General features: G+C 33.7%; 17 protein-coding genes, 3 long non-coding RNA genes and 1 other non-coding gene across 46 annotated transcripts; 12 read left to right on the forward strand and 9 right to left on the reverse strand.

Annotated features, from left to right (window-relative positions):
- Positions 1-8,446: 8,446 nt before the first annotated feature.
- Positions 8,447-11,315, forward strand: LOC145963236 (uncharacterized). The gene is made up of 5 exons (XR_014436103.1): positions 8,447-8,986; positions 9,412-9,481; positions 9,715-9,784; positions 10,072-10,181; positions 11,226-11,315. It is a non-coding gene; the product is annotated as an uncharacterized LOC145963236 (long non-coding RNA).
- Positions 11,316-24,582: 13,267 nt separating this feature from the next.
- Tst (superkiller complex helicase subunit twister) lies at positions 24,583-30,290 on the forward strand. The gene is made up of 11 exons (XM_083083667.1): positions 24,583-24,866; positions 24,942-25,251; positions 25,371-26,013; positions 26,101-26,332; positions 26,417-26,670; positions 26,762-26,894; positions 27,007-27,285; positions 27,489-28,381; positions 28,453-28,811; positions 28,898-29,076; positions 29,192-30,290. Exons 1-11 carry the CDS (start codon positions 24,849-24,851, stop codon positions 29,519-29,521), a joined length of 3,630 nt encoding a protein of 1,209 aa, XP_082939793.1. The 5' UTR covers positions 24,583-24,848; the 3' UTR covers positions 29,522-30,290.
- Positions 29,611-31,274, reverse strand: Sec13 (nuclear pore and COPII coat complex component secretory 13). 2 transcript variants are annotated; one of them, XM_083083669.1, is made up of 4 exons: positions 31,166-31,274; positions 30,839-31,093; positions 30,279-30,669; positions 29,611-30,210 (listed from the first exon to the last, which is right to left on the reverse strand). In XM_083083669.1, the coding sequence occupies exons 2-4, from the start codon at positions 31,078-31,080 to the stop codon at positions 29,902-29,904; spliced, it is 942 nt and encodes a 313-aa protein (XP_082939795.1). In that variant the 5' UTR covers positions 31,081-31,093; positions 31,166-31,274; the 3' UTR covers positions 29,611-29,901. The 2 variants fall into 2 exon arrangements, with proteins under 2 accessions (XP_082939795.1, XP_082939794.1); XM_083083668.1 differs by having other exon boundaries at positions 30,839-31,214.
- On the forward strand, positions 30,361-59,307 carry LOC145962533 (uncharacterized). 7 transcript variants are annotated; one of them, XM_083083660.1, is made up of 18 exons: positions 30,361-30,687; positions 30,802-31,180; positions 31,364-31,445; positions 31,633-31,807; positions 31,960-32,267; positions 33,427-33,863; positions 34,279-34,556; positions 44,915-45,252; positions 45,883-46,068; positions 46,152-46,307; positions 46,434-46,575; positions 51,554-51,987; positions 53,030-53,582; positions 53,924-54,167; positions 54,523-54,791; positions 55,030-56,814; positions 57,196-57,653; positions 57,818-59,307. In XM_083083660.1, the coding sequence occupies exons 11-18, from the start codon at positions 46,473-46,475 to the stop codon at positions 57,989-57,991; spliced, it is 4,020 nt and encodes a 1,339-aa protein (XP_082939786.1). In that variant the 5' UTR covers positions 30,361-30,687; positions 30,802-31,180; positions 31,364-31,445; positions 31,633-31,807; positions 31,960-32,267; positions 33,427-33,863; positions 34,279-34,556; positions 44,915-45,252; positions 45,883-46,068; positions 46,152-46,307; positions 46,434-46,472; the 3' UTR covers positions 57,992-59,307. The 7 variants fall into 7 exon arrangements, with proteins under 7 accessions (XP_082939786.1, XP_082939785.1, XP_082939787.1 ...); XM_083083659.1 differs by having other exon boundaries at positions 45,883-46,357; XM_083083661.1 differs by having other exon boundaries at positions 44,915-45,194; positions 45,883-46,307.
- Positions 59,308-59,983: 676 nt separating this feature from the next.
- On the forward strand, positions 59,984-73,627 carry Pkc98e (Protein kinase C). 4 transcript variants are annotated; one of them, XR_014436157.1, is made up of 10 exons: positions 59,984-61,363; positions 61,855-61,915; positions 61,987-62,212; positions 63,049-63,080; positions 63,830-63,900; positions 64,208-64,370; positions 64,500-65,042; positions 65,143-65,738; positions 65,828-66,341; positions 67,690-73,627. XR_014436157.1 is itself a non-coding variant. In XM_083085321.1 (10 exons), exons 1-10 carry the CDS (start codon positions 61,034-61,036, stop codon positions 66,078-66,080), a joined length of 2,187 nt encoding a protein of 728 aa, XP_082941447.1. In that variant the 5' UTR covers positions 59,984-61,033; the 3' UTR covers positions 66,081-67,659. The 4 variants fall into 4 exon arrangements, 2 of the variants coding, with proteins under 2 accessions (XP_082941447.1, XP_082941448.1); XR_014436158.1 differs by having other exon boundaries at positions 68,760-73,627; XM_083085321.1 differs by lacking the exon at positions 67,690-73,627 and having other exon boundaries at positions 65,828-65,976; positions 66,065-67,659.
- Positions 73,628-76,361: 2,734 nt separating this feature from the next.
- Myo81f (unconventional myosin 81F) lies at positions 76,362-109,000 on the reverse strand. 3 transcript variants are annotated; one of them, XM_083085320.1, is made up of 16 exons: positions 108,349-109,000; positions 102,003-102,109; positions 96,987-97,049; positions 89,097-89,349; positions 87,727-88,058; positions 87,161-87,643; positions 86,188-87,091; positions 85,769-86,021; positions 85,595-85,630; positions 83,964-85,017; positions 83,264-83,853; positions 83,005-83,194; positions 81,482-82,925; positions 81,053-81,327; positions 80,303-80,752; positions 76,362-80,156 (listed from the first exon to the last, which is right to left on the reverse strand). In XM_083085320.1, exons 1-16 carry the CDS (start codon positions 108,374-108,376, stop codon positions 79,923-79,925), a joined length of 6,696 nt encoding a protein of 2,231 aa, XP_082941446.1. In that variant the 5' UTR covers positions 108,377-109,000; the 3' UTR covers positions 76,362-79,922. The 3 variants fall into 3 exon arrangements, with proteins under 3 accessions (XP_082941446.1, XP_082941444.1, XP_082941445.1); XM_083085318.1 differs by lacking the exon at positions 108,349-109,000 and adding an exon at positions 107,529-107,790; XM_083085319.1 differs by lacking the exons at positions 85,595-85,630; positions 108,349-109,000 and adding an exon at positions 107,529-107,789.
- A 1,818-nt stretch (positions 109,001-110,818) lies between these two features.
- Positions 110,819-126,640, forward strand: Klp98a (kinesin-like protein 98A). Of its 8 annotated transcripts, none has more exons than XM_083085680.1 (18): positions 110,819-110,953; positions 111,025-111,448; positions 111,673-112,123; positions 113,620-113,689; positions 116,633-116,743; positions 117,437-117,553; positions 117,879-118,124; positions 118,464-118,636; positions 118,810-119,215; positions 119,316-119,600; positions 119,828-120,241; positions 120,305-120,502; positions 122,056-122,178; positions 122,510-122,611; positions 122,692-122,826; positions 122,898-123,935; positions 124,007-124,270; positions 124,616-126,640. In XM_083085680.1, the coding sequence occupies exons 3-18, from the start codon at positions 112,077-112,079 to the stop codon at positions 124,859-124,861; spliced, it is 3,975 nt and encodes a 1,324-aa protein (XP_082941806.1). In that variant the 5' UTR covers positions 110,819-110,953; positions 111,025-111,448; positions 111,673-112,076; the 3' UTR covers positions 124,862-126,640. The 8 variants fall into 8 exon arrangements, with proteins under 8 accessions (XP_082941806.1, XP_082941805.1, XP_082941802.1 ...); XM_083085679.1 differs by having other exon boundaries at positions 110,820-110,953; positions 122,689-122,826; XM_083085676.1 differs by lacking the exons at positions 110,819-110,953; positions 111,025-111,448; positions 111,673-112,123 and adding exons at positions 112,190-112,414; positions 112,676-112,840 and having other exon boundaries at positions 113,364-113,689; positions 122,689-122,826.
- Psn (presenilin) lies at positions 125,907-129,620 on the reverse strand. Of its 2 annotated transcripts, XM_083085682.1 has the most exons (8): positions 129,204-129,619; positions 128,753-129,003; positions 128,448-128,657; positions 128,135-128,355; positions 127,785-128,057; positions 127,342-127,577; positions 127,101-127,264; positions 125,907-126,592 (listed from the first exon to the last, which is right to left on the reverse strand). In XM_083085682.1, the coding sequence occupies exons 1-7, from the start codon at positions 129,339-129,341 to the stop codon at positions 127,109-127,111; spliced, it is 1,485 nt and encodes a 494-aa protein (XP_082941808.1). In that variant the 5' UTR covers positions 129,342-129,619; the 3' UTR covers positions 125,907-126,592; positions 127,101-127,108. The 2 variants fall into 2 exon arrangements, with proteins under 2 accessions (XP_082941808.1, XP_082941809.1); XM_083085683.1 differs by lacking the exon at positions 125,907-126,592 and having other exon boundaries at positions 129,204-129,620.
- Positions 129,621-132,375: 2,755 nt separating this feature from the next.
- Positions 132,376-135,943, forward strand: LOC145963007 (F-box-like/WD repeat-containing protein TBL1XR1). The gene is made up of 6 exons (XM_083084575.1): positions 132,376-132,659; positions 133,296-133,583; positions 134,289-134,638; positions 134,712-135,056; positions 135,148-135,516; positions 135,602-135,943. The coding sequence occupies exons 1-6, from the start codon at positions 132,590-132,592 to the stop codon at positions 135,731-135,733; spliced, it is 1,554 nt and encodes a 517-aa protein (XP_082940701.1). The 5' UTR covers positions 132,376-132,589; the 3' UTR covers positions 135,734-135,943.
- A 2,300-nt stretch (positions 135,944-138,243) lies between these two features.
- Positions 138,244-163,806, reverse strand: Dh44 (corticotropin-releasing diuretic hormone 44). 3 transcript variants are annotated; one of them, XM_083084677.1, is made up of 4 exons: positions 146,508-146,676; positions 142,764-142,940; positions 140,311-140,646; positions 138,244-140,093 (listed from the first exon to the last, which is right to left on the reverse strand). In XM_083084677.1, exons 1-4 carry the CDS (start codon positions 146,604-146,606, stop codon positions 140,064-140,066), a joined length of 642 nt encoding a protein of 213 aa, XP_082940803.1. In that variant the 5' UTR covers positions 146,607-146,676; the 3' UTR covers positions 138,244-140,063. The 3 variants fall into 3 exon arrangements, with proteins under 3 accessions (XP_082940803.1, XP_082940805.1, XP_082940804.1); XM_083084679.1 differs by lacking the exon at positions 146,508-146,676 and adding an exon at positions 156,435-156,534 and having other exon boundaries at positions 138,246-140,093; XM_083084678.1 differs by lacking the exon at positions 146,508-146,676 and adding an exon at positions 163,387-163,806 and having other exon boundaries at positions 138,249-140,093.
- Positions 163,807-175,660: 11,854 nt separating this feature from the next.
- On the forward strand, positions 175,661-177,138 carry LOC145962498 (tRNA-uridine aminocarboxypropyltransferase 1). Of its 2 annotated transcripts, none has more exons than XM_083083580.1 (4): positions 175,661-176,177; positions 176,369-176,388; positions 176,489-176,646; positions 176,739-177,138. In XM_083083580.1, the coding sequence occupies exons 1-4, from the start codon at positions 175,965-175,967 to the stop codon at positions 177,083-177,085; spliced, it is 738 nt and encodes a 245-aa protein (XP_082939706.1). In that variant the 5' UTR covers positions 175,661-175,964; the 3' UTR covers positions 177,086-177,138. The 2 variants fall into 2 exon arrangements, with proteins under 2 accessions (XP_082939706.1, XP_082939705.1); XM_083083579.1 differs by having other exon boundaries at positions 175,665-176,177; positions 176,248-176,388; positions 176,469-176,646.
- A 430-nt stretch (positions 177,139-177,568) lies between these two features.
- Positions 177,569-191,068, forward strand: LOC145962499 (UBA-like domain-containing protein 2). Of its 2 annotated transcripts, XM_083083581.1 has the most exons (4): positions 177,580-178,076; positions 183,893-183,967; positions 188,407-188,500; positions 188,774-191,068. In XM_083083581.1, exons 1-4 carry the CDS (start codon positions 177,969-177,971, stop codon positions 188,929-188,931), a joined length of 435 nt encoding a protein of 144 aa, XP_082939707.1. In that variant the 5' UTR covers positions 177,580-177,968; the 3' UTR covers positions 188,932-191,068. The 2 variants fall into 2 exon arrangements, with proteins under 2 accessions (XP_082939708.1, XP_082939707.1); XM_083083582.1 differs by lacking the exon at positions 183,893-183,967 and having other exon boundaries at positions 177,569-178,076.
- Positions 181,912-185,963, reverse strand: LOC145962500 (uncharacterized). The gene is made up of 5 exons (XR_014435868.1): positions 185,129-185,963; positions 184,615-184,746; positions 183,846-184,517; positions 182,158-182,877; positions 181,912-182,063 (listed from the first exon to the last, which is right to left on the reverse strand). It is a non-coding gene; the product is annotated as an uncharacterized LOC145962500 (long non-coding RNA).
- Positions 190,714-199,384, reverse strand: Fab1 (1-phosphatidylinositol 3-phosphate 5-kinase fab1). Its single transcript, XM_083083577.1, has 14 exons — positions 199,102-199,384; positions 198,593-198,801; positions 198,317-198,506; positions 197,968-198,205; positions 197,681-197,887; positions 197,388-197,602; positions 196,976-197,321; positions 196,505-196,865; positions 196,044-196,314; positions 193,156-195,847; positions 192,512-193,062; positions 192,012-192,341; positions 191,765-191,926; positions 190,714-191,686 (listed from the first exon to the last, which is right to left on the reverse strand). Exons 1-14 carry the CDS (start codon positions 199,214-199,216, stop codon positions 191,481-191,483), a joined length of 6,093 nt encoding a protein of 2,030 aa, XP_082939703.1. The 5' UTR covers positions 199,217-199,384; the 3' UTR covers positions 190,714-191,480.
- Positions 199,385-199,484: 100 nt separating this feature from the next.
- Positions 199,485-209,013, forward strand: LOC145963109 (uncharacterized). The gene is made up of 8 exons (XM_083084773.1): positions 199,485-199,669; positions 200,227-200,536; positions 203,752-204,028; positions 204,108-204,340; positions 205,731-206,116; positions 206,313-206,587; positions 206,964-207,592; positions 207,796-209,013. Exons 2-8 carry the CDS (start codon positions 200,502-200,504, stop codon positions 208,238-208,240), a joined length of 2,280 nt encoding a protein of 759 aa, XP_082940899.1. The 5' UTR covers positions 199,485-199,669; positions 200,227-200,501; the 3' UTR covers positions 208,241-209,013.
- On the reverse strand, positions 202,763-202,844 carry Trnal-aag (transfer RNA leucine (anticodon AAG)). Its single transcript has one exon. It is a non-coding gene; the product is annotated as a tRNA-Leu (tRNA).
- Positions 209,014-210,373: 1,360 nt separating the features above from the next.
- On the forward strand, positions 210,374-212,513 carry LOC145962868 (uncharacterized). 2 transcript variants are annotated; one of them, XM_083084271.1, is made up of 6 exons: positions 210,374-210,555; positions 210,680-210,791; positions 210,956-211,006; positions 211,133-211,380; positions 211,604-211,752; positions 211,861-212,513. In XM_083084271.1, the coding sequence occupies exons 2-6, from the start codon at positions 210,684-210,686 to the stop codon at positions 212,028-212,030; spliced, it is 726 nt and encodes a 241-aa protein (XP_082940397.1). In that variant the 5' UTR covers positions 210,374-210,555; positions 210,680-210,683; the 3' UTR covers positions 212,031-212,513. The 2 variants fall into 2 exon arrangements, with proteins under 2 accessions (XP_082940397.1, XP_082940396.1); XM_083084270.1 differs by having other exon boundaries at positions 210,375-210,555; positions 210,675-210,791.
- On the reverse strand, positions 212,087-216,233 carry LOC145962866 (uncharacterized). The gene is made up of 8 exons (XM_083084269.1): positions 215,636-216,233; positions 214,835-215,007; positions 214,655-214,764; positions 214,097-214,558; positions 213,956-214,016; positions 213,680-213,854; positions 213,409-213,577; positions 212,087-213,316 (listed from the first exon to the last, which is right to left on the reverse strand). Exons 1-8 carry the CDS (start codon positions 215,921-215,923, stop codon positions 213,051-213,053), a joined length of 1,704 nt encoding a protein of 567 aa, XP_082940395.1. The 5' UTR covers positions 215,924-216,233; the 3' UTR covers positions 212,087-213,050.
- Positions 216,234-216,482: 249 nt separating this feature from the next.
- On the forward strand, positions 216,483-218,403 carry Spf45 (splicing factor 45). The gene is made up of 4 exons (XM_083084460.1): positions 216,483-216,806; positions 216,965-217,273; positions 217,402-217,830; positions 217,949-218,403. Exons 1-4 carry the CDS (start codon positions 216,690-216,692, stop codon positions 218,234-218,236), a joined length of 1,143 nt encoding a protein of 380 aa, XP_082940586.1. The 5' UTR covers positions 216,483-216,689; the 3' UTR covers positions 218,237-218,403.
- On the reverse strand, positions 217,853-220,868 carry Alg2 (alpha-1,3/1,6-mannosyltransferase Alg2). Its single transcript, XM_083084459.1, has 2 exons — positions 220,214-220,868; positions 217,853-220,046 (listed from the first exon to the last, which is right to left on the reverse strand). Exons 1-2 carry the CDS (start codon positions 220,454-220,456, stop codon positions 219,069-219,071), a joined length of 1,221 nt encoding a protein of 406 aa, XP_082940585.1. The 5' UTR covers positions 220,457-220,868; the 3' UTR covers positions 217,853-219,068.
- An 8,217-nt stretch (positions 220,869-229,085) lies between these two features.
- LOC145962821 (uncharacterized) lies at positions 229,086-231,175 on the forward strand. The gene is made up of 4 exons (XR_014435979.1): positions 229,086-229,212; positions 229,546-229,615; positions 229,904-229,953; positions 231,057-231,175. It is a non-coding gene; the product is annotated as an uncharacterized LOC145962821 (long non-coding RNA).
- The last annotated feature ends 9,380 nt before the right edge of the window (positions 231,176-240,555 follow it).

The raw sequence follows: 240,555 nt of genomic DNA on the forward strand, positions 1-240,555 counted from the left end.
TAGTGCAAATATTTTTCTTTACTATTTAAAAAGACGATAATTTTATTAATGATTAATCGCGATTGTTTAAATCATTATTTAAATCTTATTAAACTCTACTAATACATCGACAGTTAGAGATATAGTTAGATAGTTAAATTATTAGAGAGGGACTTTGATAAAATCATTCGTTCCGTTATTCCCTATTAAACGTGGCGAACAACGCGATTTTTTAATTATATGTTAATTACATTTAAAATATGTAAAGTCTTAAGATTCATTTTATTTCATTTAACTAATTATGCGCGAGATGCAATATTTATTTTCAACATGTATTTTTTCAATCGCGACATTTATATAAAATAGACATTTATATTAATCGCAAATAAATTCGCAAATATTACAGACCTTAAATGTCTGTTGAAATGTCTTCGCACTTGTGTGTGATAGTAATTATATCGCGCGTGTTTATTAGGGCTCCGATTATATTATAAAAATTATACATACCGCAATCAAATATTCCGAATATTGTCGATTTATTTATTTGTCGCGTCTTCTCGGAAATTGTAAATCGCGATATATCTTCTAAATATTCGCAAATATATCAGACAATAAATTCTATATCCGCAAATATTATAGATCTCAAATGTCTCGAAATATTTTTGCATTTGTTTGATAATAATTATGTCGCGCGCTGTCTGTTGGCGGTTTCGATTATCAATTATATAAATTATTCATTATTATTACAAAAATTATGCATATCGTAATCGAATATTCCTAATATTATCGATTTATTTATTCGTTATCGTATTTATCCGTTTTCTCACGAATTTTAAATCGTTATTGATCTTGTATTTTAATGTATTTTGACTTACATCGAAGCTTGATCTATCTTTTCGCGTTTTGAATAAAATTCTATTATGTCGATTAATAATAATAAATATCGCGTAATTCATCATCGCTAATCAGTCTTGTTTGTAGAACTTTTTAATAAATTTTATAGTATACGTATATTTTAAATACTTTCGTGTAATTCTTTGTAATAAATTAAAATTGTTTTTAAAAAATTAAATGTAATTTATTTTTAAAAATATTTTAAAAATGAAATTTAAATTATCAGTTATTTTCAAAAAGATAAAACAAATTGCATAATTGTAAATGTTCAAAATATATTTTAACATGTTATATTTTATTTAAAAAATTAAAAATTAAATATATAATTTACACATATATGTGATATATAATATTAAGTCCAAATGTTAATGCTGTCAATATCAAATTATTTATGTTATTAAACATTTGGTAATAAAACGAATCCATTTATTTGATATTGATAACATCATAAATTCTATTTTGTAAGTTGTAATTTGTAAGTAGTAAATTGTGTTTTATAAATTGTAAATAGTTATAATTGTATATTAATTATAATTTAATATTGATATTTTTAATTATTGATATTTTTGATATTGATATTTAATATTGATATTTTTATTTTATTGAGATAATTGTGTATAAAATACAATTATAACTATAATTATATTATATAAAATTGTATTTAAGATTGTCAATTATATCAATGCATTCTTATGTAAATTACAGGAAAAATGGTCGAAAGTATACGTATAATGGTTATATAATAGTAATTTGTTAAATTAACATATTTGTTTCTATAGTACATATTTTTGAAATATTCATAAAAGAGTAACTATTTATATATTCATATCAAAGAATCATTAATAAATTCGGGAAATTTTTATATGAAATGTAAAAATTCGATGCTAAATTAATGATTAAATGTAAGCTTTATAAAATATGACGAACGTCTTCGTTATAGAATCGCGAGTCAATTATTATAAATTTAATGATATACTTTTCGTTAGATTTATCTATTTATGAATTCCATATTGCGCGGAACTGAATACTCGTCTTCGTAAAATAAATGAATAAATTATGATTACGAAAATACCGTGCATTTCCGCGTTCTTTTCGCGTTGTTTTCGCGTTCTTATACAAAATTATTGTTTTAACAAAAGAATTTTCCCTCTCGTTAGATAATATTCCTAAATATTGCTAATTATATATAAAGAAATATCGAATAAGTGAAGATTCGATGTTATAAGTCAACGATTAAATATTAGCTTCACAGAATTTAACGATCACCTTCGATATTATAAAATCGCGAGTTAATTATTATGAATTTAATAATTTGTTTCTTCGGTTATATTTGTGTATTTACGAATTTCGTATCGGAAAATATTTATAAATAAATTAATAAATTACGGTTGCGAAAACACCGTGCTTTTCCCTCGTTCTCTTCGCGTTCTTAGACGAGATTATCGTTTTAATAAAAGAGTAATCGTTGTTCTTTTCGTTAGGTAAACGTTAATGAAAGTTGCGTGACTCGTACCACCGAGGAGTCGAAACGATTTTCATCATGGAGAATTATTTCTTATCGGTTTTTGTAAGATCCATTCGCGACGTCTAGTTCGGTGCCCCGTTGAAAATTGGGAATTTTTATTGTAAGATTGGAACTAATCCCAGGTTTTCCTGGCAATTTCCGACAGCAATGATTTCGGTAGTCATTCAACGACGAACGCCATACGCTTCTTTAAAGTCGAATTAATTTAAATAATATATATTTAGATGTGAGAGAAAATGCATCTATTTTTTTCTTCTCGCTAAAAATGTTCTGTCATTATTAGGATTGGTATTATTATTGTCTAATGCCAGAAAGATTTAATAGTAGATTAAATATGGATATAGCGTTGTGTATAAATTTTTATTTTTCAAGTAATTTCATATTGTAATAGTTTTTATTAATTGTTTGATAAAAATGATTACGAACGAATATATTTTATTATTAATTATTAATTATTTCTAGGTACTGGGGATATTAATATTAGTTTTTAGTTTCTTTTAAGAAACTATTTGCAGGTATTGGACATCCATCGCCATTTTAGAATATTAGTTTTTAGATATATACCATTTTATATATATGTATAATAAAATACATGCACAAATTAACGTATCCAAAATATTTTTATAATTTTTATTAATATTATATATTATATATACGCGAAATTATACATGAATGTTACATAAAATGTGCGAATACTTAAAAATTTTGAGACGAATCGAATGGGTACCCTTATATCAGCAAGATATTGATTAAAAGAAAAAAATTATTAATTTAAACATTATAAGAATAAGAAAATTTTAGAAAATTAATCTAGAATTAATTATATATTTAAAATTATTTGATTTATTTTATTTTGCACACTATTCGAATTGAAATTTTTTAAATCTTGCTGTTATCGGGTTCGATTCGTCTCGCGCGCGCAAACGGTACCCCAAAATTATTGTGTTCGCACATTTAACACAAACTCCAATGGTGCATGGATTTTATTATTTATAAATATAATCGTTCGTAATCACATTTCTATAAAAATTGCTATATCCATTTAATTTTTAATAAAGAAATATATTTCTTAATAATGGAAGAACATGTTTTCTGACGTGAATATCAATTTCGTGAATCGAAGATAATGACGAGGGAATTGTCGTTGATTTATTACTGAAATCATTGCTATTGGGAATAGTCCGGAAGATCCGAGATTCGTTCCCTCCTACAGTGAAGTTCCCGACGTTCAATGGATCACTTAACTTTTTTTCGCAGATTGATCTTGCGAAATCTGATGAGAAACAAGATGCTAATCGTTTTCCATTTTTAAGATCGCTCCTCTTTTTATCGCATATTACCGGTATATCACCCGCGTATTTGATAACTTCGATTATTATATTATAAAAATTATATGCAATTAAATATTTGAAATATTATCGATTTATTTATTCGTCGCGTTTTCTCGTGAATTCAAGTCGCGATTTATCTTATAAAGGATTCGCAAATGAATCGGACAGTGAGTACTATATTCGTAAACATTATAGACATCAAATTGTCTGTCGAAATATTTTCGCATTTATATGATATTAATTATATCGCGCGCGATAATAATGACTATTGAGGGCGCTTCGATTATTATATTATAAAAGATATACATATCGCAATCGGATGTTCCAGATATTATCGATTTAATTATTCGTCGGGAATTTTAAATCGCGATTTATTTTATAATTTAATATTTTATAATTTAATCGTTGACTTACATCGAATCTTTGTCTATCTTTCCACGTCTTTGAATATTGTCTTTAATAGTCCGCGCAAAATGCACCAATAATGCAAATACTTTCTCCTACAATCGAAGAAACGATCAATAATTTTATTAATGACTTTTTTGATCATGATTATTTACGTTTATACGTTATTTATATAAATCTAATTAAATTCTATTAAATTCTATTATTGTATGTCGATTATTAATAATAAATATCGCGTAATTAATCATCACTAATCAGTCTTGTCTGGTCTATATAAAAATTTTTAGTAAATTTTATATTATACGTATACTTTGGACACTTTCGTGTAATTCTGTATAATAAATTTTATTTTGTATTAAATTTCAAATATTTTATATTAAATTTGTATTATATTTTGTAATATACATTGTATATTATATATTCTGTATTAAATTTTGTAATATATTTTGTAATATATTTTGTAATATATATATTTGTAATGTAATTATTTTTATACTACATAATTTAATATTTTGTAATGTGTTTTTTATGTAAATTGCAAATTATTATTATAATTTACGTTGTATACATTATAATTATGTAATATATATTTTATATATGTATTATATTCTCTGTTTGGAAACTCTGTATTAAAAGAAAATAAAAATAAAATAAAAATTTTCCTCCTCAATGTATCTCGCTATGCCGGCGGTAACATACGCTGATATTCATATTCTTATATTTAAATTCATTTTAATAATGATCTTAGATCGGGTCTTAAGATTCCGTACAGTTATTAAAATAGTTGTGTAACAATTTCCAACGTATGGGCACACACATACAGGTAAGTACGTATAGGTAAGTAATTTATAAAAATTATTTATCACGTTTATATATTATTTTCAAAATAATGATTTAATTGTTTTATAAATAATCAATTAAATAATCTATAAATATTAAAATTCTTCATTAATATTTCGCGTGTATAATATATAATGCATAGAATATTTCGGCAACGAATTACCAATAATATGTTCAGCTTTGTTGATATAAACAGTAACGCGTTATTGTTTACATATTACGGTCTCGTTGTCATGTGTGTGTGTGTGTGTGTGTGTGTGTGTGTGTGTGTGTGTATGTGTGTGTGTGTGTATAGATGTAAAAATGTTTTAAGGCTTCAAAATTACAGTTATATTAAATTTTAAGATTACCTTTGATTAAATAAATCCCAGTATGGGTCCTAGGTGATTGTGCGAATAGTTCCCAGAGACCGGATATTAGTGTTCAAAGATGAGTCGTCTGAGAGGTTTTTTAGTTGCCCAACACTACCCCATCAGATCCGATCGATGCGCTATAAAGTGTATTTCTCCCTGCGCGAAAAAACAAAATTGAATTAATTAATACATTATTCAAAAACAATCGAATAAATTCAAATAATTAGCTCCGTGATGAATTGTTTAATAAATAATCAAATTTAATCAATAAATTAAAATCTAATAATTTAATATTCCGCTCGTGTATATTTTATAGTATATAAAATATTTCGACGAATTATCAATAACATAATGGTCGACTTTTACAACGTAAACAATAGCGTGCTATTGTTTGTATGTTATGGTTTTGTTATCATTTGCTCGGTGACATTCGAGCAGTAAAGTAATGATGCGAAATGCTTTGTATGTTAATTAATTGTTTAATAAATAATCGTTTAATTAATCTATAAATTGAAAAACTTCTACAATTTAATATTTTCATGTATATATTATAGTACGTAAAATATTTCGGCAACGAATTATCAATAACACGGTGTTCGACTTTTGACAATATAAACAATAGCACGCTATTATTAATATGTTACGGCTTTGTTATCATTCGCACGGTGATACTCGAGCAATAAAGTGGTACGAAACGCTTCGCATATTATCGAATTTCTTTCTAAATACGATTACGATTAATATCGAAACAATTTGATATAATTATTAATAATTAAAAATTAATTAACTTATGAAAAACGACATAAAATTGTATCGCAGCGATAAATCCTTATCGAATCGTAATCATTAATTACTGCGAATAACAATTGAAACAAAGGATACATAAAAGGGGATAAAAGAATTAATTTTGTTACAATCTTTCGATTATTAATGCTTATTATAATAATTTCTCTAACGATACTTATTAAAATTAAATATATTTCGATCAATTTTAAATTTTCTTAATCGGCAATCACTCATAGAATATTTCAACGACGAATTATAACAATAACATAGTATAAGTCGGCCTTGGCGATATAAACAGTATCGCGATAATGTTTATGATACGATCATTCGCACAGTATCCTTGAACAATAAAGTAGTGACGTTTCATATATTATCAAATTCTTCCTTTCCATAGTCAACCTTGGCGATATAAACAGTACCGCGGTAATGTTTCTGACTTACGATCATTCGCTCAGTGGCTCTCGAGCAGTGAGGTAGTGATGTGAGACGTTCCATATATTATCAAATTCTTTCTCTAACGACAATTGCAAGTGCAACGAGAAACTTTTCGTGAGTGAGTGTAAGTGCAACGAGGAGTTCAATCGAGTGTAACGAGGATTGAAGTGCCACGAGGAAAAAGCGAAGAAAGCAAAAGAAAAAAGGAGATCTTGGAAATGGATGGATCAATAAGATATGATGTAAGTCATTAATATTTTAATTATTTATTACATTAATTATTTATTATATTGTTGCGTCCCCGCGTCCCATCCCCTTGGATGTATTCGTCACCCGTTGAATTCTTTCGGCGGGAAGTACGTCGACGGAACAAGATTGTTTCCGCGCGCGTTGTCAAGATGTTATAAACAACGACTGTCAGAGAGTCTGAGCCCAGCTGTCAAACTGTGCGGACGCGCGTCTATCTCTGATCCGTTTTACGATTATTCTGAATTTTTCTGAAGCGTGTGTCGATCGATTGTGTCACACGCGTTCGATATATATCGTTTCGCGGACGCAACAATGTATAAATTATTTATCAATAGTATATATTGTTGTATAACAACGACGGTCAGCTGAGTCGAAGGATAGCTGTCAAGCTATTCTTCCGGACGCGTTTTACATTACGGGTCGTTAACGCGAGATTTCCCCTGTTATTATTTGTTGTTTGTGTATTCTGTGTTTCTAATTAAAATTCTTAATTTCCGTTAAGAGTGTCTTGTTATTTTACGCGGTACGCGAGTGCCCGATTGTGTTGAACGCGCTTCGATATCTCGAAGTCGCCGCCGCGGATGTAACAATATATTGAAAATTTATATATTTCTCGTTTGGTTTTATTTCTTTAATTGTGATTCAATAGTGATTTTAAATTGTAATATAGAAAAAATAGAAAAAAATAGAAATTTTTTTATTTATCATATTTTTAAAAGTTTATATCTAAGAAATATAAATTATTTTGTAATATGCAATTTATAACATTAAAATATATCTATTTAAAAGTAAAAATGTAAAAATTAATTGCGCGCAATAATTAGTTTTAAAATCAATTATTTTGAACATTGCTTTAAATAATAGATTTTCTCTTATCTTTTATATTTTTATTTATCGTTTATATTTGCGAATTAAAATTTATATAGTATGTTACAAAATAAATTATATATTATATTATATATAAAATTATATATAATATAACCCTCCCATGGGGTACACCTTGTCGCGGTGGGAGGGCTTAGTACTTGGATGGTGCCTTGAGGTTTATCTTAAATTTTTCTATTTATGATAAATCTTAAGGAGCCTGAAGAGGAAGCCAAGTACCCTTTCGCGTCGTCGGTGCCGTCAACGTGCCGCGGACGGCAAGCGCTTCGTTACCGCGTTTTCGCGTTGTAGTATTCTCGCGTCGTCGCGTTTTCGCGAAACTTTTGGACTTTTTCATATAAAATCCCAATTTCATTTATTGTCACGAGTCTCTACTTCAGATGCCAATTAACTGGGATGTTTCACCGAGTTTGCACACGTTGCTATGCAACGTACACTCGCGCCTTGTGCATCGCGGCACTTGGTGATGCCGGCCGCGCAGAACGTATGTCCAGTACAAAATGTACATGGGCGCGCGGGTTCGAGCTTCGCGCTCGATCGGCTTAGTGATGGTCACGCTCTACTTCGTCAAGTGATTCGGCCCGAATTGTCTAGGACTCGATCGATTGTTCGGAATGGTCGTTAATGTGTCCCTTCTCTTTGCTCGTCTACAGCCACACGCCCAGCGTGTGTTAACCCTGTCGAGGAGTCGAGTGGATTCCCCTAGGCACGATTTTCGCTCGGTAAAAGGGGTTGCCTCCCCATTTTCTAAATTGCTGAATGTTAGCATTTAAAAAATGTGGGTATCCTCTTCTTTTACCGTCTACTAGCCTTGTGTACTGCGCTAGTGATATAGCATCCGTGCGGGTCACCTGAAATCGTGCTTAGCGGGTCCAGGTTCGATATGAGATAGGATAATTATGCGCGAAAAAGAGCTGGTGAACTTCATTTTCCTCTATTTCCGTCAATCGTTTCGTCTTCTTTCCGGTTTGGGCCTAGTCCTTGCTCGTTGTATCGTTGCATTCCCGACCGGTTGGCTCGAAGCTGATTCTCAAAAGTGAAATGGGATTTTCGCTCGTACCGAAACCGGGTGCCGTTAAAAGTATATACATATTAAGTATATACACGCGCGATCAAATATACAATTTTTAATCGCATCGAAATAGTGCGGACATCGTTAAGTATCGCGCGTAAAATAGCGGAAATAGCGATATAAAAATATCGCTCGTGAGTGCGGGAGTGTCGTTGAAAGTATCGCGCGTTAACAACATCAGAGAAGGAGGAGGTCTGGGAGAGACATCAGGCACCGGTAAAGCAACTCTATGGTAAATAAATTATATTACTTATATATAATTATTTATTAATTTCTACGCGAGATTTAAATTAAGTAATTAATCGCGTAATTTAACTTTTTATTTACATGACTTAAACAAGAGAAAAAAGCGAGAAATTTTTACATGAAAACTGTAATCTAAAAGTTTTTACTTTTGAATAGCTTTTAATAGTATTATTAAATCATTAAACTTATTAAAAAGAATTATAATTTATTAATAGAATTATAATTATAAACTTCTTAATAGAAATATTAAATTATTAGTTAATAGTAGAATCTTTTTCAAAATTTATAAAATTGTTTATCTGCTTATTGTTATATGCGTTGGATATAAAATTAAATACATATAATAATAATTTTTTGAAATGTTAATTTTTTGACCGTAACTACAATTGGAATCTTCTTTGTATGTTACAGATCAATGAACTATTGTAAGAGGAGGAGGAGGCCTGGGAGAGGCATCTTGCATCGGCGAAGCAACTTGATGGTGAATATTTATTATTTGTATATCGATTGTTATAAATCGCACAATAAAATATTTGTATATCGATTGTTATAAATCGCACAATAATAGTAGAATCTTTTTCAAAATTTATAAAATTGTTTATCTGCTTATTGTTATATGCGTTGGATATAAAATTAAATACATATAATAATAATTTTTTGAAATGTTAATTTTTTGACCGTAACTACAATTGGAATCTTCTTTGTATGTTACAGATCAATGAACTATTGTGAGAGGAGGAGGAGGCCTGGGAGAGGCATCTTGCATCGGCGAAGCAACTTGATGGTGAATATTTATTATTTGTATATCGATTGTTATAAATCGCACAATAATTCGTTCTTATAATTTAAAGGAATTAAAGAAAAAATTAAAGAGAAAGATTTTTATAAAAATCATATTAAAAATTTCTATTTAAAAAATAATTTCAAACTTTATAAATTCTTTCCATACGTGTTTATATCTGCTTATTATTTTACACACCGGATATGAAATTCCGCACAATAATAATTTTTTGAAATATTGATTGTATTTTGAGCTGTGTTATAAATGAATTTTATATTTGCATGTTACAGACGTAGTTTCAATAACGACAACATAGTTTCGATAAAGACAACTCCGTAACTTCAATAACAACCCTGTAACTTCGATAACGACAACTCCGTTATTGCACATCAATGGCCCGGTGAGTGACAAAAACTTTTATTTAATTTTAATGTAACGGATCCATAGAGATTGCAGATGTAGATTGTAGATAAATCTGTTGCCTTAAAATGGATGAGCTAGGATAGTTTAAATTAAATAATTTTTAATAGATTCGTTCGAAATGTAATGCATCACGAAAATATATTGCAGTATTTTAACTATAAAGAAAGAAGATCGAGAAAAGATTATTTTTGTATAAATTTTACCTAATTTATTGAAAAGAACACTAAAAATTTTATCAATTACATCTGATGCTAATTTATTTTTATAACGCGCATTTATCTTATTCACTTATCTTATTTCTAATATCTTATAGCTCATCCATTATAGAATTTGTTGTAGATATTGTTTTTAAGCTTAATATAAAGCCAAATAAATCATTAATGAAATAACTTGTAATATGATAAATGTAATATGATTAATGTTATACACATATTAATTTTATATTTTATTATAAATTGTGTATTACTATAAAAATTTATTATTTATATATATTATTATAATATCAATCAATCTTTATTGGTAATCTGGACAGAGGTTTTTATATTATCAGAATTTTATATATTATACTAGGCTGCTAACAACTAAAGTCAGGATAACCATTTACAATTGGGCAGGATACATATACAGATTAGATTAATATATACATATTATTTCATTTCGCCGGCATTTATTAAAATAAATATAAACTGCAACGAGATAAAAATAAATATAAGCAGTTATAAAATATTAAAATATAGTATTAAAATAAATATACAAGCAATAATTATATAAATTACAATTGCATCTTTCGAGAGTGACAGTGTTATGTTAAATTCTGTGATACCCGGAATAAATTCTGCCCAATTATAAACGGTTGCTCTTGTTTTATATTTTACCATATGAAATATGGCCGTGTTAGCACTCTAATACAATATATAGAAATTTGTAATTTGGCTTTATTTCAGTTTAAAAAATGAAATTGAATTTATTTTTAAAAATGCTTTAAAAATAAAATCTAAATTACTTAAATTATTTTTTTCAGGAATATTAAGAAAATTGTACATAATTATTAGTGTTTAAAAAATATCATGAATACATTCTTATGCAAATTACACGAAAAATTATCCAAAGTATACATATAATAATTATATAATAATAATTTATTAAATTAACATATTTAATTCTATATATTTATTGAAATAATCATAAAAGAGTAACTGTTTGTATTTCCATATCAAAGAGTCATTAATAAATTCGGAAAATTTTTATATATAAATTTTAGATATATATGTATAATTTTATATATTTTAAATTTCATAAATATTTGATTAGAAACTTTACAAATATTGCTAATTTTCGTGTCGGTATTAAATATAAAAAATGTAAAAATACGATGTTAAATTAATGATTAAATACAAGCTTCACAAAATTTGACGAACGTCTTCGTTATAGAATCGCGGCTCAATTATAAATTTAATGATACACTTTTCGTTAGATTTATCTATTTATGAATTCCATATCGCGCGGAACTGAATATTCATTAAATAAATTATGATAGCGAAAATACCGTGCTCTTTCCGCGTTCTTTTCGCGTTTTTAGACGAGATTGCCGTTTTAATAAAGGATCTTATTGCCGTCCCTCTCAAATAATATTCTTAAATATTGCTAATTAAAAATAAAAAAATATCGAATAAGAGTATAAAGAGTCGATGTTAAGTTAGCGATTAAGTATTAGCATCACAAAATTTAACGATCGCCTTCAATATTATAGAATCGCGCGTTAATTATTATGAATTTAATAATTTATTTTTTCAGTTATTATATTGGTACACTTACGAATTTCGTGCCGGAAAATATTCATTAATAAATTAATAAATTACGGTTGCGAAAACACCGTGTTTTTCCTTCGTTCTTCTCGCGTTCTTAGACGAAATTGCCATTTTAATAAAGGATCTTATCGCTGTCCCTTTCGTGAATTAATATTCCTGAATATTGCGCTAATTAAATAAAAGAAATATGGAATAAGAGTGTGAAGATTCGATGTTAAGTCAACGATTAAATATTAGCTTCATAAAATTAAACGATCACCTTCGATATTATAGAATCGCGAGTTAATTATTATGAATTTAATAATTTGTTTCTTCGGTTATATTTGTGTATTTACGAATTTCGTATCGGAAAATATTTATAAATAAATTAATAAATTACGGTTGCGAAAACACCGTGTTTTTCCCTCGTTCTTTTCGCGTTCTTAGACGAGATTGTCGTTGTAATATAAGAGTCTTATCGTTGTTTTTTTCGTTAGGTAAACGTTAATGAAAGTTGCGTGACTCGTACCGCCGAGGAGTCGAAACGATTTTCATCATGGAGAATTATTTCTTATCGGTTTTTGTAAGATCCATTCGCGACGTCTAGTTCGGTGCCTCGTTGAAAATTGGGAATTTTTATTGTAAGATTGGAACTAATCCCAGGTTTTCCTGGCAATTTCCGACAGCAATGATTTCGGTAGTCATTCAACGACGAACGCCATACGCTTCTTTAAAGTCGAATTAATTTAAATAATATATATTTAGATGTGAGAGAAAATGCATCTATTTTTTTCTTCTCGTTAAAAATGTTCTGTCATTATTAGGATTGGTATTATTATTGTCTAATGCCAGAAAGATTTAATAGTAGATTAAATATGGATATAGCGTTGTGTATAAATTTTTATTTTTTAAGTAATTTCATATTGTAATAGTTTTTATTAATTGTTTGATAAAAATGATTACGAACGAATATATTTTATTATTAATTATTAATTATTTCTAGGTACTGGGGATATTAATATTAGTTTTTAGTTTCTTTTAAGAAACTATTTGCAGATATTGGACATCCATCGCCATTTTAGAATATTAGTTTTTAGATATATACCATTTTATATATATGTATAATAAAATACATGCACAAATTAACGTATCCAAAATATTTTTATAATTTTTATTAATATTATATATTATATGTACGCGAAATTATACATGAATGTTACATAAAATGTGCGAGTACTTAAAAATTTTGAGACGAATCGAATGGGTACCCTTATATCAGCAAGATATTGATTAAAAGAAAAAAATTATTAATTTAAACATTATAAGAATAAGAATTTAGAAAATTAATCTAGAATTAATTATATATTTAAAATTATTTTATTTATTTTATTTTGCACACTATTCGAATTGAAATTTTTTAAATCTTGCTGTTATTGGGTTCGATTCGTCTCGCGCGCGCAAACGGTACCCCAAAATTATTGTGTTCGCACATTTAACACAAACTTCAATGGTGCATGGATTTTATTATTTATAAATATAATCGTTCGTAATCACATTTCTATAAAAAAAATCGTTATATCCATTTAATTTTCAATAAAGAAATATATTTCTTAATAATGAAAGAACATGTTTTCTGACGTGCATATCAATTTCGTGAATAGAAGATAATGACGAGGGAATTGTCGTTGATTTATTACTGAAATCATTGCTATTGGGAATAGTCCGGAAGATCCGGGATTCGTTCCCTCCTACAGTGAAGTTCCCGACGTTCAATGGATCACTTAACTTTTCTTCGCAGATTGATCTTGCGAAATCTGATGAGAAACAAGATGTTAATCGTTCTCCATTTTTAAGATCGCTCCTCTTTTATTGGAAATATATTACCGGTATGTCATCCGCGTATCAAATGACGTCGAATTATATTATAAGAATTATGCGCAATCGTATATTTTGAATATTATAGATTTATTTATTCGTGTCTATTGAGGGCGCTTCGATTATCATATTATAAAAATTAATACATGTCGCAATCGGATATTCCGAATATTATCGATTTATTTTATTCGTCGCGTTTTCTCGTAAATTCAAATCGCGATTTATCTTATAAAGATTCGCAAATGACTCGGATAGTGAGAACTATATTGGCAAACATTATAGACATCAAATTGTCTGTCGAAATATCTTCGCATTTATGATAATAATTATATCGCGCGCGATAATAATGTCTATCGAGAAGCGCTTCGGTTATTATATTATAAAAATTAATATAGATATCGCGCAATCGGATATTCCGAATATTACCGATTTATTTATTTGTCGCGTTTTCTCGGGAATTTTAAATCGTGATTTATCTTATAATTTAATCGTTGACTTATACATTGAACCTTTGTTTATCCTTCCACGTCTTTGAATATTGTTTTTAATAGTCCGCGCAAAAGGCGCTAGTAGTGCGAATATTTTTTGCTACTATTTAAAAGACGATCGATAATTTTCTTAATGAATGTTTTAATCGCGATTATTTACAAATTGTGTGATAATTTGAGTGATAATAATATATCGCGCACGCGTCTTGATGATTTCGATTATCATATTATAAAAATTTTCCATTTTATCTTATTTAACTAATCATACGCGAGATAGGATATGTATCTTATTTGACGGCGTTCATATAAAATTGCGTGTTAATCGCAAATAAATCGGATAGTGAATTTTATATTCGCAAATATTACAGACCTCGAATGTCTGTCGATATATATCTTCGCACTTATATGTGACAGCATAATTATATTGCGCGCGTATCTATTGAGGACTTCGCGATTATTATATTATAAAAATTATACGTATCGAATATTCCGTGTATTATCAATTTATTTATTCGTCGCGTTTTCTCACGAATTTTAAATCACGATTTATCTAACTTAATCGCTGACTTACATCGAAACTTTGTCTATCTTTCCACGTGTTTGAATATTGTCTTTTATAGTCTGCGCTAGTAGTGCAAATATTTTTTTTCTACTATTTAAATAGACGATAATTTTATTAATGATTAATCGCGACTATTTAAATCATTATATAAATCTTATTAAACTCTACTAATACATCGACAATTAGAGATATAGTTAGATAGTTAAATTATTAGTGAGGGACTTTGATAAAATCATTCGTTCCGTTATTCTCTATTAAGCGTGACGAACAACGCGATTTTTTAATTATATGTTAATTATATTCAAAATTGTAAAGTCTTAAGATTCATTTTATTTCATTTAACTAATCATGCGCGAGATGCAACATGTATTTTCAATATGTATTTTTTCAATCGCGACATTTATATAAAATAGCGTATTAATCGCAAATAAATCGCAAATAAATTCGCGAATATTACAGACCTTAAATGTCTGTCGAAATATCTTCGCACTTGTGTGTGATAGTAATTATATCGCGCGTGTCTATAGCGGCACCGATTATATTATAAAAATTATACATATCGCAATCGAATATTCCGAATATTGTCGATTTATTTATTTGTCGCGTCTTCTCGCGAATTGTAAATCGTGATTTATCTTCTAAAAATTCGCAAATAAATCAGACAATAAATTCTATATTAGCAAATATTATAGATCTCGAAATATCTTCGTATTTGTTTGATAATAATTTCGTCGCGCGCTGTCTATCGACGGTTTCAATTTTCATATTATACAAAAATTATGCGTATCGTAATCGAATATTCCTAATATTATCGATTTATTTATTCGTTATTTTTTCTCGCAAATTTTAAATCGTCATTTATCTTGTATTTAAATCACTGATTTATAATCGACGCTTGCTCTATCTTTTCGCGTTTTGAATATTGATAACCTACATAAAATGCGCCAGTAATGCAAATACTTTTCTCTACAATCAAAAAAACGATCAATAATTTTATTAATGACTCTTTTGATCACGATTATTTACGTTTAAACGTTATTTATATAAAACTAATTTCTATTCTTAAATTTTATTATTGTATGTCAATTATTAATAATAAATATCGCGTAATTCATCATTGCTAATCAGTCTTGTTTGGACTATGTAGAAATTTTTAATAAATTTTATATTATTCATATATTTTGGATACTTTCGTGTAATTCTTTGTAATAAATTAAAATTATTTTTAAAAAATTAAATTGAATTTAGTTTTTAAAAAGTTTTAAAAATGAAATTTAAATTATCAAAATTATTTTCAAGAAGATTCAACAAATTGTATAATTATAAATGTTCAAGATATATTTTAAAAATTAAAAATATATCATATATATGTGTAAATTAATATATAGCTATAATATTAAGTCCAAATATTGATGCTATTAATATCAAATTATTTATGTTATTAAACATTTGAATAAATCGAGTACATATATTTGATATTGATAACATCATAAATTGTATTTTGTAAATTGTAACTAGTTATAATTGTATATTAATTATAATCCAATATTGATATTTTTAATTATTGACATAGTTTTGTATAAAATACAATTATAACTATAATGATATTACATAAAATTGTATTTACGATTTTAAATTACGTGAATACATTCTTATGTAAATTACACGAAAAATAATTGAAAGTATACGTATAACGATTATATAATATTAATGTAAAAATTCGATACTAAATTAATGATCGAATATAAGCTTTACAAAATTTGACGAACGCCTTCGTTATAGAATCGCGATTCAATTATTATAAATTTAATGATATGCTTTTCGTTAGATTTATCTATTTATGAATTTCATGTCACGCGGAACTGAATACTCGTATTCGTAAAATAAATTAATAAATTATGATTGCGAAATTCCGTGCTCTTTCCGCGTTCTTTTCGCGTAATTATACAAGATTATCGTTTTAACAAAAGAATTTTATCCCTGTCCCTCTCGTCAGATAATATTCCTAAATATTGCTATTTAAATATAAAGAAATATCGAATAAGAGAGTGAAGATTCGATGTGATAAGTCAACGATTAAATATTAGCTTCACAAAATTTATCGCGATAACCTTCGCTATTAAAGAATCGCGAATTAATTATTATGAATTTAATAATTTGTTTCTTCAGTTATATTTATATTTACGAATTTCGTATCGGAAAATATTCATAAATAAATTAATAAATTACGGTTGCGAAAACACGGTGTTTTTCCCGCGTTCTTTTCGCATTCTTAGACGAGATTGTCGTTGTTCCTTTCATTAAATAAACGTTAATGAAAGTTGCGTGGCTCGTACCGCCGAGGAGTCGAAACGATTTTCATCATGGAGAATTTTTTCTCATCGGTTCTTGTGAGATCCATTCGCGACGTCTAGTTCGGTGCCCTGTTGAAAATTGGGAATTTTTATTGTAAGATCCCACAATGGCTCTTATGTGGCACGTGCATTTAATGCGTTGAACGCATTGCGTCGTCGGTGCCGTCAACGTGTCGCGGACGGCGGCGTCTCGTTACCGCGTTTTCGCGTTTAGCTTTCTCGCGTCATCGCGTTTTCGCGAAACTTTTGGACTTTTTCATATAAAATCCCAATTTCATTTATTGTCACGAGTCTCTACTTCCGATGCCAATTAACTGGGATGTTTCACCGAGTTTGCACACGTTGCTTTGCAACGTACACTCGCGCCTTGTGCATCGCGGCACTTGGTGATGCCGGCCGCGCAGAACGTATGTCCAGTACAAAATGTACATGGGCGCGCGGGTTCGAGCTTCGCGCTCGATCGGCTTAGTGATGGTCACGCTCTACTTCGTCAAGTGATTCGGCCCGAATTGTCTAGGACTCGATCGATTGTTCGGAATGGTCGTTAATGGGTCCCTTCTCTTTGCTCGTCTACAGCCACACGCCCAGCGTGTGTTAACCCTGTCGAGGAGTCGAGTGGATTCCCCTAGGCACGATTTTTGCTCGGTAAAAGGGGTTGCCTCCCCATTTTCTAAATTGCTGAATGTTAGCATTTAAAAAATGTGGGTATCCTCTTCTTTTACCGTCTACTAGCCTTGTGTACTGCGCTAGTGATATAGCATCCGTGCGGGTCACCTGAAATCGTGCTTAGCGGGTCCAGGTTCGATACGAGATAGGATAATTATGCGCGAAAAAGAGCTGGTGAACTTCATTTTCCTCTATTTCCGTCAATCGTTTCGTCTTCTTTCCAGTTTGGGCCTAGTCCTTGCTCGTTGTATCGTTGCATTCCCGACCGGTTGGCTCGAAGCTGATTTTAGTAAGTGAAATGGGATTTTCGCTCGTACCGAAACCGAGAATGCTGTCCAAAGTATATACATATTAAGTATATACATCGCGCGATCAAATATAAAAATTATATGTATCGTGAACAAATATTCCGCATATTATCGACTTATTTATTCGTCGCGTTTTCTCGTGATTTCAAATCATGATTTATCTTATAAAGATTCGCAAATGACTCGGACAGTGAGTACTATATTCGTAAACATTACAGACATCAAATTGTTTGTCGAAATATCTTCGCATTTATGTGATAATAATTATATCGCGCGCGATAATAATGTCTATTGAGGGCGCTTTGATTATTATATTATAAAAGATATACATATCGCAATCGGATATTCCGAATACTATCGATTTATTTAATCGTCGCGTTTTCTCGAGAATTTTAAATCGCGATTTATCTTATAACTTAATATTATCTTAATTTAATCGTTGACTTGTACGTCGAAGCTTTGTTTATCTTTCCACGTTTTTGAATATTGTCTTTTATAGTCTGCGCTAATAGTGCAAATATTTTTCTTTACTATTTAAAAAGACGATAATTTTATTAATGATTAATCGCGATTGTTTAAATCATTATTTAAATCTTATTAAACTCTACTAATACATCGACAGTTAGAGATATAGTTAGATAGTTAAATTATTAGAGAGGGACTTTGATAAAATCATTCGTTCCGTTATTCCCTATTAAACGTGGCGAACAACGCGATTTTTTAATTATATGTTAATTACATTTAAAATATGTAAAGTCTTAAGATTCATTTTATTTCATTTAACTAATTATGCGCGAGATGCAATATTTATTTTCAACATGTATTTTTTCAATCGCGACATTTATATAAAATAGACATTTATATTAATCGCAAATAAATTCGCAAATATTACAGACCTTAAATGTCTGTTGAAATGTCTTCGCACTTGTGTGTGATAGTAATTATATCGCGCGTGTTTATTAGGGCTCCGATTATATTATAAAAATTATACATACCGCAATCAAATATTCCGAATATTGTCGATTTATTTATTTGTCGCGTCTTCTCGGAAATTGTAAATCGCGATATATCTTCTAAATATTCGCAAATATATCAGACAATAAATTCTATATCCGCAAATATTATAGATCTCAAATGTCTCGAAATATTTTCGCATTTGTTTGATAATAATTATGTCGCGCGCTGTCTGTTGGCGGTTTCGATTATCAATTACATAAATTATTTATTATTATTACAAAAATTATGCATATCGTAATCGAATATTCCTAATATTATCGATTTATTTATTCGTTATCGTATTTATCCGTTTTCTCGCGAATTTTAAATCGTTATTGATCTTGTATTTTAATGTATTTTGACATACATCGAAGCTTGATCTATCTTTTCGCGTTTTGAATAAAATTCTATTATGTCGATTAATAATAATAAATATCGCGTAATTCATCATCGCTAATCAGTCTTGTTTGTAGAACTTTTTAATAAATTTTATGGTATACGTATATTTTAAATACTTTCGTGTAATTCTTTGTAATAAATTAAAATTGTTTTTAAAAAATTAAATGTAATTTATTTTTAAAAATATTTTAAAAATGAAATTTAAATTATCAGTTATTTTCAAAAAGATAAAACAAATTGCATAATTGTAAATGTTCAAAATATATTTTAACATGTTATATTTTATTTAAAAAATTAAAAATTAAATATATAATTTACACATATATGTGATATGTAATATTAAGTCCAAATGTTAATGTTGTCAATATCAAATTATTTATGTTATTAAACATTTGAATAAAACGAATCCATTTATTTGATATTGATAACATCATAAATTCTATTTTGTAAATTGTAATTTGTAAATAATAAATTGTGTTTTGTAAATTGTAAATAGTTATAATTGTATATTAATTATAATTTAATATTGATATTTTTAATTATTGACATAGTTGTGTACAAAATACAATTATAACTATAATTATAATATATGAAATTGTATTTAAGATTGTCAATTATATCAATGCATTCTTATGTAAATTACAGGAAAAATGGTCGAAAGTATACGTATAATGATTATAAAATAGTAATTTGTTAAATTAACATATTTGTTTCTATAGTACATATTTTTGAAATATTCATAAAAGAGTAACTATTTATATATTCATATCAAAGAATCATTAATAAATTCGGAAAATTTTTATATGAAATGTAAAAATTTGATGGTAATTAATGATTAAATATAAGCTTTATAAAATATGACGAACGTCTTCGTTATAGGATCGCGAATCAATTATTATAAATTTAATGATATACTTTTCGTTAGATTTATCTATTTATGAATTCCATATCGCGCGGAACTGAATACTCGTATTCGTAAAATAAATGAATAAATTATGATTACGAAAATACCGTGCTTTTCCGCGTTCTTTTCGCGTTGTTTTCGCGTTCTTATACAAAATTATTGTTTTAACAAAAGAATTTTATCTTTCTCGTTAGATAATATTTCTAAATATTGCTAATTAAATGTAAAGAAATATCGAATAAGTGAAGATTCGATGTTATAAGTCAACGATTAAATATTAGCTTCACAGAATTTAACGATCACCTTCGATATTATAAAATCGCGAGTTAATTATTATGAATTTAATAATTTGTTTTTTCAATTATATTTGTATTTACGAATTTCGTATCGGAAAATATTTATAAATAAATTAATAAATTACGGTTGCGAAAATACCGTGTTTTACTCGTTCTTTTCGCGCTCTTAGACGAGATTGTCGTTATAATAAAAGAGTCTTATCGATGTTTTTTCCGTTAGGTAAACGTTAATGAAAGTTGCGTGGCTCGTATCGCCGAGGAGTCAAAACGATTTTCATCATGGAGAATTATTTCTTATCGGTTTTTTTAAGATCTATTAGCGACGTCTAGTTCGGTGCCCCGTTAAAAATTGGGAATTTTTATTGTAAGAATGGAACTAATCCCAGGTTTTCCTGGCAATTTCCGACAGCAATGGTTTCGGTAGTCATTCAACGACGAACGCCATACGCTTCTTTAGAGTCGAATTAATTTAAATAATATATATTTAGATGTGAGAAAAATGTATCTATTTTTTTCTCGTTAAAAATGTTCTGTCATTATTAGGATTAGTATTATTATTGTTTAATGCCAGAAAGATTTAATAGTAGATTAAATATGGATATAGCGTTGTCTATAAATATCTATTTTTTAACTAATTTCATATTGTAATTAGTTTTTATTAACCGTTTGATAAAAATGATTACGAACGAATATATTTTATTAATTATTAATTAATTATCATTTGAAAAATTATTTCTAGGTACTGCGGATATTAATATTAGTTTTTAGTTTCTTTTAAGAAACTATTTGCAGGTATTGGACATCCATCGCCATTTTAGAATATTCGTTTTTAGATATATACCATTTTATATATATGTATAATAAAATACATGCACAAATTAACGTATCCAAAATATTTTTATAATTTTTATTAATATTATATATCATATATACGCGAAATTATACATGAATGTTACATAAAATGTGCGAATACTTAAAAATTTTGAGACGAATCGAATGGGTACCCCTATATCAGCAAGATATTGATTAAAGGAAAAAACATTATTAATTTAATTAACATTATAAGGAGAAGAATCTAGAGAATTAATCTAGAATTAATTATATATTTAAAATTATTTGATTTATTTTATTTTACAAACTATTCGAATTGAAATTTTTTAAATCTTGCTGTTATCGGGTTCGATTCGTCTCGCGCGCGCAAACGGTACCCCAAAACTATTTGTATTCGCACATTCACTACAAACTTTAATGATGCATGGATTTTATTATTTATAAATATAATCGTTCGTAATCACATTTCTATAAAAAAATTGCTATATCCATTTAATTTTCAATAAAGAAATATATTTCTTAATAATGAAGGAACATGTTTTCTGACGTGAATATCAATTTCGTGAATCGAAGATAATGACGAGGGAATTGTCGTTGATTTATTACTGAAATCATTGCTATTGGGAATAGTCCGAAAGATCCGAGATTCGTTCCCTCCTACAGTGAAGTTCCCGACGTTCAATGGATCACTTAACTTTTCTTCGCAGATTGATCTTGCGAAATCTGATGTAGAAACAAGATGTTAATCGTTCTCCATTTTTAAGATCGCTCCTCTTTTTATCGGATTACCGGTATGTCACTCACGTATCTGCAATTGAATATTTTGAATATTATCGATTTATTTATCGTCGCGTTTTATCGCGAATTTAAAATCGCGATATATCTTATAAAAATTCGCAGTAATTCGGTTGCTGAATTGCATATTCACAAACATTACAGATCTCAAATGATTGTTGAAATATTTTCGATTTTCTATATTTATGTGATAATAATTATATCGCTCACGTGTCTATTGAAAGCTTCGATTATTATATTATAAAAATTATACGTATCGCAATCAAATATTCCGCATATTATCGACTTATTTATTCGTCGCGTTTTCTCGTGAATTTTAAATCGCGATTTATCTTATAATTTAATCGTTGACTTATACATTGAAGCTTTGTTTATCTTTCCACGTCTTTGAATATTATTTTTAATAGTTCGTGCAAAATGCTGGTAGTGCAAATATTTTCTTCTATAATTTAAAAGACGATCGATAACTATATTAATGAAATTCATTCGTTCCGTTATTTTCTATTAAACGTGGCTACAACGCGATTTTTAATTATATTTTAAAGCTTATAGAGCTCATTTCTTCTTATTCAGCTAATCATGCGTGAAATAGGATATGTATTTTATTCTCAATCGTGAAATTCGTATAAAGTCGCGTATATATTAATCGCAAATAAATCGGACAGTGAATTTTATGTTCATAAACAATACGGATCACAAATGTTTGCTAAAATATCTTCGTCTGTCAACATTTGTGTGATAATAATTATATCGCACGCGTGTTTATTGATTCGGTTATTATATTATAAAAATTATGCGTATCTCGCAATTGAATATTCGATTATTGTCGATTTATTTATTCGTCGCGTTTTCTCGCGAATTTTAAATCGCAATTTATTTTGTAATTTAACCTTTGATTTACATCAAAGCTTGTTCTATCTTTACACGTTTTAAATATTTCTTTTCATGGTCTGCACGAAATGCGTCAATAATGCAGATACTTTGTTCTACAATCGAAGAAATAATCAATAATTTTATTAAAGACTCTTTTGATCCTGATTATTTACGTTTATAGGTTATTTATATAAAACTAATTAAATTCTATTATTCTATGTCGATTATTAATAATAAATATCGCGTAATTAATCATCACTAATCAGTCTTGTCTGGTCTATGTAAAAATTTTTAGTAAATTTTATATTATACGTATATTTTGGACACTTTCGTGTAATAAAATTTTATTTTGTATTAAGTTTAAAATTATAGTTTATATTAAATTTGTATTATATTTTGTAATACATATTTCTAATGCATTGTATTTTATATATTCTGCATTAAATTTTGTAATATATATATTTGTAATGTAATTATTTTTATATTACATAATTTAATAATTTGTAATGTGTTTTTTATGTAATTGCAAATTAATTATAATTTACGTTGTATATATTATAATTATGTAATATATATTTTTTATATGTATTATATTCTCTGTTTAAAAACTCTTTAAAAAAAATAAAAAAAAATAAAAAAATTTTTCCTCCTCAATTTTTCCTCCTTAATTTTTCCTCCCCTGTATCTCCGCCTTAACGAAGGCATTTGCCAGGTGAGGAGATTTCAGTAGTCTCATGAACCTGAGAGCTATGCCGGCGGTAACATACACCGATATTCATATAGTCTATTCTTATATTTAAAATCATTTGGACAACGTATGGGCACACATACATACACATATAGGTAAGTAATTTTTAAAAATTAGTAATTTAATTTTTTAATTAGTAATTTATAAAAATTATTTTTATAAAAATTATTATTTATCATATTTATATATAATTTTTATATATTATTTTCAAAATAATGATTGTTATACTCTGGTGCTACCGGCACTTCGTGCACATAGCACGGAACAAAACCAGAAATTGTGCACATTATATATTACCCTCTGAGAACATTCATGGACATTGGCTTTGTAGTTCATGTCCACGTTTTCAATGTCCATAGAGGGAGTATCGCTTTCAGGGATCACCTAAAAACAGGCCATGACATCTCTCAGTCTTCTCTCTGCTGATAGAATGTTTATGTCTATTTATATATATATGTATGATATATGATATATCTGTATGCGTATATATGTATGTACAATGATAAAATCTCTTCCGTTGACGTTGACCTTTAATTCACAGTTGATCGACTGAAATTGATTATATAAAGAAACGATTATTTTCGATTCGAGTATTTACGAAATCTAAATAATTCGAGAAATAAATGAATGATTGAACTTGTTAAATTATTTTTTAATTTATCAGTTATGTTGTGACAAAGCTTACATGTTAATAACTTTAAAGAATATTACTTATTGTAATTTATTAAATGTAAACAAGGAAACTGCAAATTTGACATAACAATGAATAAATCAACGGAGGTAATTGTCATTAAATATTAAACATATGACTTTGTAATAAAGTTTTGTGCATTTAAGTATATTAATTCTGTACAGTTATTTGTTGGGCCTCCACCAATTTGGCCTGACATTAAATTGGAATTACGGGAATATATTGAATGCCCTGAACGATTACCTATACATCAGCTGGATGATGCTCAATGTTATTGGCCACGTATACCAGATGTTTGTTCATTATTGGAGTATGATTTGGCTCCGATCAATACTACGCTAAAGTTTGATCGCGATCCAATAACAGGCAAGATTGGTGAAATGCAAGAAATCATCTTGCAAGGTGCAGGGGAAACAGCAAGAAATTCTATGTCTATGACTCGTGCACCTGGACCGCTTATGGATGGAGTTAGAGGTGCATTGTCATCTTGTTGTTATATGTATCTCTCTTGATTAGAATTTTAACAAATATCAATCAAAACATAATCAGATACTACATATAATACTAAATATATTATTATATATTTTTTATAGGTAATCCTAGTAATATTCCTTTTTGGCCTGGTGGTTTTGAAGAACCTAAAGTGCCTGAGAATGAATTCCTAAATGATATTGATTTTGAAAAAGATTTGAGGACATTAGCCAAAGGCTTTTGCTCGGGTGTAGAGTTTAAAAGCGACAATTGCACACCGATTAAATACACAGAGAATAAAACAGAAATTGAAGAAATTAAAAACTTTGAAGAATTAAAAATCAATGATAATATAAATTTAATGGCTGTTATACATGAGGAGGGAAATTCACTTGGTTTATGGTCTTCAATTGAGGAGCCGAAAAAAGAGAATATTCAAGTTTCTGATAATAACATTCCATTTACAGACATTTCTATTTTACCTGAAGAGACAAATATTCCTGTCTTGAAAATATCAGAGAAACAACCAGAATTTGTAAAAACAGAATGGGCAGAGCAATTGGATGTGTCTGCACCAATAACTGATTTTGACAAGAGAATACCTGATCCAGCAATTAAATTTGAATATGAATTAGACACTTTTCAGAAACAAGCTATTCTTAAGCTGGAGGAGAATAGTAATGTCTTTGTTGCTGCACATACATCAGCAGGAAAGACCACTGTCGCTGAATATGCCATTGCATTGAGTCAAAAGCACATGACAAGGTAAAACTGCAAAATCCATACAAATTTAATATTACATATAAATAGTTACTAATAGCAATTACATTGCTATTTTTTTTCTCATTTCAGAGTAATTTATACATCCCCTATAAAAGCGCTGTCAAATCAGAAATATCGCGAGTTTAAGAGGAAGTTTGAAAGTGTTGGATTATTAACAGGTGATTTACAAATAAATCAAACTGCTTCATGCCTAATCATGACAACAGAAATTCTACAATCAATGTTATATTGTGCATCTGATGTTTTACGGGATTTAGAATTTGTCATATTTGATGAAGTGCATTATATAAACAATGAAGATGTGAGAAATATTAATTATACTAATTATCGTAAGAATGATCTTTTCGTGAGTCAATAATTTATATAATTCTATATGTACTTTTAGAGAGGTCATGTATGGGAGGAAATTGTTATTCTTTTACCACAAACGATCAATATAGTAATGTTATCTGCGACCGTACCAAATCCAATAATATTCGCGGATTGGGTCGGTCGTATTAAGAAGCGAAAGATGTATGTGATTAGTACATTGAAAAGGCCAATACCTCTTTTACATTACTTATACACTGGTACTGATGGTAAGACTAAAGATGATAAGTTTTTGGTTCTTGATGGCAACAATCAATTCTTATTGGATGGGTAAAACATTTCCTTTTTTACTTTTACATATATATTTGTGAGCAAAACAAATATATATAGTATAATAATATTTTATTTATGTACTTTATAGATGGTACAAAGCGACGAATGCATCTGACAAGAAAAAGAATAAAAATGCAAAGGATCCTAGGAGAAGAATTCAAATGACTCTGAAACAAGAAGAAGTATTATGGAGAGCATTTATAAGTCATCTCCAGAAAAATGTACGTTGTCAATAGTTACATTCATTTTACAGAGAAATTTTGCAGTTACATTCATATTTACATATATATTTATATATTTATTATTCTTATATATATATCATCTATTTTATAGGATATGTTACCTGTTGTTGTATTTACTTTATCGAGAAAACGCTGTGATATGAATGCTGCTACACTGAGAAATCTTGATTTAACAACCGCGAGGGAGAAGCATCAAGTGCATGCATTTTTTCAATCTAATATAAAACACCTGAAAGGTAGCGATAGAGAATTACCACAAGTACTTATGATGCAAGAACTCTTGGAGAAAGGCGTGGGTATACATCATAGCGGGATATTGCCAATTTTGAGAGAAATCGTAGAAATGTTATTCCAAAGTGGACTCGTAAAGGTAATTTCGCAAAAACTTATCGAAAAATGAGGTAATAATTACAATAGGTAATAATTAAGAAATATTAAAAGAAGTCTTGATAAAATTTTCTATCTTCTTAAAATCGTCTTTGATTGAAAATACGTTATTATAATTATAAAAGTGTTTTTAGAAAAATAAAAAAATATAAATATAATAGAATTATTTTTAACTGCATTTTTTAGTTACTGTTCGCGACAGAAACTTTCGCCATGGGAGTTAACATGCCAGCTCGCACGGTGGTGTTTGATTCCATACGAAAGTACGACGGAAACAACTTTCGTATCCTATACCCGACTGAATACATACAAATGGCCGGTAGAGCCGGACGGCGAGGTCACGACACAACGGGAACAGTTATAGTAATGTGCAGATACGATATACCACACTTTAATGACTTGAAACCTATGATGTGCGGCGAGCCGCAGACATTGGAGTCGAAATTCAAAGTCACGTACTCCATGCTATTAAACTTGAGAAGGGTGAATGAATCCGTCACGGTTGAAGCGATGATGCGCAAGTCTTTCAAGGAATCACCGCTAGCATCACAGGAAGCGACATATAACAGCGAGTTACGAAAAGTCGAGCGAGAATTATCAAATCTACCTACTTTGACTGAGATACAAAAGAAGCTCTCTATGTTTTATCAAGTTGCAGTTGATTATCTGGAAGACGTTAAATTTTTAAATCCCTATTTGTTCGAATCTAAAAAATCAGCAAAAGCTATGACCGAAGGCAGAGTCTTGTCAATATCATACGCGAATCATTACAACAAATTAGGTTTATTACTGCAAGTCGTGCATCACAAAAGTTCTACTCAATACAGAGTGTTGATACTCAAGGATGCGGATGCATCCAATTCCGAGGCTGCTGAATTCAAGAGTCCTCAGATATACGAAAAATGGTGCGAAATTATTGGCCTAACGAAGAAAAGGCTATTCGTTCCGAGCACTAATGCATCGCACGAGGTCGTGACTTTGTACTCATGGCATATATTGAAAATAACCAAGTGCCATATAAAAGTCGATTGTTCTTTAGTGCTGAATGATTGGGAAAAACGGCAAATCTCACGATTTAAGTAAGAAATAATTTAACAAAGCAGCAAAAATTCTTAGAATATCTTATTCATTCGCTATTTCCTTTCTCTAGAAACGATCCACCGGGGCAGACTTGTCAAATGGCGATTCAAGAATTAACTTCTTTATCATTTAATGCTGCTGCCAATGCTCAAATTTTATGCCCTTATATCGAACCTGTATCGAAAAGTGATTTTCAATTAAGAATAAAGCATAGAGACAAATTAAAAGCCAAGCTCAACGACATGAAATGTATAGAAATACCAAATTTCGAAGAACAGTTTAGACCTGTATTCGAGCGAAATCAGCTCGAAGATAAAAAACGGCAGCTCCAGCTTAAACTTAGCGATGAAGGAATGGCACTGTATCCAGATTATCTGAATATGGTGGCACTGCTCAAACAATTGAAATATATAGATAGCGATGAAAGAGGTTTATTATGATAAAAGTATTTCTATATATGTAATAGCGTTGTATGCGAATAATATTTCTTTCCAACACTTAATATTGAATTGCAGTTGCTTTAAAAGGAAGAGTCGCGCTGCAAATGGGTAGTAACGAATTGCTGATAACGGAGCTGGTTCTCAAGAATGTGTTAACAGTTTTACAACCAGCAGAAATAGTAGCGCTGCTATCAGCACTGATCTTCCAACAACGCACAGATTCAGAACCTACACTCACACCGAGTCTTGCTAATGTACATGTCATCAATTGTCTTTTTTTTTTTTAAATAATTAATAAAGTTTAAAGAAAATTACATATCGAATAATTAAGAGCATCGGAAAGCTAAAACAATGTTCTTTTCTTTCCAGGGTTGTGAGATAATGAACAAGGTGCATGCGGAATTGGAACGTTTAGAGCAGCAATATCAATTGTCGACTATACCGCCATTGAATTTCGGTTTGGTGGAAGTCGTCTACGAATGGGCGCAAGCTAAATCGTTCGCGGAGATCATGAAAATGACGGACGTTCAAGAGGGAATTATCGTTCGATGCATACAGCAACTCGGCGAAACCTTGAGAGATGTCAAAAATGCGGCTGTGACTATAGGTGATCCGATTTTGAAAGAAAAAATGGAAGAAGCCTCGACTGCAATTAAACGCGACATAGTTTTCGCCGCATCTCTATATACTCAAGATTAATGTGATTATGAAGTATAAAATAATTTAACTTTTGGAAATAGAAAAATGCATTTCTTTTATAAAAATAATGAACTGAATACACGCACACATTGTTGAAAACGTAATCTATTTGTAAAAAGTATCTTGTCCACAAGCATATACAATACTTCAAAATAATAATAACTTTTTGATAATAATTATATAATAAAATGTAACTTTATATAATCATAACTAAACGACATTATATTATATTTTGTATATGTTTGTAAATGTTCAAATGCTAAGCAGTAAATAACTCGCAGTAATTCTATAGTTTTTTAAGATATACTTAATTTTTTCAAACAAATTGTTAATTTATAATGCTTATTTGTACAAATATTATTTTATTTCTATCAACGACATTACAATGCACGTTGATCTGGATTGTTAAGATTCCCTTGGTCTTTATTCAATTCGGAGATACATGCCCATTGTCCTTCTGAATTTTCGCGCCAGAGAGAGACCTTGTTATCTCCGCCACTAACCGCTAAGATACCGCCTGTCAACGACCAGCTAACGTTCCAGATTACATCATCGAAAACATTAAGAACGTTTGGTGTCCAGCTAGTGTAATCATTAGAAGTCCACACGACTACGCGACGATCTTGCGAGCAAGAAGCCAAGGCAGCTCTGGATGGTCCAACCGCTGGTGCCCAGGCTACATCTCGAACCTTTAAATTTGGTAAAATGTACATAGATTCTTATTCCAATACGTTTCCATCGCAATATTAAATCATACCCAATCACTGTGCGCTTCTAGTTTATTTTCTTCTATCCATCTGTCGCCTTCTTCTTTCCATATTTTCACTAAGTTGTCACAACCACCAGTAGCTAATCTCTTAACAGGACCGCTTCTTTGCTGAGTCGTGTTGGCCGAGTCAACAGCCGAATCGATTGCCGGACACCAACTAACTGCATTGCACCCAATTGTATGAGCATTTGTTATTTTCTGGGTCTGCCAAGTATCCCCGGTATTTGTGAGGATAGAGATTGATCCATCCGAGCTTCCGCAAGCCAAGATCAAACCGAACTCGTGCGGTGCCCAGGCGACCGAATTGACGGACGAATCGTGACCCGTGTGCTCGTATATCTTTGTCCATTCTCCCAGTTCCTTCCAGATGATCACCTTTCTGCGCAAACATTCACAAGTATGTTAAATTGTTAGATATCTTACATCCAATCGTTTTATTAAAAATCATCGAGTATATCCTTGAGAAAAAAAAGACTACAATATTTTTGAAAATTTATTCATAATAATTTAGAAAAAAAAAGAAAGTATCAGTCCAACGCTGTGTATACCTGTCATAGCTGCAAGATGCTAAGAGATTGCCAAACTTGGGATGAGCCCACGCGACCTGCCACACGGGTCCGATATGTCCCTTGAGGACGGTAACTAGGCTCTGAGTGCCGTTCTTTAAATCGAATATCTTCACCGAATTGTCACTGGAGCAAGTGGCTAACCTTAAACCGTAGTAATCCATTTCGGCATCGTGTATCATGTCCTCGTGGCCGGTATCGACGGTATTTAAGACAGACACCATTTTGAGGAGGCAACTGAGTCACAGACAACCCTTATGTATCACGAGATGGTTTATATGAAAGAGGAATTGGAAGAAATCAACTTACAGATGATCACGCGACGTAGGTTATGTTGACGTAGCGCTTGTCATTTACGTGGAGCACATGCGCGAGAATCGACTGCGCATCCTTTGCGCGCGCATGCGCAGTCGCATACGCACGCAAGCACTTGGGTATCTCGCGTTTCGAGTCAAAATAAAGTCGCGTAATTTCCATTTGTTTATAATTTTCATTTATCTGTCCTAGATGAAGATTGTGCACGCAGAGAATATATTTTATATATAAATAATTTGACTTTATCTCACCTGAAGATCGCATATCGCGAACTGTAAGTATTAATTTGTCGTATTTAAGGTTAAATATCGACTTGAACAAAAAGTTGTATTCGAGTTTCCTTTTTATTTATCGATATTTAAAAAGTATGCAAGAATGATTATTGTCATTGCGATTAATTTCAAAATGCGACAACAGAATTGATAAAGTTTAGTGTCAAAAGAACTGTACTATTTTTACAGAAAATTCTGGGAAAATTTTTCTGAAAGAGGAAATAACGCAGATGCACACGGATATTATTAAACCGATCCTGCTTCCTTTGTTAGAACAGGAACTATTTTAGATACCAAAAATAGTAATTTAGAGATTATTTTGACGTAAAATTGACTGCTCTCGCTTTTCTGTCGACAAAACAAGGTAAGTCGCATCACGAATAACAATAAATAAAGAAAAAGAAAAGACAAAAAGATCTCTTTCTTACGCCTTGATTTTCACTTGTTAATTTTATCATTTAATAATAAATAATGATTTTTTTTCGAATGAATCCTGACGCGCGCAAATTCACGAAGCATTTTCGACTCCACCAACTTCATGTGTACATGAAGTGTATCTACAAGCCATATACATATGTATGTACATATGCCGTGGACTTTTGCCGGGTCTAGAACGGGCGACTATAAAATTTTCAATATGCCGTACGGTCGAGTGGCAATCGCAATTAACGGTAATTACGTTTACCCGGCCGGCGGATGTGAAATCACGGAGCGGAATTGTTTATCGATCGCGAGGAGCCGATGAGCGACAGCCGACGACGACGATGACGACGAAGATCTTGACGCATCGAATCGCATCGCATCGCATTGCGAAGTATATAAACGTAAGCAGCATAACAAAACGTTGATGGAAGCGGAAATGAGTATCGCGCGACGCCTCGATGCGAGTCGTCAAGTCTGAATCGCGTGTCGCTTAAGCGAAATAGTAATTGTGTTTGCAATTGGATTTGCGCGGATCCGTATTGTAGTTAATGGATCTCCGTCGTCGCGTTAATGCATTTGCCGACTGTTACACTAACGCTACAATGTCGTCCAGGAATTACGATTAAATCATGATAGGGATAATAATAGCGATGACATTAATTTTTACTTGATAAGGATAACAACTGTCAAGTAAGAATTACAGGATAAGAATTGCAGAAATTTGAGTTGGAGTTTTTACGCGATAAAGTTTCATCATGTTTTGCTGTTAAATTTTGAATAATTATTTGAATATTAATAATATAAGAATAACTTGTGTAATAATAGAAATTTATGTGACTAAAGAAAACTAATTACGAATTTTCTTTTTGTATAAAAAAAGGTCTTATTATTTTATTATCTTTATATAAACTATTATTACATTATTATTTTATTATTACTTATTTATTTTATTATCTTTATATACACTATTATTACATTATTATTTTTATACGCTTATAAGGTAAAAAAAATTATGGTATAAATTACAAGGAAAATAGATTCATTTTTACAATACTTATTGTAAAGCTATAAAAAATATAACGACATTAAGATGTTTTTATTGCTATACAAATTGTAAATTATTTATTTGTTCTATTGTTTGTTAGTGATTATGCGTTTGTTTATGCATCAAAAAGTATTTGAATATATATATATAATTATAAAATATTCTTTTATAAAATATAATTCTTATAATATTATTGAATATAATTCTAATATAAATATAATAAATATAATTCTTATATAGTATTATTGAATATAAAAGTATAATGACAAGCAAAAAAGACAATAAAAGCCAGCACAATAATTAGAGCGCAATAATATATTTATTATAAATAAGTTATAAAAATATAATAGTTTCTCTTATATATGTTCTACGATTACAAAAATTGTATTATAATTTTTACTATAATATTTTCTCCGCTTACATTATTTTATTATTATTTATATTGTATATTATTTTATTGTGAGTTGGAATATTATTATACATTTACATGCGGGAAATATATTTTATTCTTTTAGATATCGGATATAGAATTTCGATCATGACACATTCTCAAGTGGCTCCTTCATTCAAGCGGAAATTCAGGGCGATGAGTCCGCGGGTTCCGGTTGCTCGCGATCTTCGGGTCGCCGGTGCGTGAACGATCGCGGTGTCGCCGTGAGATCCGGTCGGAGGAGGATCGGAGGAAGGATCAGGAGAGAGGGGAATGTCGGTCACTGGGCCTCTCCTCTCGACGACGACTACTCGGTGCCACGCTCGTGCCCCGAGGCCGTCTAGGGAGGGCATCGTTCGTATGGAGATTTCCCTACCTCTCTCATCCATTGTTCGTCTTTCTCTCTATTCCTTCTCTAACATTCCTCGTGTATCCTCGCCTTTCTTCACGAATGCAACGTTCCGGGTCAACACACGCCGCTAACGAACAGGAATTGAAGAGTTCTTCTTCACACCATCGAGTGTACTATTCTTTTCTTTTTATACCTCCGAACTAAATTCTCCCGCACAAAACGCGAAGATAATAGGATTTTTTTTATTGAAATATCACAGTAACGATAGTTTCTGAGCCGCAAGCGATCAAAAATAATTTTTTCTAAGGAAAATCTATGCAAAGATTTATATAAATTTATTTTATATAAATTATTTGTACTTATTTTATATTTTTTATTTTATATTTTATATTGATATTTTATATAAATTAATTCAGAATGACTCTGAACTCTTACTTATTCATCAATCATATAAATCATTAATTTGTACATGTATAAATAAGTATTTTTGAAAGCGCATTCCTGATATTGAAAATCTCGCGACATTAATATTTAGCGTTGTAAATAAACAATATAAACAAATCATGTTTGTATATGTGATTTCAGGATGTCCGAAAGAATGCGAGATAGAAGCGTCACAAAAGTGCGCGTTTGCGTATCGCCGCGCGAGTTTCCACGCCGGCGCGACGCGACTCGGCCGCGAATACCGCGAGTACCGTAAAGGTGAATAAGCGGGTCGCACGAGGATCGGATTCCTCGCCTATCAGAGAGCCCGGACTACATTATTAATTTCCAACACGTGCGCGCTGGAATTAAACGATTGACGATTCATTCGGCAAGAGAGGGACAGAGAGGACAAAAAGAGAAGCAACGGGGAAAAAAAGGTATTTACATTTTCCTCTACAATATTAGTAAGTGACAGTTGATTGTCATGCATGTAATATTGGCACGCATTAAATTCGATCTGACAATATTATAAGTTTATAAGAAATAATTTAATGTATAAGAGTCATATATATATATATATATAGAGAAAAATTATTAAATTATCTGTAATTCTATATATATATATATTTAATAATTTTTTTGACAACATAATTTTTTTAACAATGAAGTCAAAAATATTAAATAGAAATCTTTATAAATTATCATTGAAACAAAAAAATATGTTTTGTTGAAAAAAAATCTATAGAATTTATTATATAAAGCATGAATACACCAGCAAGCAATGAGTTAAGCTTCAATTGAAGTTCTCTTAAAGCGAAATCTATTTCAAATGGAATTCTGAAACTTTTTTTTATGAAACTCTATACTCTCGAACCTTGTTGCAGTGATATTTTTATTGGGAGATTGAGTTTATAACCACAGTCAAATTCCATTCGATGGTTGACAATAAATTCCGGGATCGAATCTCGAATGTATTTCGTCGTCTGAGAACTTCCCCCGCTTTTTTGCTGACGCGATGACAAATTTCTCGATGGAGAAGTCCAACCGGATGCTGGGCGAGCATCTTTCTCGGTGTATCTCGTCGGAGCAATCGTGGGTGCTTTTGGGTCATTCGTTTCGATCGATTGGTCTGCCTCATTTATTATTGATACAATCGGTCGCGTCGTGGTCATGACACCGTGCATTCCGATGTTGTGCAAGCCGGCAATCTAGCTGGCTAATAAGCGCCTCGTTATGCAAATCCTGCGATATTACTATAGCGCAAATTTATCCCCGGTAATGGCTTTGAATCACATTTCCGTACAAGACAATAGGCGCATTTGGTGAATGGGAAAGTACACATTCAGGATGAGCATTCTTTATTTAAAAATGTTGGGAAGTATGTTAAATAGTTAATGTCTCTTCATTCTTTTATTTTCGATTCAGCGGATCATTATTTCAAGCGTCTCGGTTGAAGCAGAACCAAATTATTACTTATTCCTACAAACTAGGACGAGGTCTTGATCTCCGCTCAGCTTAATCGTTAACATCCGTTCATCGATCGATATCGCGACGAGAAATATTAGATCGATGAGAAAATGAGGTAACATGATTACATGACTCAATCGAGAGATATAGTGGGTATTATTGTAATTATATCCTTAAAAGAGCCGGTCGCGCTGATTCCCCGTCAGTGTCGCGATTATAATCTACAAAGGGATAGAGATGTAATTGTTACAAAGCGAAGAGGAGAGTTTCCTCACCGACTCGCGCGGATAATTGTTCAGTCGTCGCGTCATCTTCTCCCGCTCGACTCCAGGATTTCATTTCGGAGCGCGATCGATTTCGATCCCGACGTCGGTGACCGCACCGTACATACATCGTCAGTAGGGCCGTAGAATTCTAGAAGGGGGTCATCATACGAGGCCGCACCGAACACGACGAGCCAGTGCACGAGCGTCGTCCGGCGCGAACTGAGCGAAAGGAACGGGAGTCTCCGCGCGTCTCGAAGGATCACACGAGGAAGCGGCCTCGTCGTCGTCGTCGGCGTCGTAAACAGGCATCGAAAAACGAAGGTCGCGACATCATCGGGGTGCTTACCGCGCGATTTTTCACGCCAAAGTAAAGGCGCTTTTTTTTTTTTAACCAAGGGGACTTTTTTGTGCGCGCACGAGACGACGGTTTGTCGGTGACATCGGTGAATTTAACCGTGTTACATCCTCGGGAATTGATACGATCGAGGTGAGTTCCGGCTTATGTGCTACTTTTCGGAAATAAGAATAACTGCGATTTCCGAGATTTTTTTTAAATGCAATATTATTGTGTAGAATAACATAAACTTTATTGCGATATTTTTATGACGTGAATCTTTTAAAAACATTAATAAAATGCTATTTCATCTATTTGTATTTGTTTTTTTTTTACATAAGTTGACAATGAATTAAATAATAATTATATTTTCTGCTAAAATTTCTGTAAAATTTACACATCGATAATAATAATATTATTGAGAGACGATAGTATTGTGGAATATTGTTAATCGGAACAATAGCCAAGCAATCTGCGAAAAACGAAAAAATTGGATTGTCTGAATTATCGATAGGTTGTAAAACTGCAGTTTTATTTCCTCCAAAACAAAAATTTCATACAGCTATTGTTGCATCGAGCGCCTCGATTGTTGAATATGTTTTACCGAGCCAGAGAACGAGTCGGTTTTTCACAAAAAATTACCAAGTAATACGCGCAACTTTCTAGCGGGGGTAGATTTATTTCCGACGCGCAAAAATTTTTCTCTCTCATCTCGAGATGCTTGCTGATTTATTTATGAGCGCGGAGAGAAATTCTCTCTTTTTTTTCTTCTTGAGAGAGGATACTTTCCAGGCCACGATTAGAATGAGGCTTAAGCGGATCCATATTCCTCCGGGAAGATGGTGCTATGGAAATTTCTCTAAAGAAACTTTATCCTTCTTAAATGGCTTACATTAAATCATGCTCCTAGAGTAAAACCTCGATATTCAACTTGACGCTTTCGCAAAAAGTTTGCCTTACGAATAATCATATTTCGCAGAATATTTCCGAGTTACACGATTCATTGCCTAAATCGACGTTAACTCTTCCGCGTCTTTTTATACTTGTTAAAATAGAACGAGATTAAACCTGCATTAAAGCGATTTCCATCATTATATCGCAGCAACGCTTAAATAGAAAGTGAGGGGAAAGAAACTTTTTATAGCTCTTACGCATTCGGCTGATACATTGTGATCGAACATATTATTTCCTGTATTTTTACGATATAAATCTTTGTATCGGAAAAGAAAGTTGCGCATTCCACACATTCACTTTGAGAAATTATCGAAAACTTCTAAATTTTCAAGTGATATTTTATTTATTTATTTTAAGTGATATATTTAATATATATTTATGATATAAACTATACTTGTATAATATGGCAAACTAAATATTTCAAGTTTTTCAAAAGAAATATGCATCGTGCTCAATTTTTTCTTTTAACATATTACATAAATCATTAATTAATATTTTAATTTAATTTAATATTAATATTTTAATTCTGTGATTTCAATAAATAACATAATTTACAAATCGAGGAATATAAAAACACATTCGCGTGTTTTATTGAAAAAGAATTGGGGAAAAAATTGGTGAATTTTTCCTACATTTTAATTGGACTGTATATTGTTGTTAGGCACTGGACGTTATACATTTTCCCCATATTTATTTTACTGTAATGGATCCTTGCGCAAGTCAGAACTGTACACATCGGCCAGAAGCATTAACCAATTCCTCTCGCGGAACCTATCCTGGCGTGTACTTTCTAAATAGCCGCAAGAATGCACAATTCTCTCGTGTAAACGCGCGTTTTCCCGAACCGCGCCTCGCGTGCGCGTTTACGCAGGATGCGCCGCTAAGAATTTTCAAACGCGCGGTCGCGCGACGCGTAGCGGAATTCTCGTCTCGAATCTTTACACGGGTTGCCGCTATTCGATGTACCGCATTGTATAACGTTTTCTATTTGCGCGATATCCTCGCGGACGTGAAAGCAATTTCTTTTTTTTTTCACGCGTGCCCGTTCCGCACCGTTCGATGGAACTTTCAACCGCGTAAAATTCACGCAGGCTTACTTATGCTTATGACTAACACATCGCTAATTTGCGTGCGAACTTAATTAAACGAAATTTTACACGATAAAATATCTAAACATCGATTATTAATTCTCTGCGATCGCTAAAGCGTAGAGAGGTTTTATCTTTAGCGACTTTACTTTGACAGTTATCTCACTTTTTTATTCTAATTTTTTTTTATTTTCGTTTTAGATTCGTGTTTCACAATGTTTGCAGATACGTATGAATTGTTCCCGTTTCTGCCAAAAAAAAAAAAAAAAAAAACTCGTCTGCCGGACCGCTCAAAGAGAGTAACAGGATGCTTGGTTCGACGAGCGTCGAAATTTTGACGGCGCGGCGGTCTTTTGGTCGAGAGAGAATTTTTCGATGCGTCTCTCTGAGCTCCGCTGCAAGCAAATCTGTAATACTTTGTAGTCGTCTGACAACGCCCGTCGCGTGCTGCTTTTCAGAAGCATACAAAGAATTTCCAATAGCGTTTCGCGAGGAAAACAGCGGCGTACTCCCGTAACTTCCGACAGAGGAAACGGTTCGCGCTCTTATCTCTCTCTCTCTCTCTCTCTCTCTTTTTGTTCACAAGCTTTAATATCACAATTTAATACGATTTGTTCCGCTTCTAAATTTCTGGTCTGCTTTCATTACGAAATTAAAGTTGGAGAATTGTCCTCTCTCTTCTCTATTTAAAAATATAAAGTACCATATATATAATACACCATGGAAAATATTAATATTACGTCGCAAATTGCGATGGAGAAACGCGGTATTATTTTCATCCTTCTCAACTATAAATTACGTCAAGTTGCGTCAATACGTTTATACGGCTTTGTTCCAAAATATAAATATGTTGAGAGAAGAGAGAGAAGAAATTTTTTAACGCTTTGATGGTTCGGATCAGAGTTTTCGCTTTTTTATTTTCGCAAAGTGCCGTTGACCTCGGGCGTCGCATCTAGTGTACGGTGTCTAATGTAAAAATCTGGTTTTCTATGCATACACACGTACGCGTACACGTGCGATTTAAAACACCAGAAAATGTCGATTTTTCGAGCTGTTCGTAGCGACGCGATGTTGCAGAACACTGCGTCGTGATACGTTTTTCCACGATGTTTTCGGAAAAAGGTGAAAAAAGACCGGAGCGCGAACGAGAGAGAATTTCCCTGGCGTTTCATCCCGCGGGAGGAAGTCCGCCCGTAGGCGGAAATCCATGGGTCGTCGGTTTCGGAGCAAGCAACGTCGACACCACCGAACCACCGCCAGTCGGTGCGCTGATTTTTACCTCGGAGCGAACAAGTTTTCACTTTGCCCTTGCGTTAACTCACGCGCTCATCTCGGTTTTGTATTCGTTTTACCTTCCGTCACGGGGATTATCTGACGGAAGCTAAGTAACTCTGAGTAAATTATAAGCTCTTTGTAATAAAGAATGTTACATTATTAATGAAATATTTCATTAATACGAACATTTCACCGAGGAATTTTGCAGCCATTTTGATTCTAACGTAGCACCTAGAAATTACCGGATTTTTGACTTTTTTTTTAAATTTCGAAAAGCATAATAATAAGACACGTGTAATAGGTATGTCGGGTATAAATTTAATTAATTAAAGTAAAATTAAGTTGCATTAGTTCTTTGCTTACGAACAAATTAAAATAATGAAGTCGCGTCACTTTTTTGTCTCCTACGAAAAAAAATTCCCTTCTCGCGGTTTTAAAGCTTTTTTTCTCGCATGGAGTACCTAATGGAAAATCCATTGCTTCGGCAACCGGACATCCGGTTTTTACAATATTGGTGTAGCTTTACATCGAGATGGCACACTTCCGCGTATGCGCGGGTTCCATTTAAATAACTCTGCGGTAGCGCACGTAAAAAATGGATCGTCCGTTCCATCGGACCGTTCAATCGCCCGTCTGCTCTTCCGGCCGCCTGCATTCGAGAGATGCGATCTGGAACACATAATATTATCCGAAGATATCCGTGTAATCTATCTATCTATCTATCCCAGCTATCAGCTGTAGGAAATTGAATGTTATATCAGCGCGCTAATCAGATCGGAACGACGCGCGATATACGGCCTACAATGACTTCTTACTCACGCTGATTTTCATCGATAGATCTGCCATTACAACATGTCCCAGAAACTGTGGATACTCCCTCCAGCCATAATTTCCTTGGATGTGATATGATCGTTCTAATTACTTCTTCAATTCTAATTAAGCTTTGCGAATAGCAATTTTATTTATTATTGTTACAAACCGAATTTCGATCTTCTAAAATTCTCTGTCAAATTATTATCCACTTGATTCTATAACCGATATATCCTCTCACAATTCGCCGCAAATGTCTTTTCGGATGATTAATTATTCCAAAGCTCGACATACATAAACGTTATACATAGACGTCTTGATATTTTCATTTTCAAGAAAAATCGATTCCAAATCCGCCAATCAGCTGGAAGAGACGTTCGGTGTCGATCTTGGGACATCCTGATATTTGTAATATATAATTGTCCCAATCGAGAGAGAAATTTTCACAAAAAGATTAATTATAAATTTATTTATTCGGGGAGAGGCAATTTCTCTGAAATCTGGATCGTCATTTTGCAAGATGTAGCGCGTGCAGCTCGACTACGAATACCGGTCGTGCAATTAAAAAAGATGAATTGTTATTCGGCGGCTCCCTGCCTTATTAAGTATGCGACGTACGCTCTTTCATTTTTGTTTCGTAAAATTTAATAGCGTGTGCCCTTCCACCGCGTAGATTCTGACAATTATGAACGCAAGGGGCGCGAGCCCCTCTGGTACTCGTTTTTCGTAGCCGCCATAAATATTGCAACTTATTTTGGAATTACTGGAAGGAGAAGAGTATCTCATACGAGCACAAGAACACGGGTTTGCTCTATCCTGGTATTTGTATGCGCTGCAATTAGATGTTATCTAAATCACAATCGTAAATTATCGTGCGAAATATTTTTCAGAGACCATATGTGTATGTATTATACATATTCCCCGGAATAATTATATTCTCCGCGTAAACTAAGAATGCATTCGGGAGATATTTAGGATTTCGTGACCTGTGCAAGTTCGAGAAACACAGTTCTATCCTATTCCCATTTGTCAGACGTGAATATTGCAGACGCTTGCGGTCCACGTTTCAGATATAACCAGCGAACGTGTGTAGATTTAACATTTTCAGAAATATATGCAGAGAATTTAACACAGAGAGAGAAAGAAAGACGAGAGATAAATATGATAAATAAAATAACAATTTTCGTATTTGATCTTAAAAAAAATACAACCTACAATAATAATTTAGAAATATTAAATTTAAAATATTAAATTTAAATAAAAATATTAAATATTAAATTTAAAATATTAAATTTAAATAAAAATATTAAATATTAAATTTAAAATATTCAATTTAGATAAATTTAGATAAATATTTAATATAAAGTAGCACTTTTTGCAAGAGATATTCAAATACCTAAATATGTATATACAATGCTTCGATAGAGTCTAGGAAAGTACCAATGTCATTAAGAAGACAAAGGAAGTTCGGGATAACTTTCGCGCGCGATAACTGTTTCTCCGAGTTTCTCCTGTGCAGCCATCGGCCAGATGCACTCTGTGCTCGAATGCGCAATTTCCGGCGTAAAAAGTCAAAATTATCCAAGTAGAATCGCAGATATAATGGAGATACTAATTTCGAAAGGCTCAGCAAACTTTTTCAAAAAATTAAACGCTCTACAAACTCTAATATCTCTTTCTCAAGTTTTTATATATACTACTATATAACTTATATACTACTAAATAACTATGTGGAAGTAGACTTTAATTTTTCCGTATTTTTTAAATTTTACTTTTACATTTTTTCCATAATTTTAAAATTTTACGATTATCAAGATATTGATATGAATACCAAAATCACGATGATATATTAAAATATGTCAAAGTTGAACGCGTAATTAATCATAGTTTTGGATTTTAAATACAAAGGATCGATCTTCTGAATCAAGCAGTTGGCCAAATGCTACATAAAAGCGAATGACCGATATGCCAAACATATTTACGACATATCATCCAGACACTATTGAATAACTTATTTATGTCAAAGATTGCTTTCAATATCTTTACTGAATGTGGTTAAAATGTTTCTAAAATTGAAATTATGATAAAAATCAAGTTTTATTTATTAATTTAACATTTTTAAACTATTGAGTATGGTATGTCTATAATATTTGTATTTATATTGAAAATATTACATTATAAATATATTAATAATATATTACAAAGTGAATAGGATAATCCATTTTAAAGCGCTTCCTCCTCCACATTTAAATTGTGACGTATATTATAGATGCAAATGTATTATAATCATACAATGTAGTCATATGATCAATATTTCAGAGATATTAAACTGCTGAGCAATCTGACCATTGTAATTAATATCAAAGAGAATGTCATTTGAATTACAACATTGCACAATTGTAATACTGTTTGCAGATTGGAAATGCATGTACAATTAAAGCATGGCATTAACTCCTGTATACTACAACAATATTAACATTTGTGCACTTGTGTTGTAATACACTGCATTTAACCGCTTTGTTTATTCTAAGGATAAATAAATATATATATATATATGTGTAGAATACATGTATCAATACTTTATATATTCATTACATATTAATATATTTAAATATATTGTTTAAGGGGGAGGAAAAGCTTCTCTATGCACGTCAAATTTGTATATTTTACTTTGATCTTAATTTTGTTTTAATTCGACTTTCAAAATTTGCGAGGAATTTTCTCTCAAATTATACATTGTATAAATATATTACACAAGTTAATAGAATTCCAAGTCACACGTTGTTTATAAATTGATACATCAACTACTTGGTCAATTGCATCGATCTCGTATTTCTCTTTAAACCGATAATTTTATAATAGCGTGTTTAATAATTTCTTATTCTTTTAAACTTTTCTACCTGTTGCATATTTGTTTGAAACGCGAGTTTGGCTATTTATGTACTTGGCAGGCATTTTTTATCCTTTTTCAGAAAGGATCTTTTATATATATTTGGGAAAATGCCAACGAGCGGGCTCGGAGTTCAAGCCCGGAAGTGCTGGAACATCCGGTGCGCTTCAATAATGAAATGCTCCGAGTGCATGTAATAATAATGTCGGAGAAGCGACGTCGTGTAGTTATTTGCTGCTCGTGCGGGCGCTAATATTGTCGCCATAAAAGCCGCACTATACGACCGTGCCACTTATATTACTCATGAAGAATGTAAGAGGATACAAAGTGTTCCTTTTTTTATCCTTTCGTGTCGACCGGCGCGGCCCACTCTTCTCGATGCTGGGTACATCCGGCGCGATTTCAACTTTGTTTCTCATTCACGACCCGCTGGCGAGATTCCTTCCTTGGAGAGAAGAGGAAGGTCGATCTCCCCCCACCCGTCTTCTCTCTTTCGTCTCCTCTTCTCCTCACGAAAGTGTACCGATGAGCCTGATGACGTATTCGGGAATTCATGACGACAATAGAAAGTTAAAGGCGCTAAGGCTAAGACCCGGAAGGAAGACTTCGATGACGACGACTGACCCACATCCGGTGAATCAACTGTGGGAGAGTAACCTTGTACGTGTGGACCGTTGTAGAATATTTCGAGTAGAGAAACTTGGTACGCAGAGAACTATGGGATCGTGCATGTGTGACGTTGATATAAAAATACACAATTTCCAACGTAATGAAATTTGGGGCCGCTTGTTAGCGCTCGATCCGATTGCACGCTTGATTCGACATCAATTACCTCGCGCAGCGTATAATATTCGAAATTAATTATACAGATTATATTCGAGAGACCTATTATATCATTTCGATATTTCAATCTCTCAATCATGACGTTTTCATTCAAAATACAGTTATATAGATGCGATAAAATAATTTTATTATATTTGACTAATCGATTACGATCTATTTGTTTCTCTTTCCGTTATAGCTAGATGACTAAAAATTCAACATGTTTGACTTAAATTTGTGAAAGTTTGATAAAATTCATCTCATGTAATTTTAATAATTTGAAATAGATTTATTTAATTTTTAAAAATTTGATAAAATTAATCATAAAGTTGAGAAAATTTATTATTTATTTTAAATAAAATTTATTATTTATATTAAATATTTATTTTAAATAAAGTCGACTATATTTAATTCTTTAATTCGTTTAATTCTTCAATTCGGTATATTCTACAAACTAAAGCACACATTTATCGTATTTTAATCGGATTTATCTTCCAACCTCATGTGCCCACCGTCTACATATATTTTCTCACGGTCGATTAACAGGCTTAAGTAAAGCTGTGTGCCTTAAATAAAGCGCGGACGAATATTAGCGAAAAGTTCCTTGCGCGAAACAAATTTATATTATAAAATGTATATAAAATTTGTTCGTATTAAACACGAGCGAATATGTGATATTTTTACAAAGAATTAAAATGTTGTTTTTATATTTTTTATCATTATATATTTGTAATAATAAATATTCTTTAATTGTATTAATTTTTTATATTTTTTATTATTATATATTTGTAATAATAAATATTCTTTAATTGCAAATTTCGCTTAATTGCAAGATTGCTAAAGACGTATCTAAATATATATTTATATAGATTGAAATATATTAATATAGAAATAGAATTCAACGCTCTTGGATGACAGCTCTTCTCCAGAGAAGGGAGCTGGGATTTCCGAGATGGAAATCTGTCAGCCGCATTGTGATATGTAGGAATCACGTCTCGGTCGACAGCTGACAACAGGCTAATGCCAATAAGCGTAATCTCGACTGCGATTGCAGTCTGTGTAATTACCATCATGCACCGACGTGGCATGGCCATCCTACTATCGTTGCATAATTCATGTCGTCGGGCTACATCCTAAATTTGAAGGTTTCCCAAAGGATCTAACCGCCGGTAATTTCACTGTCGAACAGCTTCGCCTGCCATCGTCGTATATGAATCAATATATGAAGTAAGATGCATTATAAAGAGGATATATGGGGGGGGGGAGGGAGAAAGAGAAAGAAATTTGTTGCAGTTTGGGATTTTTTTTAAGTTTGCTTTAGACGATCTATGATAGATGACAATATTTTCAGTTTTGTGTGTCACTAAATATAAAAAATGTTTGAATAATTAAAATTCACACAGCAGATACACACACATACGCATGTATAAAACATAAATGAATATATGTGTTTTGAATTTTTTATTTGTGAATTATAGATTATTAAAAATGTGGATTTTAGATATACCAAAAGTGAATGTTTGAAATATTTATTCGTCAGATATTTCTGTCGTTATCATTAATTATATCAATAATATATTTATACATTAATTTTTTTCTCATCTTTTATAAATATTTAAATCTTATTTCTTAAAATATGTAATTATATGTGAAAACATGATAATGATATAATATACTTTCTTAAATTGATAGAATTATATCATATGACATGTTGTGTTTAGTGACATTAAATTTACAATATGTTATTATCGGTCTATACATTAGCATTGCAATTGCGATAATTACATTAATATGATCGATAAAATACGACCATTACAATCTTCTTTTTTTATTCCTAATTATACGAACTCTTCCAAGAAACATCTCGGGATGATTACAATGGGCGCGGCCGGATAATCGCGACGATGAAAAGAAGCGGGTGCATCGTAGCCGAGCTTGTAACGAGACGTAAAAAGAAGAGGAAGAAGAAGAGAAAAGACGAAGAAGGAACGAAAACGGTCTGACAATTCGTAGATCTAAAGTCGACTTCGGTTCATGAATAACGTAGGAGAGAGCGCATTAGAATATTCCCCGCGGCATAACGAATAAGGAGACATAACTCCCATTGTTATTCCTGGGGCTTAAAGGGGAGAGCTCCGACTCGCGATGAGACTGCAAAAGAAGCGACTTTACATCGATACTACCACGAAAATGGTGCACTCGAGGAAGAAAGAAGAGTCAACGGACCTCATCTTCGCCGCTCGTCGGCTTATTGAGACCGCGTCGCATCGCGTCAAAGCAAAGTTCCGTTCTCGTCCTGAAGGATAATGCGACGAACGTGGCTCTCGTAGCCGTAATTAGCGTTCCCATCGATTATTCGCGACGGCTTGCGAAGCTCGTTTTAATCAAGACTCAACTCTGTGTTGCAGATATAGCGGCCGGCTCAAAAATTACTTGATGCGCTGAGGATGCGCCGTGATTTCTGCAACGGTGGGCTTGCCTGCGCCGTTGTGTGGGTGTCGTCGACCTGCCTGCTGCTCGTTCTCTCGCTGTCGTCATCGATCACCGCAGGTATGTCCTCTCTGTCTTCTTTTTTTTTTTTCGACGTTTCATTATTTACTGCTCAGTGGTTTGACATCTCCCATCCGAGGAGCGAGCGCGCGAGCTAAGGATAAATCTAATATCGTACTCAAAAGAACTCGAGTAAAATGACAATCTTATCCGAAGCAGCGTTTTTCAAGGATGGATCGACGTTTCCATCCAAGTGAGTTTCTGCTTCGAGAAAGAAGGTTTATGAATAAAAAGTAATAGCTTAATAACTGCGGAAATAAAGTTTCTTTGTTTCTCGATTTTGTTTTTTGCGTTTTACTTGTTCCTTGATGTGACATTATTATTACTAATATTTTTTTTGGTTTTTCTGATCGTAATAATTAAACTTAAATGTCAGTGTCCTATACAGAAATTATTTTTACATCTCTCTATTCGCTCTATAGTAAAGAATTGCTACGAATGCTATCCATTTTATCATAACAATGGTATCGAAAATTAAATTCCTCTAAATTAAGTTCATTTTCGACTAATTATTTATTGGGAATAAATTAAAAAAAATCGCATGTTAATTATTAGAATAGAGTGAAAAAGCAACGTTACATCTTTCATATACACGTAGAAAATTTTACAGTACAAATTACATGAAAAATGTCATTTTCCTTTACAACATTTATTGTAAATCTGGAAAGGATATTAAGACATTTATAAAACTTATAAATGATAAGGCATTTGTTATATTGTTTGTTAATAATTAAAGGACATTAAGATATTTATAAAAATTATAAATGATGAGGCATTTGCTATATTGTTTATTAATAATTATGCATTTGTTTGTGCATCAGAATATTTGAATATAATTACAATACTCCTTTGTAAAAAATATAATATTATTGGACAAAAATATTATTACATTAATTATTATATCGCAATTCAATTTTGATTGCAAATTAGAATATTATTTATTTATTTATTTTTATAGACTTGGAAGCGTTATTTTTTAGACGTCGTAGTCTAAAGTTAATATATTGAAGATAATAATGAAGATAATAAGACATCTATTCTGTTTCTAAAAAGAGCGAGTTTTAAAAGATTTATGTCTATCAAATCTAATTTTTTTGTCAATAAAGCTTTTTTTCTCGGGCAATATATTTGAGATTTTGAAAACACACTGAACGTTCCTTCAACCGATCTTTTTTAATCCAGAAATTCATGTCACACCAGCTGTCTATTTTCCTTTTTTTTTTAGATTTAGAGCGAATTCATTATTTTTTGCACAGCACACCATCCATATATCATTTCCGGCGTCGCGCTATCTCTGCAAAAATCGGAGTCAGCAGCGGATCGTCTTGCATATTCGACAATGACTGTGCTAGAAGGCGCAATCGAAAAGGTCCGCGCGCAACGAAAAAGAAAAGCGAACTCTCTCCCTCTCCCCCTTTCTCTCTCTCGAACGCATTTGCATGTAATGTGCCATGGTTAGACGTGAGCGGATTTCAGGAGCCGAACGCGAGCGGTCGTGATTCGTACTTGATGTTGCGCGAACCAACCAACCAACCGTGCTTGCCATCGCACATATTCGCGACATATGTTTCTCCGGGGGAGAATTTGAGGATTCTACTCCGCTCTCGGCGCCTGAATCTCCTCCCTCGTCGTCGCGCGATTTTCTCCCGCAGACCGGACGCGAGCGAAAAACGACCCTTCATAAATGACAGTTTGCTCGATAAGCGTTGGATACAAAATTAGATATTGCGCGAGATGCATATAAAGCCCGACTTCTGCGGTCTGTACTCACGTTTCACGTTCAGCGAATATTATTGTTCCGATTCCTGTGAGTTTAATCCCTTGGAATTAAACTCCGTATCGCGAAGGAAATATTGTATCAAAAATTATTTATATTTTTTATATTTTCAATAAATTACAAATTATAAACTTTTGTAATCGTGCAAGATTACGTGATTGTGATATTTTTTATTCAACAATATTTTTATTCAATATTATTGTATTATTTTTTACAAAGAACTATTATAATTATTCAAATATCTTGATGCAAATAAACGCATAATTGTTATCAAATAATTGAACAAATGCATCATTATTTGTAATTTTTATAATAATAAATATTTCAAAGTGTCCTGTTCTATTTCAGCTTTACAGTAAATGTTGTAAGGTCAAAATATATGACATTTTTCATGTAAGTTGTACTATAAAATTGTATGTATGAGAGAGATGTTGCTCTTTCAATTTTAATAATTAACACTGTGACTTTTTTTCAAATAGATTTGTTCGCAATAGATAATTAAGTATGAAAGATGAGATACAATTAACTTAATTTCAATGATGAATTTAATTTTTTAAATTACTATTGTAGTAAGATGGATAATATTTATAATTCCTTACTATCGCGAATAGAAAGATGTAGAGATAATTTCTGCGCGTAGGACACCGAAATCTAAGTTCAATGAAATTATACCGATCGAGATCTGCTCAATAATGTACGAAGTTCCCGTAATCAATAGTAAACGAATTACACGCGTCTCCGATATAGGAACACGCGATCGGCGAATTAAATAGCATACCTAACGAGACGGTAATCGCGGGGCGAAATTGCTGGTTAGAAGCCTCCTCTCTCGTGCGATTCTGCATTCCGGTAATCGATCCCATCGCGATGTGTTACAGCAGGATGCAAGCCTTTTCAATAAATATCGAGGGCAGCCCGATTTGCATGCCAGAGGCAATAACAAATTGAATTTCTCCCGCACCGTTAAAAGGCATCCCCTCGCCTTTCCTTCTTGTTCCCTCTCGTATGTCTCATCGTTCTCTCTCTCTCTTTCTCTCTCTGTTTTTTTCTTTCTCTCTTTTCATATTTTCTTCTTTTTCGACAGAGAAAGAAAGAATTAAAGATACAAAGAAAACGCTGGCTCGACAGCGAGGCGCATATTAAATTCATTTGTGCATTCTTCGAAATTCGAAAAGAAATAAATGAAGCGACATCCGCGAGTGTATATATTATATTTTATGCATTTTGAATTCTGTCTTAAATCACAGATATGTAGAACGTCTGAGTAAAGCTTTAGGAAAAATTAAAGAATTCTCGCACGTGACAGTTTCGGGTAATCGGATATATGTCGCTTATTTCTCGTGACAGCTTCACTACATTTTTTTTCTCTTTTTTTTCTTCTTTCTTTTGCGAAACATTGTTTCACAAGTCTATGTGAGAAGACGCGGCAAACGACCGCTTGACACGCGACGCGCACACATATGTATGTACATCGGGAGAGGTGCATCGCGTACATACCACCAGGTACTTTCGCCAAGTGCGCCTAAAAGGAATATCCGTTCGAGTGGATTTTCTTTTCGTACATGTGCCCGGACCCCAGGCACTTTCTTCATTTGTCACGCGAACGTGCATCGCACCGCTCGCTGCGTATTAATATATGCCACGTAACGGAACGCGGTTAACTCCCATCGAGTCGCGCATAAATTAACACGAGAGCTTAATCCTCGCACAGTTGAAATTTTTATGTTACCACGATATATTCTGTGCATTTATATTTTTTAAATAATAGGAAAAAAAGAGGAAGGATTTTAATAAATTAATTAACTTTGTAAAAATTTTCTCTCTGAAAAATTCTCTGTGAAAACTTCATAAGAATTAACTCTATAAAAATTATGTGAAAATATTATAAAAATTGATCTTCTGAATCTCATATTTTTTCGAAAAATTAATTTGTTTTTGTACTGATTAATGTTTTAATAAATTAATAAAATTGCATAAAAATCGGTCAACCGTTCTCTTGGATCTCACGTTTCTTCATTTTTTCGAAGATTTAAGTGTTTGTTTTCGCGTACTGATTAATATTTCTCGTTTCTTCATCCGGTTTTTGGCACGCGTTTTTCTCCTCTCCTTCGAATGTAAATACTTTACCATCGCGGTACCGCCTGGAAATGCGCTCATAGTACGATAGGTGATGAGTAAGTATAGTAAGTGTGGCAGTAGGATGCCGAGGAACCGTTATAGCCGTCTCGGCTCTAGCTATTTTTATTATTATTATCATCATCGTCGTCGTGCTACACTTTAAGCCCGAGCGTGCTCGAAAACGGCTTCTCGTCCGAGAAAGCACTTTATTTCGCGCGATGACCTATTAAGCGCTCCCGCTTGTGTAACTTATTAATCTGTAATATCGCCGCCTCATTAAACATTAAAATCCTTGCTTGCAACTCCCGCGTCGCAATTATACATAAACCGAAGATTTTAACGCGGAGACGAGATAAGAAGTCTACACGGATAAGAGGGTTATATGGTACCGATATAATTTAAAGTCAATAATTAGATTCTCCTTTTCTTTGCCCGCCAAATTAATACGGGGTTAAGTGACTATCTGTTTTGATGAAATTAAAAGTCTTTTAAAAGATTGTTAATTTAAATAATATTGTAATAAGATTGTTAGTTTAAATAATAACAAATAGCTATTATATTCATTATTATATAAATTCATGTACCTATAAAAGTTCAATTTCTTGTGTGTTTCACGAAAATGTTGATCGTCTTGAAATCTGCGTAGAAACATTGATAGTCTAATAATTAAGTTAAAGTAAGTTCATAAAGTATATTTTTCTTTCTAAATATTTATAAATTTTCTTAAGTGTTTTTTATAATTCCTATTTCGCGAAATAAATAGTCACTTTAGGAACATGCTGTATTTAATATTGACTAAACGATGGCTAATATTAAATAGCTTTCTCAACAAAATATCCAATCTGCGGTAAATCTTATATAATTTATGTGAATCTTTCGCTGTTAATAATTGAGTGCTATGTTGGATTTATGCAAATTATGAATGTGCGTGTGCGCAAATATATACACGGAACTATTGATCGTCTTGAGATCTGTAGAAACATTAATAATTGCCACGTTGAGACTAATAAATAAATTAGATATTTATTAGATAAATTATAATAAGTATATTTTACTTAAATATATATTTATTATATTACACAGAACCATCGCTGAGGGCCGGTCGATGTCCGTCCTTGGACGAGCAGAACGTGTGTCCATCGCGGTCGCCAGCCTGCGAGAATGATTCCCAGTGCCAGAGGAACGCGCCGGAGGAACGTTGCTGCAGGACCGCGTGCGGCTTCCGGTGCGTCCCGGGCCAATTGACCGGATGCGAGCAACTGGCATTGGCGGCCGTGAGGCGATCGCGGGCCCTCGGCGCCGAGGGCCTGTCGCAGTTCGTGCCGCGATGCGACAACGAGACCGGCGAATTCAAGAGAATACAGTGTAACCCGCAGGGACGCGGCTGCTGGTGCGTCGACGAGATCGGCGCCGAAATCCCCGGCACCAGGGCGCTCAACAAGAATGACATCGACTGTGACAAGCCCCGCGTCTGTCCGGCTCATAGTTGTCGTATGCTCTGCCCCCTGGGATTCGAGGTATTCACCTCGTCAAGTGTAAAGTCATACACTTTCGAGATATTTGACGTGAATCCGAAAAAAAAACGTTGTATTATTTTATTAAAGTATTCTTCTTCTTGTATGCGTACTGTATATTGTTACTTGTCATGGACAACTTTCTATTAATAACTCTGAATAAGAGTAGCCTGTATTTAGAGGATATGATTTCTTCATTTTATCTTTATATATATATATATATATATATATATATATATATATATATATATGAAAAAAGGTATTGAATTTATTATTCAGTACTATATATATATCTTGCTTGTAATCTAATCCCGTAAATCTAGTGCTATTATAAATAATTTAAAGAAGATGACATTTCTTTTATTTAATAAAATAGAGATGGAGATATTATATATTTTAATATATACATATTTAATAAATTTTCTATTTAAATAAAAGAAGTGTTATCTCCTTTAAATTATTTACCACTAGATTTACGGGATCAGATTCACAAGCAAGATTACAGAAACCATTACTATTATTTCGTAGCAACTTTTGCTAATTTTTGTTGATGGAGTGATACGAATATATATATCCAATATTAATAAAAGTCAGCAAAAAGTTGCTAGGAAATAATAGTAATAATTTCTCTAATTTTGCTCATGAAATCTGAAACCCGTCAAATTGATGAATTCTATAAATGTAGCGTTAAAATAATGTTTTGCGAATTTGCATCGATAAATTAATAGAATTTTAAAATATCTACTTTACATCAATAACGATTTCCTCTTTTAGTTGCGAGCAGCGCAAATATGTGCCAGATAAAAATTATCCATTAAATAACGCATTCAAAAAATTCTTATTCTTAGAAAATGAAGACTTAAAATAAAAAGTAAAGATATATCGTTGCATCATAAATTGTTATTCAGTAAAAGCGTTATTATTATAAAAATATTAAATTTAGATACGTGAAATGCTTCATAAAAATCTTAAACTTTTATATAGAAATTTAAAATAAGACTATCTTTATCTTATTGAAGATGACTTAAGATAATATTGTTCGTAGATCAACGAAAATACTGGCTGTCCCAAGTGCGAGTGTCGGGATCCTTGTCGCAGTGTCATTTGTCCGGGGAACGGACAGACATGCGAGTTGATCGAGATGAGTTGCGCTCGGCCGCCGTGTCCTCCGTTACCCAGCTGTCGGAAGGCCAAGTCCCTGTCGACGATCTGTCCGGTGGGTGAACCTTTGCAAATCACCGATTCGCCGCGGCCGTTCCTCTGTGGCGATACACCGGGCAAGCCGACCTGTCCACCGATGTACAGCTGCCTGGTGGAACCTGGACAAGAGTATGGAGTCTGTTGTCCGTCCAACGTAAACCTGCAGCGAGCCGGCTCGTGTCCCGTGGAGGAACCCGCGAACTCAGCATGCGCACCCAGCTGTCGCTACGATCTCGAGTGTCCTGGACCCCAAAAGTGTTGCAGCAGCGAGCGTTGTGGCGGTAACGTGTGCGTGATACCCCGGGAACTCAGCGTGTGTCATCGTGATCGCATGCTCGCCGAGATACTCAGCGTCTCCGAGCGCCAAGGCCGCGGTTATGTTCCACAGTGTAGAGAAGGTAAGACGAACAAGTTATTTCGCAAGGATTGAATATTCGTCTGTCAAAACTAGTTCATTAACGATTTCAAACTTTCATGTTAACCAGTTTGTATGACCCTCCAACTTACGTTGAAGATGACTGCGTAAGAAGGAAATTGCATGTCCGTGAAAGAAAACTAGCTAAACGAGAGAGAGACTTTGTGTCGAAATTTGTGTATTTGATTAGTAACGAGTTTGTGACCTCTTTTATAATCTTGACTTTCCACTGCGTAACATGTTTGTGCTTAGAATATAAAAAAGAAGTTTTTCATAATAAACGTTTTCGTAAGAAAGTTTTTAAAGTATAAAATAATCATGCAGATGGAGGTTTTGAGACGAGGCAGTGCTCGAGGAACGGTCTTGTTTGCTGGTGCGTGGACGACGAGGGTAGAAAGATATCCGGTTCCATGGGTCCCTCCGAGAAGATTGACTGTAGATCGATAAGCAAGGCGCGCTCGCTTCCGGCGTCTTGCACCCCTCAGCAATGCGCTCAGGTTTGCCAGTACGGCTTCAAAACGGATGCTTTCGATTGTCCGACTTGCGAATGCGACGATCCGTGCGAAGGGTGAGTATCGTTACGCTACAACAACGATTAATCCTTTACTTGCGAGAAATTAATATTTCCTTTCTTGAGAATATTTAAAAGAAATTTTTTTATACAAAAATCATGAAGAGAAAATTATTAAATTATAAATTATATCTTGTTAAATGTTTATTTATTATTTTTTATTCGATTAAAATGCAAAGCAAATATATAATATAATCTCTTTCCATTCATATTATACAAAATTTATTATTTGAAAAAATTATTACAAAGATTTTTAAAAATTACAAAAAAGAGAAAGAGAATATAATATAAAATAAGTAAAAAAAATAAATAGAAATGTGTATTATTTCATTAAATTATTATACTTTTACAGATTTCCTTGCCCCGAAGGACAAGAGTGTACTCTAAAACGAGAGGACAGCTGTCCAGATTTTCTTTGTCCAACGAAACCGGAATGTAAACCCAGGAAGACCTACAAAAGTCCTTGCCTCTTTGGCACGCCGCTGATCGATCAGAATGGAAATGCTATGACTTGCTCCGCTAACGAAACTTGTCCCGACAATTACAAGTGCACGGTGGTACCGGAAGCCGGTCAGTCGGTGTGCTGTGTCGAAACATTAAGTTCCGCAAAGGCACCCACAAGTAAATAATTTCATTAATAAATGATCAAGTATAAAATAACTAATGATAATAAAATTATTTTTCAATTGTAATATTATTATTAATCACATGCAAATAACATATATTTATTAATAATGATAGACTTAGAAATTAGAATGAAATATTTAAATATTTCATTCTAATTTCTAAGTCTTTTTTTAATTTTGCCTTAAAGTCTTTTTTTTACGAAAAACATTTTTTTGTCTCCACGAAAATCCAGTGTGCGAGTATCTGCGAGATTTCAACGATCGCATGGAGGGAACGAGGGAAGGAATGTCTCTGGCGATCCCGGCGCCTCAGTGCGAGCAGGATGGCAGCTTCAAATCTCTGCAATGTCACAATAGCACAGATTGCAACTGCGTGAATCATCGCGGAGTGATCCTGAAGACCGGAGTAGGCCCCACTGCCTCGGCCGATTGTAACGCCATCAAAGAGCTCACGCGAATCTGCAAGCGTCTCTATTGCAACTTGATCTGTCCATATGGTTACGAGGTGGACGCGGCCGGTTGCGAGCAATGTCGTTGCCACGAGCCCTGCCGCGACATCACTTGCGACCCGCAAAAGACCTGCACGATGATCGACGTGAATTGTGGTCCTGATCAATACTGTCCGGCGGTACCGGCTTGCTTGACAACCAAGCCGGGCCAGTGCCCGTATCTCGTGCCAAGCTCGTCGAGCTGCGAATTACAGTGTAGCAATGATCAGGAATGCCCGTCCGGAGATAAATGTTGCTCGACTGGCTGCGGCACGCAGTGCGTGGCGCCCGTCATGGCCACGGCCTGCCAGCACGCCCGTGCAGTCGCTGAACACGCCGCCAGAGAATCGGGCGAGCCCGCCAGAAGAATCTATATACCTAGATGTGACACCAACGGCGTCTTCGAGCCGGTTCAATGTCATAACGGCGTGTGCTGGTGCGTGGACGAAGAGGGCAAGGAAGCAGCGGGCACCCGAGTTCTCGAAGGAATCGTACCGCGTTGTAATACGCCTTTAAGATGTCCAGAGATTGATTGCAAGCTCGATTGTCCGGATGGCTTTGAGCTCGACGCGGACACCGGCTGTCCGACATGCTCGTGCCGTGATCCGTGTCGTAGCGTGACGTGCCGGGGCGAGAACGAAGCGTGCAGAATGGTGGAAGTGGCGTGCAGCGCACCTCCGTGTCCTCCTGTGCCCGTTTGTCTGCCGAAGAAAGACAATCCGTGCCCGAACGGTTCACCCTTGGTCGAGCAGAACGGCTCGGTCGCCACCTGCGGTCCTCACGGTCACCATTGTCCCTCGACGCACAAGTGCGAGCTGTCGCCGCTGGACGAGTACGCGGTATGTTGTCCGAAACCGCGTGATGTATGCTTCGAGCCACCGAGGCGAATATCGTGCAATCCGAGTGCGGGCTTCAACGAGACCGAGAGATGGTTCTTTGATCCGGAACGTAACGAGTGCCGGCAAAAGCACGAGTGCACCCTGGGCCACAACGATTTCTCCAGCCGGCTGGTATGCGACACCGTCTGCCCCGTATTATCGCAATGTGAGAGGCTGCGCGAGAAGAATCTCAAGAGATCGCAGAGGCTTAAGCAACCCACCTTCTTACCCAAGTGCAATTCCGATAGCGGAACGTGGGAACCGGTGCAATGTCTGGAGCACGTCGGTGTCTGTTGGTGCGTCAATCGCAAAGGTCAGCCGGTCAAAGGTTCGCTCATCAGAGGCACCGAGCCGAAATGTAATTTCCGGCAAGCCAGACGAGGCAGCAGAGGACCGCAAGAAATAGATCGTGAGATTCAAGCAATCATGGAAAACGCTTTGCTAGACTTGGAAATGGACGAGCGACGAGCGGGGAAGATTCTCGGGACCAGATGTCAAGCGATGAAAAACAAAGGCCACGTGCCGACGATATGCGATCCTCAGGGTAGATTCGAGCCTACGCAGTGCGCCGGCGATACTTGCTGGTGTGTCGATGAAGCCGGTAATCAGTTGATCGGCTCCGAGCCGTTTTTGAAGGGAACAAGCATTTGCCGTGAGTAGAAAAAATCTCGATGCTTCTTTAATTTAAATCAAATTTTATTGAAATAACTAGCGATTTTTTTAAATTTTTTATTTTTAATTAATATTTTATTGTGTTATAAGTATTTTTGTCGATATAGTTGGGTAGATTTATATTAAAAAATCTCTTCTCTCTCTCTCCCTTTAAAAATATAAAATAATATAATAAATCAAATAAAAAATATGAATAGAATAGATTAAAAATATAGTTTATAAAAATATATAAAAAATATATGTAGTTTATGGTATAAAAATTTCGAAACTATATAAATTCCAATAAAACACAATTCTCAAATATTGATGTGTGCGACCTTTAATCATCATATTAATTATACTAATTATAAATTTATTTTAGTCCCTACACCGGTCGAAGCTGTCGAGGTGACATTACGTTTCCCTGGTCGATTCCTCGCCGCAGATGAGGCGCGATTCGCCGAGAAGGCCGAGGATCTTTTACACGAGCTCGGCGCGATGCTCCGGAAGGGTGTACAAGTGGAAATCAATCAAGACTCGGCGATCCTAAGCTTCGAGATTGTCGGCGCGAATAAAGTAGACGTGGCGTTCCATCTGGAGGAACTCACGCGAATCCAGCAATTGTCCATGCTGGGCTCGTCCGCGGATGCGACAACTTCGCGCTTCACGCATCGGTCCACTTCCGTGACGACGCAGAGTCGGATGGTTGCACTGGAGCAGCGCGAGATCCTCACGCAAGTGGAAACGCCGGTCTATCAAACGGCCACGCTGGTGCTCGCGGCAGGAAGCGCTTTTATTATTAGCAGCCTCGTCATTCTGCTGATGCTATATCGTAAAAAGGTACTTGCAACTTCGCTCGTGAAATTTTATCGAGATTATACGCACTGGATCTATATTCATATCTTGAATGTGGTAATTCTAGTCTAATTTCGTTTCGGAACTGGACCGTATTTAACATTCGAAATGATGCAAAATATCAGCTGAATGAAAGGAATTTGTTGCAGATGAAAATGAAGGATCCTACCAAGATGCTGCCCGTGGATCAACACTTCCTCGCTTACAGCCAACAGCCGGTTTACGTAATATCGGGAACAGAACAGGATGAGAAGGAGAAGGAAGCTGCGGCACAGCAGATGCTAAAGGATATTCATACATCAGATACCATTGTTGAAGCATAAAGCGATTTCATGCTCTTTTCATATGGATCGTTTCCACCTTGTACGGTAGTGATTCTTAAATTTCTGTCTCTCCGAGAGGTCCTAAAAAAAAGTCTATAAGAAGTGTATCATACACAGGTGCAGGGTTGTCACAATCTAAATCCTTCGAAACATGCGCGTTAATTTAGCTCTTCCAAGTAGTTGCGCGGTAATCGTGATTTATTTTTAATCAGTCAATTAATCAGCTTCGTTGAGCTCCTCTATCTCTGTCAAACTTTTTATGTAATCGAATACAAAAATAAAATATGCAATCATATTGACTATCTCTCTGACATATATACACATGTAATATATTACAATATATTGCATGAGATATATATTGTAATATATTACATGAGAGAGATTGTTTCTTATCGATTATAATAATATATTTAGACAGAGAGAGAGAAAGAGAAAGCGGATGTATGTGACAGACAGAAACTCAAGAATTAATAGCGTAGCATGAGACCCGAATCACTGTCGTACACGGTATAATACATATGTAGTCAAAGCCGCGTCATGTATATTCCACTGTCATTTCGTACTATAATTTATTGTCCATACGAGATTATAGTCTATGGACTCGACGATCTACCGAATGCACTGCATGGCATTTTTCCAGAGATTTAATATTAATCTATTTCTATTTAACAAGCAAAAATATGTGTATTATATACATACATGTACTCTTATCTCGATATTATTCGTTATAATGTTTATAAATTTATCCAATCATTTTGATATAAAGTGGATCAGAATATCACACTCATCTCTTCTAAAATGAAATGCATATAAAATAACAATTTTTGAAATCAATAATACTTTTATCCGCGAACGATGAGTTTGCCGATGGACGATAAATATTTGCGAGTCGATCGTCGAGAAACTAGACTGTTTTTAGGAACCATTTCATCATTCTCGCCAGTTTTCATCGTCTCGTCGATGTGGAAGTCACTAACGTAAGGATATCCCGGCCTTGCAAATCACGAATACTAGGATATCACTGCGTTAATACGTCGCGCGGATGTAAATATTAGATTTATATTGTGTTCGATTATTTATATAGACGAATAAAGATCGAAACTCTCTCCTGTTTTTTCAAGAACAAGATTTGCTCTCCACTGGATATCCTCATTTACTCGACTTTATTAAAGTAGATAAAATTGAAAAATACTGCCTTCCCTTTCTCCAAACAGAAATATAATCTTCAAACTTTTCGCATTTTTCAATCTTTGAAATATATAGAAAATGTCATAAAATTATAAATAAAAGTAAATAAAAACTTCCTAAGCAATTAATCCGAGGAAATTTCCTTTTTGAATCTTAAATAACATTAAAGATAAATAAAGCGCAAATTATAATTTTCGCAAGTATAAGTAGATGATAAAAATTTACATTCTTTATTTAATTTTCTAAAAATAACAAAATTTATAATATAATATTATTTAATATATAAATTTATAAATTTTGCCGAATAATATGGTAACATCTCATTGGTCAAATAAATTCGCTATATAATATGTATATTCTTTTATCAATTTATATTATATTTAATAGCATTTATATATAATATTTATTATATTATCATATTTCTAATATTTCGATTTTTTATTACGACTCATAAATTTATCTTTTAATATAATAATATAATAACATTGAATGTAGTTTATCGCGTGAAAAGTTAAATCCAGCTTAATGTCCAATTCATAAGACACAAAATGCGTGAGTACTTAACGTAATTAGATTTAATTTTTACACACTTATAATAAGTCTGTTTATTTTAATTATATTTTTTAAAATGAAACAAAGATATATAAATTTCCTGTTTTTTTCGAAAAAAATCTGCAGGAGGCTGCAGAGAGAAAAAGAGCGAGAGAGAAAGACAGAGAGAGAGAGAGGAGAGAGCGTGCGGCCGAAAGACGAACAGACTCGTGCGCGACTCGGAAACGCCCGGAGACGGCCGAGGCGCGGTCGACGTTGATCGGGTCGAGTCGTGGTTTGCGCGGAGCGCGAACGACCAATCGAGCGGTTCTCGAACGGGTCCGTACGGGTCGGTCGGTGCGCGCGGAGGATCCAGTCGTTCCTGGCGTCGCTCTTGCTCCGAGAAGAGAGCATACATGGATACGTCACGCTCGTCTCGCGATCGCTGATCCGCCTGCGACGGAACGTGGTGCGCGTCGCCGAGGAGAAGTCGCGGGGACAGTACAAGCGGGTCGTCGCCTTAAACTCGTAGCGAGAGAGAGAGAGAAAGAGAGAGAGAGAGAGAGAGGGAGATCGAAGAGCGCGCGCGAGGAGAGAGAGCCCGATGGGTGTCAGGAGGACAGCGAGGGGACGAGGGCAGGCCTCGTACTCGCGCCTCGCGGTTGTCGCCGCATCGTCGCGGACGCCGTCATCGCGCCGTCATCCCCTCATCGTGTCGCGATCCGCAAAATCGGCGCGCGGGTTCCTGTTATGCGCGCACGTCAAGCGCCAGGCGGAGTGTTTATAACTGCACGGTGTTCTCGTCGGTGCTCGTGGCAGGAGGTACTGGAAAAGGCGGCGCGGAGGAGAAGGAGGTAGAAGCTCGACGGGCAGAAGCGGCGAGAGAGAGAGGGAGAAAGAGAGAGTGGATAGAGGGAGCGGAAGAAGGAGAGAGGAGAAGGAACGATAAAGGGACAGGTGAAGCGTGAGGAGAGAAAAGGAGGCACGAGCTCCGACTCGAGAGGAGCGAGATAGAACGAGACGGATAGCGACGTATTTCTTCGGTCAAAGAGAGAGAGAGAGAGAGACGATCGAGTCTCTCGTATTCCGTGCTCGTTTGGCGTGCGCCCGCGACAACGGAACCCCAGACTCCCCCTGTTGTTCAACGATTGGTCGGATTGGCAGTCTCGGATATCGTCCGCGAGCTTGATTCCGGATAACCTATTCGCGGCGCGCGCCAAAGTGTCATCGGCTCGTCAGGCGTGACAGTCCGTCGATTGGACAGAGCGCCGCGTCTTCAATTCCCGTCCTGTCCTGTCACTCGTCGCGTCACGACGGATCGCGATGTTTACGGGCACGATCAAGATCGAGATCTGCGAGGCGGTGGGGCTTCGCGCGACCGACAAGCAGCGCAAGTTCTGGCAGGATGAGCCTATACTCGATCCTTACGTGCAACTGGACGTCGACGAGAACCACCTGGATCGCTCGTCCACGAAGCCAAAGACCTTCGACCCGGTGTGGAACGAGTCCTTCACCTACGAGGTGCAGGACGCGGTCACGCTGGGCCTCACCGTCTTCCACGACGCGGCACTGCCGCCGGATTACTTCGTTGCCAATTGCAGCATCCCGTTCGAGGAGCTCGTCAATCGGAACGGCAAGACCACCGACTTCTGGGTTAGTCGCGGATCTGTCCCTTTGATCTTTCGCTAAACTTAAGTCAGGTGGAATGTATAAATATACAATGGTGTCGGGATTGCGAGTTGATTTTTTCTTTATTCTCGATTCTATCATCATTGTGACTAATTGAAATGAATAACATCCAAGTCTGTATACTTCGAATGTTGTATATAAATAGAGACAGATTAGATTGCAATTAATATTTAAATTTTGTATGTGTATCTCTTTTGTTTTATAATCTACTTATTTATTCTTATTCCGTTTTTAAATTATGTCACATTTTCTTTGATATAAATACTTTCTAAAAGAAGGTATTTTTCTTATCAAGTTTGTACATTGATATGTATGTGACAAGTTTTAAAAATTGAAACATTTCACATATTTAAATAAATAATATTTATTTAAATATTATATGTAAATATTACATATACATATATTGACACACATATATATATATATATTAATAACAATATAAATAAAAATTACAGGTTGACTTGGAACCTCAAGGAAAACTGAGAGTGAAAATAGATTTGCAATGGAATGATCAAGGTAAGAAAAAATATTTTACAATATTTGACAAATGTACGTGAATCTCGATATACTTTGATTTAATATTTTAGATCGGCAATCGAGTTGCAGCACAGGAGGCGATGGAGAAAATATCGGTAGAAGCATCAGCAGTATCAGCTCCAGCAAGGAACCGCGCCGAGAATTTAAGGAAAGACAGGGCTTTTATCGTCGGAGGGGTGCGATGCGACGAAGGATTCATCAAGTGAACGGGCACAAATTCATGGCTACCTTTCTGAGGCAACCAACATTCTGTTCGCACTGCCGTGAATTTATATGGTATGTATGCTTATGTGCGTACCATTGCTTCTCGTTGCTTAAGGTTTTACGCGCAAGTACTTCTCGATACTATCTTCGAGAGCCGAGTGTGTACTATTACGAAATATTTGGTAAATGGGAGCATGCTTGAAGTGGTGTATATTCTATTCATGGTTATAAGAATACTGTAGTTATAAAGAATATTGTAGCCTTTTTCAAAATTGATATTGCATATAAATATATTCATTATGTAAACAAAGAGTTGCACGATTAGGGATTTTTTTGGGTCCTTTCTTGTAATCTAATTTAATAATACAAGAAGGAATATTATCTTTATTAATTTACATGTGTGGTTAACGATAGTTTAGCTCAAAGGATTAAATTATTATACAGCTATTTTAAAATTCAACAAATATGCACACAAATGTAGATAATAAAAGCAGAGCTTGTGGTATTGCTACATTCAGGGTGTATTTCAAACATTATACAAGGGAACAAATTTTTCCTCTTTGGACAGATTGCATGCTTGGGTTTTATTACAAGAGCACATGCCTTATGATATAATCCGCTAAATCCATCTAAAGGTATCGAGGTGTTGGAGCATTTATGCAATATAAGCTGTTTCAATTGGCAATATTTTTTAATAACAACTAATTGGAATAAAATTAGGGAAGATACACACCAACTATGATTTTATTTAATATTTCATCATTCTTTTTTAATCAATGGCAAAAACCCTTTTTATCAGGTGTCTATTGTAAATGATGACTAAATATGGTTGAAGAAGGCAAACCTATGTGTCTTAAAAGGGGTATAATAAGGATACAATGTGACGTGTTTTGTCTGTTGTATTTCAGGGGCTTGGGCAAGCAGGGCTATCAGTGTCAAGGTGAGAAGACACATACACTGTTATTAACAGATTATAATTATGTATCTGCTTGTGCTGCACTATTATGTATGAATGTAGCGCAGTTAAGAATATGTGTTGATTAGTTTTACAATGAGAAAAATCACGACGATTAAAGTTCTTAATCGATTGACTTTAATGCAGCTTTTATTTTTTTTAATGTTTTATTTTTACAATCACTGCAGCTCTACAATCGCCTTCTTCATACACTTTCAGTTTACTACGGATATGTACTTATGATCTCGGCTAGGGATTAATCTATTTTGTGATAAAGATTTTTCAATTTATTTATCAACTATTTGTTATAAAATTTTTTCAATTTTATCAACTATTATTACATAAAGATTTTAATATTGATTTTTAATGTAATGATTATACGAGGTTTCTTTTGTGAATTATTTTCTTCTATGAATTATCTACTCTATTGCTAGAATATAAATTTGTGGCAAAATGGGAATTTGTTTAGTTTCTTGCATGTTATTCTTTGATAAAAATTCCCTGATTATCTACGCCATTTTAGAGCTCAATAACCATTTTCGATACTGCAGCTTTTGCCGATTCTGAGGTAATATTAAATAAATTATGATTTTATTTTTATGCTTATTATGCGATATTAAATATAAATAATTTTTTAATCACGCATGTAACCAGCTTTAGACGTGCAATATTTAGAGTTACATTTCAGAGATGAATATTTCTACAAGGAGATATTTGTTGTAATACTGTTTCAGTATGCACTTGCGTAGTTCACAAAAGATGTCACAAATTGGTGATAACCAAATGTCCAGGAATGAGAGATGAGGTAGGTTCATTAGTATTCTTTAAAATGATGTGATATAAGATAAAACTATTATGAGCAATTTTTTGGACATTGTTATTATTGAGATTATTATATATTATGTTTACACTTTTCAATTAGTTATTGATAATTATTATTGATAATTTTAATAGCTAAATATTATATATACATATGTAAGATTTTTTATATCAAATTTTTTTTATATCAAATACGATTAATTTTATTAGATTTTATTAGATTTTATCGATTTTTTTCTTTTATTCTATTAGTTTGTTATTTCTGTTTTTTTTTCTTCAAATTATTCACTTAGGATAAGGGAACTGGATTACAGTCGAATCAAGACACAGAGAGCCCGCGCTTCAGCATAGACATGCCACATCGCTTTGTTGTTCATAATTACAAGAGATTTACATTTTGTGACCACTGTGGATCCCTATTGTATGGTTTATTCAAGCAAGGTTTACAATGCGAAGGTAAATTAACGAGCACAATAATTTATATTTCAAAAATTTTCTTTCTTTGAAGAAAAAAAACTTGATTAACTTATTAAAACTTAATTTAACTTAATTAACTTATTAAACCATATCATATTTTTTATACAGCTTGTAACATGAACGTTCATAAACGATGTCAGAAGAATGTACCGAACAGTTGCGGTATCAATACCAAAGCTATGGCCGATATTCTGAAAACAATGAACATTTCTGCGGACAAGCAAGTCAAAACTCCGAAAATCAATTACAGATCCGCGTGTCCGCCAACACCTACAGTTACAGTTACGGATGCGACGGACATTTTACAAGCGAAAGGAGCGGAAACACCAATTAATGCCAATGAAAACGCAGTGCCTGTTAATGGCAGTGAACCAAGAAAATTCGGTATACACGATTTTAATTTTATTAAGGTCCTCGGTAAAGGCAGTTTCGGTAAAGTGATGCTAGTGGAACGAAAAAGTAACCCCGACGAGATTTATGCCGTGAAAATCTTGAGGAAAGACGTCATTATTCAAGATGATGATGTGGACTGCACAATGACAGAGAAAAGAATCTTGGCATTAGCGGCTAAGCATCCTTTTCTAACAGCCATCCACAGTTGCTTCCAAACGATTGACCGACTCTTCTTTGTTATGGAATACGTGAATGGAGGTACATACAAGTCGTATATTTCGCTTTAATAAAATATATAAAACATGGTTTTTTTACTCGCATTTAATATTGCATTATTGTGTTTTCTAATCTGTTTCAGGTGATCTCATGTTCCATATTCAGAAGGCTCGAAAGTTTGACGAAGCAAGGGCACGCTTCTACGCGGCGGAAGTGACACTCGCCCTTCAGTTTCTCCATAAAAATCACGTTATATACCGCGATCTAAAACTGGATAATATACTGCTTGATTCGGAAGGACATTGTAAACTGGCAGACTTTGGAATGTGTAAAGAGAATATAATTGAAGGGCAAACGACCACATCGACATTTTGCGGCACGCCGGATTATATAGCTCCCGAGATACTGCAGGAATTGCAATATGGTGCCAGCGTCGATTGGTGGGCTCTCGGTGTTTTAATGTATGAGATGATGGCTGGACAGCCACCGTTCGAAGCCGATAACGAGGATGAACTCTTTGAATCGATTTTACGAGATGATGTACTGTATCCGATATGGATTTCCAAGGAAGCCGTGTCTATTTTGAAAGGTTTCATGACTAAAAATCCTGCCAAGCGATTAGGTTGTGTCGCAGCCAATGGCGGCGAAAATGCCATAAAGGTCCATCCATTTTTCCAACACATGGATTGGGAAGCGCTTGAAGCGCGCAGAGTGAAACCACCAATTAGACCTAAAATTGTGAGTTTTATGCATTTCGCTTTTGTATTAGTTTTTAAATAAGTAAATAATAAAGCGATTATTCCATGTAATGCGATCGAAATTTTCAGAAAAATGAGAAAGACGCTATGAACTTTGATACGGAATTCACGAAGGAGGATCCTGTATTGACGCCGGAAGACGCGGAGGAAGTGAGCTACATCAATCAAGAGGAATTTCGCGGTTTCTCCATGGTCAACAAGGACTTTAATCCAGCCAGGTTTGCAGCGCAATAAGAGATGATAAATCACTGTGGAGGATGTGGAACCGAAAAATTAATATCGTCCTAATACTTCCCGCTTAACAAGGTGGCGGATGCGCTAAACAACGCAAAGTTGGAAATCGGCGTTTTGAAGCTGCTCGAGGTCTCCTTTGGCCAATTAGTCTGATGGAGATGATACATCTGTTCACTGCGAGGATGGAAGTCTTCGACTAATTGAAGCACATTGGTGGCGATCCGAAATACTGAGAATTCGGAAATGTTAGCCAAGCCATCAAGAGAATATCAGAGTTTCATTTTCTTGAGAATTTGCGTTTTTGCGGAGATATTTTTTCACCGTTGCAGGAGCGCGACGAATTGATTCGGTACGAATGCTAGAAGGGCGTATTTTATTAAGGCATATTGTGCGAGATTGGCAGAAATTGCAAATTTTTTACTATCATTTTTGCGATGAGCACTAGAGAGTCAGTGTTACCGGAAGTAGAAGCAGTAATCGAGAGAATTTTACGACTGTATGAAAACAAATTGCTGGGAAACGCAATTACTGTTTATTGTGGCGCGGTACAAATGAAAGAAAAGATAGGCTCTCGTACAAAATGGTACGGATGATCGCTGGGCGATCAACCGATTCACTTTTTAAAGTGATACATACTTAAATTATATTTAATGTTACTAGAAACGCGCAATGAGATTCCAATTTCGTATAGATTTATATAAGATAGGAGATTGAACAAATTTGAAAGAGGAAAAATACCGGTTTTTGCCGGCTTTTTAACACTTTGTTTTTTTGTAATTATTTTCATTTCTATTTTTTTTTAATTAAAACGTTTCTTATTAATGAATTTTATCGGATGATTTTGTCGGTGACAATTGCGCGTATAGAGTGAAATTGAAAATATTGAAAATATTTTTCAAATATTACAAACGCAATTGAGTTTTGATCTGATAATATTTAAGATTACGTTAAGTAGATGTACAAATCGAATTTATACTTACATAACGGCTTGGCACTTATAACGTATTTTATTGTTTGAAAATTTCTATTACGAGAAAATAACATTGTCGTAATACGAGCAAGAAAATAATGTCCATGGAAAAAATTTAAATTTAACTGAATATTACTTAAAAAATAAGTCGAGTTTAGTTCTTAAAAACGTAGAATTTTCGACGGATTAACGCTACGACGAAGACTGAACATAAGCTGGGCTTAAGTTTTAAGTAATTCCAACATTTATAAACGACGAGTTTATGTGTATAAGAATCTATGCATTAGGGTAGATCAGCGTAGGGAGAATCGAAAAATCGGCTTTCGTTTCGTTTGGCTGTTGTCCAGCGCCAATCGAACGAGGTCGAAAGTTTTCGTCGAGCTTTACACATACACACGTATACACACATACACACAGAGGAGCATCTCGCAGCGCTTCTCCGATAGGATCTAGGTAAAAAAGAAGAAAAAAAAAGAATAATCGCGCTCGCGTGATAGAGATCGAGCAGGATACGATCTAAATCGGGCGAGCGCGCGTCATTTCATACTTGAGTAGAACTTGAGCATTATAGATTGAAAGAGAGTCCACTGGTGGTCTCCAAAGTACATACAAATATAGATTATATCCATATGTATGTGTATGTGCATATATATATATATATATATATATATATATATATATATATATGCACATATACGTATACATATATAAATCTAATTTATTTTAGTAAGGCATGGAGGCAAGCGAGAGGAAGCGATTCGTAACACTAAAAGAAGGCAGAAAGGAACAAACTCTCGCGGCGAGCATATATATAAATTTGCACACTTGCGATTCTCGGCGCCTCTTACGATTTTGAAAAGGCGTGTGGGGTGCATATAGTACATATATAGCCATGAATATAATACACATTAGCAAAAGAGAAAGAGAGAGCAAGAGAGAGAGAGAATGTATTATACATAGAGAAAAATATCAAATTTACCAAAATGCCGAGCAAAAGCAACAAGTCCATCTAGCGATTTTGATGCACCTTTCGCGATCCTTAAATGTGTTGTCTCTAGATAGGTATCTTTGAACAGGCTTGAACTCGTGTACTTAATCTACATAGTAAGCTGAAAACTCTTTAGATATAAGAGTGGGTAATAGTAATATTTTGTTAGTGACTTTTAAGCACGTGGCACGTTGACGTTGTAGTTATGTATCAGTAAATCGTCTTCGTCCTCTCGAGTCGGCATAATTTCGATCAAGAATGGCGAGGACAAAAAGGAATGAACATGCAGCAGATACAACACGATACATTCAGACTTCAGTGTGCGTCGAAGTGTGCATCGTCCAATTTGCGCCAAAGATTCAACAAACTCACGCGTTTTCAATATACGCGAGAGGACGAACCGCAAATTGTCAAGCCCCACTTTTCGAAAACTACGGTCTTGAATCTTTGGCGCGAATGCGAGAGAGTTGCCATTGATGATTCTAATAACGCGTAGGTAGAATTATAGAGATATAACGATAAGTTGTAAGCAAAAAAAAGAAACTTAGTGTTTAAACGTAGTAATTGTGAAGCGAGAGCGCAGAATCGACAGCAGCGTCAAAATCGTGCGAGTTATTAGCGGGAATCTCTTTGGCGCGTGTCTTCGTCGACGAGCTACATTATAGCGCAACTCTTTCAGCTCCAAGTTTGTAGGCCCTCTCCACCCACTCGCTGGTGGTAACGCGGCTCGTCGGCGACGACACGCGCCGACTCGGTGTCGTGATATATCGTCGTTGTTGTGTAACCGTACATTTTTATGTCCTTCCTAGATCTTAGACCCGCGAGTAAGAAGGAACACACATACACACACGTGGAGGAATGGGAGGACGTCCTCATTTCCCGGATACCGCGCGAGCCTGTAAATGCCAGCGCGCGCTTCGAGCCTGTGCAGGACTCGAAGCGCGGGTTTCTTGTGCATCTCATTCAAGGACAATCGGGGGTGTCCAGGAAAAGGGACTTTCGTGGCCATACGTCGAGCATTTGTTGCACAATTTTTAGATCCTATAAGACGTAAGAAGCACGCGACGTTGACGGTACACACGGAGAGCTCTTACATATATATATATGTATAATATATACTTGAAGTGCAAGACACACAATGCTCGTCGCTTTCGCGTGTCATCATCATCATCATCATCGTGATCATCATCATCATCATCATCATCATCATCATCATCATCATCATCATCATCATCATCATCATCATCATCAACAACAACAACAACAATGGTCACATCGGGGCGAACGTTGTGGCTGATCGTTCCAACAGCTTTCGCTTGTACAGCAATAATTATCGACCAGCAAATTATAGTGTTCTAAGCGTAACAGGTATTGACCGTCCGATCGAGACCGTGTCGATACTTTTTTTTCCGTATACATCTTCGCGTGTAATGTTGATTCACAGGATCGCCCCCGTGATCCGGTTCGACGACGTAATCGGGAATTTATCAATTAGCGTTACTCGTTCGCTTATGTCTGTCGGCGTTTGTTTTTTTCTTGTCCCGTGACTTATCTAATATTTATATCTATTTCATTCGGCCCGTCGACGCGATAGAAAACCGTCTCGATGTAAAGGTACCTGATGAAGACGCAAGACGATCGATGATCGTTGATCTCTAATCATGTTTGACGACGTCACGAATGTGGAGAGACACGCGAGCGTTATCGGGACAATTAATGTCGATTAAAAAACTCTCGCTTCGAAGAGTATATCTATGATAAAAGAGAATGCTCTTGGTGAATGAGGAATCGAGAGGTAGCGCTCGAAGCTTCGTTGACGTATGTGCATTTACTCTATAAATCTAGTCAAAACGGAGATTTACAGAATAAGTCGGCTTTTTTGAAGATTCAAATTGACGGAGAATGAATCAAATTCCAGAGAAAGGAAGAGAGAGAAAGAGACGGGTTAGTCCGGCCTACGCTTTAAAAAGAGAAAAAAAAACATTAAAGACGGTCTCGTGCGTTATTTCGAAAAAAAAATTACAGCTATACCGTGTACCTACGTATTGTTACTAGTGTCTAGGATTACGATGTGTATATGTATCAAAACTCGTAAAAGCAGATATCTTGCGGGCGTGGAGATCAGACTCTCCTCTCCTTGAACTTAGATATAATCGGCTGCAAATCGGATGTCTACTTTTTGGCGCGCCGCATCCCCTCGTCTCGATACTAATTTATTATCAAATTAATTAGCAATTTATGGACTCGCGTATCACACGCAAATCTCGATGATCGCTGGACGGATTTCTCTACGAAAGAACAATTGCCGTCCTCAGCACATCGATTCGACGAAATCGACGTAACGTCAAAAATTCCCCTCGGATCTCAGTGAATCTTGTGATAAGCTCCCTCGAGAACACCTCGATAAATGGAATTGTTGCCCGTACGAGCGATGCAGTGATTTCTAAAGTTCAAGTTAGACGGTATCCTAATTTGTCCTCGACGATCATCGAGAGAAGCGCTAGAGAGAACGAGTTTATACCAATGTACTTCTTTCATTAAGTTTTACTTAATTTTTCTTTCTTCGCGGCGTCACATTCTTCTATTAATTTTCACGATAGTGTACAAGATGTATTAAGTGCTTTAATTTATACAGTATTTCCCCAAGTTGCGCGTGTGAATTTTTATTCAAAGATTTATCGAAACGTTTGCTTGCTACGGATTAGATCGGCAATTTGTTAAACGCATCTAACTTTTCCGTTGTGATGAGTTGTATTTTTACTTATGTGTGAATGTACTTTTTGCGAGCTTTGTTTGTTAATGAATTCTACACGAATCGACAAACTCGTCATTAAGATTTTTACATTAATTGATGGAATTTATGTACATTCTTTTTTATGTACTTTCTTTTTTAGTAGTTAATACTTGTACTTTCGAGGGAGAACTATCGTTGTTGAAATATACTATTTATTTAGCTTGATATTTCGACGATAGTCCACGATGTAGTATTTGTCGTGAGATTCTTTTGTAATGACTAGTCAATCGTTTAATGCACACAAAGAACTGTTGTTATGCAGGTTATCGCTATTTTCTTGAATCATCTGCATTTACCTGCGTTATATTCTATTTAGAATACAGAGAACTTGTATTACATTTGTTGGAGAGACTGAGCGTGCTTGAAAAAAATAGATATATCGTTCCGTTCTTCGGAACGAAGAATTGAAGAGGCAGTCGCAAATGCGTGCAAATTTGATGTTAATATCTAAGTTTATATATATATATATATATATATATATATATATATATATATATAATGCGTTAACAAAAAATAATATAAATTATAATATAAGAAAAAATGAGATAAGAGAAAATTAACATTGTTGCAATATAGAGTAATTAAGTGAGTAGAGTCTTGAGACTATTGATGATGGTACCTTTTTCCTTTCTAAGAGATATATAATTTGTAAAGATATATACATATGTATATGTATATATGTATGTGTATATATATATATATATATATATATATATATATATATATATATATATATATATATATATATGTTACACGTATAAAGCGCATTGTCACGTAAAGTTCTTTTTGTTTCTCCAGACCTGTGTTAAAATCCCCAAGTTTGATTTCAGTTCAACGATCTTGGTATCATTGCTTTTGGAGAGGGTCAGGCAGGAAACGCGAAGATATTAAGAATTAAGATAAGATAAAAAAAAAGGGACCAATGTCGCTGAAACCGAATGAGAATATCCTGAATTTTATCCTGGGTCTGAGAAATAAGAAGAACGGCGCGTATATACAGCGGAATTCCGTGTATCGTCTTATGCCTGTGTGCACGATGTGTCGGATAAAACATTCTAAAAAAAAGGAGGAGAAAAAAAAACGGGAAAGAGTCTGCGTTTAATAATCAGCACCGGGGCTCCATTTTGGTAACGTTAAGCGCGATCATGCTTGATGACACCGTACACTTTGTAATCATGTAAAAACCGAAATTGAGAGAGAAGTAATCGCCGGGCTTAGAGAGTATAGTAATCATATAATTACAAAATGTAATTCGCAAATCGCGTTTGTAAGTCTCGAGGCGCACGGAAGATTACTCTTTTTTTTTTATTTCTTTTGTTCGTGAACGAATCAACGAGCGATTTTCATGGCATTTATTTCGTCTATTCTGAATCTGTGTTGCTCGATAAAGGAATTAAATTGCACGTGCATTATACTACGCATACACAGTATCGTAGAACGTACCAGTAAACCGGAAATGCAAAACTTAATGTACAAATGTCTTATTTTTCATACTTTTACACTTTTCGTGTTTTTTTTGTAATTATTTAAAACGATCTACAAATATATTTTATTGTTTTTATTTCTATTTTTGTGTAACACTAATTAATAATAATTATTTATCATGTTTTTCTTTACATAGATTTTTTCTTATTGTCTGAAAATTATTTCTTTAGCACTTGCATAATTTTGCGTTTTCGATCTACATTTCATTAGAACTAGATTTATTATCGAAAATAAAGATCAGATTATACTTGTGTCTATGTATTACTTAATATATAGCTTAACTGAATGTACCTTGCGATAATCGATTTCTTAGAATATCTCGCAGATTATATCAATGCATAATTTAATCGTTGAACCAAACGTACAACTTTTCCCGACAAACGAAATGGTCAAAAAAAAAAAAAAAACACGAGAGAAATCGAGAAAACAGCCGTCCGCAATAATCGAAGATATAGGAACCTGACGGGTAAAATTGAGCGAAATACTCTGAAGAAATAATTGGAAATGATCGCTGCATTATATAAATTGCGCTAACTTATCGTTAACTTTGTATGTAGCAAAATATATAAGATATGTATTACGTTATTTGTCGTTAAACGGCTTTGCGTACGGAAACTCTCGCGTATGTTATCTAAAATAAAAAAGAGAAAAACGGGAATTGCTTTAGGAATACGTCCCCCTCCAAATTAGCTCCGGATATATATAAATATATACATATATATAAATATATAAAATTATGTTGTGAGTGTTGTTATATTAAATATTATATATTTATTATATATCTGTTATAGAGAGACTTAATATCCGCACTCTATTTGCGCCATACTTATATATTCGCCAGAAAACCGGCGGAAACGTGACACACATTGATGCGACCGCATACGGAACACAAACATGTATTTTTTTTATACGCATATAACGCAATGCTTATATATATATATCCGATAATAAAATATCGCCTCGTGTTATTATCTCGCGCGTAATCTATTTTGCGTAATTTGCGAATAGCGTTTGTTAGTTTTTTGTACAGCGTTGTTATATTTGGGAGTGCAACAATGCCAGGGCCTCTAATCCTGAACGCGAATCACGCATACAGGTAATAAATACGCATAACTAATCGTCGGGAGGGAAAATAAAGTGAAAAATGGGGGGAGGAGAAGCGAGGAAAAGCGATCCAAAGCCTCTTTGCGCGATATTGTGATCTCCGTAAAGATTTCTATTTTTCTTTTCCCGACGTTCACACTGCGTTATCGATCATATGCTGATTCTACACTTGATATGAATTATACTCAAGCCTATCTCGTCGCAATAGATACCGGTATGTAAAATCAACGTGCGTGTGAGTGTGCGTGTAGACATGATGTGCACGAAGAGTGGCCGAGTCGAAAGAAGTATAAATTATAGGTATATTTATATAAGTGTAATTGTGATAGAGAGAGAGACAGAGAGAGAGAAGCGCGCATGTAAAATCGGTCCTCGGAAACTTTATTAACGCCTCTTAATTGATTGCCATATAATTTATAAACAGGATTCCGTAACTTTTTCTCTCGTCGCGCGAAAAACTTTGTGATCCCTTTACAATTTTACGAAAAGTTACTTGATGCGAATCTCTACTTGTGTACAAGTTGGTTGCCAAAATCGAGAGGCCCCTTTTGCACCCGCGCTGTTAGATTAGCGAATGTTACGATGAATGAGCATTATCGATTTCTTGTATTTATATTTCGTTAATCATAGTAAACATCAGTATATTAGATTATCAAGTGTTATTATCTGGTGCTCTAAAGGTGTGTTCCCTCCAGGTGTTTTCTCCTGATCTGTGTTTTACACAGGAACGTTGTTTCATTATGATCTCACATCTTAACAGCATTTTAATTTTTATAAATACGTCGGAGGGAATACGCGGCTGTCATATCGTATAATTAAATGATATATATATGTATACTTTGTTGCATATATATATGTGTGTATGTACGTATGTATGCATGGATGCACGTATGTACTTGATTTATGTAGTGTGTCACGGACTGGCGATCTACGTTCTATGTATTTACTCGTGTGAATCGATCCACGCGAGTCGTAAAATTATATTTTCTGCAATATTACGTTGTATTATTTCGCGAATTTATACTCGGTGAAACCCTAGTGTCATAACTTACGCGATAGCGATGGACGATCGTCGGTCTTGTGACGCGGCAAACGGCCGTTTCTCGCTTCTCGAAAGGAAAAAAAAAGAAGGAAGAAGAAACTTGAGATGTGCTTGAAGGCAGACTGAGTGTGTATTAACGCTTTCGGTGTTTTCTTATATAGAGATAATCACACACAGGCTAGTGTATTAGAAATCACCCGGTGCACGAGATACCTGTGTTTTTTCTGCGAGAGGCATTTTTCCTCCGGGAAATTATTTCCGGAGCGGCAAATTGCTTTGTTTTCCAGCGGACACGCCGTCTTTCTCTCTACGTATCCCTAAAGAATCTCAGCGATTTAATTGCAAGTGCCAAAAAAAAAAAAAAAATACGAGACGCCAGCGAATGTAAAACACGTCCTCGTCGACGCGCATATGGGATACAAACACATACATACACTCTTCTGTACAAATTTCACGGCGATTTGACGGGTATTTAAATCCGGCAGGCGCGATAACAATCTTTGACTAATATATCAAAAATATAATTATAATATATTATATAAATTACATTAATATTATAATTATATATAATATATAGGCAGATCTACCTTTAAAAATCGATCAGCTTATATATGCGTATGCGAGATATATAAATTATAATATGATATATTTATATAATATTCATGCCACAAATCGACACTATCGCGTTCTACGTAGAAAAACCATTCTATTCCGGCGTGATCACTCTGTATACAAGATACGAGTAGAATGCATTCGAGAAAGAGGTGTGGAAAGTGGAGAAATTGAAAACGATCGAGTCGTGAAGACCCGTGATGTTTATACGGTAAGATCAGAGGATGGGAGCACGTCCAAAAAGAGGTTGAGATTGACAATCGAAAGAGACAAAGTGGAGACAAGCGAATAAAATGTTATCCGCGTCCACCTTGACGATTGTCGACATACAAATAGATGTGGTTATTTATCGCTATAATGAATTATTACCATTTTATTATTCGTCGACTATTGTAATTACTAGTTATTGTTATTATTTTTTTAATTATAGTAATTATTGTGTTATTATTGTGGCGATTATTTAATACGAGAAACTTACGCGTGCACAAATGATTGCCTCTGTCTTTGCTGTCTTGATTTGGCTTCCTCGGTGCTGTGGCCACAAAGCTGTGTAGGATTAAACGAATGCAAGAGATACATATATATAATATATATGTTGTAATAAAGAGATATAAAATATACTGGCACTAGAGTTAAACTGGCTCGTGTCGCACAAGCAATTACACGGGCAATCGCCAAAGGAAGCGAACACTGTTATTTGTCTGATTATTGTCTAAAAAGTCACAAATAAAAAGAAGATATAGATAATTATATATGTTCTTGTTTATAATTCTCTTTATTGAATGTCCGCGCGATATTGTCTGTTAATCTTGTGCATTAATATACATGCAAAATAAAGTGTGAATAAACTAATTCAATTTAAATTTTCGCATTTTTGAAACTTAAAGTTGTAGGACGTGCAATTGCCATTTGTAGGATTTTAGTTAGCGTCCACTTCTCTTACATGATTATATTCTTCTGATAATTTAATTTGAGAAAATTTTAAACCATTTATTTTTACCGAAAAAATTTTAAACCGTTTATTTTTACCGATATCATTTGTAATTTTACAAAATTTCGCAAAATTTTAATTCTTAAAAAATTGGCAAATATCAAGAGAATGCAATCGGATGCAAAAGTAAATTGTTTTTAAAATTTGCAATTCTCAGAACTTTTAGAATTTGAAATCCAAGGATTCTTGAGTCACGCACGCATAAAAAAATGTAAAAAAATCCTAAAAATTATTTCTAGTAATTGCGTCAAATATATTACTTATTCTTTAATTAAATTTAATTTACAAAAAGAAAGACGAATACATAGATACACTGCGAGTACGCCAAAGACTGATGCAGCTTTTTTATGCGTTAAAACTTAAAGTTAAACATTCACGCTGAATTGCATATATATATTTATTTATTTATTTATCCATATATAATATGTATGTATATTTTCTATATAATACGTATAGGCGCGAATCTCTCTTGCACATGTAACAACGATGTTACGCGCTGATCTTCCACTCAACTTGTCTTGCGGCCATTTCTAAAACGCTCGTGCGCGCTCGCGAGCTCGTATCCTTATCTATATATATTATAGTTATATATTTATATACACAGGATCTCTCTTTCGTTTTTATATATATAATTCAATAACATGTGTCAACCAATAACTTATGATTCGCTTAAAAGCTACGTGTATGGCTGGTGCCATATCACTTGAGTAACATGCGCGCGTATATTATTCTTATAATAATTAATCACAATCACTTGAAATCGCTCTCGCGCACACAAACGCAAACGTAAAAAAATTTTAAACGCATCCGAGAAAAGTCTGAAATGTTTTTTAGAACTCAACTCAGACGATACTCGAGAGGTTTCAAAGACGTCTTAGGAGGATGTTGGAAAAATCGAGCAACTTTCTTCTCTCTCGAAACTCTCGAGGGAATTCCTTCCTCGAGTTAAAATTCTTCAGACGTCCTGAAAACTTTGATGATATCCGAAGAGCAAAGTTTTAAACCATTTCAGACACACATTCCTTAAGTGTCTCCTAAATTATCGCATTCTCTCTCGCATCCATACATACGCAAGCGTCATATACGTCGTTCGTGCATCGTTTCATATACATAGCGTATAATAACACGAAAACGTAGTCTCACTCGATTAAACGGCTCTCGAAGACCAAAGACTCCCAAAGCGGATCACAGTCTATCTCTGCACACGTCGAGGTTCCGCCAAACTTCAAGCAAAGATTAGAATCAACAAAGTCATCATCTTGCATTCTCGATAAGACGAGATCGTGTTTTTCTACAAGACCCTAAACATGTGCGAAAAATTTCGAAGGGTGATTCCTTGAATAATTTCTTGAAAAAAAAAATTATACACCAATGTCCTAAATACATATAATTTTCGAGTCACAGTGTTTAGTTAAAAAAATAAGATGTATAATTTTGAAAAATATATCTTGACAGAAACAAAATTAAACAAAGTTATAGGAATTGTTGGAAATAATCACCTTTATATAATACATGAATTTGTTTTCCTTCTCATTAATTAGCGAATAAGTTAAAAATACTGGATGTACTACAGATTGTTTCCCATGAAACATAAAAACATCCTGTATATCAAACATCTTTCGCACATGTCACCGTTCTTGAGAATATCCCACAACCGAATAAAACTCGATGGTTTTCTTTCAAAACTCTTTAGTTATATACGTGAATTTATATATCTTAAAATTAAATCTCTGTTATAAAATTGTTAATGATAAATTGAAAGAAACTCTTTCAATCAATCTGAAATAATACATATGTTAAATTAGAAACATCGCTCACTCTTGCTTTCTTTCTCAGTTAATTCGCACTTTTTTTTAAACGTATTCGTTTTTAAGTGTAAAGAAAGTACATATTTTTTCGGGAAAAATTTTATCGCAGCCAAGATTTCACATCAGAGTCGAAGAGATTACAGACTATTACATCGCAATGATTATTACATTCGGAAAAGAAACTTTCCGAAATAATCATTAAACATGAGATATTTTTATTATTGATTTATACACAAGAATGAATTTCATCTCTCGGTTAAAAAATAAAAAAAAATAAAATCTCGATTGGACGCAATATCGTAGCATGCTTGTTGAACGAATGCGATCGTGTCGATCTACATAACGGGTACACGCTATGCCTTATTCCTTTGTTTTTTTTTTCTAAATTCAGCGATAATGATTAACTTTATACGAGGAAAGCGACGATATCAGGAAGATTGTCTAGAGAACGAAGAACGGAGTAATTCGACTCGTTTTTACGTTTGTCGCGCACGCAAAGTTTTTTGCACATTGTGTGTACATTTGTAGTACAAACGACATTTTAAATGCTTTAGTTCTTTTTAGCGAACGAGAAATACTTTTTTCGGATTTCGAGATTTCGTACAGTTTACAAATACGAATTACATTTCATTTGTAATTTGTTCGACGATATACAGCATAATTTTCGTAAATCGATGCTATTAAATATGTCAGATATATAGATTTTAATAAATTGGTTCGAAAAAGGCAATCTTTTCTTCGGCGATTACCCGACAATTTCAGGAAATATAACGGTGACTCTAAAGAGATGGGATACGTTATTCGATTTTTTAAAACGCACAAATGTTTTACAGCAAAACTCCTCTTATCTCACATCTGAATTATATATTTTTATTAAATAATCTATATAGATCCCCTCTCTCATATATCGCGAGAATTTATAATATCAATAAATATTATAAGGTTCTGGCCGCCACTGTATCATATATTATGTTTGAAATATAATTATGGCAATTAGCATTGATACAGCAGGCAATATTCAGTCAAACTTATATTTGAGAAATTACGTTTTTTTGGTCGCTTTATAAGTGCTTATATGGTTTTCTTAATAGCTTTTTTCTCTTTCTTCGATATTATATTACCCTTCAATCGATATGATATGCCGGTGGGATAATTATTGACTTCCGGAATTAATAATGTATCGAACAAACGTATCGCTGTATATTGAAAATTCTTCGCATTGTGTTATATTTCGTGCTGCAGAAATCGTTATCAAAAACGTGGCGGCGATCGCTCAGGTAAAAAAGGCAACAATGATAACGGTCATAATAGAAATAGAAAAATCCTCGGCAACTTTCCTCGCGATCGATATTTCTTCTAATGGCAGTTGTTTATCACTCATCTCGCTATAAATCGGTTATATACGCGGAGACTAAATCTATAGCCTTTGACGAATCTTTTCGAGATTCTAAGCTAATCTAATAAATAGTGGAAGAAATAAGTATCCCTAGGCTATAGTGTTGTCGTTTTCACGACGGTACGTCGTCGCTTCTCGATAGGCCCGACCGAGAAAAGCATCATCAAAGCCCCGGATTAATATTTCTACCTACCGTCGTCAGCATCTAGCGCTAAATGCAGCTTTTTGAAACAAAAAATTAGCAGATGCCTTTCTGATATCTTTACGATACGCCTCTCGGACCTTATCTGTTGTCAGATCTTGTCTAGGTCTGACGTGCGAGGGGATCGACCGCATTTAACATTAGAAGCACGACATGTTTTTAAATGTAATGTTTTCTTTTCGCCACAACCTGATACTAAACGTCAGTCTACATATTTTAATCTCTCAAGGAATATTGCTAAGATATAATTACAGGGAGCGCTTTATCGCAATGAACAAGACGGAGCGGTGGGTGTATGGGGATTAAAATTATACAATATAATATGTATATATGTATATATATATATATATATGTATATGTATATTAGAATTATGCGTATTCTTTGATAAAATAGATAATACCGCTGTGTGCGTATCTCGAGTTTATGGCACTTTATAATTATGGAACGTGCGGCGCGCCCGACGACGAAGATTCGACTTAGGTACCAGGTTGAAAGGAAACTATTTTATAATTTCCGCGAGAGATTTATTTAACCATTCTAACTAGCTTGCGATTGTATCACCGGAGCACCTCTGTGTAACATCGAAGCAGGTCGGGACTTTCGTCCGCCGGTCGTAGATGACGGCAGTGTTGCGGGCGGTTGCTGATGCTGTTGCTGATGCTGTTGAGCAGCAAATTGTTGAACAGTCATCGTCGAGTCTCGTCTTGGTATTTCCGGAGGCGACTGAAGCACCTCCATGTATTCCCGAATCAGATTCGCTATCTGATGAGCCTGGAGAACGATCGAAATTAAATGACAATTAGATAAAAATGTGTGATTTAAAATTTACAATAATGAAATTGACCATTAAATGACAATTAGATAAAAATGTGTGATTTAAAATTTACAATAATGAAATTTGACCATTTTAGTCGTACCTGCGACGTGGTGAGAATGACCTTGCTCTGCTTCTTATCCGTACCGGTAATAATCATCAGACAATTAACGGCGGGCGTATAACTTAGAATACTGCTATATTCATAGGTACATAGTGCGTTTCTAGAACGATGCTCCAGGAGATGAAGACCCTGCTGATCAACCGCCAGCCACAGCACGCGAGGCCAATTCGAAGTAAACGATTGCATTACGTCGAAGATCGTCGCTCGGTGTAACGGCCACGATTGGATCAGATTCAGGAAAGCCTTCTTCGCCTCGGGTGGCGTCATTCCGCGCAAGGATTGATGGTGCTGACGCACACCGTCCACGCACAAGCACGGCACCAATCTTGATGGTAGGCAGTGGCTTGATATCGTTCGGTAATCTTGCTCCGATATGGTATCTAGGCAATCGCCCATTTCTAGTTGTGCTTGCAAAGCCGTCAGCATCATCTGTGAGCGATATTAATCTCATGATACAAGTAGAAACAGCATAATACTTTATTAAGCTTAAAATTAAAATTTTCTCCAAATTAAATTTTTTCCCAATTAATAAAAGGACAAAAGAAAAAATATAAACGAGGTAATTAATATAATCATAAGATAATTATAAAAAATATTAACTAATCTAATTGAAATAAAGTAAAATGCGAGAGAGAAAATAAATAACGTAAAAATGTAATAAGAAAGAAAAGAAAAAGAAATTATGAAAAGAAAATATAGAGATGTTATATTTCTAAAGCGATGACTCACAGCTTCTTTCTCAGTGATGGGAAACCGATCGGCGCGCAAATCATGTAGCACTTGATGATATAATAGTTCTTTCTCCACCGGATCATCTAGATTCATGTATTGATCTAAGAATAAGTGTTTCTTGAATAGGAAGAAATGATGCACGTGCTTCCGTTGTGAATTCTGTTGATTTTGAGATGTCCTGTATCGTTCCCACTTGGACATTACGTCGGCTATCTTCTCCTCAGGGATCAGTGATCGCTCAGTCGGTCCCAACACCTCGTAAATCGCGTAGCCTGATGTAAAGAGTAAATGTAATAAATATCAGTCGAATAAATTTAGCACAAAACTGTGAATTAAAAGAAATAAAATTGAAAAATTTTGCAATATTTCTAATATTTAAATATATTCCAGTATTGACAAAATATGAAATGATACAAAACGATATACCCATAGCAGTTTCTTCGAGTCCTATCTTAATCTTGATGATTTCCATGACGTCTCTGGCAGTTGCAGATGGATGAAACTCGACAGCGTGATATTGGCCATCCATAAAGTGGAATCGCGCGTAAATTGGTCGGCGATTGATGGTGCACATGATCTCCTCGCGACTCGGCGGCCATTGCCGTCTTCGGGTGCCCTGAGTTTTATAAAGGCACTTTTCCGCGAATCTCGCGTACTTGCCTTCCTCGGTGACGTAATCGCTGGCGCATCGCTTCAAATGTGCGAGCAAATATTTACGTATAACCTTTTGAGGCGGAAGGATGACGGAACATGCAAGCGAGAGCAATGCCCAGTGTCGCAGATTAACGCGATTGTTCGGATCTGGATGATCGGTCGTTTGCTTGATCAATTGTAAATACAATTCGCCCAACAAATTTTCTTTTCGTATGCAACGTTCCATGACGGTCTGTATAAGATTTACATGCTCATCTTCGACTCTGCGGACTGTATCGCCGTTTTGGCCGAGTCCCGCGTAAGTCAAAATCAACTGGAAGATACTTAAAGAGATCTGCTCGTCGGGATCTGGCAGTTTCGACAGACTCTGTGGTATCTGCTGCCTACTAAACGCCCAATAAGCGTACGGGAAGCCTTTATAGGTCTCGCCGTGATCGGCGCTTCCATGCTCTTGTCTGAGTTTCTCTATTCGATGCTTAGATAATCTGCGGAGCGTGTTCCTGAGAAAACCGCCGCCGGAATCCTGCGGTTTCCTCAGGATTTCCGAATCAACTAGTGTTCGTCGACAGTTAACCAAATTGTGATAAAGCCTGATACGATCTTCGTTGGTGATACATTTGAGCTTCTTTGTGGGCACCTCATTTTCCGTAATCCAACCCGCCAGCGCTGAACAATAGCTGACTATCAAACTGCCAATCTCGTTTTTCTGCGGAGTTTCGAATACGAAACACTTGTGCGAACTATCAGGATTATGTCGCAGTAGCGAAATTGTGATAAATGAGTCGCTCGGGTCCAGCATGATGCTCTCGACATCTTGATAACGATATTCGGACAGAACGAACTTATCGTCTGGCTTGATTAGCATGAGACCGTCACAATTGATACCAAGAATCAATTGGTTGCCGTAAGACCAATATCCTCGATAAGTAACATTGAACATTGTCGTACCGTAAAGAGGATATTGCATCACGCAGGATAAATATAGAACTTTAGCCGCTAGTTCCTTGCGCCCGGCGCCGTATTGCCGGTGTGCTTGCGCTATAATCGGTACCCAAACGTCGTCGCCACGAGCGCGACTAATTCTATAAGGTAGAAAACTGTCCACCTCACTGTAATAATCCAACCTATCGTTGTCCTTGGGATCTCCGAGGGATACTTGCGCCTGCAATCCTGCCAATTGCAGTGCCACTTTTTCGGATACCGGAAAATCATCGCACTGAAAGAAAGATAAATGATAAGAAAATATAAAAGCTTCTTAGCAGACATTATATATAGCTTAGAAACTTCATCTGTACCTTTACGACGTTGTAGACCGCTTGCGCGTACAGCATATTAACTTCCACGGGATCCTGTGAGATCTCTCTCGGATTACGGAACAATCTTCGTTTGAAAACGAAGCGATTGTCACCGCTCCCCAGAGTAGCGTTATTACCACGTCGCAACGTCGAGAACGTCGATTGTGCCGTATTTAACTTGCATTGTTTCCTAAACAAATGTTTATAATTTATATAATAAATTCTCATTTCGAATTACTATCCAAATCACCACACTTACATTTCCCATGCGGCGATCACATCATACAGATAATCATGAGCCCGCACATGTTCCTCTCCATCTGGTCTGCTCTGATAAATGGCCCAACCTTCTAGTGATCGTAGACCCAATTTTTCTCCAAGCTTGGCGACAGCATCGGCAGCTGTGTCGGTTGGATGTACATCGATCGCTTTTGTTCTTCCGTCCAAAAAGAAGAATCGGCAGACTATGGTGCCCAATCGTCTCATAGCAGCAATCTCCACGGTGGACGGTGGATGTTGTCTGCAAGATACCTTGGTATTCTTACAATTATCCACACACCATTGTACATACTGTCTCAGTTTGCCCTCGAGGGCGAGATTCTTCTTCAGGAAGGAGACGAAATACTTGTAGAGTAGTTTGCTCGGTTGGAAGGCGACGATCGCCAAGCATAACAACAACCACACACGTTCCGCCCATTCAGTGTTGGGATTATTGGTCGCCTGACGCATGCATTGCACGTAAATTTCGTCTCGTAATTCTTCCCGTTCGATCCCATAAGCGATGATACTTTGAATCGTGGCTATCTCCTGGTCCAATTTCATTTCGCCGCGTATATACTTGCACAAATCCTGAAAAGGAAAAAAGAGACAATGTTATATAACTATAATATATAACTATAATATATTTTTTTAATTATATACATTATTTAAATTAATTAAATAATAGTAAATATATTTACCCTGAATACAGAACATGCAACGTTTACATTATCGGGATCATACATATGAATATGCGAATTCGGAATGCTAGATCCTTTGTAGTACGTGACCATCTCGTATTTCGGGATGTACTCGATACTCTTGCCGCGCGACTTTCTGGTCAACGTGGCTATTATGGTACCTTCCGGTGAACGTTCATGACTGTTAAAGTAGTTTTGCGCAAACTCGACGATATCGTGATAAGTAGTCTCGTTCTCTTGTTCCTTCTTATCTTCGAGTTCTTGCAATTTGCGTTCCACGCGGCACTTGCGTCGCTGCTCACGCTCAACCGGCAACTGCTGTGACGTTTGTGATTGCGACTGCGACTGATCGTGACCGTTTTGCTGCGCCTGAGGTATCATCGTCTGATGATGATGATGATGATGATGCGGATGATGATGACCGACAGAACTCGTTGACTCCGGCCTGGATGGCGGGCTACCAGCCATTTCTTTAGTCATCTTGTTGCTCGAGGACAAAGAGCCGCAAGTTTCCCCGTTGACCATTTGACCAGGACTATGACTGCCGTTGTGGGAGATTGGACTGTTGAGATCATTCTCTTCGCGCGGCAGCACAGACTCATAAATCGGTTCGCCGTTGTCATCCGACGAGTCGCCATTCATCGCTAAAGGTGGCGCCGGAGGAGGTGGCGGTGGGGGTGGTTCCGTGGGTTCCGGAAGACTCGGTTGACCGAGTTTGCTAGTGCTTAAGTTACTCGCAGGTAATCGTTGTTGCGGAGACGTCACTTCCTGTCCGTTGACAGGAGAAGTGACTTTCGATGACTCGGCGGCCTTGGAATTTAATTCCATCTCTTGTTGGATGACAGTTTCTAATTCTACGTCCAGATCCTCGACCAGTTCGTCCATCTGCTCGCCAATTTCCTCGATAATCTGATTGCTCTTGGTCGATTGTACGTCGGATAGAAAGGAGAATAGATTGTCGAGGTCTACCGATTGCAAGTCTGACGCGGCAGCCATCTTCGAGTTCATTTGCTCGGCCATCTGCGATAGGGCGGCAATCTCTTCCTGCGCTTTCCTGCAAAATAAATTATATTGTACATTATGGTCGATTAATATTCCCAAAGATGCAAGTGCTGCAAGTGTTACGAAAATAAAATAAATTTCGTGTAAGGATTTATTCATAATTGTGATGCATTTGGTGCAATAATGCATAAATAAAAAAATATATAATCTTAAAATAACGAATTAAAAAATTTTAGAATACAATTCAATTTCAACAATGATACAGATTGAGTAAATATAAAAAGAAAAAAATTAGCTATAGATACAAATAATCTAACATAACAGCTATAAGATTTATGTGTAATGATTATTATAATCATGTGATGTTTTTAAATATTAAAGTTTTGAACTTTACGCTGCTGTATCTTTCTCGTTCTTGCACTTTCTCGATTAAAAATGCCTAATATTTGAATGTGTAACGTTTAGTTATCACAATCGGTGTTTATATTGTTATGCTCCCTCGTCCATATATTAAACTAGGAAGCGATAACGCTTGCGAACGTTGAACTACACGCAACGATACTTGGCATGCAATGAATGCATGCCGTTATACGCGCACGTCACACGAGCTTCCGTCATTGACAACTTACCCAGATTCCATCCCGACAATACCATTGTACTGCGTGCTACAAAAGGTACACAAGCCATTAACGCACGCAATCGATCGCACATAATTAATCGATTGCATCGATTTTATACGAAGATTACTATTGTAAGCAAAGTGGGTTGAGAAAAGCGAACAGAATCCCTTCGTCTCCTCGTACCTCTGGCTTTCCTCCAACGTCTTTTTGTCCTCCATCAATCTTCGTTCTTTCTCTAGCCGCTCCCTCTTTCTCATTTCCTCGTCGACTCGTCTCATTTCACGCAGCGCAGCAGCCACCTCTCTTGCGAAGACGCCTCGTAAATGACTTTGAATCACTATAGCAGCTCTGCGTTTCCTGATAAACATTATCCGCAGTTTCCAGCCGCGATAAGCGTGTTGAACTTTGAGTGCCGCCTCCCTTATACGCTTGTATTCTGTCAGGAAGAATATATACAACAATTATAATAATTTTCAAATAAATAAAAACAAATAATAATTTTATGTAAAAAAATAATTCTATATAAATTGTTTCTAAACAAAAATTAAAAAAGGTTATAATAAAATTATAATAAAATAAAGATTTATGAAAAGAAAGTGTACCTTGTCGTTTGACATATCCTCGCCAAACTTTCTGTATTACGATGGCATTTCTGGTTACCATCTGATTTCTAGAATCCTCTAAAGGCTCGTGGACGTAGCTTCTCAGAAATACTTTCGTTCGGCCAATCTGCCACTCGGTTTGCGGTATACCTTGTTTACTGATCAGATATCCGGCTGCCTCCTTTTCGTCGCAGGAGAGAGATGCTCGACCCTTATCTAAACAACGATATCTTGCGACAAAGTCGTGGAAGGTCATGTGTATTGGAAAGCCCTCTTTACGTATGCGTATAATATCCAGCATGCCGAGATACTTGAGCTGGTCTAGGACAAGCTTCTCATTGTAGTGATTGGCTATCTTTTCCATATTCGGTTTGATGCAGCGCGCGTACCACGGTGTTGTTGCCTGTAATACGTCTACTAAGGCTTGCAACTGATGTCGAAAGGAGTCACAAAGAGTCGGTTTGCCTTTCGACGTTCCTCGTGACATTGTCGTGGCCGCGCCACCAGTTGCGCGTGCAACGGTGTATCCCAACAGATCTTGGTAGACGGAAATTTCCTGGACGAATTCGTTGGTGCTCCTAGACATGAAATCGAAGAACACGTCCTGTTGAACGTCTCGATTCTTATCGACGAAACCCTCGACGGTGTACGTCACGCAGCCCGCGTAGTGTTTGACTCCGAATTCCTTTTCCCACTTTCGTCGATCGTCTCCTTTCACGTAGCACGGATGGTTTTCGAATTCCGCATGCAAGTTTGTCAGATAGGCCAAATCCGAACCCTTCGGCATATGGCATTGTTCGGTCAACAATTTAAGAACACATCGTGGAGGCTTTTCGATCAATTCCAGGCACATTGTGTTGTCCGTGAACGTGATGTGAGAATATTGAATCTCCTCTTGGCGGTACTGAAAGCAAATTTATGAGAATAAGAATTCTTCAATATACGAAATTTCTAAAGAATAGAATAAACTTACAAGTTCCTGTTCCAACGCGAAGACATAATGATTGAAGAACTTGTGCAGTTTTTCATTTGTATAATTGATACAAAGTTGCTCGAAGCTGTTTATCGCAAAATTCTCAAAGCCAAAGATATCGAGTACTCCGAGAAATCGCGAACTATCCTGGCCTGGATTCGTGCAATTGTTGATGTGATTGATAAGCCATGCGAAAGTGCGCGAATAGAGCGCCTTTGCCATCGCGTGCCTGTTCTCTCGTGCTTCCTGCACCTTCAGCGGAATCTCGGTTATATTACCACGAACATTTATCTGCCGTATCAACACCACCCTGGTGAGATCCTCCACTTGAAGACCCAATAATGGCGCGACCGTCTCGACTATGTTCCTGTCCTCCGTCGACAATTCGCATCTTTCGCCGTCGATGTCTTCGAAGCTTAAATTTCCAAGCCACAAAATGGCCGATAGTACCCGGAAGATGCCTTCGCACATTTCCGGCGCGACCTACGTGATGCGAGAAGGAAGCAATTAATTATTTGATGATAATAATAGGAGTAAATTTCTCCCAACAAAAGCAATAACCATACCTGAAGCACATTGAAGGCGAGCCTGAGAGCGTCGAGTTTCTTAGAGTCAGAAATTCCGTCGATCTTTACGCCGGACTGATTGAGATATTTGTAATGACTGGCCGGTCGTAGTTTATATTGCTCGGCGAATTCCTTGTCTCTCGTGCCAGCCTCAACCAGTTTATAAAATACGTGATAATTGCGCTCCTCCGGGCTCTGAAAAGTTATACGGCTCTGCTCCAGCAGATAATCCTGAATGATGCATCCCTTGATCATCCATTTGTTGTCGAAGCACACCTGCATGAACTTGCCAAAGCGCGAACTGTTGTCGTTTCGCACCGTCTTCGCGTTGCCTATTTTCACAAATTAAATTTATTTTCTCGTTAATTGACATCAACTCCGTCTGTTTCTAAAATATCGGAGAATCTGAAATTCTCAGCAAGAGATTTTCCAGATTCGTTGCTTAAATATGGAATTCGAGCGAAAACGAGGATAAACGCCAAAAATAAATCGGACTTGAAAAAGACATCGTTATTCCATGAAATGAATGAACGACACCAGACAGACGTGTTTTATTCATAAAACCTCTCTGCCTCGTGACCCATTTCGTTCCCCTTGCTGTTGCATTTAACACCTGAGTTACTGCCACTCGTAGCTAGGACTGCTACTGATGAATCGCGACTTCGTTTACTTCCGAACCGATTAAAATCTATCCTATTGTTTCCGTATCTTTCTACGGATGAAACGCCAATTGTTATTTAATCGTTTACCGTAAAATTATTTTGGCAAATAAATACTTGACTTATTTTTAGTCCATTCTCTTTTGACATTCTCACAGTTTTACATGTCATTATGTATAGAATGTTTCAAATTATTTTTAAGCGAATTTCTCTAAACAGAAATCTAGGTAGAGGCTAACTCGAAATTAATTTCTTATTAATGAAAATGAATGATTATAATTTATTACAGATATTTAATCTTAATAACACACATCTGTATGATGTTAAATTTAAAATTATAATATGCGATGCTAAAAATAGCTTCCAACACATCCTATTTTTCTATTAGTATAAAGGCTAATCTCTAACAAACTTACAACATCATATAATGGTCAATCAAGTCCATCATACCGGCCATATCATCCAAGTTTCATCACAATATAATCAAGAAACTGCTATCTCATTTACTTCAATTTTTAATTATTAATTTAATGGGTATTAAAAGACTTGATCGATTACATTTTGATACTATTACTCGAGGCAGAGGTTCTTGAAGCAAATGTTTTTTGGGATCGCGATAAATTCTTGTAGGATTAGAAGGCCCAGGAAGCTCACGACCACAACTTTTCGCGGCTAAACGAGGATCGCGCGGATGTTATCAACGGATGTTACCGAATGCCTCGAGGATGGTATTGGCCTCCAGGATCTGCTGCTCCACCCACGTGTCGACGTTGCTGGTGACCGAACACAGGTACTGCAGGATGAACTTGGTGGTCTCGGTCTTGCCGGCTCCGCTCTCGCCCGATATCACGCAGGACTGGTTGCTCTGGGTGTCCTGCAGGGACTTGTACGCCGCCTCCGCCAGGGCGAACACATGCGGCTCCAAGGCGCCCATTTTCTGCTCGTGGTATCGATTCACGTACTCCTACAAAAAGACATGCCCTTTTCGTAAAACGAGTTCCGGCTGTTAACGAGGTGCCGTTGCTTTCCTCTGCCTCGACCTCGTAAGAATGGGTGGTTCTAAAAGCTTCGTCCGATTTGAGAATAGCGTTCCCGCTGAAAACGAGAAGCGGATGCAATCTATTCTCCTAAAATGGAGAAAGCTTTAAAGACGGTTTATAGTACGGCAAATGATGTTTAAAAAGGCCGTTGGAATCTCTCTGCAGAGGATTGGCATATAAATTCATCCCACATTGATATACAGCAAAATTTTATAGTACTTTTATCAAATTACAAAATAATAAAATAAAATCCTTATAATTTAAAATATAAAAAATAATTATTATAATGAAATAATTATTATATCCTAAAATATAAAAAAAAATCATTGTTTAATTTAATTATACAGGATGCTTCTCTCTAAACATGAAAAAATTTCGATAGATGATTCCTTGAAGATTTCTCGAAGAAAAGTTTACGCATCTTGATGCTCTAAACGACGCAGTTTTCGAGGTATAGATGTTAAAGTTTTAAAAATATCAGTGTATCTCCTAATCCTTAGATAGGTCGAACAGGATTCCAATCTTGGTCCCTCCGGCCTCCAGTATCGAATCCCCTGGATTTATTTTTCCGAAGTCATAAATTTCTTAGTTTATACCACTCCGATTGAAAATATTGATGATTTAAGGAATCGCATGCCATGCACACCATGTGAAAAAATGCATAATATATCTGATATTTTTATATCATACATATTCACCAATCATTAAGAAGGAGAATGCATTCATAGACGTTTTTAATAATCTTTAATTTTGCTTAATTTTATTTTTGTCAAAAAATATTTTTTGAAATACCATTTTTAACTTTGAACACCTTTGTAGCTCAAAAAGTATGCTTAAGTTATTGGTACATGGGAACTTTTCTTCAGGAAATTACCCTCCCAAATTTTTCACGCTTGTTTAGGAACACCCCATATGGTTCGATTGAGAAATAAAACGTTTATAAAATTATTTTTCTCGCAAAGATGATAAAATTTGTTTATATATGATATTAACTTCGCATGATTTAGAGATAGCCCCATTTCCTGGCATCGAGATGTAAACACACGCGGGTCGAGATTCTTTCACCTTTCTTTGTTTTTATGTCAGCGTAAACAGAGAGATTGAATAAATATATATTATCTTCCGTGTGCCGTAATCATCCGCGATAATCCGATAGGAGTCTGGAAATATGTGGGCGGCGGGTGTAGCCCATCAGCCCCGGTAACCCGATTAATCGCGACGACATTCGATAGGCGCATGCATCGACGACCGAGTTTCCCATCATGACCCCTGTTCGCCTTCTCCCCCGGGACACGGCGTGGTGCACGCGTACATAAACGAGCTCTCCGCAGTTGGTCTCGCGGTCCAAGTAGTAGTGCAACCCAGTTTCGCGTCGGACCTCCCTCCCCGAACGCCAGCCGAATGCGCTCGCGAATGTTCGTTATTACAAGATGCACTCGCCTGGAATTGTCACGGTATGATAACGAGGAGGGTGCGACAAAACAAGCGTCCCTCGGCGAAGGGAAGATTAATCGGCGCGGACGACGCGAACCTCGGCGAAATCGGAATTAATGAACGAAACGGGAATTAATGAACCGTTTCTCGAGGCAGCGTTTGCAAATGATGTTGCAATTTTCCTACGCCATGGTGTAAAGTCATACATGCTCACGCTCTATTTCCTTGCGAGAGCTGACAGTCTGACAGCTCTGAAAATGTTGAATAGTCTGGTCCGAGTGAAATATCGTGCCTTCGATCGGCGCGATAATTCCTAATTTTCTAATATTACTATCTAATCTTATCTTTTATTACGTACTATCAATCTCGACTTATTATATAATATATAATAATAATAAAATATACTTATTATTATATTTTTTTATACTTACTATTTTATATTATTATATGATTATTTTTTCTATTGCTTACTTATTTTTCTTTAATATTTCTATGAATCAAAAACCAATCGAGTCTATCAAGTTACGTTAAAAAAAATTTACTTGCTTCTCGAATCTACAATACATTATATAATTTTAATTTTTATTACAATTTTATTATTATAATTTTGTATACAATACATAATTTTAATTTTTAATAATTTTAATTAACTTTTGGGATATTAGTTTTTGCATTGCTGATATCAGAGCGATATGAAAAGTCTCGAGCACATAGCGAGTCACTTTCAATAGAAATGATCTCGGGATATGATTTGTGGAGATGGCCTGCTCGAGATAAGCCGCGACGCGGTCTGGAGAACCCTTGAGAAAACAAGCGGGGATATAAAAATACGCGTGAAAGGACGCGTTCCAGGTGGCGGCGCTCCGGAAGTTTCGACGCTCCTTCTTGGAAGAGAAGTAAACTGTATATGCATTCGCACATAAATATTCACCATGTCATACAACGTTGTTTATAACATCGTGTCTTCACGCTTTGCTTAATCTTTTAACGCTGGAAAGTCTAAACTTTGCGCAATTTGCTTCCAAAGTTTCGAAATGTTTCGTTGATCAATCATGATATTTGCATGTTCAAATTCATAATATACTTTTTCACGAATAAATCTTCATATCATGTCATATGACGTTATCGTTGTTAAATACTGATAAAATCAAATCGATTAGAACAGCATTGAAATGATATAAAAAGAGATATGAGTTTCTGGATCGTTTAAACACGTTGATATTTGACGTTTAAGGATGCACGATGTTATTTAATCAGCATTGCTTTTTTCAGCCTTAAGTCTCTCTTGTTGTACACATTGATATATCTGGTGGAAGCACAAAAAGAGATGTCGATTCCTCGTTCCATTTCGTTAGTGGGTCACATCCATCGATCAGTATCGTTCGAACGAGGGAATTGAACGCGTGTCAACACGCTCTGATAGAAACTTGTATAAGATTTTTGTTCTCTTTTCCACGAAACACAGAACAACGGCAAACATAGTAATCTGCCGAAATATTTAGGTCGATCGATTAAGGTCGATAACGATTCTGTTTGTTTTAGTAGGGTCGACAAACCCTGTTGCTGTTTCGCTTTACAAAGGAAAGTTCGCGATAGGTACTTTGAAATCGAGTCTGGAAATGAAACACGTCGACCCATTTTCGGTACGTCAGCCTCTTTGATTATTGCAAGTGTTGACTATTCATTAAACTATCCAATGTGAGGTTTAATCGATTGGCCTAAATCGAATTACACAACTTTAATCGTCTAATTGGTTCTTTAAAATCGCCGATTTTTTTCCACACATTGTATTCCTATTCTATTTAATTTGACTTGCGATTTAATTTGCATTTGCAAAGAAAAAAATAATTGTTGATTTAAATAAAATAAAAGGCAGATAGATGCAGATTTGTATAAAATTTTTATCTGTATAATTTATATCAATAATAATTGTTCGTGTAATCAGCTATGCAATCGTCGTCCGATACACTTAATAAAAGACTCTACAAGAGTCCTCTGTACATTCTGCCCATTAATATCGGTAAATATTTGCGCGACTTTGATTGTAGGTTTACTATGAATAGCAATCATTTACCTCGACAACAATCCGAAGATATTTGCTTACTTATCGATCAATAGAAAGCATCGTAATATATACATGCTGATATATTTAACATAACAATATTTATAAAATGAAGAAGAGTAAGGCATCGAACTTAATTATCCTTAATTTGAAAATCGATAGTAGACTAATAAAAAATACATTTATTTTTACAAAATTAATCGAATTAATTAAGAGCGTTAGCCTTAAAATTTTTACTTCACAAAAAATATATTCGATAGTATAACCGTATAAAAAAGCATTATGAAATGAAAGATTAGTCAAAACAATCCAATCTAATGCATTATTAATATTTCAATTAGTTAATTAGTATTAATGTTATATGTATTAATTCGTAACATAGTTATTTAGCTGCGATTAATAATATGAAGAAAACAAATCTATGGAAAAATATATAATGTGAAAAAAAAATATAAAAAAATATACATTAATATGTGATTAATATATATGAAGAAAATAAATCTAATCGTTTTCTGCTGTATAATTGTAATGCATTTTTTATTTTATCTACATTCTGGTGTAATTTTGCAAGTTATTGCAAGTGTAATAAAAAAAAAATTGAAAAATCAATTTTGTCAAAATGAAAAGGCTGGGTTTTGAAAGATTGAATTTTGCTGACGCGAACGCGTTAGATGGAGCATTTCATATTTATCGTCATCAAGAGTGGCCTCGAGTCCTATCAAAGCGTGGTTCGCGCCTAGATCACAGCGATCTCGATGGATCGAGGATTCAGCAAGGGTACCTTGGGGAGAAATGTGCGAAACTAGCGGCTCCGAGGCGACCACGGTGAGTCCCGAATCCGATCCGCGTGCTTCGGCGCGATCAATAACTCCGGGCGTGCACCACCACGGTGTGCCACCCTTTTCCTTCGAGCCCCGGCAGGGGTCCTCGGTTGGCGGTACCCCCGTTTTGACCTTCGCAATCACGCATGATGCCGTAATTTCCCCGCAAATTTCCACGAGCGCGCAAGAATAATAAGCCGCGTAATAAAATCTCTGCTTGGACAATCGATTCCTTTTCCTCTCAAATCTTTTTTACGTTTACGTCCTACAATCGTGCATCAGTCACCGGCATTTCAAAATTTTTAAGATACAAAAAACACGAAAAATACTGCGAGAGTATGAAAATGTAATATAACAGAGAAAAAAAGAATACCAGGCGCCTTTCCCTCTTTTAATGCGTAACTGAGTTTAAGGGATGTCCCTCTTTTTTAAAAATTCCACCCCCTTCCCCCCAAAACGGACGCACGTTGCGGGCAAAGCGCTATAAAATGTATAAAGCATCTCGAGCGAGCTCGTTCCCAAATGCGAGACAAAGTAAATTTTATCGCCGCACTCTGACGATTCCCACCGTCCAATCCAATTTACGCTCGCATGCATCGCTGCACAGCCGCTTCCCGCAACGCAAACGCGCGCGATTGCACAGAATAATATTTGAAGATTTTCCTGATAAAAAAATTGAGAGGCCTACCACGTATGTTGGTTTAATATAAAACTTTTTACGTGGCGGATTATTGCAGTAGAGAGACTTCCTCCCAAATAAGGGGGTATTTTTCACATTCCACCGAATTATTAAAAATATACAAATGTAAAAAATATTAAAAGTGTAAAATTATATATAAAAATACTGAAAATATATTATAAATATAAATGGAAATGATGCCTTCTACTCAAATATCTATAATATGCGATATAACAATTAATAATAATAATAATATAATATATAACAATTAATAATAATAATAATATTGTATATATAAAATAATAATAACAAATGATTCTCTGGTAACATTTTTAACTGTTTCTTATTTTAAAAAATATTGCAACTTATATTTCAATCTTATTCGAATATTCTCAATTTAAATTCTCTTTGATTTATTTATCGCCAGACGATCTCTTTTCCTTTGAACTTGTCTCTCGCGATAAAATATTTTCCCTCCTGCCTTTTGAGTTTTAATCGAAGTGCCTGCCATCAGTCGGCCTCCCAGAAATAATTCGCCCCTGATCGCGAGCGCTCCGAGACATAACTATCGACGATGAGTCTGCGGTATACGAGGGAACGAAGCCGCAGCATCACGCGCACCCGAAAATAGATGCACCGGGGGAAGAAGGGAGGTGCGTTGCTCGGTTATCGAAAGCATGCACTTAGCGTGTTCCGCCGGAATAAACGGGGAGAATTTATCGCCGATAACTCCCCGAGGGCCCCTTCGAGCTTTGTCGGTTCTTCTCCTATTCGCGATAAAAGTCGCGATGCGATTCCGCGCGAGCGAATCAATGAATTCCGCGCGAGCGAATCGATGAATTCCGCGCAAATGAGCGCTTCGATTCAACTAATTGTTAACGTTATCGTTGTCGCCACGTGGAGGAGCAAGTCGAGCGTGCTATCGCATGGGTTTCGCTTCGTCAACGTGACCTAGAAAAACCGCCGTCCAAGACCAGTCGTTTCTCGTCGTTTTCGCGAGTTATCTCGGCGTAAGCACGTTGCTGCTTCCGTTTCCTGTTTTCAGACCAATACGATAAAAGCATCCTGCCGCGGTATGCTTTATGCGGATTCGCAAAGTTGTCCATGGAAAAATTCTTTGTGCCACGAGCATGATAATTTTGCACTAGTGTACGCAAATTGCACGTGATGAAGTACATTGACAGATAGAATATCTCACGATATAATATAAGTATATATTTAAATGTATAGTTTTGCATTTTTGTCATCTTCTTAGTTTTAGCAGTCAAATAATAAAACATTTGAAAACATGAAAAAGAGAAATATATTATTTTTAATACTGAATCTTTTTGTTTTTATTAATTTGGATTACTTGAAATTTTCTTGTTCTTGACAAAATTAATTTTAAGCGTACTTCTTGTTTTTTAGTTTTCCAAAATTTTCCAGTAAATATATAAAAAGTAATATAATTTAATTTTAGAAAATAATATAATTAATTTTCTGGTAAAAATATAAAAAAAAATTAATTTTCCAAGATATTTAAAGTATGTAATTTTCTATCGATTTTTAATTTTCTACTGAATTTTCCAACTTGATTAATTTGCAACTTGAACGAGCTGCGTAATATCCATATTTAAGGAGGAATGTTTCGCGAAAAAGTATAAAAGGACTTTGTCAAAAAAGTTAAAATGCTACGTTAATGTCACATTATAAGAAATGTTTGCAAGTTCGCTAAACAGGTCGCAGCTGTCTCTGATTTTCGCAATGCATCGTTACGGTAAGAGCAATTGCCGTATGCAATAAGTGCATTCTCGGACAGGAGCGAAAGATTCGAGGCAGCAGTTTTAATCTTTCAACGTGATCGCAGGGACGACGTCGGTTTATCTTCGCTGGAAGATTGACGCGTGCAGCTCTCTTTTTCAACTTCCATCAGCGGCGGCATCACGCATTGTCTGATATTTACTATTCTTCAGCGGTACTTCCGGTTTTTGTCAGCCGCAGGAAGCGCCGTACGCACGAACAATCTATCGGGCTCAGTCTATCGATCACATCGATATCATTGTATTGTGATTCTACACGCGTTCTGTTTTGTCCAAATCAATGAGGTCGCGTCATAAATAAGTAAGTAATTTGTTAAGATGGAAGCAACGTGTTGATATTATATCTCTATATCGTCACATCTTGCATAATATAATATTCTAATAATGATAAAATCTTCTCATATTTTTATATTTCATTCTCATATATTCTATTATAATTCTCGTGGTATTTTTCTTGATATTCAATCGTAATAAATATTGTCGATTAATAAATATTATTAATTTTAATTAATATCCAATCTTGATAATATATAATAATATAACTTGATATATAATATATATTTTAGTTACTTCATACTATTTTTGTAATATTACAAGACGAGCTAAAGAAGAAAGAAGGTAAAAATATCACGTACAAATAAACATTTCGATGATAGTGAAAATTTCTCTTCATTCCCTCTGGCTCTAAAATTCATTTCGTAATATTATATGATTCCCAACATGCGACTTACTTAAAAGTAATGTAATCGAATAACTAATTACTCACATTTGTGTAGTAGTCCACCTCCTTGTAAGGATTCACAGCCACCAGAATGGATCCCGTGTACGTCTGTATAAAGTGGTAATGTTTGTGCTAAGGAATAAATACTTAAATAACACTTTGCTAAATATGTATCCATTTTGCCACAGCCTCTCATTAAATATTAAAACTATTATATCAATATTAGCACAGAAAGTGGGCGTCATCGATTGAAAATTGCCGTTGACATTTTTCCGCGTTCATGGACATGACATGCTGCCCTTTACGTCACAATGCGATACACTTTAATGTAGATTCTCGATTGATGCATACAAAATAGACAAAAGCTGCACCAGTTCGAACCAGGATAAAAACACGTGACCTTTTTAGCTTACCCTAATTACGATCGCTCGTATTCCCTAATGATTCTGTTTTGTAAAGCGTGAACAGAAAGTTGTGCTAATTTATTTTTATTGCTTGTCCTATATAAAAGAAAAAGAGAAATTTTCTCTCTTTCTCTTTTTATTAAAATAAATTTTTATTTAATTTAACAAATTTCATTTTATCTCCAATTTGTTCGTTATTCTCACAAATATGATTCAATTAATAAATACTAAATTAGAATTCCATTAAAATAAGATTTGCTTTAAAAATTCGCGAGGAAATATATTTTAATTTAAATTTCCTTTCGATTGCCAAATTTATTTTCATTTTCAAAACTGAAAATGTTTAGTGTTTTTATCTGGCAATCCAAAGGCTATAAAATCTAATTTGCAAAATTTAAATAATCAATTTTAATATCCCCTGTGTCGTGATATATAAAATCGCAAAATATTGCTGTTAAAATTAGAAAAATAATAATGGATTAAAACGGGCTCGGAATTATATCGCACGATCGTAAAAATATCATCACAGAAATATTGGAAAAGAGGAAGAGAGAGGATGGAACATCGCTCTATCCCTTGCATAATAATTTGAGGGTGACATGTTTTCGTCGACCGGGAGAGAGGGTTCTATAATGACGTCACACTCGGGGGGTTATCCATGGGGGATGACTCATAACTGGATGCTACACCGTAACAAAAAAGGGGAGAGTACACCTATAACCGAATACCCTTCTGTAATATTTGAGACGAGCGAAGGATCATGATCTATGTTCGGAGATTCAAAATTCATATTTCGGCCATTAATAGATTAATCATTGAACCTTCTTTCACCTAAATTAATATTTAAAAAAATATCCAATATATTAAAATATAAATCAAAGAAATAAATTTATATTTCTTTGAAAATGGAATCTAAAAACAAAATATGTTAAAAGTTGTAATAATTTATAGTAAAATGAGAATATATATGAACTAATATAAAAAAAAAAATTTATATAATTTGAAAAAGTTATGCATTGGATATTATAATATTTAGTTATTATTACAATTTTATATATAAAAGGATAAATATATATAGTGACAAGATAGCGAAAAAATATGAACGGATATTGTTCTTCTTTCCATATTAAAATAAACTTTTAAGATATCACGGGGGTGCGTTTATTTTACATTACATTTTATCTTTAATCTCGAAACAAATGTCTAAATGCATACGACGTTAATACATCGTGTCGCATATAGAACCTAGTGACCCGTAAGTGGTTGCGGGGTTCCCAGTTAGAGCCTAGTTCAACCTCTGCAGAAACCCCGTTATTACCGGCGAGAGAGAGCCCAACAATTTAATTAACTCCGCGGACACGCCTCGTGTAGCCTATTGGTAGCTTCCTGATTTACGTTCTCGGCACACTAAAACCTCAAGCTTAATTGCAAACAGTTTGTCTATTTGCCGAAGAGCCTATTCGAGAGATAAGCAAAGAGCGAAAGATGGATCTCGAACTCCTTTTCTGCAGGAAAGATATCGGTCGGTCGGAACTTTCAATTTCCTTCGCGAGATTGCTAGCACATCTCGAAACTATACTGGATCGTTATAATTAGCTTCGACCGTACTTTAACGAGATTTCAAATCGAAACTACTAATAAATAGAAGGAAGCGAAAGAGAAAGAGAGAAAGGGAGAGAGGGAGAGAAGACAATAGTCGATTGGAAATCGCTTTAAATACCAAAAAGCATTTTTACTTTCGGTTTCCCGAATGCTTCGTATATAAAAAATACAGTATTATTGACTCGGTTATCTTTATCGATTATATTCACTATTTTTATGTCCAAGGCTTGGGACCAATATAACTTGGGATGAAATACATTTTCAATTTATGCTGACACAATTATTACGAAAATAAATGTACGAGTTAAAATATAACAAAAGCGGTTATTACACTTTTATATTTAAATTTATATGTTATTTTTTAGTTATTAGCATACTTTGATTAAGTGAAAAAGAAGTGAAAAATGACGAGAAAGAAACACGTACAAAAAGAAAGAGAGAGAAAAAAATAATATAATAAACTTACTAAGTTTTCTCCAATTAAGTCACTTGCGAAAAAGATCATTTGACCATTTCTGTCCTTTGAACAATCGCGTTCTAATGTCAGAGGTAATCTCTCGCACTACGATTAAACGACAATAACAGCGATCGTTCGGTTCAACGAAGATGATTATACAGAATCACGATTACATTTTAATTTAGTCGAGCATGCAAAGATCGGAAAGTGGCTCGAGTGGAGCTTCGTCGATGAACCGAATGTCATTCGTCCCTTTACGCGTATTTTTTTCGCATTCATCCCTATTCGTGCAGACACGGATACTCACGCAGGGGTAGTTCGCTCTCTCATTAAGCTCTCTCGCTGGCGGAGCGCTCTTGAGGCCAGCTTGAATTGCACTCGTCGCGTAGGCGGAGGTGGACGCGAGGGAGGAAAAACGGAGGGAGGCGATCTCTCTATTACCGGGTGCAAGAGAGCAAAAAAAAAGGCGATACGCGACGAAGAGCGAAAGGGTGAACGTCTGGGAGGGTCACGCGAGAAAATCCATCGATGCGAATAAATTAGGCCACTCGCTCTGAAAAGGGTTGCTGGAGGCTGATGAGGCCAGACGGTAAGAAAAGCGCTTATTTGTCACGCGCGATGGATGACTGGATGACTTCGGTCTTGTCGGTTCCTTAACCCCTTATCCGAGCGACCTACTTTCGCAATGCTGGGTTACCCAGTCTTCCAATACTATCGCGATGGTTTTGAACATAACAGGTTTAAAATTCATCGTTTCCCATTTTGATAATTAATATATAAAATACAGATAGTTGTTGAATTTCACCCCATTTGCTTGAATGAGACTCACAGCATAAATTGACACATGCAAGTGGGTCTCGAGATTCTTTTTTATATTTTAAAATAGATTAAATATTGCACAATAGATACGTTTACACGACTAATATAGGCAAAAGACTCGCGTGATTTTAATTCACAAGCCGACCCGTAGCTTTTACATTTAAAGTAGAGGCGTTTTCAACTTGGCCGGTAGCAAGAGCTGTCTTTGCCAGCTGCGAATCTCATTCGCGTTCATGACGGCGATAAGAAGTGGTCGACGACGGAGATTCGAAAGGGCCGTTTTACGAGCCGTTTAATTTTTCGATTACATCAGGCGACAAAAAAAACACGTGCGTTAGTATAATACTGATCAGGCAAAGAGCTTAACTTCTGAGAAACATCTCCCGTTTTTTGCAGCCTTTTCATTGGATGAATCACTTTCTAATTAAGAAGAGAGAGAATCTGAAAAATTATAGTAAAATTAGAAATTACTTTACTTGTTTATTTTATATTTTTGTTTAATTTAGACTTATTTATTTATACTTTGTTTATTTTATATTACTTTGTCAAGTTTTGAATATTTTATACTTGTATAAATAAAAACGTATAATTATATTTGCGAAATATTTCCTCCAACATTGTATAATTGATTTTGTGGATTAATTAAAAAACAGGCTCCGGAAAAAAATAATCATATAATTAATAAAATGCACACGTAATCCGCGGATTTACTGCGATATATCGCGACCTACTTTTACATTCGCTCTCTGGTTTATGCAAATAAGGAACGCTACTAACTATTAGCATAAAACAATTTTAATGCAATTTGATACACAAATATTTCAACGGTATTGTTATTTCAAAAAATTATGCATTGCGTTTTCAGCAATATAAGACAGTTATCTGTCGACTTGTATCACTTCAATCTAACATGCAACAAAAGATTAGTCTAAGCACATCATCCCACACGCTACTCATCCGAACGATTATTGTCGCGTATACGAGGAAGTGTCCACTAACGAATGGACTGTCGACCTAAATCGCGTTGTCTTTACCGCATATTTTATTCCTCTTAAATCCTCAATACATGCATAATACATTTTACTCCGAGATTCGATAATTACTTTATTCAAAATATCGTCGTTAATTTCATCGATGAGGGAAAAAGGCCTCGCGATTCATCTGCATATTTGCGAACTTGTTTTCGGGGGAATCAAGGGGGATCAAGGGGGACAAAGGGGGTTGACAGTGGGTCGTCGCGGTGTCGGTCGTTGGGTCGTTGGCAAATCCAAGCCTACGAAAGATGAATGGGTCTAGCCCCGGGGTGGTTCGCCAGCTGACTGGAGTCGTCATAGCAACGCGGCAACCCAGGAACGACCCTGCCCACCCCTGCAATATTTATACGCGTCCTCTCTTGCAGTCTTTCTCGACCGATTCATTTTTTCCCCCCGGCTCGCCGATCTCCTTTTCAGGGCAAGATCGGTTAATCTCTTATCGCCCACCTGTCTATCCCTCTGTCTATCCGCCCATTCGAACGAAGGGATAAACGGAGTCGCGCAAATATTAAGTGCGTTTTATCTCGGAGCCATATTTGAAATTTATATTTCCTCATTTAGGGCGAAATGCGCTCAATCTTTGAACTTTAGAAACAAAATCGAATTAATTATAATTGTGATAAAATCATTAATATTCCCCATTATTAATTTTTTTTTAATTTTGTGACGTTTCTACTAAATAAAAATTATTGCTAAATAAATTTAAAAATTATTAATTGAGAAGAAAAGATAAGTGAAAGGATACATATATCTGGTCCCTGCTATACCGAACTTGAAGATTCCGATTAATACCAGTCTCGTTGATGTCGCTGATAACGGTCATATCCGGCACGCCGCATTCGGGGCTTGAGCCTGAAAAGTAAGAAAAAAGTTGTTAAAAATAAATTAATAAAAGAGAATTATAAAATTTCAAGTATCATTGATAAAATAACATATTAAAAAGATCTTATCTTTCTTATATTTAACGATTATACTCTCGTATATTATTCGTATATAACTTTTTCAGATTCGTTACTTGCTATTCCTTGATTTATATGATTTCTTAATATAATTGATATTTTCTTTTGTTGTAATAATTGATATTTAATTTTCTTTTAAACATTATTTCTTTTAATTTTCTTTTAAACATTAAATTTGATATATTAATAGTAAGCACAACAGATTATAATTGACAAAATCATGAAATTGAAACTATTAGTAATTAACGATAGGTATCGCATCTTTGCTGATTGCACGACACTTTGGGCTAATACTGGACTTTATCTAGATTACATTTCTAGGGCGAATTCTCTCTCACACATCAAAGGAAACCGTGTTTGACCACCTGTTGTTTGGCAAGTGCAAGTGACAATTATGGCACTTTGAGAGCAAACAGTTCGATAATTTCATCCACTCTTTAACGTTCTAAAATTCTCTCTCATACAGTTGTGCAAATTACTTATAAAACGTCCTTCTCTCTTTTATTCTTCCTCGAATTTACTTGTACGTTAACGTATTCTAGATTTTTAAAAATAAATTATACTTTTGGATATATTAAAGTTGGTGCGAGCAGTTTACACGATATTCTAAATTTTTTTCATTACATATCCGTCAAATAAATATCGCGAACAAGACTGATTTGCAGGGGAATGATTTTATTGTCGATCATTATCCCGTCAGATTTTGCTCTTCCCTGCCTCGAAATCAATTTGCGACAACGATGGTGTGACACGAAACGCCTCGAAGAAAATCAATCATGTGGTTCTCGCCTCATCTCGACGATAGTCCACGTGCCGGCAACGAGTTTCTCGATCCGCAAGGTGCGTCTCGATGTGCACATGCACCTGCGACCGCACCTGCACTGTCCAGCTGCCGCGGCATGGATTTCAAGGTCGTGATTAACGGGAATCTGTTATGGACCCGCCGCTAACTATCGGCAAATTTCGCGATTAACGATTCGAAATGCAGTTATGCAGCTGCGCCTTTTCTAGCATTCTCGTGCGGTTTTATTTGGGAAAAATCATAAAATAAAAGTCGAATCTGTTGTCTCCGTTATCTTAATCTATAACTAAAATCAAGCAATTAACGTGGCATAGTTTGATAGTGACGGCATCGAGTTAAATAATGATAATTCGGAAATTTATCAGCTAGATTTCAGGAAGTGAAAGAAAGAGAAAGAGAAGGAGATTAGTCATTTAGTAATATAAGATTAAAGGTATGAACTGCAACAAATATTTAGAAAGTAAAATGTATCGAATGTATTCAGATATATAATATTTATAAAAAATTTATTACGCTATTTTATTTATATGTACTATTGTAAATTAAATTTCTAAAAAGTTAATTAAATAATCTGTGCATGTATTAATATTATTTTTTTCTAAATTATACTTTTTATTATAATACCATTCACTCTTTCTTTTTATACGCTTATCTCTAACTCACGATAAAACGACTATTTTGGAGAGATCTTTATCTATTCCTGACATCATTTAAATATATTTACCTTGAATATCTTTACATGAAAATTAACTTTATTCTTTCTATCGCATTTGTATACTATTTTAATTTTTGTATAATGCACTTTTTTGTATACTGCACTTTTTTAATTTTTCTATAATATAATTAATTATATATTATACAAAAATTATTATATTAATTATATTATAGAATATTATAGAATATAATTAATTTTTCTATAATATAATTAATTATATTCTATAATATAATTAATATAATCGTCTAATTTCCTCTCATTTAAATTATAATTGCCGTAATGAGATATGAACGAACTGCGTGGATTAGAATTTTCATTTTGGAAAGTGATGACAAGTTCAAGCTACTAATTTATGTTTCAAGAATTTATCTGATTAGCATAATATCGCAATTACTTGCTATGGCACAGCTCCCTGTTGATATTAAAATTCCAAAAATTGCGTTAGTACACTTGAATCAATATGTTAATTTTATTAATTTCATTAACTTGCTTTATTGTCAATATCTTCTCGAAGAATGTGTCAATAAAACCTAACACTATAAATTATATAGTAGTCATGTTTATAAGTAGAAGACATAAAATATTCCATTAAAAGTCGTCCTTAAACATTTGCATTTTTTAGCTAAATCTGAAAATATCAACAATTACAATTAAAATCCAATTTGCACATCATTCTCAAAGTTGAACTTGACGCAAATAATTCTCCCAACTATTAATTAATCTTTATTAGATAAATCTTTTCATTGTTCTCCTTCCGAAATTGCTTCTCGTAGAATTATCCTTGATTCTCATCACGAAAGAATCATAAATCACGCGTATGAGATTGGAATATATCGCAAGCAAACGTTGCGCGGAACAAAGCGTAATCACCAACGATTGCTAACCGAGAAAAGGAATTAAAATGCACAACTGGCATGGGTAACACATGACGCAAAGCCATGGGTAATTACATCGTGTACATGTGGTATAGTAGCTGCGATAGTGGTAGTTCCTGTAGAAAGGAGCATATAATTCTCACGGGAACTTAACCGGGCCAGAGGACACGCGCCCCCTTGGATTCGCGTGACGGAAAGGAAGAGATGGCTATCCGTACGTTTGTCGTATCCCGAGGCGACGAAACATTCAGTCACACAGGGTATGCATGTATCAGAAGCCGTTCAATTCAAGTATATTCAATTTTCTCTTTCAATGAAAATTTTCTCGACCAATCGATTTTCTCGCAGCCAAAATTCAACGTTCTCGATCGAATTTCATTCTATCAGCGAACAAATTCTATCTATCTTCGGACAAACAAATTAATTTACACATCGCGAATAATAATAATAGTATTAGCATCCAACTTAATTATCTATTTTGATCGCGAATGTAACTTGATTTAATTTAATTCTTCATTTTAATTTTAATTGAATGGATTGTAGCATGAATTGTAATAAATTCCACTATAAAACGTGCTTGAAATTGATGGAAGAATAAGATTTTATCGTACTTTTAAAAAGACTAATTTAAAATATCAATTTGCTGACTAATTTGAATAACTCTGCACTCTTCATTTTTATAATCGCTTTTTCACTTCTAATTGTAAAGTTCTAGGAATTCAAGATAATTTATAATTGGGTGAAAGTGCGGCATTAACGTCAGTTAACGATAAAACTAGTTCCGCATGGTCATTTTTTCGAAATTACACGTAGAATGCGATGATTCACTTGACGAGCATACCAGGAACCTGCTCTCTAGAATGTCACCGATGACTCATTGGTCCTGGAAAACGAGATCCTGACGATACGCGAATACATTTCTCCCGGGGAAAGTTTCTTACGTCGAATCCAATTTCCTAGGAAACTGACTACTCTGAGAAATAATAACGATCGATGAGATTTTATGTAAATATTTTGTTCTCATCTAGAAAAAAGTCCGGCGAGTCATATATTCCGTCAAAAAAGAGATAAATCAATTACAATGTATATTAATTAATTTATTTATCATGTGTGTATGTTATACTTATATTAAATAAAAAAAATTCCTGAGAGATCGCGCGCATAATTAAAATAATTGACGACATGATTTATTGAAATTTCCTCATTTACTTTCTACGTAGCTCTAAATGGAAAGTATAACACGTAATAATAATTACATAATAAATAATGATACTTTATATAATTGTTGAATTTAAATTTAAAATTGAAATTAAAATTTTAATATAATAATAAAATAATAAAAGGGTAAAATAGTATAATTTGTTATGTCAAACTGTCATGTCTCGCATTTCACGTATCGATGCGGCGCCTTTTACAAAGTTTCATATTTGCTATATATCTCTGTGTGTATCATAAGATATACATTGCAAGCACCTTTATCAGCAACAGTGAGATGTTCGATAAGGATGTGAATGCCGTTTGTGTGCGTACAATACTCGACTAACATCCCAGCAAGAATTCTTTCGCAATTTTATATACGACTAACATGGACTTTTCATGAATTCCTTTCTATTTTCTAAACAAGATTGACACTTAATATGATTTAATTTAATTCAAACCCCTGAGTAAGGCGTAAAATAAAGTCTCACTGCGATATCTCGTCTTCAATATTAGTGAATATAATTAATATAAAATATATTGACTGCATATATTGCACATCAAATTGCAGCAATTGTCACATAATTGTGTTTCTTTTTTTAACGTTAATAGTACATAAAAGCCAAGTATCGCGCTAACACTGGTCGTTGATCTCGCGAACCTCGCTCGTGGGCTACTCGTGTTGGATTTTTTCCCACCGCTTTCTTACGTTCCCTTGACTTTTGCGTTTAATGGCCGCGTGTATGTACATACGAGCGTGTCAGAGCGAGGACCGCGGACACGCGAGAATTGCGCGAATCGATTGGGCGTCGAACCGGCGAAAGTCGCCCCGCGAACTTGACATCGCGCAGTCAATCAGCTGCCAGACGAAGCTCGTACGCCGCCGCTATTATCCTCGTCTTCAATCGACGCGAACTGATCATCCCTCGAGATGATCCCTCGCGCGTAAACAGATATATGTATAAATTAAAAAAAAACAATTCTTGATTTTTCCTACGTAATAGATACATTATTTTTATTTAAAAAAATAGAAAATAGAAATATATGAATAAAGAATTGCTTTTAATTTTATTATTTTAATACAATAATTATAAGAATTTTATTCACTTTTTCCTTTGATGTAACAAACTTATATCCAATTATAATTATTTTTATATTATTAATTTAGAGTACAATAATTTTTGTAGAAAAATTTATTCTTAAAAATCAAATTATTCTCATCAATTATACTCATTTTAATTATAATTGGAACACTAATAATTATTTTTCTTCATTTTTCTAGTTTAATTTCTAATAAACAAATAAGATTGAAATTTAATTTAATACTATCAACATCATTTTTAACAAATTTACTTATATTAAAAATTTCAAGTAATAAATTAATTTGTTAAATTTAATTATAAAAAATATAATTCTCCTGAAATTAATTCAATTTTTAAAACCAATGAATAAATTTTCAAAAAACTATTAATTCACAATTTTAAAACTAATGAATAAATTTCTAAAATACTTAATTCACAAGATTATCTTTTAAATAATTTTACAATTTTTAAAATCTCGCTTTAAATACCTTACTTCAATTAAAAGATATCCGTTTCATTTACGGTCACAGTAATTATGTAAAAAAGACACGAGGAGAGATATGAAAAAGCTCGTGTGAAAATACTCGAGCTTTTTTTCTCTATTTAACGACGAAACCCAAATAATGAATAGCGCTTTTTACCTCGCGATTCTGGATATAACGTGGCCATAGATTCTTGGGACGCGTATTTCTTTCTCGAGCCCGATGAACATCGGAAAAACACTTGTGGCGAGACGAACGTTCGCGGTAAGAGACGTACGCCCATTCGATCAGTATGCCGAAAACGAACGAGAGGGAGGAGCGGAACTGAAGAGAAGTGTCGGTGGTCGTTGCGAGTCGCGACGCACGACAGGCAGAGCGAATCGAATCGATCCTGCATCATTATATTAGTTCCTTCGGACTTCGCGCTCCCAAGTCAATTCAATCGGGCTCTTCCAAAATACTGTACAAACAGGCTCATTTATTTCTCACACTCCAGAGAATAATTATTTCAGAGCAATTATAAATCAAGAACAATAAATAATTATAATTCATAAATATTAGTATCAATATTAAATCGCAACAGCTGAGATGCGACAATTTTTTGATGAGAAAAAAAACGGCGCGTTTGACGTGAAATTCGTTGGAATTATTTCTTATTCCAGAGCGTCACCGATGCGTTTCCTTACAATTCAGATTGTGCATTATTTCCAGGCAAGAGGGAAGAGAGACGCGCGAGAAGGGTAGGCAGGTAGATGAGATAGCGTAGAAAGTACACGCAACGCCGCGAATCTATTATTATGATCGAGCCGTGCACCACCCAACAACCACCTACCCGCCCCCGCGGCGTTTCAACCACCGGGAGGGCGAGGGGAAATTACGCGGAACAATTTCGGGGCGGGGGCGGCAGATATAGTACGCGCTCCGGGAAAAAGTTCCAGGATAAAAGAAAGAGACAACAATAACTGAGAGGAGGACTCACCCTGCGAAGCGAAGTGCTTAGCGACCATGATGATGCGCGCGTGGCTCTCTCGCCGTCACGAATTTCAGAACATTATATCCTCCTCCGCACGACGGTAACAACCCCTCGACGCGAGCGAGCGAGAGGGGGGGGGAGCCGGAGGGGGCGACGACTCCACGGCGTATCCCGGCGTGTCCGGAGCGACGCGAACTCACCACCGCGCTTCGCGCGCACACACACACACGCACGCACGCACGCACGGATGCAACGACAGATGCGCGCGGACGGCGAGGGAAACGTCACCGAGAGAGAGATTATCGCGAAGGGCTGTGTGTCTCTCTGTCTTTCTCGCTCCTCCTGTCAAAATCACATGTTCGCGAGTCCGCTGCCTTCGAAGCGAGAGGAGCGCGCGAGCAGGAACCAGGAGCAGAGCGTTACCACCTTTCTCGGTGCACCGCCACCACTCTGTACATGTACCACCACTGTACCGACACCAGCACAAACACCACCCGCGCACCCAGTTCGCCGGACCCAGACGAGCGACGCACGTGCCCGGACAGTTGCCACCCGACTGACGCGGCGACGATTCCACCGCGATCCCTCGCCCTCGTCGTCCACCTCTTTCTTCCGCTCCCCTACCTCGTCGCGCTATCACCCCTACCGTTCTCGCCCGTTTCGGAGAACGAACTGCTTCGAATCGCCCCTTCCGTAGGCTGCGAGAAACGCGAGTCGCGCGCGCCATCTGCAGGGATGCATCGGCGACGTTTCGGTCGATAAAGAAGAAAACTGTATGTTGAAAAAAAGTTCTTTGAAGTCGGAATGATGAAGCTCTCTGAAAGATGGCAGGAGGTTGACAAATTACATATGCACTCTTTTTTTAATGTGATTTATGTTTGTGTTATTTTAATTTATGGTTATGTTATTTTAATTTTGCTTCTTTCGCTTTTAATTTTAACTTTACAAAAGATGTATTATACGATGTTCTATTAGTAATATATTAAGAAAAAACATTTATATTATTCTTAATTATTTATAGATTTATTTTCAACAATAGTGATATTTTTAATAAGAGATTTGACTTTATTTGTTGTTCAATAGTTGGTTGAATATCCTCCAATCTGCATCTTTTCACTTTTAAATAAAAAATAAGTAAATAATACACTTAGCTGAACGAATATCTTCCAGAACTGCCTTGAATTTTTTTCTTTAAAATAAAAAAATATACAAATACAATTTAATTATTTAATAAAGTGTTTTCACGTGTAAAAATTATCTTTGAATTTCTTTAAGAAAGAGAAACGAGATTTTTTGGTCAAGTCGTTGTATTTAAAAAATAAAGTCGCATTCCTTTTATTCGATAAATAAATTCTCTTACATTTTTTATGGAATTACATCCGAAACTCATCAATTTCGTGCGTTTTTATTAAGCGACTTGTCAAGATTTATCATCCAATTTTTTGCCGCGCGTATCTATGTTAATTAAACGCGTACGACATTACACGGTCAATGGCAGGATTTTTTCACCGATCATCATCCTCCATCACCGTATTTAGATTTCCGGAAGTGTGCTATGCTTATAAATGGATCCACGCAAGTGCGATTACGTCAATTCGTGATCGGTTATGATTCACTATGCGCCAACACGTATCGTGTAACTCCTCGGCTCTTCAAGGTTCTCGCAATCTATCATTCGTCTAAGGCGACAGTACTTTTAAACTTATTTAATAAATAATACTTGACAACATTTAACACTTTCATAATTAATTAATTACATACAACAATTAATTTTAATTCGCGCGAGCAAAAATCAAATTTTCTAAAAACCTTTTATTATCATGTATATTATTATATTATTTTAAGTAGCGAGATTAAAACGAAGAGCTATAATAAGTATCCGACTAACGGAATTGACAGCAAAACATATAATGACATTTCATAAAGAAAAAAAAAGTAGTATCCTATAATTCTTTTACTCTTCCATAAAACGATATTTTATGTATGTATACCTAAAAAGATAGAAAAACGGTATTTTATGATACAATTAACTTGAAATAATCAAGTTTTTATAGCTCTTACAATTGTTATGGTTTTAACCGTAAGCAAGTTTCGTATACCTCTGTAGGATCCGCAATCCTTCTTTTCAAAAAAACTTTCGCCTCATCATTGGATCTTTTGTTACACGCGATAAACTATAACGAAACGACTTCGCGGAAGCGTGAAACATGCCGTTATGCGGAAGAAAAAGGTATCTTCATGCGTGCTCGGATTTTTTCATTAATCCCGTTCATACGCGCCTACTTGGCCATATTTAGAATTCGCGCGGGAAAACGTGTACCGATTGGCCCGCTAGAAATCGCTGATAAAAATGCGCACGCCTACGAGATCGGACCAATCACGCGTTGGAATACATTTTCAAATTGCCCAATGACACCCGACACATCTAGTTTATTAATTTCACTCGAAGGCCATCGCCAAGCGCTATCTTCCTTGCAAAACGAAGGCTTTAATGATCTCTAATGATCGCTCCGTGTAAAAATTTCATTCCTCGCAGCGATTCCTTTGGGATTCAACGACCTGTCAATTACCTCCAAGACATAACGCGAGCAAAAACGCCAAATGTCAAGAGGTTTGTCGACCCGTGATTCGGTCTCTCGTACTTTATTAATTCATTACTTGGCTGTCTACGTCGTTTTATAGCACGTGAACGTCTTAGCGGACAGGTGTCCTGGATAGAGGTGCCCAGTCAAGCGTGATCATCACCAGCTGGACAACAAGACGATGCGAATTCTCGCCGTGGCTGCCGTTACGCGTTGAGAAACCGCAAAGCGATTTGGTTTAGCGATCACCGTTCCCGCCTCCTCTTCTCCCCCCTCCCCCTCCCCGTTCCTCGCCGCGTGGGCGGCGCGGCCTCTTGCGTTCGCGCGGGCGCGAGCGACCGCTATGACGTCACTGCGCGAAGGAAGCGTAAACCTGTTTGAGAGAAGCGCCCTGATCCACGTCATGTGCCACTTCTCCGCCCTTATCCCGCTCGATGCCCTCGCTCGCACCGAGTTGCATCCGTCAATAATATCGATATCAAAATATTGACTCGAATCTATTGGATATCACTTATACATTTGAGGTAATTGTATACGTTGCTTCACCGAGGATATAGAAATTAAAAGTTACCGAGATCTTCCTCTCGGTTTATCTTATCAAATCTGTCATGCTTCCATAATCTGTACATTCGTATATTTCTGTATACGATGCTTTCTTTGATTCTATGGTGTGCATGTCACTCTTTGGACGCGCATCTCTCTTTCTCCGAGGTTAGACAGAGAATATTAATTCTGTGCGTAATTCCAGGCGACGCAGTGCTTTTGAACGGCCTTCGAGCGGCTAGAATCCGCTCGCGATCGAGGTGCAAGGAAGTCACGCATGCGCGTTCGCCTGGCTCGACACGGCTCGGCTCGGCTCGAGTCGACGCAGCGAGCAGCGAGTGCACAGCCAAGAACACGAGCAGTCACTCGCGGTCGTCCGTGAATCACGAGCGTGCGTATGACACGCAGGGACGATGTCGCTGTTGCTGGACGCGCTCGAGCTCGAGATTCGACGAGGACGCCAGCGTCTTCCGTAGACACGCGACGCCGTAGGGTCGTCGCGCGCTATTCGCGTGCCGAAGGCGTGCCTTCGTCGTATCACGTCGCCGCAGAGGACGGTGACAGCGACCGCCTGTTCCGTTGGCCCCATGCGCTCCTCCTCGCGGAACCATGGCTTCTGTGAAGGTGGCCGTGAGAGTTCGACCCTTCAACAAGAGGTGCGTGTGTGACTCGAGGTGACGGAAGAGCTCGTCTCTTCCACCGGACTCGTCTAGGTCCTCGTGTTCGCCAAGTGAAGAGATCGCTTGAGCAGTCGCTTAGACTACGTCATGCTTGTCATTGTCGTGCTCTCCGACAAGCTCGGTGCTGGAATATCCAAATGATCGTGGCGACGACTCGCCTCGGGTCCGAATTCATCCGATTCGATCGCGAACTCGACTAGAGATGCATGAAATTAATACAACGTAAATGAACGTCGAGATCGATCAGAGATTTGTAGAATGAACTCTGTAAGCAATATGTTGATTTACGCTGAATGTATGAATTAGTACGAATTTTAACGTCAACTCGTGGAAATGAGGTGAATTTAAGATGCGTTAATGCGTTGCATTAGCCGAAATTTGCTGCAAAGCAATTTTCAATGATTTAGAAAAAAATATTGCAGTTTCTTGATTCTTTTAGATCTCTTATATGTATAGATTTTCATATTGTTTGCATCGCTATAGTTGATATCATTACGCAATTAATTTGCGGTCAATAACATCTCGTAGATGACGGCGTATCATTGGATATTATCGATGACAGAATCATTGTCCGATATTATATGAAGGATGCACGCGCGCGGTCCAAGTCATCGACAATGGACTCATCATCATTCGAGTTCGATGTGTTTGCTGTTACTTTGCACGCTCAATTTTTTTGCAAATAAAAATAAGGTAAAGATTGCAGAAAAAATTAAAGTCGTATATAAAAGACAAATAATTTATTTGCCTTCTGTCAAATTAGATTTTCACTTTTGTCACATTTGTTTTGATTTAAATTATAGTAAAATCACCTTTTCCTCTCCGCTAAGTTTGTTTTGTATACATTATTGTCTGTTATTTTCTAACTCTTTTAAGTATACAAAGCACGGAAAAACAAATTTTAACTGTTCTGCGCTTTAAATCAAGTTTTGAGCTAAAGCTTTGAACTAAAAGAGTGTGAGTGACAGATATTATTGAAAATATTTAATTGATCGTTTATTTTACAAAGATTTTTATCGTGAAAATATTAAAAGTGTGCAATATTAAGTCTTTTTTCTTGCAAATTGTGAAAATAATATTCAATATTCTGAGGAGAGGAAATATACACAAAGTGGCAATAAAATATCTTTATACGATAGTATTAATAACGTCGAATGTCACTTGTATTTTCTGAGAAATATGAGTTTCGGAGCAACGTTCTGTTTGAAATCAACAGATTCGATTACTTCCTCACCTATACAAAAAGTTGGAGAAACGACAGCAACACTCAAAACCAGTCGCTACATCGAACAGATGTTATTGACAGCACATGACACAGTTATGTCATCGTGGTATCGACTGGAGTGCATTACAAACGTCGCGTGTTTCTCGGCGATTTTCGAATTCGTGGCTTTTCCAGTTTCGAACAAGACAAAGACGGAAGATTGTGTGCCGGATAATATGCGTGTCACATTGTTGTTGTTGCTTTGCAGGGAGGTGGCGATGAACGAGAAGTTGATTGTGCAGATGGACGGCAAGAGGACGCGGATCTTCAATACCAAGGTAGACAATCTCACATGCATTTTATCCTTCCTTCTTTTCTATCGAAATATCACATGTTTTTTTTTATTTTATTTATTTTATTTTCCAATATTTGCGTGCAACATTTTTTTAAATAATTGAGATATCGTAAATATTTCATTCCTACGAAACTCGAAAGTTTGCATCGCCGCTTACGTATTCGAAGCGTGACAAAAGCGCAAAAATAAAAAATACGAGAATCACTGGAGCCGGTTTCAATCTCGTTTCACGATCGCATGCAATCGTTACGTAGCAGAAGACGGTCGCTTTTAACTGTAAAATCGCAATTTCATAAGATGTATATATTGAATAAAAGAAAGAAGATGTATGAGCGGAGAAAAAGCTGGCACAAATTACCAAATTAAATTCTTCTTTTATTTGTCTACAATCCGGAAGGAATATTTGACCATTTTTCGTATGTTTTTATATTTCTCTTGATAATAATATCATTTGTCAGTTTCTTAAACATTTTTTTAGTGATATTTCATTCGATTTAAAAACAAAATTTTAAATAATGTTTTATTTTAGAGAAAAATTTAAAAAAATATTTTCTTATTTTATTCAATATCTTTTATCGGTATAGCATTTTTTAGATATTAATATTGCTTAGATTTTTTACGGAAAAATGATTAAATTATGCTTAATTTTCAAGTAGAATTTGTTTTAATTCGAGTTACTAAAAAAAATTATATGTTGGAATCTACTGTTTACTCTAGTTATTTCGAATATTAAATATAAAGGATTGTCATGGCTTCGAGTAATAAAAATAGCCGTTAGATGTGTAATGCGTAGGCGAATGTCAACCTGTTGTACGCACCTTTGGTGCTAAAAGTGGTTCTTATCGCACGTATTTGCGTTTTGGTTCTGTTTATAAACCGAAGATCCGTCCGCGTATATGATATAAGCGTGATTACATCATCACTGTCATATCGTTTCTAAAATGTCCATATCATAAATTTGTTATATCATATGTGCGATTATATCGCGATATCAAATTTTATTTCCTATGATAGTACAATGGATTGCGATATTATAAGCTTGGATCCCACACGATCTAATTATTTATAGTATTTTCAATTTACAATTGTAATCTACCGATTTTTTAATTATCTGATTTAAAGATGCACTGCAAATTATGTCGAAATATAGCCAAATTTAATTTCAATAAATACATATGTGCGTTGTGTTATATTTGAAATATATAAAAAAAGCTTGAAGTACAAAATTTATTATATTATTAGCAAATTGTTAGATGTATAATTTATGTGCAAATGTATGGACGAGCTTATTTCGCGCCGCGAGTACCGAGGAATAATGACCTTAAATGGACTTTCTAAAGGATTTCTAAGCGAATATTTATGACGTGACAATCTTTTATATTTCGCTATGGCCGTCTAATGCGTCGCGAGTTCAGTGTCATAATTTCTGCTCGAATGAACTCAACGAATTGCCGAGTCTTAATTATTAAAATGCGCCTTTAATCGAGCGGTCTCTGATAAATATCTTTGATCGCGCGAAAACGGAAATGGAAAGCTATTACCTAACAAAGTTACTTACTAGGAAATATATATTATTTTCAAACAAACCATTAGAAGAAAATATATTACTTAAATTAAAAATATCCCGCAAATAATTAAAAGAGGAGTGATTTTTTAAAAACAAAATCAGATGATTGTTCGATTCTGGCTCTTTTTAAAATTGAGACTTTTAGGTAAACGATGGAAAAAGAGAGAGTTATTGTATAAAATAGTTACTTATATTGTTATCTTAGATTTATGGGGGCATAAATTTTCGCGGAGAGTTACTCATGAAACGAAAAAAAGTTGTTTCAACCACATTCGATGCATCTGTCTCGTTACCAACGACCATCGGAATCCTCTGAAGGATAACGGTATGCGGTGAGGAGAAAGTGCGAAAATCGCTGCTGGACCGCAACAAGCAGCAATCGCATTGCGACGAGTAATTGCCGCGTCGTGTCGCATTCTATAATATTAATTCACATTTTATCCGCATTCAATTAACTCTTATCCGCGGACAATTTCTCGTTCTAATAAAAGAAGAAGGCCAATCCCGCGTCGGGGAATAATCGCTGTCGACGAGAAAATCGCTAGCAAGTGCGAATTAAAGCGCAACCTTGGCATCAAACCGCATTTGATCGATTTCTGATAAAATTCGAGCTGATCGAATTGACACAATGTGCATATCGTATATTAAAATTAAAAATTATGATGGATATCGAGATCGGAATTTTATTTAAGATTTATGTTACATTTTTAAATTTTCTCTCATAAGCGCTGATCAGTCGGGCTTATAGGAATTTACACATAAAATAACCAAATTTCAAGCTTTACATATGTAATGAGATTTAGAAATTTGCATATGGAATTATGTAAATTAATAATAGATCGCTCTCCGACCGCATGACACATGTAAACATAGAAAACACGCTGTATTATAAAAGTGAGATTGAGAGACGTGAGAAAATTTCTGTTACCTTTTAATTATTTTCCTAATACTTTCGCTTTCTTTACAAAATGCAATGCGAAATTCCCAGCAATGTTTCATCAATTATATAGACTGCAGTTGAGGAATGCACGTGTTACATCATTGATACCGCAGTCAGCTCTCGCGAATATATATGTATATGCTAGTTGGACGATTTGAATTTATTTTCGTGGAAAGCACTAATATAATTAAACATAATGAATTTATAAGATGTTTCTCAAATAGTATATATAATCATATAATTTCATGTAAACATATATTTAGATTATATTGATCTCGTTGCTCACCTCCTTGAAATAATCGCTAGTGTTCTGTTCCATTCGACTTCATGACAATTGAACTTTAACATTAATGTAGCGATAACGAAATACTGCACTACGATACTATGATGCTACTGAAATAATGACTCATTGTTTACAGACACCGGATAACTGCAGAGATATCGACCGGAGGAAGTATAAAGATTTCACGTTCGATCACTCCTACTGGTCCTTTGATCCGAACGATGAAAATTATTCATCCCAAGAAAAGGTTCGTGTCAAGTTTTTCTCAGCTGAAACAAAAAAAAATAAAAATAATTTATTTGAAATTTCGCGATTTAAGATAAAACTATTGGATCGTGAACATTCAAAATATTCGCGTAAATGTCATCGTATGGATTGATCGAGGTTTATATTTACACTGTCAGTTTATATTATTATATAATTGTACCGATAATAAATTATACACAATATACGAGAAAGATTAGAAATAATGAAATAACTGCGAGATTAATAGCTGATAGATTACATACAAAGCGCAGCGATCATAGTAAGATCGATGATACGTTCCAACAGCTGTTTATTATAATATCGTGAGCTATATTGATAAGTTGCACTATTTCCGACAAATGTTCGTAACACGCGGATGAAAGAAAATTAAGTGTTCAAGCATAGTGCAAAGCGTAAATAGAATGATATCTCGTTATTGTGCGAGACGACATAATATGCGATTGTTGTAATAATCGTTCCAGCCTATGTGCGGGTACAATCATGACGTAGGATGTTATGATTTAATTAGATGTCATTATCCAAACGTTCATTATATAATTGTTATGATAATGCATTAATTGCGGTAGGTCGTTGAATGATAACTGATAAGAATCGTTCTTTTCATTAAAGCGAGATACCTCTTTTGTACTTTGTATCGAGAAGGAAAAGATTCAATCGCCTTCTCTCTATTTAGGTTTTCTACGATCTTGGTACGGATGTAATAGAAAGTGCCTTTGAAGGCTACAATGCCTGCGTTTTTGCCTATGGTCAGACAGGATCCGGGAAGACCTTTACAATGATGGGCACACCGGTAATGTAACCATTTAATTTATCAAAAAACCATTTTTGTTACAGTCACTTTTAGTACAGATGGAAGAAGCATCAATATTTCATCAAATAAAATTTAAAAAAAATAAAACAAAAAAGAAAATATAAATAAAATTAAAGCAATCACATAAAATTACTACAAATCTGTAAATTTTGCAAATAGTATTCATATTATATTTTATAATTAACTTTTTCTCCATCTTTTTATGAAGCAAGCGCAACGCATTGAGATTCTATCTATGCAATTTTCCTTTAGCATTTTTTTGCAATTTATTATAAATTTATTATTATGTTTATATTATGCATAGGAATCTCAGGGGTTGATACCACGGATCTGCAAGACGCTCTTCGCTAGAATGGCAGCCGGAAAGGAGAGCGGAGCGTCGTACAGAACGGAAGTATCGTTCCTAGAAATCTATAATGAGAGAGTGAGAGACTTGCTCAGACTGGACCAAAGCCAATCCCACTCGTTGAGGGTACGGGAACATCCCACGGGAGGGCCTTACGTCCAAGATCTGTCGTGTCATCTCGTCTATGATTATTCAGATATTCAGGTAAATCAAGTATCCGAATATATTATTATTATTAATGGGATGATTTATTTATTTGCCTCTCTTATTTATAAAAAAATTGCAATAGTAATAAAAATTGCAATATATTGCGAAAGTCATAATTTTGTAATTATTAATTTCTATTCTATTAATTTATAAAATAAATGTATAATCATAATTACATATTTCATGTGAAATAATTTTTCAGTATTGCAATTTCAGTAAACGAAAGAGAGAGAGAGAGAGAATACATAATTTGTAAAATAAATTCTGCACACTATAAACACAAGTACATATCTTTGTATTGCAAGATCAATAAACGGCAGACTACTCACGTTTCAGGAATGCATGGTGAGAGGTAATACGCACAGGACCACGGCCAGCACAAAGATGAACGACGTGAGTAGCAGGAGTCACGCGATTTTTACGATAACCTTCGTACAAGCCGGCCTCTCGGAAGGCAACATGCCATCGGAGACTGTTTCCAAGGTGCACCTTGTCGACTTGGCCGGAAGGTAGTCTCGAAAAAAAAAGCATCAGCAAGTCGAATTATTTTTCAATTTTCGTCCGGGCAAAAATGAGAGAAAATTGAGAAAGAAAAACGAAGCAAAATAATATCGCGCGCTAAGTGCGTTTAAGCGACTGTATTTTAAAAATCACTATTCTCTCTTTTTCTCTCTTCATTTAGTGAGCGTGCGAACGCGACCGGAGCGACAGGTCAGCGACTGAAGGAAGGCGCGCACATCAATAAGTCCTTGGTGACTTTAGGCACTGTGATATCCACGCTCTCGGAATTAAGTTCCGCGAGCGGTGACGCATCTGCCTCAAAGCGGAATGCGTTCATTCCTTATCGGGATAGCGTGCTCACGTGGCTGCTAAAGGATTCCCTCGGCGGCAATTCTAAGACTATCATGATAGCGACTATCAGTCCAGCGGAATGTAATTACAACGATACTCTCAGCACACTTAGATACGCTAATCGTGCGAAAAATATTATCAACAAACCGACCATCAACGAAGACGCAAACGTAAAACTTATCAGGGAACTCAGAGCGGAGATAGAGAAATTAAAGTCTCTCATTGATAAGAATATGGCAAGTATTCTGAAATTGTGCCAGTGCATATTCCTTCCAAGTTTCGCTAATTTACTATTTAACGGTAAATGTATTTACCAATTTTTATTTTTTTTTATAGAGCGTAGAGAGACCGCCGCAAGTATTGTTGGCTCAAATCCAAGAGAAGCAAGAACAAGAGAAGGTATTAACCGAAGAATGGACTGAAAAGTGGCGAGAGACGCAACAAATTTTGCAAGAACAAAAAGCGCTGGGATTACGGAAAAGCGGAGTCGGTGTCGTTCTCGATTCGGAAATGCCGCATCTAGTTGGCATCGACGACGATTTACTCAGTACCGGCGTTACATTGTATCATTTGAAGGAAGGGAAAACGTTAGTCGGCACGGAGGAAGCTTCCGTTGTTCAGGTGACAATATAAATAATTAAATGGATATTTGATACACTTGACGCGTTGATAGTTTTATTAATAAAAGTATTAAAGTTAAAGTATAGATGCCTTTTTTTTAAATTGTGCTAATTGCTCTAATAATAAATAATTCAAATGAAATCAAGATTTTCATGATCAAAGTCATTAATCGCTAATTGATAACGAAACAATTACAAATATCGACTATACTGAATTATAATAAATAGGATATTGTGCTGACCGGTGCGGATGTGGAGTCGGAACATTGCATAGTCGAATTGGACAGCGGCGTTGCGACGCTGCATCCGCTCTCACCTCATTGCTGGATCAATACTGCTCAAGTGGACAAACCAACGAGACTGTCGCAAGGCTGCATCATCCTCCTTGGCAGGAACAACATGTTTCGATATAACGATCCGGCCGAGGCGGCGAAGCTCCGGAAGGAGGGCGGCTCGGGTAATGGCAATCTACAATCGACGGTCGTCAATCTATCGAGATTATCGCTCTTGAGCTGGAGTGTCTCCGATCTGCATGCTTCCTGCTCCAGCGATAATCTCGTGAACTCGAGTGAGGATCTCAGGGCTGTCGGGGAATTGGAACAGCAAAAGGCCGCGCTTCTGAAAGAGAAGGAAGATTTCAAGGTTCGTGAGTAAAGTACCTCGATTTTTCACGTTGAACTTTAAATAATTGTATTCCCTCTGCAGAGGGAACAAGAGGAGCGCGAGGAGAGGTGGGCTGCGAGGAGGGAAGCGTTGGAAGGTGCCCAGCGTGAATTGGAACGCGAATGGGGCGCGCAATGGAAGGAATGGGCAGACGCGATCGCATCCCTGGAGTCGCGTCAGCATGAGCTGCGCGCGCGCCGGCATCTTCTGGAGCAAGAGCGACGGGACGAAATGACGCAAGTAAGTGACTCGGACGCGCCTCCGGAGTTGAATGTAATTTCGATCAAGTATCAATTCTATCTCGTCCTTGTCGCTATCGTTGTCCTTATTTGTTTGTCTGGCAACATCATCATCTACTCGCACGTTTGTCCGTTAAACATGTGATATCTCGATAGTGTTCCGTTTTCGTCTCACACGTGTGAGATGCCACGATTCATCCGACAAACATCTGCGAGTGTCTCGACTATGCAATTAATCAATTTTGCGAAATATTTTCGATCCAGACCAAAATTCTTGTGATTAAGATACACGGTATTGTGTCTATCGATGTCTACCAGGCCTATCAATATGTTGTACATATCCTTTATAGAAGGCTCTATTTCCTATCGTCGTGTGCGATGAGATTTGCGTTCGTTATCTATATGAGAGTGTCTATATGAAATTATTTTTCGATTCTCTCCAGGAATCCTCGGATATATTGCGCCTATTTACAATTAACGTATTATTTACAAACCGTTCATGTGTTAACGAATTGCTTGTGTTTACACGTTACATGTATAAGCCGCCGATTATACAAAAAAAGTGCTAGTGCTGAAAAGATATTGCCGGACACAAAGATGGCATTCCTTGGAATGTTGTATACTTAAGTAGAGAATGTGTTATAGAGTGAAACGTATGTACATATCTTTTGGGCTTGTTTGTATAGAAATATGGGTTGATATATGGGATAGTCTATGGGTTTGTTATGCGAGATATAAAGATATAGAGAACTAATTATTGTTATATACTGATATATTGTTGATTAATAAATTTTTCATACAAAAAGTGGCGTTTGATCCTCCACAAAACAACAATTCGCACGCATTCTCATTGTGTTTTCTCTCTCTGTTTCTCACATAATTTTTAAAAGATTTTATGCACTCGATCGACTTGATATATTCCCGATTAACAAACCCAGTTTCTCATTAACTCGTTGTCGTCGCACCTCGGGAATCCGTCCGCATGTGCACAATTTCGAATACTAATTAATTAAGGTGAGGAAAACTTTTATCATTTTCTCGAAATAACACGTATTGTAAAAACTGCACTTGCTATTTCTTTATTTGTTTCACATTTATATTTTGTTATTTATTTATTTAATTCATTTTACTCGAGTAGGCTTTGTAAAAATATGAACAAGGACAAAATTAATATAAATGTGTATATATATATATATATATATATATATATATATATATATATATATATATATATATATATATATATTCTTTACATATTATGACGCTAAAAGTATCTTATATATCAATCAATCAGTCTGATGGAGCAAAAGGTGATATTTTTGCGCTCGACAAAAAAAAAAACAAAAAACCGTGCGTTTTATTTTTATCAATCTTTAGCAGCTACTTCGTACAGCTATAAATGCTTCATTCTCTGCGTCATAGAATTTTAATTTAACTTTTCGTTCCAATGTAAAGATATATGTTGAAGCGAATCTGTTCATCTTTGATTTTGAATTATCTTTGGTTACTTATCTCTTTTGTTAACGCATCGGTATGTGTTGTGTGTGGTACCAGGTAGAAAATATGTGTAGGGAAGTCGCCTATCTGCGCACATTATTGCAGTCCAAGCATCGACAGCTGCAAGAGCTCGTCAACAGTCATGAACGTGCGCAAACTTATCAGCATCAGTGGCAAAAGGTGAGAACATACATCGCAAAAGGAAAAACAGAGTAACTTCAAGTTTGTAACATGCACGCATATTGCAAATGACGCGATGCATATATGTATATTCGCATTATATATTATTTTTTCGTATAATTTTCTTTTCTAATAATTCATCATCGCGCAAATGACATAACACATATATACATACATTTTTTTTCTTGTACACCATTTCTCCTTTTCTTATGAGTACATAATAAATAAAATGATGAAAATATTCCGAGTGTGTATTAGATTGTTTAAGTAAAAATCCGACCTCGACGATTCATATATAAGTTTGTAGAATGTGAAGCGAAATGTATTTCAGACGGATAACGGTGGCGGTAGCGATGATAGTCTGCCCGAGTCGTGGTCCAGCCTCAATGATGAAAAGTGCATCGATACCGTCAGGGAATTGGTTAATCATCACGTGAGTAAAGATCTAAGCACGTTTCTTCGATTTAGAGTTTCACTTTTTGTTTCCTGAAACATAATTTTTTCGAATAGAAGAAAGAGTTAGCTGCCTTGGAGAATGAGCTGCAAAGCAAGGTCAAGTCTCTGAATGAGCATCAGAGTAAGGTGGACAAGATGGAAGAGGAGCTCATGGAGATCGCAAAGAGGCAAAAGCAGATATTTAAGGCAGAAGTATATGCACATAGAATACGAATTTATGCGTTGCGCAAAAACAATGTGCTTACATTATGGATTTTTATTAGATGGGTGACGAAGAAGTAACAGAGAAGAAATTGCGGCTGGCCAAACGGACTCAGGAACAGCTTCAGGAGATTGTCCGGCGGAAACAGAGCCTGTCGCTGGATCTGAAGTGTGCTCTACCCGCGTCCTCGGACGATGATCGTTCGTTAAACTGTTGCATCGGAACGGCTTCTAGCTGCGATTCGAACCTTTTCCAAGAAACGAACAATAGGAAAATCGTCTCAGGCTTATTGCCGCAGAGTATACCGAGTTCTGATACCGTGGAGACGTTCCATACGGCGGCGGCTGATTCCCCGGAACTTTGTATAGCCTTCGAAGATACTAACACGATGCAGATGAGCGATATCGTGAAGAACGAAACTGCAAATTTCGAGGAACGGGAAGAAAGTTGCGAACAAGATGATCACTTAACGCACGATGATATGAATTCATCCGAAGTAGAAAGTAAAAATATAATGAACGTCAGTAATAAAACCATGGAATCGACGAGCGACGAGGAGAGGAAGCCGCTTACGGTATCTGGTATTTCGGAGAACATGCTTCAGGATTCGCTAGAGTCCCCGATACAACAAAATCCAGCGATGAAGAGACTCAACCAAAGAATCGCGCGTCAGCGGATGATGGTGATGAGATGTTTGGACGCCGGCACCTCGTCGAAGGAGGATCTCAATCGGCAGATAATGATACTACAGGATTTGCAGAGGCGGCAAATCGAACTGGAAGTGTCGCTGTTGGAGAACGAACGAAAAAATCACTCCACCAGGCAACTCCAATGCGATGACAACGACGGCGACGATGGCGGCGGCAGCGGTAATAGGCTCGTCATCAACGAGGACGATGTACAAAACGAACCAAGTGCTTACTGTAGTGTTGTAGAACCTACAAATAATAGCTCCGCCATTTTATTAACGGTAGCGCAAACCAGATCTCAACTTTTCAGGAATAACAGGCCTAATACTAATACTGATCAAGAGACTTTATCGGAATCGTTAGCCTCTAAAAGATCCTCGGGTCGAGGTTACTCAACCGTTTATTTGACAGTAAGTTATCGTCATCTCTCTCTTTCTCTCCTTTTAGATGATTTCGTCTGATTGATCTGTTTCTTGTGCAGAGCCAAAATCGCGGTGATCGCTTGAGTAGTCCGTATTCCCTGACAATCACGAGATCTTTGCCATCGTTGATAGCGAACGACGGCGATTGCGTGATTAACATGATTGTCAGTATACCGTCGTACGTGATACGCGGAGCTGGCGCATCCAGCCACTATGAATATGAGGTACGAGTCGTGGCGCAGGACGACAGTTGGACGTTGCTGCGCAGATACAGAAGATTCCGGGAGTTATATACATCGATGCGACAAAAGTACGGTAGTAAGGTACGTTATCGCTCAATTATATTTTGCAACGTAATTATAAAAGTGGCGTAAATCACAGGAGCATCGAGTCAATCAGATGAATTTGAGAATATGGCCTTTGTATATTTATATTTTTAATTTCAAATAAACTTCGATCATTATACAAAGAGAGAGAAAGAAAGAAAAATTAATAAATGTGAGTATATTTTGAAAAAAAAAGAATCTTAAAAATACGTCCTTAAAATAAGTTACAGAAAAATCTAATTAATTTAAAAAAAGAAAGACAACTGTGATTTGGGCTATTTTTATAATCGTGAGTTATACTCGCAGTATAATTGCTCTCACGAGGATTCTTTGATCATATAGGTCGCGGCAATACGCTTTCCTCCACGTCAGGTCTTTCCAAAATACGAGGTCGTAGCGAGGCAACGTCGGAAACGCCTCGAAGAATACCTTCGCCGATTAATTCAAGTTTGCTCGGAATTGCAGCACTGCGAGCCCTTGTACAAATATAATGGCAATCTCAGCAACATAGATAAGCAATCCTTGTTAGAGTTCAGTCCGTTTTTCAGACGTGGTATGTTTGAGAGCGGCAAATATGGAACTAGCTAAAAACATTATTGTGAATGAGAACAAATACGACCTTTATAATTCATTGTATTTGTTTTCATTTCTTTTCTATTTATAAAAGTGCAGCCGCTAGAGCAAACGAGATATTAGTGCAATAGCAATTTATACAGAGCAAGTCCTCCATGACATTTGTATATCTGTAATTTGTATTTCTTAAATTACATATCAAGTTTAGAAGAAATTCATGCAATATTGTTAAGAATAAAAATATTGAAATCTTCTATACTATTATAAGTTTAATAAGTATTACAGATTACTTATCGAGATAATTGAGATACAAATGTCAGATGACGCGTTCTGCATAATTTTTTAGTTGTTAGAAAAATATATGCTTCCAAAAGCTTAACTAGCTAATCGTAAGACTGGTTTTAGAAAAATGAGCGTTCTTTACCGATACTGTCTCGTGCGCGCGTTGCAAGCTTATCGTGGACAAGCACATAAAGATATTAACGGGAGAGTAACGTCATATATTCTTTATGAGACAAAGAGAGAGAGAGAGAGAGAAAATCATCTATGGACGAGATGAAACATATCGCGTCATAGTATGACTTATTTTTTCCTTTACAGATATTTTCCTAATGTCTTTCTCCCAATAGAATTCACAAAGTGTACCTTCCTTCGATATTATAGTCAAAAATCTTGTAGCTATCTTATATCATTCTGGTTACGTTACAAAGCACAAAGATGTAAATTACATAATAAATTTATCAACAACAGCGATCATAACGCTTTGTAGTAATCTTTTTTTTCATTATAACCGAAAAATTACTTTGTGCATCGAATAACGTTTTATGTGCAAATTCAAAGTAACAAAAAATCCACTAGCGAATTGAAAAAGCTTTTCATTAGGATAATAATTTTCAGCTTGTAAAGTTAGCAATGTATTACAAGCATTAACAGAGATATCGTATCGCTGTTAAAGTTCTTCCGGTTCCGCGAGGAGAGATATATATATATATTATATATATATATAATATATGTTACATATATATAAATGTGTATAGTGCAAGGAAATAACAAACTATCGTTAAAGTTGGAACCGTTATGCAGGCATCAGCATTTATTTCAATATTATTAAACCAAAGTTTTTGATAATTATCGATTTTAGGAAAATGTTGCCGCATTGCTGTGAATGACGATTGATCAGATTCAAATTGGTCAAAGCGCATGATTAAAGTATTAAATTTATATATATATATATTTAAAAAAAACTTTATATGCAAGAAACTTTGAAAAATAATGCATAGAACTGCTTCTTCGTTACATAGTCAGAACATTTCTCCTTGTATTCTTCTATATCAGATATATAAAGAAGAGTAACACTTTCAACATTGAAAAGATACTATTATTTAGTATATTAAAATAAAATCTATAAGCGCCACACAATAAATGCTTTTCTGTAGTATGATAAAAAAAAGTATTTATTCCATGGCTGTGTATATGTGTAACTGGACTCGTGAAGAAACCCAATGCGAAATCACCCTGGCTAATATAGTTTTAGTAATAGTAAAACTCTGCGCGCTATAGAGCACAAACACCATTGAAAGGTGCGTATTGCATATTAATCAAGGCGTATATATAACGAGGCAGTTATTACTTATTCAAACGGAGACATTACCTCACATTCATGTACAATTTATATCGCAATCGTCATCCGCTTTTCTCTTCTTTTTTTCTTTTTTATACTCGAGAGAGATACTTTACTTATATGTTCTGTAAATGTAACAAACGGAGTACAATAAATTGTTATAATGCAGCGCACATTCTCCCGCTTGTGTATCACATAATCCCTGTGACAAACGTGTGCCATTTAGTTCCACAACGACGCGCGTCTTGTCAACTCGCTTCGCATAGAAAAATACTAAGTAATTACATCCTCTCTATTATTTTCTTTATATTCTACCTTACTTCTATATATTACAAATTTAAATTATTTCTTTTTTTTTCTGAGCATATTTTTGCCATATGTATATTTGATATATAGGATTCTTTGAGAAATATTCAATTATTAAAAAAACGTAGATACGTTTTGGTTCAGAGGGGTCAGTCTCTAAAGAAGAGTTTGCATAAACAAACAATAAAAAAAAAGAAAAAGATCAAATTAAAAAAATATTGGAATTAAACGTGATACCAAACGGGTGAGTAATGGGCATTGTCCCCTCACGGAAAATAATTCTACAATAAATTATGCTAAATAATAAGACAATATTTTTTATCATACCTAAATTTTTAAATGAACACTTGTTCGCTCGCTAAACTATCCGCAAACGGCGCGACAATGACCCTCGTGGCAAAGTAAAATGTCAAACCAAAAGTTATAGAAATTGGCAATGCAGGTAGCGCTTTCTTGAATATGGCTAGCAACAGCAACGTCAAACACAGGCCCTATAGTATGAAGAAAAACATATTTATTGGAAAAATTTTATTAATAATGTAATTCTATCAGATTTTGAAATACGTACAATAAGAATAGCAACAAAGCAAGCCAGGGTAGTGTTCCAATCTCCATAACTGGACGCCTTTCCGACAAGTACGCTGTAGAATATAAAGTCGCCAAGACCTAGTTTAACTCCGCGCTCTTCCTCGGTAACTGTCGCTTGTTCCTGCGAGAATCGTACGCGATTTTCCTGTTGTCGCGTTGTGCCTTCTCTCGAGGAGTTTTCGCGCACTTCTTGAGCGCGCCTTGCGCTACGTTCACCTTGCGTGTGGAAACAGAATTATCAATTTCGTTCTTTACAGATACGTTTCGTAAAAGACTCGATTTCTCGAATTAAAACATTGATGAATTAAATATAATTTAATATATAATTACTATGTTTGTAATCTATATAAAGCTTATAAATTACTTTGCTTTTACTAATTTTTTCTCGTGAAAATATTTTATTAATACTTCATCCGGCTTTACCGTGAGTCTCTACCCATTCGGGGGTGAAACCGCCTTCTTCCGTATCATTGGATGCGCGATTATTTTGATTATCCACTTGACTACGCGTAGGAGATGCCACGGTGTCCTCAGATGCCATCGTGGCCGCTTGTACATATCCAGCGTAAGTCACGGTAAACGAATATAAGATAGTGGAAGAGTATATTAGAGCAGGGAAAATAGATTCGTTTCGTTCTTGTGCTGTTTCGACAAGTATTCTTAATGGGCCTTTTGGTGTTAAAACCGCGATCAAATCTAAATGCAAGTTGGAAAAATTCTATAAAATTCGTCAATTTCTTGAAGAGTAAATTTTCGACGAGAGAAAATCTTACCCCAAATACTTATAACACCGAGCACGACCCATGCTGTCCATTCAGGTAAATACTTGATAAAAACGAGCGCCATTAAGGCAGAAATAAAGATCAAATATGCCTGTTGAAGTTGTAAAGGTCCTTGCCAATGGATACAAATCATTCCTACCACACCAAAATTCCATAAGCCTATGCCTAGTGTGAATAAATCCATCGGAATGTTATAAGCTTTCAATACCTGCCTGAAAATATAAAAATAATGAGTCTTCTTTAAATATCAAAGTTAAAAATATTTCATAATAAATTCACAATAGTATGTTATGTATACACTTACTCGCAATACAGAATTGAAAACATTGAAAGCAACAGTAAAGAGCTTATAATCAGCCAGCCATGTATGACTTTATAAAATCTGTATTTATAAAGAATGATAAGTATCACAGTCATAAATACAATAACGCTCATGAGAATCAGTGAATTGGCAAATGCCTGCCAAACTTTGGTACTTGTATCGGAGCTGTCCTCATGAAACGGAGTGTATACTCTAGATAAAAAAAAAGAATTGTGTGTGTTTACTCCGATAAACTTATGTCAAGAACAAAATATATTATTACTAAAAGGTGCAGAGGTAAAACTTACAAGTACATTCCTTTAGTTGTATAGAAGTGTACCGAGCTAATAGTAGCTACTACAACCAGCATACACAGCGATACAGGGACAAAGAGTTTGATCACATGTGCCGCGCCATACTTCAATTCTTCCTCTTCCTCGTCTCTATTATAATGCCTCAGTCTGTTTTGATTATTGCTACCAGACGCACTCCGTCTATTCGACCTAGCGATAGTTGTGCCTGATGCTTCAATATGTACTTCAGGAACCCCATTTTCCACCTATAAAATATTATTGTTAGTAAATGCCATTTGAAAAGAGAGGAACAGAGAGAGAGAGAGAGAGAGAGAGAGAGAGAGAGAGAGAGAGAGAAAAGAATACTTTTATTTTACTTTTTTTTTACAATTTCAAAATTTGTCCCTTATTTATTAGTAATTATAAAAAGAGAGAGAGAGAAATGGAATATATTCATGAAAATTACTTCCTCATTGACGTTCCTAGAGCGGGCCTTTCTCAGACGATCATTGCCCAGGATCAGGTCGTCCGTGCGAGACTCCGCGACGTGACCGTCCATCAGGCTTGTGTACTCGTTCGCGGAATCGTAATCACTCTCAGACATTCATCAAAGTCTGTATATCCGGACGAGCGGTTGAAAAAAAGACTCGCTCTTTGACAGTTTTCACTAGGTGCTACTTTGGCACTCTCGATACGCCTCGTTTACTCCTCGAGCGCGTCGCGTTTACATCAGAGAGAGAAAAAGGTATATTAAATCGCTTCGATTCCCTTCTTCGAATCCTCTCTCGCTTATCTGTGAAATCTCGCTACGTGTTGATAACCATTTACAACCTCTCTCCTCGTCTGTCGCGCGAGTGATTCACTGGGCGACAATCATCTTTGAAAAAAAAATATGAGAGAGTCTGTTCTTTTTATCTACAACGTTTTATGCTTCTTGCAGATTAGACGCTACGTTCATTGGCCACTTCAAGTAATGGAGAATTCACATTGCGGCGATATTCATATGTATGCATCGTCCACTCGTTCGAAAATTGACTTCACGCTCTGTCTAGATATTTGTATGTCTATGCCGTTTACAAATGATTTAAAAAGAGACGCGCAAAGCCCTCATATTTCAAGAAGGCGTCTAATTATCTAATGTAATAAAATTTGCGACATCAGAAATAAATTTAATTAAAAATGATGCATTTTATTATTTTTTGAAAGCAATAACAATCTGATATTCGCGAAAAATATAAATATATTTCGACAAATTAACATATTTCGGCAAAATTTATATAATATAATGTACGCACACGTCAATTTTTTCGAATCCACTCACATTTATGATAAGTAAAATTCTTTACATCCATAATGTAACAAACAAAAATATTTTACAAATATTATAACGTTTACAAACTTCGTAAAATCGTTGTATTGACGAGTTTCAATAATTTTAATTGCCTTATTTTATAAATGATTGTCTTATTTTACAATTGATTTTACTAAGTCTTTTGGCTAAATTAAATTTAGCGAAGAAAATATTATTATAAATCTCTTTCTCTCTCTCTCTCCCCGAAAAAATTATATATTAAAATAATTTTAAATACTATATTATACGATATCAATTTTTTTATATTTAGCGATAAATTAATATTCGTCGATATCTTTAAGTAATTAGGAATTTAATTGATAATGCATGTATAAAATTTATTAAATTTATTAAATCATAAATTTATTCTTCTAAAAAATTTATATATAAAGCATTAAGATGCTCGAAAAATACAGATTTTGCAAAATTTCAAATGGCTCTTCCTTTACATAAAATATAAAAGATTTAAATGTTCTTCTCTAATATAGTAAATATTTTTACATTATTTTATTACAGTTTTAACAGCATAATAACATAATACTTTTTGTGAAAGATACTTAATGGTTTATATAATACAATATACTGAATAATAAAGTATAATAATTACAAAATTTATTATTATTATTAAAGGATTTTTTACATACAACTGTAAGTTGTCTTTTTGTTTCCAATTATTACTCCTATCTAATATATCTTCTTCCTCGATTATTATATATGGACTTATTTGGATTATTATGGTTTATCGTATTTCTTCATCTCAAGATCGTAAGACCTTAACTTGGTGCTTCTTCTTTCCTATAAAGTCGGAAATATCTTCTATAGCCATTTATTTCCAGAAATTGTTAAAGATGTTCAAAGTTCAAATTATTGAATTATTCCTTTTTTATATTATCTCGATTATTTTATATTTTGCTTCCATTTAATTAAAAAATATTAATATAATTAATGCAATATATGTAATTTTGGTATCTCTCTTAGCCCAACTCTTCCCCTTCGATCTGTCCGGCAAGGGTGACCCTACCAGTAACTACGGCCGGTATTCATAATCCATTTTTATATTTAAGATTAACTTAAGTAAGTTGGAAAATGTTATACAACTATTTTAATAACTGAACGGAATCATAAAACGCCAGTCTGAGATCATACTTAAAATGATTTTAAATATAAGAATAGTCTATATGGCATATATGTTATTACCGCCAGCATGGCTCTCAAGTTCATTAGAGTACTCAAATCTCCTCACTCGGCAAATGCCTTCGTTAAAATGAAGATACATTGAGGAGGAAAAATTTATTTTTATTTTATTTTTATTTTCCTTCAATACAGAGTTTAATACAAAAGTTAATGTAAAATATAATTTGAAGCTTAATACAAAATAATCTATTACATGGAATAATATATTACACGAAAATGTCCAAAATATACGTATAATATAAAATTTACTAAAAATTTTTACATAGTCCAGACAAGACTGAGCTTGATGATTACTCAGGTAGAACATGAAACTCATAATGACATCATTATGACGTCATCATGATTTTATTTATCACTTAAAAGTTACCTAAACAAAAATGATTAAAAATGAGTTAAAGATGACAAAAAGAATCATAAATTTTTAAGTTCAATAATCGCATTATATAATTTTAAAAAGATTATATTGCTTAAATATAATTAAAATATACATGAATAATTAAATAAACAAGTAATTGCGTAATATACTTATATATATATATATATATATATACTTATATATAAATTTTAATATATTATTATTATATATTTATTATTATATATTTATTATTATATATTATTATATATTATATTATTATTATATATTATTATATATTATTATTATATATTTATTATTATATATTTATTTATATATTCGTCATTTCTCATTTATATAATATATTAAAATTTATTTGATATACGTAAGCACCTTGCTATACAGCACTGGTGCTACCGACATTTTGTACACATAGCACGGAATAGAACCAGAAATTGTGCACTTTATATGTTACCCTCTGAGAACATTCGTGCACCTTGGCTTCGTAGTTTAGATGCATGTTTTTAAGGTCCACAGAGGGCGTATCGCTTTCAGGGATCAGGGATCACCTAAAAGCGGGCCATGACACCTCTCAGTCTTCTCTCTGTTGCTAGCTTTATTTTTAGTCACGTGGTCTCTTGACGCTGTGGGTCTGTTCTTTTTAGCTGCACTGCTGCACTAGTGTAATAAGTTGGTAAGAGACAAACATACTTTCTTTCACTCTAACTAATTGCACTAGTGCAGCAGTGCAGCTAAAAAGAACAGGCCCATTGTGTATGTACGGATCCTTCCCACCTCCACCTTTTGATACCGTACCGCGACGCTCGTGAAACGGGTTTGGTTTTGACGCGGCAAACAAGCGGCAACTGAGGTAGCTTCCTCGACAAGAAGGAAGATTTGTACGAATAAACCGAGAGACTATTTGGTACCATAATATGCCATGCTAGTGCCGTGAATGTCAAACACGATGAGCTTCTCCAGCGATGAGGTTAACTTTTTGGTCTACCGATACCTGCAAGAATCCGGTACGATTGTGGACTTGAATCATAACCTTGTAATTTACGAATTCAATGAATACCGTTTTCTTTCTCTCATACAGCGAGATAACTTTTCCAATGAAGCGGCTGGGATTTTTTCGTTATAAGAAAAATTTTTCTTAATTTTTATACACATGTAGATAATTAGCCTTTTATTTTTTTGAGCGAGTCAGCTTTATCAAAAGCTTACTCTCTTTTAGACCCAGTTCCACAACTTACTTTAACCGAAGTTTAACTCAAAGGAGGATTTACATTACGTTGAATGTCCGATGTATGACGTCCGATTGGATACAATGGATTTGGGACGCAATATAAATCTTCCTTTAACGAGTTAAACTTCGGTTAAAGTAAGTTGTGGAACTGGGCCTTATTCATGAAAAGTTTTTGTCTTGTATTTATTCTCATCTCAGTCTTACATTCTTTCAATAGTCAGTAAGATTTTACATTTCTAAACAAATTTGATTAGAAGAAAAAACGACTATATCTAATAAAATTAAATTTGCAAGCTTTATTTAATATGATTTTTCATATTTGAAATAAGTCTCATGATAGACTCGCTAAGTTTAGCATAATGAATTTGTGTTTTCTCACTTCAATTTTGTTTTTTAAACCTATCTCTTGCAGGCTTCCAACATTCTGCATATACGTTTGGTATAGAGTCACATATCTCACAAAGCAACATCAATGGAGCTTTAGTACCACCAGCAGCTCTCTTATCTATACTCCAAAAAGGACTACAGTATACAGAAGCAGAAATATCTATAGGTGAAGATGGTACTGAGCAGAGAATGGTGGAATCGTTATCTCTTATTGATGCCGTTATGCCAGATGTCGTTGCGACTCGACAGAATCAAATCAATCAACAAAAACAGCAGGTCAAAGTTGATACTCAAGATACAAATGGTGAAGAAGGTAACCTATTTGTTATATATTTTATAATAATTAGAATATATAATACAGAGTACATATAGCACTAAGCTGAAAATATAAAGATTGAGTTAATTATTGAAAAGATATTATAGAAACAGAAGATGATTAAATAGAATATAATACACACACATATTGCTAAAAGCCTGATACACCCTGGTTTGAGAAAATGATAAATTTTTCAGACCTCCTTATAACTCAGGCAGATTAAAATAGGACGGCTATGAATTACGGTCATTTTGTGAGTTTTAATACATATCACTTTTGTCAGATGTAACGCTGAAAAGTATATTTCTTTATAAAGAAATGTATTTTTATTGCTAAACTTCAGGCAAAAGTGATATAATATAACTCAGTATCAATCTGTCCGTCAATTAGTGGCAAACAGCTTTTTAAATAGATTACATTAATGAATAAATTGAAGAGAAATAATATCAAAACAATAACTGTGACAATTAAAAATAAATAATAATTGTGGCTTGTGATTCAGTAATAGCAATTGTCTCTCTATTATTATTTGTATTCTTGAAAAGAAGTTAATTTCTCTATTTTTTTGTGATTACATTGAATAATAAGTGCTTCTTACATTTAGTTATATCATGTCAAGATAGTTTTATGTAAAATATTATAGTAATTGAGAAAATGTTTACAGTTTAATCTTATACAAAAACAAATACTCTCTTTCCCTAGTTGTCCCATCTAATGAAGGTGTAAGTAATAATGATCGAGGTGGCGATAGAGGAACGGAAATGGAAGTGGATGAACAAACGACTGGGGCAACGACAGGCTCCAATGCAAGTGCCGTTGAAATTCCTGCCAGTAAGGCCACAAAATTACGCGGCCATGAATCGGAAGTGTTTATTTGTGCTTGGAATCCCACTACTGATCTTTTGGCTTCTGGTTCGGGTGACAGTACTGCACGCATCTGGGACATGTCGGATAATTCGCTAGCACCCAATCAATTGGTTTTACGTCACTGTATTCAAAAAGGAGGCACGGAAGTGCCGAGTAATAAGGACGTTACATCGTTAGATTGGAAGGTATGATCACAAATATATAGTTTTACTTATTTCTTATTAAATGCGATAATGCATGCATTTTAAATTTTTGCAGTGCGATGGCACATTACTCGCGACAGGAAGTTATGATGGATACGCGCGTATTTGGACGACCGACGGACGATTGGCATCCACATTGGGTCAGCATAAAGGTCCGATCTTCGCATTGAAATGGAACAAACGTGGCAATTATATTTTGAGTGCCGGCGTCGATAAAACGACTATCATTTGGGACGCTGAAAGCGGACAGTGTACGCAACAGTTTAGTTTTCATTGTGCACCTGCCTTGGACGTTGATTGGCAGACGAACACATCATTTGCCAGTTGTTCCACAGATCAGTGCATACATGTGTGCAAACTCAATGTGGATAAGCCTATCAAGAGCTTCCAAGGACATACAGTGCGTATACATATATCGAAACAAATCTGTTCGATTTATTCAAGTGCAAGATATGTTTTCTTCATTTTCTCTTTTTTTCTTTGTTTTGCAGAACGAAGTCAATGCAATCAAGTGGGATCCACAAGGAAATTTATTGGCCAGTTGTTCAGACGATATGAGTTTAAAAATATGGTCTATGAAGCAAGACACGTGGGTACACGATTTACAGGCACATAGTAAGGAAATATATACTATCAAATGGTCTCCGACTGGCCCAGGCACACACAATCCGAATATGAATTTGACCTTGGCTAGCGCATCGTTCGATTCTACAGTTAGACTGTGGGATGTGGAGAGAGGTGTATGTATACATACGCTTACTAAACACACCGAACCAGTCTATAGTGTAGCATTTAGTCCGGATGGGAAGTTTCTCGCTAGCGGTAGCTTCGATAAATGTGTTCATATATGGTCAACTCAAGTGAGTAGCTTGTGATTTTTTATCAATTTGCCACCAATTGGAAGTAGAATTGTTGTATTGATATATATTTTTGTCATTTGAACAGAGCGGTCAATTGGTGCACAGTTACAAGGGTACAGGCGGCATTTTCGAAGTTTGCTGGAATAGTCGCGGCGATAAAGTCGGTGCATCGGCATCCGATGGCAGTGTATTTGTTCTCGATCTTCGTAAATTATAATTATGGCATTATAAAAGGAATATTTTTCATCGATTTCGTTAGAATTTGAGATTATATCAGCCGTTCAACTTTATTCTGTCATTTTTCTATTATATAGGGTAATCCAATATCACAAATGTGCGGTTCTCATAAATTTTTTATGTAATAATGTTTTGTTAAAGATGTAATGACAGAAATTTGTGCTATTGCACAAAGTTTTTTGTGACAAAATCTGTGGATATATTTTGTAGCTTAGACATTTTTTAGTACTTCAGTCTATAATCTATATAATTAAGTAATATAGTTTACTCATTCAAGTATTTAATATAGACAAATGCGAAATAATAAAGCATGTATTTCGTGCTTTAATTATATTACAATCAAATTTATGGACTTCAGCTATGATAAAAAATAAGGTTTAGACATCGTTTAGTACTTCAGTTTATATTAAGTATTCAAGTACTTAATATAGATAAACGCGAAATATAATAAAGAATTGGTCTCTAAAATATTCGAGATAATTTTGGATCACCCTATATAATTTATTTAAATTAGATCTTTATAAATTGGATCTTAATACGCTCGTTTATGATTTATGTTATGTATTTATATATTATTTTAAGAATTTTACTATTAACTTTACTATTAAAAAATTACAAATAATGGCCGAGAAGCAATTCAAAAACTTCATAATTAAAAAATTATATTATAATAAAATATTTTATATATATATATATATATATATATATATATACAGGGTGACCCATTTTAACTTAGGCAGCCAAATAACTCGAAAAATAAGCAAGATAGAGAAAAATGTTTTAGACAAAAGTTGTATGGTTTCGAGGGGGCCATAAGATGGTATCATTGGTTTGACCTTGAAGAGTCATTTGAAGGTCACGTGAAGGTCACTTCAATTTTTTTAAATGGAACATCCTATATATTTTTGTACATTCTTGTAGCTCATCTCGAGAGCTTTCCAAAACACTATAATTAAGTACATTTTCGTTAAGTACTTTTTGAGTTATGAGGCTTGAAATAATTTCTTAATTTTACATAAACCGTAAAATATCTTGTAAAATATTCATTTTTCGATTACCTTACCTTAATAGTTTTATGTACAAAATAATGAGAGGAATCAATTGGTGTAAAGAAAACACATAGTTGTTTCGAAGAAAAAATATGTAATTTGCAATTAACAATTCCATATTTTTTCTTAAAAACAACTATGTGTTTTCTTTACACCAATTGATTCCTCTCATTATTTTGTACATAAAAGTATTAAGGTAAGATAATCGAAAAATGAATATTTTACAAGATATTTTACGGTTTATGTAAAATTAAGAAATTATTTCAAGCATCATAACTCAAAAAGTACTTAATGGAAAGGTACTTAATTATAGTGTTTTGGAAAGCTCTCGAAATAAGCTACAAGAATGTACAAAAATATATAGGGTATTCCATTTAAAAAAATTGAAGTGACCTTCACGTGACCTTCAAATGACTCTTCAAGGTCAAACCAATGATACCATCTTATGGCCCCCTCGAAACCATACAACTTTTGTCTAAAACATTTTTCTCTATCTTGCTTATTTTTCGAGTTATTTGGCTGCCTAAGTTAAAATGGGTCACCCTGTATATATATATTATATATATATATATATATATTATATTATATATAATAAAAATAATAGGCAAATTCGAGGAGCAAATAATGTATGTGCAATATATTAAATAATTAAATCAAAAAATTAAATAATGCACGAGAATTTCAATAAATCAAAGATAAAATTTTTTTTGTCTACGCAGCACTAAAAGAAAAAATTCTTTTTTGTCTACACAGTTTTATAGTTTATACAGCATGATTGATTAAATTTTTGATTTTATGCATGGATTCTCCATTGATAATTATTTGATTTCAATTTTATTACTTATTATAAATATTCTCTAAGATATATCTTAACATATCTAAATTATTATTCTACATTTACTCCTCGAATGTCTATTAGTTTATTTTCATTGAAGTTTTTTTTTTGTTATTTTAAAGAATTATAAATAATACATGACATGATGTGTACATGCGATTTTCAATGAAAAACATTTTTTTAGAGATTATTTCCTTAATATTTCTTAAAAAAAAAAAAATACGTTAAGAGAAATATATGTACATTGGTAATGTTTTTAATCGTAACATTCTGTACAGTATAACAGTTCATCAGACGTAATATTCACAAAGAAATGGATTACCATCTTCATTCGCTAAAAATGATTGGAATATGTTATTCCAAATGTATAACTGTGTAATAATATTATGTAAACATCTCGATAATGAATAAAAACTTTTTTAAGAAAAATTGTAAGATAAGATAATTATATATGATCGAAAATGATGATATTGTTATATATATATGTCCACTATCCACGATTCTTTTTATAATGTATAGGGATGTATGAAAAGGTATTCACTAGCTTTAAACAAAATTTATTATTAGTTATGCATATCACACAACTCAATATTTTTATTAACTGTCACTGATTCGAAATCATAATAATAAATTAATAGTTGATGTTCTAAGAAAATTATATGTTTAATTATTCGATATAAATAAGTAATTATCTATCGCGCTACGAAATCTATGCGCAATATACATATTTCAACATATTTATAAATTATTTCTTGACAAATATATTTTTACATTATATATATTGGTTTTTTTAATGATGAAAAATGTTTTGAAGAAAGAGTATCTCGATATATTCTAAGTTCTATATATGATATAACACTGAGAGATGGATTATTGAAAGAGACTTAATAACATTACATTTTTGAATATTCTAAGATCGCATTTTAATGAAACAGATTGAAACAATTATAAATTCTTTTTTTTATATTTTTGTGTGGCACAATCATATCATGTCGAATATTAAATAATTATAGTAATAATGCATATACACATTTTATTTGCTATATTTTCCGCAACACTTTCAATCCCGTGCATTACTTTAGACACTGTTCGATAATCGCTGCTTTTGTACTCTTGTTACGATAAATAACAACTGAATAAATATACAAGAAGAAACAATCGTATAGTTTTCAGTAATAAAAATTAAAAAAAAAACAATCATACAATTATCAATAATTAAAATTAAATTAAATTAAAAAAAGCAAAAACAAGATACATATAAAACTGTTTCTAAATTAGTATGCAGAATACATTTGTTGTACTTTATTGATCTTATCATGTATTATAATAGTCTTCTCTCAACATTAAATAGTATATCTGATTTCCGGATCCTTTTATAAGATTTAGCTAATTCGATTTGTGGACAATTTCTTTGATTAACACACTATGCAGAAAATAGACGTTCAGAGTTGCAAACTGCAGATACATACATCCCAGACAGCACACATGTCCAAAAGACATCTAAAAGACGACTTAAAGACGTCTTAAAGTCTTTTAGACATCTTTAAGACATCTTTTGGCCTTTTTGTGCTGTCTGGGATGCAGCCGAGTACCTTTCGCATCCAACGATCGACGCTGGTACATATGAGAGGCAATATCGCTCTATCGATATAACAAAGTATTTGTACATTCACATAGAGATTGGCAAAAGTAAAATAATAAGTTTAATCAACTCATGTCGCTCTCTTACATCGCGTTGTCTTCAAGTACAAGTGCGAATAATAGATAAATGCTGCGGATACAATTAAATACATACTAACGATAAGAGGAACGGGGGATGTTCTCTGCGAAATAGAAGAGCTTAGACAAGATCACAATGTATAATACTGCTTCGTTACACCTTTCTCCATGTCCGAAGAAGCTAAGATATAGAAAGGAACTAAGTAGCTCTTGGATAAAGTTCTCAAATCTTTGCACGTTTGTTTGAAGAATGTTACGCGCAATGGTCACAAATTTGTCATACATTATTGTACGCATCTTCGAACAATACATTTTTCACGATTTTTTATTCTTGCCAAGCCAAATGCAGGATTATGCCTTAATATATTATGACTAACTCAATAAATAAACGCTAAAATTAGTAGAATTACATAGAAGAGAATTATCGAAATTATTATGCGCAGAATATTTCGATTTTTTAATCGTTTGCTCGTATCTCTTATACACGCTCATTCGTAAAATTTAAATATTTTTTACACTTGTATCGCCTGTCTCAATTGCCGTCATTCGTAATAAGATACTTGTCACGCGAGAAATATGGATAAGAAAAAACAAGGATAAATTGATAAAATAACTTATTACAATAATGATGATTGATTAAAAGTCGCATATAGCAATAAAGCTAAGATATCGGATCTGGAGTTTTTCTTCGCTGGTCGAGGACGCGGTTACAACAGACGTAGTTCATTAGCCTGCACCTGAAAGATTAACATTAATATCAATATATGCTCTTGTACAATATACAATTCTAATCTTTCGAATTAATCTTTCTCTATAAAACCAATCATATCGACGATCTGATCTAAGAATTATAAATTGACAAAACAAAGGAGCTTATTTAATCATTTTTTAACGTCTCCTGAAATGAGTCGAAAACAAGGAATAAATTTAAAAAGATAAATAGGCGACTCGTACTCTGGTCATCTGATCGTCTTGCGATCCGCGAAACAACGGATCATCCTCTTCGAGCCACTCGATTCTGTTAAACTGCAATGGCCGGTTCCGATCGTTCCTCGATTTGTCGGATCTCACGATCTTGCCAGTATCCGATACCGGCACCGATCTCTTGCCAATATTCTCGAGGAAGCGGCGATTTTCTTCGATCTGCCGCTGGTCCCGTTCCTGCTTCCTACGAGCCAGCTCCAGCATGACTCTGTTCCTCAACACATCCAAGTTGTTGACGATCGACAGGGATCCGATTCTCTTGGCGCGCGACACGTCCGATCCGAGCTCGTTGCCCAGTATCTCGTTCTACGTGTGACAGATGTAATTAATCCTTAAAATATTGATACATTAGACAGAATACAAACACATTTATCGATATAATCTATTGTCCATTAAAACAAATAGTCTATCATCAAAATGAATTTTAATTAATCGTGCATAAGAGAGATATAATTGTCTCAGTTTATAAATTAATAAGATTTCCTCCGATGTGATTAAAGGTTTTTAAATACAGCTATTAATATTTAGTATTAAATATTTGAAATAATAATTCTTTTCATCTTAAATTAAAGCTAATTATAGATGAATTAATTGTAAATGAACAATTAATTTAATTCAGATTAACCGTGTATTTTATCGAATGTTTTCGCAAAACGATTTTCCTCTAAAACTGGCTCTCTTTCTCTCTTTCTCTTTTTCACTTTTGATCGCACAAAATATTCAATTTATATACAATCTCGTCATCGCGAGCAATTGCAAATTTTGCACGATGCATAATGATATCCGAAAATGCGATTCTTCGAGACAAAGCTCGCAAGAGAGCTTTCAACTTACGTTGCATAATGCACTGAACCGGAAGATGCGCAGTTACAGACTTCGCGAAGAGCAAATAATGAATGTCACGTGAATAATGGGACTCCATCATCATCGTGTCGTAGTGTATATATATTTTGACATAATAATGCTTGAAATGCAAATAAAAAATTGCAATTTGCAAATTCTTCAAATTGTTTTTAACGGTACTTGAAAATTTTCCATCTACTCTGTTTTGTCTAATCTCTTTAAATCACACGTTTGATCAAAGAAAACTACGTGTATATCACATTTGTTCACAAAGAGCTGCTCTTAGACAATTTAATAATTCGATTGTGTGTTCACCACAACAAGAATTCAAGTAACGTATAAAGGAGATTCGAGATAAAGAATAATGTCAATGCGATATCATCATGTACGTAAATATACAATCTTTTATGCTATAACTAATTTTCTTGAAAATCAGTTGCTTCCGAAGAGGAAACATGACGAATTTATTTTTACGCAATGTTGACAAAAGAATACATATTTTATATACGATGCGCATCTTTTCACATTCAATATTAAAATGATAAAGTGCGCGTGGAAGATGCAATAATATAAGTAATATTTCAATTTTTACTCCTTCAGCAAAGTATGTGTAACGAAAGTTACGAATAAAAGAAGGCACTTTTGATCCTTGAAGCTTTCAAAAGTTATCCGCTTCGAAATAAACCGAGGAAATCATACAGGATGTCGCAGAAAATAAGAAGGAGCGCAAATCCTACGTAATCCTACGTGAAATGAGATCTCCTACGTATGTGCATCTTTAAACTAGAGAAAGGGAACATCTTCATTCATGAATCTCTTTCGATTTACTCTTGTTTACGTCATTTTACATCATGCCAATGCGAAATCAAAGCGCTTACTGTGTATCTCTTGCGTATCTTGTAAACGTGTGTGTTATCTATTTGTAGCGCGGATACTGCTAGTCGATCCTGTACATAATTAACAATTCAAAACGTAAAGCGTGCCTGTGTAAACTAACCGAACGATCCGATATGTGTCTCATGTCGATACAATAGTCCTTACATTTGGAATGTTATTGTTGTTTCGTAACAAACGTGATTTCCGCGCGGACATGCTTTAACGTATTAAGGATTTATCGACGGATTATTGACGACATTTCCTCTTATCAGTTCAATTCTTTATCTCAAAATACCACTTGTATTCTTTTGACTCTTTAAAGAATTCTAATTCTCTTAAAAAGAATTAAAAATATTTTTTTAATTCTCCTAAAAGATAATTCTTTCAATTCTCTTAATTAAATAATTTTAATTCTCTCTTAGAAGATATAATAATACAGAAACAAATTTTGAAAGATAAAGCACAAGAAATTTAAACGCATAAAATTGTTCGCGATAATTATCGGAGCAAAATTATAGAAATTCAATTCACCTCATTCTTTTAAGAATTATTCTTTTTTACTTTGTCCTCTGAAAAATCGAAGAGCATTTTTACGAATGCTTTAGACATATCCATCTTCGATTAAAAAGAAAAGAGCACGATTTTTACGTCATAATAACAGCGGAAATAAATGTCATGTATTATTTTGCCTGAAAAGAACATACCTCCAGTTCTGGTATCCTTTCATCCATCAACAGGAAAATTTTCGGACGATTATCCGACACATCTCTTCTCTCGTACGATGACAGAGGAGCGGAACTTGTGAGACCGATTATCGTCGTAGACGCCAGAATGCCGAGCAGTATCATCGTGCAGGAAGAATGTAAATTAACAACGTTCATCTGAAAGATAAACGAGACATACAGACGATAACCTATCGACAGAATACTTATTGCAGTAAGCCAGATTTTTTGAGTGGAAAATAATTTTATAGATATCGCTTTTTTCCTTATTTTCATAACATTCGTTCATATTAAATTGCATAACAACTTTATATTTGGGCGTATATTTCTTCACGCCGCGATACACTTTTATCTTCAACTTTTGCATCATATTTATGCATGGAGATAGGAGAAGTTCAAAGAAAAAACAATTGCAACAGATTTACAAATTAAGTCTAAATATAAGCGAATAATGATGAAATCAACAACAAATTTACGACGCCAGGTTATCGCGCGTAACTTTTTTTTTCTCAAGGCTCTTCCTATCTTCCAAAACCTACACGATCCGAGAACAAACATCCTTTTACCGGCTTTGTCCTCCGTCATCCATCACAAAATGATTCATGAGAAGGTGAATTTCAATGAAGGAGAACAGGTGAAAAGAGTTAGTTTGCGCGCGAGTTGTTGACGTGCCAACATCCGATAGATTTAAGCTTTCTATATCCCATAATTCGCGTTAAAGCACGCATCTCTCGACTACGAGAGAGACAGAGAGAGATAGGGAGAATTTGTTAAATTATTTTAGAAATTTGACGATCGAGCAACAACGTTTTTTTGCGAAACGCAGTTTCATAATAATTTGATACTTTGAACTCTTAAAATCTTTTTATTGCACTTGTAACACTATATTACATTATACACATGTATATAAAAAATAATTTTTTATTATATATGTATGTAAAAGAGTTTTTAAAGTTTCAATCTTTATGCATATTTTTCAATTTTTTGCAATCTTTCTATCTCTCTTGTCGAAAAAGATTATTTCAATTTTGTTTCAATTTATTTTTTTCATCTATACAAATAAGGCTTTTTAGACCTATCAAGTTTGACTTTAATAGTAGATTCTTATATACAAGTTTAGATAAATTTGTTCCAAGAATTCGAAACAATTTTTGAAAATTTATTATTCTTAGTCTATAATATTTTATAATTATTTCAAATTTTTATCGATAATCATTATTATCATATAAACAAATTCAATAGCAAAAGGATTAATGTAAAGTTACGATATTATTGAACATCATTACATACGAGATGATAAATATTTCTGCGAAATGTAGATGTTACCATCATCGTCGTCGTCGTGGACGTCGTTGTTGTCGTCATCGTCCAGGTTCATTAACACCGAAGGTTTAATTTGCCGCTCGTAATTTAAGGTTGCCGTCCTGCTTTTCAATTACCATGTTGCGAGTCGGTCGGCGACTCGATTCCAACAGCTTGATTCCAGCTCTCTCTACCATAATCTTTCCTTTCTAATGTTGCAAAGGTACGCGTCATTTTTAATTAACACCCAGGCAGAGATTGGTATCCCAGGGTGGATTAGATATCTTGTCATCAATGTAATTAGTCCCGATGTGTGACCTTTTTACTTGGCAACTTGGACAATTAATAGACAACGCGGACGTATAAAAGAACCAATGGAATCGAATAAACGAAATATATGGCACATCCTTTACATTTCTGTCACTTTGTTCAAAGTAAACCAATTCCTCTTTCGAGAAAAAAAGTCTTGTCGAGCATTCCTTTTTGAAGACTTGGAGACACACCGTAATTTCTCACTTTAAGACGTTAATGCAAACATGAGATACACCATTACGTTGTAGCAACGAAAATGTGAAGGTGAAAAAATTGAAAAGAACAAGGATTTTACAAAGAACAAACGTATAATTATTCCACGTTATATTACTAGTTCCTCTTTCTCGTAAGAAAAACGCCATCAATAAGCATATGTGTTGCTTTATTTTCACTGATTGACTACTAATGATTTACTGCATTCGTGAAAAAGGCAAATTTTCTTCGTGTTGTGTTTATATTTTCTTTGTGTTATGTTTATATTTTAAAGAGAATAAATATCATCATTTAATCGTAATAATCGCTATTGAAAATTTTAAGGACCGATAATGAAACACACTTGTAATGTAGAACTAAGCGATAATTTAATCAATGTGCTAGCGACGATTGATCGAACCATCAGTCATCGCACGCACGCGAGCGAAATTCCGTATTAATAAATATTGATTGTAATAGTGAAATATTTATCGACTAAATTAAATTTCAATATAAATTTAATAATTATATTAATATATATTGTGACACTCTATTAATATATTATTAAGATATTATGCAATATGATGAAGTCAATAATGTTAATTATAAAATTAATAATAAAATAATCAAAAGTAATGACTATTTAATAGAAATTATTTATTATTAATTAAAAAATTAATTGAAATTATTTATTATTAATTAATTATTTAATAGAAATTATAAATTTGATTAAGAAATAATAATTATCAATTCACCTTATCACAATTATCTCCCAATTCTTCAATCGTGATCGGTTTCAGTAGAAAAAGCCTTATCAAGTCAGACCAAAAGCCTTGGCAAAGTCTGTATAAAGCAAGATCTTTCGAATTGCCGAATTATTTAGAAAAGCGTCACTACATGATATTTTCCACTTCGTTTTCCGATACGCAAAATAAGGCTCGATGTAAATGCAAAGAAATTAATTTATTCGAGCGAACTTAATAATGTTATCGCGATAAATTGATACGCGAATGTAGATTGAATTACCTTCTCGTTTTCTGAATGACGGTGCGTCAACGCGTTAGTTTATGTAAGTGTCCACTAATTGAGTGGCTCGAACGAAATGAATTACGCGTGCAATAACGTGTCGTTAGGGATTGCCAATTGATGCGCAATCTTTTGGCCACTGATGCAATTCTTTTAGTAGCTTTCATTTATCGCTACTTTCCAACACGTTCGCTTTGAATCTGCGATGAGAGAAATATCCGGCAGTTCTGAGCGATAAAAATCCTTGTGTATTTTCGAGCGAAACTAAACGAGAATTCCTACAAGTATCTCATTTTTATGATAAATTTTATAGGCAACTAATACCTATGTATAGTTTATAAAACATACGTATAGCTTATTTTTACCTGCTTAAAAGAGATATGAACGAAACGCAATATTTTTGCACGTAAAGTCTAATTTTCATGAGCCTTCTTTCCTAGTTCGTTCAACTTCTTTCATTTTGGCTACTATGTTTCTCGTCATAAACTTACTTCCTAACGCGTACAAAGATTGCGAAAATTTTTCTTATTCTTTTATTAGCTCTTAGTTCGCATCAGCAGGATATTGGACGTGTGATTTTGCTCTTATACATTGTGATTCTTAGATAAACAACAATAAGAAATAAACAAATCGATATCTTTACGGCACATTTAAGAAAAAAATTTTTAACATAAAATTATTTTATAAGAATATTTTGAATTTTATATAAATGACGCAAAGAGAGAATTGCTATCTATTCGCGCATTTTGACGTTTCGAGAGTTTCAAAAAATTTATTTAAAGATATACGATTTTTTATAAACTAAAAAATTGACGCATTTCAAAAAATATTGATACTACGTTAGATTTGCTAATATTTTTTATTAATCGTTCGGGACATTCTTTATATACATACGTGCAACCGGCTACACCCAGTATCTTTACTAACACGTCTATGTAGACCGACGGTTGGAGTAGATACTAGCATCATCAATCGCAATGCGAATTTCATCATTAGATAAGCTCATCAATTCTGCCTCGTCAGAATTTATACGAGATAAAGATTTGCGCGGAGATAAACGTTTATATATTCATAGAGAGCGTGAACACCAAATGCATTTGTGTGTAACTCATATTAGATTTATGTCCTTAGAAAAAAATTCACGCAATATCAAACTTTGGAAATTATTGCCTTAATATTTATAGAATTTCCTTATTATTAACTAGAATTATTTATCATAAAATTATTAATTAAAATATTTTATTTCATACTGCTAATATTTAGCTGAATATAAATAGTCGCTATAACGTTAATATCGTCCGTTTAATTTAATCTGTTTGACGAAATTTACAACTCTCAAGCTTTCCATAAATATCGTATTAAACATAGGTATATATCGAACCGCAACTGCTGTCATGCGCTTTTGTATGTAACGTTATCGACGGATTGTCGATAAATACGTTTCGAATAAACAACAGAAACACACAGACACTATTAAACGTACATAATACAGCTTGTACGAGTCTAGAAATCTGTACAAATAGTGCAAACGTCCATGCAAAGTCGGTCCGCATTTTGCTTCCATTTGGCTGGCATCCTGTATTCTCGATTCATTTTGTCAAAAAGTAAATAGCAAGCAAGAAAAAGGTACTCGAAAAAACCAAAAAGATGGACGTCCTTTTTTACGAATAAATTTGTAATTCATGTGTAGCGAGATATTTTCTTCGCGAAAAAATACACCGGATAATTTATTATAAAAAAAATTATATATATATGTTCCAATTTTATCCTAAAACTATTTTTTATTTAAAACTATTAATTGTAAAACTATTAATTGCGTATTAGTACGTCACATAGTTTGTTTCTCGATTAATGAATTGCAGCAAAACAATGAATTCCGTCCACGCTAGTTTTATACGCAATTGCGACGCAATGTTATATTCCAACTTACGCAATTAACGAACTCGTTTCTTTTTGAGAGATAGAATGTAGATTTAGATAGACGTGTAATTCACATGTTATTTGCTTCAGGTTTTCAATTATGGATCATTACGAGCTCTATACGAGAAAAACGAATCCAAACATAGTAACAAGTAATTTAAAGTTATATAATAGCAGACAGTTGCAATGCTGGAAATATCCTATATTATATTATTGTCGAATAAATGATTTATTTTTTTCGATTTTTCATGGAGAATATCCATTCGCCAGAGTATTTTATAAAAGTTCTATATATAATATTATTATGATATAACGATATTATTCTTCGCTTTTCAATGAACTCTTGCGTGTCAATTATTACAGTGTTGCGTTAATATTTGATAGAAATATCGCGTATTATGACGTACCATTAATCTATCGAATTTTTTATTTTTATCATTGCGTGTCTTTGTTGAAACGAGCGATATGACGCGCCATTACCAATCGTAGTTACAAGTAGAACGAGTAAATTTGTAGTCGGACGTCTGAATACATCTCGCGCTTTAAAATGGTTGCTTCTCTGTAAATATGGTTATGATTCTCTACGCTTTTTCTCAACTAAGAATTTATAAATATAAATTGAAAGAAAGACTTTAAAACATACACAGAGGATCTTACAATCTTCGTACAATATTTTAATAGTGTATTCTACAGATAAAATAAAGTAAAAAATCTTGTTACAAAAATCTTGAGGCTGCAATAGTTTTTGAGCTGATAAAGGATCAAAATTTATCAATCGTGAGAGACTTAGAACTTGTGCGTTCAGATCTGTAATTATACATATGCGCGTACCGATCTGTCATCTGTTATTGATTTTTACAAATTAGGTAATATTTAGGATTTTTACTGCACAGCTGATTTTATTGTTATGTGTATAAATATTACATACGATAATTAATTAATATTAACGAATTATAAATATTTTATGTAAAGTATTTGATTTTCTCTTCTTAAATAACAATTAAATGATTGATTAATCATATAATCATTAATTTATCATATTTAAATGGAATTATTAATTAATATTTTTACATATTTAAAAAACGTTTATTTTTCTTTTGATTAGAGAAGTATTTGTGGAAATCAATTAATTTATTAACTATCTTGTAAAAATCAATAACAAGTGACAAGTTATATAAATAATTACGAGCCTAAGCATGAGAATTCTAATGCTGCAATCATTGATAAACTTTAATCATTTATAAATAAAAAATTATTGTAACCTCGATATCTTCATGATTTCTTCATTTAACCTCTAGAATACACTATTAAAATATTATACGGAGGTTGGAAGATTCTATATAATTTACTTATATTATTACTTTAATTATAATTTAATTACGATATAAATTGTCTCTTAATAAGCAACGAATAGAGTAATTAATCATTTAAGCACGATAACTTTCATTTGTTTTGAATTACTCGAATGCATTTTTTTCGTTAATCTCCATAAACGCGTTGTAGTATTTACGAATCAATTATAAGTGTCATCAACTTTGATAATCTATAATTTCGCGTTATACTCTGGTGCGGCAGCTTGTTTATCGAATATGAAGAAGTAAAAACTTGCGTCATTTTTTTTCTCTTTTCGCCGATTCTCAATCTTTCTTAGAGGCTGACATCAGTAAACAATATCGACGATGCGGAATGATTCGTTTATACTGATACTTACCTACACGAATCATCCGTGTTTGTTATATATATATTGAACTAACATAAGTTATAGCTTTTATATGCGACGAAGAACTATAACTACGAACGGAACATCGTATTTGCTCGAGAAAATACAACAATCTTCGAAATTTATTTTTAGCGAATGGATATGATTCATTGATTAATTAATTTTCTAATTATCGATGTGAGCATATTAGCAAACTGCAGCAGAATGTACTTTTCTCATGAATATGATAAATTGAAAATTGAGTTGTGCCAAATTTAAATGCTATATCAACAATTGACACGTGTTTAAATATTTACAATTTCCGAGAATCCAAATTTTCATGAGATTGGATATATTATTTATAAAACAGTACTGTTTATCTATATATTTTATGAAATTAAATTTTTTTAAATTGAAATACAGAAAAGTAAGTGATTTTAAGTTGTCGAGATGCGATTTGCAGAAACAAACGTTACGTCTGACGGATAATCGGCCGTGTCATGAATGGCTCATACAAATAACGAGAAAAACCGATTGTCATGACTGATTGTCTATTTCGATCTATCTGAAATTCTGATAGAGAAAATTCTAGCTGCGTCAAATGTCAAAAATTTCGCACGTGGATGTATTTGAAAGGACAATCTCAAAAAGTCGAATGTATTTTTAAAAGAAATTTATAACAAATTTTTCAGCACGATTTAAATAGCAGAACAATAGCAAATATTATAGTAAAATCAGAATTTTCAAGAGATACATTTTTAGAATAAAAAGCAATTGTTATTCGAATTGAAATATGAAAATTTGATCACAAATATATATATAATATATATCACAAACTTATCTAGATGATCGAATAAAAACGATACTTTACTTAGAAACTGAATTAAAATTTATTTACAAAAGAGGTCGGATGTTTCTTGGAATTTTACTCTTTGCGAACGGCTTTTACCTTTCACAAGGAATTTAGCAAAAATCGCTTTATATTAAATACATTAGTAAGTCTCTTATCTTACGCACCTAACTTTCTCTATCATTTCGAGAATATTCAAGTTTTCAAGAATATTCAAACGCTATTCACAAGAAAAAAAATCGTTTACGCAATACAACTGTGCATTGTCATTAAAAATTCTTTGGCTTTATATTTCATTCTTATTTTATAATCCAGTAACGTATACAAAACAAAGCTGGGGATATTTTATGCTATCTAATGTAGGTAAATACATTATCCTGAACGTGACGAAGATATTATACAGACAGAAAAGGTTAAACAATAAGATCATGCAGTATTTTAAGAATTTCAACACCGTGAAATCAGATAATTTTGCGAGATTCTAATGCTGCCACGTGTTACCGCATTTTTATTTGAGTTACATGTATTCTCGTAACTAAAATGAGCAAGAATATTTATGTAACTGTCATTTTAATGCGTAAAAATGTTACTGTAAAAAATAAAAAATATTTAAAGTCAATTTTGACATGTATGTGTGTTGCTTATTTCGTGAATATTAAAATTATCTTTAAAAAATATATAAGAAAAATATATTATTATATTAACAAATGTATATTATATTACATCATAGATAACAATTTTTTAGCAAAATACATCTCGGAATATTATAGAAAAGTGTAACATCAATTATCTCACGATATAGTAAGGATCATGTCTTTTTCCTTAATTGAAACAAAGGTAAATGGTGCGGACGTTAGTTTGGGCGAGCGAATTAAGATGTAAATCAAGGGAATAAAGATGAGGCGAATCGTTTAATGTGACGTTCAGCGTGATGTTCTAAAAAATGGCAGACTTATTCAAATGTCGCCGGCTTGTTGAAGTGTCAATGGAGTATTATTTTAAATAATAACACGATGACGTGTCATTTGCTACCTAATGTACTCGCGCGCAGATGACGTACTTATAAGTAGCTGCTTCTTTTATAAAATATGCTTTGCAATATAAAGCTTGCTTGTATGGTATCATGTCGTGATACAAGAAGCCGTCGTTTTATAAAGATAATTGTAATTTTTTTAATAATTTGATACTTTCACTGGAAAATTTTGCTCTGTAGAAATAAAATTTTGTATCTCTTCAATAGAAAAATTATACCTCTTAAGGAAAAAATAAAATTTCCTACAAATAAATAATAATTATATATACAGTATGCTATCTTAAATATAACAATATTATTAATAATGACGAGTAATATTATTAAAAAGCATTATTAAAAGTTTAAAACTTGTTAAAGCCTATTATAATTTTACTTTTTAATAATTGTATCATTTTTAATTCTCTTAATAATTATATATCATTTTTACTTTAATTCTTTTAATAATTATCTTTTAATAATTTTAATAATTTTTTTTATTATCATTTTTAATTTCTCTTCTAGAGAAGTAGATCTGTAGAGATTATATCAAAATTACATGTGTATCAAATAATGCCAACTAAATAAGACCGTTCTAAGCCCATCATCTATCACAATACGATTCGCGTATTAAAGATCTATTGAGCGAAGTAGCGCGCTCTTTTACAAAGGTACTTGGTTCATTCATCATTTAACTGGCGACACGCGCGATGCTGCCGCACTTTAATTCCGGAGCATTGCTTTAATGAGAGGCGATGCGGTCGCACGTGACCGAATTTAATTTAGCCGACACCTTCGAGATACCTTTGAGTAATTTTTCATCTACCCTGTTCTCTCTTTTCTCGGCTCTTTCTTTTCTTGTCGTACAACGATGCGTACTGCTAGGTATGATTTACACGTACAAAACCCTGATTTGTCTCTCACCACATCTTATAACTCACTCGTTAAAAAAAGGTTTTAAACTCGCTCGTATCATCCTGATAAGTAACTTGTCTGTTTGCAAGATATATTCGTGAAGTATTAAAATTTCAATCGTGCATAATCGAAAAACTATTAGCGTGTCGCATTTATTCGAGAAACTCTAAGGGATGACACTTCGTATCAGCTGCGAATAGAACAGTTAATCCAGATTTAGATCGGTTACAAAAAGCGAGGAATCCGCTTAGCGATTATGCTTCAGCGAAGCGTATCATTGCGCGTATTATGTCTTCCCCTTTGCGTTTGATGTAAATGTCGACGGAGGAACTTAGGAAAATTCACTACGCGTGAGAAAGGAACCTTCCACGTCGTGGTTCGTTGAAGAATGAGTTAAGTCGGTCTGACAGATTTCAGCGGCAACTTTTCCCGACGTCTGAAATATCAGTTGAAGCTGGATTAATGAGTTTCTTCATTCTCTCGATTCACCGATCAGACGAGACGTAAAGTCATCGTTGCATCACGTCGCGCCATCATCTGTGTGTTCGAAGATAAATAACAAATGTCGGAAGCGCAAAGTTTGCAATTAATTATTAAAAGAAGAAACTCGACTGCTTCGCGAAAGTTAGGTGAGTATCTGTGAATGTTAACAGAGTTTGTTAATAGAACAAAGTCTATGCTGATGTTATATACGTATGTCTGAATCAGGGATAAAATGTTGGCCCGCATATTGCGTCCGCGGTACTAAAGTATATCCGCTTGGTACTTTGATGAAGCAAAATTCCACACGCGCTTGACCGCTCTCAGAAAGATAAACGTCACGGCTTTAACCAGTCGTGAGACAAAGGTACTCAAAGTCAGCTGTTGAGGTGAAACGGGATGGTAATGCGGAGCATGTCACCCCCACGTTTCGCGAAACACAAAAGCGCTTTATTTTTAGTCGCTGTAATAATGAATATTCTATGTAAATGAGAGAACAAAAAATTTTATTTGAAAATTCGTATTTTCCACAAATGCCATCAAATTCATATATATATGAATTTATAAATGAATTTATATATAAAATATTTACATTAAAATTATATAATTTTCTGTAAGTATTGATATGATTAAATATCGATAAGATTAAAAATATTGAAAATGTATTGAAATCAAATAAATAAGACTTAAATATGTGCGATTATAATTAATACAATATTAATATTAATATTAATATTAATATTAATGTCAACATGAACGTACATTTTATTCACCATAGCATTGATCACGGATTGAAATGAATGTGATGTTTGTGAGAAAACATATTGATTATTACACATATTTATTATATATTTATACATATAAATAGAATACTAAATTAAATTCTTCTTCCTTTTATACTTCAATAGCAGAAATTTGGAATAACACGTGGAGAAATGTTAAATATTAAATAATAATTTATATTAAATAAAATATTTTAAATTTAAATATTACATATCTCGACTTGCTTGTATCCTATGAAATAATAAATCCAGCAAATTTCTCATAGGAAATGTCCGCTTTTTATAATAACCGACATATTGGATTCCAATAAATAAAGTAATGAGAAATTAATCAATGACGTTTTTCTTTTTATTTTCTTCCCTTTAAATGTTAATGCGTAAAAAGGATAGTTTCCTTTAGAAAAATTTTCTCAAAGAGTCGTTTCTTTCTCTTTTTCCCCAAGTTTATTCAATTATTTATATATATGTGTACATATACAATATCATCTCCAAAAAAGCTGTGCGATAAGCACGTATTGACAAAAAAATATATTCTCATCTATGGTAATTGAAATCAATTTCTCGTGTAAATATCACGTAATTCGATGCATTTGTTTGGCCGTTATCGAGAAAATTGTCGTTGCAAGAGAACGAATCAATCCGCATGGACCACGTATCACGCACACGTGCAACCATATAATATGTTTTCCTACGAGTTCGTATATAATAAATTTTTCTCTCTCAATATTTTCTCCTTGCACACGAGAACGAATCAATCAATCGCTCTCGCTCTGGTATTTCAACACAGATTTATCCGCGCTTTTCATCTCGTTCGCTCGTTGTATTCGCCTGCACGAAGGAAACCTTAAGAGGCAGTAATTCGATGCGTTTTCCTCTGTTTTGTGAAAAATATGCGAGCCTGCTTTTATAACGATGACGAGATACTCGAAGGGGAAATTGTGAGGCAGGAGGGTGTATTTTGCCGGTCAAAAATACAAGGCAATCAGGATGCAACCTTATGCCATAGGTCGACGATCGTGTAAATATAACCGGACACAAGGTAAACGAGCCCTGTTTGAAATTATTTTCATCACGGTGTCTCGGATTTCCTAATCTATGGACTATATCGAAGCATGCTAATTAACTTGTATTAAATAAAAACAGCTAAAAATATTTAAGGACTATCATTAAGGATCAAGTTTCAAGAGAATTGAAAATAAAAAATCTTGCTTGAGATTTATAACGTTAAGTGGACTTCTTTACTTTAATAAATTTTAACTTTTGCTGCTGATTCGTAAAAAAAATTGATGTTATATATTTTAGGAATCGAAGAAACAGGAAAATGACATCCTGATTAAACTTCCTAAAGATCCAACTCTAAATTGGCAAAAAAGAGAGAGAGGAAAAGAAAATTAATAGAGTGAAAAAAGAACTTAAAATGTTTTCAACGTTTTTGTCGTGTCTCCTCTACACGCTTTCTCGATTGCACAATCAAGTAAAAAGAGAACAAAAAAACTCTTGACTATTATAATGCAATATTAGAGAGAGCATGCGATTAATTCGTTAGCTGCACCGATTCAAGCAATCCTGATAAATTATGAGACACGAATAAAAACCTCCATTTTTTTCTATAGCGTTAAAGGAATGCAATATCGTTCTGTCCTTTATATTAAAGGGAATATTAAATGCGAAATATTAAATATCGGTGTTGAAAAAAAAGACTTATTTGTCGTAAATTTTGCCCCCATGCACATCTCAATACGCCTACCTACAACTCAAGTATGGAAGTTGATGCATCGTAATAGCAATCGAGGCTCGCTATAAAATCCGCTCGCTGTGCCTTTAATTCGAAATATGCTCGTCATCATTTCCATATCGATTATCTGTTAACAGCGGCATTACATACAAACATTACAGATGTACAGATGCACTTCATTCCCATGACGCCAAACGATTCGCCTCGTAAAATGATGAGTAAGGGCAGGATCATCACTTTAGCATCGTATGTTCAACGTCACAATTTGATTTGCGATAATATGACAACAATTTTTTACACATTTCCTCGCAACGAGCGATAAACCTTTATCGTTCGCTTTAATACGAACGAAATCTCTTCCCTTGTAAGAGCGTACGCAAAAGAAGAGAAACAATTTTTACAATTTTACTTGTAAAAGATGTAAACACGTAGGCAAATAAGAAGGTAAATTCACGTAAGCACTATATGGTATGAGACAAAGTCATATTTAAATAATATTGCGCAAAATATTTCGTTAATTAAATTTTCGTTAGTCAAATTTTTATTTCAAAATTGTTAATCTTGATATTTTTTTATCGGCATTTTGCTCTAAATTGATAATTGAATTAAAATATAAAAAGGTCATCTATTAAATTAATAAAAGTAATTTAATGAAACCGTAAAAATAGAAATTAAAAATTAACATTGTTGAGAAATATTACGATCGTGAATTTGGATAACAATTTCTGAAAATTTCTCGGCAATAATTTCATCGAAATGTGAAATTAAGGAAGTAAAATTAAGGGTAATGTCGATACTAAATCATCCTCTTTAGTACGTACACTGTTATTAGACTGGTCATTAAGTAGTGTTCAGTGAACGATAAGGTGTTCTCAGATTATTATTCAATTGGAGTAACTAACTCAATCACCTCGCAATAATGATAATTCAATAGAAGAAGAATAAGTGATAATTAGTGCACATTCTTAAAGATAAAGATCTAATTAAAATCGGTGCTGCTGTCTTTCTATTGCGCCGAATAGTAATATCGTTAATTAGAAGATACGACATTTTCGAGAGTAATCGGGAAGTGATGTGTCATATAAAAAAATACGTAAAATTATATATATATAATTTTAAAAGTTAAAATCTCTATTATTAAATTATTAAATCTCTAATTATTATCTCTAATTATTATATATATAATTTTAGTTCTAAGAAAAATAATTTCTCCCCGAAAATTTAATTTTTATATTTTATAAATTATTTCTTTCTCTCTCTTTCTCTCTTTGACTCCTCTCTTTTCGTAATATTATCAAATCAAATTGTCATCTATGGATATCTTCCAGATATCTTTTCGAGAGATTCTTTCTTCATGAAACGTAAGCATAAATTATTATCGCGAACGTGATGACAATCACAAATGATAATTTTAATCCTATACAATCATACCTTGCACGGTAGGGTTTCCTATGCGAGCTGGTATTGAACTTGTCATTATCGCTTGTCGTTCGTCGATGACACTGGGAAAGTTACGGAGAGCGGCCATATCCCGAGCACGAGCATAAACGTCAAGATAGCGCGATTTCAGCTCTTTGGCGCCGGTTAGGCAGATAAAGCTGCGCCAAGCGCCGGCTTTAGTGCCTAGCAGCAGCAGCCTTCGGTGTGTAATTGCTTCTAATTTTATACACTTTTATCGTTTATCGTCGCCGCCGATTCTTTTTCCGTCCTCGTCCGGAGCTACGCGTCGCCGTCGATAGCCCCCCGGTCCACACCGCGCGTGATTCGTATTCGCGATAAATCTGCGTAATAGTGGCACGTGGTACCCACTGTACACACGGGGTCAGTATTGTCTTAACACATGAATCCGTACGCGTATCGAGATGTATTCGAGGCGTGATTCGTCTCTAAATATTTGCACGTCATGATTATTAATTATTAATTATATAGAGAAATTTTTAATTATTAATTATTAGGGAAATTTAATTTTATATTGATAATTTTGTATTAATAAATTTATATTAATATATTAATAATTTTATATTAACATTACTTTAATATATCAATATATATATATCAATATAATAATTTTATATTAATGATAAAAAATAATGAAATTTTTTCCTATTAATAATTTTATTCTACCTTGAGACAGCGTTAATGTTTCTCAAATAACGATCATGACAAATATTTAGAAACGATATACACATGCCGAATACGCGTCGATACGTTTAAATTCATATGCAAAGGCATTTCTGACCCGGTGTGTACCACTCTGTTCTAATTACATATCGGTGACGACGAAATCATCAGTCTCTCGTGCAAAAATCATCCAACCAACGCGACATTTGTCGCGAGATAACAATTGCTAACTGCTAATGCGATACAAAAAGCTTTATTTTCATATAAACTGGAACGTGTCATTTTGCTCTCTTATTTACGCAAAACACGTGCCTTAAAAAATCTCAATAGAAACACGAGAGCGTTCGCACATGTTTAAAATTCAAACAGTGTGTTTGTATCTGTAAATAAAAAAAAATCTCTAAAAAGCATAAAAATATAAACTCTCTGCAAGCAACGCTTTGTAGTGGAAGCAAAGGATTATTCGTACAAAATAGTAAAATACGTATCGTTCTTTCACTTATGAAAATAAAAGATTGTGCTTCTCTACTTTTAACTAGCAACAGCATTGGTTATCTTGGTATATCTTGTTGCTTCGTTACCAATATACGTAACATAAAACTCGTTTGTATATTGTATTTTACTCCTACAATAGATCACTCGGAAAAAATTCTACAATAAAATGTATCTTTAATAATGCGTTCTACATTCGAAAAATTTTCAAAGTTCTACAAAAAAAAGTCACATTTCTGCAAAAATATATTAATCATTCTATATTAAACATATAATAATTTTTCTCTATTTTTTGGAGTTTTATTATATGATACAATGATGTGGCATAAAATTAAAATTCTTTAAATCTTTAGTTCTGTTCACAGATGATATATAGCTTCGTTAGTGAAAAGTAGGTCAATTTGTCCAACAACATATATGTAGTCATATGCAATTAAATTAAATTAATTAATTATTTAAATATTTTATAAATTATTTTATATCTTTTATGTCACTAAAGTTGTATGTATGTGTGATAATATTTATGAGGTGTTACGTTATCATTGATAATTTTAATTACACTTATATGCCTCGATACGAATTACTTCAACCGAATTTACCATCATTGATTCATAGTAATGCGTTTGGAAAATCAGTTAGCCGATCGCATCGCTGATGATCTGTGTGGTTATTAGGCTTAATAAGCTGCGGCAGTTCGATTATCTGCCCCTTCTGGACGCACGAATTCGGTAGATTCGAATTGTAAAGTGATTAATCCGTATAAATCTTAATGCAATTTTCTACCTTGTAGCTTAATTTGATGGAGAAAAATTTTGTTTAAATTTTCAATATTTTTTATTCTTCTTCATTCTTTTTGTTTTATTATTTTTTATAATATGTACATTATAATATCCTCTGTAGTAAATTACGTTTCTAAAAACTACACATTTTGCGCAGCTTCTTTTATATTTTAATATTTTAGATCTAATTGTTAATTAAATTTCTTCAAATTTTTAATGCTCTTGTAATTCTTTTCGCATAAAGCGATGACTGGAAGAGAGAATCCACATTTCCTATGTATTTTCTTATTTTGTATTATCATATTATTTTTACAATATGATAATAAAACGACATGTAACGCTAGCAATGTCTCGCCCGACTTTTAAAGATGTACTACGAATTGAAGTGGATTTACAATTTCAAAGAAATGTTCCAGGAAAAACTGAAAGTCGACAACGGGAGAAGAAATCTAAAAGAAAGCTATCGAAATTATAAAATGAATCATCGTACACGTATGTATCGTATTCGATCCAAAGATATCAAACTAATCTTCGCATTCATGAGATGCGGATGATATCGGACCATGAGAGCATCGCACCAACATCCAATCAAACAGAAACTCAAAGCTCGTCCTGGGTTTCGTTACACGATATACTATCTCTAGTTCAATGCAATATCCGCGAGAACGATGAGAATACAGATTAAAGTTTTATATCCCGACCTGGACGTTAGACAGCCGTCTGTTAGATAATAGAACGATGTGTAATTCTAGCGGCATAATGTTTCATCGCCCATTGAGTTTTACAAGTGTATTGCGAATTGAAGCGGATTTACGTAGTGAATTTAATGTAACGTTCTAAAGAAATGTTCCAGGAAAATATCAACGGAGGTGTATTATTTGGATAACATTGTCGTAATAAGCAAGAATAGACAATCTGACTCGCATAGAAAATTAATGGACTGATACATTTAACATCAATTCTCGGATAAGAGTTTCAAAAGGATTAAGTAATCCCAACAATTCGCGATTATAAATTTTTCGCATTTTTTAAAATATTTTATAATTTATAATTTTTTTATATTTTTTATCATAAAATAATATTACGAAAATTCCATTTTCTCTATGGTTTAAATCTATCTGAAAATTTGCAAATATTAAAAAGAATATAATTTCATAGAAGAATCGTTTCAATACGACATGAAGAGAAATAAGAAGTTTATTTAAATCTATTAGCTCTTTGACATATAATTGTTTGGGAGGAATGAAAGATTTACATCAATTTGTATAATTCACGTTAGAAAACGTGCTGGAAGTTAAGACAAGAGCGAGAATAATTTTGTTATGTCCGAGCTGTCAGAACCGGGCACATTGTCGACGCGGAACAATCGCCATGTTCCACGCACGATTACTCGAGAGGTTCGCACGGTAGTTATCTACTCGTACATGTCGAATGGGAAATCGATCGTTTAACGTGCTCGAAACTTTCAACGAGAAAGAGAGTTCTGCCGTGGATTGTCGTCCACGTCCATAGGTAGCGGGCAGCCGAAAGAAATTCGATTAACACCGCGATACAGAAACGTTCGTTTCAAAATGTCACTCGCGCCAATGATTACACGAATTGCAGGCAATATTGAATGTACCACGAGCTGCCGAAGCGACGTGCTAAAATTTCAATGAAAGCTCGATAATCATATCATTTAACTCGATTAACCAACTTTAATACTTGAAAATTTAGAGACTCCCTTTAGAAACTTGACAACTTTTCGTATAAGCGTATAATAATATATATATGTGTTCGTCATCTTCAAAATTATTACAAGTTTGAATAAGAAACGTCATAAAAGTCAAACAATTAATTTAAATAAAAGCATAAAATGTTGTTTTTATTTTTCACTTTCCGTTGTATTTTTATATCAAAAAATATAAATAAAGATATATTAATACATAATAAATATAACTGATTAATAATTAATATAATTCAAAGTATACAACTATGTAAATACAACTATGTAAATTTTACAGAAGAAATAATACATAATTAAATATATATTTTATATTCACAAAAAACTATTTATCAATTATTATTAATTATAAGCAAAAAGTTCCAAGTATGAGAATTATTCTGCGAAAATTATCTAATGAACAGGATAAGAACTCTCTTCATTTAATAAACAAACTAAATCGCTGTATTTTCGTTGTATTAAGAAAAGTTCCTAAACTCATAACATCTAATCGCAAATTTTACGGGGATAAACTTTCTCAATTTATCAATATCATTAAACTGTCGTAAAGTTTGATCAATAAGATAGATATGATTTTGTAAATCTTAAATTTTTTTTCTTCACGTGGTATTATTGCGAAACTGTAGGAAACATATATGTATTTTTGTTTTCGTGCAACAAGTGTAATGTTTACACTTTGTAATTAAATTAAACTTATTTACACGTAATTTCATTGTAACATAATATTTCGCGCTTCAACCTACTTGCAAAATATTAATGAATGAACTAAATAGATTGTTATGAAACTTGCGTGTCTCTCGGCATTAGCATATTAATTAAATTCTATGTATCCCTTGTGTCAATTGTGTCGAAAACATCGGTCAAGTGTATTCAATGATCAATGGGCCGTGTGAGATAAACGAAATCGCATAGTGTAAATATATTGAATGCGCGCTGCGATTTATCGCTCACCGAATCACGATTACACGGCGCGGGTTTTGATAGAAAAAAGTGGCCCTTTAGACAAACGAAATTTGTGTAAACGCCTGGGCAGACGTGAAGAGAGAGCCGAACCGTACCGTAAAAGTGGGATCGAAAAGTACGAGCGAGAAATAGCTAATAACGAGGTAGAAGCCGTGAAGCGATGGTGAAACGAAGCGAGACGTATAAATCCCGAAACCCGGGATAAATCGCGACGCAATATCGAAGGATCCAATATACTCGATATATACCCGTCGAAGCCATAGCCGCAGGTTTGTTTCCCTTTGGCTCTATTCGTTCAAAAAAAAAAGTTTGATGTCGAACGCTTGTTTTATTATCGTGACGTTTATCGTCTCGCGGAATTGTACTGATCCGCGCATTTAATCTCGCTTATCAAACAATTATGGCACGCCCGTAAGAGCGTGATAATGATTCACCCATCAGCTGTTGACTCTAACCTCCGAATATAATTCCCTAATCGTAATTTTATCATATTAACTGTTGGTTGAATTAATATCATATAATTAATTACAATATATATGTACGCGTAACATTAGGTATATATATATAATTAGATGTGAAATTAAATAATATTTGTAGTTAATAATAATTATTAATAATTATGTGAAAGAGGAATATATTAATTTCTAATCTGTACCGATCCCGTGATATATATTATTATTATATTAGATTTATAAAATTCATTTTTTAAAAATCTTTCCATGCAATCGAATAAACAATGAAATATTTAATAATATCTTATAGCAATTTTATCGTACAAATATCATGATGTTATGCAAGCTTGTTCATTTAATGTGTTGACGTAATAAAATAATGAAATATTGAAGAAACATTTCTCTTGCCGATATGTATGTACATAAGACAGATTTCTTTTATAAAAGAAATATAAACATACTCGGAAAATGGATGCGGGTCCAGCCTTATTCATAGAGGGTTCAATTTGGCAAATAAATGGCGACATTAATTCTCGAGTAGGAAACGTCATCGTAAGTGAATAGATACATATGTAAAAGAATTATAAAGAGACATAGAAAAATAAACATGGAAATGGCAAATAGGATGAATAAAACGGAAAGACGAGGAAGACAAGGAATATAGAAGAATTGTGAAAGAGAAAAAGAGAGAAGATGAAAAAAAGTACAAAGAAGGAGGATGTTTTTAGAAGATGTAAAAGAATCATATATAAAACGAATTATTTATGTCTCTGAAATTAAGTAAGAAGTAAGTTACATACACGTTCCATTTCCTACTGATTCGATATTTAATTCTATTTCACGGATCACTGCGTACAAAGCCCTGTTGCGCTCTTATAATTGCAATTAAATATGGTATTAATTGATAATACTGTAATATTGATCCATAATATTAATTGGTTGATATTACAGACACACATGAGCGCACTCTTTGTGTTTGCATATAATATTTATATATAATATTCGCTGTGATTATTCGCTGTGCTTCGTAAAACTATGTACACAGAAAATTTAATCAAAGTGAATCCGCCCGCGACAGAGCGGACGACGCGCGAGACACACAATGATAAATAATAGACCTGTTCTCCGCGGGCAGCGTTTTCAATTTTCGCATAAATCAGAATTAGCGCGCGCATGACGCTAAATTAATATCCAGATACTTTTGACTCGCGGCGTTAATATATCGATAAAGTGTAAAGGTTGAATTCGCAATAGACGCTGACGCGGTTTATCGGATTATCGCGATCGATCGGTGTAAATAAATTTTATTATTTATGCTACACTTGCGATAACAAATGTTCAAATCGGCCGATCGTAAAATAGCATATGTAAACGACATACACATTTACATATGTATGCACAGATTTGTTTTGGCACTATTATTGAATCATAGATCGTTGGCAGAATTCCCAGATAAAGAGGAGCAATCGCGAACATCCAAACTACTTTCGAAGCCAATTTACATCAATTTACTTCTTTAAAGTCATCGTAACTTTTTGATTGTGACACGGTAAACCACTTATCGATAAGAATTGTAAACGAGATAAGAGAGCTGTATTGAAATTGACAAGTATGGAAAACAAATTTGTTTTCATACGGATAACTTTTATATCCCGCGCGAGATCACTCCTCTTAAATGTATACAATTGTACACAATATTAAATTAAATATTATATTAAATATAAAATTGATCAATGCCAAAAAAAGATAATGTGAAATAAGTTTAGCCAATTATTTCCCGAGAAGACGCAATCTTGGATCCTCCTTGAACGCGGTCGGAATAGAAGCTCGAAACGCGAAGGGAAGTCACTTACTTGTTGAATTTGCGGAGAATCCGTGGAAGAACCGGCCCGTGGAAGAATCCTGGATTAGTACTCTCTCTCTCTCCGCAATTCTTTGCCAAAAATAAAGGAGCAAGTGCAACGCGCGAGGACGAAACTCCTCTTCCCAAGATAAACGTGAAGCTATGCGAAGGGCGACTTTGCCGATGACTTCCGGCCCCGATCGAGTCCTCGATGTTGAAATCGTCCGAACTAAGGAGATGAGAAGAATGAAACCGGCGAAGAAGTGTGACAGAGCTCGACGGATAGCGATGACGGCCGTGGGGGTGACCTGGACAGGCGTCTTTAACAGGTGGCACGGCGGAGTTCCTCACTGTCCAGAGTGCTAACGACGTGTGACGTCGACGCCTCGGTGCGAGAGGGCTTTTATAGCCGGTCGGTGCCGCCGACTCGACTCGACCTCCACTCGGCAGTCTCTGCTCGACTCGGCGCGACCTTCCTGCCTGCTTGGAGACTTTCTTGGCCCTATCAACTGATTTGTCATTACACCCTCCACTCCTGAGTCCGCCACCCTCTTCTTTCTCTCTCGCGGTACCCCTCGCAACCACCGTTCGTCGTAGGAGGGAAAGGATCCATAAAGAGAGACGTGCGATTTCGTTTAACGATGCGCGCTCACCCCTAAATACTCTCCGTTCTCACCCCCTCTCCTCCCGATTCTCTCGCAAAATAATAAAGGATTGAATATCTTCCTTGTTTATGTCTTTTTTAACTCTACCTTGTGCCTTGTCGCGCTTTTATTTTAATATGATATCTTTTTACAAGCTTATATTGCTGTTGTTTAATAAATGACAGGCATTTGGAACTTTCTTTAAATTATTTTATACATATATATAATGTATATACAGCATTTAAAATATTTAATTATTATTACTAAATATTTAATTATTACTAGTTATTTATACGCTATATATTATTTAAATATTATTACATAGCAGTTTATAAATTTTCCTTCTCACTCATCTTTTTTATAATAAATAAAATATTAAAAACGAGTATCAACGTCAACGCGCGAGAAATGATGTAATTATGTAATTCAAGAAACTGGTCTCTACTCTCGAAAAAAATCAATTTCTTTCATTCATTTCGACATTATACAAATGAGGAAATTCATAGAGATCATTAGAGAGAGATTGTTCTTTAAAATATAAATTTGCCATCAAGTTATTTTACGTCTATTCATGAAGATCTGTATTACTTACAATTACTTACAAAATGAGAAGCTAGCTTCAAGTGTATACAGTTCATATACAGTTCTCTATTAATTTATTCATCATATTAATTAAACAATTAACTTGATTATACCCAAGATATTTTCTTTGTAGGTTTTATAAATAAATGAACATCATTTGAAGTGGAAACGGAATATTTAATTATTTAATCAACATTATATTAATTTAATCAACCTGTTAATTTTGTTCTTATCGAACCCACATGAAAATGTGAAAAATGTATATTGGCGTGGGACGAAACTACCGAACAAATCGTGATAAGGAACGATACATCTTTCTCCCTCTTCCTTTGGTTATTTTTATTTGTCGTTCAGTAACAATACCCGTAAGAAAATAGCTGCGGTATACAATAGCCTATTGTAAGAATATTTTTACTTCAAAGTAAGCAATTACGGGATAAAAGAACGGATTGAAACGTAAATTATCAACAAGAATGAGTAAATGGTGAAGTGCACGAATAAATACGCTGTAAATTGTTTAATTTTATAGGAGTAATTTTTAGGAGCGTTTCCGCTATAAAAAAAAAATTGCTAAATGATCACAGCATACGATCCCAATAGATAGATAATATTAGATATAAAAAATATATAATACAAAAATATGTAATAATATTTACATTAATAATGCTGTTTACACACATGCCGTCGAAGTTTATCTATATATGAAGAGGTGCTAGCGGCGCTCATTATGAAAATGCAACATCTGCACAAGCACGATAATCAAGTTAACTGGATTTACGCCAGGATTCGTTCTAGTTACCATTCAATTTCGAATACGGTAATGGAACATTCTACTAGTTGCCGGAGATTTTATTATTTAATATTTTCCACTACATGAATGCAAATATATTCATAAAGAACGTCGAGCATGATATTTATAAATACGGATGGTATTTTCGTGAAATTTTAATGGCACACTCTATATAATAACGACGTTTAAAAAAATATTACATACATTGTCACATATTTTCGTAAATCTTTCTTTTACACATAAATAAAAAGAGATAAGTTCAAAAGTATTTTAATAATATTTTTTACGACAATAGATAAAAATATGTGAAAAATATTTTCCCTTTTTTTTGAGTACAAAATACCGTACAACATCCGTTGGTTTTAGTTCATGAGAGCAACACAGTGATATAACAAACCGTGCAAATATGCAGGTAAGTAAATAATAAAATATGGAAAAAATCGAATCGCGCGTGCGTATAGTTTCACAAAGAAATGTGTGTTCAAATCTAGAAACAAGATATTATGTCGTTGTAAAAGTTTATCGCGAAAAAAATTTGAACATTGTAAAGTACAGTCAGCGAGGATTAAGACTCGAATAACAGGAATAACGGATGATTCTTCGTCTTAATGACGCGATTTATATATAAACGCCATGTCATTCATTAATCCAACGGTCGATGATAAGGTCCACTTAATGGTATGGCAACGAATATATCGTCGAAACCGCCACTCGCCGCACCATCGTGAAATTCCACCCTAAAGTAATTAAGCAGCGCGTCATCGAAGTGCAACTTTATGATTGCGCCCAACGTCGTCCCGCCTGGCCATCTCTGCTATTAGCACTCTCGTCCTAGAGCTCTCGATGTCGATATCAGAAATTGATATCAGCAACGATATGGACGAGCACATCGATAGATATAATGTCGCAATTTTTTTTCTAATTATCGATTGTACATATTTGTTCACATTCCTCAGAAGCACTACAATTTTGTTTTGTTTATATTCTGATTATTATACACATATAAATTCAATTTTAAGGGAATTAATCTATTAAAAGAATCAGAAGAATCTCTCTCTCTCTCTCTCCATCAATTAAAATATTGTTAACATTACTTGTTGATGATTTACGTAAATGGTGATCTAAATGATCTATCACTATATAATTAAGAACCTATATAAGACAATCAATTATTCGAAAAGATGAATGATTGTCATATTGCTGTGCCTTGAAAATCAACTAGATTTCGCAGTAGAATAACTAGTCGTCTGAACCGACGTTTGATCGAATTCTATAAAATTCAGAATTATGAAAACAAAATAAGCGCTAGATATTTGAAAAAAAGTAACGCAATATGATCTTAATAACTATCTTCAATCAATTTTTATATATGAAGATTTTTAGGATATTTATTAAAGAAATTACTGCATATTTCTTGAAATTAATTATCTATTGAATTAACACACATAAACATGTCACGATACTTTTGAAATCAGCATAAGAATTTCTTTTAAAATCTACAATATTCCAAGACTATGAAATAAATGTTTCGTTTTAGCCAGTATGTTGTAAAAAAGCAAGAAATATAGGATACGCAAAGAGCATAAAAGGAGATATTTTACTAATTTAATTACAATAGTCGACAGAAACATATCGTACGTGAGATTGCTTTACAAGAGACGAATATCGTACACGAAAAAGCATCTAATTAAAATAAAGAAAAAAAGCATACTCCCTCGTTCTTCTGTAGTGAAAAAATAGAAGATTGTTATAGCACTTTACCATAACAGAGAGCTTTGTTTTTAACATTAATTAGTATCTCACATTCGATACTATAATATAATATATAATCGATATGATATATAATCGATATGATATATAATTGATATGATACCGGCAAAATGACAGAAACAATCAAGAATTAATTAAAAAATTACAATATATCGCTTAAGAACAAAATGTAAAAAAACAAAAAAGAATTCTCACAAAGAAGTTTTTTTTTGAAATTTTAATGATTCTGCTTTATAATCCCTTTCGATCCAAGATTACATGAAATTAGACGGCAAATTCCGATCGGATATGCTACATGCACTTAAATACCACGACATATGTGTATGCATAAGTGTGTATGTGTATGTGAGACGAACAAAAGCGTAGAAAGCTGCACTCGACTTTTAGCGATCTACGAGGCAGATGTCGGATTAAAAGCAGAATTAATTAACTCGCGTGCATATACTTCACCTGCTCGTATGTGTTTGAGCTCGCGCGAGCTATCGATATTTTATTCGCACGTCTATTTTATTGAATCGGCGATCGTAATGAACAAAGGAGATCGATCATCCATTTCATTCGATTTCGCTGCGAGATTATGCGCGACTCTTTTTTGTCAGATGAAAAAAGCATGCTCGTGCGTTAACGAGACGCAACCTACGCGCGGTCAACGATGTCTATAAAGGCTTTGTAACGCGATGTGTCGCAAACGGATGAAAGATAAATTTCAAGAGATTTTCGACGTTTTATATTCGACGTTGAATTTGGGGTTCTACCCTAATAAATATTTCATTATGAAACAAACTTTCTTATATCTCATAAATTCAAGAGAATAAAATATCACAATTTATTAATTAATTAAATTTATTAATTAAAGAAGAAATCCTGTATAATAATAGAAACTTCATTCAAAGGTTAATCGTTCAAATATTTAATGTTTAAAAAAAGGAAGTTTAATTTCAGTTAAAAAAATATCTACTTTGAATCACTATCTAAAAAAATATACATGTAGAAATGAGTTGGGAAAAATTCAAAAGTAAAATTAACATTCTTTATTTTTCAAAATTTGTTATGCTAAAAAAATTTTATTCATAAATAAATATAAGTCTGAATTTCTTTTAGTTTTGGAAAAGCTTAATATTATATATTTATTACACACTTTTCGTAATTTTGAGATACTCTTCGACATTGAAAACAATAGAAGAAGAATATAAACTTTGCTTTTATATATGTAAATTCTTTTGCAAACATAGATTTTGCGTCAGAGAATAATAGCCTAACGTTAGCATAAATATTATAGCAAATATTGCTATAACATTTACGTGCGAAAGCACTTAACATTTCGAGAGCCACGCACTCGGATATCCGTGGCATTCGACTCGAAGCATCGGGCGAGCCCAGTGAACGCATAATGGAAACGAAGCACAAGTGGATCGATAAACGCAATCAGACCGACAACGAGAACTACATCGTCCGTGTGTCCGAATTAATTGTTTCGACTACTCTTGTTCCGATGCGACTAGCCTTTTGTCGATTTCTTTGTTAAATATGTTGCCATTTTGAAACCGTCACAATGGTAATGTCTGTTATTGTCCGGAGACGAGCAGGGAAATGGCAAGACAAATATATCGTAAGTAAGATCGTGCCTCAAATTCAGGGAGATGTCGAGTTAAATCACATATGCGATTAAATGACGACATTAGATTTCCGTCAACGGCTGTTTTCTCAAGCGTGAAAATTAAATGTTCGCACGCGTCACCGAGATAAAGATAGAAACGCGGCGTGTTTGACGATGTTATATGTGTAATATACATATATTTGGCAGAGAAATTGCAAATGCCTGGTCGGCGCCCTACAAAAGTATATAAATGCGAATATACATATATACAATATGTACATATGTAGAATACAACGAAAGGGTGTTCTCTGTCTATATAATTACGAATTACGAGCATGCTAATGTCGAATCTCGTGGGAGGAAACGTGCTCTTGCAGCGACACCATAAGTCGCAATAATATATATCATCCGGCAAAAAAAACTGTTATCTCTTCTGATTTTAACTAATATGAATCTCAAATAAAGAAGAGAAAGAAAGATATATTATTTGATATATATATATATATATATATATATATATATATATGTATATATGTATATATGTATAATAATTATTCGATAAAAATTCGACTAAAGAAAAATGTTAAAGGCACAAAAATATTTTAGTTTCTTTTATTTTAATTTTGATAATTACTTCATTCACAAAAACAGAGAGAGAGAAAGAGCTTTATTTAAGTAGATTATCATAAACAAATAATTAATTAATCATCTTAACATATGTTTTAAACACTGATTTGCATAATTTTCAAACTTTTATTAGAGGTTCAGATTTATTAAAAATGTTTTATACTTTCCTGGTTTCAAGGTTCTACATCTGATAATTTGTTTAAAGAATAAACGTAACTAATTTTAAGCAAAACATTCACTGATAGTTTCGCATTTTTTCCTCTTTTCTCTTTTGACATTCTAAAAAATTATAGTTATAAATTAGAATTGTAAATTATATGTACAGCCTACGTTACTACATTTTATTTAATTGCGATAAGAAACTGAGAGTTGTGTTCACACAAATAATTGGACAAATCTTAAAGTTCTATACAAGATACACGCGTAGCCTGTAATTCACAAAGTCAGGAAACTGTATAAGAGAGTCAATGTCAAAGATAAAGATAAAAAAGTTTGATCCGCGCTGTTATTACGCTGCATAGTAAATGGCGACGTTAATTGCTCGGAGCAAAAGAGCTCGCAATCGGAATTATGAAATGTCTACTTTCTTAGATATTGCAGTTATTCATTTCAGAGGAGTTGGAAAGGAAGCGTGCGATTTTTTCCCTATGAAGAAATATCAAATTGAAAGGCCAATCTTAAAAATATATACGTGAGCGTATAAATCGTACAATCGATTGATTAGAGCCAATCAATTCTTATTCGCAGTGATGAGTTATACAATAAATTGTATCGATACTAAATATAGAAAAAGTTTCTCTTTCTCTTCTCCTCTTTCTTCTCATATTCTAAAGTGAAATCGTGCTACAATTCTTTTTACTATTGTAAAAAAATTCCTTATTCATCCTTACATTTTTTTATATATCTCAAGGAGCTTCTCTCCACTAGATAAAATAAATTTATTTATTCACTCCTTCCGCCAAATAATTATGTGAAAGATTAAATTTAATAGTAGCAGAGTAAATAATAAACTAAGGTAATAAACTAAATTTAAGGAAATTTTACATTGAAAGAGGGCAAGAATGGTGCTCGTGTGGGTGCGTACGATAACGGTTTTATCTAAAATGTATGTACAATACAGGGTAGGCCATTTTAATCTACGCACTGAAATATCTCAAAATTCATAAGTTTAAGACAGAAATATTTCAGACAAGTTGTATGGTTTCAAGAAGACATAAGATGCTGCCATTAGTTTGACCTTGAAGAGTCACCTGAAGGTCACGTGAAGGTCACCTCCAACTTTTTAAATGGGACACCCTATATGCTTTTGCATATTCTTGTAGCTCATCTCGAGAGCTTTCCAAAACACTATAATTTAGTTTTCACTAAGTACTTTCCGAGTTATGAGGCTTGAAATCATTTCTTAATTTTACATAAACCGTAAAATATCTTGTAAAATATTCATTTTTCGATTATCTTACCTTAATACTTTTATGTACAAAATAATGAGAGGAATCAATTAGTGTAAAGAAAACACATAATTGTTTCGAAAGAAAAAATGTAATTTGCAATTAACAATTACATTTTTTTTTCGAAACAATTATGTATTTTCTTTACACAATTGATTCCTCTCATTATTTTGTACATAAAAGTATTAAGGTAAGATAATCGAAAAATGAATATTTTACAAGATATTTTACGGTTTATGTAAAATTAAGAAATGATTTCAAGCCTCATAATTCGGAAAGTACTTAATGAAAACTAACTTAATTATAGTGTTTTGGAAAGCTCTCGAGATGAGCTACAAGAATATGCAAAAGCATATAGGGTGTCCCATTTAAAAAGTTGGAAGTGACCTTCACGTGACCTTCAGGTGACTCTTCAAGGTCAAACTAATGGCACCATCTTATGTCTCCCTTGAAACCATACAACTTGTCTGAAATATTTCTGTCTTAAACTTATGAATTTTGAGATATTTGCGTAGATTAAAATGGCCTACCCTGTATATATAAGGGTTCTCTGCTCAGTCGACATAACTTGTATTACTTGCGATAATCTAATTAAACTTATAGCAACCGTAACTTTCTCAATTAGTGCGACTATTGACTTACTCGCTTCGTCAAAATCGCGTTCGATCCACCTACAATTCAGTATCATCGTCTACCATTCGTTCACACGTAACATCCATAAATCTACTCTATTCATTTTGTACTTTAATCATGAATCATTTCCAAACAAACTCTGCCCTTTTTTTAACTGCATTTCTTTTATATATCTCAATTATAATATCAAACTATATTTTTTCAGTATTTATAACATATTGCATATATAATAAACATTAAATAATGTACATTAATATATGTATTTAACGAATTATTAAAAACATAATTGCAAAATTATTTAGTTATTAGAAAATATATATATATATATATATATATATATATATATATATATATAATCATAAAATCATTTAGAAACAGATCGTGATTGTATATTTCTAATATTAACAACTTATGATAATAACGTGCTAATTCCAATTAATTTCAACAAATAACTATCTTAATCATCAGGGCTGGGATTTACTTGCAACTTTCGGCCAGATTTCTTAGCTTACGCCTACTGTTCCCCCTCTTATCGCTCGCGCCGCTCGTAACTAAGGAGCGCTCAGGAACGTGCGCACAAATGTAATGTGGCAATCTATCTATCTAAGTTCTCTTTATTGTTTATTAATAATAAAAATAATTATTCTATTATTAATTACGTATATGTTCTGTAACAATTTAAAATATTTGTGTTTTGAAACGTAATTACGCGCACGTTCCTGAGCGCTCCTTAGTTACGAGCGTCCGGCGGCGCGGTCGCTAAGGCGCGAGCGGTAAGAGGGGAATAGTAGGCGTAAGCTAAGAAATCTAACCGAAAGTTGCAAGTAAATCCCAGCACTGTTTAATCTGTCACAATTTCAATATATAAGGTAAGTTACTAGAAAAGAAGCATTTATATACCTATTAAAATACAAAAGAAACTATAGTTTAAAGTAAAAAACATAATTTAAAATAGTATAAAACAAAAAGAATATTTAATGAGCGCTATTTTATTTTCTAAAAGTTATCTTTCTTAAAATTAATAAGATCAATAATATAATATAAATAATAACGAGAATATTTTCAATTAATGACGTGATATTTTCAATTAATTTTGTATTTAAATAATTAAAATTCAATTAAAAAAGTTTTTTTAAAGATTGAAATTATAGTATATTGCATATACGTTAAAAAGATTAGAATGTAATTCGCAAAATACTGTTGACATGTTTGAAATATCACATGTTGTGTATTGCGTGTCACTTGTTGAAAGACAATTTAAAATTCATTTATGAATATGTGTGTTATTAAGTATTTATAGTTATTTATATATTTATATATTATTAAGTATTTATTTGTCAGCATATGTATGTATATATCTATGTAAAAGCACAACATGTACCAGAAGTATAATATTGTGACAATTAATATAATTAAATTTAATTCAATTAGTAAAGTTTACAATTACACATAATAGGAAGAAGTGAGCTTTGATTTTATTGTAATAATTTTTACTAAAATTGAAAATCACTTATTAAAACCACTTACTAAAACCGCTAAAAGAAAAAAAAACACTTTTTTCTATAACGATATCTGCAACGAAAGAATCAGTATGATATTCCTCAAATTGTTATTAAACAGCGTATTAATATTCATAGGTGCAACAGCATTTTTTTGCCGAGAAAAATTTAAAGAATGACGCGTGTTTAGCAATTCGTTTACCGGATTATATAATACCGTATCATTATATCATAAATATTATACTACCGTATAACAAATTAGAAACAACACACTTCTTTAGCAGATGTTCTGTTAATATCAAAATTGATCGTCTAATGCACCACATTAATTTGCACGCACAAAAACCGTAAATAAAAATTAATTAAGCAGTTTTAAATAAAAATGATTTATCGAGGGAAGAAGAAATACATTATTTCCCAAAAAATTATACATATAACAACGAAGTTACATTCTTGTCTCTCATTTTGCCGAAGAAATATCAAATGAAGATTACTTCTTCATTACGAAATTCGATGGTGGTATAAATGATAATAATGAAGGTATCCTCTTAAGAATTCGTATACAAATAAGGAAAAAAATAAGATGTAAGTAAGTAAAAATATTCTAAATTTTATTTTAAAATACTTAAAATATTTATAATAAAATATTTTTGTACTAATTAGCATTATTATATAGACATTTTAATATTTTATAAAATATTTCATAGTAGTATAATTATTTAGATTTTTTATATATAGTATATAATTAACAGTATATAATTAACTTGCAACAAATTGATAAATATTAATTGTTAATTTTATATAAATTATGTATTTACTTTGAGTATTAAGTGTTTATTACTAAATAATTAATGTTTTATACTCTATTTTTATATTTGAATATATCTATTTGTATTTATTACTTTACTGTAAAAATCTAAAGGTTTTTTAAATATTAAACAAACATAATTACACGTAAAAGAAAGATTATAAAGGTTATAAAATAAAATTTTACGAAGTTATAATACATATATGCACATCATTTATAAAAACTTTGCATGATGAGAAAAATTTAAAACTTTTAACATTTTAATTTAGAGAATGAGAAGTTTTTTTTATACATATTCTAATATTATATAATATAAAATTTAATTGTGCAATTGATTTTGCTCTCTTATAAATTATAAATTATAAATAAAAAGTGCACATATATGTACTTTTCATTTAAAATGTATTAAAGCTTTTTGTTATTATTATATTTGACTTAAAAGAGAGAGAGAGAGAGGGACAGATGTCTGCTTTTAAAATTTTTAAAAAATCTTTTAAATTGATTGTGAGATTAATAATATGCCGGCATATGGATAGATATTAACTCAACTTTTCTATATGTTTAAACTAAAAATCAATTTATTTTGTGTTATTTATTAAGAGATATTTTAAATTGTTGACAATTTATTTTAAATTTTTTATTGACACATTTTTTTATTAATACACATATATATCATTTCTTTATAAATGGAAAATTATTCTTTCTTTTATGAAAAGTTTTTGTAACATTTTATTTTGTTACATATGTGTGTAAAATTAAGTGTTTTTAAACTCTACAGTTATGCAAAAATAGACTGTGATAGGGAAGTCTTCATTTATGTTTTTAAAGTAGAAGTAAAGAAATATAAAGAATGAGCTAGAAATATATAATATTATATATGACAAAAATCCTATATATTATTTAATCATAAATTATATTGAACGAAAATTATATATTATTTATTATATTTTTCTATATTCTTATAGAACTTGCGAAATATTTATCGCGATGAGAGATAGATTATATGTCATGGCTCTCGAAAACTTATCAAGAAGCTTTTCGTTTCCAGATTCCAAAATTTAATATTATTAAGATATAATATATCTTTGTTAAAATGTAATATATCTTTATAATATGCTTTGTAAAAATGTTACATATTATATGTGTAACCTATATGTATATACATATATATGTGTATATGCATACATATAAACATGTAAGATGTAGGAAATAAAATGAATTGATAGAGAGAGAGAGAGAGAGAGAGAGAGAGAGAGAGAGAGAGAGAGAGAGAGCTGTTTTATAAATACCTACCTACATTACATTATTGTACATCAATGACATTATGATGTGTGCACTTTCTGCTTTATTTTATTTGTTTAATCCTCGCATTCACGATTTTTAATGGTCGATTATTTCGGAATAAATTTTTCATTTCTTAATAACTGAAATCGAAAGAAGGTAATAAAAAGGTGATAATTAAAAATCAAGAGGCATAAATATTTCTATCTCTTAGATTTGCTGAAAAATTAGTCCAAATAAAAAAAATCAAAATATGCAAATTTATTATATATATATATATATATATTGATACCTAATAATCATGAAAAAGTTCATTAAAGCTTATTAAATCTGCATTTTTATATTAGTATAGAGGTATTAGTATAATTTAATATGATTTTATCATTGACATCTAAATATTTAGATATTAATGGCGCGTATCGAAAAGTATCGAAATACAACTTGACAAACATTTTTCGAATAATAATTCGAAATAATCGCAAAGTAAAAAAAAGAATTCCTGTGTATGTGGCACCCTCGGACGAATATTTTATTTATCATTTGACCAAATATCGATAACTGGAGAAACTTAATTTATCGACAATTGGGACCAAGAATCGGATGTAGATATGTATCAAATTAAAAAATACATATAAAAAAAAAAATAGAAATTTTTAACGTTCATTATATCAATTGGAATAATTGTGAAATATCACTCGACAGAAGCAACAAAAAGAATAAATGCGACGAATTTACGTCCGAGTTTTTGTCGCATCTCATTCGCCATGTTAGTCATGAATCCACAGTTTCATCTCGTGATATTTCGACACGATAAACAAGATCGTTCATTCATAAATAATACCGGAATCGCTTTTATTAGACGATGTTTCATTATTGTGAATAATTAACGTTATTTCGAGTTATCGAAACATGGCAGAGCACAACGTCGACAGATCAGAATTCGAGATGAGGCAGAGAACAATTGACAGGGCACCTTTTCGAAACTTGAAGATTGATGACTCCAGGATATTAAATACGCTTGAGGGTAGAAGAAAGTGTGAACTCTGTTATAAGTCGCGCAAGTTCTTCTGTTACACCTGTTGCGTGCCTGTCATCGACAATTCGTATTTTCCACGTGTAAAGGTAGGTCGATATACACGACTGACTTTGCTTAATTCACAACAAAGTTTGATATGTGGTTTGTGCCTTTTAGCTGCCAATTAAAATCAACATTATTAAGCATGCTCATGAGATAGATGGCAAGAGTACTGCTATTCATGCTGCGATACTTGCGCCAGAGGATGTGAAAATCTACATATATCCTGATTTTCCAGATATATCGAGTAAAGAGGAAGTAAGAGGAAGAGTAACAATCTATTCTCAAGTCTTGCGATTCTTACGAGTAATTATTAACTTGAGGAGCTGTCATCTCAGACCGTTTTAATTTTTCCTAGCAAAAGTACACAGACTGTAAGCGTGGAGGCTCTCTTTACAAACAGGAAAAGTAATAGTTTGGCAAATGGAACTGAGGTATTTCCTATAAAAAGAGCCATTTTCATCGACAGCACGTGGCAGCAAACCAAAGCAATATATAAAGACCAAAGATTGAGAGGTATACATTAAAAGAAAAAGAGAATCCATTTTCTATATAATTGAGCTAAGAGAGAATTGTTTAAATTACTGTAAACCTTATAACTTTTACAGAATTACGCTGTGTTATTTTGAAATCAAGGATTTCGCAATTCTGGCGTTACCAGAAGAAGAGTCCAAGATGGTACCTAGCGACAATTGAGGCAATTCATCAATTTTTAGTGGAACTACACACGTGTGCTTATAAGATGGAAGGATACTCTGATATACATAGTTCTGTATTGAATGGAAAACAGAGCTCTGTAATTAATGGCAAAGAAACGGAAGAGTGTGCCGAGATTAATCAAAAGTATCATGGAGAATACGACAACCTTTTATACTTTTTTAAATATATGTATGACAAAATTCACTCTATATACGATCATGATCAATTGCAGGCCTACAAAAGGCCACTCGCGTGAAGCTATTTTCTCTTAAAAACTTTCTTAATAAATTCCCTTGCATAGAAAAAGAATTATAGTCAAACAATATTACTCTTATCATCTCTACAGATTATGACATTTATCCGAAGTCAAGATACATTGAGGATATATCTCTTATAATTTAATACATCGTGAAACGTCAAAGGTCAAAGAATATCGATTAGACACAACATTGTTAGTCTATCTCGAGATACTCGAAGATATTTTTTTTCCAAGTATATATATGAGCGATAAATTATATTTTCTAGAAAAAAGGAGATATCTTCGCGTTTTACTCGCGTGGGATATAAATAATTATTTCTACGCGTTCATATCCTATGTTGTACAATAAGGTAAACAAAGATATCTTCGCGCCGGCAATCGATGTTTACTTTCGCGCCGAGAGAGGGAGAGGGGAGGCGGGCACGGCGCGAGCGGCGCCATCTGGCGTCAGCTGGCGCGCTCCGCCGCTCGCCCCCCCTCCACCGCCCCACGCGCCCCGACGTCGTCGCGCGCGGCCGTGGCGCTCTCGCGGCCGCCTGCGATGAGTTTAGTTTTGAAAACAAGGGGCCGATCGCCGCTCGTCGCGCTACGTCGTCGTCGTCGCCGTCGTCGTCGTCGTCGCGCGTAGACGATCGCAAGAGACGCGGACGCGGGTCGTAAACGTTGCCGTCGAGAGTCTCGCGTACGGTTCTTCTCATTCGGCCCTTCGCGTCCAGCCAGTTTTATTCACCAGACATACATCCGTCCGTCCCGTACCTCTCTCTCTCTCTTTATCGCTCCTTCCTCTCCCTCTCCCTCAGCCATCCTTAAACGACTCCTACGCTTCTGGCGTCTCTTTCGTGCCCGTCGTCGGTCGAAACATAACGTGGTAACGAAAAGAATGGACGCCCTTCGAGAGCAGGTGATGATCAATCAGTTCGTACTGGCCGCGGGCTGCGCCAGGGAACAGGCCAAGCAGTTGCTACAAGCGGCACATTGGCAATTCGAGGTAAGGAAACGGGAGGTAGCGAGGGCGAGGGGGGTACGAGAAGATGAAAAACAAAGAACGAAAAGAGAGAGAGAAACAGGGAGTCTCGGTGCGAGTGTCTTGTGGGAGCCCTTTCTGATGTAGATATATGTTAATGTCGCAAAGGCGCGAGGACGTGAAGAGTATGTTCCTGTCTGTGTGTACTACACCGCTACGTAAACAAAGCGACGAAAATGGCCGATCGCCGCTGCTCCTCGCGCGACCGACGTTTCGCCGAGGACGATTCGGCGGAAATTCGCAGACCGTCCGCGGCTCCGGAGATCGATCGGCCTCCTCGAGCACGCGATCGTGTTGTCACATCAATATCTTTGTCATCCTCGCAAGAGGCGTCAATGAACGCGCGACCTGCTCGCTTCATTCATAAAAATGTTGCGCGATTCAACACCACGCGACGTCCGAATGCGTAAATTTGGAAAAGGAAAAGGTGAAACGAACACAACTTCTCGTCGAAGCCGTCGTAAGATTCGTGTAATTTTTTTTCCGTGTTTTCCGTGTTTTCCTTATCAGATAACGGCGCTACAGTCGTCGTAAACGTAATATATTATCCAACGACAAATGTAAATAATGCCTCGCGTTTTGATCATCGGTTTAAATACCGGTTTCTCTTACAATCCTGCTTCGAGAGACTCGTCTTTCGTTCCTCAAAAATATCTGAACGACAACGGGTTAAAATTTACCAGGATGTGTACTTCAAAAACCTTGAAAACTAGATATTCTCAGCGATTTTTATTGTTTTATTTTGAAGAATCAGGAAATTCTCGTGGAATTTTACTGGGATTCAGGAAACTTTTCTTTTGAATTGGTAATTTTGTTTTCATGTTGTTTGATATTTATGTTAATCTATAAACAGCTTTAATTTTAAAATTCTGAAAAGATTGTGTATTTATAGTAGCTTATCTGATCTTGTGCAATATTTAAATGTGAAAATCTTATATGATTTTATTTTTTTATCATTTCCTTATCTTTTGTATTATTTTAAAAATGTTATATAACTATATATATATGTAAATATAACTATTTTAAAAATATTTGTTTTATATATTTAAATAACATATTGTATATGTACATTTCGTGATAGTCTATATTTTTAAAGTTTAGACAATATTTTGCTGTATGTTGTCCAAATTTTGACTATGTTTAGTCAATATTAAATGTTAGAGTTACTTTATAGAATAAAAAATGTAAACTCTTTATAGAATAATTATTTTAAAATTATTTTAAATTTAATTATTGATAAAAAATATCCAATCTTTTCAATTTAAAATATATTAAAATATATTTCATTTATGTTAAAAATCATAATAAAGAAACTTATTTTAAAATTATTTTTTCTAAAAATACATCAATTCTATCTGGAATTTTAAACAAAAATACCTGAAAAATTGAATAAATCATGGAATTTATTTCTATAGATTTGAGTACACATCCTGTTTATTTTCCCCATGTATATATGTAGGAAAATTGATTTCCGCTAATTATATCATTTTCTTTGCGGTAGGACAGTTTGTTTTCTTTCGCTTAGTTACTACGTAATCTCTTGTGTAGCTATGATATCTCGATTTGCGATCGGTCTCGACATTGCGCAATAGGATTATATATCATCTCTCTCTCGTTGCTGATTCATCAGCGATATACTGATACTTCACGTTCCCTTGTATTTCCTCGATATATCGCATCCAGTATCAGCCTATGGGTATTATGCGTCAAACATCGGAGAATTTATGACCGCGATTTACAATCTTTCTTTTAAGATAACGCACAAATTCTTTCCGTTCTTTAGGACTTGTCATTCCCGTGCAAAATAATACACAATCGTATCCTAATCGCCGGACGAAAGAGGTCGATAATTACTATTTACGAGTCACGCGGTACATTGTGTTTTTTAAGCGGTCGTCGTCGTCTTGTTACAAAACATGTATGTACATTATATGTTTACAATCAGGAGAGAGAGAGAGAGAGAGAATCCTGTGGGCGTTAAAAACCGGAATTGGTGTAATTTTGGCGAATTATTCGAATCTTCAGCGAGCATGACTCATATTTATTCGTGACAGAATCATCACACATATTGAGGCGATGTTTCCATATTTACGGATAAAGAATTAAACTCGTTCAATTTTTAAATCTGATCAAAACAAGTTTTTTTTTCGTAAACTTCTAATTTGATCGACGAATTAACTGCTCAGCTTTATTAGTCTATCAAAAAATACCTGTCGTCCTGTCGAAATTATTTTTTTTAAGAATATAAATAATCTTTTTTGTTGTTTAACACATGGAAAGAGAAGGATGTAAGATTAGGAATGTTCAATATATAATTTGAAATTTTGCTATAGCCGTGTTTACTTTAGTTAAATTAATCATAATTCAGTTAATCAGTTAATTCGATCGAAATGTTAAATTAGAACTAGGAAAAATCGTTACGTTCTAGTTACTTTGAACGTAATGATTTTTCATTCATTCTGAGAATACGATGATACGAAAGATGAGGAAAACAACAAGATCAATATATAATAACAAGCAAATATAATATAATATTCTTTTTTTCAGCAATAAATCTGGCAAAATGTATGAGATTGATTGTTTATTATTAAAATATTATAACAAAAGTAGTTATTACAATTTACGATTGTTTATTTTCAAGATTATTGAGGCGTCAAACATCACGTGTAAGATTATCGATTCCTTATCTTATGATCTGGTCTCTTTGTAATCTTATTTTTTTTAATTTTAGGCCACATTATGATGTAATCAGAGAGATAACGAGAGCGGGACTTTGCACTTCGACTAATTATGCTATACTAATTGCTCATTATTATTGTTACTATGAATTTTATGAAAGAATAAGAAGAATAGAGGCAGAGAAAGAGATAGACGCAGAGAGAGAGATAACATTGCGATACACTAATGCATGCTAATGCATCATTGTGATTAAAGTTTAACACGAGGAATCTTTCTGTGTGCTTTGTGACCACAATGTAAACAATGCGGCAACGTATATTTATACACACCGCAAGGAACGCGTCTCATCTCATCTCGTCTCGTCTCGTCTCCTCTCTTCTCCTCGCGTTCGTGTCAACTCAATGTAACGCGACATACAGGGTGTCCACGTTTTATATCTCAAGAAGTACAACATGATAAGAGTGCGTAAGATTACTGCTACCGTTATTCTCAGATATCGATAAATATTTATATTTATTCTCTCTCAACAATCACAATTTTAAACTTCTTTATTATAATTTGAGATTCCTTTCTAATGAATGGCACGTCGCATATATCAAATTTATATGCCGTTAAAATTATACCGATTTCAATCCACTGACGCAAAGCGGCTGTAAGATATGTAGATAACATGTTACAGCAAATTTTCTCCATTCGAAAACTTTCTCCGCTCGAGCGGAGTGCTGCATTAAAGCGGAACCACACTATATATTTGAACTTGAGGCTATTTTATTCACTTGTTTCTTACTCAGCCGATTAAAGTCCATCGTCAGTCAAATAATTCAATCGTAGGAGTAAAAATACAAGTACCTCTGAACTTTGTAATTGCGATGTTTCTGGAAAAACAAAAACTGCTAGCGATTTTAAGAGAGAGTTAAATATTGAGTACATATTATATAGTTGCGTAATTGTATCGATAATTATTATTCTTATTGTTTTTACATCGATTAAATTATTGCTTAATTTTTTAAATTTTAATTTGTGATTTGTTTGGACGCATGAATGTTCACTGAAAGAAAATTCAAACCGCTAGTTTTATTCATTCAATTATCTTGTTCTAAATCATTCAACCATTTCCATTTTATTAAATATAAATTATATAATAAACCCATTATATACATATCAACTATTTGTAACAAATTATGTAATATATCCATTATATTACATGTCAACTATTTGTTGTATATTTTGCACTGCAATTTTTTTCTTTCAATCTCCTCTTATTGTTAGGATCTGAAAGAAGTTACTTTTGTTTCATTTTTTTTGCATACTTTTAAAAATGTCAATAAACACACAGCTGAAAATAACAGATACAATGAACACCCACCTCTATGCAGCTTTTATGTATCCCTTTCGCTGCAACAACGTTCTGATCGAAATATGAAACGCGTTTCTTAGCAAACCAGCCTATTACATTCTTATGCTAATGTCTTCAATATATCCGACTATCGAGTATCACCAGTGTTTTAATTAAACACCGGTTGGTTGAATGTCATGGTGTATTGTGTAATGCATTCTGCTTATAACAGGCAATAAACTAGTTAATTCTGCCTTAATTCAACAATATTACTCTAATAAAATTTTATTTTATTTCATTGTTAAAATTATTATGTAACATTGTGTATATGTGTGTGTGTGTATAATTATCAGATGCATAGAAAACAACAGAACAGTCTGTTTATAGATAATTATCGTTATATTAATAATAATTGATAATTGACGTAGCGCTCTGAGACCATCGTGTTACAATATTGTTATCAGCAATTATCGGATGGCTCTTGGACAGAGTGCGATGGTATGGATATCCGATATCGGCTTCGAGCGCAAGGATCGGATATCGATACAATAAAGCATCGGATGATACTGACGAAGCAGCTTACGATTACGAGATATTGCAACTGGCAGTTTATAATGACAGAGGGTCACAGACTGTACATATGTATAACAAAGATTTCTCACTCGACCCGATTACATCGTCTCTCTCTCGCTGTTCCTAATCATAGAAATGACTATGCACGATCTCTTGCCTTCGATCAAGAACAACACACTAAAATTAGAAACGCAAAGATATTCTGTAATCTTTGTGTCAATATTTTTTTCTGCTCGAGTGTAACGATAGAGAAGTCTAATAATGTAGAGAGCAGAAGATCGAATAGATAGAATACTGCAAAGAATTCTTTTTATAAATCGAGTTTCTAGATATTAGAAATAAATTTTGTTTTAAGTCGAATATTATTTTAACAGACGTAATTCAAGTTTATTTAAAATCTTCATTTAAAACGAACAAATTTATCATTAAATATATAAATAGAAAAAAACAAGTTTCGCTTTTTTTCAATTTTTTTCTCCAGATATTTAATATCTTTATATTTTGATTATTACAAATTGATTTTTTTTATTATTTTTTACTTTTTAGATAATAGATTTAAATTAACCAGTATTATTTTAAGTGTAGCTCGCATTCCAGTTGGTTATATAGTTATGTAATTACTATTTTTAATTATGTAAATACTCTAAAAAGAAATTGAAATTAAATTTGAATAAATTATTTTCGAAAAATGAATTATTTAAATAAATTATTAATTAATTAAATTAATAAATTATTTTCGAAAATTTAAAATATAAGAAATTTAATTAATAAAAAAAATATATTTAAAAAGACAATGAGGAAAACGTTTTTCTTCCAACTTTTTTTCTATTTAGAAAAAAATGGCTTTTGTACATCTCTATCACACACACGAAGTAGTTACCGATTTCAAGTTCATCTAATCAAATTCCGATTATAATTTCATCAATAATATCTTCAGTATTTTGTGTCAACATTAATATAATTGAATCGAATATTTCGTCATTCAATGCAAGGAAAGAAAGATTATATAGCTGGAAACTTTGCTACAGGCAATTCTGTCCCAGTTGAATTAATGGCCGATTAAGTTGATCGGAATTTGATCGATGGCTTTCTAAATCGTACTAGTACTAGTAAAAATGCCTCTTTGTTTTAAGGCACTATCTAACCTTTATCATATGTTATAAATCGATCGTGCCTTTTTTTTTTGTTCCAGACCGCTCTCAGTATTTTTTTCCAAGAGGCGGCGATACCTTCCTGCGCGCAGGGAGCCGGCACCCACTTCGGCCAAGTAAGTCCCCCCGCATCGTTCACTTGTGGCGTGACTGACGAAAAGCATGTAAGACGGTAACCATGTTCTATATCCGTGCACTCTGTGCAATCAATGAGTTCTATTTCCGCGTCGGCGAGTCGCGTCGTCTTCGGTGCCTCGCTTCGCCTCGTCTTCCTTTAGAACTGTACATGTATATGTGTATATTCCTCGTACAAACACCAAACTTGAAATAAGGGCCCTGAAGAGAACGGTCTTTTGTACGAAGATTATATTCTTGTAACACGCGAAATTACGCTTTGAAGTAATACAAGTCAAAAATATCATTGCATTTTATCCACATGTGGATCATGAAATAAGTGTAATCGGATATTTTTATACGCTTTTGTTTTTATCAGCTGATTCCTTATCATTGATTCAGATTGCGCGTTAATATTTTGAGTTGATACATATATAAAATGTGATGTAATCTCTGTCAAAATCAATATTATCTATAACAATATTGATTTTGAAAGAGATTACATCACATTTCGCCGAGGAAGACCCGCTCGAAATTATCCAAAGGTTTCACCTGCAAAGTTCAGCCATTTATTTTAGAATCACACTCCATATATATTACTCGTACACGTGGAGAAATATTTTATGCTTTTATTTGTCTTTTTGCTTACCAATTTCCTGATGAGATCCAATTACAACGAATTTGATACATCGCTCTCTTTGAGCGTTTTTTTTTCTTTTTCTTCTTTTCGGTAGCTTCACATTTAAAATAAAAAGTTTTGCTGATGCAGACAGGTAAATTTCTAGACGTCACAATAAAAATATATCGCTATTTTTTGTATCTGTTATAACGTTGTTTGCGACAGAATTTATTTGGGTAGAATTTATATCAGCAAACTCTAATAATACTTTCTAATAAATTTAAGTTCCATTGGCAAATATTAAACACTACATTGGATAAATATGAGTTTCAAGATGACTAGCTAGAATGAGAAATGTTTTTTCCTGTGTATCACAGGATAATCTTTATAACAAGTACAATTAGTTTTAATATGGACGGACGAGATAGTTTGTTTTTTTTCTAAATTTCATTAATAATTCAGCTATAAATGTTTCCTCTGTTAGATTAATCAAGTGCAAAACACACACGCCATGTGTCGTAATATTTGTTAATTATTCACTTACGTCAGTTAATTTTTCGTACCCGGAAAATTGTTGCTGCAGTTGCGAGACGATTTTTTTCGAGTAGCACGTAATCTGACGTAACGTGGTTACGCGTTAAAAAATATTCGGATATATATGGACTCGGGCAGAGCGAGTCGCGTGGGCCGGCTGGGTACGTTCCCATCTTATTGATTATTCAAAAGTAGGTTCACATACAACGAGCGGCGAGAGATCAGGATCGGGGAAAGGGGGGAAGGCGGGTTCCAAAATGATAAATACATCGGACGCGGGCCGATTCACGAAACGCGTTCTTCCTCCTCGTCGCGTCATCCTAATGTGCATAAACACAGGGAGAAAATCGATTGTAGCGCGTGTCTGACCTTCACGGGGTGACTGCCGCCCCTTCCGCCAACTATTTATGTCGCTCTCTGATTAATTACCCGCTCTGCCTCTCTCTCTCTCTCTCTCTCTCTCTCTCTCTCTCTCTCTCTTTCGTGAGCATCTTTATTCCGCATAATTTTATACATAGGTATACAAGGTCGCATCTATAACATGATGATGACAGATTGAGATGTACGAGAGGGAAAAGGAGAGAGACTTTGATTATATATTACGTTTTATCTTCGGCCTGTCATCTGCAGCCAAAACAGCAATGGCATAGAGTCTTCTGGGTAGATTCCTACCGCGTGCTCTCTCTGGCTTGCGCGAATGCACGATTTGATATATATTGTAGTTTATTCTGGTAACCTGGCTCTCGAGATTCGCGTGATCTGCCATTTATTCTTGCCTCGTGATCTCTTTTCTTTATAAGGTTCAATGCTCCATACAAAGTGTTCATTAATAAATACGAGTGGAGAAAATTCCTGTAAGAAATTGAAATATCTTCTTGAATTTGAACGTAAATGTATATAATTTTCGAGATGCGATCGATCAAAATAAAAATTTCGCGCTTTAAAGAAATATATAAATCGATAAAATAATAAAAATCGAAGCGACTTATGAACTGCGTAAGATCATTTGATTGAATTGAAAAAGAATCGTGTTAGCTTCCGAAGAAAATAAATTTTCTGTTCATCAAATGTATCTGTTACCTAACATACTGTATATGTTACTACGGCAAAGTTACTGCATTCTGATATATTTTCTTTCTTTAGCTTTTGGATAAAGAAATTTATATCAGACGAAAAGAGCAGAAAGGTGAATCAATAATTTTCGATAATGATAATATACCTCGTATTTTATATCCTCAAAATGTTAATAAGAATAATGTTATAAATTGAATTGAGGAATTTTTTTAGCTTCCGAATTTTCTAAAAATTATTAAAATGCCGAATAAAAAGAATTGATACCAAGATTAATGATATTAATGAGAAAAGCATATTAATATAATAATATAATAATAATGTAATATAAAATAATATAATAATGTAATATAATAAAAATAATTATGTTCTTCTTCAAGAAATTTAATTAATCGTTAATAAAGAAATCGAAGATCTGATAGTCAGGCTGGGAAAACCAAATCTAAAGATAACACACACAGAGATATGAAGATCATTGACTCCTACTTTTAGCTCGTGATAGCAAACTAAACCGATGATGGTGATACAATCTCGAGACAAGACACAAAGGAGAACCGCTGTCAACGAACGTTAGTGGTAGGTGTAGTTACTATTCTCGGTCGGCACATTCCGATAAGTTGTGTGCCAAATCTCGATTCGCAAGACTGGACGGACATACACTGCCTCCAGATGACAGTTCTTTTATTTTTTATTAGCACATCTGCCTTCCAATCGGTTCCACATTTTTATCGCACGCTACTTTTATACTCAAGTTATTTTAAAATAACAAGAGTATTTTATTAGTCATGTAAAAATATGTGACTGCATATATGATTTTAAATTATAACATTTGATTTTACATTTTTTTTCTGCTTCATATATTATTTATAGTTTGATAGATGTATTAATCTGAAATTTAGATTTGAAAATATTAAGAAAATCTATATATGTTTATAGAAAAATTTTAAATTTATTTGACAAATAAAAACAACCTACTCTTTGCACAAGTATGATAAAAATATATAATTTAAAAAAGCGAAAGTCACATAAATTGCAAGATCTGAGAAATTTTCCATGAATTAAACGAGCGAAGGAACGTATGCATATATTTAGTCCTTTCACTTTTCATTTTTTTTAAATGACAATTGAATCGCACAATAGTAGAAATGCAACAATTATTTTTATTTTTCACAAAAAAGAAAAAAAGAAAGAAAATGTTTTCATAGTGAAATATACATAGAGCACAAAAACGTATCCTGTATACATTTCGCATAAATGTACAATCTTTCGCAGTATTTTATTATCAATTTAAATATAATTACTGTGAGACTTATCGAAATATACTCGATCACTTAATCTAATGAAGAAGAACTGCATTCGATTGATTCTAATTCATTCAAGGAAATGTTAAAAATACGAAAGCAACATGATCAACTTTGTGAAAGAGCATGAATAGCATTGCAGCGAGCGTTATTTAATAGCCGCTTATCGGCCACGGGTTATCATCACGACTGGTGGTCGTTGCCTACATGTGTTGCCCTTGTATTCTTTGATCACCCGTCTACCTGTCTGCCTGACGTCACATGCAGGAGTCGAAAGTTCAACGAACTCATTATAGCTAATGGTCTTTCAAAGGCCCGATAGTTTTTCCTCACTTTGAATCTAATCTCTTCGGTCCAAAGTACACGCAAGATTATTTTGTTTTTATATTGATTTGTATTTTTTTCTTTTTTCAAGAAACCTTTTTACAGTTTGATATATTATTTAATTTAAAAAAAAACTGTGCGTCACTTATAAGACTTGCGAATAAAGTTTCTTGCTTTTTGAGAAAACTTGTATCGATATATCTTTGTCTATATAAAATAATAAAATAATATAACAAGAGGAAGGAGATCTTATTTAATTATAAAAGTTTAATGTGGATTTTTTTTCTTTCATTTTTTTAATTTTTTAATTTTTTTTTAAATATTAATTTAAAAATTTATTTTTTTAAATAAAAGTGCAGCTTTGTCATTTTATATTATAAATTGATTTATATTATTACACTAAAAAAATTAAAAATTGAAAAAATTGAAATTATTTGTTTAAAATTCCCAATATATTTCTCTTATAAGTAGCAAAAAAATTAGTTCAATTTTGAAGATTGGAAATGCAATTTAGAATAAATTCCTGTCAATTCATTTTAATTCAACTACTTTCGCAAGATTATAAAGAAACATTGTCTTCTTATATTTGCAGATAACACCATGCAATACGCCAGCCACTCCACCGAATTTCCCAGATGCGCTGCTGGCGTTTTCCAAAATGTCAGCCGGTGAAAAAACTCCGTCAGGTAAGAGCTGTTGATTTTGGCAACTTTATACGTAACTTTAATAATTTATAAAAAACAAATAATCTCTCTCAATTTTGCTAATTTCTTCATTTGCTATATTTCTAATATCTTGCTTTTTTTGAATATATTTTTTTGAATAAAATGTCAAGATAGATTACAGCGTACTATACGATTGAAAAAAGATAAAGCGGCATATAATATAAATTAATTTAATTCGTATCTATGATATATTGATTTACTATTTACAAATACTTACACCGATATCTGTTACAGGCATGTCTCCGAATCAGAACGGATTGCAGGTGAACTCGGCATCGAGTGTCATGCAGCATCATGCTGTTAGCGGTCGGTGTAGCACATCGGGCAATGCGGCGCAGCAACAGACGCAGCCGCAACAGACGCAATTTGGCCTGGGCGAGCCGCAGAGATAAGAGTGACTGTGCTAGTCGCGAGCGCGAAACGTCACGAAGATGACGCGCGATAAAGTTTCCGGAGCGCGAATGGTGCTCCGAGCATGGGACGAGAGAGATTCGAGAATGGTTAGACACAGGGGAAAGAGAAAAATTCATTTTTTTTCGAGAAGAAACGCGTCCTTCCTGAAAGAGGGGGAAAAAGAAAATGAAACTACAGGGAAAAATATCTTTATTGGATTGGAATCGGATTATATATATGTGCTATTGAATTGCTATGTTATCCGCGTATAATAGCAATGTGTGATGCGGTGATTATGTGTGTATGTATGTGTGTGTATGTATTATACTTGTGTAACGTGCGAATGAGTTTGCGAACGTCGATTTTCTCAACGACACCCATTCGCATCGTGTATCACGGAATGATCGCATCTCGGAATGATTGCTTTCCTTTCTGGTTTCTCCGAGAGATTATTTAATTTCAAAGAATAGTGCGTTGAAGAATCTGACACACACATACACATATTTACACATATGCACGAAAAGGCGAAGGAGAAGAGGTGAGAATTACACCATAGAATTTTCTCCCCTTTTCTCCGTCATGCCCAGATATACCGTAGGTTCGAGACGGTCAAAAAGACATTGATAATAATGCTGAAGGATCATATTGCGAAGAATGGCTCTCCCGCTCCGAAATCCAACTTCCTTGTCCCCATATACTATAGACAGTGGCTGTTTCTTTAGGATTCACCGTACACCACCGTTAGACTAGGCAACGAATTTTTCGCTATCACTTCCACGTCACAGTACAAAAGAACTGCAAGAGTTTCTTCGGTTCTCGTCTTGGAAAATCTTTGCGCACTTTTTCGCGAAAGATGATGAGAAAATCGCGTATTTTCAACCTAGATGAAAGACAACGCTGCACCCGAAGATATTCATTTTTGAATCGTGGAACTCGACTGGTTTATGATCCTTTTACTGTTGTCCTAAAATAGAATAATGCTTGCAATTATTCACACGAACGGCGCGTATTCCGTTTCCGTTATAAGCATACCGATACTTCGGTGATATAAATAAATATATCAGGCTAAGTATAATAAACGAAGATTTATCGTGTAAAAATTTGTAAAAAGGATGTCTCGAATTGTGTAATGCGTTGATTTTACATATAGTAATTAATTACAAGTAAAAAGTAACTAAAATAAAATCCAAGTGATAGAGTATAATAGCTCGAAAAAATTAACGCGTCAAAAGTAATATACCTAGTGATGTTCTTTTTTCAGGCCGTTTTTTGCTGTCATGATAAGTGGTAAAGAATTCTCGAGTCGATTATTGTGCCGACTATACGTGTGAATACAGAACTAGAAAATATTTGATTTTTTTTATCCAACACTAGACTTCTCACGATGTTTATAAATGCTCTTATATGGCAGCTCTGGCAATACGATTTTACCTGATATCATAGTTGTATATCTATATTCCCCCGGAAGATATCGAATTCTATATCTTTTATTACATTTCTCGTCACATAAATGGACAAGCATCTATATGATAAACATATATTCGTTTTCAGACTCTATTTATTCTTTATAGTAGCGAATTTATATAGTTATCTCTCTTTTTATAGCTTTTTAGACATCTCTTTCTAATTAAAATGATAATGGAGAATTCTTTATTCTTTATAGTCGATTTTTATATATATCTGACGGCAAAGTGTCTTTACTAATGCACAATATAATATCCAATTTTTTAATTTTTAATTGTAATAGTGATGGTGATAAAAATAATGATAAAATCAGAATCTAAACTTAACTGGATAATTTAATTTCCAATGAATGCGGTCGAAATTTGAATATTCGAGGTGTCGAGAATACAGCTTTATCTCTGTGAATGCGCGTTTATGTAAATAATAGATATTAGTTATAAGAAAAAAGAGAACTTTGTGAGTATGGCGAGATATTTTTTTCAATAAGGTACACGCTTTAATACTTTCCTTATATGTGTAGGCTGTATTTAAGATAAAACACTATCGACAAAAACAAAAATGTTTTACTATGTTAAAATTATAATTATTGTTTATTTGACTATTACAAAGAAATAATGGTCGTGTACATAATTTTGAAAAATTAAATAAAATATTAATATTGGTGCTTTCTTAGCCTCGTGGTCTAGTTTTACTAATACCTTTGTACTTTAAAGTTTGAGAGCGAAAACAGCCGCTTCTAAAATATATTACAAAAGAATTATTATACAATAAACTAAATTATTATATAATTTAACAATAATACAACGTAAGTGTATATAAATATGAATATGATTGGAAGTTTACTTCTTTACGCGCGATAAATTAGACTTTATGTTACGTAGCAATAAGATATATTTAAAACTGGTAACTCTATATCGGTATCACTTATGCTGTCAATACTTCTCGAATATTTTATCACTGTATAAAATGTTACATTAATAGTGAGCGTGTTACATTTTCGCGATATAAATAAAAAGTATATATGTACATCGATTACGTAATTATTGCGTATAAAATTGCGTATCTTATAAATTTCAAATCACATTTATTCCGGTGGTATTTCGACACTTCTACCTAAACCCGACCATCTGTCCGGTACCGGCAGAAAGTAACGATGCATCGCGGCGATGAACCTAGCACGATATTCCTCCGGTGATATTATCGTTGGTAATTTACCCTGGCCTCCCAGAATACCAGATTTCTTCACCATAGTCTCCAGCTTTTTGTCCCAAGTAAACGTTCTTATGTAATCTATCGATTGGAAGAGATAATAATATATAAGATCGACATGAGAAAAAAGAGATGACGACAATATAGAGTCGCACTTACCTATTATACCTAACACGAGCTCGTCAGAGCTTGGTTCTAAGCCTACTAATAACGAATAATCCATTACAGAGTTGTCCGCTAAAAACTTGGTGTCCTGTTCAATGGCTCGATTTAATACCGCTTTGGAATGTGATCTGATGTATAAAGGAGAGTCGCAGCTCACTAAAATGCGAAACGTTCATTTAGTATTTTGCTTGAGAATTCATCTATTTATAAATAGTCAAAGGAGAGAGAGGGAGACACGTACTATTCAATAGATTCTCGTCCAGTAAGACCAGTTCACCTTCGCACGTGTCGTCTGGATTCACTAGCCGATTCCGTACAGATCCTTTCAAATCGAACTTATCGGTGATGACTCGATTATAAAACAGATTCTCCATCACCAACACGCTGGTACGAAGTGCCGCGTTAGTTGTATTGTTCTTAAACGATACCCTGTAGACGCCGATAATCTTGCCCAATAAAGTCGGTTGTTTGGTTTGCTGACACTTTTCCATGTAGGCGAAATAGTTGGGCGCGAAATCGAGAAAGATTTGCATTTCAAGTCGAGACATCTCCTTTATAATAAATCTATCGTCTGCAAAAAGAAGAAATATAAATAAAAGATAATCAAATGTATAATTAAATGGAAAAATATTCTTTTAAAGATGTATATTTATATCGCGTAAAATATGTACATATATGTGCGAAGACCTAATCAAATACTCAACAAAGTATTAAAGTAGTTAAAGTGATAATCAAGCGCACCTCTGCTCTTACAAAAGGCACTGCCACTCTTTCCGCCTCTCGCAGCCCACTGTATACTTCGACTGAGGCTTCTTGTAAAGCCATCTTCGCCGCAGGGCAGAACATTGTCTCTTAAAGCGGCGAATTGCGCGGCAAAGTATATCCTGCAGAAGAAATTGGTCGTGGCGTCATTGAATTGCAGCTCAATGTAATTCTGTTGCTTTATTGCCTTCTTATCGTCGTCGACGTCGGTGGGACCGACAACGTTGCCGGAAGATTCCACGTTCAACACGTTCTTGTCAGATTCGACTGGGCTACTGGCCGGATTAGGACTGTTACCGCGGAAGAAGGACAGCACGGATGGCCGTTTGAATTCACCCGATTGCGCCAGATCGAGCGAACTCTCCCTACCCTCTGGAAATTTACGTTTGCTCAACGGACTGGGATTGAAATCCGAACCTTTAGCCGTGCGCAGTAATTCTTGCAACGCATGCTTGTAATCGTGTGAGTCCAGAGCATACGCGATTATGGATGAAAGCTCGGACTCGTAGACCACTATAGGTACTACCGATCTGCAATACACAAGTACGAATTATTTTAAAGATATAGATTGGCTACTGCGACGCAATAAAGATAATAGCGAGATTTAATTAAATTTAAATTACCCGAGCGGCAATAGATAGTGCTCCAAAGGTCCTAAAGGATTTGGTATTGTGTGGTTCACAGAAACAGACGGTAATAACTGAGACAAGATGGTCTTCTTCTTCTTCTTCTTATCGGTCATATCATCAGAAGACAGCGGAAAAACATCGGAATGCGATCTTTGATGCATCTTCGGCGATGCATCTTGAACGGTGATAACTTCGTCAGGATTATTGGTGGATTCCAAGATCTCGTTATCGGAATTTTCAATTAATTCGGATGCTTGAAAGTCACTTTGCACTGCTGTGATCGCATCGATGGCGTTATAATCGGCCGACATGGGACTCGAATCTTCGATCTGCGACTCTGATGCGGTATCCTCAGTTATGTATCCATCGGTATCGACTATATTATTGCTACCAGTCGTCATCGATCGTTCAGTAAACCGACGCGGTCGTTCGTCTTTCTTTTTGGCTGACATCTCTGACAATTTATTATTCCAGGTAAATACAGCCTCTGAGATGAGTCGTTTGAGGATCACAATGCCATCCTCGATCCTAAACATCAATGCTTGTACTTGCTTCTCGGATACTTTACCCTCGAGCTTCTTATTCTCCAGTGTTGGCGACGTTAACTTGAGCTGAATCTCCTCGATTTTGTTTTTAAAATACTGTTGATCCTTGATTAATTGTTGTTTGGCGAGATTCAGACTCTCCAAGTCTGTCTGTAGGCCCATTAGTTTTTCTCTGATCGCCGAAAACACTTCATCGCCTTTTAACGCCACACTCTTCATCTCCTCAATCACGTTTGCGTGCTGCTTCGGATCATAGATGATGTTGATCAGCGGCGGTGGCAGAGAGATCTCCCATTGCGAGATCTTGGTAAACTTAAATACGGCCAACATATTTTTGCGGGTAAAATACTGATAATGATCGTAATGTAGGGAATGTTGACACGTATCTGTGCCATCACGTTTCGTATAGACGCCACCATAGAAACGTAACTCGAGATACTTGGCAAATGACAAGCACCACGTGTCGCCCGACATCGGTACTACCGGCGATACACTCTTACATTTTACACATTTGCTCCACATAAGGATCTGATCGACATTCTCTTGTATAAATGGCTCGGAACTTATCTCGCTGAGACTGATGTGCAAGCAGCCGCCGTCGTGCGCGAATCGCCTGACGTGTTGAGCGATTTGCGCGCGACAAGCCTGCGCCGGACATTTGTATTCCGTCGTCAAACAATAACGCTCCAAAAAGCGACCAAGCGCGATATCATTCTGGCCGTACATCATCATGTTTACCACCCAGGGATTCACGCAGAACGCCGGAGTATCGTTGTCCGTGTGCGAAAAGCTGCAAAACAATACGGAAAGACGTTGATGGCTGCTGGGATCCAGACAATCCGGCCACGAGGGGATCTGTTGCTCATTATTCTCGGTCGATACCATTGATGGCTGGTGTCTATCCAACACGTTATATGTCGGATAAAGTCTGCTGCCGCATGCCCGGAAATTCGCCAAGAGACTCTGCACTTCACGGCTATCGACATCCGTAGTCAAGCGCATCTGAACGAACGGATGATATAATTTTAACTTAAGACTGTTCGCCCGTTCGCGATTCTCGGACGCGAGCTGTTCGTTCATGCTGTTTGTTCGGATCTCTTTAACTTTGTCGAGAAATTGCGCCGAGTAGTAGATCTCCCGGGGGAAAAAACTCCTCAGTACGCAATTTCTACCAAGCTCGGTTTCTAGATAGGGTATGGAAAACTTTAGATACGGCGATACGCTCAACACGGTGTCCTCGAGCGCTTTCTTAAATTTATTGAATAACGGAAAATCGGCGACACTCAGGCGCTGACCATTCGGACTGTTACGGTTGAATACGTCTTCGTCATCCTCATTTAAATATTGATGCAACGGATCGCTTCGGTCGCTTATGGATTCTCCGTAAATGCGTTTCTCTTCAGAGGATATTTTATCCTTTGACTTCGTCTTGTCAACAAGTTCTTCCGTCTTTTGTTCGATACATTTTGTCTCCTTGTTTGCAACCATGGAATTATTATGTTCTTCCGTGTCATCAGAAACAAAGTTTAAAGTATTGTTCTTCGACTTGTCATTGTTATATAAATTTACCATATCATTCTCACAAGGTGCTGGTATTTTCGAATCGGGTAAAGATGGTTTTAATTTTGCCTTAAATAATTTTAACGTATCATAAGGATCAGAATCTTCCGACAGCATCGAAGATACTTCCTTCAGAGAATCTGCACTTAAAATATTATCAGAGAAATGAAGATTTTCATACTTCACAGGTATACTTGAATTATGCGATTTAGTATTTCGGGCACTTTGCTCATCGTTAACTGTGTCTTCATAATCTTGGTTCATTTTCGATTTCTTTATGTCGATTGCATGCGCATATTCATCGACGATATGTTTTTCGAGCTTCTCAGGCTTTTCGTCATTCGAGGGATCTTTTTGCAATGTTTCATCCAGAAACGAATTATTCTTAGGCGATGGCGGTTTAGCAAACTCGTCCATGAGAAATGACTTTTCGAGACGCCACGAGTAAGCAGCAAAAATCATCATCGATGTAACATTTTTCACTTTCTTTAATTCGGTCTGCGAGCCGCCTCGCAATAAAATCGTCGCGCCCAAATGCGGATTTGCGCAGCTTTCAAAATACATCAGCGTCTTGACGCCTCCTAAAAGTTAACATTACAAAATTAATAAAAATCTTTCATTCTGGATCTATCAAGTTGATAAATTTTTAAAACATGTCACATAACGTTTTATAACTTTTAAACTTTTCTTATTATATAATGTTTTAAATTTTTCATCAACTTCATATATCCAGAAAGGATTTTATATCAATTTCATATACATATTTCTTTTACTTACTTTGTTCATCTGGAAAATTTCTTAAATAAAACTTCTTACACGTGCCAAGCATATATCTCGCACTTATGTGCGCGTCTATAGTGTTTACAATACTAGCACCTGTACATCGTGCTACTCTTTTGAGTACGCTAAGTTTTACGTTCAGAACCAATGTCACGCCGCATTCTCTCAGCTTGTCCTGAGCTAATCTAGCTACGGAACGATGCACGAGTACCACGTCTGGACCCAGAGCGGTAATTCTTGCCACCGTGTGTCCCAAATACTCGCTTTCCTAATAAATTTTGTGTTCAAAAAATTAAAATATCGTAGAACGATATTTTTAAATAAATAAATATCAAAAATATAAATATATATCCCAATTGATCAATTAAAGATAACAAGAACTTGATTAATTGAAAATAATTAAAAATAATGAAGAAAATAATGATGAAAATATGATGAAAATTTATCATTTATCATACCTGCATCATTACAGGCTCCAAGCTTATCAATTTGCCCTCCACACGCTGATACATTAAACCGCATTGCAATAATAAAATTTTCGGATGCGCGATCATGGCATTCATACAACGATGAGCGACATTCTTACTGCAAATCACACCAGATACGATATTACAGTCATCTCTGCTACCACCGGGGCATTTTTTGAACTGTATGTATTGTCGAATATCTAAATTATCAGCGTCATGATTCAAATCTGGTCGGACGTGGTCAACTATTTGATGTGCAATGGATAGAATCGTATTTGACCATGTTTGCGACAAGCCTTCCTTACTAAGGAGTTGCTTAATAAGAGAATCTTCGTGCGCTTTATACGCGGCCCTGCGATCAATAAATATTGTTTTTTTCTTTTACTTTCCTTTTGTTTTACTTGTATTACTATTAGTATTAATTATTAAAAATTCTAAAAAACTATATTCTAAAAAACTTACGTTAAACACTCATACGCGCTTAATTCGCCAAAGGCTGTTCTCAAATTAGTCGCTCTGTGCCATCCGTTTTTCTCTTTGAATTCATGCACTTGAAGCGTATCACTCAACAGATCGTCACATATCTTGTGATTACAATCGTGTGATTTAAGATTGATCTCTTTTTGTTCGACTATTCCGTCACTACTGTCCACAGAAATTGCAGTTAAATCTTCCGAAGTTGGTCTTTTTAACGTGACGGTTGATGCTTCGAGATTTAAATCCAAGTAAAAACTTGAACTGGATGACGGCAAACGACAGAAGGTTTGTGACTGCGAGCAGTTTGTAGGTTTCGTCTCACTTTCGGAATCTGTAAGGAGCCAATCGTTAAACAATTGTTTATCTCATCATAAAAAATCTCAATTTGTTGCATTACCGGTAGTTGAATCATGCTGAGGAATAGTTTTTACCCATGCTGGTTCTTGCGCATCGCATGCTGTCCGTTTTTCCGTTAATAAGTCTATACTTTGTAAGGAGGACAACTCTACTGGCCTGAATACGACTGCTGAATCGCTAAATACGTTATCGCCGACAACTGATTCGATGAAACCCGCTTCCAGCAATGCTTGGCCTATTGCAGTCGCTTGCACGCTATATAAAAGAAAGCCATATTTATGATTGAAATTTTCTAGCATTTTAGCAGTTTAATATTGTCGAATAGACACGTACCGAGTGGCTGTTTTATTCTGTGCTATCATCCAATTGACCAATTCGCTTGCTAGGAAACAATTGTAATAACTTTTCAATCGAATTCTATGCGTTTGCAATTGAATAGCTTGACTAGATCGAAACAATTCTTCCCAAATCATCCTTAAAGAGGCCGAATTTTGCAACACGAGTGAACGTTCATGCGACGTTAGATAATTATTACCTGATCTGTAATAAATGAGTGCAAGACAGAATAAACTCAATGATAAAAAATTAATATAATATTTAGTATTCTGGTTAATTTTTACCGTTTAGTCGCGTAATTTTCCTCCATGTATCCTATGCTTGGTTTCCGACATACCGATGTTTCATCACCCATTGATTCGCTAGTGTGCTTTCGAGTTAACAGTGGTGAATCGTTTCCATACTTCACTTGAAGATCTTCTTGCAATGCTTTTAAATCCGCCGATAAATCGCTCCTCATGTCCGATGATTGAAGATAAGAAAGAACGACTTTGCAACAATATGTACAAACTCTGAGATCCCCTAGTATGAAAAAAACATAGACATAAAACTAAGTATATAAATATAAGTATGTAGTATATTGATGTATACATATATTTATATGGATATACTAAAGATATTTGTGTTTTATACCAGTGCATCCCATAATTTTCCCTGGTATTTGATCAGAGCAACATTTGGAGCAGAAAATTTGTCCGCACACGCGACAATGGTGCTTTCTTCGAAACGTCGTGAATCTTTCACCACATTCATAGCACTGCTTACTCACGCTATCTGGCATCCAATAACTCCTCAACTGAGAATCTTTATATGAACGTAGATTCTATAAGGTAAACAAAATTTTATTGCAAGAAGCTTTACATTATATAATATAATGTAAAAATAAATTGAAAGTATAATAACACTCACATTACTTTTTAATGCAACAATATTACTAATACGTTTCAAAATATTTGGTAGACTGCGGCCCTCACTGGCTAATGAAAAATTTATCATACTAGTGCTATCGTCATCAGGGGTTTGTTCTGTACTCTCAGATTGCTTCCACGAATCCGAATCAGAAGAATTATGTTCGTCATTGTTAGGAGATACAATGGAATCATTTGTACTCGGTGAATCTAAACATAAAATATAATATGCAATACATTATATAATAATCAAGGTGATAATATTAAGATTAGTATAAATTGTTGGACACATAATTTCTATCTCATTTCTGAATTTCTCTAAAAAAATCTAAAATACTACATCTTGTATTGTATCTTCATTTGACAATCAATAATTATATCTCCTTATTAAAATGTGATTAAACATTCAAAATGTAACTAATTATAAGTATAAATATGATCTAATAATTATATAGGAACAAAAGATTATGATAATATAATATATAATTAAGACTCTAACTGGATACTCACTTCTGGTAAAGTTAAAGAATTTGGAGAAGAGCGATGCTACGACAGGTTGGCTCTCTTCGGGACTCAACGGAGCAAACTCCGTGAGTTTCGATGGAGAATTCATGTTCTTGTTCATTCTGAGCGATACTATCTCCTTGTATACATTCTGAAATCCAGTGAAGCTCTCTCCGATATCTAAGGTCACTTAATTACTCACTATTCTCGTTGATTTTATTCTTACTGTTCGGTTCTGCCGACATAGATGCAACGTATGTATGTATACGTCAACGCATGGCAGTTTGACACTGACAGATGATCCGATCAGATGATCGCGATCGTTGCGACCTCTGTGATTCGTCCTGGAAATCTTTAGATGCTTTGAAATCTTGATAGATGGCGCCACCGATATTGAAAAAGATTCGCTCATTTCAGTCATCCATTTTGTTTTCTTTCTCCTTCTCTCCTGTTCTCTCCTTCTATGGTTTGAACGTGTTCAAAGAAGAAAAGGGTAAAGTGTGCAATTAAAAATATTACGATATTAGAATTAATTACACACTGAGTTTGAAACTGAAATTTCTTCAAGTGTCAGGTAAAATTCATTTATATTTTTAATTTGTATTATAAATATTCCTAATTTATATATCCTAATAATTTATATTAGTGATTATTTTAACCTGCAATCTTGACGGAATTTTAATATATATTTGGAAATAAGTAGATGTATTATAACAATGAGATATCAATTCTTATATTCATACATGATATGTTCTTCAACACACTACAGAATACAAAAAAAACAACAACACTTTGCTAAAGAATATACAAAATATCACCTAATATAACTTCAAAGGCATGTATCTATCGATAATCATTGAGAAAGATCGATGACGACACATTTTTATTAGCTAAAAATTGTTTATAAATTTTTAATTTCGGAATAATAAGAGTGAAACAATTTAAAAAGTGAATAAATTTAACTGACGAAATAATTGTAATTCAAAGAACCACTATATGTATAAGTCAATGAAAAAAAAAAATTATCTCAATACAATATTTATTTGTGAATATAAATGTTCGATTAAAATGATTCCTCATTTGTGATGAATGAAACTTTACTGCTCCTTTGTTGTTATTAATTAATCGCAGGTTCGTCCGACCCGGCATTCATTTCGACACTATCCTCCTTATATCACCCTGCCACTCTTGGGTGCACCAATCCTCGCAGCTGCGCAGGTGTATCGCCCCTAGCACCTTCTTATCAACATCTCCGAAGAGCCAGTCGTGCCAGAAGGAAGGCTTGGCTCCTTCGTACCTCTCCTTGTTTTCCGTTCCACGCGGACGTCGTCTCCAGGGACGAGTCCCCCTGACCGTGTCATCACTTCGCATCCTCCCGAAGGGCGATCGCTGGACAAGACGATGCGATGGGCGAGGGAAAAAGCGACCGTTCCGGCAAAAGGTAACGTGTTTCGCGCGACTTCTCCAAGCCAGCCGATCGAAGAATACACACGTCGCACTATTTAATTAAATCCGAGGGGTAAACCGCTGAGGGCATTGCGGTGTACAGATTTGAGGGATTACTGGGCATTGCTTGGGCATTATTAGGTTTTATTGAAGTATTAATGCGTATTATGGACGTTATTAAAGTATTATTAAGTCTTTTCTTCCAAACAATAATTTTAAATTTATTAAATTTATTAAATTTTTAAAATTTAAATTATTAAATTTAAAAAATTTAGCAGTAATGCCCAGGAATTGGGCATTAGTAGGCATTAGTGTACATAATTTTGATTAGCGGTTTACCCCTCGATTAAATCTGATTAATATAAATTCACGATAAAAGTCGGACTATCGCTTGCCACTGTTCGCTCATTATTCTTTTTCCCCGCAAAGATTTAAAACTTCCAAGATGAAGACAACTTATGTAGAGAATAGTGTACACAACTATTTGTCAATATTACTTTTTTTATGCAACTTTTTTCTTACTTTCGTAAATGTTCATTGCGTAAATTGTTTATGCGAGAGACAATTCATAATTGAAATGAATCTTTCGTAAAAATCCTATTTTTATTATTTTTTTAAATCTTTCAATTCTTTCCTACATTAAAAGAAAACATCATCTGTAAAAAATTGTTTTTATTATATTTGCTTACATATTTTTTTCCAATTCAATTTCTTTATATTTTTGATATTTTTTTTATTCTAAAGATACGGATTATTCAGTTGTTGTAGCTTATTATTTCAATTAGTATAGCAATTTACAATATCTATGATTGCAGATATGTATAATTTTTATCATACAAGATGAAATTTATGTGTTGCTCTATATATATGATATTTTGAAATATATATATTCAAAAAATCAGGCATTTTTTTACGTATTCTATATATCATGGAATACCTGTATTTACGTGATTGCTGCTAAATCGATATTGAAAGGAAATTATTTACGAGTATCCGTATTAATTTAATTTCCCATTTAACGCCTGATACTTTCAATAATAATCTTTCATTTGAGATAAGTGGCAAGCGCATTTCTCGCGATCGTGCTTTCAACTAAATGATCATCTCGCCTGAAAAGTCGTTTAATCCCATTTACCTCGATCGTTAGTCACGCCTACCCAATAATGTAACAGCTCTCAAATACGTCGATACCGTTCACCGAATTAATTTGCCAAAGTAATCAGAGATGGTAATCAAGTGCAAAAACTGTACATTTAATGTAAGTCTTTTCATACCTCATCACGCCACGTGATAATACATATCTTTCACACAGGATAATTCTAATAATTTGTAATTAGTAATTGCAGGATTATTCTGATCCCTGTAATATCTAACTATCTTTTTTATATGCATACTTTACATACTATACAAATATATGTAATTTTTTTAATATTTGTCAGAATGGCCTGCGATAAAATAATATAATTATCTCATATGCTATTAAAACAGTATCAAAATACTTTTTACATGTTACATTTTTTTATCAATCAAGATCAGAAATAATATATGCAAATATTTTATGAAAAAAGCTATATAATAAGATTTCTGTATCTCTTTTAATAATGAAATAATATTGTTAAAAAAATAAGAGGCTATAATTAAAATGCCAACTTAAAAAAAATTAAAATATGCATATGAAGTGGTATATATTATTTTTGAATATTAAGCGATAGATGAGAGAAAAGCATATTAAAATTAAATATTTAATTTTTTCTCGATTCACATGTGACTGCGTTTCTAATTAAAGCTCGTCGATTCAAAAAAACTCGGACTTTTGATGGCCACGGCCTGGATTCCTTCTGTTAAGGAAGCTCGCGTGCAAGTATCGGCGGCGGCTCTGTAAAATGCGTTTAGATTGAATCACGCACTGAGACCGCAGAACAACTGACCGGTTGGCGATATACCGTATCGCGAGTTCGTCGGTGCGTGCGAATCATGTGGTGCGGACATTAATTTAGCCGCGCATACAAATTTGTCGTGCGGAGAGTGAGAATAGTAGGGGTCGCGGTTAAAATCGGGGTCATTGGGTCGAACAAACCTCGACATTATGAATCGACCGAGAATAAATCGGCGGGCAAAAGAGATTGATGCGATTTGTACGAAGAAAAGCGCCGAATGAAACGTTATCAAAATTCCTTTTATAGCAATAAAGGATAAAATAATAAAATGAGAGAAAAAAAATTGGCAGCGGTGGGATTCGAACCCACGCCTCCGAAGAGACTGGTGCCTTAAACCAGCGCCTTAGACCGCTCGGCCACGCTACCATATGCAAGTCTACCCCTCTCACCCTGACATGCAAGAGAAATTTTGCTAATTATTCTGATTATTCTGATTACTATAACACTCAACTTTATCTTTTTTTACATGTACACTTTACATACATACATATGTAATTTTTGAAATATTTCTCAGAATAGCTTACGATAAAATAATATCATAGTTAATGCTGTTAAATTAAAATTAAAATACTTTCCACATTATATTTTTCTCTCAATCACATTTTACATAATAATCTTATCTTTTCTTTTCACTATTTAATCAATCGATTTTTTCATTTATTAAGATTTATTTTTCTATAATTTTGATCGCAATTAAAGTAACATTTTTTGGAGACATCTTATGGATATCATATTCATTCTCGACGTAATTTCGCGAGGTCTGACGTGCGCACGAGCCATTAGGCCAGGATGAGATTTATTTTTCAAGCTGCGCGTTTTGCAGATCGATTCGTCGCATTTGGGAGAGCCGTTGTAATGGCATGTACGGCACTTTCGTACCACTCTCTTCCTGTTCCTCGTCCTACCACCGTACCTCCTCGCCGCTCTAGCCGGCCCGCCCTTTTACATCCCTAATTCGCGTCCCTGATACCTCGGCTCTTCGTCATCTTCAGTAAGCTCGAGCCATCCATCCGTATCACATCGCAAACTATCTCATATATTCTGTATGATCGTGGATATATGATAGTTTAACAAAGTTTAACATGAATTAAAATTTGTTTTTAAATACTTAGCGAAAATATATAATTTTTTCTTTCAAAGAGTGGAATAAAATATGAAATAAAATATGGAATAAATATGGAATGAATTAAAAATAAAAAAATAAGACCTAAAAATAAAATAAATTAAATTAAGAAAATGTATGATATCACTTTATAATTAAGATTACTATTAGGCAAAGATCCTCCTCTCGCGGTGTTGGCAAGTCATTCCCGGATTTCGAGATAACGCATGGTAAAGGCAAGGAGAAAAAGGGACGTAAGAGCAAGACTAAGGAGAGATGGCCGTTTCTCGAAGGATTGACGGTCGACGAATTGGCTCGCTATCGGAGAAGGCGCGTGCAGGATCGACCGAAGGACAATCTTCAGTCATATCCGGAGTCAGGGGTCCAGCAGGATTCTGCATCTGAATATCGCCGCGCCTTCGGTGCAAATGTTGAGGAACTTTCCAAGGTATTTATACGATATTTATATCAACTAAATGTATATCAAAATAATTTATACATATTAAAAACATATACATGTGTAATAGGAAAATGTCTGGCCAATAGAAGGAGGAAAGCCCGAGGATTATTCGGAGGAAACTCTCGAGGATGCGCAATCTTTGCATCATATGGATTTTCGAGAGCGCAAAACAATCGAGGATCCATCCGCAAAAGAAGAGAATGCCTTTGTTCAATTGGGTCAAGGAAACGGGACGATGGAAACACGAGTGGAAGCTCCGCACTTCGAGATGTCGTTCAGACGACCGTCGCTTATCAGAAGGTAAGTCTATTAATCATCGTTGTTATAAATTATAATATAATTAAAATCAATACATATTTAATGCCATTAATATATGTAATCAGCATGTATTTTAATAATATGCAATAATATAAATAATAGTAATATATAACATTATTATTATTTATATTATTGTTTATATATTTTTTATATATATTATTAAATGTTTGTGTAGAATATTTATTAAATATGTTTTATGTAAAAAATCTTTTATTCATTCCACATTTCTTGCTTCTTATTTATACAATTATTACAATAAATATCGGAGCGTAAGTCAAATGTAAGGAAAGAGTAACAGAAGTAAATGAAGCGTTAACACTTCGTTTACGTTTCGTTGTTTCAATTTACGCCTCTTAGAAGCTTCGTTTACACTTCTGTTACTCTTTCCTTACATTCGACTTACGCTCCGATAATTATTTTCGCCAGGGTATATAGTACATATTTATAATGGCATTTAATATATATTGATTTTAATTGTATTATAATTTATAATATAAAATATCTTATATAAAAAGACATTTTATAATAAAATCATAAATTATAATAAAATCATAATTAAAAATTTACAAATTAATAATTATAATAAATTATAATTAAAAATTTACAAATTAAAAGTTAAATATTAATTATATAAAATGTTTTATATAAATATTATAATAATATAATGTTACATGTACATATTTTCAGTAAAAAATTTATCAAAAAAGATTAAGAAAATTATATGCACATGCGTGTCTGTGTATGTGCAATAAAATATCATATGTAGCACGTATAGATTGATATCTAATTTTAATTCGGTCATTCGCTTAGCTAGCTTCGCGAAGATTATCAATTCTTTTCTGTCGTGAATCTTTTAGGACATTATATCAAAACTGTCCCGAGACACGCAAATTCGTGTAAATATCGAAGAAACATAAATTTGATTGTCATGCAACTAAATTGGCAATTTAATAGTAGCAACCGACTTTCTATTTTTTCTTGTTTTTTATTGGATTTCTGTAACATCTAATAAGTCACGAACATATATTTTAAACGTCGCAGTTTTCAGTAAATGGTTACTCAATAATGTTCTTATTGATACATCAAACCAAGCAAATTGAATTGTATATAATAATGCAACAAACTTTCTTTTAAAATGTCAAAATTCTATAACACATACACATACATATATGATTTTTTTATTAAATAATTTTTAATTCCGTGAAGTTTATTAGTGATAAATCCAAAAGATATTAAAAAATAAACATAAATAATAGAAGAAGTTGAGCAATATGAAAGATGAAGATCAGTTGAAATGTTATGATTGATGCGTTTATCAATTATCTAGTTCCTATTAACTTAAAACTGGCGATTCGTCCATTATCACGAAAAGGGGTACTAGCTTAAAATGCGGCGGAGATTTCTATACTGATACGGAAACGTATTCGGCGTACGTGCCTTATGAGAGGCAGCATCGTGCCGAACTTGCGCGTCGACCTACGTCCTTGAAGATGGAGGGTGATCTGGACACCATGACAGAGAAATGCGAGAAATTTATCGAGTGGCTGAATGTTAGTCGACCGGAACTTATGCGTATACCCACTCACCTGAAGATGGAAGGCGAGTTGGAGACATCGACCGAAAATCAGGACAAGTACATTCCCTTTGTGGGCGCGCGGAGACCGGAATTGTTGAGACGAGGCACAAATTTGAAGCTCGAAGGAGACACCTACTTTGTACCGGAATACACTGATGTGTTCAGAGATTATCATGTCACAGGTAGTAATATTAAACTTTGAAAAAAAATGCGGCAAATAAATGGATAAAAAAATATCTTTAAAACGTTGTAGTAGAAAGTATTTTTATATGACTACGAATTAAAGTAATGAAAGTTATAATACTTTTGTTAGTTTAAAATGTGCTTAGCGAGATATATAACAGTCTTTTTTATACTTTATACTTTTTATATATGTAGATAGACTGCAGCCGAAAAAGCCGCAAACGCATTTAAAAGTTGAAGGTGATTTTTTCCAAAACACAGAGAGCACTGAAAATTTCGTTCATCCTCGTATTAAGCAGACGCAAGAAATAGACGCTAAACAAATCAAAGATGATGATGAAGAAGATAAATGGATAGATGATCAAGAAGAGACGCAAAGAAAGGACGAAGAGATGAGAATGTTGGTGTCAAAGTTAGAAGATCTGAATGGTCGGCCGCTCGAAATTTCGGAATATCGAGATGCCTATAAGGTATTTATTCTGTGCTTTTTTTATTAGTTGTATTTAAAGCAAATTTTTTAAAGAAAATTACATTTTATATTTATCTTTATACTTAAATATTGTAATATATGGTAACATCTTTTACTTATTATTAAATTATTATTGATATCATCAGTAGTTGTATTATTTAATTACATCTGTTTCTAAAAGATCATTTAAGATCTAGATGCAAAAATCCAGAATCTGTTAAAAATAGCGAAGAAATGTAAGAAATTAGAAAAAGAATATGTCAAAAATCAATATTAAATAAAGGTGCATGAAAATATTCGAAAGATAAAAAAGACGCTTGTTCTTTCGATTATTTATATGCAAGCTGGAGATGTATGATTACTAATAATTATTATAGGATTTTCCACACGAACGGCCAAAGTTCGCAAAGCCGGATGACGAAATAGGTCGCGCTGATGGCTCAAAGGTATCTTCGCCGTCGCGCTCTAAGTTTTCCATGAAAATCGATCAAGACCCAGAGTACCAATCTAATTACCTGGATTATCCGCGGGATCGTCCCATCTATCGTAAGCCACCACCGATATTGCGACCGACGAACATCTCTTCCGGTCGCAGTAGCGCGTGCTTCGGCAGACCAGTTCGTCAGGAGTATCGTGCATTCGAGTACGAACCTACAAGTGAAGTGAGATCTCAATATGTTCCTTACGGATACATACCAAGAGTCGAAACACTGAAAATGCCGGCGAATTTACGTTTGGAAGGTACCTTTGATCTTCAACCTGAGTATAGAAATGCTTATTGTGCGAAATACAATCGTCAGGAATGCACGGAACCTAAAACGATCTATGGTAGAGGCGATCATAGCCCAAATATTACGAAAAGAAGAGAACATTATTGGTTGAGAGATGACAATAGTGGTCAGTGCGATAAAACAATCGCTGGTCAAGAACAAAATGCTTTTTGTGTATTGGACACGCGAATGCATGAAGATAATGTCACTGGAAAACCACCGCCCGCCAGCAGAAGGTACGTTCAACTCTATTATGTTCTAAAAAAATGATAGGAAAAATTTTCGAGCTGTGTCGTGAGATTATTATCTATCATTAAAAAAATATTTATCTTAGATTGAAGCTTTAAAAATTTTGGAAAACAATGTTGAACTCAAAAACCTTTCTACTTTTATAAAAATAAAATTTTTTTTAATTTTAAAATAATCTCAATTTTTTCAGGAGCTCCAGATTGTCTCAAACGATGGTGCCAAGACCGACGCAGCTAGACCTGGCGGATCGCGCAGTTGCCACGAGAATCTCGCGATCTCCCAGTCCAACATATCGATTACACGTCTGTGACGTTGACAATGAGCCGCGAGGTTTCGGTCGTAGACAATCTCCCAGAAGGGGTGTTCGCAGTCCTTCGGTCGATCGTACGATTCAGGACGACATCGCCAGACCTTATTCGCCTAGCTTTGGCAGGAGCAGACAGGATCGTCGCATCAACGATCAACCATTCGTAGTTCTAAATAACGCCTCGAAAAACATGTCGGGTAGAAGCGAAGCTCGCAGAAAGAATCGCATCGACAGAAATGTCGATGTTACGGTACCGATTTCTCGAGGAAAACCCAGAACTCCGACCAGATGGATGCCACCATGGTACGACAATACAAATACGATCTAGAACTCTCGATCAAGCAGAGTATGTTGTAATTTGCTGCCTGAAATTTCTATGTTATATGAAGAATGTAAACCAGCGACAAATGTGTGGACACACTGCCTCTAACTTTGTATGCAGAATAATTGAAATCAATCGATAAAATCAATCCTTGAACATTTATATATCTAGAAACTATTAATCTTCCTTGCAGAGATTCTTGAAGCAAATGTTACAAAAATCACATTTTCTGCAATGTATTCGTATATGAACTGATTTACCGTACTTATATCGCGTTTGTTAACGTTAAATGAGATTGTTTTATTCTCAGCACGAGATAAAATGCAATTTCTTTGTATATAAGAGAAATAAAACTCAGAATTAATTACATTCAGGGCTAAATGTAGAATATATGAATAGAGAAAAGGAAAGAGAGAAAGAGAGAGAGAGAGAGAGAGAGAGAGAGAGAGAGAGAGAGATTTATATTCATGTTATAAATTATTTGTTGGTTGTATACATGTTATATATTCTATATATATTCTACATTTACCTTAACGCACAACAGGAATTTATTTAAATCGTTAATAACGACATACATAGATATTTCTCTCATTGGTTCCAAGAATGTAAAATAATTACAATGGAGGGAATTTTTATCCAAATTTGGGAACTTTGAAAAAATTTTATTTTATACGATTATAAAATTTAATTTTTTAATTGAGATGCTCTCGTTCGATATATGCTGATCATGTAACGTTATTATTATAACTATAGAATTATATAATAGATATAATGAGAAGATATACTCGTATTATATATACTGCCAATATTTGTTAATTAATACGATCAAATATATACGAACAATGTAGTTTTACTTGGTCTTTTTTTGATGTCATATCGTAGATTATCATCATATATTGTGTTATTATTCTGTTGCTATATCGTGATAGAATAAATGATAATATTCGTAATAAATGAATCTGTTTATGATATCAATTAAATAATATTTCATAATTATATAGTTATATAGTTATCAATGTTATAATTGAAGTATTTTACTATAAAATACAATGTGTAAAAGTATTTATTGATAATTATATAATTCTTATATAACTTCTTATATAACTTTCTTATATAACTTTATATCTTTAATTATATTTACCGATTTTTATTTTATTTATTCAAAATCATTTAATTGATATCATTAATTTTATCTTAATTTATCGTAACTTTTTGAATAATAATTTTAAATTTGTTTCTAATCTCTCTTCATGATTTTCATACAAATTCCCGCGATAAGAGATGTTAATAGCACATTAATTTTCTAATTAAAAACAAAAATGTTGTATTAGAATTCTATTTATTTAACACTATGAAAGTTTCATATCTTTTGATTAACTAATTTTGCAACGAAAGAAGTAAAGATTTCTTTACTCTGATTCTTTGATCAATTATACGCTTCGAAACTTTTTTTAGTGTCAAATGGAATGTGCTATTAAAATATTTCTTTTAAAAAAGTCAAACAAGGTCACGCATTCTAATGTTCGCTTTTAATCTATCTCTTATAATAAACCCTTTTCCCTTGACCTCTTTTTACCGAATCAGCAGCTAATGTTTCGATTATGTATTTTATATATTTATAATGTCATTGAAATTGCGTGGATGTCAATACGAAAAGATATTTTTAGAATACACCATTTACTTTCTATCAGATTCATACACGTCGGATTGTCAGATACGATGTGAATATTAGATAATAATAATAGATATATTATATTAATAACAATAGATATATTATATAATTTTTTTTAACAGTATAATAAAATCGAGCGCGGGCACTAATGTTATCAGTAAAGCTTTCTCTTTTTGCGCATGCGCAACGTAATGATGACGATTATAGCCACGTGTATGCAGGGATCCTCAGTTTTGGCGGGACGTCACAGAGGACAGCTATAAAATAAATAAATAAATTAATTAATTTGTGCATATTATTTTTTAACTTCATATTAATTCATTTAACTTCAATTAATTCATTTTGATTAATTTTTCAAAAATTTCTAAATTACTTTTAAAGACAATCAAGTTGAAACCATAGAACCTCAAGATTTTTCCTCAAGATTTAAGTACTACCATATTCAATGCGCATGCGCGAAAAAAGGACTCTAACCACTAGTCTGTCCACGTCCACGTCGTCCAAGCCTGTTTAAGTTTACTGCGTTCGTGTTCATGGGATCTCGTGTCATAACCTAAGTGTTGGTTTTTACTCGAAATCTGATGATCGTCGATAAATGAAACATTTACGCAGATGACAAGTTATTTGGATATTTCCTAGTGTAAATAAGGTACTTGATAATATCACGTACATGTAAATCGATCAAGATTGTGCAACGCGAAGTGTAATAATATCCTAAATATGGACGATTAATGTATATTGTTTTCTTTTTTTTTTTTTGTTGGATAGTGCAGCAAAATGTATTGGACGCTGTGCGTACTGATAATCGGATCGTTCGGCTGCAAATACATCCATGCTCAGGCGCAAAGAGTCGCACCGGGTGTACCACCTCAGCATTATCAGCAGGTGAGCCACGTTTTCGAGTGTTGTATTGGCAAACATATGGTTTAATGTGAAACAATACTCGGTAGCATTGACATTGAAGTTGATCCGAATTATTTTGATACGACTTAATCTCTGATGTATATGCATTGCGTTTTAATGTATTACTCGCTTTCTCTGTTTTTTAGCCTGTTCAAATACCGCAGCAACATATGCACCAAGTTCCACAACAGCAACAAGTAAATTTCTTCAGTTATAACTCAATTATATATCACTCATTTGTATCATTGCCTCTCTCTTTTTTTAGTAGTTTTGTTTAACTTTCAATTTCAATATTTCATTAATTTATCAAAATTTTGTTCAAGTATCAACAAGTACCAATGCAACAACAAGCCCAGCAAATGCCAATGCAACAACAAGCCCAGCAAATGCCAATGCAACAACAAGTTCCTGTTCAACATGTTCCGATACAACAACAGGCTCCTGTTCAGCAAGTACCAATGCAACAAGTACCAGTTCAACAGCAAGCTCAACAAGGACATGGACATGTACATGATCAATCTCATGGACAACCTCAGCTACTTAATACCGCCAATATAATCCATGAAAAAGAGTAAGTATCGAGTAGAGGAATTCATTAAAAAAGAAAAATGATAATTTTGTTTGCTTGTATTAATTGTTCACTAAAATATATGCTGATTATTAATTATCTTTAAAATCTAATTTAATAAACTCAAATATCTAAGAATTTTATATCCTTTCAAATTTTTTAGAAATTTTTAAAAATTTTAATTGAGGCATATGTTATGAGAATATTCTTTCTTTCTTCCTACTAGACATATTGCAGAGCATGCTGATGTTCCAATAGATACCAACAAGATGACAGAGCAGGAGTTGCAGTTTCATTATTTTAAAATGCATGATGCAGATAATAACAATAAATTAGATGGTTGCGAGCTCATCAAATCTCTTATACATTGGCATGGTATACAGCACTTTATCTATCTTTCCTTTTCTTATTACATTCTCTCTAATATAACTTGAATTAATAAAAAAATTTGCATTATATATACTCATTATATATGTATTGCAGAACAGGGTAATGTGGAAGGTAAGCAAAACAAGTTGTTCAAGGATGAGGAATTGGTGCAATTGATAGATCCAATACTTAGCATGGATGATACTAACAACGACGGCTACATCGATTATCCTGAATTTATACAAGCCCAACAGAACGCTGCTGCAGCTAGTGCAAATCCATAATTGTGAATCTCTTACAGCTTGGTGTAAACTTTAATTTAAAATAAGGATTATAAAAGTTGGCTATAGAAAAACTTTATTATGAATATTTCTTTAATGATACAATATTTACATTGTGCTGTTTATATGATAAGCTGAGATTTATTATTTGTACGACTCGTTTTTCACAGATCTAATCAGTATATGCAATTTAAGGGAAGAGGAAAGTAGCTTTCTGTACATTGTCGATATTATATACAAAAATGTAATTAAAAAATAATTTAGAAATATGGAGCTTTTTCTTTAATTATTTTTTAATTATGTTTTATGAGATTAATTTTATAAAAAATAAAAGTATTACACACATTATTACTCTTGTAAATGGTTATAATATTCTAATGTTATTAAATTGAATTTTTGATACACCAAGACTGTTTCTAAACGAGAATATTTTATAAACGAGAAAATCTCGTATTTTGTTAATAAATAAAATGGTCATTTATTAATTTTTATTGTTATTGAATTAAAATACATAAATTAATAGCATAAGCTTACAACAATGTTCAATGTAACAATATTATGTTAAAAACATGGATGTTTCATTCCGTAGTAAATATCTCTGTATAGCGACACAAGTCTAAAAGTTTTATATGCAATGTATTATATATACATATATTTATGTAATAATATGCAACAATTAGAGTTTTTACAATTCTATTGTATTGCATTTTAAGAGATTCTAATTTTTACCACAAAAGTTATTTGAATAATAAAATCAACAACCAATTCATATTATAACTTTATTATTATATTTTTATATCAAAACGCTTAGCAGTAATTGGAAACATAAAATGCTAGCAACTTTGTACAATGCAAATATCATAACAAAATTTCATTTATGTTTAGGGTAAGTCATAATTATTTGAAGAAATTTTGTCTAGCAATTTCTTTTGGAGAAATACAATGTGGTACGAAAATATGATAGATATATTTAAGCGACTAGATTGTGACTAGAATTAAGAACAATTCTCTTTGTGTATCTGTTTATAAATACATTCCATTAACCAAATAATCGGCATCATGCGCGTAAGGTCCATGTCCGCATCTGCCACGTCGTTTCACCACTCGCAATCGGCAAACAATTAAAGCAGCCGTGATCGCAGTTGCTACGAGTCCTAGTGATAATGATACTACTGCTCCTTTGGGCCTTAAAACGTCGTCCTCGATTATTTGAAGATGTTCCGCAATAATGTCGGTTTTCTCATGCGCTCTCACATGATGATCCTCGATTACAATTATACTTTTATGATCTGCAATAATAATTAAATATTAACCTCACACATTACAATGTCACAATAAGAAGTTAAATTAAGTGCACATATTGCAAGCTTAATGTTTTTACCTTTTGATTCTTTTGCATGATTATGTTTGGTAATGTCATTTGTTAATACAGTTGATTTTTCAGTAACTTGTTTGCTCACTTTTGTATGTGTTAGATGCGTGTCAGCTTTTTCTTCCTTCTTAACAAATTCTTTATTCTGTGTCAATTCATTTCTGTGTTCTTCTGAAGTCTATAATAATGGAATAATTATTATTATTCAAATATATTTTTCAGAAATGTATTTTAAGAATATAATAAATACAATAATTAAGTTGCTAAGAAATGTGCTTACATCACAGACAGGGGTTGTTGTAATTTTAGCAGAATCTTCTACATCACCAGTTTGCTTATGTTGAGAATTTGGTGCAATGGATGGTAACAATTGTACTGGATTATTTTGCCAAGCCACCTTATTTGGTGATGGAAAATGTGAAGTATATGGATGCTTAGAATCTATGTATACTCCTCTAAACATAAGATATAAATATAAGTGTTAATAATCTAGTATAATCTTCTACATCTTAATACAATGATTATATGTACCAAAAATCTTAACATTTTAAATTACCTGTCTGCTTCATTATTTCCTATAACGCTCGGACCTTTGTGATTAAATATATGTGGCTGTTCTAGAAATATACATTTGTTACAACATGTATTCATGAGAGTTCTACAATATATGTGAGAAAAAAAATTATATTTTACATACGTTCATAAGAATTTATATTTTGTTCACGGAAATTATTTACAGGAACATATGGATCCTTATTTTGTTCATATAGAGGCTGATAATCCCACTGATACCCTGGTGAACCATAATTCTTATGCATTTGCGGTAACTCTACTGGTTGACCAGGATACAGAATATTTTGTGGCTGTGATATTTGATGAGCTAAATTTGATATCTCCCAAGTTTTAGGATTAATCTCTGGCGCAGCAGGATAAAATGGAGGGAGAAGCTTGCGCTGCTCGATCATTTGCGGATATCGTAGAATATCGGCGGGCGGATGCGGCACTTGTATAATTGGAGAAACAGTCGGTTTTTCCGTGGGACAGACAAGATCAGCCGCTTCGTCAGAGCCGTCTGTACATTGTGGAATGCCATCACAAACGTTATATATAGCTATGCAGTCTCCAGATGAACGACACTCGTATTGATTTCTACTGCAAGCTATTACTCCAACAAGAGATATACATATTAATATCCATATACATTTCTCTTCAATGATTTATATAACTCAGAAATTCTTAACATTTGAAACAATACCTGGTTTAACCGAAGCTGGTGTAGTCAGTATTACTTTTGGTATTTGGGTGACTAAAGATTTGCTAGCAGTCTCTGTAAATCCATAATCCAACGTATTCTCGCTACTTTTCCTAAGATGCAAGAAAATTTTGTTAACCAGAAAATTGAAAGAAGAAATATATTCAAGGAGTAATTAAATACCTAAGTGATTTTAACTCGTGCTCCTGTTGAGATATCCTGACCTCTTCTTCTACTTGTACATTCTGTATTGGATAACTAGTGCGTACAGCACTGGTATAATTAGCATGCCTTGTGAATTTGCACTTGAAATCATGCAGTGGACCGCATTGAAAAAGATAGCAACTACCTGGTTTCTACAAACATATTATCTATATATTCTTTATTTTACATACATATATATGGGATGATTCAGAAACACTTGTATAAATTTTGGGTGTGAGATCTCTAAATAAAAAAAAATGTCATATATACATATATTTGGAAATGTTTGTTTTATGAGTTATAATAAAAAGATTACATTCAATGCTTGGGTTTCAAGATATAATCCATCCACTTGTTGACTCAATCAATTACTCTATTATGATTACTATAGTTCTATGAAAAATTACATTCAAAATAAAAACACAAATGTCACATCTCAAATTGACAGAATACATTTACATGATCAATAAATCTTCAGTTGTTTATTTATTCACAATTTATAGCAAATATCCTCCACTTATTTTAAAATATATATGGATACATCAAATCATGGACTGTTGCATTCAAAGATCTCAGAAAGGTTGTGAAACTCTAACATTAAATGAAATCTTTTGATTATAACTCATAAACCATTTTCAGACATATATGTATATGATATTTTTTCTTGTTTAGATGTGAAGAACTCGCTTCCAAAGTTTGTACAAATATTTTTTAATTATCTTATACATATAGATACATATATTCTTTATCTCCTTGTATATCCTATATCATTAAATATACCTTCTCTTCGAAGATAAACACATCGCATCGCTCGGTTTCGCAGCAATACTTCAAACAATCCAATCTAGAGTCCACGTCCAACACACTCAGGTACTTAGCACCCATGTCACGAGAGTCTTGAGTCTTGATAATCTTATCTCTATGAATGTCAAAGCTATCGAGACACATTTGATAATTATTCGTACCGCCGTGTCTCTTCTCATTTGCTCTGTTCGCCCCGTCATCGCCGAATGTACAGTGAAAAATCGCGAGAATTAAAAGAACGATTCGCCGCTTTTCGCGAAACATCGTTTCCCTTTATGCATCACACAGGTGTCCGAGATGCGCACATCCGTGTTGCGATCGATAGCTGAATATTTCCCGATGAATATTTATCGTGTCTTGCCTTTCATGTATAATTAAACGACGCAACTCATTTCTCTTCCAATATATATGTATGTATATAATAATTATGCATCCTTTTCTCCTTGACACGTAGCGTTCTTCTTCCGATAATTTTATTATGGCCGTGTTCCGAAATTGCTGCCAGTTTACTGCCAGCACTGAAAATATATAATATACGTAACGTGCACTATAGAATTTGCATTACTGGCAGTAATTTCGGAACACGGCCTATGTTGATTCGGTGGTGTGTGGGTGATGTGTGTGTGTGTGTGTGTGTGTGCGCGCGCGCGCGCGCGCGCGCGCGTGTGTGTGTCATCAGGTGCACGCACTTTCCTTTTAGTAACTTACTAAAAAAATTTAGTAACTTATTAACAAATCCTAGTAACTTACTAAAATGCTACTAGTGCTGCTCACTGTCCACGAAATGTCGTATTTACGAATTTACTTCGATGAGATCAATGCGCATGTGTGGAAAAAAATATTTATATGTTGTACATAAAAGTGTTAAGGTTAAGAGTAATATAATATAAAATATAATTTATAAGCATTAAATAATCAACTGGCATAAAATATTGAATTCGACATGTCAAGGATTCAAAGACTTCAAAGGATTTAAAGATTAAAATTGTGTCTGAATTATTGTCTGTCAAATATTGAAACACGGTTCACCATGTCTTTGTACGATGATTTTGACAAGCACCGGACCTCGGAAAAGGTTGCTGGATGGTCCTCCGGTATAAAATTGTTGCAATCGCAATTGCAGTTGAAGAAGGCCGCTACAACACAGGTAAATTCATCATATACAATACATATCAAGCAATTAATCAATTATAATCTAATTGAAAAATACGTGTAATAATCTTTGTTCCTTAAAAGATTCAAGATTTATTTAAGATGGATTGATTAATGAATTCTTAACTATTTCTCTTATTTCTGGATTTGTAGCCAAAGCGTGAACAATACAGGAAGGCTAGTGCGGTACTAGCGCCAGTGATAGATTTGAAGTCAAAGACTAATCGCGATGTTGACAGAGAGGAGCACGATAGCACCCATAACAATCCATTATCTGCTGGTAGTGTGAGCAGTATAGGAATAGGTGATGAATTTGACTGGAATGTAGTAAATGAATATGATCCCATGTGGCCCAATGAATACGAGAAAGTTGTGAAGGAATTGCGCGATATCAGAGATAGAGAGCATGAGACAGAGATGCGCAAACGTAGGAGGGATAATACTCGTTTTGAAGATACTCAGGTAATAAACATTATATAAGTCTTTGAGGATCTCTAATATATAAATGAAAAGCATATGGAACTGACGTTATATTATTACAATGAATGAATGTAATAATAATATTGAAATACTTTTTTGTATGGGTACAGGCTGCTGGTAGTGGTAACAGCACAATGATACCGCCCGAAAGAGATGAAGAGAGAACGCCATCTTCGAGAGGTGTTGTTGGAGGTGCTGCAATAGCACCACCACCATCTTTGCAAGAATCTTCAGAATTACCACCTCCACCACCACGACAGACGCCTAATCTAGGCTATGCGACATCATCTGTGGCTGCAAAGATAATGGCCAAGTATGGTTTCAAGGAAGGACAGGGTCTTGGTAAGAAGGAACAGGGCATGTCAGTGGCATTACAAGTAGAGAAAACGAGTAAACGTGGCGGTAGAATAGTTGGCGAAAGGGAACAGTTGATGCCTCCACCACCACCTCTTACTGCTTCTCCACCGCAGAGTCAATTATCGCAGCAACCGCCTGCAGAAGAACCTAGCATTACCGAAATAATGAAATGTCCCAGCAAGGTCATTTATAACACATATAATCTTATTTTTATAATAAAATGTGTTTAATACTTTTACAATAACATTACTTTTAGTACATGCATATGATTATTATCTGTTTAATTTGTATATTTAATAGGTTGTGCTCTTGCGCAACATGGTTGGCCCTGGAGAGGTGGACGATGATCTCGAACCAGAAGTAAAAGATGAATGTAACACCAAATATGGCGATGTTGCACGTGTAATTATTCATGAAGTGATCGAAGCTGCTCCAGAAGAAGCAGTACGAATTTTTGTCGAATTTAAGAGGATAGAAAGCGCTATCAAAGCTGTAGTGGATTTGAATGGACGTTTCTTTGGTGGCAGACAAGTTAAAGCGGGATTTTATTCGAGTGAAAAACTTGACAACTTACAATTGATGGATTAGTTGTACATTGTAAAAATTTCAAACATTAATTTAGAATATGCTCACTTCTTCGCAAATTGTATAAATATTTTATATTTCTATATAAGATCTTATTTACATCTTACGCTTAATGAATCTAAATATTTGTCTGACTCAATTGTAAAAAAATAAATTTTTTTATTACAATATCTTACATCTATTTTTGCAATTTATCGTATTTGATATAATTTCTACTTATTTTAACTCACTATTTCAATAATATATGTAAAATTTGAATGAATTAATTCTTTTAATTATGTGGAATGTAAAATTTAAGTATTGCAGTTTTAAGAAGTACTCTAGTAGGAAGTTGATCAAATATGAATTGATAAAAATACTGCAGATAAACAGATAATTTCCAGATTTATATATTCAGATACTTCATGATAAATTAAAGATTTGAATTAGAACAGAGAAATGAAAAGAAAGAAGAAAGTATAATTAATTAAACCACTAGATGACATAAAAATTAAATAATGATCATAAACATTTAACAAACATTCATAGATATAATATATTCATAGTATATAAACATTCTGAATATATCTTTAGTAAAAGTTTATATAATAATTTACATAGAACCATATAACAAATTGTATTCCCATAGGATTAAACAAATTAAACGTAAAAACTTAAGCTATAATCCATTATAAAATGTAATTCTTAAACATTTTTCAAACATTTAACTAATATAGAACATGAATTCAGTTCTCCTTAATATTTCAATTAAATATCATTTTTATTGAATAATCAATCCAAATATATTTGATACCATGCAAAAGAATTGAGAAGAATCACTTTCTTCTGAATAATATTATTTTGTTTTTTTGGTAATTAAATCATCTATTGCTTTATTCAATTGAACACTAAATGCAGCAAAACTGAATGTTTTTAGAAATCTATCTTTACCGGATCTGCCAAAGTCCTCGATACAATCCGGATTTGTGATAAGGAAAGATATTTTTGAAGCAAAGGCCTCGGCAGATAAATCAACCAGAAAACCAGTTTCTCCAGAAACTATCGATTCCATTGGACCACCAGATTTATGAGCAATTACTGGCTTACCTACATACATCGCTTCTAAAGGTACTATCCCAAAGTGCTCGTTCGGCGGGGTGTATATTACAATTTTACAATGATGGAGTATTGAAACTTTATCAATGTCAGAAGGTGAACGTAAGAATATCACTTTATCTGTTACATATAACTCGTCCGCGAGTCCTATTAATTCCAAGTGGTACTCTACATTCTCCTCAACTCTCTTGTCATACCCACCAGCTATAATTAAATACACTCTTTTATATATTTCTTTCGTCAACAGTTTTTCTAATTCTGCAAGAGCCTCTATTGCGAGTGACAGCATTTTCTTACGCTCGTATCTATTGATCGATAATAGTACAATACTGTCATTCGGTAATTTCTTATCAAGTACCCTATCCATAGATACTATTCTTGTCTTATCGAAGAAATCTGTGTTAATGGAAGGATATAAAACTTCCGGTTCAATATGCAATCTTTTGAATGTGCTCCGAAACACACTGCCTGTATAAATGCTATTTACAAACACCTTATGCGCCATGCCAGTTGTAATTTCTTCCAGATAATTCAATGGCATGCGATACAGCTGTTTGCTATAGCCACCAGGCTGCGAGAGCAGCTGATCCGGATGATGACAGTAAAATACTATATATGGAATGCGTAGTCGAAGAACGGGAATGCAGACGGACACCAAGTCGCAGAAGACAACTTCCGGCCGTTGATCGCAAAATATTATATAGCTAGCTGCGTATATCTGTAAATAAAAAATAAACGACAACTTTGTTTCTCTTAATAAAGTTGCCAAACATATGTAAGATATTTCTCAATTGAAATTTTTTTAAAATCTCGAGACATCTTTCTAATTATTTCTTTTATCATAGATGTAACAGCTGGTTCTCCTCCAACTTCTTTCCCATTTACCATGCGTAAGTAGGCACAGAAAGCGTAGAATCTGCCCAGGATGTGTCTAGGTAACCAGGTGCCCACGACGGTGACGGGAATTGTGCCGTCTCTGGTCTCCGAGAAGCAGTGATCCGGATCGTGGTGGGTCGTCACGAAATTCACGTCGTGGCCGTTCTTCTTCAGGGCCAGAGCGGCGTCGACGACCAGCCTCTCGGCGCCGCCGATGCCGAGGTCGGGATGCAGAAACGTAATGCGCGTCATCCTGCTCGCGAGTGACGTTCCGTTAAACGGCCGTCGTCACAGTACATTTATCGGAAAGTGTGAAATTATCGCTAGGCAAGTAACTGTATTCGCATTTTACCGGTCACTGCCGGTGGTAGATTTTTTTATCCGGCTGCACGCCGGATGTAGCGCTACCTGTCATTCCGTTATTATTGCATCCGCGCAAGCAACGTCAAGTAAAATTTATATGATTTATTTACAAATCGTTCTTAGATTTTTGCGTGGATGCATAATTTTCGTTACGTCTGCGATGTGGGAAAAATATGGACTTATGTTTACTTGTTTCATTAAAATAACTTGTTGCTATTGATGAAAAAGATTTAGGATTTGTAAATATTTTATTTAACAACTCTTCTATTGCATTTTGCAAGATTAATTCGCACGATGCGTTTTTTTCTTCGTATTACGGCGTATTTACATTGTATGTGACGTATACAGTCTAATATCCAATAGAAAAAGGTCGATTCCAATAACATTTTGTCTCTATAAAATGACTTCTCCTATTGGAGAATTACGTTTGACGTCGTCCAATGTAAAATTCTTTTATGTTCCGATTGGATAGAGTATGGCCGGTATTCATAGTCCGATCTTATATTTAAGATTGACCGCATTCAGCGGACTCAACCGCTAAGTAGCAATCGAACATGATTGGTTTCTACTTTCAGGTCCGACCAATCAGCGTCAAATTACATCGGAAAATCTAGTAATGTTGCCCAACTGTTGAGTCTGCTGAATGCGGCCATTGTCTTAAGTCTGGTCCGAGGTTGACTTAAGACCTCATTCAACCAATCAAATGGCTGCGTAGCATTTCAAGCTCGAACTTAAGACGATCTCAAATATAAGATCGGACTATGAATACCGGCAGAGAGAAGACTGAGAGATGTCATGGCCCGCTTTTAGGTGACCCCTGGAAGCGATACTCCCTCTGTGGACATTAAAAACGTGAACATGAACTACAAAGCCAATGTCCACGAATGTTCTCAGAGGGTAACATATATGTCTCTCTGATAATATAAATAATATAAATAATTTAATTAATAATAATTTATTATATTATAAAAATATTAGTATGTTATTTATTATATTATAAAAATATTAGTATGTTCTCTCTTTCCACGCTATTATTTATTTATGTGTGTTCTTTTTCTTCTCAACATCATTTATTTATTTTTTATTTATTTATTTATTTATTTATTTATTTAGCTCGCTCTAAGTCAGTCTTCTAAAATGCAAAACTAAATATTATAGAATTTGACTTTGAAAATAAAATAATCGAATAAATTCAAATAATTAGCATAACGAAAGGTTCCGCGATAAGTTATTTAATAAATAATCAATTTTAATTAATTAACGAAAATACTTCTATAATTTAATATTCCGCGTTAGCGTATATTTTATAATATATAAAATATTTCGGCAACGAATTATCGATAACACGGTGTTCGACTTTGGCAATACAAAAAATAAACAGTAGCGCGCTATGTTAAAGCTTTAATATTAGAATTAACTATATTTCGACCAATGTTTTAATTTTCTCAATCCTTGTTATTAAACAATATACAATTTAATCGAAAATCGATTAAATGATAGAAATCCAAAATATTAAATAATTACTTCGATCGTTGCGATTTTTACGGACAAAAAAAATAATTATTATTATAATATTTAGTCACAAATATATTTCATCCGTGTTACACTTTATCGTTCTACTTGACAATCTAAATGTAATTTGGATTGTGAGAGAACACGAAGTAAATCAATCGAATTATAGATGCAAATAATTAGCATAATGAAAGGATAAATTGTTTAATAAATAATCAATTTTAATCAATAAATTAAAATACTTCATTAATTTAATATTCCGCGTTAATGTACATTTTATAATATATAAAATATTTTGGCAATGAATTATTGATAACACGGTGTTCGACTTTGGCAATATAAAATATAAACAGTAGCGCGCTATGTTTCGGCTTTGTCATCATTCGCACTGTGACTCTCGAGTAATAAGGTAGTGGTGAGAAACGTTTCGTATTGTAATTTTTTTACTAAACACACACGATTATGATTAGTATCAAAACATAATTTACTTTAAATATTAATATAAATTAATTAATTAAAAATTAATTCACGACATGAAACTGTATCGCAACGATAAATCTTTATCGCATCGCAATCATTCATTACCGTGATCAAAAATTGAAACAAAATAATTAATATAACACATTAGAGAAAATATTAGACAATAACATATGAAATTATATAAATGAGATACAGATAGCATTGTAATATTTGCATGTCGATTGTGAAACGATTTATATAATTTCATATGTTATTGTCTAATATTTTCTAACGAATAATATAGTGATACGCCGTTAAATTTCTTTTCTAGATACGATTGCGATTAACATCGGAAAGTTATTTATTATAACAATATAATTAATTAACTTTTATAAATAACACATAATTAATATCTATATACATACCGCGACGAAAATTCTCGAATCGCATATTTTGTAATTTATTCATTTAAATAATTATAATAAGAATCATATATATATATATATATATATATATATATATATATATATATATATATATAGTAACAGAAATCTAAAATAATAAATTATTATTTCGATATGAAATCGATTTTTACGAGCAGAAATTATTTCTTTAATATTTATAGATATTTATAGAGTCGAATATAATATGTCTGCGACGTTTTATTGTTTTATTTTTCAATCATTGAAATATAATTCGGATTATAAGGACGCACAGTAAAATAATTGAATCGTGGATCTAAACAATTAATATAATGTAAGGCTCCATGAACAATCTTTTAATAAATAATCATATAATTAAAAAATCTATATAATCTAAAGTACTTCTATATACTTTAATATATTCCATATGTATATGTATGTGTGTGTGTGTGTGTGTGTGTGTGTGTGTGTGTGTGTGTGTGTGTGTGTGTGTGTGTGTGTGTGTGTGTGTGTGTGTGTGTGTGTGTGTGTATGTTGAAGTACGTAAAATATTTCGATGACGAACAAGACAATAACACCGACCTTGGCGGCGTAAACAATAGCGCGCTAATGTTTATATGCCATAGTCTTGAAAAATGTTTCCATAAAAAAATAATAATAACACGGTCTTTCGGACTAATTTTCTCGGCTCTATTATTATTCGCGCGACGACACTCAAAGAGTAAAGTAGTAGTACAAGGCGCTCCGTTAAATCCTTTTCTAGACGCGACCGCGATCAATATCGACAAATTATTTGCTGTATCAAAATACGTAAAATATAATATAATATAATATAATATAATATAATATAATATAATATAATATAATATAAATGTATTGTTTACGCCAAGGTCGGTATTATTGTCTGTTCGTCATCGAAATATTTTACGTACTTTAACATATTTATATTATATTATATTATAATATAAAATATAATATAATATAATACAATATATTTCGATATGACGAACGGACAATAACACGGTGTTCAGCCTTGACGATGTAAACAATAGCGCGCTAGTCATACGGTCTTGGTATCATTCACACGGCAACACTCGAGCAGTAAAGATCGTAGTGCGAAATACGTCGTATATTCTTAAATTAATTATTAATTAAACAATTATTATATCATGACTTTCAATTTTATTAAACTTTCGATCCTATAATTCGTATTAATATACATGTATTGCATATATATATATATATATATATATATCAATAATAAAAACAACATTTGTAATGAATTAGTATTTAATTTGATTTCATAAAAACGTCGAGCGAATCGTACTTCTCTATCCCTTATACAATATATTAAAGTGCGTCTCTCGTAATTATTCCGTGATCGGGAGTGCCGTGCAAAGTGTCTCGCAATCGTTTCTACATATGACTAAATATAATTAATTGTTTGTTCGCGAGTGAACATGAGTGCTGTGAAGGTGCAAGCAAAGGATGAAGAAAGGAGAAGGATATCTGGAAAAGTATCGGACAGCCAGAGAACAGTGAGAGAGCCTGAAGCAGCCAGAGAGATATGCGGTGAGTAATTTATAAAAATTATTTATTATTTATATTGTTGCGTCCCCGCGTCTCGTTCCTGCGGATGTATACGCCATCCGTTATTCTGTCGGGAAGTACGATGGAAAAAGATCGTCTCCGCGCGCGTTGTTAAGAGGTTGTTTAACATCAACGACGGTCAGCTGAGTCTGAGCCCAGCTGTCAAGCTGAGCGGTCGCACGTTAAAATCTGTGTTTCGTTTCACGAATTATCTGAGTTCTTGTATGTTTCTCGTGGTTCTATGTTTCGTGGTTCTTGTGTTTCAAAGAACCGTATTATTATTTTCGAGTGCGCGAGTGCGAGCGTGTGTCGATCAATTGTGTCGCGCGCGTTCGATACATAACGTTCCGCGGACGCAACAATATATATTAATTTGAAAATAGACATATTGCTTATTATTTTTTCATTTTCTCAATGGTATATATAATTAGCTCTAAAAATCACGTAATATAATGCATGTATAAAATATTCCAGGTTTTTTTTAACACATTTAAAATATTTATAATAAAGCATTTATAATATTTTTGTTATTACTTAATATTTTTATATATAAATATTTTAATATTTTATAAAATATTTTTAAAATAATATAATTATTTAAATATTTCATATATAAAAATTAACATACTCTCTTTATATAATTATATTTTTCAAAAATTTATAATAAAGAAAAATTTTTTTGCTAGTTTTACATTTAAAGTATTAATATCAGAGATAAATCTCTCTTAAAAGATAAAAAAATTGATTGCGCGTAATAATTAGTTTTACAAAATAAATTATTTTGAGTTTTATAAAGAATAGATCTATAAGAATATTAATTGATTATATTTGAATTTAATTTTTGACATATTGATTTAAAAATAGAAGTGTGTGACAAGAATTAAAATTAATAATAATTTGAATTGTATTTAGATTGTTAAAAAGTTGAATGATGAAACATCGTATAAAATACACTTAATCTTTAAGTATCGTTAAAGAAATAATTATTCTTATAAAAATCACAATAAAATAAATTATATTGCTAAGTTTTATTTGCTAAGTGTTAACTGTTAAATGCAACAGAAAAATTAATTACTTGATACTTTTTTATTATCATATAAAACGATAATAATTATATTGCGTGTGCGCACGTTGTGTTGCGATTATTATAAAAATTACACGGATTGTAATTAAATATTACTATTACTGTCAATTTATTTATTTGTCATGTATATTCGTGAAATTTAAATCGCGATTTTTTTTCTCATTTAATCATTGGGTAACATCGAAACTTAGTTTATCTTTTCGCGATAATATTTCTTTTAGAAAACCTTACAAAATACATTAAAATTCCGGGTACTCTTTCTTAATTGAAAGACATAATCGATAAATTTATTAGTGATTCTTTTGATTGCGATAGATTATATCAGCTGTATACGCCAATCTAAAAATTTCTAATAAATTTTACATTGTACGCATTTCTGATATTTTCGTGTAATATAATAAAATATTCTATGTATATATTCTATATAACAATTTATTATGTATATCAAGTTATTATGAAAATTATAACAAAACTATGTGTGTGTGTAAAAGTTATTTATAACACTCACAATAGAGAATAAATCTTGAATAAAAGTCTCGAAAAATGGAAAATATATCTTGCAATATCTTCATTTTTTGAAAAATTATCTTACTCTCCGAACTTTTCTTTCTCTTTCTTTCCATATATATAATATTATTGTAAGTTCAAGCGTGTGTGTTATAATGCTCCCATGCAACATCAAATTATCCGTATTATTGAAAATATTTGAATAAATTCGAATATATATTTATTTGATGTTGATAGCATCATCAATTTATAAATTATATTATAATTATACTACATATTTTGCTTCGCATATTGTCGAATATTTTTCTAAACACGATTACGATTAGTATCGAAACATGATTTGATATAATTATTAATAATTAAAAATTAATTAACTTATAATAAACGACATGAAACTGTATCGCAACGATAAATCTTTATCGCATCGCAATCATTAATTACTGCGAATAAAAATTGAAACAGGGGATACATAAAAGGGGATAAAAGAATTAATTTTGTTATGATCTTTCGATTATTAATGCTTATTATAATAATTTCCTTAACGATATCTATTAGAATTAAATAAATTTCAACCAATGCTTTAAATTTTCTTAATCGGCAATAACTCATAGAAGATTTCAACGACGAATTATAACAATAACGTAGTATAAGTCGAACTTGGCGATATAAACAGTACCGCGGTAATGTTTCTGACTTACATTCGCACAGTAACCTTGAGCAATAAAGTAGTGACGTTTCATATATTATCAAATTCTTTCTTTACATAGTCGACCCTGGCGATATAAACAGTACCGCGGTAATGTTCTTGATTTACGATCATTCGCTCAGTGGCTCTTGAGCAGTGAAGTAGTGATGTGAGACGTTTCATATATTACCAAATTCTTTCTCTAAACACAATTGCAAGTGCAACGAGGAACTTTTCGTGAATAAGTGTAAGTGCAACGAGGATTAAAGTGCCACGAGAAAAGAGAGAAGGAAGCAAAAGAAAGAAGAAGGTTTTGGAAGTGGAAGGATCAATAAGATATGATGTAAGTCATTAATATAAATTATTTATTACATTCATTATTTATTATATTGTTGCGTCCCCGCGTCCCGTCCCGCTGAATGTATTCGTCACCCGTTGAATTCTTTCGAAGAAGATCGTTTTCGCGCGCGTTGTCAAGATATTGTTATAAACAACGACTGTCAGAAAGTCTAAGCCCAGCTGTCAAATTGTGCGGACGCGCGTCTATTTGTGATCCGTTTTACGATTATTCTGAATTCTTGTATGTTACTCGCGATTTATTAAAATTCTTGTGCACCTTAAATCGCGTTATTATTTACGAGTGCACGAGCGTCAGCGTATGCCGATTGTGTCGCGCGCGTTCGATATATATCGCGTTCGATATATACCGCGTTCCGCGGACGCAACAATATATAAATTATTTATCAATAATATATATATTCAAAATATACATATTTCTCGTTTCGATTTATTTCTTTGATTGTGATTTAATAGTGATTTTAAATTGTAACATATATAATACAATACTTATAAAAAATATTCCATTTTATTTTAAAATAATTAAAACATTGATAAAATTTTTTATTAATTAATATTTTCAGATACTTTTATGTTTTATAAAACATTTCAAATTAATATATTTATTTAAATATTTCATATATAAAAAAATAGAAATTTTTTATTTATCATATTTTTAAAAGTTTATATCTAAGAAATATAAATTATTTTGTAATTACGCAGTTTATAATATTAAAATATATCTATTTAAAAGTAAAAATGTAAAAATTAATTGCGCGCAATAATTAGGTTTAAAATCAATTATTTTGAACATTGCTTTGTATAATAAATGTTCTCTTATCCTTTATATTTTTATTTATCGTTTATATTTGCAAATTTAAATTTATGTACTATATTACAAAATAAATTTCAAATTATGTATTATATTATATATAAAATTATATATAATATAACCCTCCCATAGGGTACACCTTGTCGCGGTGGGAGGGCTTAGTACTTGGATGGTGCCTTGAGGTTTATCTTAAATTTTTCTATTTATGATAAATCTTAAGGTGCCTGAATGGGAAGCTAAGTACCCTTTCGTGTCGTCGGTGCCGTCAACGTGCCGCGGACGGCAAGCGCCGCGTTTTCGCGTTATAGTATTCTCGCGTCGTCGCGTTTTCGCGGAACTTTTGGACTTTTCATATAAAATCCCAATTTCATTTATTGTCACGAGTCTCTACTTCCGATGCCAACTAACTGGGATGTTTCGAGTTTGCACACGTTGCTATGCAACGTACACTCTTGCTTCGTGCTTCGTCAAGTGATTCGGCCCGAATTAGTTAGAACTCGATCGATTGCTCGGAATGGTCGTCAATGGGTCCCTTCTCTTTGCTCGTCTACAGCCACACGCACTGCGTGTGTTAACCCTGTCGAGGAGTCGAGTGGATTCCCCTAGGCACGATTTTCGCTCGGCAAAAGGGGTTGCCTCCCCATTTTCTAAATTGTTGAATGTTAGCATTTAAAAAATGTGGGTATCCTCTTCTTTTGCCGTCTACTAGCCTGGTGTAGCATATAGCAACCGCGAGAGGCATAATATGTCCGGGCGGAGCACCTGAAATCGTGCTTAGCGGGTCCAGGTTCGATACGAGATAGGATAATTATGCGCGAAAAAGAGTTGGTGAACTTCATTTTCCTCTATTTCCGTCAATCGTTTCGTCTTCTTTCCGGTTTGGGCTTAGTCCTTGCTCGTTGTATCATTGCAATCCCGACCGGTTGGCTTGAAGTTGATTCTCGTAAGTGAAATGGGATTTTCGCTCGTACCGAAACCGGGAGTGCCGTTCAAATTATATACATATTAAGTATATACATCGCGCGATCAAATATAAAATTTTTAATCGCATCGAAATAGTGCGGAAATCGTTAAGTATCGCGCGTAAAATAGCGAAAATAGCGATATAAAAATATCGCTCGTGAGTGCGGGAGTGCCGTTGAAAGTAGCGCGCGTCAACAACATGAGAGGAGGAGGAGGCCTGGGAGAGGCATCAGGCACCTGTGAAGCAACTCTATGGTAAATAAATTATCGCTTATATATAATTATTTATTAATTGCGTACGCGCGATTTAAATTAAGTAATTAATCGCGTAATTTGATTTTTTATATACATGACTTAAACAAGAGAAAAAGAAAGAAATTTTTACATAAAAACTGTAATATAAAAGTTTCTACGTTCGAATAGCTTTTAATAGAATTATTAAATTATTACTTATTAGTAGAATTTTTTTCAAAATTTATAAAATTGTTTATCTGCTTATTATTTATGTGCGTCGGATATAAAATTAAATGCATATAATAATAATTTTTTGACCGTGACTACAATTTGAATCTTCTTTGCATGTTACAGACCAACAAACTATTGTGAGAGGAGGAGGAGGCCTGGGAGAGGCATCTTGCATCGGCGAAGCAACCTGATGGTGAATATTTATTATTTGTATATCAATTGTTATAAATCGTACGCACAATAATTCGTTCTTATAATTTAAAGGAATTAAAGAGAAAATTAGAGAAAGATTTTTATAAAAATCATATATAAAAATTTCTATTTAAAAAGTAATTTTAAAATTTATAAAATCTTCCCACGTGTTTATATCTGCTTATTATTTTACACACCGGATATGAAATTCCGCACAATAATAATTTTTTGAAATATTGATTGTATTTTGAGCTTTGTTATAAATGAATTTTATATTTGTATGTTACAGACAACGTAGCTTCAATAATGACAACTCCGCTGTGGCACATCAATGCTCCGGTAAGTGATAAAAACTTTTATTTAATTTTAAAGTAACGGATTGATAGAGATTGTAGATAAATCTGTTGCCTTAAAATGGATGAGCTAGAATAGATTAAATTAAATAACTTTTAATAAATTCGTTCGAAATATATTGCATCCATTGCGAAAATATATTGCAGTATTTTAATTATAAAGAAAAAAGATAGAGAAAAGATTATTTTTGTATAAATTTTACCTAATTTATTAAAAATAAAGAACACTAAAAATTGTATCAATTACATCTAATGCTAATTTATTCGTTTATAACGCGCATTTATCTTGTTCACTTATCTTACTCTAATTTCTTATTAGCTCATCCATTACAACATTTGTTGTAAATATTGTTTTTAAACTTAATGTAAAGCCAAATGATTAATTAATGAAATAACTTGTAATGTGATAAATGTAATATGATAAATGTTATACACATATTAATTTTATATTTTATTATAAATTATGCATTTCTATAAAAATTTATTAATTACATATATTATTATAATATCAATCAATTTTTATTGGTAAATCTGCATAGAGACTTTTATATTATAAGAATTTTATATATTATACCAGGCTGCTAACAGCTGAAGCCAGGATAACCATTTACATTTGGGCAGGATATACAAATACAGATTAGATTAATATACATATTATGTCGTACTGTCAATTTTTGCCGGCATTTATTAAAATAAATATAAACTTCTACGAGATAGTGATTAAAGTGAATATAAGTAGTTACAAAATATTAAAATATAGTATTTAAATAAATATAAGCAATAACCAGCAATTATTAAAATAAATATACAATCGATACTCATATAAATTACAATTGCATCTTTCGAGAGCGATAGTTATGTTATGTTAAATTCTGTGATACCCGGTATAAATTCTGTCCAGTTATAAATGGTTGCCTTTGTTTTACATTTTATCATATGAGATATGGCCGTGTTAGCAGTCTAATATAATATAGAGAAATTTGTAATTTGGCTTTATTTCAGTTTAAAAAATTAAATTGAATTTATTTTTAAAAATGCTAAAAAAATGAAAATATTTAAATTAATTTAAATTATTAAAATTATTTTCAGGAATACTAAAAGAAATTGCAAAATTATTAATGTTTAAGAAGATTGTAAATTGCGTAAATACATTCTTATGTAAATTACACGAAAAATTATCCAAAGTATACGTATAATGATTATATAATAGTAATTCATTAAATTAACATATTTATTTTTATAGTATATATTCTTTAAATATTCATAAAAGAGTAACTATTTATATTTTCATATCAAAGAGTCATTAATAAATTCGGAAAATTTTTATATAAAATGTAAAAATTCGATGCTAAATTAATGATTAAATATAAGCGTTATAAAATTTGACGGACGCCTTTGTTATAGAATCGCGAGTCAGTTATTATAAATTTAATGATATGCTTTCCGTTAGATTTATCTATTTATGAATTCCATATCGCGCGGAGCTGAATATTCTTAAAATAAATTATTAAATTATGATTACGAAAATACCGTGTTCTTTCCTCGTTCTTTCCGCGTTCTTTCCGCGTTCTTTTCGCGTTCTTTCCGCGTTCTTTTCGCGTTCTTTCCGGATTCTTTTCGCGTTCTTTCTGGGCTCTTTTCGCGTTCTTTTCGCGTTCTTTTCACGTTCTTTTCGCGTCCTTATAAAAGATTACCGTTTTAACAAAAGAATTTTATCGCTGTCCCTTTCGTCAGATAATATTCCTAAATATTGCTAATTAAATATAAAGAATTATCGAATAAGAGTGTGAAGATTCGATGTGATAAGTCAACGATTAAATATTAGCTATCACAAAATTTTACGATCACCTTCGATATTATAGGATCGCGAGTTAATTATTATAAATTTAATAATTTGTTTTTTCAATTATATTTACGAATTTCGTATCGGAAAATATTCATAAACAAATTAATAAATTACGGTTGCGAAAACACCACGTTCTACCGCGTTCTTTTTGGCGTTCTTAAACGAGATTGTCGTTTTAATAAAAGAGTTACATTGCGTCATCGACTTTTCATCGTCGGTGCCGTCAACATATCGCGGACAGCGGCATTTCGTTACCGCATTTCCGCGCTGTAGTATTCTCGCGTCGTCGCGTTTTCGCGCTTCCGCGTTGAACTTTTCGTATAGGAATCCCAATTTCCTTATTGCCACGAGTCTCTACTTCCGATGCCAACTAACTGGGATGTTTCGAGTTTGCACATGTTGCTATGCAACGTACACTCGTGCTTCGTGCTTCGTCAAGTGATTCGGTCCGAATTAGTTAGAACTCGATCGATTGCTCGGAATGGTCGTCAATGAGTCTCTTCTCTTTGCTCGTCTACAGCCACACGCACTGCGTGTGTTAACCCTGTCGAGGAGTCGAGTGGATTCCCCTAGGCACGATTTTCGCTCGGTAAAAGGGGTTGCCTCCCCATTTTCTAAATTGCTGAATGTAAGCATTTAAAAAATGTGGGTATCCTCTTCTTTTGCCGTCTACTAGCCTGGTGTAGCATATAGCAACCGCGGGAGGCATAATATGTCCGGGCGGAGCACCTGAAATCGTGCTTAGCGGGTCCAGGTTCGATACGAGATAGGATAATTGCGCGAAAAAGAGTTGGTGAACTTCATTTTCCTCTATTTCCGTCAATCGTTTCGTCTTCTTTCCGGTTTGGGCTTAGTCCTTGCTCATTGTATCGTTGCAATCCCGACCGGTTGGCTCGAAGTTGACTCTCGTAAGTGAAATGGGATTTTCGTTCGTACCGAAACCGGGAGTGCCGTATCTAATGTATAGGTATACGTATTAAGTATATACATCGCGCGATCAAATATAAAATTTTTAATACAAGTTATACAAAATTATCGTTTTAACAAAAGATTTTTATCGCTGTCCCTCTCGTCAGATAATATTCCTAAATATTGCTAATTAAATATACAGAATTATCGAATAAGAGTGTGAAGATTCGATGTGATAAGTCAACGATTAAATATTAGCTTCACAAAATTTAACGATCACCTTCGATATTATAGAATCGCGAGTTAATTATTATGAATTTAATAATTTGTTTTTTCAGTTATATTTATACTTACGAATTTCGTATCGGAAAATATTCATAAATAAATTAATAAATTACGGTTGCAAAAATACCGTGTTTTACTCGTTCTTTTCGCGCTCTTAGACGAGATTGTCGTTATAATAAAAGAGTCTTATCGATGTTTTTTTCGTTAGGTAAACGTTAATGAAAGTTGCGTGGCTCGTATCGCCGAGGAGTCGAAACGATTTTCATCATGGAGAATTATTTCTTATCGGTTTTTGTAAGATCTATTCGCGACGTCTAGTTCGGTGCCCCGTTAAAAATTGGGAATTTTTATTGTAAGAATGGAACTAATCCCAGGTTTTCCTGGCAATTTCCGACAGCAATGGTTTCGGTAGTCATTCAACGACGAACGCCATACGCTTCTTTAGAGTCGAATTAATTTAATTAATATATATTTAGATGTGAGAGAAATGTATCTATTTTTTTTCTCGTTAAAAATGTTCTGTCATTATTAGAATTGGTATTATTATTGTTTAATGCCAGAAAGATTTAATAGTAGATTAAATATGGATATAGCGTTGTCTATAAATATCTATTTTTTAACTAATTTCATAGTTTTTATTAACTGTTATTATTAACATAACAGTAATTAGTTTTTATTAACTGTTTGATTACGAACGAATATATTTTATTAATTATTAATTAATTATTTCTAGGTACTGGGGACATTAATATTAGTTTTTAGTTTCTTTTAAGAAACTATTTGCAGGTATTGGACATCCATCGCCATTTTAGAATATTAGTTTTTAGATATATATCATTTTATATATATATATATGTATAATAAAATACATGCATAAATTAACGTATCCAAAATATTTTTATAATTTTTATTAATATTATATATCATATATACGCGAAATTATACATGAATGTTACATAAAATGTGCGAATACTTAAAAATTTTGAGACGAATCGAATGGGTACCCCTATATCAGCAAGATATTGATTAAAAGAAAAAATATTATTAATTTAATTAACATTATAAGAATAAGAATCTAGAGAATTAATCTAGAATTAATTATATATTTAAAATTATTTGATTTATTTTATTTTACAAACTATTCGAATTGAAATTTTTTAAATCTTGCTGTTATCTGGTTCGATTCGTCTCGCGCGCGCAAACGGTACCCCAAAATTATTGTGTTCGCACATTTAACATAAACTCCAATGATGCATGGATTTTATTATTTATAAATATAATCGTTCGTAATCACATTTCTATAAAAAATTGCTATATCCATTTAATTTTCAATAAAGAAATATATTTCTTAATAATGGAAGAACATGTTTTCTGACGTGCATATCAATTTCGTGAATTGAAGATAATGACGAGGGAATTGTCGTTGATTTATTACTGAAATCATTGCTATTGGGAATAGTCCGGAAGATCCAGAATTCATTCCCTTCTACAGTGAAGTTCCCGACGTTCAATGGATCACTTAACTTTTCTTCGCAGATTGATCTTGCGAAATCTGATGAGAAGCAAGATGTTAATCGTTCTCCATTTTTAAGATCGCTCCTCTTTTTATCGTATATTATCGGTATGTCACCCGCGTATTTGATGGCTTCGATTATTATATTATAAAAGTTATACGCAATTGAATATTTAAAATATTATCGATTTATTTACTCGTCGCGTTTTATCGTGAATTTTAAATTGCGATTTATCTTATAAAAATTCGCAAATAACTCGGTCGGTGAATTGTATATCCGCAAACATTACAGACCTCAAATTGTCTATCGAAATATCTTAGCCTTTTGTGTGATAATAATTATTTCGCGCGCGTGTCTATTGAGAGCGCTTCGATTGTCAAATTATAAAAATTAATACATGTCGCAATCGGATATTCCGAATATTATCGATTTATTTATTCGTCGCGTTTTCTCGTGAATTCAAATTGTGATTTATCTTATAATTTAATCGTTGACTTATACATCGAATCTTTGTTTATCTTTCCACGTCTTTGAATATAGTTTTTAATTGTTCGCGCAAAAGTTGCGTTAGTAGTGCGAATATTTTTTCTACTATTTAAAAGACGATCAATAATTTTATTAATGACTGTTTTAATCGCGATTATTTACAAATTGTGTGATAATTTGAGTGATAATAATGTATCGCGCACGTATCTTGATTTCGATTATCATATTATAAAAATTTTCCATTTTATCTTATTTAACTAATCATGCGCGAGATAGGTATCTTATGTGAATCACGGCGTTCATAAAGTTGCGTGTTAATCGCAAATAAATCGGATAGTGAATTTATATTCGCAAATATTACAGACCTCGAATGTCTATCGAAATATATCTTCGCACTTATATGTGACAGCATAATTATATTGCGCGCGTATCTATTGAGGACTTCGCGATTATTATATTATAAAAATTATACGTATCGAATATTTCGTGTATTATCAATTTATTTATTCGTCGCGTTTTCTCGCGAATTTTAAATCGCGATCTAACTTAATCGTTGACATACATCGAAACTTTGTCTATCTTTCCACGTCTTTGAATATTGTCTCTTTTATAAATCTTTTATAATCTGCGCTAGTAGTGCAAATATTTTTTTCTATTATTTAAATAGACGATAATTTTATTGATGATTAATCGCGACTGTTTAAATCATTATATAAATCTTATTAAACTCTACTAATACATCGACAGTTAGAGATATAATTAGATATAGTTAAATTATTAGAGAGGGACTTTGATAAAATCATTCGTTCCGTTATTCTCTATTAAACGTGACGAACAACGCGATTTTTTAATTATATGTTAATTATATTTAAAATTGTAAAGTCTTAAGATTCATTTTATTTCATTTAACTAATCATGCGCGAGATGCAATATGTATTTTCAATATGTATTTTTTTAATCGCGACATTTATATAAAATAGCGTATTAATCGCAAATATATCGCAAATAAATTCGCAAATATTACAGACCTTAAATGTCTGCCGAAATATCTTCGCACTTGTGTGTGATAGTAATTATATCGCGCGTGTCTATAGCGGCTCCGATTATATTATAAAAATTATACATATCGCAATCGAATATTCCGAATATTGTCGATTTATTTATTTGTCGCGTCTTCTCGCGAATTGTAAATCGTGATTTATCTTCTAAAAATTCGCAAATAAATCAGACAATAAATTCTATATTCGCAAATATTATAGATCTCAAATATCTCGAAATATCTTCGTATTTGTTTGATAATAATTACGTCGCGCGCTGTCTATCGACGGTTTCAATTTTCATATTATACAAATATTATGCGTATCGTAATCGAATATTCCTAATATTATCGATTTATTTATTCGTTATTTCTTCTCGCGAATTTTAAATCGTCATTTATCTTATATTTAAATCATTGATTTATAATCGACGCTTGCTCTATCTTTTCGCGTTTTGAATATTGATAACCTACATAAAATGCGCCAGTAATGCAAATACTTTTCTCTACAATCAAAAAAACAATCAATAATTTTATTAATGACTCTTTTGATCACGATTATTTACGTTTAAACGTTATTTATATAAAATTAATTTCTATTCTTAAATTCTATTATTGTATGTCAATTATTAATAATAAATATCGCGTAATTCATCATTGCTAATCAGTCTTGTTTGGACTATATAGAAATTTTTAATAAATTTTATATTATTCATATATTTTGGATACTTTCGTGTAATTCTTTGTAATAAATTAAAATTGTTTTTAAAAAATTAAATTGAATTTAGTTTTAAAAAAGTTTTAAAAATGAAATTTAAATTATCAAAGTTATTTTCAAGAAGATTAAACAAATTGTATAATTATAAATGTTCAAGATATATTTTAAAAATTAAAAATATATCATATATATGTGTAAATTAATATATAGCTATAATATTAAGTCCAAATATTAATGCTATTAATATCAAATTATTTATGTTATTAAACATTTGAATAAATCGAGTACATATATTTGATATTGATAACATCATAAATTGTATTTTGTAAATTGTAAATAGTTATAATTGTATATTAATTATAATCTAATATTGATATTTTTAATTATTGACATAGTTTTGTATAAAATACAATTATAATTATAATTATATTACATAAAATTGTATTTACGATTGTAAATTACGTGAATACATTCTTATGTAAATTACACGAAAATTTACCGAAAGTATACGTATAACGATTATATAATATTAATGTAAAAATTCGATGCTAAATTAATGATCGAATATAAGGTTTACAAAATTTGACGAACGCCTTCGTTATAGAATCGCGAGTCAATTATTATAAATTTAATGATATGCTTTCCGTTAGATTTATTTATTTATAAATTCCATATCGCGCGGAACTGAATACTCGTATTCATAAAATAAATGAATAAATTATGATTGCGAAAATACCGTGACTTTTCCGCGTTCTTTTCACGTTGTTTTCGCGTTCTTATACAAAATTATTGTTTTAACAAAAGAATTTTATCCCTCTCATTAGATAATATTCCTAAATATTGCTAATTAAATATAAAAAAATATCGAATAAGAGTGTGAAGATTCGATGTGATAAGTCAACGATTAAATATTAGCTTTACAAAATTTATCGCGATCACCTTTGTTATTAAAGAATCGCGAGTTAATTATTATGAATTTAATAATTTGTTTCTTCAGTTATATTTATATTTACGAATTTCGTATCGGAAAATATTCATAAATAAATTAATAAATTACGGTTGCGAAAACACGGTGTTTTTCCCGCGTTCTTTTCGCGTTCTTAGACGAGATTGTCGTTGTTTTTTTCGTTAGGTAAACGTTAATGAAAGTTGCGTGGCTCGTACCGCCGAGGAGTCGAAACGATTTTCATCATGGAGAATTATTTCTCATCGGTTCTTGTCAGATCCATTCGCGACGTCTAGTTCGGTGCCCTATTAAAAATTGGGGATTTTTATTGTAAGATCCCATAATGGCTCTTATGTGACACGCGCATTTAATGCGTTGAACGCACATTGCGTCGTCGTCTTTCCGTCGTCGGTGCCGTCAACGTGTCGCGAACGGCAGCGTCTCGTTACCGCGTTTTCGCGTTTAGCTTTCTCGCGTCATCGCGTTTAGCTTTCTTGCGTCATCGCGTTTTCGCGCTTTCGCGTTGGACATTTTCGTATAACTCCCAATTTCATTATTTTTAATGAGTCTCTACTTCCGATGCCAACTAACTAGGATTTCGAGTTTGCACACGTTGCTATGCAACGTACACTCGTGCTTCGTGCTTCGTCAAGTGATTCGGCCCGAACTAGTTAGAACTCGATCGATTGCTCGGAATGGTCGTCAATGGGTCCCTTCTCTTTGCTCGTCTACAGCCACACGCACTGCGTGTGTTAACCCTGTCGAGGAGTCGAGTGGATTCCCCTAGGCACGATTTTCGCTCGGTAAAAGGGGTTGCCTCCCCATTTTCTAAATTGCTGAATGTAAGCATTTAAAAAATGTGGGTATCCTCTTCTTTTACCGTCTACTAGCCTGGTGTAGCATATAGCAACCGCGGGAGGCATAATATGTCCGGGCGGAGCACCTGAAATCGTGCTTAGCGGGTCCAGGTTCGATACGAGATAGGATAATTATGCGCGAAAAAGAGCTGGTGAACTTCATTTTCCTCTATTTCCGTCAATCGTTTCGTCTTTTTTCCGGTTCGGGCCTAGTCCTTGCTCGTTGTATCGTTGCAATCCCGACCGGTTGGCTCGAAGTTGATTCTCGTAAGTGAAATGGGATTTTCGTTCGTACCGAAACCGGGAGTGCCGTATCTAATGTATAGGTATACATATTAAGTATATACATCGCGCGATCAAATATAAAAATTATATGTATCGTGATCAAATATTCCGCATATTATCGACTTATTTATTCGTCGTGTTTTCTCGTGAAATCAAATCGTGATTTATCTTATAAAGATTCGCAAATGACTGGGGCAGTGAGTACTATATTCGTAAACATTACAGACATCAAATTGTCTGTCGAAATATCTTCGCATTTATGTGATAATAATTATATCGCGCGCGATAATAATGTCTATTGAGGGCGTTTTGATTATTATGTTATAAAAGATATACATATCGCAATCGCGGATATTCCGAATATTATCGATTTATTTAGTCGTTGCGTTTTCTCGGGAATTTTAAATCGCGATTTATCTTATAACTTAATATTATCTTAATTTAATCGTTGACTTGTACGTCGAAGCTTTGTCTATCTTTCCACGTGTTTGAATATTGTCTTTTATAGTCTGCGCTAATTGTGCAAATATTTTTCCTACTATTTGAAAAGACGATAATTTTATTAATGATTAATCGCGATTGTTTAAATCATTATATAAATCTTATTAAACTCTACTAATACATCGACAGTTAGAGATGTAGTTAGATAGTTAAATTATTAGAGAGGGACTTTGATAAAATCATTCGTTCCGTTATTCTCTATTAAACGTGGCGAACAACGCGATTTTTTAATTATATGTTAATTACATTTAAAATTGTAAAGTCTTAAGATTCATTTCATTTCATTTAACTAATCATGCGCGAGATGCAATATTTATTTTCAACATGTATTTTTTCAGTCGCGACATTTATATAAAATAGACATTTATATTAATCGCAAATAAATTCGCAAATATTACAGACCTTAAATGTCTGTGGAAATGTCTTCACTTGTGTGTGATAGTAATTATATCGCGCGTGTCTATTAGGGCTCCGATTATATTATAAAAATTATACATACCGCAATCAAATATTCCGAATATTGTCGATTTATTTATTTGTCGCGTCTTCTCGGAAATTGTAAATCGCGATATATCTTTTAAAAATTCGCAAGTATATCAGACAATAAATTCTATATCCGCAAATATTATAGATCTCAAATGTCTCGAAATATCTTCGCATTTGTTTGATAATAATTATGTCGCGCGCTGTCTGTTGACGGTTTCGATTATCATATTACAAAAATTATGCCTATTGTAATCGAATATTCCTTATATTATCGATTTATTTATTCGTTATCGTATTTATCCGTTTTCTCGCGAATTTTAAATCGTTATTGATCTTGTATTTTAATGTATTTTGACATACATCGAAGCTTGATCTATCTTTTCGCGTTTTGAATAAAATTCTATTATGTCGATTAATAATAATAAATATCGCGTAATTCATCATCGCTAATCAGTCTTGTTTGTAGAACTTTTTAATAAATTTTATAGTATACGTATATTTTAAATACTTTCGTGTAATTCTTTGTAATAAATTAAAATTTTTAAAAAATTAAATGGAATTTATTTTTAAAAATGTTTTAAAAATGAAATTTAAATTATCAACGTTATTTTCAAGAAGATTAAACAAATTGTATAATTATAAATGTTCAAGATATATTTTAAAAATTAAAAATATATCATATATATGTGTAAATTAATATATAGCTATAATATTAAGTC

Source organism: Camponotus vicinus, unplaced genomic scaffold (genome assembly GCF_025532165.1).
Source record: "Camponotus vicinus isolate PSW18456_S1 unplaced genomic scaffold, iyCamVici1.0 SCAF_12, whole genome shotgun sequence".
NCBI classification, from domain to species: domain Eukaryota; kingdom Metazoa; phylum Arthropoda; class Insecta; order Hymenoptera; family Formicidae; genus Camponotus; species Camponotus vicinus.

Bases quoted from the DNA above. Each gene is read 5' to 3' on its own strand.
- Sec13 (XM_083083669.1), bottom strand. From the start codon at position 31,080: ATGGTGTCTGTCTTAAATACCGTCGATACCGGCCACGAGGACATGATA. The intron at 30,670-30,838 runs GTATACACAGCG...ATGTTTGCGCAG, and splicing joins GCATCTTGCAGCTATGACAG to AAAGGTGATCATCTGGAAGG. The intron at 30,211-30,278 runs GTATGATTTAAT...CCAAATTTAAAG, and splicing joins TAGAAGCGCACAGTGATTGG to GTTCGAGATGTAGCCTGGGC.
- Fab1 (XM_083083577.1), bottom strand. From the start codon at position 199,216: ATGAACAAGAACATGAATTCTCCATCGAAACTCACGGAGTTTGCTCCG. The intron at 198,507-198,592 runs GTGAGTGTTATT...TTTACCTTATAG, and splicing joins TTGTTGCATTAAAAAGTAAT to AATCTACGTTCATATAAAGA. The intron at 197,603-197,680 runs GTACGTGTCTAT...TCTTTTATATAG, and splicing joins CAGAATAAAACAGCCACTCG to CGTGCAAGCGACTGCAATAG.
- LOC145962499 (XM_083083581.1), top strand. From the start codon at position 177,969: ATGGACGCCCTTCGAGAGCAGGTGATGATCAATCAGTTCGTACTGGCC. The intron at 183,968-188,406 runs GTAAGTCCCCCC...TTATATTTGCAG, and splicing joins CCGGCACCCACTTCGGCCAA to ATAACACCATGCAATACGCC. The intron at 188,501-188,773 runs GTAAGAGCTGTT...TATCTGTTACAG, and splicing joins CGGTGAAAAAACTCCGTCAG to GCATGTCTCCGAATCAGAAC.
- LOC145962498 (XM_083083579.1), top strand. From the start codon at position 175,965: ATGGCAGAGCACAACGTCGACAGATCAGAATTCGAGATGAGGCAGAGA. The intron at 176,178-176,247 runs GTAGGTCGATAT...TGTGCCTTTTAG, and splicing joins CGTATTTTCCACGTGTAAAG to CTGCCAATTAAAATCAACAT. The intron at 176,389-176,468 runs GTAAGAGGAAGA...CTGTCATCTCAG, and splicing joins ATATATCGAGTAAAGAGGAA to ACCGTTTTAATTTTTCCTAG.
- LOC145963109 (XM_083084773.1), top strand. From the start codon at position 200,502: ATGGGCGAGGGAAAAAGCGACCGTTCCGGCAAAAG. The intron at 200,537-203,751 runs GTAACGTGTTTC...GATTACTATTAG, and splicing joins AGCGACCGTTCCGGCAAAAG to GCAAAGATCCTCCTCTCGCG. The intron at 204,341-205,730 runs GTAAGTCTATTA...TATCACGAAAAG, and splicing joins CGACCGTCGCTTATCAGAAG to GGGTACTAGCTTAAAATGCG.
- Spf45 (XM_083084460.1), top strand. From the start codon at position 216,690: ATGTCTTTGTACGATGATTTTGACAAGCACCGGACCTCGGAAAAGGTT. The intron at 216,807-216,964 runs GTAAATTCATCA...CTGGATTTGTAG, and splicing joins AGAAGGCCGCTACAACACAG to CCAAAGCGTGAACAATACAG. The intron at 217,831-217,948 runs GTCATTTATAAC...TATATTTAATAG, and splicing joins TAATGAAATGTCCCAGCAAG to GTTGTGCTCTTGCGCAACAT.
- Pkc98e (XM_083085321.1), top strand. From the start codon at position 61,034: ATGTTTACGGGCACGATCAAGATCGAGATCTGCGAGGCGGTGGGGCTT. The intron at 63,081-63,829 runs GTGAGAAGACAC...ATACTGTTTCAG, and splicing joins GCAGGGCTATCAGTGTCAAG to TATGCACTTGCGTAGTTCAC. The intron at 65,739-65,827 runs GTGAGTTTTATG...CGAAATTTTCAG, and splicing joins CACCAATTAGACCTAAAATT to AAAAATGAGAAAGACGCTAT.
- Dh44 (XM_083084677.1), bottom strand. From the start codon at position 146,606: ATGATGAAATTCGCATTGCGATTGATGATGCTAGTATCTACTCCAACC. The intron at 142,941-146,507 runs GTATGTATATAA...TTTATCTTTCAG, and splicing joins CTGGGTGTAGCCGGTTGCAC to ATGAACGTTGTTAATTTACA. The intron at 140,647-142,763 runs GTATGTTCTTTT...TGTCACACGTAG, and splicing joins AAAGGATACCAGAACTGGAG to AACGAGATACTGGGCAACGA.
- LOC145963007 (XM_083084575.1), top strand. From the start codon at position 132,590: ATGTCAAACACGATGAGCTTCTCCAGCGATGAGGTTAACTTTTTGGTC. The intron at 132,660-133,295 runs GTACGATTGTGG...TATCTCTTGCAG, and splicing joins CCGATACCTGCAAGAATCCG to GCTTCCAACATTCTGCATAT. The intron at 134,639-134,711 runs GTATGATCACAA...AAATTTTTGCAG, and splicing joins TTACATCGTTAGATTGGAAG to TGCGATGGCACATTACTCGC.
- LOC145962533 (XM_083083659.1), top strand. From the start codon at position 46,473: ATGCGCCGTGATTTCTGCAACGGTGGGCTTGCCTGCGCCGTTGTGTGG. The intron at 54,792-55,029 runs GTAAATAATTTC...ACGAAAATCCAG, and splicing joins TTCCGCAAAGGCACCCACAA to TGTGCGAGTATCTGCGAGAT. The intron at 57,654-57,817 runs GTACTTGCAACT...AATTTGTTGCAG, and splicing joins TGATGCTATATCGTAAAAAG to ATGAAAATGAAGGATCCTAC.
- Tst (XM_083083667.1), top strand. The intron at 26,333-26,416 runs GTGAGAAATATT...ATGTACTTTTAG, and splicing joins ATTATATAAACAATGAAGAT to AGAGGTCATGTATGGGAGGA. The intron at 28,812-28,897 runs GTTTATTATGAT...ATTGAATTGCAG, and splicing joins TATAGATAGCGATGAAAGAG to TTGCTTTAAAAGGAAGAGTC.
- LOC145962866 (XM_083084269.1), bottom strand. From the start codon at position 215,923: ATGTTTCGCGAAAAGCGGCGAATCGTTCTTTTAATTCTCGCGATTTTT. The intron at 214,559-214,654 runs GTATTGTTTCAA...TTGGAGTAATAG, and splicing joins ACCAGCTTCGGTTAAACCAG to CTTGCAGTAGAAATCAATAC. The intron at 213,855-213,955 runs GTAATTTAAAAT...TCTTATGTTTAG, and splicing joins GGAAATAATGAAGCAGACAG to AGGAGTATACATAGATTCTA.
- Psn (XM_083085682.1), bottom strand. From the start codon at position 129,341: ATGTCTGAGAGTGATTACGATTCCGCGAACGAGTACACAAGCCTGATG. The intron at 129,004-129,203 runs GTAATTTTCATG...AATATTTTATAG, and splicing joins CTAGGAACGTCAATGAGGAA to GTGGAAAATGGGGTTCCTGA. The intron at 128,356-128,447 runs GTAAGTGTATAC...TTATATTTTCAG, and splicing joins TTTTCAATTCTGTATTGCGA to GCAGGTATTGAAAGCTTATA.
- Klp98a (XM_083085673.1), top strand. From the start codon at position 113,327: ATGAGTTTCGGAGCAACGTTCTGTTTGAAATCAACAGATTCGATTACT. The intron at 122,827-122,897 runs GTATATGCACAT...GATTTTTATTAG, and splicing joins AGCAGATATTTAAGGCAGAA to ATGGGTGACGAAGAAGTAAC. The intron at 124,271-124,615 runs GTACGTTATCGC...TTGATCATATAG, and splicing joins GACAAAAGTACGGTAGTAAG to GTCGCGGCAATACGCTTTCC.
- Alg2 (XM_083084459.1), bottom strand. From the start codon at position 220,456: ATGACGCGCATTACGTTTCTGCATCCCGACCTCGGCATCGGCGGCGCC. The intron at 220,047-220,213 runs GTAAATGGGAAA...TTTTATTTACAG, and splicing joins TCTGTGCCTACTTACGCATG to ATATACGCAGCTAGCTATAT.
- Myo81f (XM_083085318.1), bottom strand. From the start codon at position 107,769: ATGATGCAGGATCGATTCGATTCGCTCTGCCTGTCGTGCGTCGCGACT. The intron at 81,328-81,481 runs GTATATCGTTTT...TCTTTACATCAG, and splicing joins ACTCGAAGAAACTGCTATGG to GCTACGCGATTTACGAGGTG. The intron at 80,753-81,052 runs GTGAGTCATCGC...TATCGCTCACAG, and splicing joins CCATCACTGAGAAAGAAGCT to ATGATGCTGACGGCTTTGCA.
- LOC145962868 (XM_083084271.1), top strand. From the start codon at position 210,684: ATGTATTGGACGCTGTGCGTACTGATAATCGGATCGTTCGGCTGCAAA. The intron at 210,792-210,955 runs GTGAGCCACGTT...TCTGTTTTTTAG, and splicing joins CACCTCAGCATTATCAGCAG to CCTGTTCAAATACCGCAGCA. The intron at 211,007-211,132 runs GTAAATTTCTTC...ATTTTGTTCAAG, and splicing joins AAGTTCCACAACAGCAACAA to TATCAACAAGTACCAATGCA.